At 40.7% G+C, this 226,506-nt stretch overlaps 9 protein-coding genes and 2 long non-coding RNA genes across 19 annotated transcripts; 7 read left to right on the top strand and 4 right to left on the bottom strand.

Moving 5' to 3' along the window:
• Nucleotides 1-10,383: 10,383 nt before the first annotated feature.
• LOC120798218 (L-threonine 3-dehydrogenase, mitochondrial-like) lies at nt 10,384-15,216 on the top strand. 2 transcript variants are annotated; one of them, XM_040142357.1, is made up of 10 exons: nt 10,384-10,639; nt 11,290-11,484; nt 11,672-11,714; nt 12,099-12,169; nt 12,756-12,905; nt 13,041-13,213; nt 13,357-13,447; nt 13,584-13,676; nt 13,798-13,974; nt 14,078-15,216. In XM_040142357.1, the coding sequence occupies exons 2-10, from the start codon at nt 11,298-11,300 to the stop codon at nt 14,215-14,217; spliced, it is 1,125 nt and encodes a 374-aa protein (XP_039998291.1). In that variant the 5' UTR covers nt 10,384-10,639; nt 11,290-11,297; the 3' UTR covers nt 14,218-15,216. The 2 variants fall into 2 exon arrangements, with proteins under 2 accessions (XP_039998291.1, XP_039998290.1); XM_040142356.1 differs by having other exon boundaries at nt 10,385-10,639; nt 11,280-11,484.
• Nucleotides 15,217-15,592: 376 nt separating this feature from the next.
• On the bottom strand, nt 15,593-18,834 carry c13h8orf74 (chromosome 13 C8orf74 homolog). The gene is made up of 5 exons (XM_040142475.1): nt 18,781-18,834; nt 17,092-17,275; nt 16,520-16,743; nt 15,969-16,106; nt 15,593-15,873 (listed from the first exon to the last, which is right to left on the bottom strand). Exons 1-5 carry the CDS (start codon nt 18,826-18,828, stop codon nt 15,634-15,636), a joined length of 834 nt encoding a protein of 277 aa, XP_039998409.1. The 5' UTR covers nt 18,829-18,834; the 3' UTR covers nt 15,593-15,633.
• An 8,044-nt stretch (nt 18,835-26,878) lies between these two features.
• On the top strand, nt 26,879-37,499 carry rp1l1a (rp1 like 1a). Its single transcript, XM_040142632.1, has 14 exons — nt 26,879-27,103; nt 27,404-27,793; nt 27,898-28,162; nt 28,342-29,735; nt 30,111-30,183; nt 30,235-31,796; nt 31,836-32,036; nt 32,136-32,508; nt 32,554-33,320; nt 33,366-33,527; nt 33,903-34,880; nt 34,963-35,499; nt 35,551-36,135; nt 37,023-37,499. Exons 1-14 carry the CDS (start codon nt 26,879-26,881, stop codon nt 37,497-37,499), a joined length of 7,989 nt encoding a protein of 2,662 aa, XP_039998566.1.
• Nucleotides 37,500-42,264: 4,765 nt separating this feature from the next.
• On the bottom strand, nt 42,265-43,353 carry LOC120798335. The gene is made up of 4 exons (XR_005708678.1): nt 43,246-43,353; nt 43,038-43,147; nt 42,868-42,945; nt 42,265-42,511 (listed from the first exon to the last, which is right to left on the bottom strand). It is a non-coding gene; the product is annotated as an uncharacterized LOC120798335 (long non-coding RNA).
• Nucleotides 43,354-55,788: 12,435 nt separating this feature from the next.
• On the top strand, nt 55,789-62,128 carry LOC120798212 (XK-related protein 6-like). The gene is made up of 4 exons (XM_040142337.1): nt 55,789-56,393; nt 59,777-59,973; nt 60,755-61,172; nt 61,624-62,128. The coding sequence occupies exons 1-4, from the start codon at nt 55,789-55,791 to the stop codon at nt 62,126-62,128; spliced, it is 1,725 nt and encodes a 574-aa protein (XP_039998271.1).
• A 6,766-nt stretch (nt 62,129-68,894) lies between these two features.
• On the bottom strand, nt 68,895-79,810 carry enpp4 (ectonucleotide pyrophosphatase/phosphodiesterase 4). The gene is made up of 7 exons (XM_040141924.1): nt 79,235-79,810; nt 76,093-76,330; nt 75,411-75,809; nt 73,725-73,923; nt 73,427-73,600; nt 72,289-72,558; nt 68,895-71,653 (listed from the first exon to the last, which is right to left on the bottom strand). Exons 2-7 carry the CDS (start codon nt 76,327-76,329, stop codon nt 71,556-71,558), a joined length of 1,377 nt encoding a protein of 458 aa, XP_039997858.1. The 5' UTR covers nt 76,330; nt 79,235-79,810; the 3' UTR covers nt 68,895-71,555.
• Nucleotides 76,112-91,164, top strand: clic5a (chloride intracellular channel 5a). Of its 4 annotated transcripts, none has more exons than XM_040141925.1 (7): nt 76,112-76,203; nt 82,066-82,605; nt 87,094-87,203; nt 88,702-88,827; nt 88,908-89,014; nt 89,159-89,340; nt 89,429-91,164. In XM_040141925.1, the coding sequence occupies exons 2-7, from the start codon at nt 82,096-82,098 to the stop codon at nt 89,591-89,593; spliced, it is 1,200 nt and encodes a 399-aa protein (XP_039997859.1). In that variant the 5' UTR covers nt 76,112-76,203; nt 82,066-82,095; the 3' UTR covers nt 89,594-91,164. The 4 variants fall into 4 exon arrangements, with proteins under 4 accessions (XP_039997859.1, XP_039997860.1, XP_039997861.1 ...); XM_040141926.1 differs by lacking the exon at nt 76,112-76,203 and adding an exon at nt 79,109-79,276; XM_040141927.1 differs by lacking the exon at nt 76,112-76,203 and adding an exon at nt 79,259-79,276 and having other exon boundaries at nt 82,071-82,605.
• Nucleotides 91,165-92,700: 1,536 nt separating this feature from the next.
• Nucleotides 92,701-181,392, top strand: mgat5 (alpha-1,6-mannosylglycoprotein 6-beta-N-acetylglucosaminyltransferase). Of its 3 annotated transcripts, XM_040141916.1 has the most exons (18): nt 92,701-92,875; nt 95,776-95,778; nt 105,744-106,221; nt 112,208-112,372; nt 131,364-131,440; nt 133,964-134,053; nt 137,657-137,728; nt 140,299-140,460; nt 142,315-142,484; nt 144,137-144,271; nt 149,937-150,070; nt 157,587-157,720; nt 170,191-170,340; nt 177,578-177,724; nt 177,866-177,982; nt 179,535-179,609; nt 180,084-180,241; nt 180,654-181,392. In XM_040141916.1, the coding sequence occupies exons 3-18, from the start codon at nt 105,981-105,983 to the stop codon at nt 180,850-180,852; spliced, it is 2,226 nt and encodes a 741-aa protein (XP_039997850.1). In that variant the 5' UTR covers nt 92,701-92,875; nt 95,776-95,778; nt 105,744-105,980; the 3' UTR covers nt 180,853-181,392. The 3 variants fall into 3 exon arrangements, with proteins under 3 accessions (XP_039997850.1, XP_039997852.1, XP_039997853.1); XM_040141918.1 differs by lacking the exon at nt 95,776-95,778; XM_040141919.1 differs by lacking the exons at nt 92,701-92,875; nt 95,776-95,778 and adding an exon at nt 93,649-93,851.
• A 7,244-nt stretch (nt 181,393-188,636) lies between these two features.
• LOC120798174 (transmembrane protein 163-like) lies at nt 188,637-211,335 on the bottom strand. Its single transcript, XM_040142275.1, has 9 exons — nt 211,289-211,335; nt 210,871-211,136; nt 208,993-209,112; nt 201,486-201,529; nt 201,290-201,381; nt 197,061-197,157; nt 190,241-190,352; nt 189,409-189,550; nt 188,637-188,720 (listed from the first exon to the last, which is right to left on the bottom strand). The coding sequence occupies exons 2-9, from the start codon at nt 211,061-211,063 to the stop codon at nt 188,660-188,662; spliced, it is 861 nt and encodes a 286-aa protein (XP_039998209.1). The 5' UTR covers nt 211,064-211,136; nt 211,289-211,335; the 3' UTR covers nt 188,637-188,659.
• On the top strand, nt 194,062-197,481 carry LOC120798176. The gene is made up of 3 exons (XR_005708626.1): nt 194,062-194,141; nt 197,069-197,190; nt 197,288-197,481. It is a non-coding gene; the product is annotated as an uncharacterized LOC120798176 (long non-coding RNA).
• A 2,846-nt stretch (nt 211,336-214,181) lies between the features above and the next one.
• Nucleotides 214,182-223,544, top strand: LOC120798099 (cyclin-T2-like). Of its 3 annotated transcripts, none has more exons than XR_005708619.1 (9): nt 214,182-214,396; nt 214,947-215,028; nt 215,117-215,245; nt 215,774-215,834; nt 216,195-216,257; nt 216,561-216,606; nt 219,462-219,625; nt 219,738-219,838; nt 221,278-221,327. XR_005708619.1 is itself a non-coding variant. In XM_040142131.1 (9 exons), exons 1-9 carry the CDS (start codon nt 214,239-214,241, stop codon nt 222,516-222,518), a joined length of 1,839 nt encoding a protein of 612 aa, XP_039998065.1. In that variant the 5' UTR covers nt 214,182-214,238; the 3' UTR covers nt 222,519-223,544. The 3 variants fall into 3 exon arrangements, 2 of the variants coding, with proteins under 2 accessions (XP_039998065.1, XP_039998066.1); XM_040142131.1 differs by lacking the exon at nt 219,738-219,838 and adding an exon at nt 221,454-223,544 and having other exon boundaries at nt 221,278-221,348; XM_040142132.1 differs by lacking the exon at nt 221,278-221,327 and having other exon boundaries at nt 219,738-220,271.
• The last annotated feature ends 2,962 nt before the right edge of the window (nt 223,545-226,506 follow it).

Here is a 226,506-nt window from a genome sequence, read left to right on the forward strand (position 1 = left end):
AGTACTGTGAATTAGGGTGGGTGGGGTAATGACCTACTAAGAGAGCAGACCATAAAAAGGTGATTATTGCCATAATTGCTGTCCACAGAGGCAGTCAAAAGGCAGGCAGGTAGCATTAATCTACATTAAAGACATTGTAGACAGCAAACAGAGCGCTTTCCGCTGATTCACACTCATTTAATGCAGTGAGTTGTTAGACTGATAAGCTTGAATTAATAGTCTTTTTTAATGCTGAGCCACCAGAGGGAAGTCTGCAGTTAACTCACCGTGGTCTGAGCCTCAGACATGCAAAGATATATTATTAATAGGTTGGGGAAAAAATCACACAATACTGTATATGTAGTATGAATACACATTTCAAAAGCAGTTGTTTCTTTGCAAGTTAACTGCAAACATAAACCTTGACCACAAACATAAGAGGGAATTTCTTGTATTTTTCAGCCTGGGTCTTATTCTCATAATTGTGTCCATTCTGGGTCATGCTAACTCTGCACTCACCAACTCCATTTTAGAGATTGAGAAGAGCGGCTACAGCTAAACAACGTGTATTAGGGAAGGAGCATGACATTTCTAAAGACTTTGAAAATAAACCTCAGTTTTAAATAAATCGTTTCAAACGTTGTCTCTGTATCCAAACAAAAACAAAAAAAAAACACAGGAATTAGCCCCTGGATTAGCTATGCAAGCTAAATGCATTGAGATCTCCTTATATGTTGTTTTTACCAGAGTCCCTTTTTACAAATTTATACAACAAAGGTGGCGAATGCAAAGTTATTATGACCCATTGGTAGGAATGGCCAATATTTATGAGAATAAGACCCAGAATTTTCCTTTTAAAAAGGTGTTGTTGGAGATCCCTTTATGACATTTCTCAGCTGGGTTCACATGGGACTACATTTCATTGGCTGAGGACAGAGAATATAGCCGTTGTCCGTATCAGACCTGTTCGTGATTCATTTCAGTTTGCTGGCTTGTTTAAGAACAGGGTCAATTGAAACAATATGGGCCTTAAGGCTGCTCTTGCATTTTTACACATTATGTTATGTCTTCCCAAGGAGCACTGAAATTGTAAAGGGTACACACACACAACGCAAATAGAGGAGAGGGGGTCGACAGCAGGTTCATCTGACCCCGGACGGTATGAAGCAGTTGTAGTCCCAGAGGAGGTATTACTCGTTCTTTTTTCTAAGATCTCTTGTTAAAAAAATAAAAATACTATAATTACTTTATGCCTGTGTACACTGACCCAACTTGTGTGATGTGAATGGGAATTTCTTTTTTTAATTTTAATAAATCTTGGATAACTGTATACTGTACTGTACATTAAAATTAAATTAAAGCATTTGTTTTTTGTCTCAGTGTAGTAATTCGATATATGGAAGTTTTTGTTTTATGTGAGCTCACCAAAGCAAAAAAAGTATCTTATTTGGCCAATTCTTACTTATTCTTTACTAGTGGAGGCAACAGTATATTAAATATAATATAGTATATGAAAATATTTTTTTTCAGACAATGTAAATATGAATATGAATGGATGTCACACACTGTATATAGGTTACGTTCTTTGTCTTAAGTTTACACAGAACATTTGTGATAATGAGAAATTTCAGTTCATTCCAGTTTAGCAAGTTAATCAATCATAATTTAAATTAGAACATGTACAAAGCGCAATGCAATTTTTGGTCCTGAGAAAACTGAAATTAGGTTAAGAGCAGGTTGTGACCACCACCCACACGCACGCACACACGCACGCACACACGCACACACAGACGAAGCCCAGTCCTGGTGGGAGGTCTGAGGTCTGGCCCTCGACATTCCACAGACAAGTGTCTAGCACCTGCTAGGCCTCAGTCAGCCTGTACTGGCCAACAGATTAGGATGGGTGGACACACTCCAAATCCATTTACTTTACAGTCTGTGTATTTGCATGTATGCGTGCCTCAGAGAGAGGGGGGGCGTCTGAATCCTTTTCAGGATATTCTGCAACACGTAAATATTCACTCAAAAATTTTTGTTTCAGTTCAGTTCACGGAATTGTTTATTTGTTCAAAAACAGAAGAAGAAAAGGCTTAAGAACAAACACTGGCATTACATCTCAATGTAAGACAACACGAACGTCGCAAAGCAAAAGACTGATGAATCTACTGTCTGATGTCCACATTCATTCTTTTTTTTTATATAAAAGACTCAGGACTATAACATAGTACACACATACAGTATAAAAGTGTGTGTGTGTGTGTGTGTGTGTGTGTGTGTGTGTGTGTGTGTGTGTGTGTGTGTGTGTGTGTGTGTGTATGTACATATAAATGCACACACACTTTCAGCAGCCCATGTCTGACAGGTGCACATGTCAGTCGTTAGTTCAACCTGGATCAGAGCATTTGGTCTCACTCTGTAGCAGCCAGGCCCCCAGGGTACCTGTGTGTGTGTGTGTGTGTGTGTGTGTGTGGCTGTGCGCCTGTAACCCAAGGGCCCAATGCTCAGTACCCAGACACTACCCATATTGTTTTCTTCAGTGGAGCTAGAAAAAGGGGAACCTGATTTACAGAGCTGTCTGGCACTGGAGCACACGGATGCATGACTGACTCGTCCTAATGGAGTTTTCAGCTTTGGATTTACACTTCTCCCTCTATGAGAGGAGTGGAGCCACACATAAGCACAATCTGGCTGCTGCACGTCTCTGTGGCAGCTATGTCAGCGCCGTGATCTCGGCCTGCAACTGTTACCAAGTAATGTTTGCCAACGGATATGATGTCTACAGTCTGGACATTTTTTTTCTTTTTTATTATTTTGCAGTAATAAAAGCCACTGAGACTAATTTTTTTTCCTTTTTTTTCCCCCCACCAAATCCATTTTTGTGCAATGGTGCCTTTACCGTTGCATAACAATTTGATAAATTACACACAAAAAATATGTTCACTTCATCTAAAAAAAACATAAGAGATGGTAATGTCACCGAAACCAGGATTCAATTAGTGATTTTATTGAATACAAAGAAAAAATTTAAGCACTTGTAACTGTGGTTAAAGCATCTTTATATTTTCAATCAAAGGTATTACAGCACTTATTGACCGTATTTAACATCTTAAAATAAATAAATTCCATTTGTTTTGTGCTGTGTTATGTTCTGCACATATTAGCTTTAATATTAGCTTGCCTGGGATTTCTAAACAAAAGCAGTATGTGTCTGCATATTACAAGTACTTATAATGGACAAGTCACTACGAGCAAAAGTTGTCACAGCTTCCATCCTGACAAAAAAAAAAAAAAAAGAAAAAAGAAAGGAGTGAGGTCACACGCTATAGATTGTTCAAAAAGCTGTCAAAAAGAGGAGGAGTGTCCGACTTCTTTCTCCTCCAACATGGCAGCATGTCCCAGGCAACCACTGCCCTATTCTAAATTAACCGTCATTACACCGGGAGCCACTGAGAGCCGGAGCTGATAATGCTGGGAATCCAACATTAACGTGTTAGCTGGACCAAAAATCGGTTTTGTCTGTATCGGATTGCTGGACTGCAATCATGGCGAGAATGTGTAACTGCATACAGCTGTCCCCAAACACTGGCTTCAACAAATTTCCCATTTCACAGCTCACAAAGCATTTAGCCTCCAAACTATTCAAACAAATCCATCCCTGTGCTTTTGGAAGGACACCCACTCACATGTGAATGTAATATTTCTATCACCAACATTATCTTTAAACTTTGGGCTCGGGGTGAATATCAAGTCATTCCTAGTCGGAAAGGCAGAAGTCCAAGTGAAGTCATGCGTCACTGGTGCTAAAGTCAAGTTCCAGGTTTTTTTTTTGATTTAGTCAACAGATTCGTGATTCTAACCTGACTCTAGTGAGTTGAGTCCATACCTCTGTCCATACCTACATCAATTCAAAAGCATCACATCCTCACACACACACACACACACACACAGTAAATTACAAAGACCAACACAATGAATCTTGCTTGTTGTCTTGTCGTTTGCAAAAATTAACCATGTGCTAAATGAGGTTCCTGCTTCATTTCCCTATGGCTCCTTGTTTGGTCAAAAAAGGCACAAAAAAAAAAAAAAAAAACGAAAGGGAGAATCATTGACCAGTTAGCTGTACAGTGAGTCACGTCACCTTTGACAGCTCCTGTCAAAAGGAAAAATGTTGCCCAGCCATTCAGTTAGCGAGGTTATTGAATAGACTCAAGGACCAGCCCTCAACTGAGTGAGAGCAAACCATGAGCGCAGTCAGACTTCCTTTATTATCACCTCATTTTGGTGTAATTGTCAGGGGATCGTGAAGCATTTATGCCAAAAAATGCTGGGCGAAATGGCTCCCATAGTAAAAGCTTTGGTCCAACATCAACTGTTGGCAGTGGCTAATGAATGCTATATAAACTGGAAAACTGATTTCCCTTAATCCACTTACATTTGTTTAGATTCTATGGTGCCGTAAGCCTATTAGGCCATAGAGCTGTGGCGAATCCTGCACTATGTGTTGAAAGCAACAGTGGTGGGAGACTGAGGAGGAAGGACCAACTGTGGCACAATTTTCTTCTGACAGCAACGTCTTGAAGAGTACGCTATGTAATGTACGATCAATTCATGCTTAATGGAAGCCACAGAAAGAGAGATTGAAAGCAAACCGCAGATTTCTTCATTGCGTATGTCCACAGCACTAAGCTTGGATTTGTCTCGGGGGTTCTTTCTACAACATTTATGGAGAAAAATAGAGACCGAGGGAGACAGAAGGAGAGAGAGAAGGATCAAGGTCTCTCCCTATAATTACAAAGATAGCATGGTCGCACTCCCTCCCCAGAGGGGCCTCTGAGGCGTCACTCCCCGTCCCTTCATATTGTATAAAGACTGTTCTATCAGCCCAGGAACGGCATCATTGCTTGTAAATTAATTTGGGGTTCCTGTCAGTCGGGACCCTCTCCTCTCTTATCTGGCAGTGTAATATGGGAAGCTGAGAGGCTGGGGAGATACTGCTGAGAGCACTGGAGGAACGGAGGCGAGAGAACAGGGGAGGGGGGAGTGGAAGTGAGTATTAAAGAGAAGAGAGATAAATAGGAGGAAAGAGAGAGGCAGGGACAAAACAAGAGAGGCAAGTGAGAGAAGCGAATGAGTCCCTGCTGGATGTCAAGAGAGGATTAGGGGAAGGACCTGACTCAGTGATAAGTGAATATGGTCTGGCATCCTATTTACCCCTCCACCTCTCCTCCTCACACACACACACACACACACACACACACACACACACATACACACACAAGCTATTTGTCATCCACACTGGACTCTACGCCGAGAGGCCTTCACCTATCTGTACTATTTGTCCCCATGTCACAGCCAGCGGATAAATCTTCTCCCGAGGATCCTTGTTTAAATCCGCCCCCTATTACCAGAGGTCCAGCCCTCTCATGATCACATGTGCTCAACACACACGCACATATACACACCTCTGACCCCTTCAGTTGTTTCTAATTAACCCCTCACCCACTGTATGTAGCCTCAATTCCCTAGTGGCAATAAATAGGCCCGACTACAATCCCATTATCGGCCGCAGTCATGATAGTGAATTATGAGAGACACTGACTAAACACTGGGATGGTGTTCATTCACCCACAATATGAGGACCGCTACTTGGAGTGACACTGTGTACCTTTATTTTCTGAGAGAGTTTATTTGAAGGAATTGAAATTTTTTTATTATGTATTTATTTTAAAAAGTCTCTTTATGAACAGCATGTCTTATGACCACTGTGAGTTGCAGCACACTTCCTCTTGTTATACACTCTCTTTAACTGAAACTAATTCAGAGTTAATGACGTCTGTTTATATGTATGTGTGTTCTTATATCCCAGACTGTGCTGATAGCTTGCTGCGTGTAACAGCTAATTCACGCCGGCCTGAAATCATTTGTGGCTGCAGAACAAAGACGAGGTAAAATTAAAAGACAGCTCCAATTAATAGAGATGTGTTACATCGAAGAGGCTTTTATTTTGCTAATTCTCAAACCGACAGAGAGGTTTTTACACTGGAGTCAACGGGGACTGCTGTGCATGGGAACTGACGGGGGCCGGTTTAAGTTAATCTCAACAGCTCACTTACCTGCAACAGAACTTAGCGCTTTCTAATGTTGACAAAAGATCAGCTATTAAGAGGAGACACGTGGATGTTTTTTGGTGGTCAATTACCAGTGCTGGAAAGTAACTGAGCATTTTACTCAAGTACTGCACTCAAGTATAGTTTTAGGGTACTTATATTAGCTTTTTATGCTTGTTTATTCTTATACTTCACTACATTTAAAAGGGGAAATATTGTACTTTTTACTCAACTACATTTATTTAACAGCTATAGTTGCTTTACAGATCTAAACTTTAAGAGTCTATAAAATGTAATGAATCGTTATAGATTAAAATACCCTACATTATTTAAATGTGTTAATATTAGCTCCACCTCTACGCTTACAGTTCTTGCATTAATAACATAACAACAACGTAACTTCAAAGTGTGAATGTACTGTATGACAAGTCAATGTGAAAAATTGTTTTTGTGATCTGTAAGACCCCTTTATGGGTAGCAAAAGTTACAATCAAATCTGGTAGTTCTCCACCATAACACATTGTAGGAAGCTAATAATTTACTGTATATTGTATGCTTTGGACAGTGTACATGATGATACTACAGGGCATCACTTCATTGTGTTCCGAAGGATGAAAGCCTTTGTTTCAACAAGGAAATTGTGAGTAATTACATTTGTGTATGTAGACACTGCATTTCCACATTTAACAAAAGAATATTTCCTTGTTCATGCGGATAACCAAGGCTGCTACAGCTAGAAAAGCATCCTGTTATTTCAAGCATGTACACAAGACAACAATGAGCTAAACAAGGAATATGTGTATACTACATGTTCAGATATTTGGCAGACCTCCAAAATGGCAAAAACCACAGAGGCTCTTTAAGCAAACCAACAATAAGACATGTATCATCTATTGTTGCCCAGGGTTGGAACTGCATCCACGAAAAAACTGGCTCATATCCAGATGTTTGGAATGTGGAGGTAGACAATATCGCTGTAAAACTCCTGGTGGATAAATCCTGTCCAATTCATTTCTAAATAAAACGCTGTATTCCTGCACAGTATTTCCAAACATTAAAATATTGTCAATTCACAGAGAGAGCTAAAGAAAATACAAAAAAATATGAATACATTTTAAAAACAAGCTGAGTATGTGCCATGTTTGAAATAGGTGGTGTTGTCGTTTCCTTTAAAAAAAAAAAAAAAAAAATGTGAAAGCTTGTTAGAAATTATACAAATAGAAATGAGCCTAGTTGACAGTATACAATTACACAAAAGATTTAAAAAATGATGGTTCCTTTGCTCTATTTGCAGGTATGGCAGGTCACGAAGCAGAGACGCAGGACTCTTGATTCTTGGATTTCTAGGTATCTACTGCCACCTAGTGGCTTTCAGCAAACACAGGCTGAAGGCAGACAAGCACATGCACAATATCATCTGCAATACAGAGAAAGTCTGCAGTTTACAGAAACAAATGTTGAGGTTTCTCTAAGTGATTCTTTTTGCCTTAATTATTTTAAAATGTATATTCTGTGTCATCACCTAAGATTTAAGATTTAAATACATTTTCAATTTGAATTAACAATAAAATATAGCAATGTTAAAACTGTAGTAAACATGAAATTAAAAAGTAGGGCAGCATCTAATGATTACTTTTATGAGCGATTATTCTATACATTTAATTTTTCAATTGATTGTTTAGTCTATAAAAACATCCAAAATATTGCCTGTAACAGTTTCCTAGACCACAAGGTGCCATTTTCAAATGACTTCTTTTTTCTAACCAACAGTCCAAAACCAATACAAATTATATAGATACAGAGAAAAGCTGCAAATCCTCACAACGGAGAAGCTGGATCCACAGAATGGTTGGCATATATGATTAGCAATTGACTTTGACTTTTTTTTTTTTTTTTTGATTAACTGACTGAAAATTGTTGCAGATTAATTTTCTATCAATCATTTAATCAACTTGTTTCAGCTCTACTAAAATATTGCGAGGGCCTAACTGATCTATGGTAAAAATGCAGATAAGTGTAATGGGCCTGATTCCTCACAGGCACGACCCCATCCAGCTGGTTACAGATCAAAAATTGACCATCAAAGACATACAAGGCAGAAGATACCAGCCTCATGGATGCAGAGTCAGAGCAAAAGATGTTTCTGTGCAAAATCATGATGAATCTCAGTGGACGCGTGTCTAGATGTATGTTTGCATTTGTCTAGGAGTGTGTGTGCGAGCACGCGCACACTTATCCACCATCAAGTTAGCAATGCAAGACACAGATTAATCTTCTTCCATGTAACAGAGAATAAATCACTTGTACATAATTAGCAGGGGCAAGGTTATAACTGATGCCAAATTCCATCTTAATTACAGGAGGGAAATCCGTTTCATTAGTTTTATGGTGTTTGCATGAACACATCTCAACTAAGTTAATCACTGCTGTCATTGTTCTAGTAAGTGTTTACAACAATTGGATGGTCACTTAATTTATTCTTAGGGGGATTTTCTGGATTTATCATTATCATGCATTGATTTGCATAAAACGTGTGTGGTGTTAAGGTGACTGTTCGCACCACGTTGGATAGAAGGTGCAGTGGCACATCCGGGCGCAGGAGCCGGACTGGGGCCAGCTGTTCTTTTAGATGCGGAGTGGTCCAAAAGCCAAGTAGGACAATGTCTCAACAAAATTAAAATAAAAAATAATAATAATACAATAATAAATAATAAAAATAATAATGATAATAATTCAGGTTTGTGGGCTGCTATGGTACAATACATCAAGACTCATAACATTCAGTTAGACACAAGTACAGATGTGCAAGTGTATGAATCAAAACGTATGCATGCATCAAATACATGACTTACATAGTCTTATCTAGTTATATGCCTGGCATACAAAAGACAGCCAGCAGGGCCTTCAAGGGGTTCAGTAACTGAAGCCAACGACTCACTACAGTGCACCAAATTCTCACAAGCAACTCCGCACCTGCACATTCACATCTCACAGGCTGCACAAAAAACAGGCACCTGAGCAGCCGATCCATGCAGAACAACTCAGACATACAAATTATTCAAAGCCCTCTGCAGGTTTCGACCGTGACACCGTGTCGCTGTCGACATCGGCAAACGACCCCGCGGCTTCAAGCACGGTAATCCGCACGGCTCTCATCAGCAGGAACACGGCGAGGAGTTCGACTACAGACAGGCGGTGACAGGATGCCAGTTCGCCCACCAGGAAAGAAACCAGCTGGCGACCAAAAAAAACAAACAAACAGGGAGTGTACATGACTCACGTCTTGAAGTTGAAGTTCAGTCCTGTTTATTTCATGTACATGAAGTTTCCCATGTCCTGTAGTTAATGTCCTGCTGCACTTGTTGCCGTGTTGGTCCTTTACTTTTGTTAGTTGTCCTTATTTCCTCTTGCCATCTCTGCTAGCTTACAAAAGCCGGTGGCTGGCACCATTAGCAAACGGCCGAAAACAAGCTAACTCTGCCAGTCGTTTCACCTAAATATGTTGACAGAGTTTCCGTTTGTTGAACGGTCAGAGCACGAGTTTCTTCTCAAAAAAAAAAGCCGTGTCCTTCCATAGTGCTGTTTGACACTTCATTTCTTTTTAAATCAACTCCACCTGGTTTTTTTTTTTTGTTCTCCAGCAGCCGTCGGTGACGGTGCATCGCCGTCTTTTAACCACACAGGCCGGCCGACGTTCACCGTCAGTTACAGCCCAGAGGGCCGCAGCTCCAATTTAAGGTCACGACAAAAGATGGGGAAGACAGGGCAATATGTGACGGAGAAACATCTAAAATCTTTTTGTCAAAGTGGCAGTGGTAGCTCTTTTTGATAGTGAGTAAGCATAAGCCCACTATCTCCACTTTTAAATCAAAAGACTGAGAAATATAGAGACCTCTATACATTGTAATACAACTCAGTACAATAGTCTTTGAAAAAAAACTTTGATTTTCTCTTTTTTATCAGCACAGAGAGACATTGATCCAAATCTTTGGTGGTGTTCTACTAGATTATATTACTGTCGGGTGTTTTTGTTTTTTTCTCCTCTATATGAAAAATATTACAAAAAAATTTCAATGTAGTGGTATCACCACAAACTGCTGTCTCGAAACGCACCGGTAGTGTCAACACTCAACAAGCTCCAACAAGACCTGAGCATTTTAAGTACAGTATTTTCACTGCAGGACAATTCACTGTGAATTGCCCGGTTCCGTTTAGAGTTCATGTGGGAGTTTGTGAATTAGAGATAGCAATAGCAGCGACGGTGGCACAGGAAGTCAGTTAGGTCACCGTTTCTTTCAGTTAAAAGGTAAAGGCACACTCTCTTGTGCAATCGGTCGTCGCGTTTGTAGACGTGGATTTTACTTTGAAAGTCCCAACGGGAAGTTTGTCTTTTATCTGGGCAGGCTCGGGCGACCAAGCCTCTGGAGCTGTAAGCCAATCGCAGGGCAACGAGCGTCTGCCCCCGACACGCGTCTACTTTCATGTCTCATCACAAACATTGGCTGCGTGAAGGAGTCTGAAGGCGTCTTTTCGTTCTGCCCGTTCGCTTCGAAGTAAGGAACGAATGCCATTTTCCCTTACGTCTTGTGTAGGCGGTCGTGCAGCCCTTTACGGCCCGGCTAGGCTAAGTTTTAAGCTTCAGCTAGCTAAAGTTTATGTCAGGCGGTTAGGTGATAGCTAGGCTAACATTACCGTTATCTAACGTTCAGCGGCAGGACGGGGGGGGGGGCAAGACTTAATTCACGTATAGCGTATTTTTTAACTTTACTGTTTCAGTCTAATAAATACAAAACATGTGCCTTTTAAACTTTTGCCTCTTGACGAATTGGTGAGGCTCATTAAAGCCCGAGATGAGGCAACAAAATTAAAGAACTGGTTGGCGAGAGTGCAACAATAATAGAAATGCCCGGACGTAGATATGCAAAATAAATTTTTACTGGCTTAGTACATATTATGACAACATAGACATTAATTAACACAAATATAAAAAGTTCACACTGTTCTGTACATCAGGGTAGCATCTAGATTGACACCCTCATGCCTTAAACTCGGTGACCTAAATTGTCCTTGGCCACACAAGTGTGCTTAATAATTTCTCTTATCTGTTGAACACCATGGTAGCAGTTGCACTCAAAGTGTTTTTTTAAATGTACTCCCCTTAAATATACCTTTATTTTATGCCAATACACGCAGTTGTTTTTAGGAGGCTTTATGATGCTGGTGGTGCACTTGCTGAGAGGTGCAGTGAAGCATTCTGGGAGCAGGCCCCCGTGCAGTGCCGAGCGACTGGTCTCACCAGTACGTGGCATCAGCTCATCTTCACGACACTTATCTGCTTCTGGGAGAACTCAGCGTTCATCCTGCACTGACACTGACCACCCCAGAATCCTCATCACTGGTTGGTTTTTGCACTGTCACTGTCCGTGTGGCAATGCCAGTTCGTTTTTTCTTTTTCAGGCAGCTGTTCTCTCTCTCACTTTGTCTTTTCTTGATATGAGTTTCCTGTCATAGAAGCATGTCAAATCAGTCACTATGAGCCTTAATCTCTCTGATAACTAATGTCCCTTCTCTTTTTATCATTGTAGGAGGACTTGGACAGCTGGGGGTGGGGCTTGCCAAGCTGCTGAGGTAAGGGGTTTACATCAAGTCCTATTTTATTGATTAGTTATGTCCAGCATAGTTGTTTTGTATATATGTTCGGGAACAATTTGTTCTGAGTGAATAGTTATAGCACAGCAAAAGAAAGATATACGAGTTCCACCATCAGAAGCCGACACCTGCACAGTATAATATAGGATGTGATCAGTCACTCAAAGAGGCTGTGAAGACAGTTGTTACAGATGTCTGGGAGAGTTTTCTAAAAGCCTGAAAAATCAAGTTTTCTATTCAGGGTTAATTGATCCATCTTGGCCACTAAAATGCCTGCAACACTCTCAGAAATGAAATTTGGACTACAGACCTGCTTGCTGATTTCAGTTTCCAGAGCTGACCGTGTTCATGTTCTACCCTCAGGAGACGATTTGGAAAAAACAACGTGATTCTGTCTGACATCCGGAAACCTCCCAACCATGTCTACCATAATGGTGTGTATACTTGTAAAGCCTGCCACATGGAATGCAATGTAAATTTAGTTGTGTGTGGCCTCTCAGAATCTACAAGCAATACCTTTTTTAGCATTCATTTTCAATATTCAGAAAGGGGAAAAACAGAAGAGGCTGAGATATTAATTTCTCCATTGTCAATGGCCTCGGTAGACCAAAAACACAATATTTTGACCGGACAACATTCGTACTGAAGTTGACAGAGCAGGCACAGAAAACAGATTTAATCGCCAAAACTCCTTGAATGCATTTCATGGGTTTGCTGGACAATCAAATGGGTCTTATTCCTGTTTGCATTCATTTTTCATCATTGGGTAACACTGAATAACCCTCTGCTTTCCCTTGGGTGCCCCTTTATCCTAATGCACCCTCATATTTTCAATATCTGCAGAGGAATGCGTGGGTGCAATAAAAAGGGTAGTGGACGTGGACCATGCAAATGCAAAATATTTGTACCTAGAACTAGGCTTTTGGGGTGAAAGTGTTTAACAGTTGACATATTGTGTGTGTCTGCAGATGAGTGGGCAGACACTGTTCAAATACTTTGGTGTGCGCGTGTCCTCCGCAGGTCCATTCATCTTCTCAGACATCCTGGACTATAAGAACCTCAGGGAGATTGTGGTCAACAACAACATCAGCTGGCTGGTTCACTACTCAGCTGTGCTGTCTGCTGTGGGAGAGAACAACGTCGCTCTAGCCAAAGAGGTCAACATCACAGGTATATGCACACTCACACATTTCTTTCATAATACTGTGATATTACTAAAGATAAACACTTAATTACAGACTCTATGTCTATGCATTTAGAGCCATCTTAATATCACACACTTATGCACAACCTCTCTCTTTGTAGGTCTCCATAACATATTAGACATTGCAACCGAACATGGTCTGCGTGTGTTTATCCCCAGCACTATTGGTGCCTTCGGTCCTTCCTCACCCAGGGACCCCACCCCTGAGCTGTGTGTGCAGAGACCGCGCACCATCTACGGTGTCTCCAAGGTCCACGCAGAGCTGATGGGTGAGGTGAGACACATACATTCACACATAGACATCTCAAGTTTCACAATAGAGTCCTATATTTCTTTTCAATGTTTTAGCCCATGTCACGAAAATGCCCAGTGTTTCTGGTCCTCCTGAGCCATATTCACCCTTTCCTTCTTTCCCAGTACTACCACCACAGGTATGGGCTTGATTTCCGCTGTCTCAGGTATCCAGGCATCATCTCAGCTGAATCCCAGCCGGGAGGAGGAACCACAGGTAAGCTGGTCTGAGATGGAAGCACCTTGGGATGACACAAAGCTCTGCCCTGTTTGTCTTAAGTATCTTTGCTTTAAATCTTGTCTGCTGTCTTGTGTCGTTGGTCATTGTCTTGAGCTGTTTCTCCATGTCCCAGACTATGCCGTGCAGATCTTCCATGCAGCAGTGAAGACTGGTCATTTCGAGTGCTACTTGCGCAGTGACACACGGCTTCCAATGATGTACATAGGTATGCTAGACTTAGTCATTTTATGGTAGAAATGTGCTTGTTTTTTTTTTTCCTGTCAATGTTTTAACTTTCCAAGTTGGCCCTCCCTTCATCTTCACCTGCTCCTCCTCCTCCTGTCCAGATGACTGTCTCAGGGCTACTCTAGAGTTTCTGGAGGCTCCAGCAGACACACTAGTCAACCGCACCTACAACATCAACGCCATGAGCTTCACACCACACGCCCTCACCCAGGAGATAAAGAAAGTCCTGCCTGACCTCAAAGTCGCCTACAATGTGGATCCTGTTCGACAAGCTATAGGTTAGATTGCTGTATGAGTGGTGTAATGACATCTTAATCTTTATAGCGACGTTATTGCAAGACAAGAATTTAGGCTGAACACCTTTTATCAAATCTCTTTCAGCGGACGGCTGGCCAATGGCATTAGAGGACAGCGCAGCAAGGCAGGACTGGGGCTGGAAGCACGAGTACAACCTCCCAGAGCTGGTGCAGACCATGCTCACTCACATCACTATGGGCAACCAGCTGGCGCAAGCCTACTGAGTCTTTTTGTAGCATTTTTGCAGATACTCCATACAAAGCTTTATTCAAAAGGAGGTGACATTTAGAATTTAAGAGCTTTTTTTAAATTTCTGTCATAGGAAAATCGCAAAGTCTTACCTAAAATCTTAAGATCCTAAATTAATAACATAAAAATCAGGCAGGGGGATAAGGAATGAGATCATTCAAATAAATACCAACAATTTGACAATCAAACTGAAATATAAATGTCAATATCAGAGGCAAAAAAACATTCAAAAGCACTACTTATCATACTTTTGATTAGATTTTTGATCATCTCCATTTCTCACCATCTGCCTGTAAGTCCTCTTCATCTGTTCATCTCATCTCTCGTTTTCCTCTCTCTCTCTCTCTCTCTTGTCCACCCATCTAGCTTTTGTGTGAAACTAACAATGTGCTGCAAGAGCCTGCTGGACACTGTCACTAAGCTACCGAACTTGTAAGAAAGTTGAGCTCTCTCTCTGAATGTCCTGTATGTTTGTATTTATAGGTTAGTATGGAGATGACTTTGCCAGCCTACTGTATGTACCTCTGTAGCAGCTAAATGAAAAACCTGAAAAACCAGTTGGCTCTTAGTAAGAGTTGCACTCCAACTGGTCACCAATATGTACTGTAACTATAGCCATTGAAAGGCTTTACCTCGGGTACTGTTACTATAGAAACTGATAACCCTAGCTTACCCTAACTTGACCTTTGCACTAGGTGCTTTTTATGTTTTTGTCATTTCATTAAAATTATTTTTATTGTTGCTTTCTGTTTAGAGGCTGCGATCTTGGTGCTAATAATTTATGAATGTTTAAACTATGAATGCATTAGCAGACATTCTTCATGTTACTGAGGAAAATAGAGCTGTCCATCTTATGGGCTGTACCCTCATAACTTAGCTCTGTGAAAGAAATGTGTAGAATGAAGGGAGTGGATATTGTTTTTTTAATGTTGATGTTATTTATAATGCTATTCTTTACCGCTTATTCCATTAAATCAAAAGCATTTCAGAATCAGAATGACTTTTCTTAACTGGTTTCGTGCGAGCATTTATTTTTCGTGACTGTTCCCTCTGTGTCCACTCAAAAATAAGCTGTATGCACATGATCATAAACCAGGTTGTGAACATTGCCGTGGTTGAGGAATCAAGTCTCACATTATTTGACATCTAAGATTACAATCAATTCTTTGAAATTTACAGCACAGTAGCCCACAAATGCATAATCAGATGCTCTACACAGCTTATCCCACACTCAAAAGTAGATTAGACGTGTCAAGAAGTGCAATTTGAAATTTAAGCACTCAAAAGTAATTTGAGTTACTTGAAAATTGTGAGATTAAATAACATGAGATTGATAGTGTTCTCCTCCATCTTTATTAACTCAGGTCTTGCCCTCACACGGCATTTCCAGACTACTTCCCTCCCGTTTTAGTTTTAGCTGTTTGTATCTTTGCCTTTGCCAGTGAGTCTGGATGTAGACTGACATGACCCGTATTGGAAGGAACAGGATTTTGGAGCCTCCCGGTGGCCAAAGGTGCCTGCTGCAGTTTGAGATGCAGGATGTCACTGAGCAGGGAGGCCTCTTGGTTCAGACTCGCCAGCATCTGGCCTTCAGTGGCCCTCACGGCTGTATGAACCAGCTCCAAAACCCCCTACCGTGAATGACAGACACAATCTAAGTCAGGGAATGAAAGATATAAAAGACACTTTTCTGTTTATGCATAAACATTTCCAAGTGTGTGTTAACCTCTTCGTCCAGTTGCACATCCTCAGGAATATCCCCCAGAGTGACCCTTGGCCCATCTCGGAGACTCCTCAGCTCCTCCTCCTTCTGCCGCAAGGTTGAGGTGAGCGGGGCTTGCTCCCACTCATGCAGCTCTGTGCCCTGCACCCCAAGCACACCACAATGATCAGCAGGTGCCATTTTGGGAAGTAGAGACAAATCAGGAGATCCACTAAGTTTACTCCAGTCTTGACCATAGTTAATGTTTGCTATTTAACACTTAACATGAAGTACAGTTGAGGCTGATGAGAATGTCATTAGTTTTGTAGGTACGTGGGTATAAACCATATTGGAGACATTTCAAAAATGACCTGATGATGGCACTGGATGAACAGTCAGGGGATCAACATAGTAGGATTCATCCTCTGGAAGTATGAATGTCTGCACAAACTTTCATGGCCAGCCATCCAATGGTTGTTGAGATATTTCAGTCTGGACCAAAGTGGTGGACTGATTTTCTTGAAATTTTATGTTAATTATAGCTGTTCAGTTTGTAGTCACCGGTTACTGATTACCTGTGCCAGAGGGTAGGGTGTGGGCGGCAACTGCACCTCCAAGTGTAGCTGAACGATGGACATGTTAGTAGCTCCACCCACCACCGCCTGGAAAAGCCTCCGCCGCCTGGCGCAGGTGTCTGCGAGGAACCGGGTGAACTTGTGTCGGTGTACGGGGGTAAGGTTTGGTAGACACTCGGACAGTGCATCTCTCAGCAAGGACAAGAGTTGGGGTATGTCGAGACCTGATGGATAAAGGACAGCAAAAAAAAACGTCAAAGTCCAGAAGCCTGAGAGGAGGAGCATTAAATCAAACCCCAGAAAAATAAGATCAGATTTGTGAGCACAGCTCAAAAACTAAACAGCTTCCAGACTTAAGTGTAGTGGACCTGCGTTAATAATACTGCATCAAGAATGTTTTAATAAAAGACACAGGACTCAAATTTGGGTACTTTCTGCTCCCCTTTAAAAGCTCTCAGAAAACACAATGTTCCCCCTGGTGGCCATATTAAAAGGCCCATGATCATGCCCCCCAGGTGACGCACTCCGCCACCCGCAAGACTTCTTTACAGTGCACTGCTGTTTGCTCTTACCATCCAGCTGCGGGAAGATGCATTTGGCGGTCACAGCTGTGCGGATCACATCAGGCCAGGGAAAGCCATGGGCGGCGGCAAACATGGCGACGTCATACACAAAGTCCTGATGGAAGCACCGCCGCTCATCACAGAACTCAGGCCATGAGAAGTGACAGCTGAGCCTCTGCACGCCAGCATCTCTCTGAGAGAACAGGGATTCACACAAGCGCATGCACCTATTGTGTTTAACTCAAGTCTATGGCTTTGGTCAGGGCTTCATGTCAGTGTGGCTTGTTGGTCAGTTTGCTGCAAAAAAAAAGTACTTTCTTGCTTCATTAGATGGCATTATTGTCATTTCAAGACTTGGCAGAGTGTTGCCAGTCCTACTCATCAATAGCATAAATGTTGTACATCTGTAAACTGCTGCCTTCACGCGCTAATAGTAAATTCAGAAGTTGTATTGTCAATGGATTTTTGCTTCAAGATGCTAAACAAACTGACCCTGTAATACTTGTTTTTTAGGTTAGAAAACAAACAGGTCTACTTGAATCAGTGCATTAGGGATCTAACCAGCAGTGAAATAAAGGGCCATATAATTTACTTAAGTAGAAGTAGTAGCACTATAGTAAAAGTAAAGTCATAGTAATAGTAAAAGTCCTGCGTTCAAAACTTCACTTAAGTAAAAGTACAGAACTACTATCAGCAAAATATACTAAGGATATCTAAAGTACTCATTATGCAAAATGGCTGCAATATGATGTGTTATGATAATGATTCACTCACTTCATGCACTTTGTTTTTGGTGGTACAGGTGAATTACCTTTGTTATTATTTATGTTTGGTGTATGTAGTATTTAGTACCTTTTCTTTTTGTTTGTTTTTTATGCTTCATTTCGCACATAGTAGATCCTCATAATATATATGTAATAAATAATAATATGTATGTATTTTAGTTTTTTTAGGTGCATTAGCTTTTGTATTTTCCTTTTGCTGCGGTGACACTTCATCTTCAGTCTGTGGCAGCCATTAAGTTTTTATTTTATGTACAGTTGCGTGGCTAGTTTATAACAATGTATCAGATTATATAAAGCCATCAAAATATTTTGTATATTAATCTACAAAGTAAGCAAGACTCTCATATGTAAAATAAAAAATAAATCTAGTGGAGTTAGAAGTAGAATATTTTATTCTGAAATGTAGTGGAGTGGTTTCCAGTAGCAGAAAATGTAAATACCCAGGTACAAATGCATCAGAATTGAACTGTACTTAGTTACTTTCTATCACTGGATCTTGCTCATGTTTTGTTAATTTAATTTAAGTTAATGTCATTTTGGAACCTTACATTGGGAAACATCAGGTATAAATCTCTGTAATATACGTAGAAGCAATGGCTTATGTTTAAAAAAGATTCAGCGTTGAGGAATAGTTAGCTGTTAACGGCAGAAATTGAATATTGTCCTCTGGCGCCAAAAAAAACACAATAAACATTTTCAGGGGGCCTAAAGGGACGGTGCAATGAGCTAAGAATTTAGAGTAGCGTGCTTTTTGACGGACGTAACTCTCGCCCCGGTCGGTTGCTTCATGTTTGGGCGGCTTGCGGTCGCTTTTTAAAATCCCCAGCGGCATTTGGCGGCCCCGCAATAACGCCACTTTCTCTTTGAATTCACTTCGGTCAAAGTCCCGGGTGTGACTTCAGCGCCTGCCTACCTGGAGTCTCGCTATCTCCGCTATCTCACTCTCTGAAAGGGAATCCATCCTCCATTAACGACCGGTGACGCTGGGGAGGAAAAAAAAAAAAAAACACTCGGTTGCCATGGGAGACGGACGCGGGGGGCCTACGCCTCTCGTAACGCGATGACGTCACATACACGCACAAGGTATGGGAGATGACGGAATGTGCGGATACAAATTTCATTTTCTTTGTTTGCGCGAAGGTTTAGTTTGAGCTTTCTGTCATATTACGAAACGTAAAAGAAAATTAATAGTATCGCATGCATTTAATTGACGAATTATTCACACAATATTCTAAAATAATAACATGGCAATTAGCATAATGAATTTGGCGGACACCTGTTGCTGATTAGGTTCAATGGCGACCGTTTCGGTCGACAGGTCATCATAATGGGTTTTGATTAATGCAGTTAAATTAGCAGACGGTCTCCCCTTAGACACACGGTTATTTTTTTCTGTTGTCGCTGAGTTTGTTAGGGAACACCGGCGCTGGTAACGGATATGTCATGTAACTAGGCTTAATCGGTCGGGGGACACAGATGGCTCAGGCAGGTCTAATCCTCTTTGATAGGAATCCCACTCCTCCTCCTCTTCTTCTTCTTCTTCTTCTCTCCGTTCCTCCCCCCCTCCTCTCAGTTCTTCTCCTCTCTTCTTCTGCCTCTCCTCTCCTCCTCCTCTGGTTCTTCGGGAAATAAAGCGGAGGAGATCAGAGAGGGGTTTCTAATGGAAAGATAAAGGATTTGACTTTTGTCAAGTTAGCTAAAATTAGAAATACCATTTCCGGTCCTGCCATGAAAAAAAAAATGTTTTACCTAAATGTTCAAGCGTGAAAATATTTTTTTATTTCCTCTTGAAAATTGTAGTAATAATAATAATAATAATAATAATAATAATAATAGTAATCATAATAATAATAATTTACTTTATACCAGACCTTTCAAAACCAAGGTTCAAAATGCTTTACGAGTTACAAAGTGCTTCTTGTATAGACTATTAATCCTATAAGCTGAAAATGAACTAAATTAATATTAAATAACATTACATACTCAAAAAAACGTTTTGTTGCATATTAAAACTGACAAGTGATTAAATTTAACTGATTCGATTCATCATAAATATGGAAAAGCACAAAACCCTCTTTATGCTTTTTTTTATTTATTTATGTTAATAATTAAAATATATAACAAATTTTGAACAAACTAACATTTAAGTCTCGGCATTTAGCCCACTATTTCACGTGAGAGCTGCTCCGGATGATATTGATATGCTGTTGTCAAATTATTTTGGATTTCATCTTATATTTTTATTTTTGGCAGGTTATGTTAATGTATTACCGCCTATTGACCTACTTTGCCATTGAATTTGTTTTCTTTGTCTGTCTGTTTGTAATTTACTTTATCCGTTGTATACGTTGATTACATAATCTATGTCGACTGTTTAAATTATGATTTAATATTTACCCTCTAAATTAATTTGGAATCGAATTTTATTCAGTGTACTTCCGGCCTGTAACGCTGCTGGCTTGACGCACGTCTGAACACGCTCCTCATACCCACGGTCTCCGGTGGACAACGAACTCGCAGCACATCCCTGGCCGATGTGGCAGGCGGAGCGCTTCACACCTCGGTCCATGCTCACTGCTGGTCCTGACTCGACCTGACTTTAATATCTTACTATCAAAATTAGTTGTGTTTTTTTTTTTTTTTTTTTTTTTTCCTGGAGCTATTGATCTTCCATCATCCCTAACGGTATGCATCCATATTGGTGAGATTAATCTCTTTCTTTTTCTTCTTTACTCCTGTTGCTTAACATATAAAATGCTATTCTAAACTCCCAAAGAACTGGCCTATAGAATCTGTAGTGCGTGTAAATGTCCTTGTGTGTACCTGTGAATGGACGCTGTCTATGCTGTATCCTGGCATTTTAACTCCCTCGTTGTGTGTGTGTTTTGAAAGAGGAGGCGGCCCTTGTTTAAACACCACTGAAAAGTTTATTACCATTTACATATTTACCGTATATTTATTTGTGTGTGTGATCCAATTGTTAGGATGAGGTGAGTCACACACACACACACACACACCTGCTGATGGGGTAAGACATTGAGAGCAGGTGGGATTGAGCAGGTACAAAGAGAAGTGAGTGGACCTCCAAAAGTAGGCCTCACACCTCATAATCTCTCCTCTGCTGTCTTCTGCCTTTGTCCTGCTGACTCACCCATTTAAGCTTCAGCACTGACAGAACTTCAGTTAGTTTTCTTATTTTTTGAAGAAGAAAAAAGGTCAGTAGCTATCTCTAACACATGGAGGAAGGGATAGGTTTTAAAACATAAGAGTTTCGGTTCCTGCAGGATGAAGTGTCTCTGCCAAAATGCAGTTGTGTAACATCAACAGACACAGTACAGAAGTGATGAATTACTTGATTTATCCTCAAGGAATACCTATTAGCAGCAACAGTTTTCCAGAGACCAGTTGCTTTATGATTCACTTTGATGCCTCGATCCTGTCGGCACAGGAACTACTCATTCCTGACTTCCTGTCTTCCACCTACTCTTTCCCTGTCCCTCATCAAGGCTGTGAAGCAGATACGGGTTGATGAAATATGAGTTACATAAATCTCAATTATGCAATAATTTGCACAGTAAAACAAGATCTCTTATATTTTTGTTATCAAAAGCACAAAAAAGTGTACTGTAGATTGAGAAAAAGATAGTTTTGTGAGATTTTTTTTGTCTTTTAAAGCACCCCTAGTTCACTCTGTAATATGGTGTTCCTGATGAGCAGGAAGAGAGACTGCTCTTACTGAATTTGAAAGTTTGAAGGGCTGTTGAATAAGCCCTCAATTTGTTGCTTCTAAAATTATTTTTTACCCTGGGTCTTATTTTGTAGATTTAAACCACAAAATTTTGAGAAACACCTGAATTTTATTGGACTGAACCTAAACCAAATGGAGCACAAAATGTTTTCCTCATAACTATTTTAAATAATCCGGCTTTCAACATGCTACCCATGTGAATTATGTACTTATTTTAAATACATTAGATTTGTTTATTTTCACTTTTTAACAACAAATAATGAAACAGAGTTCACCATGGTAGAGTTACCTCATTCATTCAACTGTTATATTTAATGAAGAACATTCACTCAAGTACTCTATTTAAAGCTGCTATAATCAATATTTTCATTTTAACAATGGGTCAAATGGCTATGTGTAATATGAAAGGGGTCTCTTGAAACGACAAATTCACAGATAATTAATCTCATTTTGATAGAGAGATTTAGCATCTTTAAGCTCATTGTTTTGGTTTTATGGCCAGCAGCTTTACTCTTTTGGTTCAGTTTCACCACTGTCATCATTGTCATTTCCAGCTTTTTTCAGTGAAAAAGTCTCAGATAAATCAATGGTACACTGCTTGCCCAGCACCAAACAGTAGACAGGCAGAGTAATTAGCTGGTGAACATTAGCAAAGCATTTAGCAGCTAAAGAGCCACATATTTTCCTCAGTAGGTGGTGGAGAACAAAAATAGTGCTAAAAGAATTTTTAATATTGGACTTACATTCACCAGGTGTGCCAGAAACAAAATGCCAAAAGCACATCTGCTGGACGTGTAATACGCAGATGTTTGCTAACAGATTCACTATATCTCAGTGTAACGAGTATAACCCCACCAGCTTCACACTGAGCAGGCGTCTAACCAGCCAGAATAAGTCATAACACCTGTGTGGGTGTGAAGGGTCCACACAGTTGCTATGACCTGTGTGGGTACTTCGCTTACCAAGATTTCACATATACAAACATATGATCATCTTATATTGCTTGATACATTATTATACTTGGCAAAAGCATACAGTATAAAATAGCTGAAATAAACTCTAGCTCAACCAGCTACAACAATGAATACATACATGATAATGCATCAGTAATAATAAACAATATTGTCTTTTTTGGATATATTTTACTGATAATGTTGAATTCTGGCCTTTTAATCGAGTATACTTCCATGACAGTATTGCTACTTTCATTTAAGTAAAGGATCTGAATACTTATTCCAACACTGACGAAGATGCAACACAGACTGTAGCCACTAGGGGGCTCTCTCTCTGTCTGTTTGTCTGACAGATGCCTCACAGGTGATGCCACTATTAAGTTCAGGCCAATTTTGGTATTAATGGATCAGCAGATAGGATTTTAGAGTCACTTAAAAAACCTGCTTTCCCTTTACCTCTTTCCCACTATCCAAAAGTTACATTGCACATCATCTATAAGGCTATAATTCCATTTTCATTCCCCAAATACACTGCAACTCTTTGTCATATACTGTAAGGTCATTTAAACAGGATAAAAAAAAGAGGTGTAAAAATAAATTGTAAATGGTTTTTGCACATAATAATGGGATTTTGCCTGATTATGATGACTAAGTGGTCATGAATTGTTCATTATCGATTTTCCGTCACTCTTCCACTAATAATAAGCGGTTTGCCATGACAAAGGAGCAGTTGGTGTTTTTGGTGATTTCTAGACAGGAGGCACCCTGCTGTCAGACAGATTGTCTGTAATTACAATCCTCTCCAACTAGAGTCGAGCTTTTGTGTGTGTGAGGAAGACATAAAAAGGGTGAGCAACGTGTACTGAAAGTCTAAGATCTCTGATTTCAAAGTAAAACCTTTGTATCCTGCCAACTACAAACAGACTACTAGAAATCTCAGCTAAAGTTGCAATGGATACATGAACATTTCATCCCGATAAATGATCATTTTTGTTTGACAATCATCAACTTTCATCATCAACTCTAACTGTAGGAACATTTCAATTACAGGCAAGTGCCAAATTATCCTTATTATACTTGCCTGTGGTAACTAATTGTGGTAATTTTGTGCTCCCACACAAGTTAAAACAAAAAATCTAAATTGCAAATTAGCATGCTCTTCTTCTCCAGGTCAGGTTTGGCATGCATAAGAACATCACTTGTCTCCACCATCTTGGCCTCAACATAGCAACCCCCCCCAACATACACACACACACGCACACACACGCCCGTTCTTAAGCAGGCTTTTCATTCTATCCTTAGCCTTTCTCCCCTCCTGTCCTCTCGCCATTTCTCTTCTCCCCACCCACCCCTCCCTCCTCCTTGTGCCCGATTACCGCCTGCCATTTTACCCAGAGGGCTGTGGAGCCGGGGGCTCTGCTGTATCAACATCTAGGTGTATGACTCAGGTTGCAGAGAAGATAGCCGCCGCATACACACACATATATATACGCACATTCACACACGTAGTGCCAACTCCAGGTCTGACTCGACCGGTCAGACCCTGCACGGATAGAAACAGTTCCCCTCCAGCTTTTTCACATCTCTTTGGACCATGTTTCCTGAATATGTGAGTAGTGTAACTAATAGATAGAGGTAAACTGGTGTAAAAATGGTTAAGTGCATAAATAGTGGTCAAATTAGTTGTAGAAATTGTTCTTAAGTAGTTATACAAATTAAAATTGTCTTAAATTGGTAAATGGTGGTAAAAATGGTTCTTTTTTGGTTATTACATTTATAAAGACGGGTCTGTAGTTAAAATGTAGCAACAATGGCTTAGTGGTAAAATAATATAGAGCGATATAATTTGCTAAAATGGATTTAGAGCTGATTATGTAGTGGTAAAAGAGGTTCTGTAGTTATATATAGTATATAGCAATCACCTGTTGTTGCATATTGGTTATTTTATGATTTGTCATGTTTTGTGCCTCAGCTCATTGTTTTATGTTCAAAGGGCTGGTGCATGTGACTCAGGATGAAACTTTGTGTTAAAATGTTCTATTTTTAGAGCTCTGTATCAAAGCTACCAAAAAATTGTGCCGTACATTTAAGAAAAAATGCCAAAAATGTGTTGGCTCCAGCTTCTCAAATGTGAACATTTACAGCTTGATTTGTCATAGAAGACAGTAAACTGAATAGTCTAGGATATCAGAGCAAGCTATTGAATTCATCCCCCTAGTCTATGGATAAATACATTCTATTTTATAGGTCCATTAATCTATTATTTAAGAAAATAATCTGCAAATTAACTGATAATAATGTTTGTTAGTTGCAGCCCTGCTATACACTTATAGTCTCTTAAATGTTAGGAAGTGTGAACAAGAAGAATGTAGACTGGACTAATAATACTGTAACTGAATGTGTATGAAAGTTAAATGTATGTAAATTGCAGTGTGTGTAGACTGTAACCTCTCACAATGTTGGATTAAGTTGCCTATTTGGGCCTCAGCAGGGAAAATAACTCAAAACTGAGTTCTTAGCCTGTTCAGCTCTTTCTACAGGTCAGAACAACATGAATCCTCAATAAATCCTAAAGGTTAAAGACCTTCTTTAAGTCCTGCAGTAAACTATATTCCCCTTCATCACTGTTTCGCTGGTCTTTCGTAATGACTAGAAAATAAATAGCAATGTCTGTCCTCTTTATCACGCTCCTCCAGGAACCTTGTCTCCCAGTTCATATGTATTATTATCCCTTTCAGAGCTAGTTAGATTTGAGCTTCAGGAACTGTTTGTTTGCAATGCGTCACCTTGGAAACCAATGATATGCTGCAAAGGCTCATTTAAAAATCATGTAGTTAACATGCGTTCAGATTAACTAATTTTGTAGTTAACACGTGTTAAATATTATATTAAACTGACTCATTTCCCTCAAAGACAACAGCAAATGGATGGATGGATGGATGTTTTAGATGTAAGATGTTGTTAAGAGAGACAGAGCCGAGCTGAAGAGGGATTAAGAAGCAGAGTGTCATGTTGACAGTGTTTACTGAGCAGTGAGAGAGCAGTGATTTGGCCTGAAGTCTAGCCTCATGGGACTTAAAACCCTGCTAAGCCTGCTGACAACATGCACCTTTTTTCATAGGTTATTGAAAGGCATCACAGTTAATAGTCATCTTTACCGTTATTAACATTTTATTGAATATAAGAAGGTTGTCAGTCCAGGCGGATCACCGTAGCATCCTCTACTGATTAAGGCTGCATCTGTTTATATTGCAGAAGTTTATATTGCTGCTCATATCAGTGATGCCGGATATTTGTTTTTGGTGTACAATTTAAACTGGGTTTTGTCTAAGCTTCAAGCTCTTCCAGCATGGGTATGATTATACAATTATCCACATGCATACAGACCTGTGGAACCCATCAAAACCAATGAGAAATGTATTATGATTTTGAAACACTGTATTGATCAGGAAATTGTGAGCTTATAAAGCAAAGTGAAACACTATTAATTACGTACTGTACATTATGCAAGCCGGTTTATGCTGGCTGTTTAGCAGCAGGACAGATACTTTTTACGTCCGTTCCAAATAGGATTTCTAGATGTGTGCTAGTCCGCTCCACTAAATATAGCAGACCGTGGGAAACGCTGTCTTTAACATCGCTGTAGATGTTCGTGTAGCTGCATTTGATATTGCCAGTTTAAATTATGTGAATATTTAATGCTGAAAGTTGATTCCAGTCCATAGGTCTTTTGTGCCAAAAAAAATGAGCAGAGATCTTCTGATTATAGTGTGATTGGTGTTTTTTTGATATGTGTCATACAAAACACTGGCACAGAATATTTTGAGCGTATGGGAATAAGGGAAAATCTTTTTGAAAGCTGTGGCAATTTTTATCCTTTTTGGTCATTTAAACAGCAGTGAATGCTGAAAAGCAACACTTAAAGGTTTGTCAGATAACAAAATATTCACCAGGTAGCTTACTGATTTGATTCTGAAATGACTTTGTACAAAATCTTTCCCCTGTTGCAGCCAAATGACATATGTAACACCCTATTATGTCAGGTAGTCAGTGGATGTCCTGTCCTGAATCCTCAATCAAACACTAACCCTGATTACAACTTGTGACCCTGAGGGTGTGATTACAAATCAAATGTAACACATTAAAAAGCTAAAATGACAACCGAATCTATTGAAAACATTTGCATTTGAATTACTTTTTGTAGATTATATACAGTATTTTCCATTTTAACTGCTTTACCATGCAATGACTTCTTTAGATTGAGTGTTGCATGTTTGTCTATATCCCTCAGGTGTGTGTGAAAGCACAGCATGCATTCGGTCCAGGCAGGGATGTGGGACCCCCGGCCCCCATCTAAACATGCCTCACCCCACCCAGTACCACCCCCCTCCAACTTACGCCTCGCCAGAGCCACGCCGGCAAAGCGGATCACCTTCTACAGAAGCGGCGACAGCCAGTTTGGGGGTGTCAGGATGGCTATCCACAAGCGCAGCTTCAAATGCTTTGACGCCCTGCTGGACGACCTTTCCCAAAAGGTTAGTGGGACAGGTGTCAGCTGTGATGTAGAGATTTCTTTTGAAGCTGGCTGTGAAGATGCAGATGCACTGCACTTTCAACTTGTCACTTCTGCAACAGCATTAGCTCTACTTCCGTAAAATTTTCACCTGACATGACAGCACGGCTTAGAATTTAAGAAAAGTTATTTTACTATTGTTAACATTTGACCTGGAGACACAACAGCAATAGATAGATAAATACAGTATAAACAGTATATAGATACAGTAGAAATGTATTTATATATTGTATGTATTGTGTATATATGCGTCCTCATACAGGTTCCCCTGCCATTTGGTGTGCGGACTGTAACCACCCCCCGTGGTACCAACACCATCAGACACCTGGAGCAGCTCCAGGATGGCGGCTGCTACCTGTGCTCTGACCGGCGGCACGCTAAGCCAATCAACATGGAACTGGCCAGCAAACGCCCGAGCATCTGGTACCATCACAGCCGGAGGCCCCAGCGGCCTGAGACCTCATCCGCAACACCACCCGGACATTTTCCTTACAGGCAGCGACGGATTCTACTGGTGAAGAACAGCGAGCCAGGGATGAGGAGGAGCGTGGTGTTGGGTAGGAGGACCAGGAGCCTGAGGGCCTTTCTGGATGAAGTGTCCGAGGTGATGCAGTTTCATGTCCGCAAGCTCTACACTGCAGAGGGACGCAGGGTAAGAAGTGATTTGTATTTAAATGCATATTTACAATAAAGAGTATTTTGCAGAAGACACCCACTTCAGTATTAACCCCTGACACTGTGTGAATTTGTTTCCAGATTGACAGTGTGCAGAGCCTGATTACGTGCCCTGGTGTCTTAGTATGTGTTGGCCGAGAACCATTTAGTCCAATGCTGGTAAACTTTATCAAAAAGAGCTCAGAGGAAAAACTGCCTGGTCTGGGCAGCAGGTCCCCTGGTCTTGGCCCCAGGACTCCTGGAAATGGGGCCCGATCTCCTGCTGCACAAGGGGCAAGATCTCCACCTCATGGAGGTCAATCCAGAGCTAGTGAGTACAGTGAAGGACATGAAAGCAAGAAAAATGGTAAGTTGTTCAGTCAAAATGTATATAGGCACAAGGCATATATATAGAAACTATTGGGTAGTTGAATATCCCACACACAAACCTCAACTGCAACAATATACTTAAAAGTGGTAAAAGAAGCAAAAAAAATGAAAAAATAATATTTACATGTAAATGTGGTTTTCTCACTCTCCTTTCAGTTAACTTTGGTCTGGAAACCAAAAAGAGCATCATCCACCCTCGTTCTGATTCCTCAAACCGCTCCACCCGTTTTTCTTTGTCTTCAGAGAAATCATACAGCAATGGGATCAGTACCTGCTCCCAGGCCAGACCAGCTATAATGAATGATGACATTGAAAAGCGTGTGCTTGTCAATAAAGATGGCAGCCTCTCAGTAGAGATGAGGGTTCGTTTTCGTCTCCACAATGATGAGACCATACAATGGTCCACACAGATTAAAAAATCCCCATCTCTGAGCAATGAATGTTGCCCCCTGAGCCAGGTCCAGCCCCATTACCTGCAGCAGGGCCAATCAGAAAGCTGTTCTGACCCCGATTCCATGTTATTTGATCCAGAGGGTGTGGATTATTCCAACCAACCTCTGCAGCATGCATTGGAAGCAAATCACTGCCCCTGCTGCTACCAGAGACAGGAACAGCAGTACGATTTATGGGAAAATCCAGCACACAGCCACAAACAGCCTCTTGTCCCGCCCCCGCATCCACGTACTTCTAGCCACACCCGCACTATGATGAGACATACACACTCCTCTAGCTCTTCTTCATCATGTAATTCCAGGAGAGTTGTGCGCTGCCGAGCAAAGCTCTCCAGCTGTGGAGGAGGCTTAGGTTCAGAGCAGAGCCAGCTGGTCCAGGAGGAGATGTGTGTGACAGAGCAGGTTGAGCGCAGAGTAGAGGTGGAGCAGGATGGAGAGACCCATGTAGAGGTATGCAGGGTGAGCCGGTGCTGCAGCCGCAGTGAAGTAATTGCTATGGATAGCAACACACGACCGCTCAGCAGCAGGTCAGTCGAGGATGAGCTACTGATGGAGGAAGAGGGGGGCCGTCCGATGTCTGCAGTCAGCAGCTCCTCACATGTCCTGCAATCACTGAAAGAGGATCAGGATGATGAGGATGATGATCTGCCACCCAGCGCCTCACAGTGCTGTCATAGCAATGAATCATCACCATCTCCAACCTCTGAGCGTCACCTGATCGACAAGCCAAAAAGCAATGTCTCAGCAGGTTCCATCAACTGTATAGAACATAAGAAGCACAAGGATGGTGAAGAGAGAAGAAGCAGGGCCGTATCTGCAGCTTCTTCCTGTCAGTGTGGAGCAGTCACCCCACACTCAACAGCTGAAGCAGAGGAGATTGATCAAGCTCTCAGCTCCAAGTCCAAAATGAGCAGGGCCTCTTGCAGGTCAAGCAAAGCCAAGACCCCTCACTCAGAGGAAGAGGGATCAGCGGATGATGAGGATGAAGAGATAAAGAGGGATGTTAGTGTCTTGTCTGGTCACACAGGACTTTCGGCAGGCTCTCAGAAGTCAGGGGAATCTAGTGTGTGCCCTAATTGTGGGGGCTGCAAGCGTCGGGTCAACTCTGATTCCAATATTATAGCATCACAGAGGTCCAATCCTCCCCACACGGCTTCTCCAAATCCTGCCTCACCACTCTACAAGCAAGAGAATGCCACTATTGGCAGTAATGATGATGGCTCAGACGATTCAGCTGTGTCAACACAATCCAACAAGACAAACCTCACCAACCATGGGCGCATCTCTGCAATATCAAATATCATGGAGGACAGAGCATCTAGTGCCATGTCCAGGACATCCAATCCTGAGCCAGCAGTAAAAGAGGACGAAAGGGCTCCTAGCGCCACATCAGCAACAAGCCATAGGTCCAATAGATCACACAAGTCGGGCTGTAATGGTACTACTGGTGTCACAGGTGACAAAGAGGGGGAGAGAACTCCCAGCGCCATGTCAGCTCAGTCCAACCTGTCTGTTAAGTCCAAAAAGTCTCACAAGTCCAACTGTAGTGGCACAGCTGAAGTGCCTGACATGGTAACAAGAGAGGAAGCAGAGGGAGAGAATGCTGTAGATAGAGCAATCAGCTCCTTGTCAGCCAAATCTGGTGTTTCTGCAAAGACCAGTGCTTCAGTCAAGTCTCATAAGTCCAACTGTCCATTAAGTACTAAAATTGCTGTGGAAGACGATGACATAAATAAAAGAGCTCCCAGTAGCCTTTCTGTTAAATCTAATGCTTCTGCCAAATCTGGCAGGGCAGAAAGCCCTGATAGTGCCCTGTCAGTAAAATCAACTAAATCAAATGTTACAGCAAAGTCCAGCACTTCTCATAGGTCCGCTTGCAGCCACTGTGCAAAAGCAGTATCTCCAGGTGCCAAGATAGCTGATGAACCCATCAAAGCAACAGAACAGGTGGAAGAAACAGAGGGGGAAGAGAGAGCAGCGAGTGACATGTCAGACAAGTCAAATCTGTCTTTCAAGTCTAACAAATCCCCTAAGTCCACCAAAGCTTTAGAGAGGTCACTTTCTCCCAGCTCAGAAGCTGAAGGAGATGGAGAAGAAAGACCAGCAACTCAAATGTCTGCCGGATCAGTTCATTCTAACATGTCTGTTAAGTCTTCAAAGTCATACAAGTCTAACTTTAATGGCAATGAAACTGTGGCATCTCCTAGCTTAAAAATAGAAGAAGAGGCTGAGGAAAAAGAAAATGAGCAGAGGCCAGAAAGTGCAATATCTGCCAAATTGGAAAAAGAAGAAAGAGCAGCCAGTGCCAGGTCCAGTAGGTCTCATAAATCTAACTGTAATGGCAACACAGGAGCAAGTTCTATAAGACAAGACAATACAGAAGATGTTGAAAATGCTAAGGACTGGGCTGCCAGCACATTATGTGGTAAATCAGCTTCCTCTCCAAATTCTCAACATTCAAATACAGATGTGGATGGCATGGTGAACAGAACCCCCAGTGCGATGTCAGGCAAATCACACACTTCTTCCAAGTCCTCCAAGTTCCAGAAGTCAGACCACAGTGCAGCATCTACAAACAAAGATGAGAAGCAAAATGAAAGTCAAGAGCGGGTTGCTAGTGCCATGTCTGTACAGTCAAAATCTTCAGTGAGATCCAGTACTTCTCACAAGTCAAATCCTAGCAAGAATCTCAAATCAGTGTCACCAGGTCCAAATGTTGTTACCAATAACACATCAGAAGGAGTTGATGAAGAAGGAAATGAGGCAACAGAGAGAGCACCAAGCACTGCATCAGCCAAATCAGAAAAATCTAATGTTTCACCCAATCATAGTGGAACAGCTGTTATTGAAACAGAAGATGCAGATGAAAAGATTGTGGAAGACAGTGCTCCAAGAAGTAAATCCTCTGAATGTTCTCTTGGCCAAACACTCTCGCCCAAAACGACACGTTCCCCAAGGACCCGCTCACCTAAAGTTCCAGCTGCATCCCCCAGCAGTCCTCAATCCTCTGTGCAAAAATTGTTGCCTGGCCCCAGTGTTAGAGAGACAAGAGGGCCCAGTGCCTTATCGGTTCACTCCACAACCTCTGCTAAATCTGGCAGGTCCAAATGTCACTGTGGAGCAGCTTCAGCACTTGAAAAGGAGGGGGAGGATAAGGAAGTGGAAAAAAGGGAAGATATTGAGGAGCTTAAAAGTGAGGAGGCTTCTGAGAAGGCTGCTAGCATCTTATCTTCCTCTTCCAAAAGACAGAGGAAGGAATCAGGAGGCACTGAACAACCACTGAGTCGACAGTCTTCAGGGTCAGTCTCTCTTGGGTTGCCAGAAGACCAAGAAACAGCTGACTCAGACAGTCGCAAGTCCACTGTTTCGTTTCACACAAACACTGACAGTAAGAGTCGAGTGAAAACAGCAACTCCTGATGTCCCCAAAAGCCCAAAGGAGTCCGCTATGAGGGAAGATTTGGAGGGAACAGGGTCCACCATGTCTCAAAAGTCCAAGAATAATGGCAATAAAAGCACTTTGTCTCAAAATCTTCCAGCGGTTGATATCCCCACCATTGAAACTCCAAGAGGTGGTGAAGATGAAGAAAGTGGAGGGCAGAAAACAGAAAGAGCAGCCAGTGCATTGTCAGCCAAAACCAGCAGGTCTCACAAGTCCTCTTGTAACTGTAGTTTCAAAGCAGCAGCTCATATGCTTGACAGTAAGCCTAAAGAGCAGCATGCTAGTGTAGGCCCAACAGGAAATGACCTTGAAACAGAAAGTGTTAAGTCTGCTTCAACATCAAAAGCTAGCAATCTGGATGCCCCCGACAACAGAACCTCATCTGCAATCTCATCAGCAAGTGCTAAAGTTCGAAAAAAATCCCCTGCAAGTCCCAGCGCTAAAAATGCCAATGCAGCAAAAACACCTGTTGGAGATTCAGCAAATAATTACAATGAAAACCAGAACATCAGTAGGCCCGCTAGTGAGGCCAAAGGGAAAGAAGATATTTCAGAAGACAAGAAAGCCAGTGTTCACTCCAAGAGTCCATGTTGTCTCAGGCCTGAGTCTGCATTTTCGGCTCAATCAGGATCAAAAATGAAAGCTTCAAAGCAAAGTAAAGGAGAAGATTCAGTCAAATCAGACAATCTGACTTCAGTCAAAGGTCAAAAGGCCAAATCTAATGTGGGAAGTGATTGTGGCAGTTTCAAAACATCCAGTTCTCAAAAGAAAGAAGCACTTATCAAACCCTCTAACCCCTGTCCCTTACACAGCTCCAGACTATGCAGCAAAGTGGACACATGTAGCGAAAGCACTCTGCTTCACTCTCTGTCTGCTGCTGACCTGCTTAAGGAAACCATAGCTACATGTCCACACAGCCGACAGTCGAAGGCCAGCAAATCCAGCGACAAGACTAGGAGTGAGAAAAGTGCAAGGTGTCAGAGAATCAGGAACCAGAAGGATATGAAGGATGAGCAAGAACTGACGCCTGCCTGTCTACCCAATGCTTCCCCTAATGAGGTTGTTAGCGATTGGCTGCGAAGCATCCCTGCTAATAGCAGCATGCTGGCACTTGGCGAAGAGCTAAACGAGAGTGAGCAGAAGGACCTGGAAGATAAACCTGGAGAAGAGGTAGGAAAGGAGGGGGAGAGTCCTGAAGATGAGAATGTGGACAAGGAGGAGAAAACTGAGGCTGAAGAGGGAGTAGAGAAAGAGGGAGATGCTAAATGTGATGCAGCAGAAGAGGAGAAGAGTTCAGATCCAGCCCCAAATGATGCAGTGGGGACTTCTTCTCACCCCAACACTCTTTTGTTGAGTGGTAATTCTCAGCCAAGGAACTGGCACTCTTCAGTAGCTGTGATGAAAGTTCTTCTGAGCTCTTCTCTGGGTCGATGCCGGAGCATGCCGGAGGTAAGCCAAGGACTTACCAATAGATTTCTTGTCTATATAATCATGTGATAATCTTATTGTATTTTTTACGGAATAAACACAAAAGCTACTAAGGTTTCTGTGTCTTTAGGATGTAACTATTAAGGCTGCATCTAACAACTATTTGCAATATGGTTAATGTGTATTTTATCAATCAATCAATTAATCAGATTGTGTGAGAACAGTCTAAAGCCCAAACATGTTTAACTTACAATTATAAACATGATTATAAAACAGATAAAAGCAGGAAAAGAGAATGTTGGACATTTTTATTTTATGTTATCATTGTCAAGTATCAATGTTATGTATGTTACATGTAGATAATTGGTATTCTTCTACATTTGCTGTCTTCTATAGGTGTCTCCAGTTTATGGTCGGAGACTGAGTACATCAGCTAGAGGGCTCTTGGACTGTTTGGCCCAGCTCCAGCTCATTGAGCCCGCAGTGAGCCCTGGCTGTGACCAACAGAAAGACCGCAACCAGCAGTATGAAGATATTATGGGCATCCTTCAATCCCTCTGGCTCACTGAACCCAGGCAAAGTGAGACCAAGAAGGTCAAGGATGTTGGCAAAGAGCAGGTGACACCTCCGAGGTCCTCATCTGGGGTGGATATGAGCAGTGGCTCTGGTGGATCAGGAAAGGAGAATGGAAATCAAGGTGGAGATGAAACACCTGCAAAGGAGACAGAATCTTTACATGAGGATGAGGGAGCAGAAAAGGTTGTAAAAGAGGATGAGGAAAGGAATGCAGAGGCAGGAGATAAGGAAATTGAGGCAGAACCAGAGGAGACAACCACAGAGCAAGAAACAACGGACATAGCAGAGGAACAGTTGCAGGGTGAAGAACAAAGTACAGTCCCTCCAAGTCTGGACAGTCCAAAAGCCACTGAGAACCCATCATCGTCGGACAAGAGCTCTGGCAACGACAGCTCCAAGTCCCCCACTGATAATGAGCAAGAGACATTGGAGGACTCCAGTTCAAGCACACCCCCGACTGTCCTGCGAGCACCCTTGTCCAAAAGACTATCTCAAGACCCTGATCCAGTTTGGGTCTTGCACCTATTGAAGAAGCTGGAAAAACAGTTCATAAACCACTATATTAACGCTATGGCAGAATTTAAGGTTCGCTGGGACCTTGACGACAGCCTAGTCCTGGACACAATGATCTCTGAGCTCAGGGACGAGGTGAGTCGGCGCATCCAGAGCAGTGTCGAACGTGAGATGAGGAAGATTCAGAGTCGAGCTGGCAGAGGGGGGAGGATCCCCCGGCCGCCACAAGGAGGGAACCTCTCCAGGGAGTCCACCATGACAGAGAAGAGGCGTCAAATGTTAAAGGTAAATCAACCACAAATATTCTTTACATCTAACAAGATACTGCTGCTTGAATGCAGAAAGATGATGTTGATTTATTTTTCAGGTCATGAAGAACCAATCAGTGAAAACCGCTGACTCTCTCAGCGATGGAGAGATGACAGGTGACTTCAGCGACCAGCGAAGCGACGATGAGTACTGCCCCTGCGATGCTTGTGTCCGCAAGAAAATGGCCGCCCGGCCTCTCAAAATCAACCCAATGGCAGCCGAAGCACCAGTGATGATGGAGTTTGACCTCCTTAAGATACTTCAGCTGAAGAAAAGCCCATTGCCTGCAACTGCAGCCAAGCCCCAATCCGTAGACGTGGAGGGTGACATAGTGATCTCAGATGAGGAGGGGAGGAATTTAGAGGTAGTGCGGGAGGAAGAGGAGGAAGATGAAACTAAAGAGGATATTAAAGCTGAAGTTGTTTTAGAGGAGACAATCCCAGAGGAGGGAGAGGAGATAGGACAAGAAGAAGATTGGGTTGAGGCAGGAGAGGAAGAGGAGATAGAAGCTGAAAAGGAAGAAAATGGTGTAGGTGAGGAGGTGCTGGAAGAGGGACAGACAGGTGGTGAGGAAACTGGAGAGGAGGAGGCATCAGTAAATGGAGAGGAGGAGGAGGAAGAGGGGGAGGCAGAATGTCAATGCCAGTATGCCAGAAATGAGGAGGAGAGTGACAAGGCAAAAGAGGAAGAAGAGGCTGAGGAAACTAGCGACAACACAGGTGAGGATAAATCAGCAGATGATGAAGAGACAGGAGGGGAGGAAGAGCGGGAGAACGTAGACGATGAAGAAGAGACAGGAGAAAATGAGACACTAGACAACGAGGGCGAGACAGGAACTGGGGAAGAGGACAGTGACAACGAGACAGTTAGAGACGCAACAGCAGGTGAAGGAGAGATCATTGAAAATGGTGAGAAGGAGGAGGCAGAGGTGCAAGAGTGTGAGGTGTCTGATTTTAAGCCCGAGGAAGAAGAAACGACAGGCAGGAACCATGGAAAAGAAGAGGAGATAGGGGAGATAGACGATGACACTGCTGGAAGAAATGCGGCAAATGAAGAATCGACGCTGGTAGAGGAGTTTGTGGAGGGAAACGTCAGTGCATCGACAGAGGCGGAGGATGAGGATGATGGGAATGATGCCACCGGAGAGGGGGAGTCACATGAGGATGGAAAGGGAAGAAAAAGTGAGGAGCAGGAAATGGAGTCAGCTGAGGAGGAAACAGCCTCGCCACAGGTAAGGATGAATCCTATTCAGTAATTATTCTAACTAAAAGAGAACACTATGAGAAGAGAAAACTTTCTAACTGCTAAAACTGAACCAAAATACCAGTCGAAATTAGTCCATGTACATGATTACAGTTTATTACCACTTGGGTTATTTTATGTCTTTCGGTAAGAATAACATTGGACTCATCAAGTTAAGTGCTGCCTTCTTGGAATTTAGCAGCATTGCCAAATAGAAGTCAGATGTGGTAATAAACGTGAACAGACAAGTTTTCAAGCCAATTTAAAATGATTATCAAAAATAAAAAAATTCTAAACATCCATCAAAGTGTGTAGACGGACAGGAAGTCTTACTGTAAAACTGAAAATCAGTATCTATTTATGAATACCAATTTAAGACACCGAGTACCTGAACATGGCCGCGGGGTTAAAGTCTACTGTATCTTTAAGAGGAATCTGACCTACTGCAGCCTCACTGCTAATTCTAAGCCGGTGGCAAAAGATAATCTCACTATCCAATTAGATAGACGGAACAAATCTGTTTTGTTTGGCAGCAATGCAGAGCTTCCACATCTACTCTTATTGTCAGTCACCAACTGTTTGAGAAAAACCTTCTTTTTACCAAGGTCTCGTAAATCAACGTGTTCTCACCTTGTTTGACACACACTCACACAGAAATTGAAACCAGTTAAGGTTCAGTGTATTATTCCATTTTTTTACTGCAGACATAATGCGTTGATTAAGTGAAACTAAGTCTAATACCAACCATTAGATTTTTGCTTGCTTTGAAATTAACTTGTAGCTGTAATCCGTGACACTTACCTGCACGAGCACTACTCCATTTAGTTCATTACAACTCTTCAAAGATAATTGACTGTTATCTTGTTCAACCCTCAGGACCAGGGGGCGGCTCCAGCTGTCTGTGTGACTGAGGGAGAGGAGGCAGACGCCGAAGACTCGGACACCGACAACAAACATCCAAGTGACACCAGTGCAGACGAATCGGGACGCGACGGTGCTGGAACCCCAGGAGACGAGGAGATAGAGGGAGGGAGAGATGGAGTTGAGGAGGAGGTTGTGGGGGATGCTGTGGAGGAGTTCAAGCCTGAGGAAGAGGATGAGGAGGCGGTGAACAGCAACAAAAGGGTAGTTGGTGCTCTCCTGCATCAGTTCACCAGGACCTCTGTGGAGTGTCAGCTCGGCTCCTTGGAGGACATTGACATGGATTCGCGCCTGAACCCTGTAAGCTCCGTTGAAGTGCCCAAAACGGGTGTATCCACTGGTGGTGGTACAAGCCAGAGAAGGAGCCGGTCGGCAGCCAGGGATAAACGGCGCAAACCCAAGGAGAGTGACGTCGAACTGGATAACTTTTAACTCACACAGAAACCAAAATTGTAGTGTGAATTCACAGACTTCGAAAGGGTCCAAGACTTCCACAAAACCTTGCTCTGTCAGGGGTTACACAGGTACAGTTATGTGGGTTAAAAAACTGGAACCGAAAACAAAGACTCAAACACTTGAAGCACTTTATCACTCCAGATCCAGTGTAGGAGGAGTCATAGTGATTTATGTGTAGAATCTTGAAACTTGAAACCACCACCTTATCCTATTTAATTATATGAATTACATTTGTAATGGTTATTTGTACATTTTTGAACCTTCTTGTATGTATTTATTCCTGTACTGTATATGTACAAATAAGTTACCTTTTTTAAACTAAAAAAAACAAAAACATTTTTGACACCTATGGGTGTACATTATTACGTGAACTCTCTTGTGTTCAGTGGTCCACAGGTTTAATGATTTATTGAATCATATAGCCATTAATATACAAAGTACCTCGGAGATAAGTTATATTTTAATTTAATGTTTCAGTAGTGTTTGAGAGAAACACTGCACTGATACCTGGTTTGTGTATCAGTTCAGTTATTTGTCTATTTTTGGGCTTGTCTCATTAAGTCAGTGCTGGATTTTCAGGGGTTTGGACAGCAAGGTTGCTTTGGTCATCTCCTATTACTTAGTCTGTTAGTCTGTTAAGATATTCTCGGTCTAAACTTACTCAAGCTCTCTGATTTAATCTGATTACCTTAAAGTAATACTTAGACTTTTTGGGAAAATGCTGTCTCACTAGTTAGATGAAAAGATGAAGATAGGACTCTCATATCTGTACGCTAAATATAAAGCTAGAGCCACGAGATGGTTAGCTTAGCTAGCATAAAAACTCAAAACAGGAGGAAACTGCTAGCCTGGCTCTGTTCCACGATAAAATAAAAATAGCCTACTAACACGTCTAAGCTAATTTCACGTTATATCTTGTTTGTTTAATCTTTTAAAAGAAAAACCTAAATGTTAAAATGACAAGTTGGAGTTCTAGAGGGATTTATGTGCTATATTTTATCGCAGTGACTTGAACCTTGTCGTTATCATAAGGTTGCCAGGCCAGACACAGTGCGTTAATTTGCGACCTTTAGAGCCAGGCTAGCTGTTCCCCCCTTGTTTCTAGGCTTTATGCTAGCATATCTAAGATAATTAACTCCTTGCTCTAGCTTCATGTTAACTTTCAGCAAGAAAGTGAATAAGGTTATTTTTCAAAATGTTGAACTATTCCTGTAAGTTACTTTTGATTTACTTTACTTTCTAGAAAAAAGGAACTTACTCCAAGTCACAGCCTGTATTTTAGTATCTTTATCATGTTATCTTGCACTTTGATAGTCAGATTGCGTTTTCCTTATAAACATGCTCTTGTGTAAACTCTTTTCAGAAACTGTACTTCATTATATTTATGTAGTTAAATTGCCATGACCATTTATTGTACATCTATTTCTTTTCCCAGGAATGTAGTAAAAAAAAAACCTTGCACAATTTAGCACAACACTGAGCATATATTTGTGTTTCTGACACACAAAAATATCTGCAGTAAATGCCAGAGGGCAACAGTCTGAATTTCAGTTTGATGTAAACCTGTCTCTGCTGCTCTTCTTAGGTGTGTGTGTTACATGCTGTAGATTCAGATGGGGTTTGCATAACCAGCCATGTGGAACAACAGCGTGAAGCGTGTTACTGATGCCTTACTGTAGCCGTGGTTATATGAGGGTAGATCAACAGAAAAAGAGGGGGAGATCGTGGTTAAGTGGCTATCTTTTGTTTCTTGACATCTCCTCTCTCTGGCAGTGGCTCTTGAGCAGAATCAGAGAGCATGCAAAGGACTCTGTAATGGATCAAAGCTGGTCTTGCTGGAAAATATACTTTTAAGACCCCTAAGAAGTTTTTTCTCTCATATAACCCAAACCAAGCTGAGTGAGCTGGGCTCTAGGCTTACTCCCTAATTGTACTTTTGGAGCAGAGATATTCTGCAGAGGGTCACTGTGTGTTCAGGACAGTGTGAACGAGGCAAAACATGTTTATCTCTTTTTGATAAGTTTGACAAAAGCCTCCAATCTGGGTTACCAAGTGGGTGTGTGTGTGTGTGCCTATGCTGCTATTGGTCCGTTTTGCTGTCCGTCAGTCTGTGACATCACCAAGTGAGCATCATGTCCCTAGAGCAAATGAATATATGAATGTAATAAAGTTGATATAAATGAAATAAATGCACAAGTTGGTGATTCTCAAATTATTTCACCTGAGTGTGTGCTAACTTAAAGGTTGCTGGATTGGTGTATTTTACTTCATTCTAACAATTATTTAACTTCAGACCATTTGAGATACGTGTTACTTCATACTGGTGTGATCTGAATCTAGTTTTTGGTTTAGTTGACATACTGTATGTATGTCAACTGTCAAAAGTCAGACCTTTGAACGAGACGGACAATTTTCCTTCATTCTGACAGTTCAAGGCTGTTTTTTTTTGTTCCTGGGCATTAAACAGAACACTTCCAAGAACTGAAATGCCTAAAGGGTCAATACAGACAAATTACCAAATATACATATGTTATTTTCACTTACAGCTAGTGGTATCTACCCAAGCAGATACTGTATTTTTCAGATGTCTGTCTCTGAGATTTTAAATTTGAGTTTGACATTCTAGAAAATACACTTATTGGCTTTCTTGCCAAGAGTGAGATGAAAAGATTGATACCACCCTTATGTCTGCACGCTAAATATGGAGCTAGAGCCGAGAGGCGGTTAGCGTTGCCTCTGAAATCTGGGAAAAGGGGGAACAGCTTGCCTGGCTCACTCAAAAATACACCTGCCGACACCGCTAATGCTGCATTCACGCAATGCCTGCAGACTGGGAAGAACAGGAAAACTTCCCATTATTCTATCTTTTGTACCGCAAATAGCTTTGTAGGAGTGTTGCATTATACATTTAGCTCTCTTTAAAGTTAAAAAAAAAAAAAAACTGCCCAATTTTTTGTTTTTACATTTCTGCTTGTGAATGGATTAAACAAACTAGCTATTTACCCCTGCTTCCAGTCTTTATGCTATGCTAAGTTAATCGCCTGCCTTTCTAGCTTCATCATTAACTAGCAGACATGATAGTGGTATCGATCCTCTCATCTAACTCTGCAGTATTTCCCTGTGGAAATGTCGAACTATTCCTTTAAATGGAAAATTATTTCTGGTACTCAACCATTTTCAATTGGAAAGTTTTATTTGAAACTATTTTTTACTTAATAAATTGTCCCTATAAAAAAAAATTCGAAGAGGGATTATCCAGAACAGCAACAATAATTCTGATAGGAGGCACTGCTTTTTTTAAATATAATACTTGAGTGTTGTGAGCAACACAAATGAAATCCCCTTCCCCTTCCTTGTATTGTGTTGGCAGCACCAGAAGTCTCAGGGACAGACATCTCAAAACCTCAGCAAATAAAACATAAACTATCGCCATGCATGTATCTATGCCGCTATTGGGGCACTGTAAAGGAGAATCTTGGTGAACCAACCCCCTAAACAATCACCTTGGTTCCCCTTCTCATCTTTCTATCCTTCCTGCAGGTATTGAAGGATGTTGATGCATCAAATCATCCGGCAAGGTGATCAGGCTTACGTGGAGCATCGGATCTGTTAACTACATTTTAAAAAGTACATTTCAGAGCAGTACGCTGCTCTGACTATCACACGGTTCCCTATGTGCAGTAGCAGTCTTTGTATTGGTGTCTAGGTGGCAAACAATACCCTTTTTTATTACTTCAGAGGTTTATATAAATGCTGAGAATTATGCGCTAATGCTTTCTGATCCAGATCTGATGTACACTTTAGCTTCCTGGGCTGCTTTTGCTCTGTGCTTCTTCCACTGTGTTTGGCTCTGCTCCAAAGGTGTTTCCAAAGCTGCTAAACTGCTCTCAAGATACACTCACACGTCACACTAATCCAGTACCTGTGAGTGTGTGCGTGTGTGTGCGTGTGTGTCTGTGTGTGTGCATGTGTGTGCGTGTGTTTGTGTGTTGAGCCATGGTAGGGGATTGAGGTTGACTTACATCACGCGGACCAAAACGGTAGAGCCTTTACCTCCAGAAAACTGTTACAGAACACAGGCTGAAAGTGTCAGTAAAACATCGCCCCAGCGTCAATGGTAAACATTTTAACATAATTCAATTAAAGCTATGTATTGTGTTTATTTCTGACTTTTAAAGAAAGTCTGCCACTGAGTTAATTGTCCAACAGTAAAAGTGAACAGAAAACAGGCACTGGTGTTTTAAACCTGCTTTTTTGTTGTTGTTGGTCAGTCATTAAAAAAGTGCATAAAATCTAACCTTTATTACTATATTTGCCTGATTTTATTGCATCCTCAAATCTTGCGCCGAAACTGCTAACTTCCGTCCACTGTCTGCTGTAAGTACAGTACAAACTGACCGTACACCTGCAGGTTGCTATGACATGTGTTGTAGTCTGCCCCTCAGTGTTATGACATGGTTTTGCACCAGAGGCCTCCAGGTGCAGGGGACAAAATTCAAACTGCTGCGGTGGTTAGAAGCCTCCACAGCTTCCCTTAAGATTGGCTGTTGCTCCAAATGAGAGTGCGCCTCTGAGAGAGAGAGCAACCAGTCGGCAGACAGACCAAAGACAGAGGGACCACCAGCACATGGTCTAAAAGATAAGCAAAGAATAGTTAAGTTTATTAGTATAGAAAGTTTCTAGGTCAGACATCACAGATGGCTTCATAGCGCAAAAAACAGGAGCTCTAAATGAATTCATTCACCGGACAAAAACTCCTAAAAAGGATTAAGACATGTATATATTGGTGGAGTTGTTGGGTTAAAATCCTGTTTATGTTCTGTTAAGGGTCTGATTCTATCCGCCTGGAGTAAACCTGTGGCTCTGCGGCAGGGTTTGCTGTCGGCGACCTGCGCGTCGATCTCGTGGCTCTGGTAGATCTTCCCCTTTAAGACGTGAGCTCCAGTGCTTACAGCGTTCAACACCAGCTTGGTGGACAGCTCCCACTGCTGAGAGGGAGAAGGAATTGATTTTCTCTCCTCTGCATTTTTACGTAAGCCATACTGAGAGGAGACAATGAAAGCATTGAAAAAAAAATAAATAAATAAAAAAAAGCTGTCATCTAAAATAAGACGTACAGAACACGGGCGATAAGGAAAACTGAAAATCGATAAAGACTAAATCAGTCCTCTAAGATTTAACACTGGAAGACCCTCCCTCTGTCCAGTTTATTTATTTCTTTGGAGCTTTGCAAAACACGGAGGTGGAAGCCAAAGAAAAAGGAAGTCATCGAGGCAAGACAGTTATTTATCATGCTCCAGTGAGTCACCGAATCAATGTGTGTGTCCATGTGTGTGTGCTGTACCGTGTGCAGTACGCTCCCTGAGGCAGGTGTCGGCCAAGGGATTTTTAGTGTAGGTAAACACAGCTTATTGATGTCATCCTGCAAAAGACAATGCAGGGTATATGTGATAGATAGATAGATAGATAGATAGATAGATAGATAGATAGATAGATAGATAGATAGATAGATACTTGCTGTACAGCAGCTGCAGTGTCTCCATCAGCATGATGATAAACAGCGTGGAGGTTGGAGGCCTTTTCTCTCCCTCAGCTTGCCAACTTCCCCGCTTCACTGACATCGTCTGTGGAGAGGAGCTGTTAAGACGCGTGCCGTTTTCATCCGGACAGAATCCAAACGTCCAAAAGAAATGTTTTGTCTCGCCAGAGTTTGTGCAGTTACCTAGGCCAGTGACCTGGTCACTGAGACAGGGCAGGACTGAAGGCAGAAAGAGGGGAGAAAACCCATCATGTGTTCAAAACCCGCCTTAGAGTAAAACCATGCACTTCCTGGAGCATGTACAGTAGTTTTTTTATAGTAGCAGTTGTTATTTCCAGTGTTAAATTTACATACAACTATTCAATTTTAAATAATTAGACATCAACCATTTCAAATAATCTACACATACTTAGGTCAACTGTAAATTTTAAAGGACGTAAATTTAGCAACATATGAATCGAAAATTTGATAATAGTTTTTTGGGTTCTTTGCTCATTTTTTCAGGCTGGTCAGATCAATCCAAACCTAAACAGTCCCTTATGAGCTTTTTTGTTAAACTGTTAAATACTAACATCTAAGGCTGTTTTTTTAAGCTTAAACTGATTGATTTTTGATTCTTCAGTCATGAATATTTAACGTTACTGAGAAAAAAAAGTTTTCAGGGGCTTGCGAGTTATAATCCTCAAGATTTTCTTCGTCCCAAATCCGATTTTTGACAGCATGCGTGCCTTGTATCATTTGCTACCTTTAGATAAGGTAGTATGCATTGTCAGAGGCGGGGTCTGCCATTCCCGGCTGAACTCAAAAGGTGTGCTTATGCGCGGGAGGAATTCCGGAAGACAAGAGCTGGTGCGTGCGCACAGTGCACGTACATCCTGCGATGTAAACAGACTCACAAGTGCCATTTTGAATGGAACTCCGGTGCTATTATGAAGAAGTTCTTAACATTATCACCAGTAACCACAAGTGTCTAATCAATCCGAACTGAAATCTAAAAGATTATATAATAAATATATAGATATAGATAATAGATATGGATAGTACTTGCAAATTTCAAAAAGTCAAATCGAGGATGTTATGGCCTTATTACAACTACATACATGGAACGTCATTTAAAACCAATTTAAAAACCAACCAGCAATATAATAAAAAGACTACAAGCAGATTAATTGAAAACAGACATCAAGTATTTCATAAACCAGGTACAGCAGGGTGTATTTCACACTAATCCTGTGTTGGATTAATCCAGGTCAGACGCAGCAGAGACAGACATGATGCAAAATAAAAGCTGGATTTTAATTTTAAGTGAAACTTACAGGATTTCAGACATTTTAATACCTTGTAAAGCCTTAGACTTGTTTAACACCCATAGACAAGCCAGAACAGAAAAATCCATGTTTTGAGCTCGTACTGACAGCACTGCTGCAGAAGGAGCTCAGAGAAATGCTAACGCTCCTGAACAGTGTGAGATTTTTTTTTTCTTTTTTAATAATTCCCTTTTGATTTTGTTTAAATAGATTGTTTCCCTTAACATACCAGCGAAATCAGCTGCTGTTCATCTTTCAGTATCTCCCACTCATGAAGCTACGGACGTCTTCGTAGTCTGACACACACACACACACACACAAACACACACACACACACAGACACACACACACTCACACACACACACACACACACACACACACACACACGGGATTTATATATCATGCAAATGTAAGAGATGGGTCACTTGCAAATCACTATGTAAATCTGGTAAAATACTCTACATCTCTGATCAGATTTTGTTTTAGATTCACTGGGTCAGCACAGCCAGGGAGCCCCAGCCCAGGCAACACACTCACGCCTTCCATGCCGCGAAACTGAAACACATACAGTAGAGTCGTAATTAATGACGTTCAAACTGGACACATCTGGAGGCTTTAGGAGCTGCCAATCCACCTTGAAAAATGCCGCTATTGTTGGTTTCGGTTGAGAGTTTCAGAGGCTTTTCCACCTTGCAGCAAGTAAATATCCACAGCAAGGGAAATCCCTGCTGTGGATATTATCAATGCTGTGGTGGGTCGTGGGTGACTGGTAACCGTCGAGTTTCAAGTGAGTTTGGCCATTTTTATTTCTGTGGTTTTAGGATGAAACGACAGCCAGAACGCTGCTGTAAATCAGAAAGAGTCTGTCTTCCTTAAGCAAAATCCAAGGTGACAGTGAAAAATGAAAAAGGAGTAAAATGGGATGTTTCACCCCTGTCCAGCTGCCGCCAGCAGAGCAGTTATCCCGCACACTGAGCGTATGTGGTGTCCAGAGTTTTGTCATATGCTCTCATGTGCTGCAGGATGCCCCTGTTGCAAGGCAAAGGAGCTATACACAGGCAGGCACCAAGGTGTTTGAACAAACCAGTTATTTTATTGCATAAAATACTCAAAGTATAATATTGGATTTTTTTTTTTTTCCAATACATGACTCTGCCACTACACCAGTGGTATCAAAGAATGTATAATCCAGAAAACTGTAATTATACAATCAAAGAATCTCTTTTCTACACTTACCTGTAGAGGTCAGCAACACACAATGGAAACGCACAATGAAAACACTGTTGATAGTTTGCTCTTACGGGCACATAAAAGCTTTTGTGATGATGTTCAACTGGATGGCGCTGTCAGCTTTTAAAAAATACAGAAAGGGCATATGGGTTTTGAGATTGTTACATGGTCTAGTACTATGCTGTCGTCTACAGTCCCATGATTAGCGTGATTAGACACAACCGATCCAGTAAAGACGAAAAATCAAAACAATATGTTTTTTTCAAATTACTTCTGCAGTTAACACACGGAGCACTCAGACTGAAAATGAAGTGATGCATGTGCAGCCGCGTGTGCCTTCTTCTGTGCCAAAATTATCACTAACGCTAGACTGTATGTACCCAAGAATGTCAGCAAATACACTGATACATGTGAACGTATGGCGCTGACATTTCTAAATGCACAGATCACTAGTAATGTGAAAAGCATGTCCAGGAAATATACAGATCTTTCAGGTGGCTGTTAGTGAGAACTGTCAACACAAATAAGCACTTAAGAGGCTGCATGTTGTACCTTTGGGTGTAGAATCGGAGTCTAAAAGTGCTGTGAGGTTACTTCAGCTCACGACAGAGGACCGATAGTGTTGTGTAAGATGTAGAGAGGGGAATCCATACTGGTTATTCTTCAGTTAAAACTACTAATTTGATAAAGACTCCATGTTTACCCATCAAATGAGATCGATCTAGGCGCTGTGATAGTTGTGCATTTCAGCCTACTTTGTATCGTCAGTTCAGGGTGGAGGGAGAGACGTGAGGCAAAAAAATACTGCGTGAGATGAAAAAGAGAAGTCCGTGCCGGTGTAACACCGGTGTTCTAACAACAAAGGGAAGTTGCTGCGGATTTGGCCGGCAGTTTGCATAAAAAGGAATTCCTTCCTTACTCGGTCAAATTTGAGCACACGGACACGATACACATATTTTTAGATTCAGTGTGACTTACAACTCCAGAACTTGCCCGAGAATCATCACCTTTTTAAGTTTTCTTCAGTATCAAAATAATCCTGTGATGGCTGTCTGTAGATTCATGGATACACTGCAAATAGGAACTGCTGATAGCTGATTTGGCATACAAAATGTCAACAGATATAGAATATTTAAACAAAAAGAAAAAAAAAACATGTTGGAGTTTAAAGAGCCCTGTATTAAAGTAATTAGGAAATGAAGGAATTGTGCTTATTTGTTTTCTTGCAGTGAGTTAGACAAGAAGACCACTCTCGTATCTGTACGCCAGCTGAATATGAAGCTAGAGCCACGAGACAGTTAGCTTAGCTAGCATAGAGACTAGAGGCAGGAGGGGACAGCTAGCCTGGCTTTGTCCAGAGTTCAAGATATACCTGCCAACGACTTTAAAACTCACAAATTTATTGTATTTTTTAAGTTTGGAGGTGGCCAGGTTAGCTGTTTGCCCCTGCATCCATTATCTATCTTAGCTAAGCTAATTGTCTGCTAGCTCTAGCTTCATGTTTAGCGCATGGACACGAGAGTATTGATCTTCTCATCTAACTCTCGACAGGAAAGTGAATCGGTTATTTCCCAAATTGTCAAACTATTCCTTTAAGTATCATACCATTTTACGTGATTTTTTTTTTCTACATTTGCAGCCTCACTTTGTCATTTATGAGACCGTTTGGAAATGTTTGTACTTTTACCAAAAAATCTCTTTGCTCAATTTCAACAGGGGTAAACTTAATAAATATCATTGTCCGAAGGTTAGTTTGTTCAGATGAGTGTTTTTTTTACAGTGCCATGCTTACTTGTATGTGATGGGTGTGTCTATGAAAGGTAGCAGCATGAGCAGCAGACAAGGCAACGTCCAGGAGAATCTTGGTGGCACTGCCTCCCTTCATCCTGGAAGAGCCACTGATGGCTTCTGGCTGAACTTACATATGAAAAGTTTAATTCATAATTAAAAAAATGCACCTTTGTTTAATTCATTATTCTCAGAGGTTGTGCTACTATAGTCTTACTTGGTCTGGTATGAAAAGTAGCTTGTGGTGGCTAATGTTAGCTAATGTTAGCAAACTATATATTATGTAGTATATATTTAGTTATATGTTGCTATGAGGCTGATATAATTGAATAATTTACTGACTTTCTTACTTATCTTTGCTTGTGCTACTGTTGCACCATGTTTTAGGATGACACAGATAATTACATTTTTACATTTCAATAAATACGGTGGTTTTCCATCTTGTTTTATTTTTGTGATAAATTCTGAAACGCAGCATAGCAGTGGCAATGCTAACTATCTCAGTAAAGTCAGTCACTTGGTCATACCAGACTAAGCCTGTAGCAGTAAAACCTCTTAATATAAATGACGAAAATGGTGTGTTTTATTGTATAGGAGCTCACCTTTTCATTTTTAAAAGGAAGATTATTTCCACTCTCAAAGGTCCCGGTTTCACTCAGAGTATGTTTGAAACATTACTATCAGGTTGGAATGGCATAACTTCCATAGAAGACTACTAGTGCAGAGGTTGCTCCTAAAAATAAGACCAATATGTCAATATCAACACAATATTTTACAATTACAGCTGGTTACGTATTTTAAATTATATGAGTGTAATCTTGTTCTATGTAACAAAACGGTGTCCGACCCCACCTGTCTTCTCCTGCAATGACGTAGGAATAGCCACAACTCCGGCTCAGCTTCCTCAATTCTCTGTTAAAGCCTGACTAACAACACACGCAATATACACAAAATACATAACACGCAAAGTTATTTCCCATAAAGCGACATTTGATCAGATGATTTCATTAAGTTTCATTATCCGGATATTGCTGGCCTGGTCTGGCTTGTTCTGGCTTCCTTTACAATTTCCCTTTCCATCCTTAACATTCCTGAATAAAAAATGCCACTGGAAACAAAATGGAACATGATCTTTTTTTTATGATCTCATAAGTTTATTATGAGACCAAATAACTTGAATTTTGGTGCAGCTGTTTCCCTCTTTATTCCTGGTGTGCAGCGGGTCATGTGGGCAGCATTTCAGGACGACTTTTACCGCCATGAGGAAAGCCAGTCGACCTGAAGTCCTGCATCTGCTCAGTACAACAAGGCTGCCCTGAGGATCCTGTTAAAGAAACAAGGGGACCAATTTTACCCCACGTCCTACTGACCAACAGAAATACACACAGACAGGTAGATGCCTTAAGATACCTTGAGAATTAGCTCCACCCTCCTCGCAGCCTCCATCACAGTTTTCACCACTTTGTCACTCAAAAGCCTCTAAAAATGACATGGGAAATAAGAGACAGAGACTGCACTCGTTTTAAGAGAAGCAAAGGGGATAACATTACCAATCCCTGATTTTTAAATCATAAAATGTACCACAGCAAAAGCAGCTTGAATAATGAGATCAAACTGAAAACTCAGCATGAGACAAATTTGTTAAAGAAAAAAAAAAAATCACCTTGATCTCAGCTGTTTTGGCACACGATAGATAATAATAATTAAAAAAAAAAAACACTAGCGGTGAAATTTGTTCCACCGTTTTCTAACATGCTTTTCAACCCCTACAGCGTACAAAACACCCAACTGCTTCTCAACAGTGTGAAAATATTTACAGCGCAGCAGACTGTGGAGTCTAATACATTTCATCACTTCCAGTGGACTCTGTCACACTGTTTGCTGCAGTGTGCCTCACTCCTCCGTACTCCCACCACAGCCTCTCGTAACTGCCAGCTAATTGCCGTCAGTGACACATCGGCGAGGACATTTTTCACATCATGTACCATCAACAAAGAAAAGACTAATAATATTTCTCCTCACACTTTCTAACTCCTGCCGCCTCACTGTTTTGTTTTTTGTGTTTTTTTTTACACAGAGTGAATCTCGCGTACTTCGGGTCTCTGTGGATCGATGCATTTGTTCTACACATTACTGGCACACATTGATTATTAATGATATTGGCCATCTGAAGTGCAGCTTGCCGTTAGCCTCTCTGAGTCAGTCCGACACCAGAGCTGTGCGTAGGGCTGTGTCATAAGTCAAAGCCAGGATGTAGCGCTTTCATAGTCGGATGGCTGCAGCAAACCAGAACATTCAGCGTCAAGACGTCTGGTCGGTTGCCATCGCCACTTTATCCAACTGGGTGAATGATAGAAAAGACAGCTGGCTAAGTTTAGCCAGACCTCCTCGTTTGAATGCTGTGTTATGAACGCAACACTGGGTAGGCTTGTAACTAGTTTTAGTTGTTTGTAGGATACACAGAAATTCTTATTAAATCAAAATTCTCAAGTGAGATGTTTCAAGGCGTATTTTATCTCACAGAAGACAGAATGAAACTGTTAGGGACCTTATCTCAGGCATTTAAATCAAAACCAAATCTGTTTTCAGCCAAGGGAACCGAGGGTTCAGCGGTAAATCAGAACTGACTCTTCAATTAACCTGAGTTATTATCTTTTTTCCCCACAGGAGCAGAAACAGAATTGAAGAGGCAGAGGTGCACAGTTTTTTTGGGGTTTTTTTTTTTTGCTGTTTTTCTTGTTCATTCTATGTACGTGTTCATCTCAAAAACAGCCTCAGCACTGCTTTTGGACTTGATCTGGTTGTTTTGACTTTTGAAGAAATCTAACAAGCCATATAAAAGGCAATTGAAACGTCAGCCTTCAACAACCCCCCCCCCCCCCGTCTGCCTCTGTGTCTGTGATGACTCCAAAGCAGGGAAGCCGCCCTGCCGCATTTTTCACAAACTGAACACGCTGTCCCCACTGAATGATGCAGCAACGGACTCTCTGACCAGCCAATGACAGTGTCTGAATTTATACAGATAATACAGCCAGAGGACCACAAGCAAAAAAGTGTCTTGTCCTCTTCACGCCTTAATTGGTGGGTAGAGTTACTTATTTATTTATTTTTCCATTTTTAGTTATTTCCTCATTTTACCTCTCAGCAACTGCGTCTAGGGTGTCTTTGAAATCAACCCGTGCTCCTAAATAATGCCGTTTACTCTCACTGAGTTGACCCTTGTGCTCCTGATAGTCTCGCATCAAGTCGAGCCTGCCGCACCGCTGCACTGCCTGGTGACCTTGACACCCAACCCTGGAAGGTCCTTCCATTTTGAAGAAGTCGCGGGACCGCCTCAGCATCCTGCTTATTCCCGGCATTTCTCTTGATTCCTGACAAACCCCCCCCCCCTCCCCCCAAGCCCCACCCAAAGGAGCAACAAAGTCATCAACATTTAGGTGGTTCTAGTCACAATCACTCCCTGGGGCAAAAGAATGGTTGACTCAGGGTGCAGAGGGGAAAGACTTCCTCTGTCACAAACCACATCACACGGCAAATTCTTCTGTTTTGTGTTGATTTCTCGTCGCCGCATTTGCGTGACTTAAAATGAACAAATATCCCAAAGACCCTGAATACGCATGGGATTGTATTAAGAATGCAAACAATCGACATTATCCATATGATTATATAAATGTCTCTCTCTTTTTTTTTTTTTTCAATTTCAAATAAGTTCAAGCAGCATGGAAGCAGATTTCTCAGACAGAAAAAATGAAACGGTGTCACATCAATTTCCCCCGGAAAAGGTGTAAAACTGCCAACAAAAACATTCCAGTCGGCCTCTGTGAGCTGAGCAAAATTAACATAAAATGACATGACGCAGTTGTATAATGGCTTTTTAATGGCTTTAGTCTGCCGGCCTCCCTACGGGTCTGGTATATATATCCCCATATTCTGCTGCAAACAGTAGATGCATCTCAATTCACTCAAGTTCTAGTTTGCCTAATTCATGATGTTTAGAAATTGTTTTTTATAGTGAGGCTCCATCCCTCCTTGTGACAGTCAGGTTGTCTCTGTCTTTTCAACTGTGGCTTCAGCCTCCAGCGGTGGAAAGTAACCAAGGAATGTATATTTATATTTACTTAGGTACAGTTTTCGGGTACTTGTACTTTACACAAGTATTTCCAGTATCTGCTGCTTTTTAATTTCTACCACATTTCAGAAGGAAATATTGGACTTTTTACTCTACGGCATGTATCTGACAGCTGGGGTTGCATGTGCATCTGAAGCTCAGTTGGGAGAGCGGGTTGTCTGCAAATCAAAAGACCGGTTTGACCCGTGGCTCCTCCTGCCCACGTGCGTCTATGAGCCAGATACCCTGGACCGCTTTGTGCATAAGGGGGGAAAAAAAAAAATCACTGCAGGAGCCCAACATAAGCACTTGTACTTTTGATACTTCAATCACATTTGGCTAATAATACTACTCTGTTGTAAGCTAGGATGAAAGGTGCCATAGAGAAGGGTGTGAAAGGACAAAATATAACCCTGGCAACCAGGATTCTGGAAAATCCTGGAAACTATTTACTTATTTTCGTTTCATTTCCGTTAAAAGATCATGAGAAAAATGAAGGGAAAAAACTTACTCCATGACTCTCAAAATAAAAACTCAACAAATGAGAAACATCACAACACTGTATTCATACGTCTCTGTCAAGCTGCATTGTATTTATATATAATTGTAGTATATATATATATATTCCCAGTTTAAACTGATCTTTTAGGTAGAGACTCTGGCATGGACCACAGTGCCTCAGTTCATTGCTCAACACTGTTACGTAAACTGAATATAATTATTCTTACAGTCTTTGGTAACTAACTTTATATATATATATATATATATATATATATATATATATCTCATTTCATCGCACAACAACTGTCCAATTAAATCAGACACATTGGCTGTGCTCACTCCCCACACTTCCAGTATACGGCTCACTTCTTTAAAACCTTTTTGACAGATATACCAAATTTCAGTGCCAGCTGCGATCGTTTGTCTCCAACTAAAAAAAACTGTGTAAAAGTGTTAAATTAAATGTTCGATATATGGTTAGTCACGGAAGTAGGTGCTTTCTAACCCTATGTACTATTACTTAAATAAGATTTTAAAATGCAGGACCTTTACTTATAATTGAATATTTTACCTGGTGGAACTACTATTGGATTTGAATACTTTTTCCAACACTGTCAGACTCTGTTTGAGGTTTGGAAGCAGTCAGTGTCCTCCCTACTGGGCTCAGATTATCTTCAACCATGTGACCTCTATGTAGAGCAAATTATGCTCCACGTAAACCTGCATTTTGCTTGTATTTTCATAACAATTTGTGCATTGTTAGGGCTCTCTTTTTTTCTTTGTTCTTTTTTTTGCCACTTAACTTCGGCCCTATACGGCGTTTCTCCTCTGAAGTCTCGGTGCGGGTGTACAAATGTCTGCGCACTTGAGGAGTCTCAAAGTGAACAGAGAAAAAAAACATTGGAACTGGAATTTGTATCTTGTCTAATTACATCGACTCCTTATCTCGCTTCTGTCCTCACTCACAGCCAGATTAAAACTCTCATGTCGTGTCTCTCTCATTCCCATTAACTCGGAACAAGGTCACTGTTTTGATCTTTTGGGGTTTACTGCTGATCCAGGAGCTGCTGCTGCCACTGCCTGCTTTTGTCTTGAGCGGCGTGACCGAATCATCAGCACACAAGAAGCATTTGATCCCGAGTCCTCTGTTTTTTTTGCTAATTCATTAGGATAAATGTTGTGTAGTAGAGGGTGGGACTGCGGCTGCAACCTTGTATGAGTGTGATTCATAAGAAGAGGTTTGGTTTTTACTGCACGTACAGTACGCGTCATTTTTCTGTACAGTATTTCAGTAACATAGTTGTTTTTTCCTCTGAAGCCGTTGCCCCGGGAGATTTCCATATTTGCAACGAAACAGGAGAAAAGTTTGAATTTGTTCGAAATTACATGTTTTCCCTGGCGTGCAGATGCGACACAATGTGCAGCCTCGACTTTTTCGGAGGATTTCATTTCTAAATTCCTGAAAAGCTGAGGTCTGCGTGCGGATGACAGCGCCAAACATCTACCCAGGCCTCCGCCGACACGTGGCTCTGCAGGTGTTCGGGTCCTATTTCTCTGCATTTTTTAAACATTTGATGTAATTAGCCTTAAGTCGAGATGTGGGGGGAAATAGCCCGCACTCCGAGCTGCAGCTGAATAACTCCAGCGTTGCTGTCACTCACTGTCATTGTCTCACACGTACGCACACACACCCACACACACACACACACACACACACACAGCTATGCAACCATCTACTCGCCTCTCCCTGTCCTTCAGCCGCACAGCCGCGGTTGTCATGACAACAGGGAGGCTAATCTCCAGTGGACAGAGAGAGAGAAAAAGTGCAAGTGCTTGCACAGAAACGTCAGAAACGTGCTTATTGAGAACAAGCAGCAAGTGTGTGTGTGTGTGTGTGTGTGATAAAGAGATGCAGTGCATGCTTGCATCTTTCAGTTTGCGTGTGTATGTGTGTGTGTGTGTGTGTGTGAGGTGTTATTACTAAAGCAATGTACAGAAAGCCCATTTAAAAATATATATATATTCATATACGGTAAGATAAAAATATTTCTCACTCTTTCTTTCACTCTCATTCTCTCCATACCTCTGCTAATTCCGCCATCCATCTTTCCCTTCTCAGTTTTTACTTTCTTTTACTCTTCTTTCACCATTGAATCCATCATTTTTCTTCATTTTTCCTTCTTCTGACCTTCATCATTTACAAAAAAAATATCCATATTTAATTCCCCCTTATGACTTCCTTCTCCTTAGAACTCTTACACCTATCCCCCGTTTCTTCTTTCCTTTCCGGACCCATTCATTTTTTTCTCTTTGTCCCTCAAAAATGTGTCTTTTTCCTGTTTCTGTCTCTGACACGCCCTTTTTCATCCCTTCAACAATTCCTAAATCTTCAACTCATCCTCTCTCCTGTCAATCTTTTCATCCTTTTAAACTGCTTCAGCCTGAATCATCTTTTCTATCTTTGTCTCTCTCAGTCTCTCCACACACAGACACACACACACACACACACACACACACGCTCCTTTCATCCTTCCTCTAAATCCTAAATCCATCCCTCTTTCTCTATCTGCCCCTCAGCTTTCCATCTCCTTTAGTTCCTATGCCCTCCTCTCTCTCACACACACATGAACAGTGTCCATCTCACATTCCTAAATCCTCCCCTCCCTAGCAGGGATCTCACACACACACACACACACACACACACACGCACACACATATGTACTGTATGTTACGGCTGATTAGGCTGGCGGAGCCACAGGGCAGTCGGCCCACTGGAGGGGATGATGGAGGGATGGATGGAGAGTGTGAGGGAGAAAAGGAGAGGTGGGAAGCGTGGAAGGAGAGAAGGGATGGATGGAAGAAATGATGGTGATTGATGGAGAGATGAATGGCAGAAAGGTGGAAATCTCATCTTTCCTCCATCTTCTAGATGGAGGAAACTAGCTGTTTTCATTAGGAAACAATCACCCTGTTCCTATAGGCTACAGCGCAGTGGGCGATTGCACGCCCCCCCCCCCACCCACTTTACTGCGCATGCACATGCGCGTGCCCGCGTGCAGATGTGAATTCGGGGTTGAAGTCGTCATCCGGTAGAGGGCGGAGTGAGAGTGTGAGAGAGCGCAAGGGAAGAGTGGGGAAGCGGGAGCTGCAGAGGGCTGGAGCTGCGGAAAGGAGCGGAGCGGAGATGGGCTGCAGCGGATGCCGGGTAGGCCCACCTGCAGCCTGAGTGCGGGGGGTATGAGAGGCGGGAGTCGGGGGTCCTCCGGTTGACTGAACAGGAAGGTTTATATCAGCACGAGTGCGGGTCTGAGAGAAGAGTCCGGTGTCCGCTGCGCGCCTCACACACACACACACACACACACACACACACACCCACATCGCCACACATCCACACGCACACACACACAATCGCTCACACGTCTTAAGAAGAGCGGGAGATGCATTACGTCATAGCCTCCCGTCGCCCTAGATGACCGCGCGCGCAGGACGGGATGATGCAGGGCTGCTGGACTAGAACGGGAACGGATTCCGCTGCTGCCGCCGCTGCTGCTCGCGAGCGCCCGGCAGCGGTGTCTCGACCGGACGAGGAAGAAGGGGAGCCGCCGGTGCGCGGCCGCCGGCTCTGATGGCTCCTCGCGCCCCGGGCGGGAAAGAGACACAGCAGTCGCCGCGGCGCGAGAGGGAAGGGGGCAGCAGGTATCTGGGAAGTGACGTGGTATCCGCGCCCCGCGAGAAAGCACAACGGTGCGCTTGTCGTGCGTTTCGCAGGAGGGCAGGAGCGGGAAGGGGAACATGGCCGCGCAGTCGGACGGCGGCAAAGCCAGGGTCGGGTGCGGCGGCGGCGGCGGCGGCGGCGGCGGCGGCTTCGCCCAGCTGTACGACGTCGACGCCGAGGAGCCGCTGGACTCCGCCGCGATCCACATCTGTCAGTGCTGCCGCTCCTCCGCCTGCTACTGGGGCTGCCGCTCAGCCTGCCTCGGCTCTCTGCTCGGCGGGGGCCAGCCTGCCGGAGGGGTCGGCATCCGAGAGACTCACTGCCCGCCCCGGGAGCAGCTGTGGCTGGACTGCCTCTGGATCATCCTCGCCCTCCTCGTCTTCTTCTGGGACGTTGGCACGGACCTGTGCCTGGCGGCGGACTACTACCGGAGGCAGGACTACCTCTGGTTCGGCCTCACTCTCTTCTTCGTGCTGGTGCCGTCGGTGCTGGTCCAGATTCTGAGCTTTCGCTGGTTCGTGCAGGACTACACCGGCGGGGGGCTCGGGGAGGTGGAGGGGCTGACCAAGCGGGGCGCGGTGGCTCTGGGGTGCCTGTACCCCGGCAGGGACCGCCTGCAGCTGGCCAGCATCTGGCTGTGGCAGGCCACCATACACATCCTCCAGCTGGGACAAGTGTGGAGGTAGGGGAGGACGCAACGCCAACAGTAACACACACACCTGAACCTAACCTCTCACCGCACTCGTTTTTATCTCTCTCTCTCCCTCACACACACACATACACTTAATCTTGCTGATGGGGAGGGCGGCGTGTCTACTCAGTGTAGCTGGAGGAAACGAAACCCTGCTTCACACTGACAGGGCAGGGGGAGGACAGGGAAAGGCTCTGCGGGACCTCTCCGGCCCCTTCAGCTGCGATCTGGGAAGGACAGACGGATACTAAGTGAGACAGGCAGAGAGACAGGGAGCCTACTGTACGGGGGGGGGGCTCTGTGATCTCGTCCAACTTCTTGGACTTTCTTTGTCCTGTCCGGGCCGCCTTGTGAAAAGTTAACTCAGCAACACATGGTTTCACGGCCGGCAGTTGAAAAGGGCGGAATTTTGTGGCCCGAGAGGGTCAAAGCTGTAGTAATTAGAAAGATACCAGAGTTTTGACCCCTGCTGCACTCTAGAGTAAGTCCTGTGTGTGTGTGTGTGTGTGTGTGTGTGTGAGAGAGAGAGAGAGAGAGACTGGAGCGCTGTCCATGGAGCCGAATTCATTTTCAGCACCACGGACAGCGTCTCACTCGGGGGTCTTCACTGGAGCCGGAGAAACAGAGGAGTCCGGGCCGTGTGGGCGCGTGTGCACATTTGGTTACGCGTGAAAGCGCGCGTGCGTGCGTGCGCACGTGTGTGCTCATGCGGGTCAGCGTGTGTGACCGGTGGAAAAACGGTGTCACGGCTCTTCCCATGAGTGTCAGCATGGATGGAGAGTACAAAGAGGAAAAGCATCTGCGCTTCTGGCAACACATCTCCCTCTCTATCTCACTGCCTGCCTCTCTCGCGCTCTCTCTCTCTCTCGCTGTCACACACACACACACAGACGAACACATATATACAAACAGATACACACAGTTGGACAAGGTGTGTGTGTGTGTGTGTGTGGGGGGGGGGGGGGTGCTAATTGTAGTGCTAAAAGCAGTGGCTGGAAAAAAAGAGAAACACACGCATGCACTTTTGCTCTGCTACACACACACAAACACACGACTTTCTATCCAACTGTAGATTCCTTGTCCTCCTTGCTCCTTGTTTCATATATTGTTTGTGTGTCTGTGTGTGTGTGTAGTTTTGACAACACAAGTGCTATTAGTAGCAGGAGTGTGCTTGCCTGTCTCCGGCCTCCTAGCCCTCTATACAAGGACAGTGACTCTCGCTCCCCACCCTCTCTCCGAGAAGATTCCTTAATGATGTCCACTTGCCTCTGGGCAGGCAGCAGGGAGAGGAGAGTGATGGGTTTGTGTGTGCGTGTGCGTGTGTGTGTGTGTGTGTGTGCGTGTGGGTGTGAGTGTTTACATCCTGCTGTGCTAGGGGTGTGCTACTCAGCTCCTCTGCTTCGGTTCCCTCTGTGGTTGTAGGGTTAAGTCCACCCCCACACACACACACACACACACACACACACACAGACACACACATCCCTCCCCTACCTCCATCCAACCCACATAGCAATCTCCCCCTCAGCCTGCAGAATGGAATCTCCCACCTGGAGGAAGTGATGGGGCAGGAGAAGAAGATGGGGAGGGGTCGGGGGCCGGTGTTTGTAGCTCAGGAAATGGTATGGCCTGATTGAGACAGATTGCTTAGAGATGGAGAGGCTGTGGAGAAAAGGAGGGGGTGAGGATGGAGGAGGGAGAAAGGTTGCACGTGCACGACGGGAGTGAACGGGGCGGGGGGGGGGGGGAGTAAGAGGACAGAGGGAAAAAGAAGAGTGAGAGTGGTGGGGGCAGGGTGGAGGGGTGGAAGAGATCTAGTGTTCGGTACATATGGTGTGAAACCACATCCTTCCATGTCAAGGCGTTGCAAGGTTGTTAGGTTTTTCCTGACATGCTGCACAGTAAAGCTTTAATCCTTCACCTGGACGTAAATGAAAGGACTTCCTGGTTGCACAATTTGAACAAGTGAAACAAATGACGGTTGCTGGTTATTTATATTCCATTGTTCTTGAGTCAAGGACAAACAACAGTTTGGCGTTTGTATCTTATTTTAAAGCTACAAAATCCATTAAATCAGCTTTAGATGGTGTGTTTAGAAGCATTACCATATGAGTGGTGTGCACGCACTTGTAGGTGTTTCCCTGTGGATGGTTCATTATTTATGTTATGTGAATTAAGCTTGTATGTTTCAAGCCAGATGGCTGTAGTAACCGAACATGCAGAGCGATGCATAATTCAAGAGCACACACACTCATAGAGTATGTTTTCACACATATACAGATGTGTGCACGCGCACACACACACACACACATGCTCTGTCTCTCTGACTCTCTCTCTCCCTCTCTGTCAGTGTCCTGAGGCAGTTTTAATTGAAATCACTGCCCACATCCCACCCACATGTACTGTAGTTTCCCAGTTCCAGGAATCCACTCAGCATGTATGGATCAAATTGTTGTCACGGCTGTTTGTTCACAAGGAGCTTCTGTTAATGGTCAGACCATAATGAAACCTAGAAATATTTATAGTGGAAGTTCAATATAAGCTATAGGTTCTACCTTTTAGAATTGTATTTGTTTTATTTATCAAAATAGAGAGGAAAGTGAGAAAGAAAGTAAATTTATTGGTAGGTATACTAATAATATTTCTACTGGGAAAACACAGTGTTTCTTGTGGAAGCTTAGAATTGAGAGTGACATATAAAAAGAGAACGATCCAAATTGACCCAGCAAAGACTGAGATATTCTGATTTTTAATCCCTAGTGCGGTTCAAGCTCCAAAATTCCAGCTCCTACATTTCCCACAATGCAACGCAGTCGCGCCTTTCGTTGGACTTCCCCTGCCTGACGAAGGCCCACATTTTTTTCAAAACCCTGCCCCAGGTTGCAACACAGATTTTCAGTTATAATCCGACCAAATAAGCCAAACCCAAAAATGTTCATGTTACTAAACTGTAGAAGAAAACTATCAAATCTCCACATTTGAGAAGTTGGAACCAGGAAATATTCGGCTTTTTCGTTTGCAAAAGTTAGTGAAATGATTAATCAGTTATCAAAACAGTTGCAGATGAATTTTTCTGTCAACTGACACCTTGATCAGTTAATCATTTCAGATCTATTTTGCAGTCAGATCAGCAGACCAACAGTTGTAGCTCATCATCAGCGAATAGCAACCGCAGTCATAGCAGCACTAGTAGAATCAGTGAAGTTCACATTCATGTCGCTTAAAATAGAAGCTACAAGCAGGTTAAACACATGATTATTGAGAAAGGAAAGGAATAAGTCTGAAAAATGGCATGGAGGATGAAAACAATTGGTAGGAAAAAGAATGGTAAGAATGGTATTATTGTTAATTAACACTTAACCTCCGACCCCCTACAGGTACATCAGGACACTGTATCTGGGCATCATGTCGCGTCGACAGAAGGAGCACCAGCGGCGCTGGTACTGGGCCATGATGTTCGAGTACGCCGACGTCAACATGCTGCGGCTGCTGGAGACTTTCCTGGAGTCCGCACCTCAGCTGGTGCTGCAGCTCTGCATCATGATCCAGGAGAACCGGGCCGAGACGCTGCAGTGTAGGTGGAGCGCAGAGCTCACCCGGGGGGGGGGGGACTGCCTGCAGTTCTTCAGACTACTACGCAGGGTGTCTTGAAAAAAAAAAAGCCAAGGAGACCAGCTCCACATGAGCGCTACCAACTTCCTGCCACATTTACAAACACAACACCATTTTTTCACGTAGCTCACAGAGCACATACAAATCAACAGCTGCATAAACAGTAATTATCAATTTGCACACATCATGCTCAGTAATTTCTGGCTGCAGGTGGTGCTGCTTTTAGGTTTTCACACTGTTCAGGTACTCCCAGAAAGAAAGCGCGCTCATAAGTGTTTGGGGGATGTGCTAGATGGAGTCCATCAGCCTCCTCTCCTTATTCATCCGTGAAATGTATCATCTAGGTGGCCACCCACTGGTGTTATTCATCCCTATCACGCTGTCGTTTTGGGACAGCTTCCACTTTAATGCAAATATGTGACTAGCACAGTGGGTGGATGCACACAGCAGCTGGGACATTAAAAATGACTTTATATTTTACACTCATACCATTAAGCGTCATTACCAAATGTTTCTGTCGTGTCCCGCGCTACCTCTTATTTAAGGATGTGCTCAAATTATTACACCCACTCCGACTCTAAATATATTGGTGCCAATGTACTTTTTGTTTCACGAACCTTGAAACCATGATTCAACTTTTTTTCTGATTGACTGACTCAGAAAAAAGAAGCTTCTTTATCATCCACCTCTGTTCTCTTTTCCTACTGCTTTTCTCCTCGTGCAACCCTCCTGTCTCTCTGTAGGCATCTCCTCCCTGGCCTCCCTCCTGTCTCTCGCCTGGGTTCTGGCCTCCTACCACAAACTGCTGCGGGACTCTCGTGACGACCAGCGCAGCATGAGCTACCGCGGGGCGCTGCTACACCTCTTCTGGCGCCTCTTCACCATCTCGTCTCGTGTCCTCTCGCTCGCCCTCTTCGCCTCCCTCTTCCACATCTACTTTGGCATCTTTGTGGTGCTCCACTGGTGCGCCATGGCCTTCTGGGTGGTGCACGGAGGCACCGACTTCTGTATGTCCAAATGGGAGGAGGTGCTCTTCAATATGGTGGTTGGTATTGTCTACATTTTCTGCTGGTTTAACGTGAAGGAGGGCCGGACGCGGTACAGAATGGTGGCGTACTACACCGTGGTGTTGGCTGAGAACACCCTCCTCACTGGGCTGTGGTGAGTCAAAAGAAAATCTGCGGGGATGTGAAGGGGCCAACTCTGAGACTGTGATCAGAGCAGGCGGCTTGGTGGGGCTGGGCTAGGGTAGTTTAAAATACGGCTAGAACAAAACACATCAGTGAGTCACACTGTTGCACTGAGTGACATTTTCCTTCATTATTATGAACATAAGCATTGTAAATTATTTGCTTTAAACACTCACTAGAGCAACAAATGTGGATTAATCCGCGGCTGAAAATAGTCCCCAACAAATAAACAGTTTACTCCTTTTTTAGTATTGTTTTCTAACAACCACAGTGGCCAGCTGTTTTAGAGAACTGTTTAACCTTTCCAAAAATGAAAGTGAAATGAACTAAGTATGGTGGAGCAACTTTCCCAAACACACAATAAGTGCGCATGCAGACACACTCACATGAATCTAACCCCCTGTGTCTCCACCTTCCTGTAGGTATGCCTACAGGGACCCAGTGTTGACCGACTCCTACGCCATCCCAGCACTGTGCAGTGTCTACCTGACATTCGCCGGCGGCGTCCTGGTCATGCTGCTGTACTACGGCTTCCTGCACCCTGCCACTGCCCACCTGCAGCCAAGCCCGGCCTCGTCCTGCTGCGCCCAGCTGCTGTGGGGTCTCCCTCTACCCCCGTCTGCCCCGCCGACCGCACCGCCCACTCCAGCTCACATGACAAAGTCACAGACGGAGGAGGATGTGGCCGAGACGTGTCTTCCCGTCTTCCAGGTGAGGTCGGTGGCCCCCACCGCCAAGCCCGAGGGCCCGCTTATAAAGATCGACATGCCCAGGAAGCGTTACCCGGCATGGGACGCCCACTACGTAGACAGGCGCCTGCGGAGGACTATAAATATCCTGCAGTACATAACGCCAGCCGCCGTGGGCATCCGCTACCGTGATGGACCCCTACTGTATGAACTGTTGCAGTATGAGTCCTCACTCTGACACACACACACACACACACACACACACATCAGTACACATAAGCACATGTGCCACCATAAAAAGATATGTATGTACACATGGATGTTCAGATTTAGAGAAGATTTAGAAACACATTCACACACACAATGTCACACTTGGTATAAGCACACAGACACAAAAGCAATCTGTCACACTTTAATGCGCACACACTCATAAACACACACGCATACACACACACGCACAAACACGCACATTCCTTGCGGGCACCTAGGACCTGCGAGTCCGATGGCCATGACTCAACAAGCTGCTTCAGTGCGAGTCCATCTCTTTCTCTCTTTATCCCTCTGTCTCTATTTCCAACCCCTCTAAACGCTCCTCATTTGGTCTTATTTCTTTAATTTCACACGTCCACGCTCCGCTGTGAGGAACAAACAAACAAAAAAAAAACCCGAAAGATGAGTGCAGTTTCACACCAAAATCTTTGACCACTGCATGCCGTTTACGTTGCGTCGCTCACACTTTCACGGGTTTCAGTAGAATAAAAAGACGTGACAAAGAAAGACCAAACATCACTTTTAATGAAAGGTGTTTGTGAACATGTTGTCGTTAGTCTAGTCAAAAGGTAGTGTATATATTTTCTATGTACAAAAGGGATGTTTTTTATGTACTGTTACATTGTTGTCGACTGGGGACAAAGTAGTTGGATGCATCGGTTTTTTGGGTTTGATTGACAAAGTTAGCGGGAAGAGTAGCAGAGCATGGTGGGAAAGATGGAGGCAGAGAGGGTTATTGGTATCTAATGCAAACTCAAACAGCTCAAAAACTTCAACCAAAGCTACGATTACCTACAGTCTCTTAAAGGAATAGTTTGACATTTTGGGAAGTATGCTTATTCGTTTTGTTGCCAGAGTTAGATGAGAAGATTGATACTAGCCTCATATCTGTACGTTAACCATGGAGATAGAGCTAGTAGTTCGATTAGCTAAAAACTGAAAGAAGGGAAACAGCTGGCCTGGCTATGTTTAAAGTTAAAGAAATCTCCCCTGCGGGCAGCTTCGTGCTGTGACTATTGGTAAATAGTCACAAATTCAGAGGTGCTGGTAGGCGGATTTTTAAACTTTGGGCAGAGCCACCCTTGCTTTCAGTCTTTATGCTCATCAGGGCTAATTGTGGTCTGGGTGTAGCTTTATACTTAAACAGATAAAATAGTGGTGGTATTTTTATCATCTTAGCCAGAAAGCAAATTAGCACCTTTTCCAAAATGTCAAGCTATTCCTTAAAGGATGCCAACACTTAAGCATATACCTTGTTAAGTTAATATTAGCAACATTAGCGCTAAAGTGAAATAAAATGAGAAGTAATAACAGCTCAAAATGAGACTAGCTACAGCAGCTATACAGGGTTCGCTAGAAGGATATTTTAGCAAGATATTAGCTTAGATACCATTTTAAATTTAATGAATCTACAGGCCATATACATAATAAAACGAATCTTTTCACTGTCAAGAGGTCTTTTACATTAGTTGTAGTCACTCTCGCTCACTCAGCACCTTGTATGCGAAGGTGTTAGCATGGAGATCTACTGAGGACAGAAGATTTTAAAGTTCTTAATGCTACAGATGTACACTAGTCAATGTGCCAATCAGTGCCAGTCTCCCAAAATCTTGCCACACAAAGATATCCAAGTCCATGTGTTTTTGAAACCAAGTCTAACAGTTTTTCTCCATCATTTCCTGTTATGCTTTGAGGGGTCGTGGTAGGTTAAATTTTCTTTACTTAGTCCATCCACAGTTGTTAATGCTTAAAAAAACCCAGCTGCGTCAGTTTACCTGGTTAGACAATGGCAACATTTTCAGGAGAAAGAGTAAATGCTAGACTAATTATTTTTCCTCTCTGTCTACTACATTCTTCTGTGTGTGATGTCTTAATCATGTCGGTCCCATGCTAACAGGGTGCTGCCAATGAAGCTGATATAAAACAGTTTTATACTTCAATCACATCACAACCCCCTCGATGACTTCTCTTCTCCTGTACTGTGTCCAATATCAACTCCTCCAAAGACACCCACGGCTGAGCTGTGATGTATGGCTCATTATTTATTTATTTTTTTGTTTGTTTATCCCTGTAATCCAAGCTGTTACATTGGCAGGCGACAACACATGAGCCGAGATATCAGTCATCGGCCCGGCGATGGGAGCGTTGCTCCTGAAATCTCACGCCGTAATGGGGCTAACACCGCATGGCGGCGAGTAGAAACAAGGCTTTGCAAGGTGGTGAAAGAGTTTTTTTGCCGTCCAACGCTTCGCACCTTTCCTCCAGTCTCGTGTCAGCGGTAGATCAGGTGAAACCCGGCCATTTAGCCATTTCAGATGGTGCAGTTAGTGAAGACAAACACCAACACACACATTCTTCTTATTGCTGCTGTCCAAGAGGATCGAGCAGGTGAAAGAGAAAGAATTTAAGAATGCACAAATAGTGTTAAAAGGGGTGCTTTAACATGTTTTTGGAGTCTCTTAGGTTTTTTTTTTTCTTGTTCCGTTGGGTCAAATTGTAGACATATTTTGTTACCAAGTGCCAGGTTGACAGCAGACTTAAAACTGCTTTTTTTTGTGTTGAGCGCTGAAATAATAACTTGACTGGTCAACGGACAGAAATTAATCAGCAACATTTTTGGTAAGGGACTAAATCCTAAATCAAGAAAAATAAAAAATAAGATCTAAATTCAGATCTCACCTCCAGAATGGCCTTGGAAACTTTTGTACTTGCGAATCCCTGCAGAGAGAAAATTAAGTAAACAATGGGAATAAAAATGAAAGTATAGCTAGAACAGATTAACTGATAATAAATTGAATAATTTCTTGCAGCCGTATCATTTTCATCACAACGCTTCAAGTGAAAAAAAAAAAGTTGAGTGACACCAAAAATGTTGAATTATCCCTTTAAGATTGAACATTGTGAACAAGGAGCGAGCTTACATTACTTTTCCGTGGTGCTAGTCAATTCAAAAAAAAAAAAAAAAAGAAAGACAAATCACTTCATTTGCTGCAATCTGGCAAGTAGATTCAGTAGGTGCGGACACGCAACAGAAGCAGCAGCAGCAGCATCGGTGTTCATATGGTGCAACACACTCAAACTACAGAGTCAATTGGCTGCTAATCCCACTTCATATGGTGCAAATATGAAACACACATGTACTTATGGTGCAATAAGGGCAGATTGTCTTTTTGAATTCTATGGTGCAACTTGAGTACTGCCTTCAGTTATCAGCCAAGGCTGTGCCAAAGGCTCCGTCCAAACGGACAACTGCTCTTCCTGTCCTGCAGAAGCTATGCAAGTCTCCGACGCGGGGAGATGTGCTTAGTGTACATGCTCACAACACACACAAACACACACACACACACACACACACAGGGTTTTTCTTCCGCAGCAGGGAGATATGCTTAGTGCACAAATGCAGACACACGGTGAAAAGTAGTGTAAAAACATGGGAGATATCCCTACCTCACCGCTTGAACACATACACACACACACACACACACGTGCAAACACAATAATGTCCAGTAATCCCTTACCCCTTTATAATTTGGGAACAATATTCATATGGTGCTATTGAGTAAAGCTGGATGGTTTTTGTATAGTTGTGGTAACAGTGGTATGAAGAATTTAGCCAAATATGTTTAGAAAACCTGAGTGTTTCACATTCTGATTGATTGAATAGTGTAATTCAGTCAATCCAACTCTTCATGTAGGGAGTGTACATAAAAACAGCAACACCTTCGGTCTCTGTGAAACATAAAAGCTACAATGCCTTAACCGCTCAACAGAAGTGGAGGTGGATTTTTTATTTATTTATTTGTTTTTTTGTAAGATATCTGAGTCATGGTTATGTGCAAAAAAGATGAATTATTAGGAAATTAGGAAGGTGGTGCTTCTTTTTGGTACACTCTAATCTGGACATGCACTGTACATTAAGCAGTGTGTCAGAGCACAGAAATCGAAGGAAAACAGCATCCTATGTAAGCACGTTGTCCTAAAAACCGAGTATGTGCCATTTAGAGAACACAGTCAGGCATTTTCTGTTAGTTTCACGGATCGTGCTCGTGAAGTTCTTGCATGAATGTTTTAGATTAGAAGGGCAGATGTGCTCCTAGAAAAATAAAGGGTTACTGCAGAGGCTTGAGTGTCACAACTTCGTACGCACTTCTGGGTGGTTAAAGGGAGATTTGTGTTGAGCTCCAGAGCAGCTGTCCCACTGGCTTTTCCCCAGCACTGACCTCTGACCTTTTGATCCAAACCACAGCCCCTTTGCACCCAGAGCTCCAGCAAATCAGAGATCAGGTTTTACACAGCCAAATCAGGTCTGACACAACCAAAAAAATACAGCTCCTTCTTTATAAGCATTCATGTGTGGCATTCAGACTCGAATGTAGCCTGTAATCAGACTGCAGGTACTCTCTCTATTTTGTTAATTCAGGTTACCCTTCTTATTATCCAGTAGTGAAAAATCCACGGAGCCACACTCAGTCTACAGCTGAGTCTGCACGCTACAAATGAAAAGTTTCTTCCTTCACCCAAAAAAAAAAAAAAAAACCAAAAAAAAAAAAAAAAAAAAAAACCAGAGCCTTAGCCAGGCCCACTCTGTAGGAAATGAAAATCCTGTCAGTGTTATTGTATGGCTACACGTCCACAGCTATGCAAGGTTGCAGACAGAAAAGTTCTGGGCTTGGATAACCTTTACAAAATACACCACATCATTGTACTCGTGTAGTGCTCGTTTTTGTCGTTATTTTTAGCCTTTTTTTGTTAGTTTACAATGAAGGGGTGAAGAAAGCAGAAACCATAAACTGTTCATGTGCAACAGTGCAAACGTGATGTACCATTTGTTTACGTTTTTTGAAACTTGTTTGCATTTGTTTGTGATCATTTTTATGCACTTAATTTACATTTTTCTCTTTATCAAATTTGTCTGGTAATGGGTTAAAATCAGTCGGGAGTTGGAAAAAAAAAAAAAAAAAAACTCTGTACACCTTTACCTTGGGAATAACCTTGATGGATCCAATCTGATTGTGAAAATCAAAACCAGAACGTTTTTTTTTGTTGTTCTGTTTTTGTTTTTTGTTTTTTCTTTGGAAAAAACACACAAATGTTCCACTATCAGGGTCTGCAAAGCATATGAGGCCTGTGGTTAGGCTGCTGTGTGTGCCCGTGTGTATGTGTGTGAGAGAGAGAAAGAGAGCATGTGTGATGTGTGTGTGTGTGCGAGTGCAAGTTACCGTATGTGTCAGTAATGCTTCATATGCTTTTTTTAGCCAAAGTTTTACTTGCTTGGTCCAGAGCTGTGAAAGTATCATCACTCATCATGGTTTTGTAGAACTCGAGGCCAGACGCTAAGCTGTTTCTGATCTCAGACCAGTTTCAACCAGATCTGAGTTCAACCACAATTGAAATCCTCTACTTTAGGAACGGAAGGAGTTTGATTGTTTTGGCACAAACACCCAAATTCTATCATAGAAAATAATTTGGAAGGATTTCAGTGGTTTGACTCAGGTCTAGATACTATAAGCACAGGGCAAAGTCAAACTAAACCTTAACATGGATGTACCTATAAGATGTACCATGAGCTTTTATTTTGTCGGGGTCATGCTTTTCTACTGTGTTCTTCCGCTTCGAAAAAAAAAAAACAAAGTAGCTCTAGAGATTTCGATGTGCAAAAGTAGCTCTTATTTTCTGTGGCTGGCATTTTGATTGTAAATACCTTTTTCTAGTAGTCCTCCTAAGTTGGATCTATGTTCAATGAGTTCGCTTAGATGGCTCTTTCAGATGTACTGATAGTAAATGTTCTTTATAAATATCCAGAATGTAAGATGAGAGAAGAAAAATACGGCTTGACTGGAAACTGTGTTTTCGTAGGATTCTGTACCATCGTGTCGTCTTGAGTATAAGCACACTGATATTAGCTCTGTAGGCAGGATGAAGTTTTTGGAGATGATCTGCCAGACCACCATGGTCAACCTTTGGTTCTGGTTTTTCTGAAAAAATGAAAAGTAGGACAAATAGATGAGGAATGGATTTAGTTAACACGTTTGTCAAGTTACTGCTAAAGACTAAAGATTGTTTTTAATTGCGCTGCAAAGATAAACAAGCAATTACTGAAAACATTTAGTACAAGAAATAATATTAAGGTAAGCTAAGCTAAGCTAAGCTAAGCTAAGCTAAGCGTCTCCTGGCTGTTTCATATTTAGCCCACACACACACACGGGAGTGGTATCAACTCTTGGCAAGAAAGTCAATAAGTGTATTTCACAAAATGTCTAGCTAATTCTTCTAACTCTCAAAGACATTCAAAAACCTGGGCAAATTGAACCAAAACTCTCTTTCGTCCCAGTGAGAGCAGTGGCTGTCTGGCTGACATCTCTCCTGACTTCACTGTAGAAATGATGGCTATCGTCATCAACCGTGTTCAAAGCGCTCCTGCGTCGGCTCATAAAAACACCGTTCAGGAATCTTCTGGTCTTTGGAGGAACGCCCAAATTCCAACCGAATTTTTCCGACGAACCACAAACGGGAGAGAAACTAGAAGACACGTTCTGTTATCTCCAGTTTGTCTTTGTATACTGTGTCTACAATAGTGTAAAAGCATTCTGGGGAAGAGTTGAATGATATTTTCAATGGCTCTAGGTGGACAGCGTTAGGAAATGTTATTTTTGTTACAACACCTCCTGAAAAATAAAGTCTATTTATCTGTGAAGAGACAAAGATTTACAATAATGCAGATGACTACATATAAATTATGACAGATTTTAAATGATATAAAAGAGATATAAATGAATACATGTACAGTTCATTTGGTTTTGAACATGATACAGAAATGTATATGCGTCAGTAATGAGTTTGATTTTATATATTTACCATTTTATTACATTGTAATGTTGTGACTGCGATGGGAAAAAAAAAATATAAAGGAATATAAATTAATTTTTCCAAATGTGTGTCGCTCTTCCTTTCCATGTGAGGGGTTTTTACATTCCTTTGATAACAACACAATAAGTCAGATTTTCATATTTTATTCGATTTGAAAATCTCACGAAACCACAGAAATCTCTGGTACGGAAAGGATTTTTTTTACACTTCTCAAAACTGGGAAACAGTACTGATAAATGATAAATATGATAACCGTAACCCTTTTTGAGACTGGCAGCCTCTATACTGCATTTTCCATCAGATTTTTCACTGGGTTTGCTTAATGGCACACAATTACGCCGTTCTGCAGCCACAGAATAGGAAGAGGGCACAGAATAAACAAATCAAATCACTGACATAACTGCTCTGACCTGAAGCAATTGTGTGTACGGCAAATATATTGAATTTTGACAAGTACCAACAATGACAATAAGAGCGAGTCTCATTTGTTTATGGTGATTATATCAAAGCAACGCAAGTCATTTGACATATTGATGTTTAAAACAATGCTACACGCAGAACTAAGAATAGAACACGCTAGGAGATTGGACGTGGCATTCTTCCTCTTCTCTTGTTGCAGCAGAAATAGTCACGCTTACACACACACAGACATGAATAGATGCATGAGCAGTGTATACATATCACTAGGTATATGGTTGGAGAAGCATGCGATATTCTATAGTGGGGCCGTTGTTAGACCAAAACCCACAATGCATTAGTCCATCTTTCAATGCCTACTGACATCCCTACTCTCTCTGTAGCTTTCAGCCCCGGGTGTACTGGTTCCTACTGAAGACATGAATCTTAACAGGTGAAGCATACGGTTTCATTTTGTAAAAAGTACTTTCCATACAGCTGGGCACTGCAGTTTTTAGCAACCGTTGCTCAAAAAGGAGTGCATTTGTTGGGGACTGCTCACAGCTGCAGATTAATCCATGTTTGGTGCTCTAGTGAGTATTCAGCAGCAGGATGGTGTATGTGGAATTGAATCAAAATAAACTACAGTGTGTGTGTGTGTGTGTTCATGGTAATAAAAAGGAGCATGTCTTCCGTAACAGTTTTTGGACAACAATGCTGCTTTGAGAGGAATAAGATATGTCAGGCTTTGGATACACAGACAATACTTGGGATCAATTCAGTGTTGGTTTTGGTCTTATAATGGGGTTTGTTAATAATAAGAAAAATACAGAGTATCACAAGGCTTTAAACTCTTATCGTCAACTACTGTAAATGTGACTTTCAGTCTACAACAGTCAGAGCTACAGTTCCCTGCAAACGGCCATCTGACCTGGTAAAAGTATCCTTGAGCTGGACACCTATATCTGTGGCTGCTCACTCTCTGCAAGCATCAGATAAATATGAAAACAATTACTTCAAGATTCAACGCTACCTGAATTTCACCTTTCTACTATTTTTAAAATCTATGTGAGACAGTGTGTTACTTATGCCAATAAAAACTATTATACTGCTTAAATTTTATGATCCAAATCCCTTTGTAAGAGTCCCTTTTTTCAAATGGCAAGTATCTCTTTTAAGCATCTGTTACGCATCCTAATAATTATCTTTGGTATAATTCATATACATACTGTAAGTAAAGAAACAATAACTGACACCTACACTTAATGGACAACCTGCATAGAAAACTCCCACTTTAAAACATCATTTCACCTTACTGTGGCATTTATAGTAATTGTTCCCTAGAAAAATGTATCAACTGAGATTTCATTTTCACTTTTTAACCATGCAAATATGGACAGAAAGGAGGATCAAAGCATTACTGAGTAGACTTCAAACTCAGTTATCAGTGTAACAAATAAACCAATGAAGACAGTCAAAAGAATTCCAACTAAAAATCTGTTAGGCTTTCCTCAACATACAAGATACAATATAATTGAGCTACCGACTCCCTCTGCTGACAAAAAGTTATACTACAAATGCAAATACAAAAACAAACAAAAAAAACTCACACACACATAAAATAAAGTTTTCTGTAAACACAGTCCCTGCAGAAAAATATTAAACAAATCCCCTAATCATTAGCTCAAACAAAAGAACAAAAGCTTTTTTTTGAATCTCCTGGAAGCAACTTATTAATTTCAATGTGATCCAAAAAAGGCTTTAAAATTTCCTCAAAACAAAAATACATTCCACAACAAAACACCACTGGTTTCCCATCACATGCTCAAGTCTCTTGTAAAATGATTTTTTTACAGCAGTAACATTATGGAGAGTATGTGTCAACTATAGCATTCACTATTTCCTACAGCTGTTTTTACACCAGTGTACAACTTCATACAGGTGTCAGTAGGTCTGAAGGCTTTTTATACAGTAGCTCTTACTACTGCATGTGTGTATACGCACATGAACACACACATACCACTGTGAAAGCTAGGGCAGAGGCCTCAGTGGGTAAAGTACGGCATGTCAAGTACCTATCGAAGGACAAACAGGTGGCACAGATCAGTGGATGACGACCGGCTCTGACTGGTTTACTCCAACAGGGGGTCGTCGTCATCGTCATCAACCTGAAGCCTCTGGAAATGCTGCGGGCCCAACGGGCGGCGGCAGCTCAGCAACCTGAAGAGAACTGAAGAGACAAATCCTGTTTAGTCTGATGATCAGTTGGGGATATAAAGAACATTATTTAACATCCAAAATGATGAAACAAACCTGGCTAAGCAGCGTCTTTAATAAATTAATAAGACAATAACAGTAAGACAAAGGTCGCCAGGCACATGGGGAACAAATAATCTCCTGCTCTTCCGACTGCATTCCTGCTTGTTTTTTTAAAAGCAGTATTTCAGATGGTTGGTCCAGATATTTTAGCCATTATTAACCTCGCTCCATCTACTAACATTTTCCCTTCCAATCTAAAACTTGCCATTTTTACCCGAAGATTTTAGAAAAAGAACTCTTTAAAATTGATTATTTTATGAAGAGCAATCACATTTAAAAAAAAAAAAAGTTCCAGTCTGGCTTTTGCACTATACACAGCACTGAGACTGCTCTAGTCAAGGTCACCGATGATGTACTCTATTTCAATTCTTGTTGTTCTCAACTGAGCCTTTGTTAAAGTGCAATGAAATGCTCCTCTCTTTTGTGGGGTCCCCCAGGAATCCATCCTGGGTCCCCTTCTTATTATATATCCTAATGGTACCTCTGGGGCAAATTATGCATAGATTTAACAAATATTAATATACAAATGCAACCACTGGGACTTACCAGTGATTATAGTGAGTACCAGTAAGACGCCCACTACCAGGCCTATCACCAGGGGAACGTCCCAGCAGGTCTCACTAACCAGCAGGCACCGAGCCTGTGTCAGGGTTCCATTGTTGGGCTGTGGGGGCACCGACAGCAGGTGGCACATGAGAGGGTAAATGTCCACACTTTGTAAATTGCTGATTCGATAACCCTGACGGAAGCTGGGCCCCGCCGCTGCCAGGAAGGGGTGCATGCTGGGTAGGGAGTTGTCATAGCCGTGATCGCCCACTGAGGGAGGACAGGAGAGGGAGAGTTGGTGGGTGGTCGTAGTGTCTTTGAATGTACAATTGTTTATCACGAGAATATTTATATACTGTACTTGTGTTCATAAATTTCAGAAATCCATATTTAAAGACTACTTAAAAAAAAAAAATCATTTTAGTACCTGAATTGCTTACCACAAAAAACAGCCAGAACCAGACAGAAACTGCTAGCTTAGCTTCATAAAAATTCAAGAAAATTACATCTCCAAAGTCAACTTAGTTGTTTTTCCTAAAAAAAGGCCTAAAGTGTCAGAGTTCTCCTTTAAAAATAAACACGTTTTAAAAAAGTTACCTATTTCTGTACATGCATCTTGGAAGAGCTGTTAAACTAATTGGTCATAATAATAATTAGAAACAGGATGCCCTACTGGATTTAGGAGACACAGATCTACAGACTGTATTAATGTGTTTGTCTATCTGCTTGCAAAGTACCTATACCTAAGACATCCTGATATCATATATCCCATTAGAAATCCCAGTAGACACACCTATTATTCCTCAGTCAAACATGAGCTGAGGTGTTCAGGTGTTTTACACACTGCATTGAAACCATGGCCTATGTCATTTTCCCACTAACAGTTTTTTTTTTCTGCCCAACGTCATTTAAAGGCAGTAGCATATGCATTTAATTAGTTGTGGTTCATCTCTCTTCTTATTCTAAATTCTTATTCTAACCTTTAGTCAAAACCTTCATTTTATTGGAAAACGTGAATTGCTCTGAGTAAAACAAAAGCGGTGTAACCTGTGATAAATGAAAGAAAAATATCACAGGTCACCAAATTTCTAATGATCCATGAGTACAGTCTATAACAATACATAACTAACAGACCTACATCTCGGCAGCTTGCTCCCCTGCTGCACTATGGTCCAGCCTTCATCAGCAATGAGTATGATTGGCTGGATGCGTTCGTTGTTCCGGTAGTGCAGCCTATCAGGGATGTCCTTCTTCAGATACGCTTTCATGTGTGCGTGGCACTTATTCAGCCGGTTGACGACATCCTCGGGATCTGCACAGCACATGCGCAACCATAGACTTTTCTGTTAATACCTTATAAATCACATTTTCATGTTTTTTCTTGTGTTTGTATGAAGGCTCTTTTATCTCATGCGAGCTGATGCAAACCTGGTTACCTGTATGTGGGATGAGGGCTGCGACAGGTGTGAGGTCCACCAGTGTGTAGTTGTTGGGGTGGAGGCAGTTGTCCAGCTGTATGAGGCGCTCAGCCGAGCACTGAGCCATGCCGTGGTCACTGGTTACCAGGACGTTGATTCGACCCCAGAGGCCGTGTAGCTTCAGCTCCGACATAAGCAGGCCAATGTTGTCGTCAACCTGATCGCACGAAAACAGCCGTCAACAACTGTTTCTATCAAGCTATTACTGATGAATGAATGAAAGGAGTTCTATACAAATTTCATTAACCTTCAACTGTGATAAAGATTGCATCGTGCCAAGTTTACTGCATCTCATTATCACGATGAATTTCTATATTCATTGCATCTTTATAATGTAAATGTCTGACTCAAGCAAGACCAAAGACTTTGTTACACTACTAAAGAAATGTTATGAAAACCTGCCGCTTCCGCTTCGCTTCTCTAATTTAAGAATATAATTCATATAAAATCGTATGGATGGAAACTGTGCTGAAGAAAAACAAAAACAGGTCAATATCCAACACAAGCACATGACCAAATACTCTGACAGGTTATCTAACGGGTAATTTGAACTAAAACACATGGCAACAATGTTGATAATTAATCCAAAGTACTGCTAGCATGAAAATACTAACTTTGTACAGGTCCAAAATCTTGAGTCCAATTGTTTACATTATTTATCAAAAGTTGGTGATTCTATTTTTAAAAAATAATAATAAAACTAAAACCGATGCCTACAACAACAATACTGTAATACAGTTTGAACCAAAAAGTATTCTCAAAAACCTGGGGACACTAAGAGACTACAGTCATGCTAGTGGCTCTGACAGGCTGTATTTATGAACAGTGGCGCTTCGAGCTAAAAGCCAATGTCAGCATGCAACTATGCTCACAATGCGAACATAATATTTATCATGTTCACCATTTAGATTAGCAAATTAGCACGCTAATTAGTACTAAACACAAAGTACAGCTGAGGCCATTGAAAGTCATTAGTTTTGCCGGTATCTGGTCATAAACCAAAGTAGTGGAAAAAAAATCAAATGGTGGCCTGATGATGGTGTTAGATGAAAAGTTGAGGGATCACCAAAGTTAATACAATTCATCCTTGGGGGTTTGAATCTATTGAGGACAAGCACTTTGTCAAGACAATCATTATGACTGCTAGCTATAGCTGGAGAAGCAGAGGTATAATTAGTAACCAGCCAGGGCCACTGTATTATAACTGCTGGCTTACTGCCACAGCAAAATGGAATGTAGCTACAATTGTTATATCACAGCCATAGAAAATACCTCACGTATCTGATCAAACTGTATGACATATTTCTGGTGTACAGTTTAAGAACTGTTGTAAATCATTGCACAGGCTTTATTTAACTGCAGGTAATCAAAGAAACAATCATGATGTGTCACCCTACATTACCAGTTCACTTCTGGTTAAACTGACTAAAAGTGAACTTCTTAAACTGGATAGATCTGACCATAGTATGACCACATTGCGCAACCATTAGACTAATTGATAAACACTCTTCCAACGAACATATAAATATCTTAAACAAATATATTTTTGCAAAAGTTTTTCTTCAGAGCAGAATGTTTCAGGAACCTTTGTGTCAGGATCAAGTTAGCTTCTCTAAGGTTTTAAATTTAACCAAATTACTGTACCTCTTTTAACACTTTGCCCATGGCAGTGACATTGTCTGGGCCAAATGTGTGGCCTGACCGGTCCGGCTCCTCCCAGTAGAGAGCTGCAAACATCACTCCAGGCTCCTTTTCATTTCCCAACATCCAGTTTGTCACGTTCCTTAGTCTTTGCTGGAATGTCACATAGGGGTTGTAGGGAAAGAAGTGTGTTGCTGTGCGGTTGTTGATGATCACGTCGGAGCCAGGCCACATCATGGCTGCCGTCTTGTAGCCGGCGTCTAGCGCTGTGACCCAGAGGGGCTGTGCCTCGCTCCACCACATCGGGTCGGTGTCATTGCCAATGTGGAAGTGCTTGTGGCTGACAGGGTCATACATGTTACTGGCCAGGATACCGTGAGACTCGGCGTACAGCCCTGTCACCTGGAAAGAAAAAACATTGACAATTATTTCTGTTTATGATCGTTATAATTCATTATTATGCTAATGAACTGTGTGTTTGAGTTTCTTCTAATAGCCACTATTTTATGGGACTCAATTGCTCCAGTCTTGACATGTAGTTTGACCAAACCAGTTTATAAAACCTTTTCATGTTTGACTCATTTACTTATCTGTTTACATTATCAGATAACAGCTGCAAGAGTGTTTTCAGCTAAGCGTCACATATTGCTATCTTTTACACGGAAAGCACAAGCAGCAGGGTTACCAGGCTGTAGTGGTTGGGAAAAGTCTTGGTGATGAAGACGTTGGTGAGCTGCTCCACCAGGACCCCTTGGCTGTACAGGAGCTTCAGGTTTGGCATGGGGAACTTCTGCAGGTAATCCGCTCGGAAACCGTCAAACGACACCAGCAGCAGCGGCAGAGGACCCTCCTGAGCCGTGTGGTTTTGCGTGGCCAAAGCTGTGATGCCACACAGGAGGCCCAGTAGTATTTTAAGTAACATCCTGAAAAGATGTGACAGAAAGTTGTAATCTACAATTAGATATGAAGAGACATGGTGTATTTAAACAAGACTAAGAATCTGCAGTCACGCTAGCTGCTCTGTGAGGCTGTATCTAGTATCTGGGTCACAACTGGAAAAAAAAAAAAAAAAAAAAAAAAAAAAATCTAAGGGATCGGTATCAAGATCTTTTCTTGACCACTTGGAAGGAGACTAAACCAGCTTTCAGAGTTAAACTACAAAAAACAAAATGAACTCAGAATAGACATCTGACTGGACAGCAACATACATTTATATACCTTGCATACATTTGTCAGTCATCATCCTCACATGCAGAGGCACATAGAGACAAAGTCATGATTCTGGCAAAAACATTCTTTGGTGCTTCACTTTTGCTCTGTAGGAAGTGAAACTTATAGTGGTTACTTCATGCTGTGCCCCCTGCCAACACGAATATTCTAACCAATCTTCTACTAAAAATGTGTGAGCGATAGGTTCACTTCCTGACTGTTATCATAAGTCTTGTCTGTTTGCTTTACCGTCGGCTATGGGAGAGGGTTTTTCTGCACGTTTGTATACTGTATAGTGTGGTCATAGTGCTCTGTGTGGCCAAAGGCAAATAGTGAGTCAAGTGATAATACAGTATGTGTGAGGAGTGGAGGAACTGGTTATAATGGATGCTCAAGGTGAGATATCTTATATCATAGTGTCTAGTGAGGGCTGGGGGTGGGGATTTGGGTGCATAAGTAAAGGCTTCTATATTTACTTTCTAACAGTTTCCGTTAGATATTTTGACAATGGAATGCAAACCTCATCTGCCACTCTTCTCAAACAAAATACAACGGCATACGTATGTTTTAAAGGCCGACAATGGAAACAAGGTTTTTAGCTTTATTGTATTACCTATGATGACTTTCTAAATCAAGAAGCATATAATAGCATTATATGCTTGTTATTTGATTTCTGTTCACTTTCTGTGTCCCACATAAACAACCCTGTTTCATATGCATGAAATTACAAGACAAACATGCAATGTTGTAACTACAAACACAGGGTTACAGGAGGCTAAAAAAGAAACTCATACACACACCTTCTGAAGTCAGAGGTCAGCTACACCACAAAGAACCAATTCAAGAAGAAAATAGTAGAAAATGGTAGAAAGTTTTATAAAATTCAGCTCAAGGACACTTCAAAGGAACAGAAAAACAAATTTGATGGAGCAAGGTAGTCTATCAATAAATTACTCATTGGCATACCAGGCATCATAATACAAAACAGTGATATAGCCGTCATTCATAATTCACTGTAGTTCTTTAATTATGATATTGAGCCTGATTTGAGAGTAATTGTATCAGCGTGTGTATTACAAAACACTATAGTTATGGTTCATAACCTGGGATCCATAGAAAGAGGTAGAAGTCAGGTAAAAACATTTCTTGTCTTGTAAAAAAAAAACCACTTTATTGTCATAGCTGGGTCTGCTTGGGGCACTTTTTAATTGGCCAGCCAGGAAAACAGCATATTTCAAGCTTGGTGTGACACAGTAAAATATATATTTTAATAAAGATGTAATGACAAATAGTGAAACTTCAAATTCAGATCAGATGACTATGGGTCTGCAAAGAGGTTATTTTACACACATTCAACCACCATTTGGCCTGTAATGTAATTCCCCCAGCGCTCTCTTCCTGTGCAACTAATTTTTGTCAAATATAATTTTTCTTTTTTAGTTTCTGAATTGAGGGAGTTAAGCAACCCGAAAAGCACAGATCACAACCTGTAATCTCTGAGACGCATGACGTTGGAGCAAATCTAAAGAAGTTAGATTGAATACACAGCTTGGATATGACTGGAATACAGAGAGACATTGAATCTCTCCCCATCTTTCTCCTTCGATTTGATTACATTCATTAGCCTTTAAGACTTTAGTCTGTCACTTCTGCCTTGGAAGAAGCTCATAGGCTTATTGAACTAAATCAAATTACTAATACCAACTGAAGTGGTGCAGAGTGGGGAGGAAATTAATTGAATAAGATACCAAAAACTACATAAATTAATATTAATTTCTAAGTTTATACACAGACCCTCCGAGCAACATGGTCTTATTCTGCTCTGCTCAAGAGAAACATTTATATATTTTTTAAATTCACGTGTTAGAGACATACATGTCACAAAAGTAATTCTGTGTGCGTCTCACCATTTTTAAAATTTTTTTAAAAACAAAATTTTTATTCTCTTTTTAATGTTTCCCTCATCTTTGTCATTACTCCTGTCTCGTACACAAAATTTAGCACAACACAGACAGCTGTGTTTCCATCACTTAAGAGGACATTAAATTGATTTATATTGGTTTCCTGGAGACTTACCCTAACCCAGACTATAATAAGTACTTGCCTAACTCCTAATCCTAACCTTAAACCAAGCCTTGACTCTATAATGTAATGATTTACATTTTGGGGACTTGCTTTTTGTCCCCAAAATAAAGGTGAGTCCACACAATGTGAGTGTGTAAACTGATGTACAGTGGGGTCCAGAAGTCTGAGACCACATGGGAAAGTGGCCTCAGACTTCTGGGCCCCACAACATGAGCAATACACAAACGCGCGCAATTAAGTTTGAACAAATAAGGCAGTGACGTAAGGATCTTAAAAACTCTCCGGACATTATCAGTAAAGAACCGCAAAGAGGAAGTCACTGTTTTTGACCAAAATAATGTCACTGATAATCACATTAATAAACACTGGTGACGATGCAGAAGTCAAACGGAGAATGTGTGATATGAAATGAGCGAGGGGATTTACTTTTATTTTCACTATCAGTCATGCTGGTTAGCTGTGTACATGACATATGTTAGCTTGCTAATGTCACAGCGTTCACATAATGCTAACGTCCCGCTGAACAACGTTACCTGCTCCCGGGCTGATACGGAGTCGTCCTCCAGACAGTGCAGGTGAAGAACTTTCCCCTTTACTCTAATTTCGCAGCAACATCATCAATGGTCTTCCTCAAAATACACCAATGCTAGGATGTTGTCGAGCTAGCTGAGATTATTTCCAGAAAGTTCCGGTCAAGCATTTCAAAATAAATCCTTCTTTGAAACACGTCTTACCATCATTCAAAATGAAGAGGTTTTTGCCATTAATAGTTTCGGTTCCAACGTAAATACCAATTCAAATGGTAATGTAGGCTAAATATAAAAACGGTAATATAAACACACTTCTTTTAGTTTTGAGTTTTAAAAACATAACGCACTAATTTTGACGTAAAAACTATGTGCCTCTGCCCTTGTTATGACAAACTTGACGTAACCCCTCGACTGACCATAACTGAATTGGCAGTTCAGGCAGCCAATCAGCGTTCAGATAAGAAACACTATGGGCGGTCTGCTTGTGAAATTCATGATGTGATGGAATGAAAACTTAAAGTAGCCTAACTTTCTTTGTTTAAAAATGAGGAAAGTTTCAGACTTTATAGAAATTGCCAATTTTAGCTTGAATCGCGATTAGAACAGCAATTTTTTTTTTTTTTTTTTTTTTTGCAAAATCACTTGAAAATATTATATCTATGAGATAGTAGAGTGGTAAATGAGTCTAGATTAGATGTGCGTGACCAGCTCCAACAAATAGCCTCTCGGCGTTCCATTGCAACGTCGCTGATGACGAGCACCTAGCTGCAGACAAAGACGTCGACCTCTGCAAGAGGCACCTCTGCGGTTGACAGGAAATCACTTGACCACAGCGGATGTTGGTCTTCTTGTCATTCCCCCCCACATGTAGAAGCACACGGATTTAAAAATATATATATATATGAAGTTTATTCATTAGAACTATATTTTTTAGTCAATCGAATCTCTTGAAGGCTTTATACAATATTTTAAATTAAGTTTGCAATTAGTACAGATTTTGAAAATGGGGCAATATAAAGTTATTTAAGTAAGTCTTTGAAAAGTCACCAGTACTTTTATATGTTATATGTAATGTTTAAATCCAAAATTATTTATTAAACTTTTTTTTTAATTAAAAATGTATTCAACAGTAGTGAATAGTCTAAGCCTAACTGGAAGACCCTGTGGGCTACTGATCAAAGACAGTGACCCTTAGCGCTTTCATTGCGTCCTCTGTTGTCAAAATCAAAATTAACCCAGCTATTACGTTAAAATAAACAGACATCTCTATGTTTGAGGTAAAATTGACCACAGCAATTCATACCTACAAAAATGACTGTAATTGACAGTGTTGCCCAAGTGTAGGAACACATGGTTCAGAATCAGAATACTTTTATTGGCCAATTACTGTATATTTGCACATACAAGGAATTTAGCTTGGTGGTTGCATGTATGTATTTTAAGACAGAAAGAATTAAACACAATGTAAACCAATAAAAAAGGTATATAAAAAAAAACATAATAGGAGGATTTAAACTGTCTCCCTCTGGCCATGATGACCTCTGCTTGGTACCAGGTTTGTCCTTGGACCTCCAGGATGTTGATGGTAATCTGAAAAACTGTTAGCAAATGATCCAATCGTTCTTTGTGCTGCCCTGGATGGTGCTCAGTTTGTACTCAACAGTACGGTATCCATTTTAAACGTATTTAGTCTCAGGATTCATTTAAGTTACACATATATTTTTAAAAAGTAGTTATGTGACCTCCAACAATGAGACAAAAACTTCTAACGTTAAATGTTTGAAACCATTTACTATTTTCTCCATATCGGTATACCTAGGCTTGCTGAATTCTTTGATATATTAATGTTTAACGGGAAACACTAAATGAAACCTTAGAAAAGGCAACAAACTTTTAAAAAGAAATTTCAAAGTAAATAATGCAAAGTCCTCGAGCCTCCTTGCCTTTTCTGCCACGAGTGGACTACGCACATGCACAAAGCAGATGTTCATGCAAAAATGACACAAGGAAGACCAACTTCCACTGCTGAGATCAAATGAATACCTGTCAACTGCGGGGGTCCGCCACTTTATCTGCATCCAGGGCTCTCTTCTGATGACAGTTAAGATATGGTCAATGTGTTAAATTATTAAAGGTAGTGAGTAAGTCACAAAATATTTTTTATATCCTCCACATATTGGCAGAAATTTCCCTTTGATTCCTACTAAGATGTGATTTTACGTCACTCTTATATAGGCTGATCCACACTGACTTCAATCACCATCAGCATGTTAAGAAAGCTACAAGAACAAATTTGGATAAGGTTATCCTGATTTATGGTGGACGTCTCACTGTGTCATGTTGATCTTATGAGCCTCTGGACTGTAGGTTCATCAGATGGATATGGTGGGTTCGTAGGTCCTAGTGTTATTAAATTAGTCATTAAAGGCATTGCAATTTTGCTAAAAAAAAAAAAAATTACATGTATTAGCCCTTCACAGATCATCTGTACTGTTAATGGTATTGTTTGTGAACACTGTCAGTGTTAATGTGGTGGTTTTAGGTAAGTTTTTGCTATTAGGTTCAAAATATTGAAGATGGTACTTGAAAAGATACACAGTGTGACCCTAGCCACTGAAAAATTGATATTTTGGAGGTACGCTCTCTCTACCCAACAAAAGCAATAAAATGAAGACTATTCAGGTTGTATTCTCCTTCAAGGATTATCGCTGTCTTTTCTTGGCGTTGCCTTTCTGCCATCCCTGTCCAAAGTCCAGGGGTGCAAGTGGATAAGGTAGGCTCTGTTGGCTTTACTGTCACTCTGTTATACAGCTTGACATTCTTCACTGTTCCAGGACAGCCTCTGTTTGACTTCTTCACCCAGGATGGACCCCTGCGAGGAGAACGTGTATGAGACCCCAGACTTCACCTACAGTAACCAGTTGTCAGGTATATATGACATGACCTGCGAGGTGCCACATAAGGAGCCCTCAGACCTGACAGCACAGTACGAGAACACCAGACGGGCCATAGGAACAATACCAGATCCGCCTTCTCTCCCACCACCTCGCCATCCCAACGAGGAGAGGCGAGGCAGTTCATCCTCTTCCTCATCCTCCTCGTCTTCTTCACACGTTGAGGATGAAGAGAAAGGGGAGATGGAAACCTGGAATGGGGAGGAGGAGAAGAAAGAAGAAGAGGAGAAGATAGAGGTGGAGGAGAAAAGCAAAGAGCTGAATTGGGAAAGGGGCTCTCCAGAAGCGAAGGTGGATTCGAGGAACTCATCACACAGGTCCTCATCTTCATCGTCATCTTCGTCAGCCTCTGAGAAGGAAGAAGCTGAGGAGAAGCCAGAGCATAAAAAGGATGAAACAAAGGTCACACTTTTTGTCAAGGTAGGGAGGAAATTAGATAGATTTATTATATTAGGTGATTCTGCATTGATTTCAGTTGAATGTTTTTGACATTTTATGGTAAATGTAGGCAAGTATATTGCATGCACACAAAGACACACACACACACACACACACACACACACACACACACAAACAGAGATAGCGAAAGAGAGAGTTTGCATGCCCTTGCTGACGAACTTTCTTTGATCTAACTTGTAGGCCTCATAAATCTTAGTCATAATCACATTCATATCAGTTGCTTATGAGCAAGTGTGCAAGGTCAGTGACTATCTCCTAATGTGTGTGTGCATGTGAAATTTAATCATGGTACATCCAAAGTTGGACTTTATTCCCTATTGTTTGGGCCCTTAACACAACTCACTGTACTGTTCACACACACTTCTGTTTATAGAACATCGTGTTTAGTCATTTCTGAGTGTGTGAGCCCAAGTGAGTGTGTGTGTGTGTGTGTGTGTGTGTGTGTGTGTGTGTGTGTGTGTGTGTGTGTGTGAGTGAGTGTGTTTGTTACTCTGGTTCTAAATATAAGTTAAGCTGAACTGACAAGAATGTTCTGACTCAGTGCTGGCTTAGTTGAGGATGGTTCCTGTCGCATGGCCACGTGAATTCATGTTTGTGAGTCTGGATTATGCTAAGTGTGTTCGTTGGTAGACTACCTGGCAAAGCTTTCTATCTATCTACCTATCTATCATTCTATCTATCATTCTATATATCTATCTATCTAATTGGTAATAACACCTAAACATTGTACTTTCACACACTCACAAACACACACACACACACACGCACGCACGCACGCTAACTGAATTTATTACATAATCCGCAAATTCCCCACTAAAGTCCAATTGCACTGGAGTATACAAGGATCATAAATCTGACAGTAAGACACTACAACCGCATAAATGATAGCAATATAACCTCAAGGTTATTGCAGTAAAATAAGAGAGACTGAAGTCTACAGCTGGCAGCACCACAATGCCCGCACACCAAGCCCAACTATTGTCATGTTAACTATTGTCAAATGTTTTCTTGACATGTTAGCGTTGTGTTAGCATCAGCGCTTCGCTTTAATTACTTAGTAGTTTACTTACTCAGTATAAAGACAAATCTAGCTAATTAAAAACATAATCAAATGTCAACGAGAGGTTACTTTATCTCATTACACTGTTTGCCATGCACACTATAACTACAGAAATGAATCTATGTCCACCTGATACAATCAATTAAAAGTGTAAGCCAGGAGCTATAAGCAGTTACGCTTAGTGACTATGATTTAATTGTTAACTAGCCAAAGTTTCAGTGCCACTTTCCACTAAGGCACCTTTTAAACAGGGCTAAGCAATAGTTAACAGCTTTGTCACTGTTTAATAAATCATTAACTAATGGATTATAGATCAGTTAGAAGCATTATAAGAACAACTTTTGGGTTGCGAAGTTGTAGAATATCCATCTTTAGCATGACACTTGCTTTGTCTTTTTATATAGCTCTTTTTAATTTGTTAGGAATACCCCTACCACTCACCTTCTAGAAAATGGCTGTAGGACATCTGGAAAATTCAAACTCTATTTTTAAACAACTTATTAACATTTAAAACTGCAGACTGGATGGAATACTAGATCCTTATATTAATGATTTATTATCAGGTGGATAACTTTTTCTGATATCTTAGTAAAAATTGAGAAAGCCACAAGTAAAAAAAAGACAACACTATGAACAGTATATCCAAGCTGTCAGGAAATGTCCTTAAAACACACCAATCACATTTGACCCCGGTGAGAAGCTGCAACCCCAAAAACTACCAGAGACTTTTACATCACCTTCCAGCAGAGGCAAGTGAAGCAGCTCAGACACAGGCTGAGCACCAACAGAATGGGACCCATGGGAGCTGATGAGTGTGAGGAGGACCCAATGACTCCTGATGATTCAAAGTCACCCGGTTGTGTTGTCAATCAGGACTATAAGAGGTGAGAGGGGCAGGGCACCCTAAGGTCACTTGGTCTGCCCTTTCCCTCCTCACCGCGTTAATGCTTCCACTTACACCCCCTTCCCACCCCACCCAATGGGGTTATTTTTGTCCGACACTGTCCCGCCCAACCGCTGAGGCCACGGGTACAAATTGAACCCCTCACACACACTATCCCCCTCTCTCTCTCTTTCTCACACACACACACACACACACACACACTCCCTGGCATTCGTCCTCAGCTGACACTCTGACAGAGCTGCTATGGGACTTCACCGAATGGACTTGGAGTAGAATCTGAAACTGAGACTCAGCACACACACACACACACACACACACACACACAAACACACACACACACACACACACTCAAACAGACACACAGACAAATACATCTACACAATTGTGTAAACAAAAAAAACAAGCAAAGTGTGTTTTCCTTTACCATGACGGATATTGCAGCTGAGGAGGACAAGGACCCTGATATTGAGCTATTTGTCAAGGTGGGGCTTTTAGTATGTGTGTTTTGGTGTGTGCACATCACAAGCTGACACTGGGTCAGTTTTCTTTTCATTTCAAAATTATATGTCTATGCAGTTTTTACAACCTTATCCCGCATTCTGTCTATAATAGTTGTTATTTTTATAATATAATCTATATAATCTGATAAAAAAAAGACTTGTGTGTGTTATATTGGGGTTGGTTCCTTTAAGCGTGTGCATGCCATGTTGTTGTTGTTGTTGTTGCGTGCTGATTTTCCATGTGTTAACCTGACACCCATGTGCATAGACAATCTCTCTCTTTCTCTCTCCCACTGAATTATTACTGGGGTCCTTTCAGCATTGAGAGCAGCAGCTTTAAATGGTCTGCGGCTATAATACAATATGTGTTGTTTAGTGTGTGCAGGTATGCCTGTGTGTATTCATGCATAGGTGTTGCATGTGCCTTTGTTTTCTGACCAATATGGCTTAAACATGATTCTCTCTTATGGTCATTTTTTGAATATAGCCAGTACATGTAGTTTAAATTAGAACATTTATGAGAAAATAAACTTATTTAATTTTCTGTATGTTATTTTGTCAAGCGTTAGATGAGAAGATTTATACCACTGTTGTGGGTGTGCTAAATATAAGGATGCAGTTAACAGCCTGTTAGCTTAGCTTAGCACAAAGACTGGAAACGGGGGGACACAGCTAGCCTGTCTGTTCAAACATAAAAAAAACAGCAGCACTGCTAAAGCGTCTACTCTTCATGCTAAGATAAGGTTACTGGCTGCTTCTCATCTAAATCTCAGTTAGAACAAAAATAAAAGTAATCTCCCAGCTTGTTGAACTTTTCCTTTAAATGTATCAAATGCTGGACATAATTTTTTTTGTCACTCAGTTTATTATGCTGTGAGAATAAGGCAGGGGGTTAGTGATGCTAATGAAGGGTATGTGTGTGTTATTTGCTCAGTTTTTTAAAGGACCATATCAGTATTTTTGCAAGTTTTAGGTCCTTAACTACAAATAATCTGTACTATTTCAAATGCATACTACACAATATCATTGCCTGTGCAGCTAAAGTGCAACTGATGTCACATATCCACACTATATTACCTCAGTTATCAATACACAGTTAAATGTAACAAAATGTTTTTAAACTCTGATTTTTCTGAAACTAAGGCAAAAAAAACTGCACTTGTTTCTTTAGGAATTTTAGAAAATAAGTGGCAGTATCTTGAAACAAGGTAGAGAAAAGTAGCTCACACATATGGTTCAAGTGCAGTCAGAGAGTGTGTGTGTGTGTATTTCCGTGGAATGGCAGACAAATGTTATGGCAAGACAGAAAGTTATATGATTTCTGTAGCTGACACACTGCTACAGTATGTAAGTACCAGAAATTCAAATGGGCAGTGAGGCAAATTGAAGCAGTGTGGATTATTCATGTTGGACCCAGTGTCTTATTACAGTGTCCTCTTGCAGCTTTGCATACATACACACTCTCAGGCACACACACACACACACACACACACACAAACACACAAACACACACACACACACACACACACACACACACACACACACACACACACACACACACACACACACACACACACACACACACACGCACTCATCCTACTGTATTTGATCATATGCCAATTATAATTTTGTATATGTACAAACACAGACAAAAAAAGATAATGGAAGCCTCAAATTCACTACTTAAAAAGTAAAAGACACTGATTCTTCTTCATGCAACGAGTGAAGTTGTTTGGATGTTTGTCACCAGTGTGTACCTTTTGTATCTAATTGTGAATCAGTGTATGTCTGTGTGTATGCAATAAGTTTGTATGGGTGTCTGTCTGTGATTTTGTGAATTAATGTGAACGTCTAATACAGGAGGAGCAAGTCAACATATGAGGGCTATGGAAACAGACACTGGTTCTGTTTTGTACTCAGCTCTAAACTCCATTTGTGTAGCAGTATGAGTGTCTCACCATGTTTGTGTGTGCGCGTGTTTACAGGCTGGGAGTGATGGGGAGAGCATTGGAAACTGTCCATTCTCTCAGCGCCTCTTCATGATCCTCTGGATGAAAGGAGTAGTCTTTAATGTCACCACTGTTGACCTCAAGAGGTAATAATAATGTCATTATATAACACTTTAATATTACAGTACAACACTATGAAAGAATAGAGGATTGAAAATAAATATCACCTCTAGTTTTATACAGTCCTGGTTGACCATCATTTCAACCCAAACCCCATGAATTTGTTATTTATACTGGTCTCTTGATATTTTACTGAAATATTGCATTTTGAGTTAGTTTCAAAATGGATGATGCTAAATCTTTAAATTAATACTTAATTATGACCTTACTCTACAGTTCCCTCCATCTGTGGAGCATTTTCGCAACTCTCAGCGTATTTGTTTCATTTTCTGGCTCACAGCTATTTGGTTCACTCCCACAGCTCTCATTGGGATTGCCCCCAGCTGCAACAGGCAGATGTTTTCAGTCAAACAGTTCCAATAAACACATTGCACAGTACCTACCTAGCACCAATATGCAGACATTTAACGTTAGCAACTATGTAGCTGGTGAACATAGTGAAGCATTTGCAGCTAAAGAGTCAGATATTTCCCACAGGAGTTGGTGGTGACCAAAACATAGCTAAAAGCAGCTTGAATATTGGTCTTAAATTTGTCAATTAGCCAGATACACAACGCCAAATGAATGGTAATGCTACTTTGTGTGTACTGTATGTGTAAATAGGTAAAAAGTTTGCCATATATCATATCATATAACTTAAAGGGTGAAAATACATCAGTGTTGTTTTTACAGCTTGTTTCTGCTGACAAAAGTAGCAAAAACAATTGGTTAATTCAGGTTTAAAGTATATAATAATAATGACTTTACAGTAGATGTTTAGCTTATATGTGACCTTATGTTGTCAAATGGTCCAGCGAAATTCCATTAACATATTAAAATTTCAACTTATCCAACTTTAAGTTTATAACAGGATACCATTAAGATTCTTGAGCAAATTTTCCTCAGCCTCAACTGCACCTTGAGCCTAATGCTAAGATATCATGCTAGAACCTGTGGCAATACTAAGCGTTACATGCCAATTTGCTAGCGTAACATGCAAATTCATTTTCAAACTAAATTTTCCATAATGTGCAGTGAAATTATTCAAGAACTGTGTTTTCTTGCTTTAATCCTCAAATAAATCACATAGTTGTTGCCGTTTAAAAGAAAAATCACTCTCAACATACATTTAATTGGACCCACAATTACATGTATATTTCATTTTGTAAGCATTTGTAGTTGTTGCTATTGTGCATATGCAGTTAACTCCACTCTGTCTCCAAGTGCTGCTTTGAGAAAGAGATGAAGGTTATGAACAAACTCTCATAGGGTCACATTTAAAAACACTTCACTTATAAGAGTAATTGTAATTAGGAAACGAGACCCATGGTAGGGAGCATTAGCATCAATAGCCACCATGGCTGAATAGACAAACAAAAGAGAATAATTTGTTTCCTGATGGCTCTAATACTAACACACATATTAAAATAGTCATTCATCATGCTATATATGGATGAGATTGTAAAATGATTCCACTCTGACTAGGAAACCGGCTGACCTCCACAACCTGGCCCCAGGGACAAACCCGCCCTTCCTCACCTTTCAGGGGGAGGTTCTCACTGACGTCAACAAAATAGAGGAGTACCTGGAGGCAAAGCTGGCTCCACCAAAGTAGGTCTACACTCAAACAGGAATAGGAAGTAAAGTATACAATGTCCTATTGTAACTAATACCATGTTCCTCTTTCTTAGGTATCCCAGACTTGCAGCAAAGAACCGTGAATCCAACGTAGCAGGAATCGACATCTTTGCCAAGTTCTCAGCTTATGTCAAAAATACAAGACCAGATAATCATCCACGTAAGGATGCTGTATGCAAAACTAATTAATATACGAAGTCAAGTATGTCCAGTAAGCATATATTTCCATTGTAATTCACACAAAAGCATTGGTTTATTAACTTTAATGACCTTATGACCTGGAAATCTGTTCTGTCTGTTTCAGATTTAGAGAAGAGTCTAAACAAGTCCTTGGCTAAGCTGGATGAGTATCTGATGAGTCCGCTACGTGATGAGGTTCCGACGGGACCGCACAGCGGCAAGGGAGAATCTACTCGCAAATATCTGGACGGAGACGAAATGACATTGGCAGACTGCAACCTTCTGCCCAAACTTCATGTCTTCAAGGTAACCTGCTTTGGATTGCTTTCGTTTGGTTTGGTTCATTTGATCTAATCAGTTTGCTTTTGACAGTGGTATTACTTGTTTTTGGCAGGTGGTTGCGAAGAAATACCGAAACTATGACATCCCGTCTGAATTCAGAGGGGTATGGCGTTATCTTGGCAATGCCTACAGCCGAGATGAGTTCACCAACACATGCGCAGCTGACGTGGAAATCGAGCTAGCCTATAAGGATGTAGCCAAGAGGCTGGGAAAATGAACGGGTCCCAACAACAGTCACTATTGAACCTTTCTCTCTTTTTGGAAAACCAAGCGAGTCATACTTCTGATACACATTACATACAATCTTGACACAGGATGTTAAAAAAAAAGAAGCCCATTCATGACTGACACATCTACTGTGCAGTATTCCCCCACAGTCCTGGATGCTAGGATGCTGGAATTTAGACTACCATTAGCGGTTTTAACGTTAACAAACAAGTATGTCAGCTGAGCAGCCAAATAGGGTTATGTTAGAACAAAATGAACAGCCTGAGCTTACTTTTTTTTTCATCATACTCAGACGAACTAGCTTTATGCAGCAATACAACAACAATGTTATTTCTGTGAGGAAGTATCTTGAAATTGTGTTTTCAAACAACTAATGGGGCTAATGTTAACTGACTAATATAACTAGCTACTTTCAGTCTCTAGTGTCGTTTTAGTTGGTTAAATCAGCGGTAGACGGATAAAAACAAGGAGCCTGCTGTTGTCTCCTTCTGTCTAAAATCAAAAAAATACAGTAAAAATAAAAATCTGCCACCATTTATCATTGTAAACTGCATGGATGCTGTGCCAGAATGTACAGCTTGACAGGCTTGGCAAGAGTAGGTGGTGGGTCTTAATGAAAAAATGACGGGAATGAATAAGATTCTGTTGGTGACAGTAGATCTCCGTTCAGCCAATGATTGTTTTCTCCTGAGCTTTACTAAAGAATTACCTATTTTTGGTGACAGTTAATCTGCTAATTAAACTAATAATTTCATGTCATGAATTGCTTTTACATACTGTGTGTAATAGCAAAGGGACACATAAAGTGGGGTCTGATTATTTTACCTGTCCTTTTTTTCTTGCAGGGTTAAAACTGAAAGACCAGACAACGTTGTTGGAAAATAATGTTAAAAATTTGTTTCAGCCAAAGTAGTTTTTTATTTGGGGCAGTGTCAGCTTTGTGGACTTTAGAGATTTGATGTCGCCTTCCTTTTCTTAATTTGGCAATGACTGACCAGACAAATTGTACATTTTTTGATCTGTTTGAACTGTGTAATAAAAAAATTGAATATTTTCTCATTGGAGATCACATCCCTTTTAAAATACAATTTTCATTACTTCTACAGTCTCACACCACACTTTACAACCCCATTCTTATACTGTTAATACACTGTGTACTTTAGATTAAAACTTTATATTCAAACTGATAAATAAAGCTATAATGAATAGAAACAAACCAAGTTTAACCCAGCTGTTATGTTGACATGTTATTTAGTGCAAACTGATGGCAGCGAATGTAATTTTAATCACGAGTGCCTTAGTGGGAATCAAGCTCTCCTCTGCCCTCAGCTCTTTATGTTTGTACAGGAAATTGTATGTATTTGAATATAATATGAATGTCAATTATTGAGGTCATCAAAGGACTTCTCATGCCCTATGGAGCTGTATGATAGTAAAATAACTAAATATGTCTTTAAATGATTATAGCTCAACTATATTCGCATTCTTTCTGATGATTAGAATAATAAACCCACGGTGTATATGTCACTTATTTGAATAATAAATCTATTTTCTCAGAGACTGAGCTTGAGATTTGTGTTTTATCTCTTGAACTGTCTGAAACAGTTGATTTATGAATGTGTATACCCGCACTAAGGAATGGAAATATGCAGGTATGTTTTCTTGCTGATTTGTTTATGGAAATACATGCAAAGTCAAACTAGGTGTGCCTAGTGAATCCACCTTTCTTACTGAATCTTGGAAAGATGTTCATGCTGATCCACATTTCGTGAGCAATTTCCAAACATGTATCCTGAATATACTACAACATGAGAGGTCACACTCAGTCGGTACGAAAAAAGAAAACAAGAAGAATCCTTAGAAGCAAGGACCTGAGGATTAACACTGCATTTCCCAGAGGGTGCTGCACAGCTCCTCCTTCACCTTTTGCTTTCAGCGTCTCTTATCCCCACCCAGCAGGTCACCTCTCTGCTCTTCAGCCTCTTTTCCACCCACACCTCTCTCTCCAGTGGTGGATGAGTAGAAAGCTTATTGTAGACGGTCGGACGACGTAAGCTGTAGCGTCTGATAGCCAGCAGATGGCAGTAAACACAAAGCTTGTGTAGCTCTGTAATAGCAGGAACATGTAGTTAGGGATCGTCCTGTTTTGTGACTTTCCTCTCTGTTTAACTGCCTTTATGTGGCAAATATTACTGAACGGCAGTCACATTTATATATATATATATATATAAATATATATATATATGTGTGAAGGGCTTGTCAGTAATCAAAGATTAAAGCAAGATTCAGGTAAGTACGTAAGTAAAGTAATGTATTTTTAAAGACTGACCAGCAAAATAGATTTAAATATAAACTCTTTTTCTGGATGTATCTTATTTTAATAATATAAGAGTTTGTTTTCAGCCTTTATTGACTTTTGATTGAGCTTCAATTTAACTTTATATCTTATATGTCCATCTCAATATAAGTGGTGGAAAAAGTACTCAGATCCTTTATACTGGATAGCATACTGTAAAAAAACAAAAACAAAAAAACAAATGACAAAAAAACCCTCCATCACAAGTAAAGGCTCTGCACTAAAAATGCTGCTTCATTAAAGTAAATCAGTAATTTAACCGAATTACTCAGATGGTGATTAGCTTTTTTTAAGATTTGTACTGTTACATTAGATTACTGATACAGATGCATTAATGCAATACTGGTAACATTTTACTGTGTGGCTGGTCAAGGTAGAGCTTATTTCAATTGTTGTATATACAGTTTGGTTGTTTAGTCTGTGATAATATATCAGCTTCCCTAAGCTCATCGTGTGCTTTGATATGTAAAACCATAATTTGTTAAGTTATCAAATAAATGGAGTGAGGTAAAGAGTAAATTGTGGTAAAACGACAATAAAATTGCATGTCTGTCTGGGTTGTAGTGGAGTGGAACCATTAATACTCAAGTAAAGTAAAAGTATCTCGAACTTGTGTTGTATTGCGTACTGGACTTGAGTATATGCTCTTGAGTGAAGTCGCCTTTTTACCGCTGCTCGGTGTTGTGTCGCTCTACGTTTCGAGCGGGCTGGTAACACGCAGACGGTCCCCAACCGGTCACAGAGTTCTGCAAGTGGGCTGAGCAAACACAGAGGCTCGTGCGCCGCGGCTGGAATCTCATCTTGCCAGTCCGCTCCAAGGCAGCGACGTCTCCGCTCGCCCCTTCCCGGGACTTAAAGTCTCACTGCCACCTTATAACACCACCGTGCGCCACCGACGTAAACTGTTAAAAAAAGGTAAGCTCCGTCCTGTTACCGTACAACCGCCCCGGAGCTTTGTTTTCTGCTCCACCGTTGAGGAAGTAATGCCGCTTGAGGGAGGCGCAGCGTTTAGCTGAGGGGGTTCTCGGGAGTGGGCGACTTGTCATTGCGGCGGTGCGTGTTTTGTTGTGAAATGAGTGGTGGTCGACCGACGCAGCTAAGCCGCAAGCCCCCAAAACAAAAGCTAATGTAGCCGGCAACGGTGATAGCTGACATGGAAGGCCGTATTAAAGCGATGCCGTTGGGTAATTGAGCTGAATAGCTAACGTCAACGCTAGCTGGCTTTTTAAAATTTTTTTATTTTTTTATATATACAGCCAGTGAGTGAATCAGGACGTTAATCGCCGCAGCGAGCAGGGGGTCCTATTGTTATTACACGGCAGGTTTAGCTAGCTTACGAGAGAAGTGGCTGTAAAACGGTGTGAGCATGTAGACATGTAGACAATAGCATCCTTGTACCGAGAGCATGTCTCGAACAGGTTGTTCAAGGATAACGTTGAACTCCAAGTCGTTACCAGCGACATGTAGTTCGGGTGCATATTTACAGCAGTGCTAATGAGGTACCTCTGACCTATTGTCTGTAAGTCGCCGTCAGTACTCCTGGCTCTTTCCAGCGGGTATTAGTCCACCATGTGTAACGAATTCAACGAGGAGGAGGTTAATAATTACAGCTGCCTTCGTCAGCGTGTCAGTGACAGGCGAGCTTCTTCTTCCCTGACAGTGTTTGCACTTATTTGTGTTTTTAGCGGAGAAACGGTTACCGGGCGTTTCACCTTGTCATGCACAAACTAGGGAGACGTGTTTTGCTCGGGGATTTTTCTTTTCAGCCTCCAGAGATGATGTCGGGCTTTGGTGACACGGAGTCAGATAACAGGCTGTCGAAGTTAATCGTGTTAATTCATTCCCAGTAGGCCCCCGGTGTCTTCTTTGGAAATACTTAGCAGGAAAAAGGGTAAGACCGTTTTTATTTTATTATTTTATTTTAGTTTTTTTTATTATTATTATTTTTTTCCCCCCAGCCAGCATTACCGGGAGTAACACCTTTTACGATATGGTCCAAGGTCGAAATTGGAAGTAAAAGCTTCGGGAACAAGGGTTCTTTTTAATTTACAACTGTTTGTACAAGACTGGTCAAACATAAAAAAAAAAAAAAAAGTGAAATCAGACAGTAACGTGGATATAAGGAGAATGAGAGGCTGTTTGTGTTTGGCTCTTCGCAAAAACACTTAGCTCACCAGTACAGTCCACTAATTTTCCATCAGCAACATGAGCAGTCTCATAATCAGGTTATGACATGCTGATTTGATTTTATGAGATCGATCTTGTGTTATTAACATGCAGGCTGCAAATGTGATGTGTATACTTTCTACAGGGAGCTAGTCAAAATGTCTCCGTCTTTAAAGATGCTTGTGATATGGTTTTGGTTGGTGTTATGAAAAAATGTGTCTACGGGGACATTAGAGTATCTTATCTTAGTCCATGTGACCCAGCAAAAACGTCCCTCCTTCCTGGTTTTGATCCTCGACTGTAGGCTGTGAGCTAATGCTGAGTGTAGTTACCATCTAGAGGTGAGCCACCGACTGCCCCTGGCTTTATAAAGAGCTCTTTCAGTCGCCTTTTTGCTGGAGCTCTTGGGATTATAAATCCTGAGGAAAAGGAGCTTTGCTTCGGTGGCATGCTTCGCTGGCAAGAAATCATTGGAGGGTGTATGTGTGTGAGGGGGGTTGGCAGGGTGTTGTGTGTTGGCGGGCTCCGGTGGAGGGCCAGCAGAGGCAGTGGAGGGTTGAGGAAGGAGGGATTGAAGGTGGAGGGATCGAGGAGAACTGGGCTGGGGTGATGGATGCCACGCAGGGAAGTGGAACATTTGGCCTTTCTGTGATTAAAGGGCTCCTGTTCTCTCAGCACAAACACACGCACACAGACGCACACACACACCTGTCTTTTCTTATTTGTGTGGTCGATCTGGTTACTGATCACTAAGCCAAAAATTTCTCTATATCCAATGTTAGTGATCCCTGAAAGTGATTTTTGATTTCCAGTCTTATTTAACGTCAGGGTCAGTACACAGTATACTTAAAGTCAGAATGAGGTATGAAATCAGCTTTTGGGGGGGAAGATTCTGCACTTTAGCCAGAAACCCCACTCCACCGTGGCTCGCCACACTGAAGAGGCTCTTTCCCATCATGCAACACACATTCACTTCTTTACAGTCAGTCTACTGTTTTGAGCTCTGTAGCAGCAAAGCACTCATTTATTCGTGCTGCCCATTTGAGCTGCAGGGAAATTTTCATTGGTAGGGCAAGTCACGAAAAGTACAGTAAATCCTCTTGAAAAGCTGTTTTCACATCCATGACAATGACTTAAGAAACTGAAAAAGTAATTAAAGGACGCCTAGGGGGTTTTTGAAAGGCTCCTGTCAGACCCTTCAGTACAATTTCATGCCTGTTTTTGTCTCACTTTGCAGGTGGAATATTGAACTTTTAACTTTTGTTAAAGACACACATACTGTATATGAAAATGTCACTAGGATGTGAGACATTTAAATTTGTCCCACCGTTGCCTAGTTAGCTGCTTCTCTCAACATTTTGTCAAACCTGGAATATTGGATTAATGGAGTACTGGGGTATGGAAACCAAAACCTCAGTCTGCCCATAGAAACCATGCAATACCAGCATGTGAACATAAACCACTGTCACAGTTGGTAGTAAGGCTTAGTCATAATAATTAGTGTTTGGCAACTATGTTGTTAGGACTTTGTTTATCCAGATTGTGGTGAGCTGATTTAAGTACATTTTCAGTCTGTAATGTGGTCTGATTCAAAGAAAGAATGTGTTTGGCTGGAGTTTGTGTTGTTATAGTTTATTACAGAAAGATAGAAGGTGAGGACACGTTGCTGCTCCTGATGTCTTAAAAGGGTTTTGGAGGATTTGGACTTGCATTAAGAGTAAAGACCAGAATTAGGATTAGTTTTATGTTAGGGAGTGTTATGAGTTAGACATGCAGTGAGGAGGGTTGGGGATTTAATGTAGTCAGTGAAAGCCCTCACAGGCATTGTGATATCAGTGTGTGCTTGTTTGCATACATCTGATTGCATAACAGTTCATTGCTCTTGCACTTAATTCATAGAATAGCTGTGTTAGCTGAATTTATTTTGCTTAGGTTTGCATCAAGAGCATTTTAATATATGGTTCTTCTCAGTGTCCATGCGTGTGTGTGTGTGTGTGTGTGTGTTTGTGTGTGTTGTCATCAGTTTAGTGTTGTTCCTCTACATATTGTAAAGAGGCCAACTTGTCTTATAACAAAACTTGTATGTGGAGGCGACTGGAAGAAAGAAAGTGCTACATCTACCATCAGCATCTCATTTTCAGTTGTTACCCACACTGTTGCTGGGCTTGTTTTCGACCTTCAGGTCATGCTCGGGTGTTCGTCTGGTCTCATGGCATGTTGTGGCAGGTTTAACCTGTCAGTGCTAATCAGAGGAAAGGGATGCCTTAGCTGAGGGTTTTTTTTTTTTTTTTTTTTTTTTTTTTGGCCTCGTAGATGACTTTATAAGGTGTTTGTAAACAGGTGTATCTATTCTGAATTCCTTAATGACAACATAGGACAACAGAAACCAATGTATCAAAAGTTCTATGGAGTGGAAAGAGCTTGAGTTTTATTTGTTGGTGACAGACAGAGGGGAGTCTTTCTTACAGAACAAAGAGAGAATCTGTGTCATTTATCAAATGTAAGAAGCAGTTCCTGTGAAGTCAGCGCTGCTGTCCCTGGGTATTCTCCACATCGTGTTGGTCATGGACATCCACCAGAAATGATAACGACCCCTTTTGTACAGTGTTTAAAGACATCTTTTAAGGATAAATACAATAAACTTTCCTCCCTATTGCTTTCTTTGTATTTTGTTTTTTTTCTGGTGTTCTTTGCAAAGAAATCAAAGTTTAGTGTATATTGTGTCTCCAACTGCTCAGTACAAACAAGGATTGAAGTATAATTCAAAAGGAATGAAACAAAATACAGTATTGAAGGCGCACTTTTGGGTCACCTCTTATTACCTTTTCCAGGACGATGGTGTGAAATTCAGCATGTTTTGTTACCCCCTGTCTCCAAAAGTGCTTAGGCGATTACTTTTTTGAGGACAGTCAAGGGTTGACTGATTCTCACTACTGTGGGAGAAACGCCACTCTTCACAGGCACGTGTTTAAGCTGTCCAGGGACTCTGCTCCATCAGAGCGATCTGTTCCTGAATGGTCCGCCACAGACACAGTTGATTGGATTTATGTTTCCAGAGTGCAGCTGGATTTCAGGTCAAGGTTGTCAGGTGCTGGGGTTTGAGCTCTTTGGTTCACAGCGTGTTACTCCCGAGGTGGAGGGAGGAAGTGTCATCAACAAACTTTAGTTTTAGCAACTTTAGGTTGCATAATAAAATTCTGATGTAGGGTGAATATCATTTGCTTTTTGTCTGATCATGCTTCAAACATAAAAGATAATTTTATTAAATATCACACAGATATACATGTTTAATCTTAGATTTGTCATGATGAAATGAGGCTGCAGCACAGAACTAATTTCAGCAACTTTTCTCAATAATCTCAATATGAGGTTAAAATTCTACATGAAAGCTTCAGTCTTGTTTGGCAGTATGTTTCAGGAACATAGAGAGGGAGAAAGTAGCAGTCCAGACAGATAAATGGATGTGTGCAGTCCCATATGCATCAAATTGTATAAGAAGCTAGTTGTCACGCACCAGAATGCCTCATTTACAGGGAAAAAAGTGTGACGTGCCAATGGGGCTAGGTAAGCTCAGCAGACACCAGGAGACAAAATACCTTTCTTAAGTCACCAAAGATATTAAATACTTCCAGCAACTAAGGGAGGTAAATTAATTCATAATCAATGCACAGTGTCAAGTGTGGGTGTTATTTATTTATTTATTTATTAAAAATATAAGTAATAAACAGAACAAAAGCGCGTACTTCATTTTTATTAATTGCTAATATAGGTACAGTATTTATCTGTATTTGTCTAACTTTCATTAAGAATAGACCTATATTATTTCACTTAATATTGATTAGAGCTGCTGTGATCGACGGAAAAATAATCTCCAACTATTTTCATAATCAGTTGTCGTTCAAATAATTTTTATGAAAAAATGTTGTTTTCAGACTCAAGAAAGAAGATTGCCTGCTTTTCTCTGTTTCATATCATATTAAACTGAATATCTTTGGGCTTTGGAGTGCTGGTTGGACATTTGAGGACATCATCTTAGACTCTGAGAAACTGGGATGGACAATTTGCTGCTGGCTGGAAACACTGGATAGAGAGAAGTTGACTTGACAGTTTTAGAAGTTTTAACAGTGTTAATTTTTAGATAACATTGTTTTGTTTGTGTGTCTTGTAAATGAATGTGTGCTTCTGTTCATGGCAATGTGGATTTAACTTCCTATAATGGGACGTTAACTTGGTTGCTGTGATGCATCACTTTCCCCCTTGATCTCATGATCTGGCTTACTGGAAGACTGAATGACTACAGTAACTCTTTTTTTTTTTTTTTTTTTAATTTTCATGGCATCCCCACGCTCACCACCACTGGCTTTAGTATTAAATCACATATGATTTATTTATTTTTTTCTGAATTATGAAATTTACAGAAAGCTTATTCGTCTGTTATTCTCTTCAGAAACCCATGTGAATATGTGAACATTTTTATGACTGAATCATGAAAGCTGTACCCTTGAAGAGCTGTCTAAGCCCCTCAGTGGCTCAATAAAGAGCACATTAACATTGATCTGGATGCAGCTCACATTTTCGACAAAGTTCTTGAACTTAGCTTCAGGGAAAGTCTGTCTTAAACCATGGCGTTAGCTATTCATATCTGGTTACAAGTTGGATTCACACCAGCAAGGTGGTGAAGCTGCAGCAGGGCCTGTTTCTCTGGAGGGCCTAATGAATAATTAAGAGGCGGGGCTTATGTGAAGAAGTCCATTAAGATGCAGAGTCACACTGGTCTCCATGGTAGCGGGGCCATATTATCAGAATCACGTCTCCTATAGCCAGGCAACAGGCAAACTAGCAGAGTCTTAGTCTGGGAGAGGATTGACTGGAATGAGGAATTTCCCTTTCCTGGATGAGGTTTTGAAACGATACTTGATAATTATATTCCCAAAACCTGAGCCTCTAAGCCTCTGTGCTAAATGGAGGGTTTCCACAGCATCAGTAAGAGAAAAAAGGTGGGCTAAGTTAGGCATGAGGCCATCTTGAATTTTTACATTTATAAAAATGTCTGTACATGTTTATTTATTTTTGTTTTCAGATGAAGTTTTGATGTTGTATGGGGAAGAGCTTAGTAGTACTGGGATTATTAGGCTATTAGTCGACTGACAAAAAAGGAATCCTCAGCAATTTTGACAATTGATTAATTGTTAAGGCAATTTCTGAGCAAAAATGGTTAAAAAAAAAATCACAGGTTCAAGCTTCTCAAATGTAAATATTTAATGGTTTTCTTATTCTTCTATTATTGTTAAATAAATATCTTTTTGATATGGGTTGGGCAAATCAAGTTTTTACAGCTTTCACATCTAACCTGATTGGATTGGTTTAAACGCATATTCATTTAGACTGGTGTGAAAGCTCTCAATCAAATCCCGGTGCGCACTGAAAAACTGGACTGAGGACACCTGAGATGGTCTCAAGTCTGCCTCCAAGTAGACCGTGGTGTGGTTCATCTGTGGCGAGAAAGCAAAGCAGACCAAGCACAAGATTTTATGGTAGTAGAGATGTGATTTTTAGCACCAATTCTGAACTGTAAAGGAAGACATTTTGTCAGCGCTCCATTTATGCAACTCATTTTGTAACCACAGCAACATGCATTCAGAAGGTGAAAAGATGATAACACACCGCTTTGTATTTGTGTTTTACGCTGAGTATTTTGACAGTTCCTCATTAAAAAGTGAAAAAAAAACATAAAGTAAAAAACATAGCAACCACACAATAACTATCCAACCTAAATATTATGGTAAAAGAGGCCACTTTTTGTCCTGTTTCCGGCTGTCAGTATTTATGATATACAAGGTCCAGTTGCAGTCTTGATTAATGCTCATAATCTCACCTCTTGGCTAGTTTGTAAAAAGTCAGTGTGAAGATGATTATAAGGAGCGCCTTTTTTCTGTGATTTCTGAGTGGGTTTATAAACGTTTATTTGCGATGGGGAACAGAGATCTATGATATCCTCGGTAAGTGTAAATCACACGGACTCTAACAATATGTACATAATTTAAAAAAAAAAAAAAATTACCTAGTAAAAGTAAGGGTGCTGGCTGCCACCACCTGAGAGCTCTGATGTTACCTAGGTGTGAGCTTTCAAGCTCTATGAAAGCCTATTTATATAAAAATTGATACTTTTTCAAAGGTCATCCATAATTGATGGTGAGGCCACATCTAGAGCATATTTCACTACTTTCTACGGTTATGCAACAAGCTCTTAGCGTATATTATTTCAGTTCAGTAGAATGCTCTCTCTTTTAGACCTGGAGTAATGCACTGGAATTAATCTAGACCTCCCCTGGCCTGCTTCACCTTTATGGAATATCCCCTAAACTATACTTTGTGTTATTTTCAGCTTCAATCACAGATGCGGAGGAAATGGACAGAGTCTTTACCTCACTCAGCCATCTGGCCTGGTCTTAACAATTCAGCATATGACAAAACAAGGTCAAAGCCTGCGTGATTAGGAGTCAGCTGGAAAGATATTAAAGCCTCAGATGATTATTTTGACAATGCTGTAATATCATTGTTTGCTCTAAATCTCTCTGACTTTACAATAAACCAGTCACATCTGCAGTGAAAATAAACCATGGATCCATGATTGCTGAAAGATAGCCAGATACCATTCATTGTGAACATTCATATTGGTTATTTCTATGACCCAAAGCAATCCTCTATGTCTTTGTTAATCTGAACAGGTGTTTTTTAAAGCTCGAAACTGGAAAACACGGCTCTACTTTGTTTTGCATTTGGTATTGAATTTGGAAATTGACTCGACTTTGTACGGAACTTTCAGCCACAAAATGAACTTTTTTTTTTTGTTGTTGTTTCTGGGTAATCAGTGTGTCTCTCTTCCACTTTTCAGAGTCTGTTAGGTACTGTCGCCTTGTAAATTACCTTGTAAATTTTTTGATTGGTACTGTATATTACCATTGCCATTGATTTTATTTTGAATTTTTGCGTTCATAATGCTGTTCTTGACAGGAATGTGACCCACCATCTGTTAGACCTTCTAGATACATGTATTTCACATAAAATTTCTTGTCACACCTTGATTGCAAACAGATGGTGTCCATTCCCCTTTTTATGCAACTACTAAAAAGCGATGAGCTGCACCAGATTTAGGTGTGTTATTTTGTTTTTATATTTGTACTCAATTTAGATCCTTTATTTTTTCAATTTTAACATTGAAGAGTCTTTACCTGGATTTCCTTTCTATTCTGGTAGAGTAAAGGCTTTCTGCTGTGCTTAAATATAAAGGTCACCAGTACAACAGTTAAAATAGTAAGTAAACTGTTTTCATTAGGAACACAGTGTGAAAACTGTGAAACAGGACCCAGGAAACCTATTAAAGGCAACTCTGTAATTGCAGAATGGAAATCGGGGCATCACATACAAAATAAGCATCATTTTCTTCTTCCTTGCTTTGCTCTCTTCTTTTTTCAGATGTGTGTTTTTTGTCAAATAAAAACTGCACGATTCCAGTCACAGATATCACGTTCATCCGTCAAAAAAAATTTCTGTTATTTCCTTGTTAATGAGTATAGCAGACCCTCTTCATTTTATGTCTGGCTCTGCTTATCATTCCTACGGTGTGGTCAATACTATAAACTGAACAACAAATTAAGTTTTCAAGCTGAAATTTCTTTTTTTTTTCTTTTTTTCTTTTTTCTCCCCAAATGGAAAAAATCCTTTGAGCAAATTTGGAAGGAAAGTGATTTCTTCAAGGTTTGAATGATTCAATTGTATCTGTCTTCACCGCTTCTTGATCCTGCAGGGTTTTATGGGCTACTTCTTCCAACAACGAAAAAAACCATTCAGCAGGTTGTTGCGTTATCATCTCAGGTTGCGAAGAATCATATATTCTGCAACCTTAGCTGGCTGTCAACACAGAGAGTTTCACTGGGCCGTTGCTGCTGAGAGCCAGAGGGCTTCCTGCCAGACAAATTAAGATCCTGAATTAGAAACCAGAAGGTAACTGAGAGGAGATGTATGCGCTGCTGTAGGGGGGTGACTTGCTGCATCCACTCTTTCTCAACAGAGTATAGGACAAAGCATTTGATTGGAAAGCTTCCTAACAAAAGAGTGATGTTACCTGATCAGTTTCTGTCTTAAATAAGATTGATAGACACAAGAAATCAGGCCAGACGAGAGAGGCAGCTCCGACTGCAAATGTGTGTATTCAGAAAACAGTTGAGTCAATGTTCTGTGTAGGTTTTGGCTCATGGTTCTTACAGCAATGTACCACGGGGTAGTCTGAGCAGCATTCTTCTCTGACAAACAGCCCCAAAGCCCCCCATCCTTGTCGGCGCCCAACCAGTGAGCGCTGCCAGCCTTTCCCTGCCCTCCTCCAACAGAGTCCCAAGCAACGAGAAACATCCGATGTTATCAGCACTGCAGATTGCACAGTCCTACTGCCAAGGGCTTGTCTCATGAATTCACAGTGTGGTGCAGATATTTTCTTTTCTACAGAAAGGCATGTTTTACATACACCACAAAGAAAATTTAAATTAAATGTAAGAAAAAAGATACAGGGATTTGCATTTCTCCTCCCTCTCATACAAAACAATATTTTTCCCTGCTTTGTTAACGTGTATAAAAAGGTCCCTGTCCATACAGAAAGCAAACATGAGCCTTTATCTTAAATGACCCAACATTATGGTGTGTCATAACCTCCTGTGAGATTCCAGCCCTGTTGGAAGCTGCTTGCAGCTGTCTGTGACCTATTTATGAAACTGATGGATGTAAGGTGAAAAGAGGCTTTTGTGTGACTGCCTTTTGTGTTTCTTGGGAAAGTCCTGATGATTCTCTTCCGACAGTTCAGTGCCTCTGCTTTAGATACAATAAAAATAGTCTTAGTAAAAGATGAGTAAATGCGATGATTAAAATATGGACAGGTGGGAGAATTGTAGTTTGAGTCAAGTGTATGTTGAGTTTCGCCAAGTGTTGCAGTGGCTGCGGACTTGACCTGGTTAGAGCCACTTGGAAAGAGCATAAGAAAGCCGCAGTTCAAAAGCAAGGCTGCAGAAATCCCCTCCCCACGCTTAGCCTCATTTACTGATACAGTGGTTGAATGCAGATGAGAGTGCTGGAAATTTATTTATTTATTTATTTGTTTTTGTGGTTCAATGCCTAAAGGGAGGGGCAATAATTTAGCTGTGTATATAGATCGCCTTGAGGTCTGTTAAGACTTGTTGAACTATTTAACAACGTCGCAAGTGCTGCAGGGCTATCTCATTTGTATTGTGGTCAAGAGTTTGGTGGTTTTTGGCCCAATGTGTTGTTACTGGCACGGTTGTGTTCAGCAGTAAAGATAGCAGCATATTAGATTTTAATGTGTGCATTAATTAGCCTGCAGTTCTATGAAACTGTTCACACAGTGGAGAAAGAGGATGTGTATAACTGCTAGAAAAATGATACTTGTTCCATAAACATTAGAGATGTCCTGATCTGTGGCTGATCTGGGTACATTTATCGGCTAAAATACCGCCGATCAAAATCCGATCCTTTTATTACCGTACTCTGCTGTGTTTTGTCCTCCTCAGCCTGCTAGTGTTGCAGCTTCTCTCCTTTAAGACAGCCTGGCTCTACATTACATCATTTTCTCTCCCTGATGCCGCTCTCTCACCCACACAGATCACTCAATGGTTTAACTGATCAGGGAATCAGATAAATGCTTCTTCAGCGGCACGCAGCCTTTGTACGATTGTATATGTTGAAATAGCTGAAGCAGCCTTTTCCTGATGCTTTAATGAAACAGGCAGAACAATGACTAATTTCAGTGTAACTTCAGCTACCATTTTCACAGGGAAGTGACTGCAGTGGCTATTCCCACAGACTGCTAACTGACAGAGTCAAAGTTTAAGTTGGAGTAAAGATTGCGTATGTTTCTTGGAGAGACAGATGATTGACACCTAGCTAGAATGTGTTGGATCTCAGTCTGTCGTGAATTTTTCTTGCATTTACACTTAGCTATGCAATCCACCCAAGATGGATTAGTAGTAATTTTCAACCGGTGCAGCACATGGCTGCACAGATATCAACTTTTTTTATGTATTGCTGAAACAATTAATCAGAGTGGCAACTGTCTGTAGTTTTTCTTTTTTATTCTTTTTGAGGGTTCATATAATACCCTCATTAGATAGCTGATAATAGAGATATGAGAGGATAAAGAGATAGGAAATGACGTGCAACAGCACCCGGATGCAACAGGGAGTGTTGTGGTTAAATGAATTGTCTTCATTATTTATCAAACAAATACCAAATATTTTCCGGTTCAGCTTCTAGAATATGATGATTTAAAGCTTGTCTCCTTTTTATATCATTAAAACATTGAACATCTTTGAGCTTTGGACTGATGGTTGGGCAAAACTAGCAGTTTTCCACTCTATACTGACATTTTGTAGACTAAATGATTGACAGGTTAATCTGTTACTGAGATGATTGTTGTAACCCTAGTTGTATTTGAGTTACAGAATTGCCACTGTGAACAAGCTATTGAAACAACGAAAGAAACAAGTTGGTTTGAGTAATTCACCTTGTGCCTGACCTTTGCTTCTTACAGATTTTGTTTCCTTTTGTGAGAGTAAAAGAGTAAACGTGTGACATTTACATGTCAAACATATTTACACATGCTCATACACACATGCACAAACTCAGTCCAAGTGTGGGGGAGCTTCCTTCATTTGTCTAGCAGAAGGGACTGTTGAAAATTTGGCAAAAAAAAAAAGAAAATGTGAAAAAACAGAAAGAGACTGTATTTAAAAATTCTGTTTGTGTTCTCGCTTGTCAGTGAAGAAGATAGATTGTAGGCTATCCAAATGTTTATATTTTGAGGGAACTATAAACCCTCCTGCATAAATTCCATAGTGCCTCATCAATCATGAACGTCCCACTGTCGGCGTGGGACAAAGCTGCTCAGTGTAGCTTCTCTTTCACGAATCAGAGAAGGATTTTATTATCTTGTTTTTAGCAGGTAGTCACAAGTATTTTTCTCTTAAAACCTGTATTGCTATCCCGTCACATATATAATCTATACCGCCATTTTCTGACATTTTCAATCTGTAAAAGAATCAAAATGTATACATTACAGACAAAAAAGGTGACTTTTTCCTGCATGCTCAGCCTGGCCCAGTATATGGTACATCTCCTTTCAACCTCTCCCATCTAGTCAAATGGTGTGTCACCATTCTGCTTACATACCATAGGAGCTTCCACACACAATGACCTCCAGTTGGGATACAGTGTGCCTCTGTGCTGTATGGTCCGCTGCAGTTATATACTGGCTGCTCTTCTTAAAGTAACAGGCATGAGGTCTGCTCTGTAAACATTTCTAACACCTCCTGTTTGGCAAACAGATTCAAACGAACTTTGGCTGTGAGGTTGTTTCTTAGCCTTTGAAAATCCCATTGGTACCCCGTTGAATCACGGTTCAACCTCAGAGAAACCTTACTTTATCAGTGTTTTAATTGTAAGTGTGAACATTTGGGATTTGGTTGGGAGAGAGAACTCCCTCATTATCTTTGTTTAGCAGACAAACCAACTAACCACTCATCTCTCTTTCTGCTGTTTATCTTTTCTGTGGCAGGATGCAATAGGGAAGACTCAGTCCCTTGAGATGCTACTGAGCGAAGAGGATGGGTCAGAGAAGGAAATCACGCTGGTGAGGCAAACAAGCCGCACACAACCCCCCAAAGCCACCGCAAATACACCAACTGACACAGCCATGCCCCGCCTGCCCTCCTGATTCTGCTCCCCGACCTCCGCACGTTCCCTTGCTCCAATCAGAGTCACAGCAGCCCCAACAACTCCCTGTTAAGTCAGCATGGCTACACCCTTTCTGTGGAAGCTTTCATCCCAGAAGCTGGGCTTCTTCCTGGTCAGCTTTGGGTTCATCTGGGGCATGATGCTGCTGCATTTCACCATCCAGCAGCGAGCCAGCCATGAGAACAGTGCTGTGCTGCGGCAGCAGATCCTGGACCTCAGCAAGCGCTACATCAAAGCACTGGCTGAGGAAAACCAAAGTGTCATGGATGGGCCCTATGTCGGTACCATGACCGCTTATGGTGAGTAGTCAGCTCATGTAACCTAACCGACACAATGTTTTCAGGGTACAGACCAGGCCTTTTACTTCAGCTTCTAGACGTTTTATGGCCATGTTTGTTTTCAGCAAGGCCAGACTGCATTATGCACTCATACTGCAAAGCTATCCAACAGAGCCAATCTCCCTCCACTACAGAAAGTTTAGGGTTCATTGCTCAGTGACTGACATAGCTGAAAGGAGAGGAAAGTATTTTCATTCCGTATCTTCAGACAGGTTTTTCCAGCCTTGCCTGGATCAGTGATGTGCTTCTCTAGCCTTCAGGTTACTTAGAGGTGTCTTTTGGTTCTTAGTACAGTAACGCTGAAAGTGTCATCTTCACCCTTTTAACAGAGTCATGATGTAGGGCTGTTGTTTACTTTCCCTCCCCTTTATGTCTTCTTTAGATTGGATGGAATGGTTCCACTTGCATACCTCTTGAGAAGGCACAACATTGCTTAAATTCAAGAAACCTTGTCAGGGAGATTTAAAGCTGATACAGTTGCATTGGAGCATAATACTGTAATAACGCAGGTTCAGAAGTCCCTTCAAGTGATTCGTGCCATTAATAGACCTGTATGTATGCTTCATTAGAAGCCTGAGATTGGAATTGATTGTTCTGTAATGCCAAAGGAAACACAAGAAAACAGAAAAACCCCTGAAGATTAAATGAGCTCCCAGAGAACATAAGGAAGAAGCTGGAGTATGTGAAAAAAGCAGGGCATAGAGTTTGAAGCTTGCGTTTACAGGTCTTTCTTCTGTAGGATTATGAAGCTGCTCGATTTGATGTATGTGCAAACGTGGAAAATGCAATCCCACTATGTAAAGTACCGGCATACCCAAACAAATAGTAGGCTGTACTTTTACCATTTACCTCAACAGTATTGTCTGTTGTCAGTTGCTTACATAAAAGCAAACTTCACCACCTGGCATATTTGATCAAATAATTAGTAATGTGTAATTCAATAGGACCTTGTATTAATAATAAAGAATAAAGAATAAATAAGGTTTGTGAGGCAAGAATGTTTTTGCATATACAGTATATACTACATTAACATAGGAGTTATCCTACTGTAAATCATATAATTAATTTGGGTAAATGTGATCCAAGCCTAGTCCACGGACTTTCCTGTAAAATCAGCCAGAGTTTCCAGGGAGCAATGTCCTGTCCAGTTTGTTTTGCTCCCTTTTATATGATGGATTGATTTTCACGGTGCTGTCGGAGCTGCAGCACAGTCTGCTGACCGCCGTTCAATATCATATCAAAATCTATTTCATGTCCTAGATTAAATAGGGAGGCAGCAAGATACTGTGTGCTTCCTGTGTTCACTCACTGGTCGATGATTTGCCTTGATGCGATAAGTAATGAGTTTATGGGGATACTGGGTTTCCTCCTTTTGCTACTCATAAATGATCCATTAAATGTTAATGCATCTGAATTTAATATTGTATCTCTGGAAAGCCCATTTGGAGCCCAGTTGGAGTATTGCATTATTGGTGGGACTGATTGTTAGGAAACACCTGTTGAAAAGCATGACGTGTCTGTGCAGCTGGTGCTCTTCCTGTTAATCCGCAGTTGGGATGTTTTAATCTCATTTCTTTCAGTAACTGTAAATTACGCATTGTGGATCTCTCATTTCCTAATTTTCCTGTTTAACCTCCATCTCAAGCTGATGATGTCTTCTTGAAATATGAACCTTTTCAGAAAAATTTGATTTCCCAGATATATACAAATTCTCATCTTTGCACTGCTGCCAGGCTGTTCAATGAGTCTGGCTCAAAGAAGCCTCTGATAGCTCCTCTCCACATTAAGATATGTTTTAGAGCACATCTCAACTAAAAATATTAGCAAATAAATAAAAACTGGCCAAAATGTTCTCATGTTTATGACAAATGTGACAGACACCACAACTCGTCTTGCAATCTCAGTCACATGTTTTCATCTTGTTCAAATATGAGCAAATGTTGGTGCTGTTTTTTGAAAACTTTGTAATTTTTCTCAAACCCTGCCCACTATTTTCAATTTTAAAAACATAGAGACTTAACTGCTTTTACATCAGCTATAGCTGGAGTGGAATTTTACTGTGCCTCTTACTTCTGCTTAGTGGTTTGAGGAGATTTTCTTTGCTTCACAATATTAGAGCAATAGCAATATCAAGCAATATGAAACCAAACAGAATGAAGCGCTTTACTGCTTAATAGCAAAAAAAAAAAAATTTCCAATGTATAAAAATAGGTTAAGAGAGGCTTAAAACAAAGTGGTTAAAACGACTAAAGGTTTGTATGGACTTAACAGCTCAGTGATGGAGTTTGGTGCCTGGCCATGCAGTGCTTTAAAAGTGAACGGTAACATTTTAGAATTACTTCTAAAACGAACAGGCAGCCAAGGTTGAGAAGCTACAGCAGTTAAAAAGGGCATTGTTGTAATCACGATGCAACAAAATAAAAGCGTATATTAGAGTTTCACTGGTTTGGATTTATTTTTTGTGAAATGTTAGATTGATTAACAGAGTAGTACCCCATTTGATTTTCTGTCAGTTGAGTAATCATCTCAGCTCTAGCTATAGGTTTTATCTTTTATGTTCTTCCGGTGGATTATTTTAGTGCGGGAGCTCTTGGTTCTACAGAGCAACTATGAGAGGTCACTGATGTTTTTAATCTTTGGTTGTTGTATTTTTTTCTGTATTGTCTTGCCTTTTTTTTTTCTCTCTCTCTTTTTGATGTTTTCATTTTAATTCATATTTGGGACTAGATATAGTTGTATTAGGTATAAATATGTATTTACTATAGTCCTAAAGTCCAAGAAAGAGCAACACTCTGCAATATCTAGTAGATTCCAGGAGTCGTCCTATCGGTGCCACATTTGCTTTAGAAACATCTCACCACCTGAAGCCTGTGCTAAGCTGCTGTCATACGGTCTTCCTCCTCCACAGTAAAGTCAGATGTGGCGAGGATATGATGTTTTCCGTTCCACCTGTCGTGAAACTGATCAGTGCAGCCTAGTGTGACGAGCCACTTGACACCTTATCCTGTTACCGCACAGTTCAGCAGCTATTCTTTGGTGGCTTGGACACGTATCACACTTGTACTCTCTGCTGCGGCCAGCTCCGTGGGGCCAGTATCAGAACTGAGGAGAATCCAGCTGCCCGCAGCGAGAACTGGGTGTGGTCAGAGTTTATATTGCTGGTATAATCCTCTCTTTCCTCTCCAGAGTGGAAGGTCATTGTGTCCTTCTGCTTCTGTTTCTTCTTCTTGCTCTTGTGATATTACATTGGTCAGACAGGAGACCGCTGCCAGGCTAGGTTGAGACTTCCCGGATCACCCATGAATGCTTCAGGCTTATGTTCCAGTGTAATCACTTCGTTTTAATTCACATGAGCTTCCCAGGTCCCAGGTCGTTGTGCACCCAGATTATTATTTTATACGACACTATTCTGTGTGAAGTTTAGAGTGTTTACCGCTGCAGGATTTGTTTTGCTACTGCATCGCCCTGTTAAGAAATATTGAGACAGGCAGAGATGTGTCCCTAGGTGTGCTGTTACTCATCTGGTTACCCGCAGCAGCGTTAGTGTGCAGGAGGACAAGTATTATTCACAGCACCATGGTTGCTTTTCTAACGCAATGGCTAATGAAGGTGTCTGACTCAAAACCTCAGATTTAATTTCTGTAAAATTTGTGAACATTTTTTTTCTTTGCTTTCAGAGTCACATCAGATGTAAAATTTGTATTTGTTGTCTCGAAATAAAGGATTTTTCAGTTTTCGTAGAAACTAACCAAGACTAGACAGCGCACACATAACAATTTAGTATACACAGACACTTCAACACATCTGTGAACACGTGTAACAAAATAATCTCAACTCCAAGGTCCACTAACAGTCAAAAATTGTTTTTACTGATCTTTCAGCCATGTTGACGGTGAGATGCAATCAACAGCTATTATTTTCACTCTTATGTAGATTTAAAATGAGACGGAATTCAATTTACATCACACTGCCTCCTTTTGGTTTGTATTTGTAGATACATATTTATTCATTTTAATTGAAGTGTAGTTAGATCTGTACCCAAAAGTCCATGGAAGCAGTCTACCCGAACACTTCATTCAGACTGTGCTTCACTCGATGCAGACTTTGACTTTGATCAGTACTAGGGCCGGGACTGATGACCTTTCACTATTCTATGAAAAAACAAGATTAGACAAGAACGCAGATTGATCAAGGCCTTTTGTCTTATTGTATGTAGAAAAAATTGCTGTGCCTAAAGAGGATGTTATCCCTTTTTAGACAAGTTTAAAACTAGTTAACCATTATAAAAGGGGGCAGATACAATGTTTCCTTTCTTTTCACACAAGATTTGTAGATTTTGCTCTCTTTATTGCACTTACATACATAACTCAGTTATACATACAAGAAGTTTACATGTTTTTTCTCTTTCCCTTGACATTAGCTAAGGTATGAGATGAGATATGAAACAAGCCTGGTGAATCTCTGAAGTACAGCTTGAAGTCAGTGGGCACAAGCCTATGTTCCTGAGGTGAAGGGAGGGGTGCTCTAAGTCTGGACTCACCCTTTCTTTCCTAATTATGTTCATTTCGATAGCTTGGCAAGGCCGCTGCTCCAAAGCTTTCCGTTCGATCTCTAGCTGGTCTCACTGTGCCACTTTCTGTGCATCAGCTCCTCCCGGTGCAAACAGCTTGTCCAAATCAGAAAAATGCTCTGGCGTTTGTCTTCACACAAATCAGGCTGGTGCGCTCTGCCAGGCCTCGTTGTGCCTTTGCCAGTCTCTCTGACGTGATGAAACCTGGCGTGTTAAATGCATCGCAGTGAGGGAAAATGTGGCAATTGTACGTGATAGACAAGCTGTAATTATCATCTGAGTTAAGCAACCGTGATGCACTCAGGATCACGCTCTGTACACATTCAGTATAAGCCAATGCAAAAATAATATAGTATGGGTTCTTTGCTGTAGACAAATATCATGTACATGAGGTAATATTTGTTGTCATACTGAATGTACAAGTTGTAGCAGCTTCAAAAATACTCATATTTCTCTATAAATGTCATTGCAGTTGCTGCAGGTTACTTTATCAGACAAGTACTGAAATAAATAAGGCCAAAAAATGCCATGCATTAACCCATCCCTCCTGACCATTCTACCGTTGGCTTTGTCCTATGCAGATAAATGCTTGTGGAAAAAAGATGCAAAAACCCAAATTAAACAGCCAGACTCTGTGGCTCCAGTTTAACATTTAAACTAGCTTCAAGCTAGATGCTCGAAATCCAACGACCTGATGTAGAAGGACACAGAGCGTCCCTGGTCATACATTTTCAAACGTAGTTGAGCAAGCGTCCCAAGACTACAGGCAGTAGCATAATTTACATGAATGTTTTCACTGTAATGATCAGCCTGGTGATGATCAAAGAATTGGATGCATTGTTTTACCAACGATAACCAACGAAAGTCTGAATGGAATCAATCAGACCAAATCCATATGTCAATGCTTAACATGCAGTATTTTACCAAGTATCCTTAGCTTCGATGCAGCCTGACTTTTTTTGAATTTGTCTTGGTGAATTTTCAGCAACTTAAATACAATTGTTTTTTTTTTTTTAAATATTGGACGATTGGATTTTCTGAATAATGAACCTGAAAAATACTTCAATTCAGGTTTTTGAAATTGCACCACTCAAATTTCCCTACTGGAAATTTCAGAGAGGGGAATTCAAACCGCATGATTTCAGATTTTTTTCAAGGTAAAACATTTCAATGATATAAATACAGTTGTGGTTAAATTTCACATGAGGTTTTCAGTTCCTTTAGGATTCTAATTATTTCAGCTGTTATTTTCTTCTATGTTAGCATTTCAGACACTGAAATAAAGCCCCTCCTCTTTTCAGATATCTCATGTTATTGTTGGAGAAATAAAAAACATAACATTTACCCCGTTGATCTGATGCACATTCTTACTTGCAGACTTGAAGAAGACCCTCGCAGTGCTGCTGGATAACATCATGCTGCGGCTGGGCAAGCTAGAGTCGAAGGTGGAAAACATCTACAACGGTACAGGGGGCAACCTGACCAATGGCACCAGCACTGCCGCACCCAGCGCCACAAACTCCGAGAAAGTTAACGTGGCAGGTACGTATTGCATTTTTTGTTTTTGCCGTTGAATAGTCTGGAGTGTCTCAGTGCATATAGTGGTGAGGCTATAAGGGCAGGAAAGCTCAAAGTATTTGTCCTAAATCTGGATTATATGCATCTTTCATAAAGGCAGAAGTCTAATCCCAAAGGGTTGGCGCTCTAAGAGAATAGAGGAACAAGTGGTGACTCTCTCAAGACTCAGACTTGAGAAAGTCATTATTCTCATGAACTATGACTCATGTATGGGCAGGTTTCGTGCACCCTTTTTCCAGAGAAGCCCTGTTTTTCAGAGTATGAAAATTGCACAGTGCAACATATAGTAGCTGAAACCAATTAAAGAAATGACAGTAAGCTGATTGTGGCTGTTTTCCATGAGGCTTGTTTTATTTCAAAATTCCCATAATGAAAAACATTCCCAAGGCATGCAACAGACTAAACTCTGCCAGTATTGCACGGTGCACACCAAGCACTTTGTAGGACCAGACCGCATCCTTGGACATAATTCAAATAAGGCCTGCGTTCACGCTGCATGACCCTTTTATTAGTTTTCATTGATTTTCCTGCCAGCTTTCAGATGATGAATCCAGCCCAGTTGAGAAGGCGAGGTGTTGGTTTTTCTGGGATGTTGGTGGAACCTGCTCTCAGTTGTTTGTGCAGCATTAAACAGTAGGAATGTGGAGTCTGTGCTCTGAAGCAATATATACAGAGATGTATTAGGCTGATTGAGCTGTGCAAAGTCACATTGGAATGGATCTAATCCTAATGACAGCTGCTGTACTGCCATCTTTTAGCAAATGTTGATGGTGCCTTTGTAACTTTGTCTCCTTTTTGAGTTTAATAGCAATAAGTTAACATAATTAAAGGAAATGTGCAGTATATGAAAGTTACTAAGAATTAAAACACAATTACCATCATAGACTGCCCTCTGATGATACAGTATGAAAATCTAACTTCCATTTTTCTTAATTTTACAGCCTTTTTTTCCACGAACAACAAACCACTAATGCCACGTACTTTAACAGTGTCTGTAACATCCGGCATAGTGTCTATGCTGTTTCATCCGGCTGACACTAAAACAATCATTCAGTCTTGTTTACTTTGTCTTTGGTAGGTTGTCCTTGTGTACTGCTATCTAAGCCTCTAAGTGCTTTTCTCTTATCTCAAAATGGTTGTACACTGAGATCAATTAAAGACAGTGTAGTCATCATAAAATGTACTTGGGTCTTTTTAAAAGAATATTTAATTGCTGCAAAAACAAGGTACAGTTGTCAGTGGATCTGAAATGATTAGTTGATTAATAGATTTGTTGATTTTTGTAGTTGCTAGTTGTCATTAGTTAAAATTAATTGAACATAGTAGTAATAATCGATGTATCATTTAAGTCCATTTTTAAGCGGGTCAAGCTTCTCAAATTTGAATATTTTTTTTATTTTCTTAGTTTGCTATAATATCTGATAATGATATAATATCTTTGGGGTTTTTGACTGTTTGTCAGACATAGCAACAGAAATTTTGAGGCACTAACCACAGCATTTGTAAGTATTTTCTTACATTTTGTGTACCAGTTGATGAGTCAATTAGTTCAGAAAATATTCAGTAGGTTAATAATGAAAATGATTAAGTAGTGGCTGTCAGCAAGGGATCAAAATACTAGGTATTGTAAAATAAGGCTGCATGAGAATGAGATAATAATAGAAAAATTAAACAAACAGATATATATATATATATATATATATATATAAACAAACAACAAAAAAGACAGTAATTCTAGTTTCCGCAGGTACAACAGTTGGTTCTATGACAGTACTGTAAATGTCTGCTCTCATAGAGATGAGACAGTAATCTCATATACTTTTGTCGAGGCACTCCTGGCTTGAGCTCCTGTGTTCTGGAGCAATAGTACCTGGACCTGTGACACGTCAGTAAACCTGCAGAGCCCTGTTTGCTTTAAACATCCTGCGATACCTTGAGAGACAACATTTGGATCCCGAATGCAGGTCAAGCTGACAAAGCGCTGTCCACATCTCTCTTGGCAGTGAACTAAAGGCCCCAGCACTCCAAAGTCTCAATTGGAGCATGTCTCCTGTCTTGGAGTGGGTGGCAGGCAGCGCTGTTGCCAGCTTTGCCATTGCTCCTCCTTGACTGGAAGGCAATTACAGAGATAAGAATCTGGACAGTGAGGGGAACATGCCTGCCTTTCAGAGAGGCTGCTATCAAGATGGAGTTGAGCAGCAGCCCTGGGACTCTGCAGTTTTTACCACAGTTGTATACATTTTCTTAGCCAAGGACTCAGGGACCAAACCTGGGTTTTGTTAATGTTCACAACTTATTCCTGGATTTTATTCCTACTGGCTTGGAGTTGAGGATGGTTTGAAGTTTGCCACATAAGCAAAGTTTCCATCCAAAATTAGCACACATTTTCAGAAAATCTGCGAAAGACAATGTGAATTAGTGCATGTTTCCATTCACTACTGTTATGCAAATATTCGAAGTTAGGCACATCGGGATTAGTTGGTGGCAATAATTCTCCAGTCCAGTGCCATTAAAACATTGCAGAAGAAGAGGGCCCAATGAAATGAGGCAATTGAAAGAGCAACATTCAAACTTCAAAAGCAGGGAAACGTGATGAAAGTATGCATTTCTGTTTGACTCGTATTAAATTGAGTTAATGCCATGTCACAAGTACCTGACAGTGATGAAACTGTTCTGAAAGCCTGTTCCTCTTGTATTTCAACTGAAGCCCTTAAAGGAATACTGAAACCTTCAAATAATCTTTAACCCTGGACTAAAGAGGCTGTTCTGCTCAGAATCTGCTCCCAAATATCAGTCAGTTTACTTGGATATCTGCTGAATTTGAAATAAGATTGGACAGATTACATGGTAGAAACTGATAAACCCAAAAAGAAACAAGCTACATCAAAAAAGAAATCACAGTATCCGCACTGCTAGGGGATCATACAGTGTACTTTGTTGCTCATCTTTCCCAAGAAGTGCACACCATGTTGTTAATACACTTTTTGTTTCCTCCCTCTTTGAAATCCTGTAATGCACAAATATAGTTGAGGCTATTTTGAAAGAAAAACATTAGTGAATTCCCCCAATTGCCCAGGGACACTTCCCAGAACCTCTGATGATTTCCTTACAATGATGCCAGACTTACAGCGTGTAAAAATCATAAGGTGTTTCCAAAAAAACTTAAAAACATGCATTAAATACACTAAGACTTCATTGCAGGCTGCAGATTATAGACTGGTTGACAATTTAATCAGAAACTCCACAACCAAAGCCTCACTTCACACTGAGCCCCATGTTGACATGTGATCAATGTAGCAACTACACAAGTCCATCTTCTCCTCTGCTACTTCCTGCTGCTATTATGAACAAACAGCTGCACACACATTGTGGAACACTGCTTCTTTCTTGTGATTGGTCATCTCACAAAAATGTGGCCCGTCTCATTGCTTTACAGTCACGCTCCACTCTGTGCTCTGTAAAACTGCATTGACGGTTTTGAGGAATGAGGAAAGGTGTCAACATGCCAAATTTTTATTTGATGCAGCACAAGCTCTGTCTTAGCGCAGGGATAGCTTCAGCCTAGTATGCTGTTGCCTTTAGGCAAGGACAACAGGCACAGAAGCCCCTTATAGGATCAAAACAAGTCTATCTGGCCTCGGTTGCTGCCTAGCAGGAGGCAGATGGGACTCGGTCCAACAGCAATCTGTGACGCCTTGTCTTGCCTTGTCTCACTGATGTGGCTAATCAACCTATGCAGTAGTGTTTTATCTGTGGGCTGGCCCATGACATTGAACCGAGTCTCCTCCTACACACACCAACAACCAGACAGACAGAGACAGATGTAATGAATGGTCAGGTGGTTATTCGCAGCCATCTAACTGGCTCTCACCTCTTTCTCCATCTGATTCCCTATAAAATATTTTTCCGCACAACTTGCGAGTGCTTAAAGTTATCAAAGTCCCTTCAGTCTCGGCCACACTGCCAGTGACATCTGACCGATTTGTAGCATACTGTCTCTGTGACACCGCTGGCTTTTTCAGTAAACGGAGACCCATGCTTTCACAGCTCAGGGCATCTTCACTGCTTTTTCTCTTTCAGCTATTGATCCGGTTGCATCTCTGTTTGCTATTCACAGTGAAAGATGAGATCCAAGGCCTCGGTATCAACAAAAGAAAGGGACACGGATAGGATGTCTGCTGGGGATTGCGGGCGCCCTTCTTACTTCATGATTTCATCCATCCCTTCACTTTTTTCTCATTTTAGACATTAGCCTATGTTCTCATTTGTCCAGAGACACTTAGAGGAGGGAGATGAGCTGGATTTTAGTGTTAGACTTAAGGATTCTTTTCCCACAAAATGTTAAATCTAATCTGCAAACAATCACCACACAATTACCATTTTAAAACTGAAAACATCTCATGGGCCTCTCTTGGATTTGTAGCAGAGTCTGTGGTCTCCATTATGTTCTGGAAGACTTTTTTACTTCCCCAGTGTACAGATCAATACTAATGAAGTACTTGCATACACACAAACCCACTCGGTGCTAATAAGTTGCTGAGATATAAACCGTCTGCTCCCACACACTTTAAACACTGGCATGAATCCTGACACTCATCACCTTGCAGTCTAATGTATATTACACGGCAGCATAATTGCAAGCACATTTAGAATTAATAGTTTTGTTGCTATGGTGATTTACTCTATAGTTTGTAGCATTAGCTTCAAGTTGTTCACCTTGTTGTTTCAACATTGCAAGTTGCGGCTAGGGATGTGCACGATAAGTCGACTAAACGATTAAATGTTGCGACACTCTGTAGTTGGCACTAGAAAAACTAGTCGGTTAAACTAATTATTGATATTTTATTAATGTTCAACGCCAGTTAACTGTTGAATCTAAGCTATTACACAACCGCCGCCTTTAGCCAGGGCTACATCCCTGGAAGACGGCAGCCCTCCTCCCCCTGTGCCAATGCCTGGATGTTGTAAACCAGCAATGTGGAAAGTGGGACAGATGACATCTCGTAAAACCAGCACAGTTTGGCAGTACTTTGATCTGGAAAATGAATATAAGGTTGTACGTTGGCTGTGTCAGAATTAACTGGCATATAACCACTCGACCGGAGCAATAGTTAACCACATTCAGCACAGGCATGTGGACGTTATCCTGCAAGGAAAGAAGGCTGCTGGTGCTAGCACTGCTAATGTTAGCCACACTCGGCAAACCAGTATGACGATAATTTACCTACAGACAATGTGATCAATCTTAATGGCCAATTAAATTGTGCTCAATTTTGACTGTTTGCTGAGGGTGTTCTTACTTTCAAACTGTGGATTAAACAGTAATTTAAATTTAGACTGGTCGACTGGAGAAGTTAGTCGTTAGGAACATCCGAAGTTGCAGCAACAAACAATTTTAAGTAGAGAGAAACTGAAAGGAAAAAAAAAAGAATCAAAGGAGATTATTTATATCCATTTTTATTTTTCTTGCAGATTACAGAAATATAACGCATTTCCTCTGAATGCTTCACAATAAAAGCCATAGCCAGCCAGTGAATGCTTTTAATTTAAAGCAGCAGCAGTAGGCAAAGTTAAGTTTACGTGGAACGTAATTTGATACATTGTAAAGAGAGTCAGTAGTTAACACTGAGGCTGTTTATTGATTAAATAAAATCACACAGGATTACATACATACATTGTTTCCTGTGAATCCCCTCTTATGCGTGAATGTAGTGTGAATCCAACGAGGGAATGGCGTACTTCGCCGCTAACAATAAAAACTACTATGTAGTGAAGTAAAGACTGAATGTTGATACATGGAATGGCTATTGCAGAAAAACACTCACCACGAATAGTAACAAAAATTGAGTTTGAGATCGTCTGGTGGCCACATACCATAACATAACCGCAACATCCGTGGTTGGATTCCCAGCTGGGGGAACTGTGTTGCATGTCATACCCCTCTCTGTCTCTTCCCCTGCATTTCCTGTCTCTCTCTATACTGCCAAAAAAATCTTAGAACATTTAAGATTTTAGTATTATAGCTTTGTTGCATAATAATTTTAATGTTCAGGTTTAACTTGTAAGGGATAGGATTAGACTTTAACTTAGACTTTTTCAACATCGGCATTGTAGAGCACATGTATGTTCCTACCAGGGGTTGTGTTCATTTAAATGACTGTGACACAGCGAGTTAAAATCTACAGTGATACAAAGAAATCTAACATCTTGTTTGACACTCGCTGAAATAAGAGCTTGTTATTATAGCAACCAGACCTCAGTTTTGATGCCTTTGATGTAGAGATGTGGAGAGGAAGTGCTTCTCACCTCAACACCTTGTGATTATCTGCCTGTAAGAGAGCTTGACGTACACTGAGCCTCTCTAGGCTTTTCCCTCTCACACCACCACACAACAAGCCCAGACAGGCCCTTCCACTCTGCGTGTGTGCATATTTTCATTTGCGTATGGAATCCATCACAGCAAACCATGTAAACAAGTGCGAATTTGTACCCGTAGCTATTGCAGGTCCCTAGAGATCCCTCACATATGGAGTGCGTCATATCTTCTTATAGCAGACTGTTTTGCTTTCATAAGTTTTCTGCCTGGCACTGCGTATAGAGCCTTGGAATGCTTCCTGAGGTGTTAGGATCATCACACATTTAGGTTGAAGTATTTGATGCATATTATCTTTTGCATGTTAATGCTAAGATCACACTGATTCCAGCACTCCTGGAAGCAAAATGTAGAAAAACATTACCTCAAACCCCAAAAAATGTTGGCTAGAGAATAGTCATAAAACAACATGTTTTAAATGTAACTCCGTAGCCATTTTAGATGCTGTCATGGGGACAGAAGGGTGAACTGAGAATGCTCACTATTTCTAGCCGTGCCCTGCTTCACATTCATACAATTCATACCAGAGATACCAGTGGCATTGGAGCCACTGTTGGACACTGAGTAGATTCACTGGAGAACTTGGAGTTAAGGTGTTTTGCTCATTACTGAGGGAGGTACAATGCTCATTGCTTAAAGCCTTTATTAAACAAGTCAAATATGGCGAAGAACAACATATGTGTGGTTTGCCGCTACAGATAAGACAGCAAGGGTAAGAGGTGCCATGTGATACATCAGAAACAGACAAAAAAAACTAGTAGAAACTATCCAAAATAAGTAAAAGGAAAGTTAAAAGATTATGCATATCAGATATTAAAATATAAAAGTAATATGACTTTCTTAGACTCTAAATTAACTGCTTTAGTGCTGCTGATCAGAAACTGGAAATCTGTTGTTTTGACCTTCAGGGTGCTGTTGCTCCTGTGGCTAGAAAAATAATAGTCCACAGAGCCATTAAAATGCTTTGTTGGACCCCTCAGAAGACCTGATTCATGTTTAATCGCATTTGATGTATCTAAATAGAAGACACATCCGCTGATCCATTGTTGCAGGGGCCCCGCTGTCTATGTACACTGTACTTAGAAGCTGAACCAAAACACCCAATAACGCATATTTTTTCAACACAATAGCACAAATACCACAGTGGAAGCAGCCCTTTCCAGTGTGCAGCCATTATTACAGATAATTTAGGATGTGGCTGCAGGTAATCTGAAACTGCTACTGTGAAGAAATTGTGTTTTATTGAAAATGAAAATGCTCAGAATGTAACCAAATGAAAATCATAATCAGTATATACATTAAGTATACTGTTGTGCGATGTCAGGGGTATTTTGGCTACTCCAGTAGTTCCCTTATCTGCATTTGTGATACATACCCCGGTATTTCTTTGTGTCCCATCAAATCCAGCATTTGTGCTGTTACCCACGAATCACATTTACCTCACTGCATATTTAAGAGTAGCTGAGTATAGTTATTGAGATGTTTATTGCTTATTTCTTCCATTTTAATTTCTTTGAAATTTAAAAAAATATATAGTTATAGTAATTGCTGCCTCATTTTTTAAATGTGAATAAACCAAAAATGTACAATAAGAAGTGGAAATGATTCAATCTTGCAGCACCCTTAGCCTCTACTTAAAGTACGCATCTACTGTACGGAACATTCAAAATAATATATCCACACGGTCATTGTCTGTTGGAGAAAAATCTCATTTCTAATTACAAATAATGTCTCCCCCAATGCCATTTATCAATTTTGTAAGTGTAATTTCAGAATTCATTATTGGATAGCTATAATGCATCAAATCCAGAGGTTTAGTCTATGAAAAGTGTCGCTGGCTTTAGGCTCATGTTACCCGCTGTCATTTTACAAGGTGTCTGTTTTGTCAATCACTGGACTGAACTCCACGTTTGTTCCTTGATGTCTTAAATACAGATCATCGGCTTTGTTACTGCAGTGTTTTTCGCTGAAACAAAAGGGTTGGAGCAAACTGCAGCATAAGAGGAATTAAATGAGATTTAGCTTTTTGGTAATCAGCTGTAATTCAATTTGTATCAATCAAATCACAAGTGAGTTAAGGCCATTCCAGGGAAGCACATTCAGAGCATGTCCCTCACATCCACACGCCAGGCCCCTTCGCCGCCACATCCACACAAACACACAGAATCTCTCTCTTTCCTCGCCTTTCCCCACAGACAGGCTTGTCCCTTTTGCGGTTGTGGCTGATTGAGGGGCAAGGGTAGGATGGGAGGAGCATCTGGGACTTACACACCACTGGCTGGGACACGTGCACCCCACTTTTTCACTGTCTGTCTTTGTCTTTCTCTTAGCTTACATTTTCCCTCCAGCCTTAATTCAATTCAGTAACTGTTTTGCAGGGACTCCAGTGATTATGAAATTTCTGAAATACTGTGCAATTTCGGGGTGTCTTCTGGACATGGAGAGTAAGTGTTTTACATGAGAGATTTGGTCAGAACCCCAGCTTTTGAGAGCATTGTGTTGCCAAAGCAAAGGAAATAAAAATATCCATCATTCTTTCCCCCTGCACTCGTTCTCATTGTACTCTGTGGCTCCCTTCTCTCTCCTTGCTCTCTGCGTATTGTATGGCTCTGCTTCTCTTTGTATGCTGCACTTCGTATCTTTCTCTCTCTGCATCCTCGTTCCTCCATTGTTTCCGCTTTCGCTGTGCCACTATTCTTATTGTGCTGGTTAAAGCCACAGCCCTGGCCCTATAGGAATATAATCTGCGCTGCCTCCTTCTACCAAATATCAGCTATTTCCCTGGGCACATTTTTTTATACTAATCCACATGCAAACACTCAAACATGTGTACATAATATACACAAACACCCAGAGCACCTCTAGCCTCATCCTACATTCACTGCAGATCATTTCTCTTCAGGCAAGAGTGGCACCAAATCAGAGGATAGAGCACCAGATGCAGGCACGCACACTTCAGCTGAGGGTATCTTGCAAAAATGCATTTGTAAACAGTGACTAACAAGTCTAAAGTCTCACACACTTGTTCATAGATGTGTTATAGACTTACAAGGACCTAAAAGATATAACTATTCTTGGTTCTGCATTATGCTGCTCTGAGCTGCTTCCCTAATGCCACCACAGAACATTTTCGGCTCCACTGCAGTGTCCGCCACTCCAAACTAAAGCAGACTGAGCTTGTACTCACTTCACTTTTCTAGGAAATGCATATGCCACGCAGGTGACCAAAAACGTATCTTTAAATCAAGCTTTTCAGAGGAAATGGAACAATTCTGTGAAACCTATATGTGGCTTTATTTAGTTTAGAGACACTCTTAGTTCCAGTTTTAAGTCCCTCTCATTACAATAACAAGTTCTTTGGAGACACAGCCCTCAAAACTCCTCACCTCTCACAGCTTAAACCTGCAGCTTTCCACCATTTGTCCGAAGCAACAGTGGAACATTAGTCATAGCTCTACAATGATGAGAGCTAATCAAGTTTTTCTGGCCGCTGTGTGGCCATGCACTGCTCTTGGTGCAAAATCTGAGTCTTTCTCTTAGATATTTTGGGAGAGAACAGTTGATTGTTGAGATTGCTTGAGCACAAAAGAGGGATTGATTACAGCCAGACGTTGAGCTCTTTGCAGCAGAGGAAGGGAGAGAAAGAGGAAACTCGATGTGGGCAGGAGAGCGGGGTTACATTGGGAAAATGGATTTGGTTTTTGGCCTCCAGGCCTTCGCTGTGGTACACTTGTGTGGACCAGAGGGAGTGCGAGACATGTGTTTTGACCAGCTCCAAACATGTGCCCTTCACACTGGGAAACCCCTCTGTGTGTTGCCCATGCTGAATGCCTTCAGGTGGCAGGCTGGCCTAGACATGTGCTTTTCAGTGGGTTTCGGGTCATATAAGGTTTGGAGGTTTCATCTGGTGCACGAACAGTAAGGTAGATACGATGCTGTGTATCATTTGTTGATTGGAGCTGAGTTTAATAATATGACCAGTGTCATATAATCTCCTGTCCCTCTCACATATGATGCCAGACAATTTCCTTCTCCCTTCTGTTCCTCTCTGGTTGAGGGGATAAAAGCTACAGGGAAGTAACTCAGAATTTGTAAGGGCATGCGAGAAAGCTCAACCAAAACAAAATAAATGTATCTCCTCACTACAGACATGTATTACTGTATTACGTGACATCAGCTAGGTCAGCCAGCCATTTTTAAGGTTAACCCAGGTTTTTGGCTAACCTGCTCTGGAGCAGATCAGAGTAGAGGTTTTCAAACCGTGAAAAGAATCACAGAAACTTGGGGCTCAAGTTAGAGCCCACAGAGTAACTCACTGACTCCATGGCAACACTCTACTTATCGTTTCGTCCCCGCTATAGTTGCACGTGGACAACGGGAAGTTCAAAATATGGTCTAAACATGCTCTAAAATCGAATACTAAGCAGTTCCCACATCACTGTCAGTGTTCCATCAGGATCCGGTGATGGACAAAAGTACTGAGCTTTCAGTAAAATGACAAGTAAAGAGAAACAGAGCAGAGGTTTTATTTTTTACACCAGTAAAATAACCTACTTTGATAATGATGTCAGAGATCGAGGAGACATTTTTGTGCACAACCATGTTTCCACTAGGGCTGCAATTTATCAGTCATTAATGATTAATCTACCGATTATTTTTTCAATTTGTTGTTTAGTCTGTAAAATATCAGAAAATAGTGAAAAATGTCCACTATACTTTTCCGCAGACATCTTCAAATGTCTTGTGTTGTTTCCAAAACCCCATGATATTCAGTTTATTATCATAATTATAAAGAAAAGCCTCACATGCTGACATTTGAGAACCTGGAATTAGAAAATGTTTGGCATTTTTGCTTTAATATGAAATGTCATTCATGTATACAGTTTGAAATATTACACCTCATGTAAATACACTAATGATGTAAATTTTCTTTCTCTCTTAACAACGCTTGATACTTACCCTCATTTATATCCTGCTGCTTCTGTAATGATGCAAATTTCCCCTGGGGGATTAATAAAGTTAATTTTATCTTATCTTTAAAAAATGACTAAAACAATTATTCAGTTATCAAAATATTTGCTGATTAATTTTTTTGTCATTCCACTAATAGATAAATGAGCTAATTGTCGCAGCTGGGTTTCCACCCCAGGATTAAAACAGGACTAATAAGAAACAGAAGGATTATAGTTTACCACACTAACACACTATTGATTGGCGATTATAGCTGAGTATTAACGCTATGTATATTTCTTTTACACTTATTTAATCAAATCAGCAATTTATGTTAGACTCAAAGAGATGATAATTGCAAAGGAGACATCTACCCTCTGTTGCCTTTATTAGGAAAAAAAACTTCTCGCTGATAATAAGCCCAGTAAACTCTAAATGTAACATTCAGATAGACTGACCTTATCAGGCATTCATTTATTTTCCGTCTTGACTGTTGCTCTTTCTCTTTGCTTTGACAGCAGCTACAGACTTACTTTACCTTTAACTGTTTTTATTCATAATAGTAACAAAGAGTAACAGAGTAACAAGTAACGAAAAAAAAACACCAAAATGACACTATGGAAAATAAATGAATAGTCAATTTTTTTTTACTCTCTGCTGAAATGGCAGATGTATGCAAAAAGATTATATAATAATTACCACTAGGGTTGTCCCAATCATTTTGTTTTTTACTATCCCAGATCCTGATCCATGTCCTTTAATATTGTGTATCTGCCGATTCCAAGTCTGATCCGATACTTATATTTAACTAAATGTTTGTTGAATATGTATCTGACACACTGAAAAAATGGCTGCAGACAACTAAATTTGGCACACCTTATTGTTCATCAGTTACTTGATCCAAATGCTGAAGGTCCTCATTCAAAAGTATTAAGCTGTTAAGCTTCAAGTATTGATAACTGGAAGAGAGCAACTCTTGAAATTGACACGAGGTGATCGGCTAGAGTGAAGATCTTTCACTCTGGGGGAGTTGTGGGAACTACAAAAAGAGCCGGCAGTACAGTTGTGTAAGAGAATGGAAAAGGCCATTTTTTATGGCCTTTTATAAGTATAAGATGCCGCCATATTTTGGACAGTGCTCTTTTTTATAAGAAAAAGAGAGGAGAGATTAAAAAATTCTTAGCATCAGAGCTAGAGAAGCCGTGTAATTTGCCAACATGGTGCGAGAACTAAGCGTCAATTACGCTGGTGCACACAAGTCATTTTTCACATTCAGCAATTTTCACTCTCATATGCCACTGACACTGTAGTGACCGACCGTTGTAAAGGAGAGCAGCTTTGCAACAAAAGCAAGCTGAGTTGGACTAAACACAGTTGAGTACAGTAAAGAGAGGATCTGCATGTGATGGGCTTTATTTTAGTTGATACCAATCCATTAAAATACATCTGGACTGGCTCCTATATAGATTCTTAGAATCAACTTGGGACATCTCTAATTACCACACTTATTTATAGCCTTAGTCGTTCTTTCAACATTTGGATGTTATCTCGACTGTTGCTACAGTTTCCCATTCTGTATTAGTGGTATGATTATTTTGAACATCTTTCACCCTGCTGATTACCGCTTTTAACTTCCGTAGTGATTTCATTTACCTGTGGGTATCACAGTTTCATAATCTCGTGTCCTATTAAAAACATCACTCATCTTTCTGTTGATGTTGGTTTGGTAAGACGACGATAAGCTTGTAGTTAAGAACTCCACCTTCTTTCACACGAACGTGCTCATGGTTGGATTGGAAAAGCAAAGGCCCAACTTCTCTCCACCTGCAAAGCTGTTGATTCTCTGTGGCTAAGAGGACATCGGCCATCAGCCACTCTGCCTTTTGTCTAATGATGAGCTGCTGCTGAGGTGTACACAACGCTCACACAAACTCACACTGATAACTCTTTTTCTTCTTGCAAAGTGCATCTAAAATTAGTGTTTCTAAGCCAGCGGGTTCAGAGACCACAGAGATGAGGAAAGCTGCACTTTTCATCCTTTCAAGTTTTTTCCTCAGCTGAATCACCATGGTGACACTTAACACATCATTTATTCCTAATCACATCCATTCATTGCTGCAATGTCATTGTTAAGAAACCTATTGAGAACTAGTAGCGTAATAGTCACAAAACTCTCATAAATCTCCACTTGTATACCAGTAGATAATAGCCAGTGCCACACTTTTTTGGTTTCCACTGACCAAACTGTGTCATTAAAGCTGGACCTTAGCAGATTTCACATTATTTGAGGGAAGGTTTTATGAGTTTAGTGTGCATGAAAATGAAATCAATGAAAGCAAGAGAGATGAGCGAGAGAGAGAGAGAGAGAGGGAGAGAGAGAGAGGGAGAAGTATACAAGAGAGAGGATAATATAAACCAGATGTAACATTAACCAGATGTCCTCAGTCCAATTCTGGAGTATTCAAATTACCTCATGGACTTGGTCAAACACACACACACAAGGAGAGAGAGGGAAAAATAACCCTGTGTGTGTAATATCACTTACTGTTTAAAGATGATGCTATTTAAGGGCTATCAAATAGCCAACTGTGGGCTACGAGCTGGCTAATGGTGACCTCAGTGCTGTGAGAGGCTATGGGACATCTTACGCTAGTTTGAATGATCTCATCTGTTTTCTGCTTCTAGTTTTCAGTACATTTAAAGTTACTTCTTAGTGTCTTAGTGTGTCTTTCAGCTCATTGTTTTTACCTCTATATGCTTTTTATAATCATTTGTATTATTTTACCTTGTGGTGGTGTCTTGTTTTTAACTGTTACACATTAACCTCGTTGCTGTCTGCTTTTTTGTTTGTCAAAGCGCTCTGTGAACTGTTGTTAGAGTACTGTCTAAATAAGGTTATTCATTTCTAGTTCTATGTACTCTTTGCTTTCCTCTACCTTGGTATTTTTGTCTCCTGTGTTTGCTAGACTGAGTTGTGGTTGGGCGCTTGGCTTATCAACTCACATCATCACTTCAGCGTGTCAGTCACACCTCACATCAACTTATTCAGTGTCAGACTGCATATTAGGAAGTAAATGTGCTGCTGCTGTAGTGTGCTGATATCTGCATGTGATTTTTCTTGGTCAGTTAAGGCTTCAGTAATGCTCCTTGACAGTTTGCGAGGGTGTGTTACTTTAAAAAAACACATGAATAGCTCAGCTTTAATGCATAGCAGCTAGCGACAGACGGTGCAAGTAATTAAGCTTTTCTTTGGGGGAAAAGTCATTTTGTCTAAACTAAATTTCTTTGCTACGTTGGAGGTGAGCAATGAGAAATCGGCTCCCTTTTAAACAGCACCCCCTCTCCTGTGTTTGATTATGAAGGGAGCTATATTTAGTCACGCCTTGGAGACAGCTTTTTTTTGCTTGATTAAAGCTAGGCTAAGATTTGCCTGGTGGCTTTGGCGCTTGCTGGCTGACTGGCTGAATGACAGAGTGAATGACAAGCTGCCCAGTTGGTTGTTTGCCTGTTTGGTTGGTTGGTGGACTGAATGGATGACTGGGCATCTGAGGGATGCGTTAACAGCAGCTCACTCTACACTCGTGGCTCTTGTATGCTGCACGAGGCAGCCACTTTACCAAACAACAAATCACAAGTCAGGATTCTTTAGGCAAAACTTTTAATAAACAGTTGCAACAGTTTGATTTACAGAAAAACACAAAAAAACAAAGGATGATTTAAAAAAAAACAAAAAAACAATGCAACTATACATTTAAAGATAAAGACCCAAGTATATGTGTTTTGATATGATTTTGAAAGCGCTAGACAAGGACACTCCGAAGGATATGCTTTAGCCTAGGGATTTTCAGAATCTAACGCTGTGGGTCCCCCCTCAGACAAAATTGAGACAACTGTACTTCCAACAGCTCCCCAAGTTTTGGAACTACAATTCTCATTATGCTTTGGTGGATGTAAACAGAAAGTATAGCAGTGAGGTAGCCAGGGGCTCCAACTCGAACCCCCCCTTTTTTTTTAGCCTTGATTTGTTTTGGATGTACAGACCACTGTCACAGGATTACTTTGAAACAGAAGGAAACTTACAAACATGATCATTCTCAGGCAAGTTCTGAAATATGAGGAGCATCTTTTTTTTCTACGATTTCTAAGCAGATTTATGGAAATTTACTAACGATGGGCATTAGAGATAATTATATCCTCAGAAAGTGTAAGTCATACTAACTTGATAACGTGTGTCATGTCTCTGTGTTACGATTTGACAAAGTAAAGAAGAATTTTGGTAGTAATCAGGGCTAAGAGTTTTAAATAACCTTAGTTTTCTCCACGAATTGTGTGTGTCACAGCCACTGCTGCCACCTTCAACTGCTTCATTTGTCCCAAGTGGGACAAATGAAGGGGACAAAACCAACCAGCATGAACATATTCCATTTGCCTCTCTCTCAGGCATCCCCCTGAGGAGGTGCAACTCATAGTTTGAAAACATCTGCTTTATCCTGTTCACAAACATATTAAATGCTCGAAATGTCTCCATTTGTAAGAGAGTGACGTGTTTTTATACACACACCCCATACAGCATGTTTACAGCTCATAGGTGCAGTAGGTTTGGGCTCCACTCCTCTTCAGCTTCACTACTCCCATTTGTTGCCTGACTCCTGCTGCCCTTGAAAACAATAAGACAACTTTGTTATGAACTGTATTCATCTTGTAGCTGGCTAACTCCATCAGAAATGGCTCACTGCTTTCACCTCTTCCCTCTTTTTACCACATGGCATTAAAATCACATTATTCACCAGCAGTGTTGGGTCTGTAGTAATAGAAAAATAACACTTTCCATGTTACTCATTTGGAAATTGGTGTTCTTAGCTGGCTTATGTGGAGTGCCAAAATTCAGACTATTTTTCCACTGTAGCTCCAAAGCTAACGATCAGGTCCACCCAGGAATTCATTTCCTTTCACTGTGGACGGCGGAAGAAACAGTGATGAATCCCCATGTATAGTACTTGTCATCTGTTTGTTTGATTGAAAATCAAAGTAGTGGCAGTATGTCCACTTTTTTGCCATATCCTTTTTCTTGCAGATGGGAATGATCATACTTTGACCAAGTACAGTAATAGAGAGTATTTAAAGTTTAATAGCAACAACTGATTTTACATTATACACCTGTTATAATACACATGCATAATGATGTGATGAGCTTAAAAGTATAACTGAGGTATTCCAACTATTGACTAACATTAGTTATGGGTCACTACTCGACTGCTATTTAGCTAAAACTTATAGGGAAAATTACATGCGCAGGCAGCTAATGCTAGATTGTTTCTAAACAGGAAGACTCCGCACTTGCTTTGAACAGCAAAAAGACACAATACTTGCCATAGTTTGAAATCTCAAAATGTTATAGAGTGGAAGGTCTTTCTATACTAAACCATCTTGCTGAGGGTACAGACACCAGCTTGCAATATTTTTACCAGATAGACAATAGTTTCCTTTGGCAGTTTGGATAATTCATAAAATGTTAATCAAACACAGTGAATGAAAGTTAAAAATGGAAAGCCTGCTAACGGCATTGTTGCATTGTTGTGCTGTGGCTCAAACGCTGATATAACCATACATAGACTCAGTCGCCTCTTTTCTCCTTCCTAAGATGGTGACTGAAGCAGTGAATGTAAACTTGCGTTGGTAGCATTCCATGTAACTGATGATGTTTTTAGTCGTAGTACCCTGTGGCATGTCATCACCTCTCTTTTATCTCTCATTCTTACCTTATACACACTCCCAAGGCAGTGAGCCAGAAAGTGTTGGTGAAATATATTTTCCACTCTAATCTAGGTGATATCCGCACAGAAAAAGTGAGAGAAAAAAAATGTTTACCAGTAGAATATTTGTTTACAGGAGCAGCTTGTCGGTGCAAATAAACTGAATCAACGATGAACATGATGTAGGGGCCTCTGCTCCACCCTCCACCGCCACCCACCCACCCAGCCTGACACAGTGGTGTTGCCGCTGATTAGCTTCATACACACACCTCGATATACACACTCACCCTCTTCCTAAAACACCACCCACAAACTCATTACTTGTCTGGATTTTGCTTCTAAGCTTTTATCTATTCACCGCACAGCCTACCTTGTTGCATTATTTATATACTAGACATAAAGGTCAGTGTTGATGACATTAACATCTCTGAATGGGGTACCGAAAAGGTGATTAAATGAAGGGGAAACCTGCGTGCAAGGCCATGAATGTTTATCCTGCAGTGATAGGGGCTTCCTGGGATATTGAACGCAACGTGGAAAATGTATCAGAGTTACTCCCTCCTGCCCTGCAGTTACGTGAATTCTTTATTGTAGAAAGCAACGTTTATAAAATAAAATGTTTTAAATGCTCCTCGGCCTGTGTTTGCATCTTTCGATCGAGCTCTCACCTGTTTGTGGTGATCCTTTTGGCGGAAGGCCATCCCTGACCACAGAGTAATGGGCAGTCTCCAGCTGTCAATCTGAAGGTTTACAAAGATGATGCAGTTGAGATTGTACCACAAACTGGAGAACAAAACTACACTCTACACTCAGGCTATGTAAAGCTGTACGTTCACACAGTAGTGATTTTATTTAAATGCTAACATCAGCATGCTAAGATGCTCACAATGACAATACAACATGTTGACGTTAAGCAGGTTTAATATTTATCATGTTAACCATCTTTGTTTAAGGTGCTAGTGTACTAACATTTGCTAATCAGCACTCAGCATATAGTAGCAAGTATTGAATGTTAAGATTTTGACCTGATGATGGTGCTAGATGAAAGGTCAGGGAATCCCTAGTTACTACAATTCATCCTGAGGGGGGAATGAATGTGTATATAAAACTTCATGGAAATTTGTCTTTGGTCAAATAGTTGACCAGGTATTTCACTGAAAACCACAAATGTCAACCTTATGGTGGCACCAGAAGAGAAGTCAGGGGATCACAAAAGCTATTGAGATTCATCCTCTGGGGGCCCTGATTGTTTGTACCAAACTTACAATAGTTGTTGAGATACTTCAGTCCGGACCAAAGTAGTGGACCGACCGACAGACAAACATTGCCATCTCTAGAGCTACGCTGCTACTGTGGCTAAAACGTGTGATGTCACCTACAAATCTGAGGAGAGGTTCTGAAGCCTCAGATTGAGTCTTCTGCGGTACTAGGCCGAGAGCCAGTTCCTTTGTTTCCTCAAGAGGTTGATGACTCAACTTTTCCTTCCTCTGTTTCCTCTTGAAGAAAATGTTGAGTCTTCAAGGAGATACTATCATCTTTGCTTTACAGAAACAACTTTAAAATGCACGGTCATCTATATGCCTGCCATTATGTCCGTCTGCTGAGCTGGATGGGAAATTGATCTGGGCAAAGGGGATGGCAGTTTTTTCTATGACCTGCTTTTCCCCCCTACACAAAACCCAGGGAACTCTGAAGGGAAAGGCATTGTGAACTACATCACAGAATGTGTGTTCCTGAAATGTTAAAAGTTTGCAACTGCATCATCTCCAGTGTGCGGATCATACGTTCTGTTAAAGCTACAGACAGTGAAAGACTTTTTGGAGCTGACTATCTTGACCTTATTGATTTCCTCTCCCTCTTTCTCTGTCTTTTCTTTCAGACCTCCTAAATGGAGCCCAGGAGAAGTGTGAGCTGCCGCCCCTGGAAGGTTTCCCTCACTGCGAGGGCAAGCTCAAGGTGAATCACACATACAAACACCCACAAAGACAGCCTCTCCATCTCACTCTTTGTGTCTGTCTATCACTGTTTTTATCACTGTGTAGTAAAAGGGAACAAGGCAGGTAGCCTGAGGAATGAAAAGAAAATTCAAAGAAAAAGATGGCATCTTACCAACACGCCCACATTGTTTGACTGACAAATTATCTTCTTGGAAATGCAGAACAACAGCACCATAAGTATAAATAATAATCTTCTTCATTACCACCACAGAGGTATACCATCAGCAGTGTAGCCTCTGCTCATTTAAGCAAAATTTTTTGTCGATATAATATAATAGGAGTTTTCAAGGCAGTGGTGTGGACTGTTGATTTGTAAACTATGCTTCAGTATGATTTTGATCAGCAGGAGCTTGGATGCACCTGTTAAATTGTGAAACTGCATGACCATATTGCAGAAATGCAGGTGTTACGACTGAGGGTAAGAAAGTGATTCTCTCCTTCAAAGTTTCATTTTATTGTGGAGCTATTGGCTGACGGAAGAGTGCACAGATCAAGAAAGGAAAACGATGACGAGAGGAGACACGTAGTTAAAAATGCAAAAATTCCCACAATTATTAAAGTAAAATCGCAATTTTTTGAAAGCTGAATTAACACATTCCTCTTCCATCAAATTAAAAGTTGAATCCATAAGCAAGAAAACACACCCTTGCTCACATCAGTGCACCCATGCTTTTGCTGCTAAAGCTTTACATGGTCTGGTATGACCAGTCTCTTATAGTGGCTAATGTTAGTAACCTTAACGTAGATATGAATGTAAAACGGACATTGTCTCCACGGGGCACCTTTAATTTCTCTTACATCACCTCTCTTTCTTTTAGAAAATACAAGATTAATCATCGGAATGCATGATCACAAAACTCATGAATAGTTGTACTATTGGCATAATTTGTTATGGCTAACTTCTTAGCAGACAAATAAGCTATTTACACATCTAGCATTTGATTGTAGTTAATCACTTTCTTTTTAGTTCAGTTTGATCCAACAACTCCTGAGAAAACTCTCATATACCTCCATACAACCCTGCAGTCCATGTGTGGGCTGGAAGACCAAACGTCATGCAGGTTAAATTTCACTTTTAGGGACAATGGGGCCAAAGGTGCATACTCACAAATACACATACACACACAGATATACACACAATTTCAGTCCGATGTCTGTTTTTCTGTGTGAGTGTGTGTGTGTGTGTGTGTGTGGGGGGGGTCTCCCTGGAGCTGATACGGCCCTATCATACACACCATCTGCTCAGCCAGTCCCAGTGCTCCACTGATACTGTCAGCATTTCCAACTGGGTGCCGGGCGATGCCAAAGCTTGCTCTGCACAAGCATGAGCTCGCGGGTGCGCACACACACACGCACACACCCAGACAGACAGACAGACAGACTGCACATTTTTCGCTTGCACCATTTCAGAAAGGCAGCAAAATTCACTAAACTGATATTCCATGGCACTATCAACACTCACTTTGTAACATCTGACAAATCCATTTTCTAATGTTATAGAGTTCTTATGTTGTCATTTAAACAATAACACTACAGTTTTCACACCTTCCCTATCCAAGCGAGTCTCATCCAAGCCCATCTGCCAAGTCTCCCCTCTGTGAACAGCTTTGAATAGTCAATGTTTACATTTCCCTGTGCACTGCTCCCTTAGGTTACTGTCAGCCAGCATGCATGATGTACTCGGGCCTATGAACTAAGCAGGATAACTGTCAGCCCACAAATTTGCTCAGTAGCCCTTTGACTTTGCATATATCCTGGCTGCCAGGGATCATATCAGAAGAGATAGAGGAACATTTTCTCTGTCAAGGTCAAAACTCTACAATCCTTTTGTTTATTTACTTTTTATCTTTCTGAAAAATTTATTGAGGATATCTGTTATCTTATATTAGTCAAGAATGCCATTTTTACATTGATTTATTTCCACACATACACACACGAGCTGCGACAAAACAACCTCACTCATTTCCTGTTGGCGCCAGAGCAGTTTCGCTGGATGACTTGCACATGTATTTGATGAACTGGAAAAACTGTGTCTCTTTTATTTTCATCCCCAAGATTTTCCATTTGATTCAAGGGATTGAATCGATTGACTCTGAAGTCACTATCTTGCATCTCTACCCTTTCAGCATGGACAATTTCCATAAGGATGGTGAAAACTAGATGGCTAGCTGATGCTATAGATTTTGCAAGTGTTCATTGTGTATTCTCTCAGCATCACCACCTGCCCACACACCATCACACACCACAGTGGATGGTAAATTGCAACATAAACCTGACTTATTCTCTATCCAACAAAGAACTTGATTGGAAGATTGAAAAAAGTTTCTAAATTAAATTTTTCTGGCCCTTGAGTGTGAGTACTGGAGTAGAGTTTACTGCTATTAAAACACAATGGTCGAACATATTTTCCTGATATTAAGGTTTGGGTGAGTAAGTATGTGGGGTTCAGATTTTAATATTGCCTTCTCCTCCTCTTCCTCAGTGGATGAAGGAGATGTGGCGCTCAGACTCCTGCTATGCCAACTACGGTGTGGATGGATCCACCTGTTCCTTCTTCATCTACCTCAGTGAGGTGAGTCTTGTATAGCGCAAATTGAAAATGAGGATAAAAATGGATTAAAAAGGTGGATGGAAACTCACTTACTGTATTTAAGTCCAGATGTGCAGGCGACAGGTATTCATAACAGTTTGGTCGAACCACTAACAGGTCATCAAGGTACGTCAAATGACAAACCTTTATGCATCATAGGTTTGATCACAATTCCTCATGTTACAACATGGTGCAGGTATCCCAACTAATGGAAATTTGGCAAATCACACCTAGCTTCAATAGCATAGCAAATGCAGTATTGTTCTGAACTGCTACTTTTTTTTATCAGAATGCTCAAAATGTTAGAAGTTTCAAATAAAATTCTTAGGGAAACTCAAAAAAACGGGCGTGGAAAACTAATTGCTAAACTTAAAGTACAAGTCTGACAATCTTTTACATTTTTAGTCCGTCTCCCAGTACATTTTCACTTCCCTACCTGTCTATGGCCATCAGTCTCTAACACATTTGTTACTACTGAAATTAGATCTGGTCACAAATGTATACTTTCAATTTTTAAAAAAGGCCATATGATTTCCTAAAACAGCTGGGCACTGTAGTTTTTGGCAAACATTACTCAAACAAGAGTAAATAGTGCAGTTGTTGGGGACTATTTTCTGCTGCGTAATAACACATTTGATGCTCTATTGAGTATTTCCAGAAAATAAATTACAGTGAAAAATTGTTTGTGGAAATATAATAGGAACATTTGCATTTAACATTTGAATCATTCAGCTCCTGTTATTCAGAGTGACTTAAAGTGAGTACAAGAGTATAGTAAGATGCAGTTGCTGCAACATAGCAGCACAACTACCCAGAAAATTTGATATGTTATAGGCTCTGTGCCCTGACAACATTCCCGTAACTTGAGAATGATCACTTAAGAATTAAGCACTAAAAATAAGAGCAAAGGAGAGTGGTAGAGGTGATTTCATTTTTTATGAGAGCAAATTAGTGTGTTGAAGGGGACGTGGTGGGAGAAAGAGGAGATGATTCAGTGGGTGGGAAGAGAGACGAAGGGTTGGTGTGAGGTACTTCTTGAAGAGATGATTTTTGAGCCTACAAGGCAAGACTTGGAATGACTTTGCTACTCTGCCTGACACGCTACATATCCTCGCCAAACGGGAAAAAGCAGCCAGGTCATACATTATTGACAAGCACTAACATATAGAAGCTCGTGTTCCTGCAAGGGACACTTTGAGACTCTACATTTTGCATGATTTGTCTTTGCCAGGCCATGGCTAGATATGCAATTCTAGTGATGAAATTATACTTGTCGTTAATTCTAATTAAAGTCTGATATAAAAACTGGTCAAGTTGGGGGGAAAGGGTTTCGATATCAGCTGCTCTGTAATGGCTTTTATTCATCCCTGAAACGCAACTAAAATTCAATCTGATAATTGATTGCTTTTACACGTTTCCAATCACCATCTGAATACAAAACGTGCTGATGAGACGCTGCTTTCACAACTGTTTCGTACTCTTTAAACACTCATTTTCTCACATCCAGCTACCAATAAAATGCAGCTGTGATTTATCATTTCAAAGATCATAGCTATAATTACTATTCTGTTTGATTTAGATTCTATAGATTTGGGTGGAGAGCTCTTCTTTATCTTTTACAAACGTCAGCTAATAGCAGAACATTTTTTCAGAAAAGTAAGATTTCAGTTCTGGAAAGGTCAGTAGCTTGTTATGAATATTGTATATGAGCTGAAAGCATTGTAGTCAACTAAGAAGGAACACGGCAAGCCTGCCCTGCGCTGTATGAAAAATAGAAGTGAGATGGACAACAGCAAAATCCATTAGGAGGAGAGTAGCCTCTTTCTTTTCTCTCTTTTCATGGAAACAGCAAACAAACAACTTATTTGCTATAAAGAAAAAAAAGCTTATTTGCTTTAAAATTCAAAACAGATGACTCTAGTCTCTGTGTGTCTCAGGCCTGTTAATCTAACAGCCCCTCAGCCTCCACTCCGGATCATGTGATCTCACGGTCGCCATGGCAATATGCATGTATTTCCATCTAGGAACAGCTGTGGGTCTCTCAATCCATCATGGCTCGTCTGTTAAGAACACAAACACTCAGGCCCAAATACACACCCTCTGTCATATATAATTCATAATTGTCGGCCCCTGCATTAACCTTGCGAAGGAGCAAACCAGAGAGGGCAACATATCATGATGAATGTCAGAAGTAGAAGGTCAAGGCTCAACTAGTACGGTGTGTGTGTTGTGGTTTGAGAAGGAAAATAAACACACCTACCTTGTCTCTGGCAGCTTTTACAGAGCCGTTTTTAGTCTCTTGTTGCTGAAATAGGTAAAACGCACGCACGCACGCACGCACACACACACACACACAGATACACACATACTTCACCAAAACCCTCTCTGTGGCCAAACGGCAATCGTGTGATGGAAGAGGAAGGAAATGATGAATTGAGAAGTAGAAGTTGAAGAAGAGAGGCAAACTGATATTACATCAGATGCAGTTACAGTGATAAGTAAATTCTCATAGTGGTGGAACAGTCAGTTTGGTGTCGGTTTTTACAGCAAACAAATTACCCATCTAATGACTTCTCCTCTTTGAATGGGTGTGTCACAACTGCCAGTATATCCATTTATTACAGCCCTTTGTTTGTTTCTTGGGGTGTATGGAAGATATTTACTTAGAATTTGTGGCCACTTTTTAGCTCCTTAATGGTCAAAGGAAACTGTTTCAGACAATGAAAACACTTCAGTGACACGTAGAAAAGAATATTACAGCGACTCTCTGTTCACAACATGAAGAAAATTACATGTTTTATCTTTTTTTCTCTCATTGTTTTATATTTTTCCTGATTTTTAATGGATCGCACTATGTCCAGCCCAGTAAGATATGAATGATGAAGCCAGTAATACTTATAATTTCCATTTACTGCAATGATATGGGCAATGAATTGTTGGAACTCATTCAATCATCAAATTGAACTTTTTCTTAAGCATTGAGCTAGATAACAAATATTTCCTCATATAACCTTCTTCTTGTGAGTTGAACACATGCGTGCAGTATAAGTACACACTGAAGTTTATTTTGACTCAGTCTTCTCCATAATACATCATTCTACTGCTGGAAATACTCACTACAGCACCAAATGTATTATTCGGCAGCTGAAAATAGTTCCCTACAAGTGCCGTTTTTCTTCCCGTTTGAGTAACGTTTGCTAAAAACTACAGTGCCCAGCTGCTGTGGGATATCACTGAGCCTTAAAAAAAAAAAAAAATCGACTATATATTTGTGGGCTTATAGATTTACATCTTCTTCAGGAACCAATGGGCTTGGGGTGAGAACCACAGACAGGCTGGGAAGTCAGAAAGTCAGAAACTGAGAGGCGGACTAACACATTGTTGGTTTTGGTGTTTTCATGGGTTTAATTGACAGTAACGACAGAGTACTGCTAGACTTATCCTTCAAGTTTAAACAGTTTTCATTGTTTCCCGTACAAATTTTATTTATAACCAATATTCCAAGTGTTCTCAAGTGCTCGCCTCTTTGTCGTGTGTTATTGTGGATAAGAGTTGTTAAAATGTTGTTTTTGGTTTGTTTAATAGGTGGAGAACTGGTGTCCTCGCCTGCCCTGGAGGACAAAGACCCTGAATGAAGAAATAGACAGGAGGGGACAGGTGAGAGACACACCAAACAGCCTTTCAAGGGCTCTCATCAAAGCATGCTGCTTTTACCAGGACAGCTAATGGTCTCTTCACACTACTTGCTATTAAGAAAAAAAACCCCACATTTTGTGTGGTTACAAAAACAAGTTCTGTTCTAACTACTTGCTGTTGCCACTGTTTGTCCAAATTAGCACACTTTGTTTTAAATCTAACTTGCACCATTACTAGAAAAATTGTTATTTGGGTGTCAGATTACAGTGTCACGGCTGCAGTCCAAGTGGCTTGAATCTATTAATTTCAAAGAGGCATGCATGTGTGTGTGACAACTTCAGACTTTGTGACAGCGAGTTTTTTCCATTAGCATACATTTTTAAACCAAGTCCCTCTCGACATTAAATCCCACTCCATTATGCTGTGTAATGTTGAGACAGCAGAGAAGAAAATGACACTATCAAAGCCATTTAATGGAATATTTAATTTTAAGAAAAACTAGTACAAGTATACGAGTATAGATTTTAAATGTTTAAAATTACTAGATATACCAAAATGGCAGGGAAGTGTAAGAGCTCATTTCCAACGTAGTTTGTCTGATTGTATCTTAAAACGAGGCAGCAAATGAACAAGCAGGCTGAGGCTGATCAACAATGTCAACATGCCCCAATAAGAAGAGTTGAGCAGATGACATAGACCTAAACCGGAGTGACGGGATCTTGGGACAAATGTGGAATAATGATCTTCTATCCCTGCCAATGCACAGCTCACTCAAATCCCAACTGGAGCGCTTCTCCGGGCCAACAGGCATGTGCACAGTCCACAGTATCAGCGTTCCTCGAAAAGACACCCCCTTCCCTCTGCCACGGATGAATCAATATTAAGCACTATTCATCTCCCTCCTCTGGATGCTTCAGCAGCACAGAGCCCTCCGTGGTGGGGCGATGCCATTTGACAGGCTTTGGAGATTTTAATTCAGGCCCAGATTTTAATAGGTTCAGTCATCAGAAGTGATTTCCTGTCGTGATGAAGGATGCTAATGCCCTGCAACAGGCTTGTTTCAGGCACCTTAGCAGCTGGTAATGGCACTGTGGTTTCTCCTGTGCTCACTTAATCTTTCTCTCACTGCTTCTCTTTCTTCTTTTCGGGCTGTCCATGAATCCTTCAATTTTCAACTTTCAATATCTGAAATACACAAATGGAAAGTATTAAAATTTTCCCCTGTTATTGCTCTGTATGCTATTCGGGTGAGGTTATATTATAGTGTAGCCTGATTCAACATATTCTGTGAAGGTGACCAGCGGTTGCCTCAGATTAATTTCCATATCCCATACTACGTTACTTGCACTTCCAGTAAGGCACCACTCTTAGGACACGAGGGAATTATGTGTTTTCCATCACATCTTATTCATTAAACATTTAGATAAAATGTACCCAAATATGTCCTATCACTTCAGATGTGTCCTTAAAAATCTTTATTTTTCCTCTCCTCTCCTCTCTTCTACTCACCTCGGTAAAGCCTTCAAATAAATGAGCTATTGAAGTTGTGATTGATGTGTTCAGTCCTTTCAGACTGTACAGCCAGAGCAAACATTTGCTCTTAACATGGAGGGATTGGCACTCTGAATGCTCCAGTATTTGTTGTTCCTCTCACCATAAATACAGTACCGCACCTTTCTGAATTTAGCATATTTTTACTCTCTAGATTTATACTAAGGTTTCTTCAACGTCTTACTCTCAGGAGAGATCTCAAGCATGCACTCACACATTTTTGTGTGCCCGTTAGTGCTGTCAAAATTGGCAAAAAAATGACATTTGATTATTCCTTAAAAAAAAAAAAATCATGTAGGTTTGAAACATTTTCTATTTCTGCACGTTATGTCCATAAGAGGGAAAACCAATACAACGAGAGAGGCCACACAGGAGAGTGACAAATGGTGCAACATATATTAAAATTTCAACAATCATTCATCCTCCCATTTATCTGTAACCAATCCCTAGTTTCCTGTCTCTATCCTTTTAAACCATCTGCCACTCTAAGATATATATCTAAATATAAGATTTTGGCAGATTGGATAAAGCTTTTATCCTTAAACATGCAGTGTTTGATTTTTAGCAGGGGCTCTTGGTTGCATAAGTAGAGCTGTTCTAGAAGGGTCTCCTTCCAAGAAAACACCCCTTCGGCGATTTGGAGGTTGTAGAAGTCAATATTGCAGTTTCCTATTAGACGAGATAAAATTTTAAAGCTCGCCTTGGGATTACATCGTGGCAGCATCAGAAAGGATAAATGCAGTTAGGCACAAACACAAGTGTGGAAGATAATACAGCAAGCAACAGGATAACAAACTGATTTACTTCACAGCTTTGAAATAAATAGCTTACTCATCACATTATCTGGTGTACGGATGAAAGTATGCACTGTACATGTGCTGAGGGGCTGTACATGTGCAGATTTGCAAATGTACCGTACGGGAAAGTGATGTTATCAGATTAAAGTTACCCACAGCCTTACAGTAGCATATAGTATGAACACAAATTATAGGGCGTCAAACTGACTGTACCACTGATCTTTCTTGTTTCTGTATGGGCAGGCGGAGATCCGGACCAGTTTTGAGGAGCTTTACCGGGTGATGTCCCAACGGGAGGAGTTCCGCTGGATGATGCTGAGGATCAAACGTATGGCTGAGCCGTGGGTCAGCGCCATCCGCTCGCTGGCTGCCAAGCAGAATCTGGCCAAGCGTCGGAGGAAGAAGGTAGGGATAACATGGGGTACATCGTAGGACACTGGAGAAATGAAGTGAAATGGCTCTTAGACAGGCAGAGGGATAGTCTCCTGTATTAGATACATTTGGGTGGCATTTTGTTGAAATCTTGGTTAGGAATTGATGCATCTGTGATTGTGAGGCCTTTTTCCCTTAGGTTTTGTTTTGCTCTTTTTAGGCACAATCACTCTTCATGGTCATGCTAACTATGCTAACTAAGTTTTTTTTTTTTATGAGTTTATTACAAACAAAAAATTGTTCTTGCCACCTGAAATATTACTTGTCACTTCCATTACACCAGAGCATTTTTTTCTAGAAAGACCTATTAGACACAGTGTTCAAAATAGTGGCTAAAGCTTTTGTGAGCTGGATATACTATAGGTGTAATTAATATATCAGTTGGTGACAGAAAACTATATAAAAATCTCACAATTTATTACTTTAAACAGCAACAAGAAACACACACTCACCCACAGAAACTGATGGAAGCAGATATGAGTGCGTTTCAAAAGCTATATAGCTTTTTTGCAGCTCCAACTCTCACAAAGAAATATCGCAAATTAATATTATGACTTTGTTCATCTTAAATGTATTTATTTATCTTCCTAGAAGTAAGTGTAATGTAACCCTTACAAGACTTTTCTTGTAAAAGCTCCCCTGTTGAAATACAGACACAGCTCTCTCAGGTACATACACTCTCTCACTCAATCAATCACAAGGACACACACAGACACACACAGACACACACAGACACACACAGACACACACACACACACACACACACACACACACACACACACACACACACACACACACACACACACACACACACACACCTATTCACACTTGTAGATAGCTCGGGGAAGATATGATGTTGGGGGAGGCCTGACATGGATATTCCATTGTGTCCCAAACTGGTAGCAGCTCCTAGCACTGAATAATGTACTCCACACTTTCCCCTGGCCTTGTGAATAATTCACATCACATTCCCGTGCTACCTTGGTGTGGATGCAAAGCAGCATCCCCTTTAGCAAAGCAGAGATTGCAAGAAATGAAAACCCTCATCTATCAATCTATGTTATATTACTTATCCTTCCCTACTTCTTTGTTTCTTAATTGAACCTACACTAGCTATAATTAAACAAAGAGTGTTTTTCTCCTGATGCTTTTAATGCCAGTTCTTTATTTCAGCCACTAATCTCTTTTAGATATTAATCCTCACATATTAATCCTTGTTAAGTGTGTTCTGGGACTGAGGCTGACTGTCAAATGTGTTGGTCACTTCAAACAAAGCCTGCTATTACTTTCTGCTCCTGCGGTGGAACACTGTGTTCCCTTCAGCAACTGAAAACCATCCTGTATGTGTGTGTGTTTGTGTATGAGGTGTTCATATTTTGGTTAAGTTCCCTTTTTTATGTTTTTGTCAGCATGTGCAGAGAAAAAAGTGTGACTGTTTTCGCCGTTCCCTACTAGGATAAAAATGTTTTTTGCGCTCCCCATTTAGATCTTTTCAGATACAAAACAAGTGGGGTATCCTGATGTTTTATCCACTATGTTTTTTCCTACATTCTCCTTCTACATTAATTTTTGTAGGAAAGTAAGCTGTCCTGATGTCAGGGATGTCTTTTAACACTATGCTCCCTCTGTTATTACATTATACATTTAAACTCCATGGAAAACACCCACATTTCTAACTGAGAGTGTAGCTTTTGTCAAGTTGGCCTCTGTCGCACTAGCCTTGACCAGATGTTTTTTCCCCATAGAAACTGTTATCAGGTGTGCAACATTCTTATCGAGTGTCTCTCACAATAAGGATCTTACTCCTTTCTTTTTCATCTCTGTCAGATCCTGGTTCACTTGGGCCTGCTGACCAAGGAGTCGGGCTTCAAGATAGCAGAAAATGCCTTCAGTGGTGGCCCATTGGGCGAGTTGGTCCAGTGGAGTGATCTCATTACCACACTGTACCTGCTGGGTCACGACGTTCGCATCTCAGCCTCCCTGGCTGAGCTTAAAGAGTCAGTACCACACGCGCTGAGTACTATGATATGATTTAACTTTGTGTTTCATCTGCAGTGAATTTAGCAGATCCTTTTATTCAGCCCTGAGTAGTGTCTGCAAGTATTGCTTGCATTCAGCACCAACAGCCTTTATCAATAGGACAGCCTGCGGGTGGCCTGAGTGGCGATATTCAGGGCACAAGAGGACTGGCACTGGCTGCACAGCTTGCTAATACTTGTTCAGCTCATTGCTCTGAACACATGGTGATAACCGAAGGTGTCTCAGATCAGCGTGTCTACATTTTTTATCAAATCCTCTGTTCAGACATGGACTATAGTGGCAGGACAGTAAGAGAACAGTTCATTGAGACTTCAGTAATAAAATCAACCTGAAACTATAAAAATGAGGGGGACAAAAATAGGAATATAAAAAGTGACAGGCACATTTCCCCCCAATACCTAGTGGAAATTACGCCCTTGACCATAGAAATGGCAAAGGCAGATAAAAAACCAATAAAATAAAAGTTTTCCTTATCTTTACTTATCTTCATAGCGTCAGTGCTCCTTATAATCCAAACACACCCTGAGCCAATGTTAATAATGATTATTGTGTATCCAGATGTACTTCTGTACAATGGATGCCTAAGGTCAGATACAGAGAAGGGAGGGGGGGCTTTGTTTACCACCTCTTTCTTTATCTAAGAAAACAGACAATCTCTTTGTATTTGTTTAAGATTATTTGACAGAGGGTAAACACATCTAGCTGCCATGTTATTTGTCTAATATTTGTTGGTTTTTCCAATTCCAATCAATTTCACCTTGTCTAGTGATGTGCTTCTCCTGTCTTGGGTTTATGACTAAAACAAAGTTATCTCACCTTCTGCTCCCCATACAGTATATGGTCCTCGCTATGTAAGGAATGATTTTTCTCTTTTGCTCTCTATTAAGGCACAAATACGCAGTAGGACAGGCAGTAGATACCTTTTTAATGTTCAGAGGTCATGGTTGAGGTTTATTTCCTGATATCAACAAAAACCATAAACACAAATGCTATTAAAAATTTTTGGCCGAGTTCTGTACAAATTTTTTTTCCACTGCTTTTTAGCTTTGTAGAGCTTTGTATGCTCAATAGTTATCCCCTGCATGCTTTAAACTTGTATGTGTCATCAGATACCTGAACCTCAACAAATATCTTGAGATCTGAGGTTGGAAATACCAGTATATCCTAAAAATTGCATGAGACAAAGAAGATACTACTTGACTTGGGGATTTCATTTGCCTTTAGATTTTGTCTGAAAAGCACTGTTTAGTTTGAAATATTTATATCCAAAAGTAAGTCCAAAAGAGACAACAAAACAAAACAATCTTCCCAAACCATGTCTCCCAGCTATATTACCAAAGACGGTGATGAGTAAAAATTTACTGTCAATTAAATTTATTGCCAAGGTAATATTTTTGACCCTTAGGTTGACAAATTAAGCCATGTCAAGTCAGTGCCCAACAGTTTGTTTATTTTGTTTTAGAGGAAAATCAGACCATGCTCAGTTAAATAAAATTCAGACACAAATAGCAAGCAGCAGCAGCGGACTAACACTTTGAATGTTTTCTTTACAAATTTGTCTAGATATGTATATTTAAAGTTGATTTTAAGTACAAAATTTTATCCCCAGGATCATGCGCAAGGTTATGGGGAACAAGTCCAGTTGCCCAACTCAGGGTGATAAGGTGGTTGAGCTTATCTACATTGACATCGTGGGCCTCACCCAATTCAAGAAGACACTGGGACCTTCCTGGGTCCACTACCAGTAAGTACATTGTATTTTACATTTAATGGCCCTCAAAACTTATTTTCTCAATAATGTTTTTACTGGTTTAAAAAGGGGATGAGGCTTAGTTGGGGAAACGGTGGTGTCCTGTGCTTCCATGCACCAATCTGGATTTAGCAACTTTGAATCTCAATTTGATAACAATTGTGGGGTTGTTTGCTTATGTTCTCAACACTGTCAACATCAAATCTAATCAAGCCACGCCCACACAGGCAGTGTTTTTGACTGTCAAACTCTTCATGAATGGTAACCTAGCTTTGAATTTGATTGGTACTCAATTAGCCTTGTCTAGAAAAATATTTAGGATTTTAAACAAAGTTTTTAGGCACTTTAACTCCACAGATGGATAGTAGATGGCCAACAGTAAATCGCTCCTACAATGCCAAAAGATACAGATGAGGAGCAATATTACTTTTTATGATCTATATAGGAATTTCAGTCAAACGCTCTTTAAATGCTATATCGTAAAAAAAACTTTCACTTTGTAAATTCTGTCAAGGATATGATTTGTTAAGAGACAAAACCACTTGCTGATAGACAGTTGTAAATCCTGTTGAATCAACAAAATATGCCTTTTTTTTTTTTTTTAATGAACCACATTTATTCATTGAGGTTCTGCTGAGCCTTCATGGTCTCTTTCAAACGATCCCCCACAGTTTCGCAGTGGCTTCCCAGTTCAACGACAGTTTGAACCGTTGGCTATTGCACAGCTCTGTTTAATTTGTTGATGGTTTATTGTCTTGCACTATAACTTCTTGTTTGAGCAAGGCGCTACGGTCTCACTTTCTTCATATCATCATGTCATCCACTCAGTGAATTCAGGAATTTATACAGTTCTTTAACCTTTTGCTACAGCTGCCAACTGTGGTTTAACAGCTTGTCTCACATGGGCAAAGGGAGTGGGGTTGAGGCTTTTTGGGCACGTGGTGGGACAATGAGTCTATTTTCTCCTCATACATTACAATTTCCTAAAGGCTGAAGGAGTGTCTTTTGTTCGTGATGTCTTCACCCAGCTAGTCTATTCTCTCTTCGATTGCTCCGCTGAGGACTGCGGAGGAGGCCTTCCCTGTTTGTTTTGAAAAAGCTCTCATCAGCTCTGACTGACAGGAAAAGAGAAGGAACAATAAGTCTGGGGGCACTAATGGGCCCACTGGTTCCTCCTGTGTGTCACCAGGTTTTGTTTGTTGGCAATAGAACACCTTAAACTGCATCCGCTCCCTTTGTGCCCTGAGGAAATTGATTCAGCCTCAGGCGTAATGTAAGATCCAGATGCTGTTTTCTGAAATATTTCTCCTACCATTATTGAACACTTACATGTATGTCAGAGCACTTCATGTCACTGCATGCTTTTTAGGAGCTTTGTGAAAGAACCTCTAGACTTCAGGTTGGAACTATTTTTCTGTTCTAGTTTTTCTGTAACTAAATGTAACCTAGTGTGTCTTTCACGTTGCCTGAGAATCCCTTCGTGAGACCATCTCAATCTTTTCTTGACTTTATTTGTCATACAGAAAGGCAGGGAGATACCCTATGGACAGAACATATTTGTTTGCATATCAAAACCCAGATTCTTGCAAACAATAAACTATGTCATTATTGTTTCATTTGTTCTGGGTTATTTTTTGTGTTTGGGAAAAAGCAGCTAAGTCTGTCAGGCATTTGTGTGATAAATGTGTTTTGTTATTTCCCCAGTCTTCTGGCTATCCGTCTTACATTACTGTATCACTGTGCTTTATACTACTATGGAGGAATGGGAATACTCTGAGCTATTTTTTGTCTGGGTAGAAAGTAGATCCAATGTTGCCCTGTTGTTCTATTTCATTTAATCCTTTCATCCAATAACTTAATCGGACAGTGCACTTTCATCTGCATTAGCAAGGCTGCAGAAAATGTGTCAGTGTACACCGGTTCAGCCTTTGGTTTTGAGGACAGAAATGAAGCTGGACAAATGAAAAGTTAAGTCATATCAGCTAAGTGTTGTGTCACAAGTTTGGTTTCATCATTTTGCCTTACCATCCTCCGACTAGCTCTCTGTGTCTCTTCTCCATTCGTCACTTCCTCGTTTTCTTTTGCTAAGAAATTCGTTTTGAAACAACACTGCATGTGTAGCCTGCGTGTGTACGTGGTATTTGTTCCACTGAGTGTACTTTATTCACAGTGTCAGTGTTGTTGAGGTATCTGTGGTGCTGTCGAGACAACAGCTTCCTTTGGGGGTTGTGTGAGTTGTGAATCATACAGAGGCAACATGTAAAGACCATATTTTTAGATACTTTTGTCAAGAATGTGTTATCACTAATCCTTTGCTTAGCCCCTCCCCCCTTACTTGTTGCTATGCCTGTCAAGCTTTCCATTCCATCATGCCACATATGGAGTTTGCAGTGATAACACTGGCAGATTTGCCGCTCAAAATTTGTGGTTGCACTTCATAGCTACATATAAGTCATGCTAACTCTCGAGGACATGAAAATAAAGATCAGCTTTGTTCTCGTGTTACAGGGTAGCAACTTAGCTGTTGAATAATAGTACAGAATTCAAATTAAAAAAATGTATTATCTGACTGTTATTTTCTTCTAACATAACAATGTTCAGATTGTTAGTATAGAAAGTTACTCAGTGGAATTGTCAATCCTGAACAGGGCTTTTTCTGATGTCACCTGTAACACCTCATTATAATAATGTAGTACAGCTAATAATAGCTGTAAATGATAACAACATAATTCACGTATAAGTCTGTTAACACGTAAACATTGTCACCAAAAGGGAATATTTATGGTTCAGTTCCAGTAAGATAATAACATTACAGTATATTCTTCCCAGCGCCAACTTTTTTATAACCAAATCCTGATGTTGGGCAGTAATTCAGACTTTTTTTTTTTTTTTTTAATAGGACAGGCCATTAACTCATATGTTTGTATGTCTTCCAGGTGTTGTGTTAAGCATCAGGGTTGTGCGGACATGTAATACATCCTCAAGTAGACCCATACAAGACAAAAATTCCCATCTGATATCACTTTTTCCCAATGAGCCATATGGGACTGTTTTATTTATCGCTGATTTCACATGGGAGTTAATTGAGGCAGGAGAGATACCCACCATTTACAATAGCCATTGTTATACATTATCCATTTGGAGTCACGCCAGGTGGATTACATTGTGAAACTACACTGTTACTTTGAAAGCAACATCCCCACTCAGCATAGTTTGAGTGCAATATTGCAGCAAGTTTCGAGTATTATTCTTGAGCTGAACAAACTGAACTCCTGCCACATTGCTGTCAACTCACCTGCCTCACTACAGCCATACTCACATCATGTTATGGCTCCGGCAGCATTTCCCCATCTGTTGAGGATATATCTACTGGCGACAGACGAAAGTTTTTATTCTCTGGAGCAATGGGAAATGGCATGTGGGCTTGTTGTTTTTGTTGTTTTTGTTGTTGTTGTTCAGCTTTCAGTGAAAAGTTTCCTCATGGTGAATGTATTTCCCAGCTCTCCACTATCCCAGGGCTTTTGACAGTTCATACAGCCAGCTGCACAGCATCTGCCGTGGCGGGGAGACGATCACAGACAGAGAGGGGGATTTTTTAGGTGCAGATGTCTGTGTGTGTGTGTGCAAGACTGAGCCTGTATATGCTTGGCGTGCATGTCTGTTTACACCTGGCTTCTTATCACGATGATTAGTGCTGAATATTCTACCTTGACCCAAAGTGAAAAAACACTTAACTTTATACCCACAAGAAAATTCTGTTCTTGTGCAAGATGTTCTATAAAACAAGCTTTTCCTTTCAGGATTTTGTTGCAGTTGAGACAAATTACCAAGGAGACAGATATAATTAAGTAGGAGAGATATGAGTTTAAATGAGATATGAGTAGGAGAAACAGATCAGTGAAAAAAGTGTGATTAATAGCTTGAGAGGGAGAGATAGATTTATTAATTTGTGGCAACAGATGGATATTAGGTTTCCTTACCTTCACTGGCCCTTTGTCTTACTAATCAAAAAATGTAGATAGCCAGACATGGGCCGACCAGACATAATCAAACCAGCACCTAGAAAACGGAAGTGAGTAACAATGAGTGAGTTAGTGAATGCAGAACATGGAGTTAAAGGTCATGAGTTAGTGGTTCTGATCATATATACCATTCCCCCTCCTGGTTGTTGTCTGATTAATCCTGTGCTGTGACCTTTGAGTCAGACAGGATGTTCATTCACAGTCTCACACCTCCATAGTGCAGGTGGGGTAGGCTCTATTTCCGTTGACATAATGTATTGAACTCAAACTACATGCCTTTAATGTTAATATTATATAATTACAAAATTAATAAATCTCAATGTATGAGATCGCATGACAAACAAGAACAGAGTTGCAAAGTGGGAGAGGACACTGATTAAGAGGTGTTTCTTCCCAATGCTGTATTTCTAGGATGTCGTTTACAGAAAAAATTGAAATATTATTACCAAAGATAGAAACATGTGATTCTCCCACCTGATATAACAACTTTATAGATTTAGGTTATGACCAACAGTTGTGATTACCTCACTTTTTGTTCGGAGAAAACATGTTTCATTTGTTTCAGTATGGCGGACTGGTCTAAATACTAAAATACCCATGAGCCTTGGCTGCCATTGCTGTGGAGAACAGACCAGTCAGAGGCACAAATCAGAGCGGTAGCAAATTCAAAATGCTTTGTCGCCAAAGCTTAGAACAAAACACGTTGCCATAGTTGCTTAATTCACCCACAACCGACCCAGCAGCACACGTAACAGAATTAAGATTGTTGATTGGATGTTTCCGGCCATAATGCACCTTGGGAATCATCGTTAACGTCTATCTCTGTGCAAAGGTGCTTGTATCTTCAACTTTTTATCAAAGAACCAGATATTTTCTTACAGTTTTTAATATTTTATACTGGAGATCTAACCACAAGAGTTTTCATGCTGATCCAAGCCGCAGAAGTGCTCCAGCTGTGAGTCATGTGACACTGTCTAAAGGAAAATGAATTTGACTTTTATTTTGGGAAACAGGGGCGCTTGATATAGCTACCCTCACTTCACAACTCTATAACATATCCAGTCTCTTCATTACTTCAACAAAGTTACGGCATAGCTGTTGTTACATCCAGGAGCTCAGATTAAAAAAAATCTCAGTGTTTATTTCTTGTTTTCATTTTTAAACCAGGCTCAACTGCGTACCTGGGGTCTTTGTGAGTCTATGCTAGATTACATTTGGTAAAGTGAGCTAAACCATGGTAGCTGTACAGTATTGCTCAACAGTTAATATCCTTATGTCTTCAGGCTCACTAGTGTAGCTTAAATGGTTGTAAAATTAATTAACCGTAAGCTTATTTCTTGGACTTCTGTGAAGATTACTGGGAAAATAGTGTGGCAAAATCAGTGTGTTGTGGCTTCAACTCTGGTTATATGCGTACAGAGGGAACAATCTGTCTTCTAGCACACAATAAAATAACACTAACTCTGTTTGTACAGAGATGATTTATAGTAGTGTTTCTAGGTGTCATTGATTTCACAAAATTCAGTGCAAACTTAATTGAAATATGTGATGTTAATGTTGAGAAACTTGTCCTCCATGTGTCTGTGCTTCTGGTCTGGAGCAGTCATTAAAAATGTTCTCTTTCTGTGATGTCATAGGTGCATGTTGCGGGTGCTGGATTCGTTTGGGACAGAACCAGAGTTCAATCACGCCCACTATGCCCAGTCCAAGGGCCACAAGACGCCCTGGGGGAAGTGGAACCTCAACCCGCAGCAGTTCAACACCATGTTCCGTAAGTCAGCAGGATGTCAACACACACTGCAGAGCTCTAAAAAAAAAGTGCTTCTGTCAACTATCACTAATAGACTAGTAGCTTAAAGAAAGGAAAAAAAAAATAGGCCATGTGGCACAATTGTGGACTGTATGTGGGATTTAAAAAAAACAGTTCAAACCATGATAGAGAACTTTGCTGGTTTAAATGTCCTCTGAGTCAACTGATTAACTGTTGTAATTCTGTTGTAAAGTTCTTCAAGCATCTTATGCTGGACACAACTCTCACAAATTTCATCACCTTTCTAAGTCCTCCACTTTGCTGTTTAAATAAGGTCAAGTTGCCAAACACAGCTACTTGCAGTATAAATCAGTTTACATGATTATTACTGCCTAGCCTGTTTCCGATGTCCACAGTTCCAGGTAGATTTTCTACTATGCATGAGATATTTTGGTTGGAAAAAAAGAATAAAAAACTGAAAATTCAGCACAGTGCTACCTAAAGGAATATCATCAAACAGATTAAAGGAAAAGTAAGAGGTCAGACACTCAGCTCTCCATTTGCTGTGATTATGAATGTAGGACGTACGGGTTTTATTGGTCTCTGTGTGTGCATCACTCCTACTGTGAGATCGCTCTGTAACTGGAGTCAAGCACATTTGCTGTGGTGGATGAGTGGTCGCAGGGCAACAGAGGAGAGAGAGAGGGGAGCCAACCCCCCGGGGTATCGACCTTTTCCCCATGGCTAAGAGAAAGTGAAATGTACCCCTACAGTCCCTGTTTGTGAGGTGAGGCCCGGAGCTCTCCAGAATACAGCTGTACCTGAATAGGCCCTTTGTCCTCTGAGCAGGGTATGTCTTTCTCATGACACACTGGGGCCTTTGCACAAAAATTCAGTTAAGAGTCGCTAGGTTAGATGATATCGCTGGTGAAACAAGTGCACAGTGGTTTGGCTGAGTGTTAAACCCACAGAATGGCATCACTTCCAGGCACGAGAGATGAGACAGACTTGGGTTTTTTTCCCCTCTCTGCACTATGGTGCACAACAACTTGTCCTGAGGCTGAAGAATTTGTGTACCATGCAACACAAACTTCATATTACATTAACAAATCCAAGGATGTTGACATAGCTATCTGAGGTTTTTCGTTATCAGTCCCGGCACATATATTATTTGCACACTGAACTAGAAGTGTATAAATCTCAGCAGGTGTTTTTGTCAGCTTGTATTTACGATGGGTAGAGTTGACTGCTCAAGAACATTGTAGTGATTGTGTCAGGGTGTGCTAAGGTAACTCCTAAGTTAAGTTGGAAGCATGTTTCTGCCCCACATTTGGTCAGCATGGTCAGAAGAAATACATTTAGTATTTTAATATTATTTGCAAATACAGGGTACAGTGATATTTTAGTTGGAAAGAAAACACAATTGACACTTCATCTTTATTTCCTCAAAGCTTATATAAAATGTAATATTTGTATTCCCAGGTCTTTAAATTGCGTTTCAACTCACCTATTGATTGTAGACGTAACAATGGACTTATCAGGTAGCAGTAAGTTATTTATTCTAGATTTGGATTGGTTCATTTGTTAGGCAGTGCTCTATAAATCATTGGTTGGGGGAATTGGGAGTCCGTGGCCTCTGGCCAATAAGACAAGACAAGGCTAAATAAACCTCATCAATCTATTTCAGAGTGAGGATAGCAGCGAATGTTTTCTGGTTTACAATTTATGTTTGAATGGGCTGCACGTCTTAGTTTAGTTGGCTCTGTTTCCCAGCTCAAGCCATTTATAATCATGAGAGCTCGAAAATATAATTTAGTTAACCTTTCATGTAGGTCAGGATCACATGTAGAGACTCAAGTCCTATCAAGTCTAATTTATTTCTTATATACTTCATTAGCTTAAAAACAAGTATGTTACAAAGGAGTTTTTGGTATAGGATATACAGTAAACCTGAACTGAACTATACTGAGTGCAAATAAATATATCAGGACTTTTTATCTAATTTCTTGGAAACAACGATGATTATGAATAACGATCCTTCCTTTAATCCCTCTGCAGTGCTTTCACAGAGGTGCTTTCTCTGTCTCTAGCTCTTATAAAAACCGATAAGAAACCTGTTTAAGCGTATCCAGCACATGGCCAAGAAGTCAGCTCTGTAACCAGGTTTCTCTTAAACCCTTTGCCCCAATTGAAGAACCATTTTACTCCTTTACAGGATGTTTAAGAAATCAGGTTACTGCAGAAAGCTGACAATAGTCTTGTTACTTGTAAATGCACTGCCAGGTGTTTAGGAAAGGTTGGCTTCCATGCCCAGCTTATCAGGGTCATCATTAAAAACATACAGTAGCAGTTGCCTCCATATGTCTGCCTATGCAAATTTGTTCCGGTTTATCCCTGCAGCTGAATGTTTATCCCTTACTGAACTGATGATGAATAATGGTCAGAGGTGGAACATAGCAGCAGATAATATTTATCTGTGAAGCACTGCCAACTATGTAATTGACCCTGAGATCTGCCAGGCTGATAGTACCTGGAAAGCTTTGATTGATAATGTTGCTGGCACACCCACTCACTTAAGTAGTTTTTAGTTTTTTCATGTATGGAATCAATAGACTGGTTTTGTGTGCTCTTCTGTACACCCTGTCCAAAGCCCAAATGCACATTTCACAACACCTGAAAACTCCAATAACGTATTGTCGTCAGTGTCAACTACCAGGCAGAAAACAAGAATTTTTTTGAAAATGAGATTTGAGACCTCCAGTCAAAAGTTAATGAAATGCAGGCTAATGATTTCAAGTTGTCTTCCTACCTGTATATACCTGTACATCCAAATGGATTTAAAGCATTTTGTAATTTAAAGCTTTGGAAACACTGGTGCCAGACAAGAACGTTGGAGCTTTGAACACTTCATTCCTGCGTCTGCTAGTGATTTTAGCAGGAGGGGAACATTGAGGATGCTATTTTGCTGTAATTGAGCACCTCTCACTATGTACCTAACCTGTTTTATTTGAAACCTTTTCAGCTGCTTGCTTTGATTGATTGCAGTGGATTAGCATAATGGAAGTGTTGCAGAAAGCTTCAGTGCTGGTGTTCATAACTGCTGTAGGGGGAAAAGTAATATGACCACAATATTCTGGTCCATCTGTATATTTTTGTTATGTATTCACTAAATGAGGGCAGTTGGCATTACGGAAAGCCTGACACAAAGACAGATACCTTTTTAAAAGTCTGCATTATCTGTTTATATCTCGGTTTCCATTCAAATATATCAAGCTGATTATGATCAAATGATCAAATTTGAAAATTTAAAGGTCATTTCCTCTGTTCTAATATGCAAATTAAACCTACTGGTGCTACAGATGTTACCTGTATGCCCCATGCAACGCTATTATTGTGTGGGTTTTAGTTGTTACACTCGAATAGGGCCCAGTGAATTTCTTGGTTTTGTCCTCAGACTACAGGTATATGAAATATTGCCACCATTAGCTAAAACTAAAGGATGTTTTTGCGATTCTGCAAAGCAATAACTTGACATTTTGGGAAATTCGCTGATTTGCTTTCTTGCCTGGAGTTTGATGAGAAGATTGATCCCTCTCTAGTGCCTGTACGCCAAATATGAAGCTAGAGAGAGTGAGTGGTTAGCAGATTAAACAAACAATATACTTCATGTTAATTGTTCACCTTTAGAGTTGCTGATAGGCAGATTGGTTTACCCTTTGGACAGAGCCATCCATTTCCAATCTTTAGGCTAAGCTATGCTTCAGTAAATGCCTGCTGGCTGTAGCTTCATATTTACCATACAGACATGAGAGTGGTATCAAGAAAGCAAATATTTCCCAAAAGGTTGAACTATTCCTTGAATTTTATTTCTCAGATTGACACGGTCAAAATTAAGCTCTTGCTGCTGAATTGAATACTAAGTACAAAGCTCAGCGGTACTGAAGGACATGCTCTTACAATAGACATACATCATTAATCATTAGTTCTTTGGCAGATGGTAACTATTATATTCCAATTACTAAGGAGATGAAAATAGCTACTGATTATAGTGACTTACTTTGAGATCAAATGCACTTAATTTTCATCATTGTGATGTTGGCAGCCCTTTAGAGCCAGTGTTCAAATTTCACTTCTTCCCACGCACAAATCTTTAGAGCTGTCTGAAATGCTCATCAGTTAGAATCTTAAAGTTGCTTGTGTGAAAGCGTTTCAGGTGTTGCTGATTTACTTTCATCCTCCAGGTTCATTCAGACAAGTGTGTAGAATCAATAAGTCTTTGATGTAGATTTTTCAAAGTGCTGGAGATTTTACTGCTGATGATGCATCTTTGCAGTTTGAAATCTTTTTTTTTTTTTTTTTTCTGTCTGGCCAGCCGTATAGAAGTTAGTCCCTTGTAAAATGAGTGTGCATTCTCAAGTGTTGGACAAACATGAATCAAGGCATCCTTAGTTTGTGACGTGGGATTTCATTTGTCTGGTGCATTTTCTTGTGCAGGTACCATTGTGTGATGATGGAGTGTAGTCAGCTTCTACCACTGACTTAGTGAGATTGAACTACTGCTTTAAAGAGAACAAAAGAAAGTCCTGTTAATTCCCCACCCTCTCACCCTGTCAGAGAAGATATCCTGCCCTTAGTAATATTGTTGACATTTCTTCACCCCTTTCCTCCGCTCAGCTTGACCAGGTTGTACCAATATTGACTCCTAATCAAAAAAGAGTGAATCCAGGCTTCCTTACAAAGCAAATTTGTCCTTGCAGTCACAAGTTTGTCAAGAGCAGCTGCTTCTCTGGCAACTCTGTCCTCCCAGGCTATTTGTTAGCTAATAGTGAATTAAGCTGTGGCAAGTTGAGTGACATTTTGAGTGGCGGCTCTAGTGGGAGAGGAGGCATCTGTTGCCAAATGCATCAAGAGGGCCGAACACTAATTAACAGCCTGTCCTGTTTACACGGTTTGGTACATGAGTGTTAGAGCTGCCTCCTCCCAGTGCCCAAGACCATCTCTGCCTCTATGCCAAAGTAGAGTGTATGACTTCATGTATATGCCTTTTAATTAAAAGTATCATGAGTATTGCAAAGATTTAGTTCTTGCTATGAAATAGTTACTGTAAAAAAAATTCCCTAATCGTGTAGTATTGATAATTATCAAATAATATACTATTTGTTTTTTTAAAAGAGGCCAGTCATTGACCTTGTCATAAAAACATTGTTTACATTACTAAACTGATTAAAAATTAAAATAATTAAAAATTGTATTTAATTGAAATGAAGACAGAAATATAATCAATTCGTCTGAAATTTAGACTTGGTCGATGTTCTTTCTTGGTACTCCCCAAATCAGCCCTCACCCACTCTTTTATTTTGTAATCGGCCCTCCCTCTCCTACTTCTTTTACAAACAAGCGCACAATTGGCTTATAGAAGGATATTAAAGGAGTATTCCACAAATTAAGCCTTGCACTTCAAATAATGTAGTGGGACTCACAAGAGACACATTAAAATAGTGGCCGAAATCAAAGCAGCAGAGGCACAGAAATCCTAACTTTTAGTCCCAAGTATTGGGTCAAGATAAAAAAAACACTGGGCTCTACATTTCCCATAATGCAACTCAATAGATTTTTTTTATTAAACCCTCCCTTTAATTTTGCCTAAAAATTAAGGCCTCGAGCCTATGCCGCAATATCAACCTGATGACATCAGGGTTATTTTCTCCAACTTTACCAAACTCCTCCAGAGCCACAGAAGACATTATACAGCTGTTTTCACAGGCTGAACAGACTGATCATCACATGTAAAATCAGTTCTGTGTGCCTTTAACAGTATTCCTTCTGTTTTTATTGGATTTTAAACTGCTCTCAACACTTGTTGAATTGTAATCAGCAGTGCTATTGGGCTATTTATATTGTTTTCAAGATAACCTCACCCAAATCTTCTTGACATCTGCCCCCACACACCTGTGCTCTCCCACACACACATTATACAAAGTGAGATAACAGTATAGTAGTGACTGGACGGATGCTCTTTGCGTTGTAATACTGGGAAATGCAAAAACAGGATTTGAATACAATTGATGATAAAATGCACAAAATTTCCAAATTCAGTATCAGCGTACATCTCGTGTCTTGTCAGAATGTTGTGTGGAAAGTGTATCGGTGCGAAATGTAAAGTGGGAAGTAACCTGTGACAAGCATACAAAAAAAAAAAATCCCAATAGACTAATAGTTATACTTTCAACATTACACAATTTATTGGGATTGTGATATGAATTACAATCATTACAGGGTATTGTAGAAGACTTCTTCTCATGCCCTTTTAAAGTCGTTTGGAAAAAAATATGACAGAACATTTTTGTCCTTGTTCAATAATTTCTTGATCTGGTGCTGGGCTCATTTACTCTGCATAACACATTTCTTGTTCTCTGTTGCTTTTTTTGTGTTTACCCAAAGATATTTAGGCAGAGCAAATATGCGTGCTGCCTGGAGACATTGGGTGAGCAAACTTTGGCTTTTGTTGAGTGGGAGAAAATGTCACATTCCAGCCAACTCCCGGACAAACACACTTTGGCCTTGTTTGTGAAACTACTCTTACATAGTTGAACTTTTACAGTACGTCATTGTTTCTGGTGCTATCTACCACAGTTAAGTCATTATTCAGCACCTGCATCACTGTCATCCTCATTCCTGTTGTATAACGTAAGTTGATACTAATATCAAGAGTACATTTTCAGTAGCTTATTCTTACTTGTTTAAATGCACACAGGCACCTGGATTTGCAACTGGGGTTTTGAGATTCTTTGCTGAAATTATTTCAGTAAATCCTTCTCTTATTTACTACACCTAAGAGAATTCCAACTCCCCCGACTGACTGACCTTAATTTGCTTCTGTAGTAACAGCGTTGTGGTAAAAAGCAAGGTGTGACCAAAGCAGCTCCCGGGAGGCTCCCAACACAAACCACAACTGCGCACCAAAAAACCTTCCTCACAGTCTGTGTCATTCACTCAAGAGGGGTGATAATGAGGTGCGCTTTTCAGCCTGCTTGAACTACTAATTTTTTAATTTTAGATCAAATTATTTAGGTTTATTAATTTTTGACTGAGTCCTTTCAGTCCACAAACCATATCCTCGTCCTCACATTTGTTTTACAAGGCAGATGGCAGTGAGGTAAAGCACTGCCAGCTCCGGGCTCCACGCTTGATTTGCTCATCTCATGTTTCCCATAGTAACCAGTAATCACTGGGCAATAAGGAACGGCGGGAACAAAAACCCGGAGTGGTTGTCGAGTTTTGTAGTGTAACTGTGTCTGTCTCTCTCTGGAATTATGATCTGTGCTAAATGCTGAGGTTGAAATGGGCTTTAAAACTGTGTGAACTCTGAAAAGCAAATGTCTGTGTAAGACTCATTTCAGGCATTCCTGTTTTTGCCTAAGTGATGCATAAATTAACAAACAGCTAATTATGTCTAGTCATTTGTCGCTTTATTATATATATATATAACCTTTGGTGTGTGTGTGTGTGTGTGTGTGTGTGTCTGTGTGTGTTACAGCTCACACCCCAGACAACAGTTTCCTGGGCTTCGTAGTGGAGCAGCACCTCAACGCCAGCGATATCAAGCACATAGATGACATCAAGAGACAGAACCAGTCGCTAGTCTACGGCAAGGTTGACAACTTCTGGAAGGTACTATGATCCTTTATACACACATACACTATACATTTACATTATTACTAACACACAGTTCACATTTTTGCATGCTGAAACATGTACATTCAAAACTTCAATTCTGGGACTTTTTGTTCCCTATCAGGCTTACTTTTGATCATTAGACATGAATGTATTTAGTTCTTGACATCTTTGAAAAAGCTCACAAGTTTTATAGTATTCCATGTTGACTACACTTTATTATCCAGATATTGTATTTTTTCTAGTCACCAACAAACTGTTTTAGCCATGCTACAGAGGAGAAAGAAAAACATACGGTAGATATACAGAAAAAAACCCTCAACCACATCCATATCCATATACATACAGTACACACTTATAGACACACAGACACAGATTCATACCTTTTCTAAGACTTAAATGTTCTGACATAAAAAAATGTACACAGAGTTGTATATACGCATATGTTCCCTTCTGAAGATGAAAGCGGCAGACTTGACTAAGCTTGCCAAAGAACACCAGCACACCAAGGCTAACCCGTTTTCTGACCCCTGAGAGCTCCGCAGTGAAACTCTTTGAACAACCTTGGGTAAAACTTTCACATGAAACTTAATAACAGTCTGGTTTAGGAGCTCAAATTCAGCTTATCACTTTCTCTGTGGAGTTTTTAATATATTCACATGCATGCCTGCACTGCAGCACAGAGACCAAGGGATTAATGTATCCTAGACAAAAATGACTTAGAGACTTGCAGAGATTTGCGCATTGTTTGGCAATGCCATGGATGGTTGGATTACTGCCAGCGCCTTGATGAACTTTCAGCTGACACCATGTATGTTTCACAGTGGGTCACTCCAGATCCAGCGGACTCCCTTCACATGTCTGACAGAGTAACTTGGTGAAATGGTAATAGAAGCTACAAGAAAGAAATGTCTTCATGTAACATGCCTGTAGTGTAAAAGCCTTCTAACATCAAGATGAAAATGTGGAGACTAAAATAATAAGCCTAAATTGACTAATGATCTTATGCTGCAAATACTGTTGTCAGCCGGTCATGATTTGTTCCACTAGGCTTTATCTAACTTTGCCAACTCATTGGCTGCACATATGTCCATTCACAGTATTTGCACAGGATTGGTTACGTGGTTACGTTCTAAAGCAATAAATCATCATCATATGCTCAGCAGGTGCACTTCAGATATGTTTATTTGAAGTGATTTTGGACTTCATGTTATTTAACACTATGAATTATATAAAGCAGTAATGTTTTCATACAGTTAAGCTGACTTTTAAGTCAGTTTGTTTGTACTACCACCACTTGAAGTGGCAGAAGCTGCATGTTTCAACGCTTATCAATTACTTTTAGCAAACAATTTTAGCTATTTGTCCATCACTTTAAGCTCGCTATTCGATCTGCTAAGTCATCACCTGGGGTATTTTCCACTACACTTGCTGGTGCTGGTTCACTTATTCAATAAGGACAAATTACATCTCTATGTGATCAGGATCAGAATAATCCTGGATATGACCACATATATTATGTTTGAAGTAAAAAAAAAAAAAAAAATCCATTAGTCAAATTAGTAAAGAGCCCGAAGCTGTTAGTATCATTTTTCTGATTACTTTAAGGACTTCGCTCTGTCAAAGTTCAACGTGTTCAACATGTTGGTGTCATGTCTGGCATAGGGTGAAGCAGAATTCAGCAGAGGGAGGCTGATATGGTTATCTGTGTGAACCTTGTACCAGCAGGAATAAAATGGGCATATGAGTGAAAAAATAAAAACTTGTCCAAACATAATGGTTAAGTGCCCTGGATTCGGACACTTAACTCCCATCTGCACCAGCAGAAGTGCCCGCTCCAGTTTTAGTGGGCAGCTCCAAGCATGAACTCCTCCCTCGAATAAAGTGAGCCAGCACCAGGAAGTGTAGTGTTCGGAAAATACAAATTCAAATTCAAACAGGAAAATATTAAGAGAAAACAGAAAACCTAATCTAAAACATATTCATTAAGAAATCTAGTACATTTTGAATTTCAACACATTGCAAGGCTCTGAATCCCATGGGTTAGTTTTTTAATCCAGAGGTAGTTGGTCTGCTGATGTGGTTTGCAGCTTCTAGAACTGAGTCAGAGCGCACGCATTAATGTGCCATTCGTTCTAGCTTTAAAAGGGCAGACCGGGGAGCCCATCAACTCACAGCAAGCGGCATTAGCTACTAATCTGACTCCCAGGCGTGTTCATTACCTCCTGCTTTTAATTAAAGGGCCATTTTGGGGCCGAGTGATAACGAGCTTGCTGGCTTACTCCGTTTCCCTCCCTCTTCCTTTTAAATCTTGCTGTCCTTCGATCTCTTTTGCTACACTCGAGAGGTTTCATTTCAAAATGATATATTCACTATTTAAAATAGAAAGTGGGACCCACTGTAAGAAAACGATTTCTCGCATGAAGAAATGAGAGAAAAATTCACAGTGGAATTATATTCAGGTTGTGAGATTAATGATCTAAAGTCTCACCAGCTAAAACTTTGGGAAGGTGTAGTCCGTATTTTAATATGCAGCAATAGAATTAAGTTTCTTTTTAGACCTGATAACACTGCCAAAATTATGTCCAGGTCTGTTTCTCACCTATAAAATTTCTTTCTTTCCATCCGCTTTTGCAACCATTATTGAACCCAATTTTAAGTCTTCTTTCCCTAGCTCATTGATCATCCATGCATCAGATCATTTCCATTTTGTATCAACTTTTTGTGTTAGTGTTAGAAGTAGATTCAAATATTGCAAATTAAGGATCAATTAATAGTAAAATATTTCAGACTGGTGTAATGGAGAATGAATGCTTTTTGACTCCAGATAGACCTCATGTTAACTTAATGTAAATCAAACTGAGCCTGAAATGCTGAAACCCTGCTTCTCCTTTTACATCCGCTTTCGTTTTTTCCTTAAAGCAAACCCCAAACTATTGCAAAAACATTGACTTTGAAAACTGATTTTACAAAGTGCTGTCCTTCTTATACAACATCCCAATTGTAATGTTTATAATTTCACATGTGGGACTTTTTACTTTTTGCATAATTGGCATCATAAAACAAATCAAAAACAAACTTATGGCTAGGTAAAGAAAGCTGGATCAACATCATGTTCATCACAGATAAGTCGAGGTAAGGACATTAAAACTGGAAATATGTGAATAAAACAAGACACGTTAGAGTGCCTGAGCCAGCAGTGCTACAGACAGGATCTTTAGCAAAATAATGTCTCCTTCCCGGCCTTTAATCTGGACGGGTTAATGTGGGTTAGGCAGGTAATAGTCTTTGTGTGAAATACAGCCTATTGAAAGACTCATTCTTTGCTTGATCAGTATGCAGAGGTGCTCCGGTCACACTTGTCCCACAGGTGTATGAAGTGAACTAGTGTGTGACGCGGACTGAGTCATCACCTACACACACACACACACACACACACACACACACACACACACACAAACACACATACATACACACATTCTCTTCTCGTTCACAGATATTTCACCTCAGCAACAAGAACTCAAAAGGGGGGGAAAAAAGTTTGTTTATGATCCACACATGTTTCTCATTCTCATGAACACAAAACAGTTTCCTTTGCCAGTGAGAACATTTCACAAAGTTTTTTTCCCTTCCCCATCGGTTTAGGGTTTTTGTACATAAAAGTGTTGTTGATTCTCAGCATGGTAGATAGTTGTTTGGGCTTAAACGGAAAAAATCCTGCTATGACAAAGCTATGGTTTGAGCGTCAAACCTCTTGGTATCAGGAACAGAAGTCTAACCATCTTGAAATGGCCTCTGATCCTTGTGTCTTCTTTTGACTGGATTTTCTATTCTGAAACAAAGATGGGGAAAAAAACACTACACCTGTTTTATCAAATTATGCCAAAATAGAATTGAAAAAAGAAATAGAACTATGTGTTGTTTTACGACACAATGCAAAATTGGAGCTATTTTCAAATATCTTTAAAACCAGATGAATTTAACCTGTGCAGTGCGTATGTGTCTTATTGGCACTTGAAAGAAGGAATCTCGTGGACAGACATGGCCTCTCTCAAACCCTACGCGATTTTGTGAAACAGATAACAGCAAAAAATCCCACATGCTGGGAGCATTAGCAATTCTTTGAGGTATTTAACAGTGTGCAGATTTTTGGGGAGTACAGGGGAGATGTTGACTGTTCTAGGGCCTCATATAACACAAGGTGAGTAAAGCAGAATTGTAAAAACAGAAATTCAAATTCTGTATTCCCACATACCATTTTATTGTGTCAGTTCAAATATTTATTTTTCTGAGCCATCAGTGCAATGGTTTTCAAAACCAGGTCCTGAAATTCATTGTTAAAATTTTTGTTTCAGCAAACTTAATGAACGGATGGTACATGGACCATTTTTAATATGGTCCTTTGACAAAACCCCAGTAGCATAAACAGACAAGGCCATAGGTGATAAAATTTATGTCGTCTACACCTGTCTGTGTGACAAAAGGTGGTTGAATAACAAACCTGTGATTAATACAGGGATCATTTGTTGTGAATTAATTTCTGTGGAAATTAAACTGTCTTTCATTTTGCCAGTCATCTGACCTGAAGGACGAGCAGGAATGCAAATGCAACAGAGAGAGAGATCCTGGGGGTTGAAGAACCAGGGTTCTTATTTTATTGTTGAAGAGGCAGTGTTGATGGTGAGACTGGAAATAAAATGGCCAGACCACCTCTTAGGGAGCTGTTTCCATAGCAACCCAGTTGCAGGAGTAGAAAAGCAGAGCAAGAGAGCTGAGAGTGACTAGTAGTCTCCTCTGTCTTTCTCTTTCCATATGTTTCAATGTCGGCTCATGGCTGATGGAAGTTATTAATTTGGGTCTGCATTATCATTTAAAGTGAATTCAAAGTATTAAATATTTGGAAAATCTCTCTCATATTGTCAACCTGTCTGCATATTTTCGTCTTCATATCCTTACTAACTGGTAAAGATTTAATAAAAGAAACCAGTAAGGCCTTTTATCTGGACTCACCTCATCGGTGTGCTGCATGTAGATCAAATCAGTCAGCGTCCCTATTTTTCAGAGTTCAGTGTATAACAAAGCATTTGATGAGGCAGGAGGAAGCATGGAGAAAGGTGAGAATGAGTAGGATGTACAGCGAGTGAGAGCTGCAGGCCCTTGGCAGCAGATCAGAGGACATGATGCAGAAAGACAAATTGCTCCGAGCCAATAGGAGGGGGACACACACAGACACACAGAGCTGGGATATGCAGAGCAGGAAGGGCAACCATCCCGCACTCTTACCATTGCAGACTCATAAAGAGACAACAGTATGTTTCATCCCCCTCTGACGATGGAGTAACCGAGTTGAGTTTAACATTAAATCTTCTTCAGTTTTACTGTGCTTTTCTGTCCTGATGAAGCAATCCCTTGTTGCCACAAAACTGGCGTGTTTTCCAATGTAGAAACCTGAATTTGACATTTGAGGAATGAGCCGGGCTGGAGTGGGAAATGTTATTGTGGTTATTAAATCGACTCCTTCTGCCACGGATATTTTATTGAATTAGGCCCAAGACATTTCCAGAAGGTGCCGTGTGTTACTGCTTTACCTTGTGACTCAGATCAGATAGTGTTAAATATTGTGATTTCCATTTATCTGGAAAGGGTGCGTTTTCTGAAGAAAAGCTGGATACTTCTAAAAGTATACACAATATTAAAAATCTAACTAGAAGCACAGATGTCCTAGATGAGCTGAATATTTTGGATGATTTCACAATGTCCTTTTTTTGGTATGGGCATACAGTGACCTTGCCTCGAATGAGAATGTCCCGAAACGTTGTGTTGTGTTCTATCTACTTTATGCTTGAAATACTATGAACTCTCCCAATGGCACCTGTTTTTGTTCACTGAATGCTTCACTAAGTAGTAGTTTAAATGTATGGAAATGGTGTTAAGATCCCTTGTGGTGCCATTAGCTTCTGTATACGAAGTACAAAGCTTTTGATTGCACCCAGTGAAGCATGTGACCTTACAGGTGTTTCATTGCTGCAGGACAGGCAGGAATATTATAGCTGCCACATGTTTTAATATTTATTTTTGTCCTACTGGGTTTACACTCAGTGCTTCCCCCATATGTGCTCAGCATGTTACACTTGGCTGATTATGCACAGCAGGGACCAACTAGTCAGCAATCATGTAGCACCTCCTCTACTCTCTGACAATCAAAAACATGCTCTGGCTAACCACCAAATTCCAATAGGTTATAGACTGTTATGTCTAATGGGGCATGGCAGGGCACTGACTGCACTGAAAACCACTTCTGGAAACTTTTTTTTACCATGCCCTGAGGATTTCAAAGTATCTGTCAAAGTGTCTACTGGGTTTTACAGTGCATCCATTAAGTGGTTCAACTTACAAGTATGTGTGTCATAAATTCATTTGTTAGTCTAGGTATCTTTGTATCTGTAGTAGTGTGCAGCATTTCCTTAGATGTTATTAGACATTAGAAGGAAAGGACCACGCTGGAATTAATTAAGACGTGTTAGTAGTTCTAATGATGGCCACCACATGCATTTCCTGAAGAAAATGCATGTTTATAAAAAAATGCAGTGCATAAAATTACACATGACTCAATATATGAACAGTATACTGTATGCCTCTGAACAGCAAGCACACTAATCCAAGTGCAGGCATCTGAACTATTTTTAAACATTTTAACATAAATGTTTAAGATGTCAGTCTCCGAAGCTGTTCTGGTATAAATTATGACCATGAGATTGTGTCAAATTGGAACAACTTTCATCATTTCTATAAGTTTTGGTCAGGTTCTGATGATGATGTCTATTGCATCCTCCACATTCATTTGTTCAGGGGAGACATACTCACTGTCAAAGAGGGTTTTGTACCATACATAGACAGACCACTGGGACAAAAGGTCCTTCAGCAGCACCAAGAGGGCCTGATAGCCCTGATAGATGATTCGTATTTATAAAGTGCCCTTGTGCAAATCACCAAACTTAAAATGAACTAGAACCGTCATCGCTGACTGACTCAACATTATGACCTCACTGGAGAACGTATTTTTCCTCCGTCTCAGAAGAATGGGCGACGTGCGTTTTTGTCCTGACTGACAAGTTTCCGGTATTGGGGCCTCAGAGGCTGTCATTTACAAATAATTTCAAATGGGAAAACTAACTGAGGTGCGTTTGATGTCGCAGGCAGCTTTAGGGTCCAGTAAGTCGAACCAAGTGCACCTTTCTGCATTCTAATGAGGAAAAAGCTCTTCTCAGCTCTTGAGGTTACTGCAGTAAACTGTTGCACATACAATGCTTTTTTTCATTCAAGACCTGGGGACAATCACCAAGACGATCATTGAAGTTAAAGAATGATAACGTACGGGGATGTACATCATCCAGATACAATTCTATTCACATGAAAGAAAGAACATAAGTAACAAACAAAAGGAAGATAGTATTTGTATCAAATACAGTGTCTCAGGTGAAGGGAGAAGTTGATTGTTTCAGTTGAAATGTGCTATAAAGCAAGATTAATCTGTTCCATCCCGTGTCTTGATGCGGTTATGTGGCAAAATAAAGTGCTGAAACATGAAAATCCGCTCTCAATTCAGGAGCTCTGTCCCTATACAAACATATAAAGAGGAGAAGTTTAATAAAGAAAGGGGAAAACGTGCTATACACTCACATTTTTTGGTTTGTTGGTTCCCATTTAACCATGGGTGGGCATGGCAACTCCTTATAATTCCCAAAGGGAATTCAAAAGAAAGAACTGGCCTCGTACAAACAACCAGTCTTCACCTGTATATTATACATAAAATTCCTATAACATTATGCTTATATTTACACAGATAAGGAGGGAATAAAAATATATTAATATCCATAAAAGGCTAAATATAAATATGAAATAGTTGAAATAGAAACAGTTTAAACTGTCTCTGAAGTGGCAGTGGAAATACAAATACTGAAAGAAGTTGAAATGGAAGTTGAAATTGAAGTTCTGCAAGAAGTTAAAGTCTCCAGTTAAACTCATGCACTGAAACGAGTTGAAATATCAGTTCTAGGAGGGATCAATTGGAAGTGTACGGCAATATTAACTGAGGTAGCAACAGAAAAAAAGTTTTTGGCAATTCGACTCCGATGATGTGAAGCATCTTCATTAAGCATAATCCCAAATGAAGATAGGAGCTAAAACAGAATCTGCCCAGAGTAATGTTAACATTTTAGCTCAAAGCCCCACTGTGTTTTTGTTAAGCCTCACAGAGCTGCTGTGAATTGTTAATTTCGAAATATTAAAATTTATTTAACAGCTTTCATTAACTGGATATGAAGTATATTGGATTGTTATTCTCATTTCTGATTTATAAACTGTCGCCTGGTGTATTGCTAGCGGTCAGAAAGACATAACAGTGGCATCAGTTGCAAGATGAAAGTGTAACTGAGCCTTTTTTTTTTTTTTTTTTTTTTTACCTTTACTGTCTCGCTGTCTGTCTCAGAGGTTGTGACCCTCAGCCAGTACGCTTTCTTCCCCTGACGCTCATCCCTCAACGCTCCACTCTGTCGACAAAGAGCAGCCACCGCCTCTCCCGTTTCCTCTCTAAGCCAGAGTTTACAAATTCCCTTTGATTTACAAGGTCATAAAACTCACCTCCTCCTCCTCCTCCTCTCCTGGTTCAGTCAACCTCTCCAGCCAAAGCAGTTATTTTATAACTCCCTAAGCATTTGCTCCTGTACAGGACTGCCACAATCAATCTGCTTCAGATTGCATATGCTCAGAGATGTATACATCCACATACAGTACCGATTAATACACACACTGTACTCACTGAAATCCACATGGGTTGTACGAGGACATGGAGGGGAAAACTTTCTTGCAATGCTATCAGTCTTCGAGCCTGTTTTGTATTACAAAGTCATAACTTCTTTCTGCTTCACAGTGTGATGACAGCTGAGACAGGATTATGAACTGAAGTTGACATAATATCATTACACGAAGGAGAAGCAAAAAAAAAAAACCCCACAATGGAATTAAAAATGGCGATGCTCCTTGTAAACATGCCTCTGATACATGTTGCCCCACCTCAGTATTCCTGTCTTGCTTTACCAGGGATGTAATATTTATATCTTCCAACCTGCTTCTAGGTTTTCCCTTTTGAACATACTCCCCTTTATTCCAACATTAGTGTGTCTACGTGTGAGGGAGAATGCAGCCATACTCGAGAGAGCATCTGGCGAGTGATGTCCTCTGACCGTAAAGCTATGTGAGGAAACTGCCTTGAAGGGTCATGGCAGTCCACTGTATGTTCTTCGCACACACACACACAGCCACTCAAGCGGTCACAATAAACACACATCCTGCTGCTGTTAGAGACTTGATGATGTGTTCCTTTAGTCGTGTTTTTTTTTTTCTTTTTTTCTTCCTTCCTCTGCAGGCAGTTACAGCTGTATCGCATATTACACTCTAACAGATGATTTCACCACAGCCATCGCCCCTTAAAGATTCACAGATTTAGTTTATGAATATGACATTTATATTATATATATCTGTATATAAATATAATCCATATTTTAATCTAAAGTATAGTACTTAACTAAATTTCTGCTTAACTCATAAATCATTCAAACTTTAAATTCAGCTTTTTATTCTATGTTGAATGTCAACAAACCGTTTACCTGTCGGAAACATACATCATAAATGTAAGTCTACCCTTAAATTACTATCAGCCTTTGTACGTAAAGCGCCATTAGCTGATGTAAAAGTGCAACAAATATCTTAAACTATTTAAAATATTGACATGAATCAACAGACAGCATTGGAATTATTGCATTCTCTAGCCTCACTTTTAGAAGGCAAAACGTAAAAATATCAGTATTGTTTGGATGTCTCAGCGCTTCTTTTCATCATCAGCTCCTTCTGATCTTTTGAAAGTGTGTGTGTGTTTGTGGTTTCTCTTCAGATACCTACCAGTAACCTTCATTTTATAAATCCCTCCTTACACACACAAATCCTAGCTCAGCTCTCCTGAGTGAAAAGATTACAGGGTAGTGATTTCACCTTCTAATTACGACTTCATCTCACACACACACACACACACACACACACACACACACACACACACACACATACAAACACACACCAGGCTGCTTTAGTTACAGCAGGCTGGCTGGAGGCATCTGATAGCCAGGCCTCCGGGGTCCCTGACGAGCGGCTACCTGAAATTTAAGCCCCAAAAGGAAGCACTGAGGTAGACACACACGTACACTCTTACAAGCACACACAGAGAGAGTCAGGGAAATGTCCTGGAGGCAGAACTGTTTCAAAGGCAGGCCCCTGTGTGGGAGTTGTGTGGAAACTTGAAACGTTTTATTTTAACAATAATGAGGCCTTGCTGCCCCATGAGTGTTGAAACTATTGGTAATAAATAATATTTTAGTGTGAATGGCTGTTTGCACACACTGTTGAAGGCACCTTTGAGGCATCCTGTCATCGTGCTAATGGCAAGCTTTTATCTATACGGCCTCCCTGAACGGCTCAGCTTTAAGAGCACTCAGCTGGGCTATACACGGCTCCCATATGGCTCAGTCTTTAGGAAGTATGGAATAAAGTGAAAAAGAGAGATTTTGCACTGTTCAATAGGATACACCGGGGAATATTTTATGTGAAAAATTTATGAAGCACTCATCTCCTTGTTTAGGGAAATCAAAGACCTGCTGTGTCAATCACAGTGTGGGGACGATCAAGTCTTTTATTATGGAAGTAATGTTTCCATCCAGTCTGATTAACATGACTTATTTTTAAATGATGTGCTGTGTATACACACTTTATAAGCCAGTGCAGTAAACTGTTTACCTATTATTTTAAGTCGATCAACACTATTAGCAGACTTCATAAGGAAATTTTATATCAGATCTTGCCACGTCATCTGCCTTACCCTATCTCACACATAGCCTCGAGTCACTTTCTCTGTTTTACAACATCTTTTATATCATTTGTAATCCTGTTTCAGTACACGATGAACTTGATGAACTCGTCACTCGTGAACCTCGAATTCAGGGTCAGCAAACACATGAAAGAAAGCACAGGCAAAGTGCAATCTTTGAAGTAAATTCAGGGAACCTAGTATGGTGCCCTTGAAATGAAAGCACACTCATAGGCAAAGGAAAAGGGATACAAAAACATTTATTTGTTTTCACAAGTTCTTAATCAAGGTGGATATAATTAAAGCAGTTTGATCACAAAGTTTGATACACTCAAGTGTATAGGCAGTAGACCTGAAGTAAACATTATTCTATCATATAATAAAATGACCCAGTTATGGTGTTTAAAACTACAGAGGGTCACTTTCCACAAGGGATTCACTTATTGATTTTTCTTCATGACACCTTGTTTAAACCACAGTTGAATTAACTTACACAACTTTTAAAAAAAAAATAAATCCCAAAATCAGTTGTTAAAAGGCTATTTCAGTCATGTAGTGTTGCACTTCCATAAAGTTGAGGAACTCTCAAAAGTTTAAAAAAAGGAAAAAAAAAAAATATTATTGATGCAGCACAACCTGACTGAGATATCCTGACTGTAATCCCTAGTTTTTGGGTAAAGGCTCCAAAAAGAATGCATCATGTCACATAATGCATATCAAAAGTCATTTGTTAGATGCTCCCTACCTGGTAAATGCCCATTACTTTCAAATGTCTACTCCCACATTGTAACTTGGTTAAAAATTTCAAGTCTCAAGCCCGAGCCAAGATAACCGTCATGAACTCACTGTGACCTCGTCAGGGTTATTTCTCAGACTTGATAAAGCTCTTCCGCAGCCACAGAAGACATTATACAACTGTTACAGGCCCAGTCGTACTTACCATGAAGACTAAAACCTATATTGATGTGTCAAATTAGTGGAGTGCTCCTTTAAATTTCTTTGTCCTTGTTTCACTTGTTACCTCGACCACTATAAAATCAGCCAGGCAGCCGTCCTGTGTGATGAAAGTAGTTTGGTCGTGACTTTTGGTATAAAGGAAGCAGGTTTTATCGGAATCCTTTGAAAACTTTATTGTCTTTTTGATCAAGAACATCACAGATCAGGTAGACTTTTAATAACAGTAGCAAGCTATTTTATACACTGGTGCTCCTCATACGGGGTTATTTTTAGCTCTGCCTACCATTTTGGCCAGATGGTCAGTCAGGTAGCTCGAACAAAAGTTCACCGGGCCGCAGAACAAAGTAATAATACTGATCTGCTCTCAACAAAAAAAAATGTTATTCAGGTTTCATTCCAGGATTGTTTTTTCTGGATTGGACCTGTTTATCCTATAAAAAAAAGAAAGAAAGTATTTTTTCTTTTTTTACTGCATTCATTTCAAATTTTTGTCAGTATTCTTAAAGGAAAGAAGTTAACCCTCTCAGAGATCACTTTAAGAGAATATCTCCAGGAAATTATAACCAATGCTTTCTTTTCCTCCCCTTGTTTGTTCCAGGACAAGAAGAAATACCTTGACATTATCCACAGCTACATGGAGGTTCACGGCACCGTGCACGGCACCAGCACCGTGCACCTTCCAGGCTACGTTAAAAACCATGGCATACTGAGCGGCCGAGATCTGCAGTTCCTCCTACGAGAAACAAAGGTGAGCCCGCCTGGCTATAAATCGTCTTACATGAAAAAAATGACACTGCAAGGAAATAAAAGTGTGAGGGTACGGTGCTTATTAGAAGCCCATGAAAGCCACAAACCAACTCCCACGTGTTTCCCTTTGACATTTTTGAAATGACCAAGAAACGGTGGCCCAGCTAACCTGCTGAATATTGAGGACACACTGTGTCTTCTTCACATACCCTGGCCTTTTTTTTTTCTTTATGTGCCAAGGCTGTGAAACCTGCTCTGAGAATTCCTGAAATAGCAGTTGCTGGATGAGACACTTACTTTGAAAAGCTTTCTTTGACTGAAATGAAAAGTTTCCTGAAATAAATGAAAATAATAAGATTGCTTTAAAAGGGATAAAAAGAGGTTACCTAATAATGCTTTATATTTCATGAAAAAAAAAAATTGCCCAACCTGACCAGCTATGTCCAAACACAAAGGCGACTCAATTGCAGCCGTAATTGTTTAAGCACATTTCACTGCTAAAAAAGGTAAGGTAAGTTAGAGAGTAAAAATTTGACTCTTGTTTAGATGTTGGCTGTTCGGGTGAAAAGAGTCTTTATGTGAACAGAGGCCCTCTTCTGAAAGAGCCTTGAGACGAGTGACTGTAGTTTCCCTTAGTCTGTCCTCGGTCCAGCCGTTCACATAAGCACTTCTCCATTCAGATCATGACTTGTCCCTTCCTCTGTCTACTCAGACCACTCTCATTCACAAAGACAAGGACTCAGCCACAGGGAGTGCAGCCAGGCTGGATTGTACTGTGTGGAGCAGGCTCTCCAGAGGGGGTTATGTATGAACACAAGTCGATGGCAAAACATACTTTACATGTTCAGGTTCACGGAACGTGCGTTGAACACAAGTAAGCTTTGTTTTTGTGGCAGTACTGAAAGCTATGAAGTGACCAACACAACGTTACCACAAACTGCTTTTAGATATACCATCTATCTCCCGGCTTACTATTGATTGTACACTAAGCTCGACACATATGCAGTTTACATGATAACGGTGGCAGATTTACCTTTCAAAATTCTTTGTCATTTTTTGCGGCTGTTATCTAAATCACTCCCTTGTACACTCATTCACTACTCCTTATATTAATAGACACTCAGTAGTTTACTCATTAGCAACTAGTAAACTGGGTTTCTGATACTTACTCGTCATCATCATTTTGTCTCATCACTGACGGTGAAGAATTTTTGCATTCCACAATGCAGTGGATTGCATTGTGGGATGTTTAGCAGAAAATAGTGTATATACCATAGGGAGTACTTGTTTATTTCCGATGTGGATATATAGCCACTAAAATTCCACATTCTGCCGAGCAGACTATTGGGGGGTTCATTTCAGACACATCCAATGACTCTTCGAGTTAAGATAAGGTAAATGAAAGCAGACTTCTCATTTCTAAACAACAGCCTAGCGTGATTTTGTCAACTAAAATGACAACTAACACTAGCAAGTTTTACCAGCTGTAGGTGGCTAGCTAAGTAAGCTAATATCATTTCCATTGGCTGGTTGAAAAGAGTGTCTCTGGATGACTTTTTAACGTTTCCCGCTGAGTCGTTTTAAAAGGAGAATCTTGTAAAAGGGTCTTATATGTACTTGATAGCTACACACAGGTATAGGATATCATACTAAAACACTGAAGCTAAAGCTAACAAGTCCTAAAAAGTCCGCATCCTCACAAGCTGATTAGCCGTGCAGATGACATGGAAAAAATAAAACGGCATTGTTTTTGTTTTGCATTGTAGAGACATTGACATGTTAACCTGTTCAGCTTACATCAAAGTAGATAAAAATAGTATTTAATCCATGAGTGTTTAATCCAAAACGAAACCACTCCGGACTCTTGAAATGCAGAGCATCGCTCGTACTGCAAGCCCCATGCACAGAACTCCAACATGTGGAGCCGTCCAGAGCTCAACAGGCCTGCCTTGCCTGGTCACAGTCACAAAGCTGTGATTAGACAATCACTGTTGGCAAGAGGGGTTAGTGAACAGTCAATTAAATTACGGGACCAACTTCTCTTTCATGCTCACAACATTGGCAATAACATTGGTTTTCAACCTGTTCTTACGGAGCTTCCCGTTGCCATGGAGAAATGGAATTAAAATTACATGGTCGTCAAATAGCTGACAGCAATGTCTGCTGAAGGTGAAAACCATCATTAGTGCTCACATTGAAAGATGGAGTCTGTCTTTTAGCTCCGGTCTTCTTCCTTTTCAGAAGAACAAGGTGGGAGAGAGAATCGATTTCTCAATCCTCTGAAACCAGATACTTTCCCATCAGACCAGGGAGGGAGGAGAGGCAGACAGGGAGAGGTTAGAGACATCAGACAGAGCTAGAGCAGGGATAGAAAGTGCAAGAAAGCCATCTCATGATTCAGACATTTATAGAAAAAAATTGATTTAATTTTAAACCCCTTTTTGTAGCGAAAAGATTCTGAGCATTGCTTCAGCCATGAAGCAGTTCTCGGCTGGCAAATCCAGCTCTATGCTGAACATATAAAACCAAGGACCCAGAGATGTTAGAGGCATTAACACAGAGAAAATCGAGCGTGTGTTCTGCAATGGAGCAGATTATTAACGTGATGAAAGGACTTACGAAAGAGTAGAAGGAAACAACACTCCAAAATCAGTGGTAGACTGAGTTATACGAAGAATTGAACAGATTTTGGTTTTTCTGGGTTCCCTTGCTATATTAACATAATCTGGCAGGTTACCTCACACCAAAGTTGGGATTTGGTATAAACTTCCATATCCACTCATTGCATGTGGTTGCGCATGGAAGCTCCATATGGGAATGGCCAATTAAATCCTACAAAACCCAAATGTTTTAGCCGCATTGTTGTTCAAGAGCTTACAAGGAGAACAGAAGGTGTTGTAGGCAGTTTTCCTTGTGCTGCTTAAACAACACATTTACTGTTACCTGTAAACAGACTGCCTTAGCTAATTGGCCTCGTGGGGTTGAACCATCTACAGAGTGTACTGTGAAAATACTCGTGAAGACGAATACGTTGCCGTTGATGTCTGGCATTTGACTTTCTCTCAAATAGAATTTCCTGAAATAAACTCAAACATGCTCGACAGTATCAGGGAAATAGTGTCAATGATCAAATTGCTGAAGTGTAGCAGAGCTTTGCTGCGTCATGTTACAGGCTCACAGTCAAAGGTTTTTGGTTTTTCTTATTTCCCTTCTCTTCCGTCTCGCACGTCTAACTCTAGTTATTTAATTGCCTCCTACTGTCTGCCTCTGGTTTGCCTTCCGTGTGTTTTTCATTTTCATTATTTTTCCCACTCCTCTACATGCCTACTGCATTATATATTAACCATAGATTGGTATGTAACACAAGGAAGTAGTCCTGATAGCAAGTTTTAATAGCAAATTAGCCCTTCTTTTGTCTTATACATCATTATTGTCGTCATCTTCTTCACAGTAGAAGACAAATAGAGCACACGAAAGGTGCTGAAATTTGAAATACCAAGAACAAACAGCCTGATTATCTCACTGAGTCATTAAAGTCAGCCACCACCATGTTTTAGGCGATGGGCTGACACAGGGACATAAGACTCCAAACATCATTTGATCATTTGGATAGTTAGTTTGCAAGGTAAAGTTAGCCGAGGCACTTCTTTGCATGTTCTCCTCCTTTGGCTGCGTGCTCCGCAAGCTACACACACGTGCTCATTGAAATTGTGGGAGACGTGGGCAAACATGGCCAGACATAACTGGACAAAAACATTGAAAGAACTTGATCAACTTATACAATACGATGCAGTTTTATAGATTAAAGCCCCTGAATACCCACACAGGTGTTTTCAGTTATGTGGCTGAATAGACCTGCTTATGCATGAGCTGTGCAAAGCCACTTTGTGCTGGGATTTACATGAGGTCACCCTGTACTAATAAGAATGGTAAAGTTGTAACTTGTTGCACAAGACAATAATTCATATGTACAAGTTAGTATCTACTGCACAAAAGCTTTAAAAAATATATACATATCCTTCAGGACCCTGGGGGCTCCAAAATTTAACACTGATAGAGGCTACTTTGCATAATTAGTATTTTTACTTTGGATACTCTTAAATACATTTTGCTGGAAATTAAAACTCACTAGTTCTGGCTTTTAAATATGAAGACGAGCTGTTTATCTTTGTCATGTATGACAGTAAACTGATTATCTCAAAGCTTAATATTGTTAATCAGACAAAACAGGCAAACCGAAGACATAACCGTGGACTCTGAGAAATTGGTCAGTGCCATTTTTCACTGTTTTTTAACCTTCTTACCTTCAACTAAACGATTAATAGAAGAAATAATATACTGATTAATTCATAACGACAATAATCATTAGTTGCAGCGCTACAGATAATACTTATATACTTCTACCTAAGAAGAATTTTGAACTTGTAACAGACTATTTTTAAAATTGTGGTTTTACTACTTTTACTTAAGTGAATAATTAGAATACTTCTCCTAACACTGAAAATTTCACTGGTTGATTTAATAACCAGAGCGAAGAGGCACATTTGAGACAGTGGTTAATCCTGAATAATTGTGGTCTGTTACATTTAATTGACATGGTCTAGTATTTCTTCCTTCCTAGTGGGTGTTATTGCACTTGGCAGGGGTAATGATAAGGATATGAATTTACACCAGATAGGACATTTCAGCAGGGATACAAATCAATAGAGCAACAGCTCTGATCAGCAGCATTGGGTCTAATAAGCAGGATGCCCTTGATGCACAGCACTCAGCATTGCTATGTACATGAACATGAATATGAAAGCTGCTTTAATACACACTAATCAGGAAATTTTAGGTAAAGGTCAGAATTCTTATTGATTTCTGTTTTTAAATCTATACGAATCACATAAGAGATGCAGGCATCATTCGTTAATTTCTACCTTTGAGTCCTTCGGCCTGTATGGATTCACTGCTTCAGAAGCTCTTTCTTTCCCTCTCTCTCTGTCCCCCCCCCCCTGCTCTCTCCCTATAAATAGTGGTCAACTGTTTCTCAGCACTGGGAAGCTTTTGCATGCGCACACACGCACACACATGCGCGCGCACACACACACACACACACACACACACACACACACACACACACACACACACACACACACACACACACACACACACACACACACACACACAAAAACACAAAAAACATAGGCAAAGAGAAGAAGAGCGTCCTTTGCTGCCACCTGCTGGCAGAAGTCCTTTGCTAAAAAGGCTTTAGGTGTTAAACCAGAAACACTTTAGTTACACTCACGAGGTAAAAGAGCATAATTCACAACCCAGGTCTGATTATTCAAGAGTATACAGACATACTTCATGGTACAGCAGTTCACTTTGTGTTAAAGTAACATTCCTCATGTATCAGTACCCCCCCCTCCCCGTGTCTGCATAACTGCCTCACACGCTGCCTCTGGTTGCAACGTGCTGCAACTGCCTCGCAAATATTTGCTCTTCCCATCAGGAGGAGAAAAGTTATGAGTCTCCTCCAGTTCTCTAGATGTACAGTATTAAAAGTGTATGAGTGTGGCTGTGTTTAAGTAAGCACAGTATATACAGTGTGCTGGAACAAACTGTTGACCTTAAAATTCAGTTTAAATAGTTTAAACTTTTATTGTCTTCACCAACTTTGACATCTTTACCCATCGTCTTTATTTATCTTATCTAGGTTCACATTCTTTTTTAGGTCTGTCGTAAAACAACACTCACATGCCCATATGTAGATCGAAAGGCCTTTTTGTATGTGAAAGTGTTTTCTGTAATCATTCCTCCTGTCCATTCTGGCCATTAAGACGTCCCCTTCCTAGTCTGACTTCATCAAATCGAGAGAGTGTTCCATCCTCTAAAAGGCCTTTTCCATACTGAGCTGCAGTGGAGGGATAGTAACACAAAGGGAGAATTTTAGGGTAAAAAGGTTGTAACTTTGGAAGATATCCACTTGATTCGTCTAACTCAGGCAGATGAAGCCTAAACTTAACTTCAGTAAACAAGGACTGCAGATGTTATCCCCATCACTGACATAGCAAGCATGGCAGTAAGGGATCTTTTAATGGATTACAGCAAGCAAAACCTGCCTCACTCTTCATATGAGCACCTGAATGTTGCTTAGGACAGACTTTAAAAATCGTGAACTTATCCTTTATGGTTTTTTTTGTTGTTGCTCTTGAGCACCAGCTGTTACCTCACAACTTCTCCTGTAAAACAGATAATTACTGTCAGCCAAGCTTCCAGGAAATATAAGTAGAAAAAACACGTTTCTTCTACACAAAGTTGGTGTTTTTCTTTTTTGACTTGCCTCCAACTTTTCTCCTCCCTGTCTTTAGAATTACTGGGTAGTTTTACTTTATCCAACTAAGACTAAGAAAATCACTCTCTGGTTGAACTGGTCACAAAGGTTAGACATATGCAACTAGTGACGAGAGGCTGCAGGTAGACATTGCTTTGTTTTAAGGAACCACAAGCTGAAAAAGTTTGAGCCACTGGTCTGAGTCTTTGCTAGAAACAGTAGCAACAGTTAACTAAAGTGGGTCAGATCGCTCGTGTTTTGGTATATAAATATGGGTTTGAATGAGTCATTTAAATGAGTCATTTAAATGAGTCATTTAAATTTTGTGAATTAAGGAGGAATAGGAATAAACAACAGTAAAGTCTTCGTATTGTTCTCTTTGTTTTTCCCTCGTTTAATAGAGAAAAGGTGCTGCCTTGACTTAATTTTGTGCTAATAATAATAATATGGGAGGTTTGTTTCATCGAGGGCTAACTGCTGCTATCAGCAAACGACAGAAAACTCCTCAACACAGCCATTGAACTTTTCCGCCCCTGCTGCCGTCTTTGTTATTCTGGTTATTTCAGGAGCTGCGAACTGTTGGCTTCCACATGCCACCTTCTCCCTGCCTCCAAGTGTTGAACACAGACCGAGTTGAACTTTCTCTTGATTGGGCTCACGTTAGCAGCAGGGTTAGCACAAGTGCGCTCTCGTCAAGGTTATACTTGAATTCCTGACGATCCTCATCTAAGGTTTAAGTTGTACATTCGTCTTGTTCTAGAAATTGGTCTTTTTTCACAGTTGATGTTTATATTCTCAACTTCTTGCCTTTCTTTGAATTACTTTAATTGTTTTGACATTGCAAGCAGCCAATGATAAGAAAGTGAGTCCGCCAGGGCCGACCCACGCTCCACATTGATCCTTTCTTCCTCTGCTGCAGTTGTTTGTGGGTCTGTCCTTCCCCTACGAGGGTCCTGCTCCCCTTGAGGCCATCGCCAACGGCTGCGCCTTCCTCAACCCCAAATTCAACCCACCGAAGAGCAGCAAGAACACCGACTTCTTCAAGGGCAAGCCCACTCTGAGAGAGGTGAGAGGAGGGAAAATCTGTGGAGACGCACGCTGAAGTTTTTACTCTGCAGGCTCTTTTGATCAAGATAATGACTTTTCAAAGCTGTTTGTTTTTCCTTGCTACTATTTTCCCCTGTTTTTTGGTTTCCCCTGTCTGCAGCTGACCTCTCAACATCCGTATGCTGAGGTGTACATTGGTCAGCCCCACGTGTGGACGGTGGATATCGATAACTCTGCCGAGGTGGAGAGGGCCATCCGCTCCATCCTCAGCCAGAAGGTAAACATGGGACAAGACGCTTGGGCTGGTTTTTGCTCAATTTTGACAGAGATTTTCCTAATGAAATGCCTCTGTCCATGTGTACATAATACATTAAAAAGATATGGAAACATTTTAGTGGCAGAGGTGACTGTCTCATGATAATTAAAAAGGCACATTTTCTGGGGTTCAGTCTGTTAAGAAAGTGTTAAAAAAAACTGTATCAAACACTTCAATTTCTGTCCTAATTTCTTGCTGGACATGCTGCTGCTTCTGTCAACAGTTTTTATTGCATCACAGCAGGACTCTACACAATAATAATGCAAATTAGGGCTGCAAATAATGTTTATTTACATTATTGATTAGTCTGCTGATTATTTTCTTAATTAGTCAGTTAATTGTTTGGCCTATAAATGATCAGAAAATAGTTTAAAATGTTTATCACAATTTCCCAAGGCGCAAGTTGACGTATTCAAAATCCTTGTTTGCTCTGACCAACAGTCCCAAACCCCAAAGATATTCAGTTTGCTATCGTTGAAAACAAAGGACAGCAGCAAATTTTACATTAGTTTAATCAATAATGATTTTTTTCAGCTGTAATGCAAAGTTATAGAGGTCTAATACATGATGTTAATACACAGATATACACAAATACTGTATATAGTGTACAGCGTTAGAGCTGCAATTAATGATCACCCTCGCTATTGATCAATCTGACAGTTACTCTCTCAGTTAAGCGGTTTATTTTGGTCTGTAAAAATGTCAGAAAGCAGCAAACCACGCCTGTGAGAATTTCCTAAAGCCCAAAGATATTCAGTTTACTGTCACATGTGTAAAAGAAAAACAAGCAAAACGTCAGAATAGAGAAGCTGGGGAAAAAAATGACGTACATAAGGTCGAGCGATTGTCAAAACTGGAAATTTTAATTGACAAAAACAATGATTGGATAGAAGTCTATCCACAGACAGAAGATGAGTGAAAGTACGGGGAAAAGAAGGAGAGAGATCCTCTTCCGTCTTCTTGTCCAGGCCCATGCATATTTAAAGTCCACACCCCGGACCCCGTGTCGCGTTGTGCTCTGCTGAGCAGGTTGGAACAATGGCTTTGTTCACTGGACAAGGCTGCGGAGCCTCATGCTTTGTGATCCGTGGCGAGCTGCGGCCTACAAGGCTCCGGCTTGGCTCGCACTCCCTCCCTCTCCTTCTGCTGATCTTCTCCACACACACACACAAACACACACACACACACACACACACACAAAGACACTAAGAAAGCAGCGGGTGACTTAGTGCAGCAACCAAGGTTTCAGTTGTTGGTCCGCCCTGTTTGAAGTTCTCTTCTACATCAGAGTCTGTGGAGGTCGACAGGACAAGACAATGTTATTTCACCAGGATGAGCTGTGTGCCATCATGTACACACACACACACACACACACACTCTCACACACACACAACGAAACAAGCTCTACCTGGCTCTGCTCAGACACACACACAGTGGCTTTTTTAGGTGCGCGACTTCACCACCAGAGTATCCTCTCCTGACCCCAGTCGGTGTTTTCTGTTTGTGTGATCAGATTGAGCCCTACCTGCCCTACGAGTTCACCTGTGAGGGGATGCTGCAGAGAGTCAACGCCTTCATTGAGAACCAGGTACTGTCTGTCTCGTCATAAACTCCCACAATGGTGGGAGGACTTTAATCAAAGTAAGCAACAATGTCTTTATTATGTTATTTAGCCGTATGCTATAAAGTAAGTATATAACACGAGTCTATTCATGACTCTTCTTTCTTTCAAATGTATATGATGTAAATATTATCAGTTAATTTTGAGAGCTATTTTTAAATGTATTATTTATTTTGTTAGTATGTTAGTATTGGTTAGTACAATGATTTCCTTTTTCAGCAGTAAAACGATTTCTGTAAGTTCCCTTAGTTGTTAAAATAGGTATTGCCTTAATGATTATTAATAATCTCCGTCATAACAGATGGAAAGACATAACTCCCAGACAGAAATTCCCCGTAACTGCTACAAAACGTTCATACAGCAAAATGTAACTGTGGGTATCAAACTTCTTCACTGCGTCTGACCGCGTTCCCGTTGTGTGACGCCCTGTTGCGTTGTCAGGACTTCTGCCACGGCCAGGTGATGTGGCCTCCTCTCAGCGCTCTGCAGGTCAAACTGGCCGAGCCCGGTCGCTCCTGCAAGCAGATGTGTCAGGAGGAGCAGCTCATCTGTGAGCCTTCCTTCTTCCAGCACCTCAACAAGGACAAGGACCTGGCCAGGTGGGACGAGGACACGCGCACACACCCAGACACGCACGCACGCGCACACACATGTATTGCGTGTAAATGCATAGAGGCACGAGCAGATACACGCTTCCTCCGGGTTCTAGCTGTTATTTTAAAAGTGTCCATCAGGTGGCAGCACAACACGGGTTGCAGTTTGTCAACTGCTCTAAATTGCGGTATCACATAATCACCACTGGAGGGCCCCGTTTGTTTGCTGGAATACTGTAAATGGGTCAAGGCTCATCCTGACTTTGCTTTAGTTGAGCGTGTGTGTTCGGCCTCTCTGTCTCTCCCAGCTTGTCTGTTTCTGTCGCTCCTTCTCGTTCCAATTCAAACCTTTATGGACAAGAACTTTACAAGCAATAAAGCGTGAACCCTGAGGAAAACCTCCCCGTCTGTCTCTCAGGTTTGGCGTGGACTGTCAGACGGTGGAGTCGAGCGCCGACACAGTGGTCCCCGCCTACAGCGAGACTCGCCACCACTGCATCTTCCAGTCCGACCTGCTGCTGTTCAGCTGCGCCGGCGCCCACCAGTCGCTGCGGCGCATCTGCCCCTGCCGCGACTACATGAAGGGCCAGGTGGCGCTGTGTAAAAACTGCCTATAGCACCCACACACAGGCTGAGGGGAGGGGGTAGGGTGTGGACACAGGATCGGGCGAGGTTTAGGGGATGTGGGCGTGGCTGGATGGGGTTAAATGAGACTGTGTGAGTGTGTTTGAGAGACGTAGACACAAACTCCAGGGCATCACAGTTATGCAGCTGTCAAACACACACACACACACACACACACACACACACACACACTGGACTCCTTGGTGGGTGGACAAACACATCGAGACGGAGTTTGTTCTTCATATTTATTGTTTTCCCCCAGCTGCTGGAAGTGAAGCACTCCTGCAGCCAACCTGAGCATCAGTCAACCCTCAGATTCACCAGCGGTGGCGCTGCTAGTCCCGGAAGTGGTTTTTACAGTTACTTGAATCAAGAAAGGGAGTCCAGTTCCACTTTAGAATCGCAGCAGACGGGCTCTCTGCTGCCACCCTGGTAGACTGCGCATACCAGTGACTGGCTGCCCGTTTGTCTCCAGGTTCACCAGGGCAGCGAAGGACCAAGGAGACACAATCGCCCCCTTCCAGACAGCCAACCCCCGCCCCGCCCCGCCCCTCCACCCACCTCGCCCGCTCAGATCTGAAACTGTTTATTCTTTAGGTAGGTTTGCACTGGACTGGCATGCCTGAAGGCCCACATCCCAACCAAACACACGGAGACACACACACACACACACACACACACACAAACAAACACACACACAGGCGGGGGAGGGGCCTTACAGACAAAAGACAAAACCAGTTTTACACTGTAACCAACTCGTTCCTCTCTTCTGGACAAACGTGATGAGAGCGGACATGTAACATAGATATCTAGATTTTTATTCTGGAAGTTTTACTTTACATACTCCAGGCTGAAAGCAGACTTCATTCCCCCTTAACACAGCAAAGTCCAGCTGCGGATCAGTCGATGACATGGTCCTTGATTTTCATACATTTAAGTTGCACACTTGTTCTAAACGACGACATCTTATTTAAGATGGAAAGAGGACTGAGTGTGTGTTTCTATGAATGGCCAGTAGAGGATCGTAAAAATGTTATAGTTTGACTGTCTCAGCACGGTACGATGCACAGACCCGGGGGTGAGGGTTATTCTCTGTAGCTAAAGCTGCCGTGTGCGGAGTCGCCACGTCGTAGGATATCGTGACGTTGTGTCGTAGATGATAGACCGTCGCCAGTAGCCGTGGTAACACCCGGACGCATCGCAGCACAGGCTAGCAAGCCTTAACAAGAACTCGTTTTTCCAAAGACTCCGAAGCCTGCAGAGAAACACGAAAACCTTGCCCAGAAGTTTGTCTGTGTCTTTATGTACACAAAGTTTAAAAACTACAAAAACACAGACCCCACTCATCTCCCGTCTGCCCGACAACAGCTGTAAATCCTTTCAAGCAAAACTGTAAGTAACAAAAACATGCCAACGAAGCGTTCCTGCAACACAAAACCTCGCATCTTCTCCTTTTCTTTGGATAATCGTTAGGATCTTAATTTGCCTGCGGATTTGCAAAGAAAAAAAAATTAAGAAAAAAAAATTTGTAGTTCTTTGTGGTGAATGGAAAAAAAATGCACTACCTTTATCTATTTGCAGAGGTTTAACAAGATATTAGTAACACTGTATATTGTTCATATGGGTTTTAAAGTTTCTTTTTTATTTATTTTGTATACAGATCTTTATCTCTGATTTGCTGGAAATCTTTGTTTTTTATTTATAGGAGGGGTGTCTTTCTTTTTCCCTTTTATAGATTTTTATTTATGGAGAGTAATAAAAAAAAAGCCTGCTTATCTTCAAGTTTATGACTGGGGGGGGGGCTTTGTCTGCGTCTGCTCAGCTTTAAGAAGTGATGTAAAGAAAAAAAATAATTTCCGTCGAGACCAAAAGCTAAAAGGTGTATTAAACAAAGTAAGAGTTTTTAGAAATGAATTACGGATTTCTTATTTAATTCCCTGGGAAGCTAAAAACATGAAAGAAGTTTGGTTTTAAACTTAAATTTTTTTGTCAAATGTTAACAGCAGAAGAGGAATCTTAACCCACGTTTTTAATTTTCTCTTCTTCCTCTCATCACTGTCTCTTGAAGACGGACAGTAGTGGTCAAATGTGCCTCAGGAGCAGGAGCTTCATACACTTTGTGCTTTGATTTCCAGTCTCGGTTTTTCTGTTTGCACATGAGTAAATTGGGACTGAATGGCACCGTCCAGCCACCACCTGTACTTCCTCACTGGCTCAGCTCAGACTGTTGTTTCCTTGTTGTTTTTTATGTTCCTTTTTTAAACAGGTCAGTGATCTGCCGCCAAGTTAGCGTTTCAAAGAACATGATGTGCCTTTTCATGGTTTAAATTCAATATTTTACGTTATTTAGTTCACTTTAATACACATTTTATACATGTTAAACGAGTAAATCTAATAGATCCAGCCCTTCGAATAATGAAGTTTAGTGAAGCTGCTCAGGTTTTGGTTCTAAACAATAAAAAGCATGCTGATTGGCCATTCACTGTTAACCATCTAACCATCAGCAAATTATAAGAAAAGATCAAATCAGTGTTAATTGTCAGCGCAGCTAATGTTTTCCATGCATCTAGAAAAACCCAATTTCTAGTAATTCAATTCCCCAAATTCTGGCAAGAATGTGATTTCAGAAACATCTGTGCAAACACACAATTTGGCTAAAATGGTGTATAAATTCATGTTTTGGAGTAATCAGATTAATGCAACACAAAAAGTATAAATATGTATAAATATGTTTTCTGCTTGTATTGCCTTCAACTGATTACTCACAGCAATCCGTTCTCTTGCTTTTCTGCATGTGACTTTCCGCTAGTAGATGTGACAAATACACAAGTGGTTTCAGATTCTTCAAAGGCTTCAGCACTGCTACTGTGAGACAGAACTGACACTGGTGTTATCTTTTCATTTAAAGGATTTGTGTTGTTGTCAGCAGGTTCCATGAAAAGACCAAAAATCAACACTGTGGTACTTTGTTTCTCAATGCTTAAGGATATGGGTCCTACTTAAGATGTAAATCTCTAAAAACTGGAAGTGAATATTTTATTTCATTTTTAAAAAAGTGATTTCCTAAAACAGCCGGTCACTGTAGTTTTTATCAGTCCCTGTGGATTAATACACATTCACTCCTGAGCAGCACGATGGTGTGTATGTGTGTGGGATGACTCAAAATGAACTTCGGTGGCTGCGTGCATCATGGTGAAGACACACGTCGCTCACCACAAAGGTGTGTCTCATTAGTTAATATGTCAGGCTTAACTTGGTCGTTGGATCAGTTCATTGTTGGTTTTGGCCTTTTAATGGGATTTGGTGTCGTTACGTGTCAGAGTGAACAGTCAACAGTGATTCCTGACTTGGATCAGAACTAAGTCTGTTCCTGAAAACCGGAACACGAAGCAAAGGTTGTGCAGAACCCCGTGGTTTCCTCACCACGCCTCTCTGTTTGTCTTTGTTAACCTCAGCATCGAATGTCTCCGTTGTAAAGAAAAGAACCTGCCTCTTACAGTCATACAAACAAGTATCAGCCTTTTTTTTTTTTTTTTCAATCTCGACCTTGTTTGAAGCTGTCAGTCAGCATCCAGAGCCTGAAACACCAGAGCAGTGATGATTGTGGTCCAAGTAATGAAAGGTGAATAAAGCAATGACAAATTTTCTTTGTTTGTATTGTTTTTTGGGGGGGGTTTTGTTTTGTTTTCACAGTCCTTGATGAGTAAGATGGATATAACTTTATTTTTAAATAAACCTTTTTTCTGTGACAAAAGGCTCTGACTCTGGTTTTACACTTGTTTTACATCACAGCAAGACAGATTTGGTATTTACACTGGCACAGAAAAGTACAGTCAGCAGGGAATCCCACAGTGTGTGTACGTGTGTGTGTGTGTGTGTGTGTGTGTGTGTGTGTGTGTGTGTGTGTGTGTGTGTTTGTGTGTGTGTGTGTGTGTGTGTACACATGTCCAACTTGTACATTTCATAAAGTCATAAACAAAACTGAGCTGATGGAGGTACATTTGTGCCTCGATTCTGAGCAGGCAATAGAATATTTTGTGTACAAGAAATGTTTCTATGCAAGCACCTCAATTATATTTTGTAGAGACATTATTATCAATCAATTAGTTATTGATAATAAACAGTCATTAGTTGCAGCCCTACATGATAATTTCTCTATGAACCATAATCTGTGAGTTTCCACATAACATTTTTCTGTGCTGAAACTGTGCTGTCACACACAAATGTAACTCCATGAGCTGATAGGTCTCATAACCTAAAAATACCTCTTTTTTTATTCAAATAAAAAAACCTTAAATGTCATCAAATCCAAACAAAACTGTCACATATTTGTGGGTCATAGAAACTAGTCTCACACAGCACAGTGTGTACATTCAGTCACAGTCACTGCAGCAGAGCACAGACTTCAGGAAAACGTATGAATACTCCGAAAAAACTGAGAACATCCTCCCTCCCGCCCCCGTAATCCCTGACAAACTCCTGACGGCCAAAACTCCATCTGGTAATAACATTCATGCTCCACGGCCGCCAGTAACACTGATCGGTAAGATTAAGGCTTTGGACTTAGATCAGGAGGTGGAATGGAAAAGAGCCGCGTAGTACAAAGTGATTTAAGGTGGTTTTCCATACTGATGACGTACTTTAGTAAATAACAGCTTCCTTGCTACGATTCATATTCGCATCTAAATTTCAGGGTCAAAAGGGAGCCTGCACACAGGCATAAAAAAACAACATGGAGGACCAAAGCTGTTACTTTTATATAACCACCTGGTGTCTTATGAAATGCTTCTGAAACATTTTCTAGACACATCTTTGTATGGAAGCCCATTTCCGCCAGATGAAAAAATGGGTCAAAACGTTGACTCATGAAGTCAAAATGAGGAGATACTAGGTCATATTTTTGACTTAGAGTTTAGAAAATCATCATTTCTATCTCATAATTTTAATTTAGTAGGCCAAGAAGTTGACGTGCCACGAGCATTTTTATTTTAATCATGACTAACTTTTCATCTTTTTTTTCTATTGATAGCAGAAACGGGCTTCCATGTATTTGTGATCCATTTTGTGGTGTTTCTCTCTACTAATAAAAAGGTCGTTTTGGTTTTTTTCACATATGAATACAGCTTCTCTGCTAATGAGCTGCAGCTGAAACTGGCAGCCATACAGGAGGAAAGTAAAGTGAGATCCGAGCTAATGGTACATTTTAGACGATTGCAGGGTCTGCACTGCACTGACACTGAAAAGATAAACACTGTTGTCCCAAAACCATCACTGCAGCCGGTGTGATGTGACCAGTCTCACTAATGTGCAGCCAAGAATGGGAATAGCAGTCACAACAAATCCGGCATCGCATACAAATACAGAGGCAGAGCCAAAGCAAAGTTAAATGTCATGGCTCAGAGACTGTCTTTTAACCTTTGTACTGGATGTGTTGATGCAACGGTCGTCCGGTTGCAGCCTAAGTCTCAGAACAGTTTGGTCTCACTGTCGACAGTGGTGGACTCATGCAGGGGTACACAGATTATTTCCCGCTTTAGTTTCACGGCAGTCAGTCTGATTAGCTCTGCGGGAGGCCAGCGCCTCGTCAATAACCTGCCCACCGAGCAGCGGCACTGATGTTGCTGGAAAGTGGAATCCTTCGCAGCATATTGAGAACCTTGATGGTGTGAACTGAGAGGCAAACTAAGTGTCGTCTGATGCGCACTTCACAGACAGATGAGTAGGAAAATGGAATCCTGCCAACGGTTTTTGTGTGTGATTCTCGCACACTGTCGGCTCAGAGTTTATCACAGATATAATGTTTTGGTCGTGGACATTCATCAGGCATCAAGACAAGACAAAAGACACCAACTTATTTTCATCATAGCAGCCATACTAGACGGTTAGAGACCCAAGAAACAAATGCTCACTGAGGCCGAGATCCATCTCACTCGTCTCAATCCTACTCTAAATACAGATATACTGTACTTTTATGCGCTTAAACTACTGGAAACCACAGTGGTCGAATTGGACGTATCAATAATCAGGCCCCCTTTTGTCACAGGAGGTAACAACACGGGCCAAACGAGACTGAATTTCCACTAAGGCTTAATCTCAAAACGTACGAACTCCCCGCTGTGATGGGGAGGGAGTCCACGCAAGAGTTGAACTCATCAAACATAATTTAATAGATTAAGTTTCACTAAAATAAACAACGGGATATAACAAAATCGGCGGTGAAAGCAAGGCGTGGGGGTGTTGAGACTTGACGGTGGGTATCATCTGAAGGAAGAGAGACAAGAGCGAGCACGTGGGCCAGTTTGATAGTCTAGAGGATCCGGGTGAAGCAGATCAGCTGACCACCCTCCAGCCAACTGCCTCTGAGTTGGGAGGGACGTCACAAAAACCTGGCTTCAAATATTCTACTTCCATTTTTCATTTGTGTTTTATTGGATCTTAACAAAGATCAGTTCTTGATACGGTCTCTCTGGTATTAAGATTTTGTTTCATTTTGTGAATCTGATTCCTGCCAAAGATCCATGACTGAAAAGTCGTACCTCTAATAAACTCATTGCTGAGTGTGCAGGACTTGAACTATTTCTTTTATCTTATGCATTAAAGAAACTTTCTTTCCCCTTTAATTCTCTTCAGACAAGGTGCAGACCTCTGTCTGTAAGAGGCTCTTTTCAGGGGATGGTGTTCATAGACTTTCAGCTGGATTCGATTCGTTCAAAAACTGTATCTCCACCTATTTGGCAGGTACCTCTACTGGTCAGTAGAGGGCGCCAGTCGTGAATGGAGAAAGGACACCCTTTCAGTTGAACTTCACAAACCGCAAGGTGGGTGCCTGAGGTAAACCCAGCTAGCCTGGGCCTTGTTTCTGATGTTACAGATACAGCGAACCGGAGGTAGAGTCAGGTCATGACCGTCCTCTGACTGAATGCCAGAAGTGATCATTTTTATCCTCCAGGACCGTAAGCTGGAGCGTCCACCACGACCGTCTAGATAAATATTGTAAACAGCAAATCATGCCAGTGAACCTCTGTGTGTGTGTGTGTGTGTGTGTGTGTGTGTGAGAGAGAGAGAGAGAGAGAGAGAGAGGGGGACATAGCGTGTGCTTATTTATGTTTCCTATGCCAAATGGGCCTTGTATTGATACAGTATAACCTCTCTCTAGTCATAAAAAAGGGAAATCACCATTAATACTCCACTGCTACATCAGCTCCATCAATCACTTCAACATGTGATCTGCAACATTTTATAGCCCAGCCGAGCGTAGGCCTCTGGGAACCATGGGAAAAATAAACTGCTGTGTTTTGACGGGGCGATGAGGTGTAACCGAGTTATTATACATCAGCTTGCTGTACAAAAACCTCTTGCTCTTATGGAGTCATGGACTCTTGGGATCCATACATCTCCACTACACTGCAGTCCGAGCTCACCTCTGTCCTGCTCGGTCATTTCTGTCTCTTAGCTTAACTCCTTCTCACAGCTCAGGTCTCTTTTACCCTCATGGTTTAATATGGAGGCATGAAAGAAAAGACTTCGCCATTCACTGTTAAAAGACAGAGAAAGATATTGTATATACAGCAAATTGTAAAACACTTAAAAGGTGCCAAGAATGTTATCCGCCCACACTGTCACCGTCCGCCTGCATCCTCAGGTCACTGAAGCCTCCGCTGGCACCTCGAGGACTGAATGTGATTGTCTGTGGAGAGACCGTGGGGACTGCGATCCCCATCCCACTCCTGTCAATCAATTACCCCCCCCCCTCCATCCCTCCCAAACCCTCCTGTTCCCCCTCTTTCCCTCTGTGGTCCATCACTCAAAACGCTCGTAGTTCCTGGTTTGGCGGACCCGTGGGACCATGTCCAGCAGCAGCCTGCAGAAGCAGAAGAGGAAAAACTGAGAACTTGTGACCTTGAGCCCTCTGTATCACCTTAAATCCAAAAAAAATGACACCTGCGAATCCCACTGCGACATACTGAGACCCTGGAGACACAAATTCCTTTCAGGTTTTAGTTGTTTAGTAGTTGTAATGACTGAAAATTTCAGACTAAAAAAACGAAAAACCTTCTCCTGAGAGGTAACTTAAGGATTTTACTTTTTTTATTTATTGTCTAACCTTTATTTCTGTCTTGGGATGTATTATCTCTTTAACTAGAGAGACTAGTCTTAAATGGCAGCGTAGTTTAGTTACCAGACAGTGACATAATTTGGAAACACTGCTTTCATACCAGTCATTTAAATACCAGATTCAAATTATGTGTCATGAAGAATATACCTGTTATAAATAGTCAAGCTACAGTCTCTCCTCTATGCCACTCAGGTCCTAGGTTATCGTGCTATATGTGGATGTTATAAATCCAATTTTTTAAAGTTTGGCTCCAAGCCCAGGGTGTATAGTATGAAAACGCAAGTTCCCAACAGACTTTGTCACAGACACATAGTCACAGATTTTCCAGAGCTACATATGAATCTTCCTGTGAGGTCCATCAGACTCTGCATGTTGCTGTCTCTTACTCAACCATTCTAAACTAACCCTCTAATAACCTCCACTATGAACTTACTTGACTCCGTAGGCTAAGATGATAAGGCCGATGAGGACACCTATTGTCCCGTCCAGGTACCACACCTTGGGCTCATGCTTGAACACTTCAGCACTGATGAGGATTGAGAACCCCATGATTCCCCCCACCAGTGAGTTAAACCCTGGAAAAAGAAAACAAAGAGTTGATGTAATCTTGTTACTCTTTCGGAAAAAGGTCTCGCACAGAGTTAGCTGATGAGGGTTTTGAAAGCTCAGTGTTGGAATTCAGCCCTCACTGTGCTTAGGCTTCCCTCAGACACCTGCTAAGAGTCCAGTGGACATGTGATATTGACTGCTGTGGTATAGAGCAGTATACAAAGTGTCTAGTGGTGTGACAGATTCCTGAAATGCCTCTGATGCCTGTCAGCAGTTCAAAAGGTCATAGCGTTAGACTAAAATGCGGCTGACCACAACCCCGTTTAGTTAATGAATCGCCGTCTGATGACCGGAATCTCTTACTCCGTGGCAGGAATGCTAGCATGAGTGAGAAACCTGAGTGTTACAGAGATGTGAGTTTGTTTGTGCTGTAATACAAATAATGTTCCACAGGGGAGGTCACACTTTAATGCTCTGACTAGGAAATGACTGTTTCCTTGAATAGAGAAACCCTTCCTGCATATATTTGAGGTGAACAGACAATGTGAGACAGTTCATTTAAAAAGACAAGCATGCAATTGACTAATTAATTCAGGTAAAAAAACAAGCTCCTTATTAGAAATCGTTCAAACTATGCATCTTTGAAGATCGTGGTCTTTATCTGGAAGTACAATGACCTGAAAGTCTTCTGTGTTTGAGCATGTGCGTACACCTACCATCTGTGATAAGGGCTCGGCTGGTGAGCACTTTCCCAAGCATGAACTTGATCACAGCCAGGATGATACACACCAGGCCGCTAACAATGGACACACTGAAAAGGAAGTCATCCTGAGAGAGACAAAAAATTTAACAGAGAGACAGTGAGAGTCATGGTTTGCCTATATGTTGTGATCTTCAACACCTGGTCACTCCGCCGGTGTCCCTCAGGTTGTAATCCTAGTTCCTCTCTCAATTATAACACCGGTTCATCCAAAAATCTTTGAGACTCAATAGATTGTTTGTTGGCAGGTATTATGGTACTGACAGTAATAAAAAGTAAAACTGAACATTAACAGTTTGAAACATTTATAGTTTCATAGGATTTACTCACTAAAATCTCTCTAAACAGCTTCCTGTGACTCTCCAGTTGTCAATATCCAGAGAAGAGAAGAGTTGATATAAATGTTGATCGATACAGCAAAGTTACCTTTTATTATAACTATGGGCTCACAGCAGCTGAAAGTTACTTCTGGACTTTTTTGTCCTGGGTTTTGCCTCTCAGGCTGCATTCAGGCTACCTTAAGGATGCTTACAACTGAACATCAGTTCAATAATAATGCAAAAAGGAACAATATTCTTTTTAGTGATGCAACTACAACATGATCTATTATTAAGTATCTTCAGTTTTTAGTAATGAAGCTAAAGTTGACTTTGAGCAGGGTTTAGTGAATTCAGATTCTCCATCATTGCTGACAAAACCTACAGTGAATCCTCAAGACAGCTGCGTCGACACGCCACGACCACAGCACAATACTGCAGATCCCTCCTGTACGGTTCATTCAGAAATCACCATGGTGCAGCCCTACACCCCCATTCAACCCCTTCTACCTAATAACTGTTCTCGCTCTTCCCTGATGAAGTGTCTCATCTCCATATTAAAACACAATCATCCATTACATCTCCACTCATCCATATCACTTTCCTTCTCCATCATTCAGTCCAAAAATGTTTTCCTTTGCTCCCCACAGCTCCTACGTAATTGCTTTCCCTGGTAATTCTTTCTTTCTCGATCAAATTGGGCTGGAATATGCTCTGCCTCTTCCTGATGTGTTCTTTTGGTTGTAAAAAAAAATTGACAAGAATTTCAGCTAAATTCCCAAAATGTAAATGCACAAAGGATGGCTGGAGGAGGAGCAGGGATGGATGAGCGAAAAGAAAGGGAGCTGCAGAGCACTCAGTGCCTCTGCGGCAGCATTAATATTGCACTATGGCCTTGAAGCCATGAAAAGCTAATTCGGCGAAGTCACTGGCATCAAAGAGGAGACGGAGAGAAGACCTCAGCATGCTGCATAGACCCGAGTCAGTGCTGTGACTCAGCTGTGAATAAACCTAAAAAGCATTTTATTCTTCAAAATTGAACACATTCTTCAGCGACATGGACAAATGTTTCATTGCACCTAAGACAGACACATTTTTTCATATGGGGTCTATTCACAATTTTCCATGGTTTTAAATCATTGGATTTTATGTAATAAATTGGAGGCCATTGTGCATAATAATTTAGCAGGTAGCTGGTTTAAATCATACTTAAGTAACCATTCAGTAAGTAGATAGTAATGGTAGATCCTGGAGTGGTCCCATGTGGTGCTCCACAGGGATTCTGAGTTTTTCCTGTATGCTGATGGTTTGTTTAGTAGCAGGTCATATACAAATGTTTAAATACATCATATTAATTTTTATGGATTTTATTCTGTGTCATGCTTCAGTGTTATTCCCAACACTTGTGTTACCTGCTATTTATAGTTTGTTTTATATAATTCTTTAGATCTCATGTTGGATAGAATTTGTTCTCTTGTGTGTGTGTGTTTTGTTTTGCTTTGTTTGTTTTTCAGTGCAAACGAAATATTTCCTGGAGCTGCTTCATAGTTAAAGCTGTCTAGCATTTTAGGAGCATTGATCACTTAGCTTCATTTGAAGGATTTCACATTATTATATTATTACATTATTTCCTGATGTTATGTTCCTACAAACCCAATAATCAAATTGGCTGGTGCACATTTCATCTGATACATCTAAACTAAATGTCCAACTAAATGTCTTTGCACTCTTATTGAAAACACGGCGTGGATCACAGTTATTTGGTTATTCTGAAGAGGTCTGCTTCCAGAAAGCTCACTCGATAGACGGTATACTGTGACTCTCAGTCTGCTATCATGGGGAATCCCCTCAGTGACCTTCTCATCAAGATTCGAAATGGGAGGGCTGGCATTTTGGCCCATAGCGGAGGGAAATGCACGCGCGCACACACACACACACACACACACACACACACACACACACACACACACTAGAGAGAACGGGAGGTAGAGTTCATGATAAATAGAACCCTGCCCAGAATCTGCTCGACATTTACATCTGACAACCAGATCCCTGTGCAGCAAATGCATACACTACTAACTGTTCTGCTTTTTAGAGGCGGAGAAGTCAGGTAAGCTCAGACATGTATCATCTACCATTACTTGGATGGGAAGAAACCAGACTGGGACATGCAGAGGGAGCAGAGAGAAAGAACATGGGCAATAATGGATAAAAGTGAAAGTACACTGGTATTATCTGGTCTGAATGTTCAACGCAAGTGGTATAAATACATTTCACCAAGCAGCTTCATTGCACAAAACTACAGATAAAATAGTGGGTAAGGTTGAAAAACCTGAATCAGACATACCTGTCTGCTCAAAACCAAATTCTTAAAAGGAATAGATAATTTGGGAAATACCGCTTCTCTTTCTGAGAGGTAGATGAGAAGATCGATACCACTCCAGTGTTTGTACACCAAACATAATGCTACAGTCAGCAGTCGGTTAACTTAGCTCAGCATGAAGAGTGGAAGCAGGGGGAGACAGCTAGCCTACCTCTGTCAAAAAGTGAAAAAAAAGCCCCAAACAGACAAAAAAAAAAAAAAAAATCCGCCCACTACCACCAGCACATAACTCGTCATAAATCCACAACTTGTCATTTTTACATTTTGGTTTTTGTAGGCACCAAACGTGCAAAGATACAATGTGCTAGCCGAGAAAATATTAAATTTACAATACAGTCCCTGAAATAAGCGGAACTGAATTGGAAACAGGTTGAAGTAATTTTACTGAACAGATTTTTTTCATAATTTTTTTGTTTGGGAAAATAAGACTTTACGTAAGCTGATTTAGGAACTAAAATTTGTCTTGTCTTCAGTTTGATGATCATGCATTTTAAAGGTTGCCCAGTGGCCTTTGAGAGGCTTTCATAAGCTCAGGGGTTGTGAAATTTTATCAACTCTCAGACGACAATGCAGCCCTTCAAATTAAATTAAAATGTGAAAAACCCTCCTGGGAGTTTAAAGGTTTTCACAAACCAAGGATGAAATGCCTGTATGAATAGTAAAGCTTTGTTTTGGACGCTAACTGACATTAATTGGGCCCAGAGGATTAGCAGAGCAAGAATAGTCAGGTGTCAAAAACCAGACACCCGTCTCCGCATGCTCCCTCCTCCATTCCCCTCTCTCTCTGACTCACCACTGCATACCTAAGCAGCTGCTTACCTTATTAACATTTCATAGCAAGAAGGAAGAGAGGGAGGCCGTGAAAATAAACTTTATTTCCAACATCGGCACACTGAGGAGGGCTGTGAGTCATACACAAGCTATATATATCTCCAACTATAGCCCAAGTGTGTGACAGAAGAGGAGCAGGTCGACTCAGAAAAACACAATCTGTCTGCCTCGCCACTCCCACATTCTGCCTTTGTTTATGCTTTGGTGCTCGCTGTCTGTCAGGCCTGTCTCTTTGCCTCACTGCAGCCACAGACGAATAGACGGGAAACAAAGTCGGCCCTATAAATCAATAAAGGATCTGCAAACTAACTGCATTTTGAGCCTGAGTGAGTAACAAAGGCTATATGAATCCATTGAAATGTGCATTTCACATAATGGTATACTTTCATTCTTCAGCTGATCCAAGAATTGAAAAATATATGTTAATGACATTAGGTTTCAACGGTTTATCTGCCAGTCTCCAAACCCAACCTCAACTGTGTGTGCAGTAGCCTACTGTGAAGTCTTTCTTTAAGTTTATACTGTATGTACTGTATATTGTTTGTTCTTGCTTTCTGTACTTCCTCACAGAAAAACTAACTTATCATTCTCAATAACAAAATCACAAAAAAGCATGTTGCAATAATACAAGGCAGTTAGCATGTAATTAAATTGGAAAGTCAATTAAATGAAGTCTGTACTCTGTACAAACAAACACAACACATCAGCTAAATTAATGGTACGAAGGCGTAGTCTTGGCCTTTCCTCTTATCCACCACCTCCTCAATGATCCCAATTACTCACCCATTTAATGGCTTAGTACTTTACCTACATCTGCCTTATTACAAATCCACATTGGAAAGATATTCTCAGCATTACTCTGAATATTATACTGTACCATGAGGTTACTAAATCAGGTTGTGCCATTAAATCTTATGAAATGTCTTAGCTAGCAAAGATTTTAGTAATGAGTAAATAGGTTCCAACCTTCAAAAATCAAAATGTATGAAACTTGGCAGCCAATCATGTGGAAATGTTGTAGGGACTTTGTTTTATTTGTTTATGTTTATGTGGAGAAATATGTGCTTTAGAATTGGCAGAGTATGAAGTTTAGGCTACATTTGAACTTGCCACATTTCAAAGTACACCTTTTGTAAAGTTCATCTTTATTCTCAGTGAATCTTCAGTAAAATAGCTTGGCCAAATTTTTTTTCCTTGGAATGTGACTGGAAAGTTTATTTTCAAACTTATATTTGCAAACATTTTTTTTTTCTATGGCATTGGTTTTAATTATAGCGTGCCGTATTGTGATGTACTGTAGTTCAGATATTCAGATCTTGTATTCTGATATTAGCTCCTTGAGAATCTTGAAACAGTTGTTTGCAATTAAATGACTTCACACTAGATACAGCTCATAATATAAAACTTGTATTCATGCATTTGAGACAACAACAATTATCTTCTCAAAACTACAGCAATTTGAATAAAATCATAGAGCTAAGTTTGAAAGAGGCAGTGAAAGGCCTGAGCAGGAATAATACTGTATCTCTAAAGTAATTTAGCTAACCAGAGCATAATGTTCCCATATTTGGTCATTATCAACGTCATTATATTCAGATCCTCGACAGCGTTTCTACAGGGTCGACTATTGCCCGGCAACCGGGTGATAAAGCTATTTCAGGAAGTGTGAACGCTCCTGAGTCTTCACACCTGAGATTTGTGACATTCTTCATCCAGAAGCAGCAACAACACCGCTGCTACATCCCTTTCACACACACGTCCATACTTATCCTTTGTTAATGGAAAAAACAAACCTAATCTGATGCTGAGTCTGTAAATCATGTTTTTGTTGAAAACATATATAAACCGGTGTAGAATAATTTCACTTGTTTTCAGTCCAGTTTGACATGAGGTATACATTGACTCACTAGTTTCTGGATGTTGTAGCAAACAAGCTGAATTGTTTGTTTGGGAAATTTTAACAATTTAAATTATCTCACGCTAATGTATCGTTAATCTGAACAGTTAGTCTGACAAATCAACTCTAAAGGAGTTTTATTAAGAATGTATGTAGGATGGATCTAATAAGGCAGAAATATTGAATAGTGTTACAGCAGGTCAAAACAACGTGACCACAGTTGACTCGACAAGTCATCCTGTTTGTGCATGACCAGCATGAGCCCACTGCATCCAACAGAAGAATAGTGAAGTTATTATAAAAGTCATGCTTACAGTACATATAGACAAAAGGTTTTAAAAATTTTCCAGCTGCAAGTTTGGCGGGATACCCTACCGCAGCCTCAACATAAAATTCAATTAAAACCAAATCGTCTAGACGTGACTTTAGATTTCTTTTGCCTGGAGACAGTACCAGAGCCGAAACCTTCCATCTGTTCAGTAATAACTCTGAGCTGTGAGCTGAATGCTAGCAGCCCTCTCCTACTTATTGCTTGGCCGCAGCCAGGCCTGGACCGCCAACCCTCCGGTGACCAGCACCATGTGATGGCCAAAGTGGAAAATATGCCGTTTTATCAGATCTACTGCCAGTTCAAATGGCAAGACGGGGACAGAATCAGCCATGTTAGATCTGCAGCTTCATGCCAATCACGTCAATATCTGCAATAGCTGTCTGCATGTTGTTTGTCTTGGATGCTAAGAAGTACATTTTGACAAGATATTAATAGACACAGGCACAAATTCAGAGGAGCTTTCTTTGGGTTCTCAGTGAAATCCTTGTCTCTGGCAGAGTGGTGGTATTACAGACGAGCAGGAAAGTAATCTACTATCTGGGCAAGCTTTAAAAACAGCCACAAATGCCACCGAAAAAATCAGATTATACACCAAATTTTGGCTTATGTTCAGTTCAGTGAGATGGACAAACCTGTTAAGTGAGCCTGTTTGACTGTTCAGCTGACAGCAATACAGCTCTCGGTGCACGACAGTATGTTAATATTAATGTGTTTATTTTTTTTTTGTGTTAAATGGACGACATAATCTGTCCCATATGGTGGATGCTTTAATCCAAAACTCTCTTCCATCTCCAATTTGACCAAATTCTGTACCCTGCAGCACAGTCAAAGCCATTTTCTGTCATATACTGTTTGATGTCATGCAGCAAAGTAACGTGGTAGTAAACTCTAATCTAGTATTATCTAGTCTTATCTAGTGTTTTGTTGTGCAATAAGTACATATCAACTCAAATGATGCTCTGTGATTGCATCCGTATATTAATGTGGGTTTTGTGGTGGTAGTCAATAAATTCTTACCACTTCAGGCAGGAGCTTGGTGGCCAGGTCGTGGATGGCCTTACCCAGAATGCACAAGGAGGACAGAATGAAAATCACACCCAGGATAATGCAGGCTCTGTAGAAGAAAAGAAAAGAAGAAAACTGTGGAGTGAGTACATCAATAACCACTAAATTACACTGCCAGCGAAGAGAAAATGCAGAAGACAAGGTTTCTTCTTTTTACGGTTGAATTTTTTATTCTTCAGACATTTTGACATTGCAGAGATCCTGATGCAACAGTGTACCCTGATGCTGAAAACACAGATCAAGAGCAAAAGTGGTGAAAGTGGAGCTTGCAGCTGCTACCTGCAGGGCTAAAGCCAGGGTTGTAAAATATAGTTCAAAATGTCATGAGAACAACTTCCCCCAGCACAATCCAAACCCTCTATGAAATGTTCTACTAGCCACCAACGAAACTCTTTAAAAAAAATAAATGTTTTAGAGAAATCACAAATTTGACATCTTGTTGATTCATTTAGCTTTTGCCATCAACTTCAGCTGTACTTTATGTTTAGTTCTAATTAGCATGCTAACATGCTAAACTAAAATAACTAACATGGTAAACATTACACCTGCAAAGCATCAGCATTTTAGCATTGTCATTGTGAGAATTTTAGCATGTAGCTCAAAGCACCACTGTACCTATAAGTACAGCCTCACAGAGCCGCTTGCATGGCTGCAGACCTTAAGCCCCATTTGGAGAGATTTATTTCTCTAGAGGAGCTGGGGTGAATTTAATGACCTGCCCTGGTCAGTGATTTTAATCCATTCCAGAGTGCCTATGTGGGTAATTTTCCAAACCCTCCCCAGTAATAAATACAGACAAAATAACCTACTGTTTTTCAGGGAACCCGCTGGTCCTCCTATAATTTAAATCCCGTCTTGAGCAATGTCCTTGTATTTTAAAGTGGATCTCTGAGTTTTATCCCACAGGAGGAGCTGCTTGTCCTTATACTTGTTTTTTGATCAGCTCATTGTATAATGTGATGTTTTGTGTAAAAATGGATTTAGTCAAAAATATTTTTACTAATCTGATGGGTGGAAACATGCAAGTACCAACATATTGGCCTATTTGGGAACAAATATTATGAGGGAAAAAAAACAAGGCCATGAGGAGATCAAGACCCCATAAAGGTTAATTTAATGGGATGTAGTAATGTCGGCTAAAGGCATTCTCTTTTGGGCCCTGCTTTTAGCCTATACTAGTTTACATTTTGGCAAATTGGCACCATTAAATGTATGCCAATTACCTGCTAGCAGTTCGTGTTTAGCTCTGTTAAGATCTGACTGAATTATGACTCCGAGAAGAAAATACATTTTTGACTCCAATTCACCTCACACAGCATCTTTGCCTCCCCTCCCGTTGGGGAGACTTTTGGCTTTCTCTGTAGCTTTGTTCTGCTGAATGTCCATGTCCATTGTCCATGTACATTACATAATTTTGTGAAGTTTAAAAACACAGAAATGGTGAGTTGAATGAGTCTTGATAAATTTTGTTTAACAACAAATGGAACAAAGGATAGATAAAACTATATTTTCCTGTGTCCCTAAAATGATCGTGAGTGTCACATAACCTTGTTGCACTGATGCACAAAGTGAAAATGCTCTACAGATTTATTTGGAAGCAGCAGATGTCCCTTAAACACCTACCAATTAACAAAGTCTAGAGGGAGACAAAAAACATTTGGAGCATATGCCCCAGTCATGCATGGTTAGCAGTGTGTGTGTTCAAGTCTAAAGGCTGCTCTGGAGCCAAACCTTGCGTCCCGGGTTTTGACCGGATGAGGTAACCAAGGCAACACCCAACATTACTCGGGGAAGTACACAGCAGGGCACACAACCACCATGGGGGTGCTCAGTCCCCACTAACAGGCCCCCTGTTGTTTCTTGCACACTATGGATGTAAAAATGAAACTGTATCTCCGCGTTGCTGTTTTCTCCACAACAAAAACAACAACAACCAAACTGCAAAAAGACCATTAAAGGATTTCAGCAGAAACACAGATTATGTTTCAGTATCTCATTCTAACTCGTTTTTTTTGTTTCGAAAAGCTCCACGTTTCTATGTAGGAACCACACTGCCTCACTCATCTCGTTTTGATATCTTGAGTTTGTTACCTTGGCAACCGGTCTGTACCTCGGCATCGCTATTCAGCCACATCTCCTCTGTCAAACACAGACAGATGAAAAAATTAAGAGTGATATTGATTCTCTGGTTGTGCAGAGTCGTTTTCTCACTCAATCTGATGAAAGCCGCTGGCTGCTAATAAACAAACAAAAAAAAGAAAACCTGCTGGAAAAAAACAGAGGCACAACGATACCGTTATAGTGTGTGTGTGTGTGTGTGTGTTAGTATATGTAAAGTATATGTTTATATTTACATGCATAAAGTACATGTCTTTTTAAGTGCTCGTAAACTTGTGCATCGATACAGTATTTGTGTTTCAGCTTGCAGGTGATTCTCGCTTTTCTGTGTGTTTCAGAATATTAATATATCTTTGTGTTTAGAGATGTTTGTGGCTGTTTGTGTTTGCGCGCGCACGTGCGTGTGTTTGATCCAGGATGAAGCCTGGTGTCTTGATGAAACCAATTACTGGCTGAGCAGCTTCCTGAACTTGGTCCAAGTGGGTTAGATTTAACACAGATATGTCACATATATCTCCAAAACACAGCTACGGTTGTTTTTATTTTCATTAGATGAAGAAATTGCTACTAACTGGTATTTTATTGTTTGCAGCATGTCAGATTTTACTCAGATTTTACTTGAATTAATGTCTTTTTCCGCCCGTGTTACTATCTCATCTCCAGAGGACATGATCTCATCTGTCGTCTATACAGCAATTAGCCGTCGCTCCTCTGAGTCCACAACACATCTCCACTCTTGAATGTGTGTATGCGTACTGTATATGTGTTTGTGTGCTGGGACTGACAGATTAACTGTATCAATCCACCAGATGCCCCAACAATAAGGTCAAAGATAGTGAGAATTTTCATTCATTTGATTCATTCTGTAACAGATGATATTGTTTGTTGGAATTACAGTGTAGTTTTTTTAGATCAACAAGTTACTACTACGAGTTACTACTAAGAAATTTCAAGTACTTTCGCTTCATTTGCTATGGATCCTCTTGTCTTAATACAACTGAGCCGAAAAAAGTGACAGACAACTGGGTTACACTCAGTTTTCTTCTTTTCTGTCTTTCAGAAGAGCCAGCACTTTGACAATTAAACAGGCTCGAAAAACCTGACCTCCACACACAGACACACAAACACACACACACACACACACACACACACACACACACACACACACACACACACACACACACACACACACACACACACACACACACACACACACACACACACACAGCTAGGTAAATATAAGATATGCTCGTTTGTGATAGATCCCAGTGGACCAAGGCTGACAGAGCTGAAGAGACCTCCTGTTTGACACAATCCTTTACAGGTCAAAGCAAACCACACACACACACACACACACACACACAAACACAAACGCACACATAGCTAGGTAAGGATAAGATATGCTCGTTTGTGATCGATCCCAGTGGACCAAGGCTGAAGGAGCTGAAGAGACCTGCTGTTTGACACAATCCTTTACAGGTCAAAGCAAACCACACACACACACACACACACACACACACACACACACACACACACACACACACATTGACAGACACTGTGGACACATCTTTTCTGGGTTTGTTTGGTTCTCACAGCTGAAATTAAACCATCTGTACAGGCCAAAACAAAGGCACGAACAAATGCAGGATGTCTGCAAGTAGTCTTGTAATACAATTTAGTACTAAAACATTACAATATGTAGAAAAAAAGCTGTCAAAACAACAATATATCTGCCTGAAGACTGATTTAGAAAATACAAAAAATATAAATGGTCAGTATAAATATAACACCAGACAATAAAATTGTATGATAACCCGCTGATAACCTTGATTTTGGCAACACTCTTGTCAAACTCTTATCACATCCAGGTGATAAACTATCATTTCTTCGTTCTTTTGTCCTCAGATCCACATCACATTTGGTCAGTTAATTTTGGTGGCTAATACTTATTTTAACAGTTGACAGTTAATAGCATTTAATGTTTTTGTGGACACCCAAAACTGAAAGTGATTTACATCTAAAGTAGGTTTGAGAGGATCTGGGTGAACGGTAATTGTACTTACATGTATTCACGGTGTGCAGAGTGAACAGCTGCAGCGTTGCTGTACCGCCACAAAACAATGACAGAGGACAGCACATCCAGTGTGGCATCAAACTACAGGGTGAAAACAAAGACAGATATTTTACATTCTCTTCCCTGCAGCATTTATTGGTAGCCATCATAGCTTTAGTCAAGTGGAGGCGTAATGGTTGACTTACAGCAAATCCGAAAGCTGAAGCACTGTGGCGCATGATGGAAACAGCTGGGAAGAAAACAGAGAGAAAGAGAACGAAACATGACTTTACACAGCAGGATGAAGACTTCCCGTCACTGTCTGTGTTCATGAACAAATAAAGGGTGATTGTTGCTAAATAAAAAGTGTCAGTCAGGAAAATATCTCATCTCAACTCCACAGAGACATCAGATTTTTTCTGCAGTTCAGGACGCTGACTGGGTCCTCGCCTGTTTAACTGCAAGGATAGATGATTTTCATTTTTGTCCAGGGGTTTATTTTGCGAGAAATCGGTTTTCTAGTTTTTATTCGTTTTTGCACCAATCCCGCCCAATGAAAAGAAGCTATATATTTGTTGAAAACAAACAGAGCCAAACCAGTATGTCTACTCATCAACACAGCCACAAACAAACACACACACACACGCACACACACCTCCAATGAGGAGACAAAGAAAAAGAGACAATGGAGAGAAAGATCGAGATAGATAGAAGGGAGGAATCCTCTACTCTCCTCCCGAGTTTATTTTTAGCTAGGCACACTGGGGGCCAGCATCTCGCCTCAGCCCTGCATGCAGAAACACAGCATTGTGTGGTGTCTTTCCCTGTGTTCTTTCTGCTGCAATAACAGTAAACTAATTTAATCCTCCCTATATCCTTTTTCCCTTCCTGTACCCTCCTTCTCTCTCCTTCTCCAGTCTACCATGCTTCCTTCTTCTTCATCCTCTCTCCAATCAGTTGCTCTTTCTACGCTAAAGGCACAATCATCCACTCCCCTGCCATCGCCCTGACCAAAATGAAAACAGAAATGACTGTTGCCTTCACATTGTCTTGAAAATACGTAAGCACACATGGACAAGCCCTGAATACAAATTAGTATGATAACAGAGATCTGTGTAGATGCAGCACAGAAACAGTTGCCAACAACTCATTATAAAAAAAATCTCAAAAACAACTTTTGGTCAATTTATTTAGCAAAAATAAAATACAATGCCTGATAACCAGTTTCTTTTCTTTGCTCTAGCATGGATTCTCAAAGTAGCTCTGTGATGTTTGATTTTGAAAATGAAACAATGGTTTCCACAAAAACTTGTTTTGTTATAGGAGCCATCTTATAGGATCCATTCTTTCTGACAAAAAGAATTTGAGTGCATAATATGTCATATTAATGGCAATGCTTAGAAGTAAAAGTTAAAAGGCTACAGTTGGCTATCATCTTGAGTCCTGCAAATCATCATCCCTCCAAGTTGGAGTTCAACTTCATGTTTGCCAATAATATCTCCAGGTTAGGTTTAGGGAAAGATCATGATTTGGGTTGAAATTAGTACTTAGTTAAGGTTAGGGAGCCAAATAAAACATCAGACTTTAAAATGGAAGGCCGTTGTCTGTTTCCTTTTTTCAGCCAACAGTCAACATTGGCGTTTTTGGCTGGACCGCGACGGCGAGGCCAGCCATACAAACGCAAATGTCTGTGATTGACTCACTGACTGATGTAGTTATACCATTGGTCGGCTGGTCAAGTGTTGGAGTTTCCCTATTGGCTGTCGCTCTTTCAAAAAAAATTGGCGCCAACAGTTTCTGATACGTCATCAGATACGTTTACAGGCAGTGATGCCAACTTGATTTACCAACTTTTCAATCCCCTTTAGAGACTTCTTTTCAAAAAAGCACATAGCAACAAATCTAGTGACTTTTTGGACAAACTTTAGCTGCCATCTGTAGAACAGAGTTGCCAGTATTGCCCCCTGAGTGCGAGGTCAGCCTTTCCCTCCACAGGTACACCTCTTTATGCGTCTCATTCACTTGACAGCACGGCAGCTGACATAGATGTGCTTCTATGTCTGTATTGGACTCAATTTTCACACAGCCTTGACAAATTATATATTATTTGAAAGCTCTAAGTCTCCTGATTTTATCTGTGAAAAGACTTTCCTATGTCACTGAAACAGCTGTTGACACAGAATTGGTTCAGACTTCCGGCTATGGCCTCAAAGTGTTTTGCACACAAAGGGTACTACTACAGGCCTTATATTCCTTTTCAAAAATAGACGAGGCAAATAAACTTACATTTTTATCATGCTTGTGCTTCTGTAACCAGTTTTATACTCATTCTGATTTTGTTGTTGAAAAATTTACAGAGTCACCTTTCAAAGGAGACCAGGATTGTGACAGTACTCAAAAGGGTCGAAGAAAAGGAACCTTTTTATTTTGGCTACTTTTTTTGGGGGCTTGAGCACAAAAGTGGGAGTGTGTGGTAAGAGGTTAAAAGGCAGCAAAGCTAAGACATTATGTATAAAGTTTTGGCTCTAAAAAAAGATTTTTTGTGTTTGTTTGATTTTTATTTTAATGGATGTTAAGATGGTTCAATTCTTGTGAAGATCTAGTTTTTTGATCATTATATATTGGTTAGAGAAAACCAGTGGGTCCCAGGTTGTTTAACTTGTGTATTTTAGCTATCAGAACATAGTATACATATAAATCATATAGTGTGTACCGTATGAAGCATATGAAATCAAAAGACATCACATGATGTACTGCCTGGTTGACCTGTTCTTTAAACATCTGGGGTGGAGATTTTCTTCTTGCCAAAAAATGTTAAGCCCGTGTGCTTGAGCTCTCACTGTGACAACAGGCAGGTGATACAACAAATAGAACTTGACAGCTGTTCAAATGAAAGTAAATAAAGAGGGAGGGACAGTGTAGACACCAAAGTGTCACCCATCTGCCAGAGTTGACATAAAAAGTAGCAGCCACACGAGGTGTTTGTCTTTTGTTTGCATGTGAAGGACTTTGACACATTAACTGAGGTGAGCATGTCTGTATAAGCACAAAAAAACAGCATGGTTTATATTTAACTTTAAATCTGCCCCTAAATGTATATCTGCTGCTCCTCCTCCCTCCTCCCCTCTTTCCTCCATTCCTCTCATCCTAGCTCCTTAATTAGGAGCAGAAAGAAGAAATTGTGTATAAATGAATTGGCTGCAGCTCCACTGTCGTCAAAGCTGGGCCCAGCGATGGCTAATTGGCTCCCCAGAAAGCTGGGTGGGTGTCAGCGGGGATGGCGCTTCAGCATCACATCAGGCTATTACACAGACATGCATACACACAGTTGAGATTTCTCATCTCCTTGTACCCACCCACCCCCCGCCACCACCACCCTGTCACATTTGACAAGAAAAAGCAAGAGAACAGAAAATAAAACACCATTCAAGCTCTGCTGGTTTACTGGCTGTTTCTGGAGCTGCATTATGCATATCAGTTAAACACTTTGTTGTCAAGGTTGTTTTTCCAGTTGGTGGACACTGGTGCCGTTTGTCTCACTGTGCTGCTGTAGCAATGCATACACATTGTTATTAAAGCAGCACCAAGGGGCTCGATGACATTTTCATTCATTCAACTCAGTTCCACTCCACAAATTTTATTCTAAAACGGATTGCAGACCACTCAAGACATGAGCTGGAGGCGAAATTCTGGGTCCGCTGAAAGCCAAAATCTGCCAACAGGTCTTCAGGGCAGCTCAGACTGAAATCGACCGCTGCTTGCTGCCCAGTTAAGAAGGTGTGCAGACTAACTGAAAGGACAAAGATGATCATCACACACCTGAGGATAAGGGATTTCATACACGGCCTGCTTCAGAGACATTTTAGTCCAGAACATTTAACACTTAATCAAGTGATAAAACTGAATTTTGTGTCATGGTAGAAAATATTTAAATTGAATATATGTTTTGAAGTGATACTATTTCAAGACTTTTGATTAAGACAGTCAAAGGCAAGCAGTTTACGAGAAAAAAAAAAAGAAAAACCATGTAAATTTCATTAAAAAAAACAGGCCTTTTTCAGGGATTAAGAAATTGTAGTATATAAGCAAATACGGCTATTTCACAAAATCTCAAACTATTATTGTAACTGGAGTAGGGCCAGTTAAGGTGGGAATCTCTATTATTGTGAATTGTTGTTAAAAGCAGTTTATCTTTTAATTTACAATGTTATTTTTATATTTTATTCTTCTATGGATAAATTCGCACCAGCTAATGGGAATCACTCTTATATTTCAGATTTGGTGAGTCAGACTGGACCAAAAACATAAATATACTTGAGAAAAATCTCAACAGCTCTGTCTCTGAAAATTGTCAAATATTAACCTTACCTGAACTTATTACAGTAAGGCCTCCCATGTTTGAAGTACCCCATGAATGTGCCAAATAGGACGTCTAAATGATAAACTTAAAGCTGCACCTGTCTGCCCATAATAAAATTCACACACAGAAACACACACATACGTATGCTTAAATTGGATCAGGTCTTTCTCATGTTTGAATAATGCTAATATTTTACAGGGTATGTTACCCAGCAGCTATCGTTCTGTCATCACGTAGAGCTGACAGGGAGCAGCAGCAGGTGGTGGAGCACCCTGCAGTTCTGCATCCACTGCAGTCGGTCAATGCCAGAATGCCTTCCACAAAAATTTTGACAACTTCGTAAAAGGTTTAAAATGTTCATTTACGTTTAATGAAGTATTGCTAACAATTTTTTTAATAAAACCTGAACTGAAAAGCTGAACGCTGAGCAGTGGGAGTGGTGCAACTTCTGCAAAAGAGTGTGTCCAGACTGAAGTGTATAGGAAATGCAATACTTCATAAAATGATCCACAAAAAGAGATTCCATGATGAATCAATCCAAGACTGGCTAATCTGAATGATGCTATTTGTACAGTATTTAAAAGGCAACACTTTCCGTTGATACTCTTTTCAATACAGTAGATTGGATTTATTCATGATCTCTTTATAATCCAGGTAATTAATGATGGACAGTTATACAAGAGTGCTGGGTTTTTCTCTGTTCTGCTGTCTCTCTGTGTATTTTCTGCATCTTGAGTTCATTAATCTCTTCCTTTGAAGTGCTTAATGTTTTGTTTGGTGTGGCTTACTTTATGCTGTTACCTTACACAGGATGCTGGGTATAAAAACAGATTGGGATTGCCCAAGTACAGAGCTAACCGAGCTATAAAGCAGAATAGAATCTGATGCTATCATCAGCTGGCTAATAACAGGATTCTCACACAGCCTTTGCATATTAAAATATTCTTATTACAATGGGACTCACTACCGAGGACATATTTTACATTCAGCAGACATCAGCTTGTTTGCAAAGAGCCAGTGACAGTTTAACAGAAGGTTTTTAACAAGTGTTTAATGAGTGATCACGCAACTGGTGCAGTGGATTGTTTGCTAATAAATGTTCGTTTTCACTACAGTGTCCATCAAACAGGAAGCACAAAGAGAAGGGGACTCTGCACTGCAATGAAAGGGAACTGGTTAGATGCGAATATCAACAGTAGTAGCAGTAACATAACATAAATCTTAAGAATTGATTGAACGTTTTCTATATGATAACATCACAAATCACACAAAAAAAGAGCATATACCATCACCTTCTATTAATATGATCTTAAACACAACGTTGCCACATTAAAGTGTGTTAATATGGCAAGTTAAAAAACTCCATCACTAAATTATCTTATCTTTTTCAAAAATGTCAAAAGTCTAAAATCAATTTAGATATGATCTTACGCTGAAATGATAAAAATATGTTATCTTCATGTATTGAAAGATAAAATTGTTACAAATCCAATCAGTTATATCAATTGCAGTTCATTACAGCAGACTAGAGGCCACATGGACATTGCAAAACATCTTCAACAGAACTATGTGGGACTCGATTCTCTTATTTTGCAACGAATAAACCTTTAACTGTGGAATGTGTTTAACCCGAAACTCAAGTAACTTAACACACACATGACAAAGAAGGAAGTTGTAAGACAGGCCTGTGGTCTCCTGCTGCTCTACCAGCGTTTCCTTATCAGAACAGGAAGTGGGTTAAGTGTTTGAAACAACATGAACTGAAATCAGAAAGAGGTTCAGACTTCCAAAAGTAAATATCACCGTTCTTCAACTTCTTTACTCCAACAACCTGCTGGGTCACGTCACTAATTCTGACCCAAGTAAAAACAACAAATCAAATTACAATATTTAATTTCATCCACAAACACAACCCTAAGTAATTGTTGAACAACGGCATTTTCTTCAGTCCGGTGTGTTATTAATGGAGGTCGCAAAAATCGTAAGAAAACAATTATGATTAATGATGCTGACCCAGTGTGAACCAGGGCTGCTACATCGGCCTCATTCATCTCTTCCTCTGCTCATTTCTGAAGCTGATTTGCAAGCAGTGCCATGTTTCATTTATGAGTAAGAGTATGCAAGATGTGACAAGTGAGGGGTCCCACTGTAAGACTAAGGATATGTGATAAACATGTCTAATGAAGACAGTACATGAAAAAATGTTCATTGAAGAGAAATGGCCTGGTTGCAGAGGTGGAAAGTCGTTTTTTAGCAGAGTAAATGAGCATTTATACTAAAAAAAGAAAAACATTTTAAAAACAAGGAAACAGGAAACTCTCATATTTCTGCACATCTGCAACCCAGTGTCGATGTGATCAACTACACTGCAGCATTGCTTGTCCTCTTTACTTGTGCATCTGTCAAGTACTAATCTGCATTTACTGCAAAGGAGGGGGAAGAAGCATCAGTTGTATATTGCAGTAAGTGATGGTGACTAATTTCTGAAACAAGACTAACAAAGTCTATGATATTTCAATCATATAAAAAATCCTTTAAAACACCACTTTTTAAATTTTACTTCATGATATGACATATATTCATCTCCAAATTTCTCCAAGTCTCACAAATGTCTAAAACATCTGCAAGATTTTCTATAATGGGCTTTCTAATCCAATTTCAGAAACTGAAAAACACGATGAAGCATTACCTGAATTAGATCTACAAAGTGACTCACTTTAATCCCAAATTAGACTAAATGAGAGGCACCTTTGACATGCAGAGAAATTAAATATATGTAAGATCAGTAATCTTCTCTGTTCCTCTCAATCTAGAAACCCAGAATGAGTCATCGTATCCATGCAGGGGACCTCATCCTTGACACGTGGAGGTTCAACGAAAAGAAAAACCAGAAAACTTATGACAAAGACAGGTCCTTTAGCTTGTTCTGCTTGTAAAAGAAATAAAACTTCGGTAACCGCAGCAGGAGACGAGGTCGAATGAAAAAATGTTCCATCTTGCTCTCTTAATTGAGAGACATTGTCATTTGAAGTGGAAGCAGTGGGAGGCTAAGGGTTTAGGAGGTCATGAAACAGGATCTTGGCATCAAGTGTGGACTGTCAGAGTTAGCGTGCTGAAGCGTCATCGCATCAACTGCTTATCCTTCATGTTGTCTTTTATTTTAAGTACTACTTTAAGGATGTCACATTGATCAATGGGGTTTCACAGTAATAAACGGACCTGTCCTTCATATGAAGGACCAAACAGCAGGCACCAGAAACTCTTTGGATCTTGTTTCTGTAGATGTCCAGAAATATAAAAAGCAACACTTCCTGTGGGATGCATCAAAGGAGAGACCTGAAGGTGTTACTCACTGAAAGCAGCGATGGCCAGGACAATGGTGACCAGAATGGAAACCCAGGACACCCACAGAGCTTTCTTTCGATAACTCTGTGCTTCATGAGGCTTCAGGCGCATACTGCTCTCCAGAAGACCTGCAGACAACAACGCAGGACACAGTAACCCACAATGTACAGACATGACTCTGACAGCATAACAGGGAAATAAAGGGGCCAGTTTGGTGTTCAAAATAGTTGTGTTTACCTGCCTTTTGATTTGCAGCAGCATTAGAAATAGGGAGCCAATGGATTACTAGGCCTACTGACACGACAGTGACATAAACACAACATTGAAATATCACCTCATAAAGCTGATAACTTGTTAGCAAACAGTTGCCTATTTACATATGCAGCAGACACAGAGCAACCACAAGTAGTGTTTTCAAAAGACCTGACGAATTTAAATCAGGTATTCTCTCTCCTTTCAGCTCTTAATTGGTTTCCACCAGCCGCTGAGGGAAATATCTGCCTCTTTAGCAGTTAAATGCTCAACTGTCTTCACCAGCTAGTTGCTAACTTTGTGCGTCCCTCGTTTGGTGCTGGTTAGGCAATGTACAGTCAGTTTATCAGAGATTTTTCCCAAAAAACACGGCCGCCTGCTGTTTCCGGAAATAAGGCTGATTAGAGCGATGAGAGTGAACCAAAACAGTAAAAACAGGGGCCGGAAAACCAAACCACTGAGCCGAAAGACACTATAAAGCCTTGCAGAGCTCAGGAGACATGCACAGCCGGATGATAATTCTCTTTGGGTTCGTCACTTCAAGCAACCCCTTTCACATTACACAGTCATCTGAAACACTGATAATATCAAAATTTTGCTTAACTGTACAACTTTCGAGTGCATATGCTGTAGGCTCAAAGTAACTGATAACAAACTGCATTACTGATTTTTAAGCGAACTGAATTATGTTGCTGATTACCAGTTAAAAGCAGGTGACCAGCAGTGAATTACAAGTAATGATAACAAGTAAAAGTTATCTTTCCTATACACTATGGTTTGTCTCTGTCTGCTGGTATTGTAAATCCAAGCTACTGCTGTTCTACTACTATCTACTCCCTGTTGGTAACACGTGACCTTTGTTCATTGGCATTCATTTAATTGGGCACAGTTGGTTTAAAATACCATGTTGTATTGTGTATTTGCTGTAAGAATGAATCTATCTATACAAGTGGTTTTGGATGTTTTAGCCAATATACTCTAAAGTAACAAATATTTTTAAATAATTAGTAGCCGTTTTTCGAAGCATGCTGCAGTATTTCAGAAATGAATTGAGTTTCCAGTTTTTTCACTTTATATAACAATGAATCTGAAATGGCTTGAATGTGCTTGAGTTATCCATTAAAATGAATGTCCACTTTTATTTTGGTCAGAGTTAAAGGCTGTTATGTTGTAAGGGCAGATTGTTCTCAAAAGTCTGAAACATGAACACGATTCCTTGTCTGCCATATTTAGGATATGGATCACCCTTTCACCCTTTCCCAAAGGCAGTCCACTATTTTATTCACTGAATCTGTAATCACAGCACAGTATATCGGGCAACAGATGTCAAACACAATGCAAGTATGCATACTCTGTAGTCCATTTCTACCCAACCCTGTAGATATGTTTCCATACTGACCATAACATTAAGGTGTCACTCATCAGTTATATCACCTCTCGGTGTGGAACATTTGGAGGCTAATTATAAGAAATAGAAGAGCAGCATTTTTTCAGCATAGTTGAAACAGATTTCCATTGCATGTACAGTAAAAATGTGCATTAGGCTATTCTCCATGGCATTATGCTGAGTGTGCGCCCCTCGCCACAGGGCGTCTGGTGAACCCTAAACTTTGAACCTATTTCACACCGCCTACCTCGGTCATCTATGCTCTCTGTTATCTTCATCTCCTGGTCCATCCTGAAACCCTCTCGCTGACTTTCCGTGTTGGGCTGCTGCTTCTGCTGCTGGGAGTCCGCCTGCTCGCGCTGCCCGTTCACCGCCGCGGGGTCCACAACTACAGCCGGGTGCGGGACGGCGGTGGAGTCTGGCTGCGTGGAGTCCGTCATCTTCTCGTCAGGTTGCGGTTCCAATGAGGCACTCCCGGAATGTCACACCTGGGCGAGAAGTGCAGGCTTTCAGCTGGGGAGAGACCCAGAGAGGGAGAGGGAGGGAGACTCCTTGCAGGGCTGCAGGTCCAGTTGCGCCAAATTACGCACTGTAAGGTGAAATGATACCGGAAATGATGAGATATGGACAATAAAACAAGCGTCTGTCACCTGAAAAATACTTACATTTAAACATGTAATGTCTATGCTAACTTGGTTCATTTACATCTAACTAATGAATATATAAGTAGCCTACAATTTGAACTACTTTATTTAAGCAGCCAAGCCTATTTCTACTTTTATACTTTCACTGCGCTACATTTTCGAGGGAAATATTGCACTTTTTACTCCGCTATATTTGCTAGTTACATTTCAGATTAAATTCTTCATTCAAAACACATGATGAAGATATAAATTATTATACATTATTATAGATTAAACTAACCCATGGGATATAAGGCCGTTAGTTAGCTCTACCTGGTGATGACATTAAAATGCTGCTCACGCATTAATGTGTCAGTAGATAAATAATGATTTATCTTATAGCTGAACACTGTCATTTTGCTAACATTAGCCAGCGTAAGCTATAGCCTGATGGTCATACCAGACCACTTATGGATGTAGCAGTAAATGTAGCCTATTGAGTCGAGCAAAGATACATTTACTTTTCATCAGTAAGAAGAAGAATGTGCTAATTTCTCTTTCAAAAGTTGGGCCTACAGAATTTTGTTTTTTATAAAAATTTGAATGCAGAACTTTCGTTTGTAATTAAGCTAGTTAAATTTGGCCCTATTAGTACGTTTGCTTCTGAGTAAGGGGTCCGAATATTTCTTCCACCACTGAAAAAAATGTTTACAAGTGAAAGTTTTGTTTGTTTGTTTGTTTTTCTCGAGCAAAAATGGGGGTATTTATTTTGAAGGCGGTAACCGGAACTAGTATGTGTATGTGCTCACAAACCTGACAAAAGATGCTGCGCAAAGACTGGACAAGCAAAAGAAAAAAGGAAAAGAAAAGAAAAATTACAAGAGGGTCCAATTCGCGATGTCGTAAAACAGCCGCACCTGGTCTCTAATTACTGATCCCGGTGGAGCTCACGAGACCCTCTGCACGTGCCAGAGCCGAACAGAGCTGCTGCCGCTGCCCCCCCCCTCGCGCGCTCTGCATTCCGCGCCCGCGAGGAAAAAACATTTGTCCCATGTGGATTGAGCGAGCCGACGGAGGAGCAGACGGACGGGACCCGCTACTCACCTGCCACGTCCGCTGTTTAGAGACAAAAAAAAAAAAATGTTTTAGTAAGTCAGACGCGACGGTCTGTCCTCGAGAGCACCGTTTTATTTGCTACTCTTAATTTATTTCTGTGCCGTCGTACCCACAAGTAAACATTGTTCTTTCCTCCCCTGAGGCCAAATCACTGATGGGGATTGGCGGGAGAAGGGAACGGCAATTCAAATCTGATATTTTCAAGCGTGTGAGGTGTGACGAGTTATGTCTTGGGTTAGAATAATTATCCCATTACATTGGGAAGAGTAACGTGATACCTGTAACGGGTTGCTAAGATACAGAGCTACTAGCTAAGCATGTAGACTAAGAACACTACACAAAAGACAACCTTTAATATTCATATCAAAACGTGTCTTGTCCCTTTACTTGGACGGACTTGAGACCTGTATCTTTACTAGAAATTGTAATAATAATAATAATTAAAGATGTTATTATTATTGAAATATAGTTTCTTTATCTGTCAAGTCAGCCAGTTGATTTTTCATGGGGACTTTTCTCCCTCAGAACCTTAATGCTCTCAAAATTTTGACATTTCTTAAACAGATTCCACGCTTAAGTTAACATTAACCAGGTTAGAGTTAGTTATCACGTTATATCTAGCTAAACCTACCTACATTTATCTTGTTAGGGCACCTGAAGCAGATGGGCTCTACCCTCACTGAGATTCAATTCTGTACTCATTCTGCATGTAAAGCCTCATTTGAAAAAATAATCTGTGTTGTGGCCTGGTTCCATATCGATCAAACACCGATGCCTTGACACTCTTCAGTCCTCGCTCTGCCTGCCCCCAGGAATCCAGCCAGTTTATAGACACCTGGTGGCAAATAATAGAGAGATATCACACGGTTGTTCGGATTAAGCAACGCAACCTGCACCAACGCTGAAAGTAATAGGGGTAAAACTTCTCTGAAGTTGGCTGAAGGGCCGAAAATGTGCACAGAGTGTAGTCTGAACTCTTTCTTAATTGGTGTAGCATGTCACTTGGTGGTGTTGGTGTAAGTGCTCCACAACAAAAATGTTTTAAAATGTTAAAATTTATGCCACCAGGGTTTGGCAGTCCCGTATTACTCTGAGAAAGTGACCATACTGCTGTTAAACATGGAAAATAACATGAGTAGGCAGAAATATATGTGGGTTCGTAGTGTTTGCAGACCGGCCCTAATACCTAGATAACCCACATTTAACCCTCACTTACCTCACTTATAAGTGACTCAGACAATCAACGGCCCCAATTTAGCATAAAATAATAATTAATTAATTATCAGGATTGGGCTCATGTATGTAAAATCAAAATTAACACTGTACATTTCTGACATTGTATTATTATTAAAACTTGGATATCTCTTTTTTTAAATTATTTATATTCCCTTGACTTGATTTGGATACATAAAAAAAAATCAATCATTCTCTAATAAGCAACTTATAAAATATATACACAAAAAGGAGAAAAGGGGAAAACATATTCTGTACAGTCAAGGATTAAAATCAAAATGATAATTTGTCACAATACAATTGTGACCTCTAGTGGCTAATCCGGACATTTCAACCCCAACTCGTTTGTTTTCTTTGATGAAAGAACTAGGGAAGACACAGGCGGGTTTAGTTACTGCAGGCTAAAGTCCTAAATACATCTACTTAATAGATCTGAATGAAAATATGTTGTTGTGGACAAAATGTTACCCGACACGGCATCAATGAGAGATGACTGTTTGCACCACCGATCGCTGGTGGCGCTGTTCGGAAAACGGATCACCGGTTTTCAATTAGCCTCGGCTGCTCATTTCGTCCTTCCGGTGCCCCCGTTGCCCCACTCCCTCCCGATGCTAACACCGTCGGGCTTGGCTGTGGGAGCGTAATGGCGGTGCACCGGGGACCCTCTACGAAATGGCTCTTCACCCGGGAGCAGCTCGAAAACACACCGTCTCGACGCTGCGGAATAGAGGCTGACAGGGAGCTCTCTTACCGCCAGCAGGCCGCCAACTTAATCCAAGATATAGGCCAGAGACTCAACGTGTATCCTTTCTGAAACGCAAAGGCTAGCTGGCCGACGGACGGGTTAGCCCAAGTTAGCTTTAGCTCACAGAAGGGTTGGAGCGACAAGGCCTGTTCCAATTCATATTTAAACTCTCGAAACATACTTGAAAACTTTCGTTATCACGTACAGAGTCCTCTCTGGCAAGATGGACCATTTATCTCTGTCAAAAAGACGTTTATAGCTTGCTAGAGGTGCCGAGGCCTGCGTGCTAGCTTAGCTATTGTTTTGTCTCTTAGACTGCAGATTCTATTGTTACGATGTCAGTGATAAAAGATTACTGATACTGACTGCGGGTGTTATCTAAGCCTAACACTACGCTACAAATTGGCTCCTGCATCGTTCGAGAAGTTGATGCTAGTGACTGGATTCTGCGGTTGGTCTTAACTTACAGGGTACACGTTTTGCTAGCTGTTCACTCAACGGTACCTCGATGCCAATGTGCCAAGGTTTCTACACTAAAAATGTTACTCCGTTTATTTATTTATTTTACCGTATTACCCATGTTTTATGCCTTGACTGCCTACCCAGCTCTCAACTGATTATCAACACTGCTATAGTATATATGCACAGGTTTTATATGATTCACTCCTTCACCAAATTCCATAGAAATGTAAGTACCACAGCAGAGTTGGCTGATGCCATAATTATTGGTGGTGATACCAGTTACGAAAACTGACCGAGGTTTTTTTTCTTTATAGATCATTTCCCAGACCACGTTGTTCCTGGCAGCTAAAGTTGAAGAGCAGCCCAGGAAGCTGGAGCATGTCATTAAAATAGCCCATGCCTTCATAAACCCACAAGAGCCTACCCTAGACACTAAGAGCAACGTAAGTCAAGAATGACTAAGATGTAGACTTTGTTTTTCTGCGAAATTACTGCTCCCATTTCAGCCTGGACCTGGTGTGGGATAATCTGTTTTACATGGATGCCGGGCTATGATAAAATTCATCTCTGGCTTTACAATGTGGCCAAAAATATCTGCTTAATTGAACATCATTTTATGAATTATTTTTGACACATTTGCTGGTGGCTCCTTATACTGACTAACTTGTCACTGTGAGGGTTTGGAGAAAAGACGGCTTCAACTGCAATACAAAAAAAAAACCTTCAACTGCCATAGAGCTGCAATGATTGGTTGATTGACAGGAAATTAATATACAAGTATTTTGATAATTGATTCATCATTGAAGCAGATATGCCATTTTTCCACTGTAAGGATTTGCGTCTTTTCTTTGTCATGTATGACAGTGGGACATGGACAGATTGTGGACCAAAGGGATGCTGATAAGTTGAATTGTCTGTTTGTAGTTGTTAGGAAGCAGATTTTAAATTCTTCAATGATTTGTCTTTTTTAGGCATTCCAGCAGCAGGCACAAGAGCTTGTAGCACTGGAAACAGTAGTGCTGCAAACACTGGGTGAGTGCTATTAAACCCTCAGTGCTGCAGACATTGCATGGCTGTTAGATGTGTGCCATTTATCCTGTGTGTTGAACTGCTTTACTGGTTATTGCAGGTAGTCATTTTAGCAGCGTTATTCCCCCAGAAGGAGTAACTGCAAACAACAAAAATCACAAAAGTACCACATGGGCATGTTGACGTTCAGTGTATGAAGTTTGTGTTTTCAAATATTTAAAGGACGACACTTGAAGTTTTTGTTCTAGTTCCTTCAACAACAACAAAAAAAGCACTGTCACAGTGGAGTTCTGCTTTCCCCTGGTGTTTGATGTTGTGCTTGCACCAGTGGCTGATCATTTTCATTCAACATCTTGATTGCAGGTTTTGAAATAACAGTTGATCATCCACACACAGATGTTGTGAGGTGTTCCCAGCTAGTGCGAGGTATAACCTTTTTTCTCTGCTTTTGTTACTTTAAATAACTTTTTTGAGAGCCTCTTTTTCAAAATCAAAAATTATTCAGTATATCTGTGTCACCTGCCCTTTTAAAAAGCTCAATTTTGTGCTACCATATGTTAAAGAGCTTTATCACAGTGCAGATGCCATTTTGGAACCAAACTTGTCATCTGTATATCTACATGAATTTTATTGCCTAATTTAAATGTGCATAAATGCTAACGGGAAAATATAAATGTTATTTTAAAGTATCAACTCAGATCTAAAATAAACTTTCTTCTTCTTTTACAGCAAGCAAGGATTTGGCACAGACTTCCTATTTCATGGCTACCAACAGGTTATTATCCTGTTCCCATTATTGCACTGTAATGGCACACTATAGCTTCCTGCCCTGCAGGGTCCCCCTTCCTGTGTCCAACGCCCTGTTTGCGCCTGGATCCTGGGAACCCCCAGTGTGGGAAGTACCAGCAAGGTTGCTGTGTGCGGTGTATTGTACAAGGGCTCTGTGTTGGCACATAGGGGTTGAATGCACAATGTGGAGTGTAGTGGTGCTGTTTACCTCTCAAGGTTGTTTGGTACGGAGTGCATATGTCTAAAAAAAAAAAACTGAAATGGTAGCCTGAATATAGATTGCCACTAAAGATTCTTAAACTTATAGAGTGTTTTGGTAAGTATAGTTTACAGTTCTTTTTAAATTTTTCTTTTTCTTTTTTTTTTGGCATATTTTTCACCCCAAAATAGCTAACAGTGGAACACCAAACTATACTGCAAACTGAATGTGCATTCTTTGGGGTAGTGTTTTTCTTTCTTTCTTTTTTTTTAAATTAACATTTCAGAAAGAGAACCTGTTGTGTAACATGTCTAAGTTAGGTTCAATGTTTCCCCATGCAAGAACATTTTCGTATTCTCATTTAAATCTCTCTCACCTTTTCTGTGGGGTTCGGTCGTATGAATTTCCAGTGTCAGATTCACCAAACTCGTAACTGCACAAACTTGGCAAAAATCATTCGTGTCTTGTTCATGAGTAGCTGTGTGGTCATGAGATTTGATCATTAGCAGTGTCAAGTCAGTAGTCAGTAAGTAGTACTATTAAAGGACATGAAACAGTTAGAAAATATTATTAGCTGCCAACAATGTGTCATCAGAGCAGTGCTGTACGGTGCCAGAAACAAAGAGAGAATGTTTTGACATTAAGTTAAATGATGAATAGCATCTTGCCTCCGTCTGAGGGCAAGTGGAAACCATGAACTGACATTAAGATGGGTTGCAGTTGAGGGGATGTCACGGGGGATCCTAGAACAGGGTATATAATTATATTGTAGTTGATTTTATTTATTTCTGCCTTAAGTTTAATTTTGTTTTTCTAATTTGGTAATGTGGGGCAAGTTCTCTTAATGCACTTGTAAATGTGTGCACTAGGTTCAGTGTCTTTTGAAGCGGAAACAACTGCGGTAGAAATGTCTTCAGAGATTTGATACACAATGTTTTTGACTTTGGTTTCATTGAGCTTACTGTGTTCATTTTAGTAACTGACTTTTGAGGTGTTAATTTTACCTTCTTGAGACTTCTAGTTTGATATGTGAGTCTGGGAGATTGAAGTTCCCAGCAGATGATGGTGGTATATTTAATGCACTATGGATGAAGACCCGCTTCCATTTACAGTCAAGACATCAAACATAACAAATATGAAATAACTGAGATTTGTATATCTCTGCTGTTTTAGGTCTGCCCATGTTTTAGTTCAACACATGAGAGCCAGTTTGCAGTGTAGTTTGGGATTCAGGGTGCAGGGGAGACTAACCTTAAAAAAATTAAAAGCCTAATCATTGTCTTGGCTACCAGCATCGGTGTTTCTCAGTCTCAAAGTTCCCATGTGTGCTGTTGTGAAGTTTCAGTGATGACAGAGTTAAAATGTGCTGCCATCAGTAAATTTAAACTAATACAAGTATTTTATATATTTTATTTAATTATTTTCATAGAGATTTCCTGAAAAAATACTTTATGTTCATTAAGAGACTGAGAAACACTTTAATGTTTCATAATTTCCCCACGTCACGACAAAATCAAAACGCAATAATGCCTGACACAGGTTCCATATATCTACATTTCTACACTACCAATCAAAAGTTTAAGAACGCCTCCATTTCTCCAGTCATTAATGAAATTTAGTGTAATGTCGGTTTCTGAAATAATATAATAAATAAAAGTTGTTGTTTTTTTTAAGAGGAATAATGGAATCCGAAATCCAAACTGTAATCTAAATTTTTGACTCATCCAGCAGCCGAACACAAGCGTGGCGTTCTTTCTACAGCGGAAATGAAACATTATTCAGAAAGTTTGTCCTAACACTCGCAGGAGTTCCAGTAAAATGTGTTGCACTTGTAGGTCGCTTTGCTTTACTTTCTGTCCAGTTCATCCCAAAGCATCTGCATGGGGTCTAGGTCTGGAGACTGTGCTGGTCTTCCATCTTGTGAAGCCACCACCCAGTCTGTCTTCCTCTGTTACTTGCCTTTTCTCACCATTCTGATAGCAATATACAGTCCTACTTCCTGCAGTACATTATCGTCCTAATAATGCAGCAGAGGGTGTAGTAACACTGTTTGTTCCAACACTGCCTTTGTACAGAAGCAGGGATGGTCTGGGCATCTGTACAAACTGTTTGCTTAACTTCCAAGGCTCCGTTTACTTCCAATGCTGCAGGAAAGCTGTAGATTAACCAATTTCGTAATCCTTGAAAAAGGCGTTTTCTATGACATTCACATGAATTTTCTTTTATTTTTCTGACCTTAACAGGGTTTTTTTTTTTTTGGTTTTTTTTTAAACCATCGGCAGTTTACCACTTACCTTTGTACCATTTATTCACTGGACTTGAACTGCTGAAATTTCAATAAAAACTGAAAAAAATGGGGCTGTTCTAAGACTTTTAACCGGTTGTGTATATTATCATATGAAACTGTGTGTCTCATTCAGACATTTAAGAACATGTCCTAACAAAATAGGTTTTCTAGATGTTCCAGTTCTATAAGGTAAGGCTGTGTGTATGTGACATGGAAATAATGTTAGTTTGATTGATTGGTGATCCTAATATTTTCGATTGTATGTTAAAATTGCCTTGTTAAGCCGTCTAAAATGTAAAAACCTCTTCAGCTAACAGTTGTATGTTTCTCCTGTGTTTCTTGTCTCCTTCTCCAGTTTGCACCTCACCACCTTCTGCCTGCAGTACAGGCCCACAGTTGTCGCATGTGTCTGCATCCACCTGGCATGTAAGTGGTCCAACTGGGAGATCCCCGTGTCCACAGACGGCAAACACTGGTGGGAGTACGTGGACCGCACTGTAACGTTACAGCTGCTGGATGGTAACAGCATCTATCCTCTTGTTTATCCTTTTCGTGGCCTTGACATTTTCATTTTCATTCATGAACTAATGTATTGTGCATTGTATCATATCATAAAAATGTTTTTTTATAGTCCTAGGAAAGCTTGATGCTCTGAAGTAGGGGAGACGAGGGGTGTTTTTCACTTTCCCAATAGCTCAAATTATTTTCCTCACACCAATCCCGAACCTGAAGGTATCTGCAAATTAAATATCATCATATATCGTTTTTAATTTTGTCTTGCTGGTGTTGAAGTAAAGAGTTGCTCCCTTCACTGGATTTTAATGAGACTGAATTTGGACTCTTTCAGAGTGCTTCAGAGCAGTAATTAGGGTTGGATTACATTGGAACAGAGCGTTTTTCATGTACTGAAATCACAAAGATATTCATTTAAATAAATGTCTGTTAAATCTATCGCCAAATGAGGTAACATAATGGTGATTGTGCTTATGGCCCACTAATGAAAGTATTGTAAAATCTATATATTTGCAGTTTTACGAACTGGGTGTATGTGACGACATCCCCGGAAAAAATGCTGTATTAAGTTACTGCTAATGCAAACCCAACCTTTCCTGCTGCTGCAGCTTTACATTAAAAGCATTTCACTGGTGAAACACGAGTTGACTTTTATTATGAAATAAAAATACAAAAGTTTGTTAGTAAGTCCAGGAAAAAACACTATATCTCAAATCATCCAAACGTGTTATAAACTAAGTTTGGTGATGCTTCGATGAAGCATGTAGGAGAGGGAGTCAAACGTACGTCTAGCAAAAAATTCAAAACGGTGGAAATTTTTTTTTATGACCCAGATGGGTGTGGCCTGTATTACTCTCTTCAGCATCATCCAATGAATCCATATACACCAGAATTATTGTTCTACACTTCATGGTTCCCGAGACATTAGCCAAAACAATTTGCAGTGTTTGTTAGCTCATTTCTCACCATATGGTGAGTGACGATCTTCGAGGTTGCCACTTTAATTTTCAGGCTGCCTCCTTCCGGCCACAGTGGGAACTAACAGGCAAAGGACTGGCAATGAGGTGAAACCACTAGTCAAATCAACAGAACACTAATTGGCAACTGTGTTGATAATCAGTTCAGACATTTTCCAATCAAAAATGCCAAACTTGCTAGTATTACCATCTTAGTTGTAAGAAATTGCTGCTGTTTTCGGTCTCATGATGTTAAACTAAATATCAGGGTTCTGGACTGACTTTTGAACAAACGACATTTGAAGGCATCAGGTTGAGATTTAGGAAATTGTAATTGTGAGAGATTTTGGGGTTTTTTTTTTTTAAAGACTATTTTGTTTATAAACAGTAAAATAAATGGCATCGAGGCCTTGTCATAAATCATTCCTCCATTTGTGAATACATTTGTCATGCTAGAGCCTGATTTCAGGACGGAACATATATCGACAGTAATACTTGTTTGAATTTTTAATTTTCAAGCAAATATCGTGAGATTGTGCAAGTAGCAGGATAATGCAGCTGTCCCTGGTCTCCCCTACTCTGCGTTGCAGTCTCAGCCATGATCCTTAGCTTTCAGCAAATAAGTGTCAGAATTATGTGTTTAAAAATGAGCCTACATTCTAGAGCAGTGCTCACTGACATGGCTGCCTTCACTGTTTTCAGAGCTCACACACGAGTTTCTTCAGATCCTGGAGAAGACGCCCAGCAGGCTGAAGAGGATACGAAACTGGAGGGTGTGTCATAAATACTGATCAGGAAATAGAACGTGACTGGAACAGGTTAGGATGAGTAAAATGTCAGTATCTAATGTCGAATTGTGCTTCTCTGTTGTTTCGTAGGCCATTCAGGCAGCTAAGAAGCCAAAGACGGAGGGCCCAACAGTGGACAGTGCCTTCCAGGGGACGTCCTTAGATAGCCTTCCCGGTGTCACCACCTCCTTCTTCCCCTCCACCTCTGCATCAGACCCCACAGACATGCCCTCCCTGAACACCATCACAGCCCCGTACGCTTCCTACCAGCCGCTCAGTGACCAATCAAAGAGCTGCGGCTACGACCAGTTCTCCCAGCCGCCCCACTCAGACTTCACTCTGGTCAAACACGAACACAAATCTGCAGGCGGGTCTAGCAGTAAACACCAGCAGCTCAGTGCGAACGCCGCGGCTTTTTCACGGCCGCAGAAAGTCTTGACTTTGGAAAAGTACCGAGAGAAACATGCGGCGGAGCTGGCCTTGCAGAACGGCATAAAGGAGGAGCCGAACACAGACATGTACTCACTTCCTCCAGCTCTCTCCTCTCACCACCACAAGAAACGCGCCCAGCCACAGCAGGCCAGCCAATCAGGTGACAGCAGGAGAGACAAGCCCAGTTCTAAAAAGCCTCGGCTACCTCCTTCCTTCGCCGAGAACGGCTCCGCCACTAGCGAGGAGCTTAAAATGAGAATCAAAGTTTCATCAGAGCGTCACGGGGGCTCAGAGCAGGGCGGGACTCTGCCTGGAAAAGACAAGCACAAAGAGCACAGTGGCCACCGCCACTCCAAACACGGACACTCGCACTCATATTCCCTCAGCGGGAACAATAGAGGGACGATAGACAACACCTCCCTATCTCTGCGAGCTCCCAGCAGCCACTGCAACGACGGGAGCTCCTCCGGCTCATCTCGAAAGAGGCCTCACTCTGACGCCGGCAACCACAACCACCACCACCACTCGACCAAGAGCAGCAGGAGCTCCAAAGGAGGCCTGAGCTCGTCCCACTACTCATCAGAGGGCGGCCAGAGGATGATGGAGCACCACGGCCACGACGGAACCAATGGCATGCTGACGTCCAACGGCCAACACACCGACTACAAAGACACTTTTGACATGCTGGACTCTTTACTAAGTGCCCAAGGAATGAACTTGTAACCCTCGCAGAGTCCCCAGTGTTGTCTAGAATAAGGTATTACCATGTTTAATAGAATTTAAAAAATGAATTTATTTGTCTTAAGTTATCTGAATTCTGCATCGCCCTCAGTCGTGTCTACACACTGATTATTGATGATCCTCGTTAAGCTGTCAAATGTAAAATTATATGCATAGAGCTGTGTACTACTAGCTTGCAACAAAAAACAAAAACCATGAGAAGTTTTAAGAATGCGGCTGGAAAAAGAGTTTTAAACGTTATTTTAACGCGAGCTGACCTTATCATTTTTAACGTGCATGTTTTCAGTCACAAAAGGGAAGAAATAGCTAGTGTTTCGCAGCCATTGTGACAGTTTACAGACAGTTATTGGTTTTTTTTGTTTTTTTTTGTATGTTAAGACATTATGTTCCACTAAAATCTCAGGTCTTGAAATTTTTTGATATAAGAACGAATCTTCCTCTGTTTGGGTTTATTACCTGTATCTGTGGAGATGTATCACCTCGTCCATTTGCTGACGAAGACGGCAGAACTCTGGTATCTCTCTTAGGAAACGTGGTCTGCTTATTTTTCAAAGAGTGCATCAATAGTTACAAAAAACAAATACAAATGTGAGACCGACTCCATTTGCTGTCTATTTGCTCTTTATTGGGACCTCCAAGGCCGCAACGGAATTTAATGTGCAGACTCATTATAGAGCTAAAAATGAAGTTTACGTTACATCTGCTGTGAAAGTGCATTTAAGATATATCGGCTAAAATTGCAAAAAGGCCTTGTGATTGTACCCTGTCAATCGCTATTCAGTATGATAAATGTTATTAACTATCAGAAAATACAGATCTCTAAAAACAAAATTGTGTATATAGGACTGTAGTTCAGATTTAAAACTGTTGGTTTATTGCATCAGTCCAAACCTTCCTCCATTCAGTGTATCATGAGATCTAAAGCAGACTGTATTGACGAACATATCCTCGATTTGTGTATTGGGAGCCCAAATAAAGGTGTAAAAGTGATTTTTACACATCAGATTTTCTGTTTGTAAGTGTCTGGCTTGAATCCTGACTTTTTAATTACATTAGGTTGAGGAGGGCAAACACTTACGTGAAGTGATGTTGAACCTAATGGGGGGAAAAAAACATTCAAAACAGTGAGTTTTCTTTGAGGACACGATCATGTTCATTTTTCTTTGTCTTTTGAAAAGATATGGTTTCCATTACAAGTTGTAGATCTGCAGCTAAACACATCATTATTATTTGTTTAATCTTTTGTGTATAAAACGGAAAGAACTTTTGAAAAATGCCAGTCACGGGAACCCAGACCCCAAGCCGGGGGGGACATTCTTCAAATGTCTTGTTTTCCTCAACCAACAACCCAAAACCCAAAGATATTCAGTTTACAGTCATAAAAGACTAAGAACACCAGAAAATAATTACATTTGAGAAGCTGGAACCAGTGGATTTTTGCTGTTTTTGCTTAAAAAAACAAATAATCAAAATTATTGCTAACAATTTTTTTGTTGTTGATTGTCTGGTTGATGAATCGAGTTCTTGGAAGTTCTGAATTGACCTTGGAGTCAGTACGTTTTAAAAGAACTTAACTCAAGGTCTGGGGATTTCAACCGCAACTCATGGTCGTCCTCTGGGAGCTCAAAATCACCATTCATCTGAACAAACTCCATCCAAAAAGTAGAACAAATTCACCAGTTCCAGCTTCTCAAATGTGAATATTTTGTGGTTTCTTCACCTTAAGAACACTTTAAAAAAAAAAGGTCCACTCACTAGCTCGGCTGGAGGCCTCAACCACATCTCAGTCTTCCTTGGAGACGGAGTTTGCTCAGATGACACCTCAGTTGCCATCTCACATAGGAAGAAGAAAAAGCTAGTAAGTGGATCTTGAGTTTTTTTTGTTTTGTTTTTTTGGTGCCAAAGTACTTTCTCCATTTTCATTACCTCTTCGTGACTACGGGGAGTGAGCTGCGGTTTTTATCAGTTAACATAGGATCTTAATAACCTTTTGTGGCAGCATTGATACAATTAACCTACCTAAATATGTCATTTACCATTAGCAAAAATAGTATATATGTATGGTAGTATGAAATGATACGACAAATAGCCCACCCCCTGGACTTTTTTTGTTGATAGAGTTGTGTCTGAAAGCTTAGGTTTTTCACTGTTGGTCTGAGATCCGTGCGAGGTCCTCACCTGTCAAATCTCTTCGTGAAATCGACTTGAGGCACCTGGGATCATCTTGACTCAAGTTTCACTGTTGACTTTTCAAAAGCCCGGCGCTCCGTGCAACAAAAAATTTAAGCCCCCAATTTTGGCCTCAGACACACACAGCACGCAAAAATGAAGAGAACTGCCAAATCATGCTGATGGTTTAATCCCGGCCTCATAACACTGGATTTATTCCCCATTGAATTTAAGCCCTTGCTGCATTTGAAGATAAAACAGTCATTTGTCAAACGCCGCCAGAGAAAATTCTCATCAAAATAGAGTACGTAATGGCCATTTCCTGCTATCTGCTTACATATAGCTGATTGATTAATAGATTTTTATAGACTATTAACCAACAATACTGAGTCCAGTAACTGACCACATTATCAGCAATAAGCAGAGGAGCGGTAATAGAGTGCTGAAGTGATTAATAGTTGGGTTGCTGTGCTACTGAATTAGTAATGTTAATGGAAGTAACGAGGCATGATTGGAAATGCGTGTTGAACCGCTGCATGAGCAAGATATTCAGATTGGTGTTTTTAGAGTTTTGCATATTGCAGGATTTTGTGTCTGAATAATTGTTGGAACTGGGCGGAAAAAAAAATGTAACCGTCTTTCAGTCGCTGGGTGACCTTAAGGGCAATTCTTTTTCTTTTGTTCTTCCAAAAGAAACAAGCAGGAAAGACTGTATTTGACAGTGTATCTGCCATTCGGTCCCCTTCAGCAAACCTCAAGGGGCTTTCAAGGTTTGGCCTCTCACACAGCACAGCGTCGATGGCTCATTTGTGGGTGGAACATAAATCCAGTTCCCGATAATTAACCAGAACCCTCGGAGCAGACGCAGCGTTTTCACCAAGTATTACCTTCTAATTTTAGCGTGGAAGACAATGGGGAAATTCAGCAGGAGGACGTCAGTGAAAACTCAACCATCTGGACATTCTCGCGTACTGGTGGGAGGGTGATGATTTATTTTCAGCAGCCTCTCAAGCTGAATAAGAGACGCCTACTTGCTCGCAAATCCGCAGGGAGGAAGAGATATGAGCGCGGCTTTTGTGAGCAGCAAATCCCGGAATTAAGAGCCATCTGAAAGGAAAACACCATCCAAGCTCTAATTACATCTCAAAGAACAGGAACATATAGAGCCGCGTGCGGGGAGAAAGTCCCAGACATAAATACCATTATTATCATCCTGATTGTTTCAGCCGCAAAGGCAGCAAACTAATGGATGATCAAGTGACACTTTAAAAGATGATTCAAAAACATCCTAACGAACCGGTCATGCCTCCTGTTTCATGTTATCCCAGATGAGTGGATGCAAAATTAACGAGATGAAATGATGCATCATTAGAATTTCTCCTCGTGTGGGACAAGGACAGCATCAGCCATTTTTTCACGGAATGGCAGGTTTTGGGTGTGCAGCACAAATCCCTCTCTAATGTCACAAAGTCCCTCTGATCCGACGCTGCTTTTTTGCCTCGCGTCCACTAGATGGCAGTATTACCATTGGCCTTCGATGCCAGCGAGGCGGGCCCACAGCCCAAACATCCAGCAACGTTTTCTCTGTTTTCACAGGTACCTTTAAAAAAAGAAAAGAAAAGCAAAGGAGACGCAGTGTTGAATAACCTTCAAGAGAGGACGCGGCCTCTCGTGCCGCGAACCCAAGGCGCTTCGCTGCACACTCTGTGGTCTTCAGCCACAACAAACACACACGTGTCAGCTGGTAGGGCCACCGACGTTGGACCTGATCCATCCTATTAACAGATTCAGATAACCGTCG

The sequence above is a fragment of the Xiphias gladius genome, chromosome 13, assembly GCF_016859285.1.
Source record: "Xiphias gladius isolate SHS-SW01 ecotype Sanya breed wild chromosome 13, ASM1685928v1, whole genome shotgun sequence".
NCBI lineage: Eukaryota > Metazoa > Chordata > Actinopteri > Istiophoriformes > Xiphiidae > Xiphias > Xiphias gladius.

Excerpts from the sequence above, each read along its gene's own strand:
- LOC120798218 (XM_040142357.1), top strand. The coding sequence starts at position 11,298 with ATGATGCTGGTGGTGCACTTGCTGAGAGGTGCAGTGAAGCATTCTGGG. Across the intron at positions 12,906-13,040 it reads CAAAGAGGTCAACATCACAG|GTCTCCATAACATATTAGAC; the intron begins GTATATGCACAC and ends CTCTCTTTGTAG. Across the intron at positions 13,975-14,077 it reads TCCTGTTCGACAAGCTATAG|CGGACGGCTGGCCAATGGCA; the intron begins GTTAGATTGCTG and ends AATCTCTTTCAG.
- c13h8orf74 (XM_040142475.1), bottom strand. The coding sequence starts at position 18,828 with ATGGATTCCCTTTCAGAGAGTGAGATAGCGGAGATAGCGAGACTCCAG. Across the intron at positions 17,276-18,780 it reads CGGAGATAGCGAGACTCCAG|AGAGATGCTGGCGTGCAGAG; the intron begins GTAGGCAGGCGC and ends CTGTTCTCTCAG. Across the intron at positions 15,874-15,968 it reads ATGTGCAACTGGACGAAGAG|GGGGTTTTGGAGCTGGTTCA; the intron begins GTTAACACACAC and ends CATTCACGGTAG.
- rp1l1a (XM_040142632.1), top strand. The coding sequence starts at position 26,879 with ATGCATTCGGTCCAGGCAGGGATGTGGGACCCCCGGCCCCCATCTAAA. Across the intron at positions 29,736-30,110 it reads GTGGGGGCTGCAAGCGTCGG|AGAACTCCCAGCGCCATGTC; the intron begins GTCAACTCTGAT and ends AAAGAGGGGGAG. Across the intron at positions 31,797-31,835 it reads AGGAGGGGGAGGATAAGGAA|GAGGCTTCTGAGAAGGCTGC; the intron begins GTGGAAAAAAGG and ends CTTAAAAGTGAG.
- LOC120798212 (XM_040142337.1), top strand. The coding sequence starts at position 55,789 with ATGGCCGCGCAGTCGGACGGCGGCAAAGCCAGGGTCGGGTGCGGCGGC. Across the intron at positions 59,974-60,754 it reads CCGGGCCGAGACGCTGCAGT|GCATCTCCTCCCTGGCCTCC; the intron begins GTAGGTGGAGCG and ends GTCTCTCTGTAG. Across the intron at positions 61,173-61,623 it reads ACCCTCCTCACTGGGCTGTG|GTATGCCTACAGGGACCCAG; the intron begins GTGAGTCAAAAG and ends ACCTTCCTGTAG.
- enpp4 (XM_040141924.1), bottom strand. The coding sequence starts at position 76,329 with ATGTTACTTAAAATACTACTGGGCCTCCTGTGTGGCATCACAGCTTTG. Across the intron at positions 75,810-76,092 it reads TTCCCAACCACTACAGCCTG|GTGACAGGGCTGTACGCCGA; the intron begins GTAACCCTGCTG and ends TTTTCTTTCCAG. Across the intron at positions 72,559-73,426 it reads GGGGAGCAAGCTGCCGAGAT|TGGGCGATCACGGCTATGAC; the intron begins GTAGGTCTGTTA and ends GTCCTCCCTCAG.
- clic5a (XM_040141925.1), top strand. The coding sequence starts at position 82,096 with ATGGACCCCTGCGAGGAGAACGTGTATGAGACCCCAGACTTCACCTAC. Across the intron at positions 89,015-89,158 it reads AAGACCAGATAATCATCCAC|ATTTAGAGAAGAGTCTAAAC; the intron begins GTAAGGATGCTG and ends TGTCTGTTTCAG. Across the intron at positions 89,341-89,428 it reads CCAAACTTCATGTCTTCAAG|GTGGTTGCGAAGAAATACCG; the intron begins GTAACCTGCTTT and ends TGTTTTTGGCAG.
- mgat5 (XM_040141916.1), top strand. The coding sequence starts at position 105,981 with ATGGCTACACCCTTTCTGTGGAAGCTTTCATCCCAGAAGCTGGGCTTC. Across the intron at positions 131,441-133,963 it reads ACTGCGAGGGCAAGCTCAAG|TGGATGAAGGAGATGTGGCG; the intron begins GTGAATCACACA and ends CCTCTTCCTCAG. Across the intron at positions 177,983-179,534 it reads GCTCCATCCTCAGCCAGAAG|ATTGAGCCCTACCTGCCCTA; the intron begins GTAAACATGGGA and ends TTGTGTGATCAG.
- LOC120798174 (XM_040142275.1), bottom strand. The coding sequence starts at position 211,063 with ATGACGGACTCCACGCAGCCAGACTCCACCGCCGTCCCGCACCCGGCT. Across the intron at positions 197,158-201,289 it reads TCTGCACACCGTGAATACAT|AGCCTGCATTATCCTGGGTG; the intron begins GTAAGTACAATT and ends TTTCTTCTACAG. Across the intron at positions 189,551-190,240 it reads CCGAGCCCTTATCACAGATG|GGTTTAACTCACTGGTGGGG; the intron begins GTAGGTGTACGC and ends TTCTTTTTCCAG.
- LOC120798099 (XM_040142131.1), top strand. The coding sequence starts at position 214,239 with ATGGCGGTGCACCGGGGACCCTCTACGAAATGGCTCTTCACCCGGGAG. Across the intron at positions 214,397-214,946 it reads ATAGGCCAGAGACTCAACGT|CTCTCAACTGATTATCAACA; the intron begins GTATCCTTTCTG and ends CTGCCTACCCAG. Across the intron at positions 215,029-215,116 it reads TCACCAAATTCCATAGAAAT|ATCATTTCCCAGACCACGTT; the intron begins GTAAGTACCACA and ends TTTTCTTTATAG.